The sequence below is a fragment of the Trachypithecus francoisi genome, unplaced genomic scaffold, assembly GCF_009764315.1.
Source record: "Trachypithecus francoisi isolate TF-2019V2 unplaced genomic scaffold, Tfra_2.0 Lachesis_group5, whole genome shotgun sequence".
Classification (NCBI taxonomy): Eukaryota; Metazoa; Chordata; class Mammalia; order Primates; family Cercopithecidae; genus Trachypithecus; species Trachypithecus francoisi.
In genome coordinates this window covers 107365772-107654129 of record NW_022681470.1, presented here as the reverse complement: position 1 = coordinate 107654129, position 288358 = coordinate 107365772, and the positions used below count along the sequence as shown (strand labels likewise).

Sequence of the window (288358 nt, the reverse complement as noted above, 5' to 3'; positions counted from 1 at the left end):
CTGAAGCCAGGGTGCCAAGTGGTCTAGCTCAGCGGATCTCACCCCCACAGAGCCCAGCAAGCTAAGATCCACTGGCTTGAAATTCTCGCTGCTGGCACAACAGTCTGAAGTTGACCTGGGATGCTTGAGCTTGGAGAGGGAGGGGTGTCTGCCATTACTGAGGCTTGAGTAGGCAGTTTTCCCCTCACAGTGAAAACAAAAACACTGGGAAGTTTGAACTGGGCAGAGCCCACCACAGCTCAGCAAAGCCAGTGTAGCCAGACTGCCTCTCTAGATTCCTTCTCTCTGTGTAGGACATCTCTGAAAGAAAAACAGCAGCCCAAGTCAGGGGCTTATAGATAAACCTCCCATCTCCCTGGGAGAAAGCACCTGGGGGAAGGGGTGGCTGTGGGCACAGCTTCAACAAACTTAAACATTTCTGCCTGCCAGCTCTGAAGATAGTAGCGGATCTCCCAGCACAGGGCTTGGGCTCTGCTAAGGGACAGACCACCTCCTCAAGTGGGTCCCTCACCCCAGTGCCTCCTGACTGGGAGACACCTCCCAGCAGGGGTCGACAGACACCTCATACAGGAGAGCTCTGGCTGGCATCTGGTGGGTGCCCCTCTGGGATGAAGCTTCCAGAGGAAGGAACAGGCAGCAATCTTTGCTGTTCTGCAGCCTCTGCTGGTGATACCCAGGCAAGCAGGGTCTGGAGTGGACTTCCAGCAAACTCCAGCAGACCTGCAGAAGAAGGGCCTGTTAGAAGGAAAACTAACAGAAACGAATGGCATTAACATCAACAAAAAGGATATCCACACAACAACCCCACCTGAAGGTTACCAATATCAAAGACCAAAGGTAGATAAATCCACAAAGATGAGGAAAAACCAGTGCAAAAAGGCTGAAAATTCCAAAAACCAGAATGCCTCTTCTCCTCCAAAGGATCACAACTCCTTGTCAGCAAGGGAACAAAACTGGATGGAGAATGAGTTTGACAAATTAACAGAAGTACGCTTCAGAAAGTGGGTAATAACAAACTCCTCCAAGCTAAAGAAGCATGTTCTAACCCAATGCAAAGAAGCTAAGAACCTTGAAAAAATGTTAGAGGAGGTGATAACTAGAATAACCAGTTTAGAGAAAAACATAAATGACCTGATGGAGCTGAAAAATACAGCACAAGAACTTTGTGAAGCATACACAAGTATCAATAGCTGAATCACTCAAGCAGAAGAAAGGATATCAGAGATTGAAGATCAACTCGGTGAAATAAAGTGTGAAGACAAGATTAGAGAAAAAAGAATGAAAATGAATGAACAAAACCTCCAAGAAATATGGGACTTGTGAAAGGACCAAATCTACATTCGATTGGTGTACCTGAAAGTGACTGGGAGAATGGAACCAAATCGGAAAACACTCCGGGATTTATCGAGGAGAACTTCCTCAACCTAGCAAGACAGACCAACATTCAAATGCAGGAGATACAGAGACCACCACAAAGATACTCCTTGAGAAGAGCAACCCCAAGACCCATAATTGGCAGATTCACCAAGGTTGAAATGAAGGAAAAAATATTAAGGGCAGCCAGAGAGAAAGGTTGGGTTACCCACAAAGTGAAGCCCGTCAGATTAACAGCTGATCTCTTGGCAGAAACCCTACAAACCAGAAGAGAGTGGGGGCCAATATTCAGCATTCTTAAAGAAAAAAATTTCAACCCAGAATTTCATATCCAACCAAACTAAGCTTCATAATCGAAGGAGAAATAAAATCATCTACAGACAAGCAAATGCTGAGAGATTTTGTCACCACCAGGCCTGCCTTACAAGAGCTCCTGAAGGAAGCACTAAATATGGAAAGGAAAAACCAGTACCAGCTACTGCAAAAACATACCAAATTATAAAGACCATCAACACTATGGGCAAAGACCTCAACTAATGGGCAAAATAACCAGCTAGCATCATAATGACAGGATTAAATTCACACATAACAATATTAACCTTAAATGTAAATGGGCTAAATGCCCAAACTAAAAGACACAGACTGACAAACTGGATAAAGAGTCAATACCCATCGATGTGCTGTATTCAGGAGATCCATCTCACATACAAAGACACACATAGGCTTAAAATAAAGGGATGGAGGAATATTTACCAAGCAAATGGAAAGCAAAAAAAACAAAAAACAAAAAACAAAGAAAAACAGGGATTGCAATCCTGGTCTCTAATAAAATAGACTTTAAACCAACAAAGATCAAAAAAGACAAAGAAGGGCATTACATAATGGTAAAGGGATCAATCCAACAAGAAGAGCTAACTATTCTAAATATATATGGACCCAATACAGGAGTACCCAGATTCATAAAGCAAGTTCTTACAGATTTACAAAGAGACTTAGACTCCCACACAATAATAATGGGAGACTTGAACACCCCACTGTCAATATTAGACAGATCAATGAGACAGAAAATTAACAAGGATGTTCAGGACTTGAACTCAGCTCTGGGCCAAGCAGACCTAATAGACATCTCCAGAACTCTCCACCCCAAATCAACAGAACATACGTTCTTCTCAGTATCACATTGCACTTATTCTAAGATTGACCACATAATTGGAAGTAAAACACTCCTCAGCAAATGCAAAAGAACAGAAATCATAATAGTCTCTCAGACCACAGTGCAATCAAATTAGAACTCAGGATTAAGAAACTCACTCAGAACCACACAGCTACATGGAAACTGAACAGCCTGCTCCTGAATGACTACTGGGTGAATAACGAAATTAAGGCAGAAATAAAGAAGTTCTTTGAAACCAAGGAGAATAAAGAGACAACGTGCCAGAATCTCTGGGACACAGCTAAAATAGTGTTTAGAGGGAAATTTATAGCACTAAATGCCCACAGGAGAAAGTGGGAAAGATCTAAAATCAACACCCTAACATCACAATTAAAAGAACTAGAGAAGCAAGAGCAAACAAACTCAAAAGCTAGAAGAAGACACAATGAATAACTACGAAAAAAGCAGAACTGAAGGAGATAGAAACACAAAAAACCCTTGAAAAAAATCACTGAATCCAAGAGCTGGTTTTTTAAAAGATTAACAAAATAGATAGACCACTTGCCAGACTAATAAAGAAGAAAAGAAAGAAGAATCAATGGGCACAATACAAAATGATAAAGGGGATATCACCTCTGATCCCAAAGAAATACAAACTACCATCAGAAAATACTATAAATACCTCTATGCAAGAGTATAAATACTCTTCTAGAAAATCTAGAAGAAGTGGATAAATTCTTGGACACATACACTCTCCCAGGACTCAACCAGGAAGAAGTCGAATCCCTGAATAGACCAATAACAAGTTCTGAAATTGAGGCAACAATTAATAGCCTACCAACCAAAAAAAGCCAGAGACCAGATGGAGTCACAGCCAAATTCTACCAGAGGTACTAAGAGGAGATGGTACTATCCCTTCTGAAACAATTTCAAACAATAGAAAAAGAGGGTCTCCTCCCTAACTCACTTTTATGATGCCAGCATCATCCTGATACCAAAACCTGACAGAGACACAACAAAAAAAAGAAAATTTCAGGCCAATATCCCTGATGAACATCAATGCAAAAATCCTCAATAAAATATTGGCAAATCGAATCCAGCAGCACATCAAAAAGCTATCCACCACAATCAAGTCAGTTTCATCCCTGGGATGCAAGGCTGGTTCAACATATGCAAATCAATAAATGTAATCCATCACATAAACAGAACCAATGACAAAAACCATATGATTATCTCTATAGATGTAGACAAGGCCTTCAATAAAATTCCACACCCTTTCATGCTAAAAACTCTCAATAAACTAGGTATTGATGGAATGTATCTCAAAATAATAAGAATTATTTATGACAAACCCACAGCCAATATCATACTGAATGGCCAAAGCTGGAAGCATTCCCTTTGAAAACTGGCACAAGACAAGGATGTCCTCTCTCACCACTCCTATTCAACATAGTATTGGAAATTCTGGCCAGGGCATCTGGCCATGGCAATCAAGCAAGAGAAAGAAAGAGTATTCAAATAGGAAGAGAGGGAGTCGAATTGTCTGTTTGGAGATGACATGATTGCATATTTAGAAAACCCCCTTGTCTCAGCCCAATATCTCCTTAAGCTGATAAGCAACTTCAGCAAAGTCTCAGGATACAAAATCAATGTGCAAAAATCACAAGCATTCCTATACACCAATAATAGACAAACAGAGAGCCAAATTATGAGTGAACTCCCATTCACAATTACTACAAAGAGAATAAAATACCTAGGAATACAACTTACAAGGGATGTGAAGGACCTCTTCAAGGAGAACTACAAACCACTACTCAAGGAAATAAGAGAGGACACAAACAAATGGAAAAACATTCCATGCTCAGGGATAAGAAGAATCAATATTGTGAAAATGGCCATACTGTCCAAAGTAATTTATAGATTCAATGCTATCCCCATCAAGCTACCACTGACTTTCTCCACAGAATTAGAAAAAACTACTTTAAATTTCATGTGGAACCAAAAGTGAGCCTGTATAGCCAAGACAATCCTAAGCAAAAAGAACAAAGCTGGAGGCATCATGCTACCTGACTTCAAACTATACTAGAAGGCTACAGTAACCAAAACAGCATGGTACTGGTACCAAAACAGATATATAGACCAATGGAACAGAACAGAGGCCTTGGAGATAATGCCACACATCTACAACCATCTGATCTTTGACAAACCTGACAAAAATGAACAATGGGGAAATGATTCCCTATTTAATAAATGGTGTTGGGAAAACTGACTAGCCATATGCAGAAAACTGAAACTCGAGCCCTTCCTTACATCTTATACAAAAATTGACTCAAGCTGGAGTAAAGACTAAAGGTAAAGCCTAAAACCATAGAAACCATAGAAGAAAACCAAGGCAATACCATTCAAGACATAGGCATGAGCAAAGACTTCATGACAAACACCAAAAGCAATGGCAACAGAAGCCAAAATTGTCAAATGGGATCTAATTAAACTAAAGAGCTTCTGCACAGCAAAAGAAACTATCATCAGAGTGAACAGGCAACCTACAGAATGGAAGACAATTTTTGCAATCTGTCTATCTGACAAAAGGCTAATACCCAGATTTACAAGATACTTAAACAAATTTGCAGGAAAAAAAAAAATCAAAATGTGGGCAAAGGATATGAACAGACACTTCTCAAAAGAAGACACTTATGTTACCAAGAAACATATGAAAAAAAGCTCATCATCACTGGTTATTAGAGAAATGCAAACCAAAACCACAATGAGATACCATCTCAATGCCAGTTAGAATGGTGATCATTAAAAAGTCATGAAACAACAGATGCTGGAGAGGATGTGGAGAAATAGGAACGCTTTTACACTGTTGGTGGGAGTGTAAATTAGTTCAGCCATTGTGGAAGACAGTGTGGCAATTCCTCAAGGATCTAGAACCAGAAATACCATTTGACCCAGCCATCCCATTACTGGGTATATACCCAAAGGATTATAAGTCATTCTACTATAAAGACACATGCACACATATGTTTATTGCAGCACCATTCACAATAGCAAAGACTTGGAACCAACCCAAATGCCCATCAGTGATAGACTGGATAAAGAAAATGTGGCACGTATATACCATGGAATACCATGCAGCCATTAAAAAATGATGAGTTCAAGTCCTTTGCAGGAACATGGATGAAGCTGGAAACCATCATTCTCAGCAAACTAACACAGGAACAGAAAACCAAGCACCGCATGTTCTCACTCATAAGTGAGACTTGAACAATGACAACACATGGACACAGGGAGGGGAACATCACACACCGGGGCCTGTTGAGGGGTGTGGAGCTAGGGGAGGGATCGCATTAGGAGAAATACCTAATGTAGATGATGGGTTGATGGGTGCAGCAAACTACCATAGCATGTGTATACTTATGTAACATGTTCTGCAAACGTATCTGCACGTTCTGCACATGTATCCCAGAACTTAAAGTATAATTTTAAAATAAGAAAAAAATTAAACTCTATCAGTGGCAACAGCTATAGCCTGAAGTAGCCACCTGAGACCATTTCTTCTTCCCTCCTTCTTTCCTTCCTCCCCAGACTGACTCCACCCCCAGTACCAGCCTCTCTGCAATGACCCTCTGCCCACATAATGAGACCTCCTACACAAGCAGCAGGGCTGTGGCCTATCCTTGGATGAGAAATCTCTCATTTGAGCGACTTAAGGAAATGTCTCTTACTCTTCCAGGGCAGGTCCTTCAAAGTTGCCGCTAAGTTCAGTTGGAGCCAGAGAGGTGGCCAGACGGTGTGATTACAGCATTCACCCCACAAAATATCCTGGGTCCTGTGGCCTCTCACTTTGGGAACATAAAACAAGGTCACGTTTATGTTGATGTCCCAATTCCAATAACCCTGAGCAAGCCCTCCCCTTGCCCAACCAGAACTGAGCCCCTCAAGGGGGCCCTAGTAAATTCTGGGAACTGCCCCAGGAAAGCTTCACAATGGGCACGGGCCAGGCTTCCAGCAGCACCAACCACAGGGGCTGCCTGTGGAAGCCAGAGGAAGTCGCTTCTTCCTCTGGCTTCCACTCAGCCATTAAGCAGCTTGAAAAAGCCTTCAAAGGCCCTCAATCCTGAGTTCTGTACAGAGGGCGGAGAATAGCCTTTCCCTACTCCCAGGTCGCACTTTGTCACCTGGGTCCTAAAGCATCCCAGCTTGTGCCCAGAATCTCACCAAGTATGCCATGAAAATAATTCCATCCAATTGAGATCCTTACCCTGGTAGAGATGAAACCCAGGCCAAGGAGAGACAGTGGAGAAGAGATCCATGAAGCCCCTTCTTTCTTCCTCTCTCAATTACAAAGTGTAAGTGTCGAGCATATAAATAGAGACAGAGGAAGGGGACAAGAACACTTGCAATAACTGGGTTGCAGTTCAGCAAAAATTGCCCCTGAGGCACATAAATGAAAAACAGTCCAGTTAGATAAACCAAAGATGTCTGCCTTCTCCCTGTGGCTCTAAATCAATGACAGGTATATACCAAGAAGAGCACAGAGTCAGCAAAGCTGCAATCTGAATGGCAGGGAGGGGAGAGTGGAGAGGACGAAGCCACAAAGCTTTCTTCTTTATAAGGAAGTATTTGTTTATAACGCAAACATTTTGCCTCTCCTGGAGAGCATCACCTGTTTCTTCTTTTCTTTCGTTTTACCTGCTTGAAAGCACAGTTCATTGATTCAGGCGGGTCAGCCCACTTTCAACGGACTCTAAGGAAGAGTCATTAACTCCTGCTTTGAGACCCTCAGGGCAACTGGGCATAACAGAATCTCTCTGAGACTCCTGCAGCCCTGAGGAAGAGTCTATTCTAGGTATCCGGTTCACATTTTCTCTCAAACTAGTACTAAGTTGAAAAAATAGCATCAGTAGAGTGCCATTACCTGGAGTCAGGGCTTGGCTGTCGATTGAACACAACTACACCTCATCAGATGAAAAGTTAATTTCAATAATAGGATATCTGGGAAGGCTTCAGAAGATAATTTTCCCATCCTTGGATAATCTGGTACTGCTGACTGTTCTGGGGCGTAACGTGCCAGCCAGTGCCTTCACCAAACACAGAGCGCTAGCACCCTGCCCTGGCACCCCAGCCCCAGCCCCTTTCCAACCGAGCTGCAGCACACGACTTGGGGAGCCATCTCTGGCTGCCATTCAAGGGAAGACAGATGGCTGAGAAATGATTTTCTGGAGTTTCCTGACCAGATTTCTCTCCTATGTATCATGAAGCAAACCGTGGCTTTAAGATTTATCCCTGGAGCAGTAGGCAGCCACCGTCTCTGAGTCGAGTCCTGCTTGGTTGGGAATTTATTTCTAAACACTGCAGGATTTGGGTCAGGGCTTGCATTTTAAGCAGCCCATTTTCACTTTCTGGTACATAGGTAAGAAGGGATGACAAGCTTAGATTTTCACAGGTGGTATTGTTGCCATAAAAAGGGGTCCCAATCCGGACCCCAAGAGAGGGTTCTTGGATCTTGTGCAGGAAAGAACTCAGGCCGAGTCACAGGGCTTGTGAGCAGAGTGAAATAAGCAAGACTGTTGGAAACTACTCCATTATGGAGTAGAGAGTCCTTGGAAAGCAGGAGGAGGAACTTGTGTCCTTCCTTTGTTAGTGTCGATACTTTTAAGAAACTATAAGGAGCTAGAATTAAGCTTGAAATGTGCAGATGTACGCATCAAAGGTAGGGGCTATTGGTGCTATCAATGACCACTCATCTTTCAACCTAAGCCTGCTCATTAACATTATCTTTAAGTCAAATGGGGTGCACTCAAAACCCTGGATCTGGAAAACAGAGCATCTGGATGCTCTGTGGGCTTGGTGAAAGATGTTCTGTATGGCCACAAATATTCTGCACTTATTAAGTGGTGGCCAACTTGGAATGTGGCTATTTTCAAACCATAAGTATTAACCTTATAGGTGCTGTGTGAGTGCCTCGTTACTCACTTTAAGATGGAATCACTTTGGTCATGTTTTATTAAACCAAAGGCCTGGTAAGCAGGGGCTCCTCTAACACTATTAAATCAAAGAGAGAGGCAGACAAGAACAGTGAGATCAGGCAAGAGTCTGAAAATAGCACTGGGTGTGGGGCAAAGCTGTCCCATTGCACCACAGGGAGCTGAAGAGAAGGGCCCTGCCATTGACTGCCACCCAGCTGTAGGCCAGACACCCTCGTAGGCATTTTACATATGGTAGCTCACTTATTCTTTGAATCTCTGATCTTAGCCATTTTGCTGATAAAGAAATTTTGTCTCTTTCCTAACTAGGTGCTCTCCCTAGTGGTCACCTTTACTCATGTGGCTTCAGTGACCCTGCATGTGTCAGCAACTCACAATCAAACACTATCATCCTTCTGAGCCCCCAACACATTTGCACAATTGCCCACAGAACGTCTTCAACCTCAAGCTCGGCACTAACACCCCATCTCCCCCACCCCCGTGACAGTCCTGGGTCCTTCTTTCTTCACCTGCCATATCCCACGGTCACCACATTCAGTCATTTCCCTGTGAAATGACACTTGGCTCCATCCACAGCTCACCTCCTCCCCGCCACTGCACTGGCTCAGACCACCTCACCGCCACAACTGCTTCCTCCCATCCACTCTGGATTGCAGCCAGAATTCTCAGCCACCTGATCCTGTTGCTACCCGACTCAAAACTTTACAGCTCCCCGAGTTGTCCCGGATCTGTCGTGAATGTCCCCTCATGATCTATCTAGCTCTGCTCCCTCGTGAATGAGTCACCCTGTCACTTTGGTCCTGGAGTGTGTGATCCATGCACTAAACAACTTTAAGCCCAGAGTGCGCTTTTTATTTCTTTATCCAAATCTTTGATGGCTGTTCACTCTGTCTGGAATCTTCTTACTCACAAATGTTAATCCTCCCTTCACCCCAAGGGTTGATCCAACCCTCACCATGTTTAGCTGACTCCTGCTGACTCTGATTTCAGCTGAGATGCCTCTTTCTTATGTGTCCCTCATCACTCTACCCTTTTCACAGCATCACATTGTCCCCCACTGGACTGTAAACTACTTAAGGACACAAACAATGTCTTTTTTAAATTTTTATTTATTTTTATTTTTTTGAGACAGAGTCTCGCTCTGCCATTAGGCTGGAGTGCAGTGGTGCAATCTCTACTCACTGCAACCTCAGCCTCCCGGGCTGAAGCAATTCTCCTGCCTCAGTCTCCGGAGTAGCTGGGACTACAGGCGCTCACCACCACGACCAGTTAATTTATGTATTTTTAGTAGGGACAGGGTTTCATCATGTTGGTCAGCATGGCCCCGATCTCTTGACCTCGTGATCCGCCCGCCTTGGCCTCCCAAAGTGCTGGGATTACAAGCCTGAGCCACCACGCCTGGCTAGAAACAACATGTTGCTTACCATTGAGTCCTTAGTGCCAGGCACAAGATCTGGCACACAGCAGGTGCTCAAAACATTTTTGTTGAGTGAGTGAATGAGTGAACAAATGAACTAGCAACTTGCCCCAAGTTGCTCAGCTTGTTACGGAGCTGCGATTGAAACCCAGTCCTGTTAGTCTCAAAGCCTGTGGCCTTTCCTTTGCACTCTGATGACACAGTGTCATCATGTGGCTTATTTAAAGCAAGGCTGGATGACCTCTGGAACTAATACAGTATCTTGGGAATAACTGCAGTGAACTCTTGAGGATGTTTTGAATCTGACATTTTGAAATCAACTTTGAGTATCATCCCTCCACTTACTATTCTGGTCTAGAAGACAGACCTTTTCCTGCTCTTTTATCTGGAGATTGCCTTAGGTCTTCAAGTTATCTCTTACTTTCCCCTATTGTGCAGTTTGTTTCCTGGTACAGTCCTGGTAATATGCCCTGAAGAGCCTGAAAGAGACTGAACCATTACTGTACTTTCTCATTAAAGGAAATCACTTGTATTTCTGTTCTAAGGTTGCGCCAACTCATTGTTCATACAATGTGACCAACTGTATGACAAAATTCAATCAGCCTAGAAAATTTCCACAGGAGCCAAAGAAGAGCCTCCCACTCAGCAGCAATCACTGTAAACACAAATCACAATGTTTGCCCTTACATGAGCCATGGATGGATTACATTATCTACCTCTGCTTTATTTAGATGATGAACGACATGCAGCTGGGGAATACAGAGACACAGAAAAAGCCCTGAAAACCCTCAGAAGTGGGATGGATTAATCTTTTCCTGAAGAATCATTGGCTCCAATGAAGCAGGGAATGAACACAATGCACCAGAGCTACCTAGGGGGCCCTGGGCACCTCCGCGAGGCCTTCTCCTGGCCTAAGACCTTGGAGTGGGATCACATGAGATTTCAAGAGATTCTCACCATGGTCCCCTCAAAGGGAGCCTCTCATTTGTCTTCTGAAATGCTCAGCTGTTAAAAAAAAAAAGTATTAAAAATGCCCGCTTTGGATCTGATTCAAAATAATCTAGCCAGATGGGAGAGTTGTAGATGAAACAGATTGGCCATAAGTTGATCATTATTGAATCTGAGTGATGGCTGTATATGGGGAGCCATTGTTATATTCTCTGTTCTTTTGTATATTTTTGAAATTTTCCATAAATAAAAGTTTTAAAATGTTGCATATAAGTATAATCTGGTATAATTTTTCTGGGGAATAATTTAATATTATATATTCAAAAGTCTTTAAAATGTGCAAATCCTGTGACTCAGAACTTCTACTTCCAGCAATTTACTTTTAGGAAATAATCATAAATATGTGAAAAGATTTATCTACAGGGATGTTAATGGCAGTCTTATTTATAATAGGGGAAAAAAAGAAAAGTGTTCAATAATGAGGATTGGTCAAATAAATAATGGCACCTATTATGATAGACCATTATGGAGCCATTAAAATAATCTTGGGTCTGGTGATGGTGAAAAGGAACATCATTTCACACACTATTGATGGAAATAAATTGAATAACTGCTTCACAAAGTAAGTTGGTATTATCGATCCTTGTTTGAAATGTTTACTTTGGCCCAGCAATTACATTATTAAGAATTTTTCCCATCGACAGGCAAAAATGTATATACTGGGATAACTGCAGCATTCTTTATAGTAGGAAAAAATGAAAGCAATATAAATGTTCAACAAATAAAGATAAGTTGAATAAATTATGGTTAACCATACAATGGAATACTCAAAGGCATTGTTTGTATGTCATAATAATTATACCTAACATTCTTGAAAGCTTTCTATGGTCTAGGCATTGTTCTAAGTATTTTATATATGCTAATTTATTTAATATACTGGTATAAAAATGTATCAGTTAGCCATTACTGTATAACACACTACTCTAAAAATCAGTGGCTTACACCAATAAACATTTTTAATTGCTTGATTGACCTTCTTCCTGACTCTGGAAGCAACTGTGGGTTGGGTAGGCAGCTCAGCTGATCTTGGGTAGGTTTTCTTACATGTTTGGTGGTCATCTAGGGTAGGCTAGTTTAGAATGTTTTTGGCTGTGACAATTGACTTCCATATAGACTTTCATATCCTAACAAACTAGCCTAGGCTTATTCACTTGGCAGTGTTAGAATTCCAAAAGAGAGTAGAAGCATGCAAAACTTCTTGATGCTTAGAGTCCAAACTGGCACACCATCACTCCTGCTTCATTCTGTTGGCCAAAGCAAACCTAGATTCAAGGGATAGTGGAATATTCTCCCTCTCTTGTTGAAAAGAACTTCAAAGTGATGTTTCAAGGAGTATGAAAACAGGGAAGGGGATATAAAAAAAAATTTTGTAATGAATCTTCTACATATCTAAAACGAACCACGGTGAGTTTTGTATGCTCCTTTTTGTCCAGTAAAAAGATAAAACACCAGATACATCAACACATACAGATACATACACATATGCACACACACACACATCACATACATGCACATAACTGGAAGATTTCTGTCAGGTACACAAAATTACCATTCACTAAATTTACCCTGGTGAAATTCTACTTCTTGAATAGAACTGGGGTATTGGATCAGAGAAAGACTTTCTTTTTAATGAACATTCTTTTATACCATTTGAATTGTTTTGCCATATGAATAAACTAAACTTACACTTTTAAAAAACAGATATCAAAATTAAAAGATCTCAAATAAGGAAATCAAAATGCATCGAACTGAATGAAAGTGAAATACAATGTATCAAAATTTGTGGGATGCAGCTAAAGCATGACTGAGAGGAAAATTCATAGCACTAAAATGCTTCCATTAGAAAAGAGAAAAGATCACAAATCAAAATTCAAAGAAAAAGTGTAGCAAAATCATATTATGTAACAACATTTAAGACATGCAAATGTGCACAAAATGTTGTTAATGGAAACATGCAGGTTATAAGCAATATAAATGATGACATATAAATTTAAATATAAAAAAGGCTTAGATGCTGCATACCAAAATATTGACATTGGGTCATGGGGTGGTTTTGAATTTTCTTCTTTGTGATTGTCTATATTTTCTATGTTTGCCTACAATTTACATTTATATTTTTTGGCCAGAATATAGAAATGAAGGTCCCGTAAAAATAAGGAGCTAAGGTCCAAGGATCTCAGGAACAGCCTCAGTCCTCACATTCTTGGCTTTCTTTCCATTGGCTTCAGAACACCTAGGCAGAGATTATAATTTCTCCCATAGTTTGACTGGCCATGGGAAATTTGTGTCCAAGTTCAGGCCCAACTTTTAGTCTTCCTCTCCTTTCTTCCTCACAACAGTGATATGAGAATGAAATAATTGGCTCCACTTAACAGATGAGGAAATAGAGCCCCAGACCAGGGCTGAATTCAGTCCACAATTCTCATTCACTCTATGTCACTGCTCCCTCCCTTCAGTGAAGCTGGAGGCAGGACTTAGACCTAACTGCCCTGACTTCCACTCCCTTTTGGAGTTTGGACATCCATTGGAAACTGCCACATTCTGAGGATATAGCATTGAAAAAGACCAACATAGTCCTTGCTCCATGGAGCTACATTCTAGCAAGAAAGACAGATATGAAGCAATATAAAGATTAAATTATTCATTAAAATTGTGTTGAGTGCTTCAAGGGAAAATACAGGCTCCAAGAGAGCATATGACAGTGAGACCTGGCTTGACCTCGGTCAAGGCAGACTTCTCTGGGGGATTGGTGTTTATGCTAAAATCAGGTGATTATCACCACTTGTGCTGGATCCAGAAAATCCTGCATCCTGGGCAATTTCAAATGAACACACCTTCAGATATCACAGTGTAGTTGAGGAAGGAGCACCAGTCTAGGATCAGGAGACCCTGTTTTGGTCTCAGCTTTACTATTCATTAGTTCTGTGATCTTGGATAAGGTATTTGTATCTCTTAGCCCTTGTTTTCTCATCAGTAAAAATGAAGAACTTAGATTAACCAGTGGTTTGGTACTATTTTTAAAGCACATAACCTAAAACTCATTAAAGCTGAGCTGTTATAAAACCTTGTGTGTTTGCTCTTCTCCCCCACCTTTCTCCTTGATGACTGTGGCAATCTCTAATTCCCCTCAAGAAACTTCCATGACCTGCAAACTAGAGTTTGAGAAATTCTGACCTAGGTGATTTCTGAGACCCCTTCCAGATGTGAAGTTGTGTGATATCAACTTGGAGTATAGGGACCTCATACACATTTTCCACCATACATGGATGTCAGGGCAATAGGGTTAAAAGATGATAATGCCATTGAGTCAGGCATTCAACATCCACTTCAACCTGCTTCTAAACAGCCTTCCTGAACTAAAGAGGGTGAAAACCTAAAAATTACATCTCCAGATTCTTTGCAGCTAGTGTTCTATATGTGACACATGTCCACCACACAGACACAAACATGAGGCTTGAAACGCAAAGGTGAGCAATGTTGTCAATGTTCATGTGCAGGGAGGTTGGATCTTTCAGCAAATGCAGTAGCAGAAGCATTTGGCTTTTCTGGAGCAGTGGGGATGATGGTTCTGTTCCTAGCATCATCAGAGCTGGATGGCCAGTCATGGAACCAGTGGGCTTCCTCTAGACCATTCTGGAATTTTGCTTGGGATTTTCCCCTGGATGCATAAATACTGAATTGGTAGCATCCCAGCATGGCTGGAGACTCTTCTGGAAACTCTAAACTAATGATATTCTGTAACAAATCCCTTTCTGTTTAAACTAGTGAGGGTGGATTTTGTTACCTGAATGCAGTGGTCAAGAAACACCAGAGCAGACTCTTAGATGGCCCTTATCAGCATGCCTGCCCCTTGTCCTTCTTGCCTGATTCTCTACCTCCTGCCTCTGTATGTTCCTCCAATCTTTCCAAACTAGACTCAGCAGTTTCTATGCATCTGTCACCTAGTTACACTTTCGCAGGCACAGACTATAGCCTCAGATAGTCCTGAGTTTGAATTGCAACCACCACTTAGGACAATATGAACTGAGGCAGATTTCTTAATCTTCCTGTCCCATCATTTACAAAATGGGGCTACCAACCACAGAAGGTTGTGACAATCAGAGGAAATAATGCAAGAGAAACTCACAGCAAAGCACTGGCACATAGGAAAGGCTCTTGGTTGCTGTTGCTGATGTTCTTATTACCTTTGGCTTTGGTGATGAGCACCCCTCCCATGACTCATTGGTTCAATTATGGTCTGCGGCATCTGCCTATAATTCTACGCATGACACAGACAGAAATAAGAGCTCTCCTGGCTCCAGAGTCCAACCTTAAAGACAAGTCTCATCTCTGCACAAGTCAAGATTATTGGCTGCAAGCATGAGACTAATCTGCAATCGTCAGTAGAAAAGGGCATTTATTGGAAAGATAAAAGCAACTTTCAGAATCCATTGGTATTGGGAGAACCAGACACAGAAAATGCCAAGAGTTTACGCATGTCCAGATAGCCAAGGCAGCCATCCTTTAGCAGTCACTCTCTGCTGCTCCTGAAGTGAACTCTAATTGCCTCTTTATCTTGGTTCACCCTCTCCAGATTCAAAGTCCCAGGCAGGGGCATCTGACTCGCCCAGTGCAGGTCATGTGCCTGTACCCTGCAGCCAGGGTGTGGGAAGAAAGACCACCTGACCCTTGGGTTTCTAGAGGAGAAAATGAGACATTGTCTCCCACCAGGATGATACACACTGAGAAACTCCCAAAACCAGAGAAAGGAATTGGATGCTGGAGAGTATATTAGTCAGGATTCTCCAGAGAAACAGAACCAGTGGGATGCACCTGTACGTACTATACAGAAATATGTGGATTATAAAAAATTGGCTCACATGGTTATGGAGGCTAGCAACTCCTAAGATCTGCAGGGTGAGTCAGCAAACTGGAGACCCAGGAAAACTGATGGTGGTTGTTCCAGTCTAAAGACAAGAGGCTCAAGACCCAGGAAGAGACAGTGCTTCTGTTTTAGCCCAAAGACAGAGGAAAGCCAATGTTTCCATTCAAAGGCAGTCAGACAAGAACCATTCTCTCTTATTTTTTTGGGAAGAGGGTCAGCCTTTTTGTTCTTCTATTCGGGCCTTCAACTGATTGGATGAGGCCCACCCACATTAGAGAGGGCAAACTGCTTTATTTAACTACCCATTTAAATGTTAATCTCATCCAAAAGCAATTTCATAGAAATACCCAGAAGCATCTTTGACCAAATGTCTCGACATGCTGTGGCCCAATCAAGTTGACATATAAAATTAATCATACCAGTGACCCCCAATATCTTTCAGGATTCTTCAAGAGGACTAGAGTTTCTACCTTCTGCCTCTGTATGCTCCTCCAATCTTTCCAAATTGGACTCAGCAGTTTCTATGCACCTGCCACCTAGTTACACTTTTGCAGGCACAGACTACAGACTCAGATAGTCCTGAGTTTGAATCACAGCCACCACTTAGGACAATACGAACTGAGGCAGATTCCTTAATCTTTCTTTTCCATCATTTACAAAACGGGGTTACCAGCTGCAGAAGATTGTGAGCTGGAGCTGCTTGCAGGGATGGGGCTTGTTGTATGGGGTACTGTCTCCTAGGCAACACAGAGGCCGCCTTTATGTCTACAGTAGCCCTCAGGCTGAGGTCATGGGAGAATTCATTGTTCTGAATAGTAGACCTCAGACTGCCAAAGTTTGAGAATCTCGGCTCATGAGAGAAATACACACACTCTTTTCCACAGCAAACTCCTCAGGCCAGCTTCCCCTCACTGGTACCATATGTTAGGATTAGACACATTTTCTGTCCTTATGTGTCTCCCATCCTGGTCAGGATTTGAAATGGCCTTATTTATCATGGAGCACCTGTCCCAGACTATTTATGTTACTCATACCCATTTGTCCCTATTATGATACATTTCTGCTTGGGAGTCCTGTCATCAGAGGACTGGTCTCTTCATACGGCACACTGAGTCTCGTCATTCTCTAGACAGCTGGTGTTGATATCACCTGAAAACACTGATGTGTTAATGTATTTCCTCCTTCTCACCATAAACTCTAAACACAGTGCACCAAAGAGGCCTTCAAAGTGATGAGGTTTTCATCTCAACAGGCTTTTCAAGATGGATCAGTCTCATTTTTGAGCAGTTTTCAGAACATACCATCTGAGCCTCCTCAAATTAACTGATTACTGAAAACAATGCATTTTCTTTCATGACGTTCTCATGTATATCTCCTCGTTTTCAGTTAACAAAAGGAAAAAAATGAAAACTGCTACAGGGAAATTTGCCAAATGATGCAAAACATATTCAATCATATAGTCAAATTAAGTAGAAAATCTTATCCCCTAACAGGGACCTTAACAGCCAGTTTCATGGATTAAACTATCCTTCGCAAAATAAATTTTTCCCCTAGAGAATGAATGAACTCAATTGGGTGGGAGGTTTCTAAGGCTCTGCTTGATGTGTTAAGAAAAGTCATTTTTGGCCGGGCGCGGTGGCTCAAGCCTGTAATCCCAGCACTTTGGGAGGCCGAGACGAGCGGATCACGAGGTCAGGAGATCAAGACCATCCTGGCGAACACGGTGAAACCCCGTCTCTACTAAAAAATACAAAAAACTAGCCGGGCGACATGGCGCGCGCCTGTAGTCCCAGCTACTCGGGAGGCGAGACTCCGTCTCAAAAAAAAAAAAAAAAAAAAAAAGAAAAGTCATTTTTGCTGCATATATACTACGTTAATTCTCTGAAGTGAAACTTACAATATTTGAAATTTTAAGCTACAAATCATGACCTCTTTTTTACATACCGTGGCAGAACTACTTTTGAAGTGCCCCATGTTTTTTTAAACAGAGATTTTGAGTAACATTTCAAAGAGCCAGTCCTGATTTAGTAAGCGGATTACCTAAATTTAGCGTGTATTCAAACTCTTTCTATCATTGAAGCTCAACTTTTCTGGACTCTGGCCATATCTCTCTTTTCCATTATGATGTCGCTTGCTGGCAGATGTCCCCTTCACACCCTGCACACAAGGAGATGGCTAAGAGTAAATGGTGATGAAATAATCTTTTCTCAGAACCCCAGCCTCCAAATCCCAGGGGCTCCCTGCCCCTAGTTTGCACCCTTCTCCATATGACCCACACTACATTCTGCCTGTCTCCCACACTACATTGCCCCCTGCATTCCGGACGATTATTATTATCCTGGTGGAAGCAATCTAATCACCTGGCAGGTACCAATGTCTACATTGAAACTCTGTACACTGGCCACACCTTTGGGTTCACAGTCACCACACTGAGGTGGGAGGAGGTTTCCATCCCTAAACCAGTGACACAAATCCTTTTTTTCTTTTCATAATTAAACCCCATCCTAGGAGATTTCACACTTTAATTTTCTTACAACTCTTTAGTATTTTTAATCTCTTACACGATTTATACTCCCAAAGTAATGATGTTGAAAATACAGATAATCAGCATCACCTTGTAATGAGCCTCTTTTATATACCTTGACACAATGTTAAGCACTTTACATGGATTTTTCTCAATTGAGCCAAACAATGACCTGCTACACTTTTGTTTGCCATGATTGTGGCTAGGAACAGGTGCTTTAGAATCTGCCTGGGTTCCAGTTCCAGCCCTGAGATCTTTAGAGAGGTTTCAAAGTCCCTCGAAGCTTTTCTTCCTTCAACTGCACATGGGGATAATAAGAGCCTCTACCTTGAAGTGCTATTATCAAGATTATATGAAAAGGTGCATGTGACGCATCTAGCAGAGTGACCAGCACATAGTAGGTGCTCAATAAGTGGTAGCTTACTCTGAGTGTCCCCACCTGGGTGACCTGAAGGGTTCGCAGGCTCAGCAGTTTCCTGGTCGGGGACTGCTAAGGCCTCACCCACATCCCCTCCAACCCCTGTCTCCAACCCTTCTCCAATTCCCTGGATTGAGCTGTGACACACTTTGAGTCTCCCCCGTCCCACTTTCAGGTGAATTTCCTTCCGACTATGTAGATAGAAAAGCAGCCTTTGACCCTCCACTCGGCTTTATTCTCAATCTGCTGGCTGACAGAGCCCCTCCCAAGGGTCCTGACAAGGCCGAAGAATAGGACCCTCTTCTTCTGTAGTCTGAAATTACCCAAAGTCCTATGAAACCTTTCCAAATGAAAGTACTTGATTTTGTTTGATACCTTCTTTGTTCTTAAGAGAATAGAATTATTTATTTCCATTCTTAGTTTAAAAAGAGCCCACGCCTCCTGCTGCAGGGCCCTGTTGCCAACCTGGAAGCTGCCAGGGTCATGGTCTATTTTAGTACCAGGCTGCCTAGAGACAGAAACTAGCATGCGTCACTCATAAGTATACTATGCATTTTCAAATGTCTGTGGGGTATTGTGATAAATACAATGCAGGATACTTAAGACGCATGTGAGGGTATTCAACATTTGACATTAAAAAGGGCATCTTCTTACTTTCAAAAGCTGGAAACTCCTCACGTCATGGAAAGAACACTAGAAGGAAGTCAAGTACATTGCCTGGGAATGTGATCCTGCACAAATCACATCCTCTCCCTGGACCTCAGTGCCCTCATCTGTAAAGGATGGCAGTTGGAAGAGCTGACCTCTAAACCCCAGCACTAAAATTTTATGAGTCTAAAATCACTCTTTCCTAGCTACGTGATGATGAATATGTATAATGGCTGACATTTTTAAAGGAAGGAAACTACATAACAGGCTCTATAGCCACATAAAACAAATGGCAGACTAGTGCCTGTTGGATTTTTTCTGTCAAATGTTAGTTTTTGTTACTTGTACCACTTTCCCACCCTTGTCACCTGCTGTCGTGAGAGTCCCCTCCTTTGTCTGCAGCATCCTATATATGTCTTTCAAGATTTATTAATGTTGGTGTTTTCTCAGCGACTATAAGGTGGTCATTATTGCCTCTCTCCATTATTTATCCATTTCACTTGCTTGGTGTTATTTTTATTTTTCATGCCCTCCAAGACCTCTCCTTGAACAGATTGCTTTATATTACCATAGTCTTAATACTCTGTTCTAAGCCAAATTGTCTTCTGTCGCCCCTTTGCCATGGTGAATTCATCTGTGGAAGATGTATTAGCCAACACTCCAACTGTTGTTTAAATATTTGCCCCTTTCGTACGACAACTTCCTTCAGAAGAATGAAATCCTCATGGTCAAGTCATGCGTTTACGTGCTCACCATCGGTGGTGCCTTTGTGCTCTGCCCCCAGCCCAAGTTTTCTGGGCCTTTCCATCACTTTTCTATCTCCACTCTCCTGCCCTCACCCACTCTACCTACCTCTACCTCTGCACCCACCAATCAGAGTTCCTTTTCATGTCTGGAACCAATCAGAAAGCCTCTTCTTCCAAACATGTATTAAGCATCTGTGAATGGGCAAAGCCTCTCTGACAAAAGAAAGCACAGAAGCTTTGAGGTGTCCACTCAGGAAAGACAATCTATAGGATGGGAGAACTGCGCACTGTAAGTCTTACCTTTCCTTTGGTGAAGGCATACAAGGAAGTCTTACCCCCTCCAAAGTGATGAGCACTAGACACCCTTTTCTGTTTGGGAAAGACTTCTTGCTGCCATCACCTGGAGGGACATGGCTACCCCTTTAATACTCCGACTCAATCATGGACCCAAACTGTTTCTGTTGGATTATTTTAGAACAGCTAAGGCAGGGTGGGGTTTTTCCATTAGACTATGTTAAATATTAAAAGATAGTAAAAAGGCAATGAGCAAAGAAAATACCACAAACTTTTTTCAAATCAAGAGTACAAAGTGCAGCATGCTTATCCTATTATTGCTGTTTCAGTGCCTGGCCCTTCCCTATGCTCTCTGGAATGGTTACTCACCCCTAGAGAAGTCCAACTCTGAATGTCCCTCGCATGAATGTCTTGCCTCCCAGCTTCCAGCCTGTCTCTCTTCCTCTCAGCAAGCAGCCATAAGAAGCTGGCAGTCTTAACCACACAACCATCACTAATTCAGCAAACATTTCTGACCCCTGCCTTTCTGTGTTCAGCACAGAAGTGCAAAGTACAGTGTGAAACTTCCACCCCCAACACTCCAGGTTTGTTTTCACTAATGGGGGAGGCAGACAGTAAACTATCAATCCCACTACAGGATTGTAAGTGTTATTATGGGGACATGCAGAGAAAAGTGCTCTCTAAATCAAACTGAGAGTTCAAGGAAGAATTTCTGGAGTCTGTCATGCTTGAGATGAGATGTGAAAGATGAGTATGATTATTGAGATTTTAAAAAGAGAGAAAGGAAAAGGAAGGTCATCGCAGGCAGCAGGGACTGCATATGCAAAAGCCGTGTGTTTATGTGCTCACCAAGTTACACCGAGGTATTGTCATTGGGGAACCTCAGTTGGCATTGACATTGGTCATTGGAGAACCTCAGTTGGCTCTGTTTAGTTTGAGCAAAGGGTGTGAGGAAGAATCGGATGAGAAGAGGCCAAGAAGGGGTCAGAGGGCTGCGTCAGGAGAGGATTTGTGTACCAAGTGAAGACTAGAAACTTTATCCTGACAGGTCTGCCAAGCCATTGAGGAATTTTAAGCAGAGGATTGACATGATCAGGTTTGTGATTCTGAAACTGTAACAGGAATGTTTAAAAAAAGAAAAAAGAAGTGGGGAGAAAAGGACAGGAGTCAGTGTGAAACCTGTTCCAATATTCCCAGTAAGAAATGATGAGAGGTTAACCCCAGGTAGATTCTACAGAATTTCATGAGTAGTTAGACACGAAAATGGAAGAGAGAAAGAAAGAGAAACTGAGAAAACCCAGAACATCTCCCAACTTTGTGGTTAAAACAATTAGCTAAATAGTAACAGCTCACTGTATTAAGTACTTGTTATATACCATGTTAAATGCTTTGCATGCTTTCATGCTTTCATTCAGCCATTTCTTTGAGAGACTACTATGTGCCAGGCACAGTTACAGGTACTGGGGATACAACAGTAGAGAGAAAAAAAAAAGTAAAAACCCTTGCCTATATAGAGTATGCGGGAAAATGATAAGTAATGAGGAAGAAACATAAGGCAAAAAAGACAATAGGAACACCAGGAGTGGAAACAGTTTAAACTATAAAGTGTGTGCCCAGGGAAGGCCTTACTGAGAAAGTGGCAGAGAAGTAAGGTATGTGGCTCTTTTAGGGGACAGGCATTCTGGGCAGAGGCCCTGTGGTGAAGCAAACCCCTGGAACAGCTAGTGTGGCTGGGTGGAGCAATGAGGGGGAAAAGTAGAAAGAGATGAGGTCAGAGGTATGGGGAGGAACATGGGAGCACAGGTCACCCAGGGTCCTGCAAGCCATCATAAAGACTCCAGCTTTTACTCTAAGGGAAACTGGAAGCCATTGCAAGGTTTTGAGCAAAGTAGTAAGGTGATCTGACTTGCATTTTAACAGAATCACTCTGGCTACTCTGTTGGACATAGACTGAAAAGGGGACAACTCAGAAGCCATTCCAACAACACAGGTGACAGATGGTAGAGACTGGGATGATGGCAGTGGTGACTGCAAGAAATGCTAAGTTCTGGATCTATTGTGAAGGTACAGCAAGATGGGATAAAGTTTTAAATGTGGATGTGAGAGGAGGAGAAGACATCAAGAATGTCAGCCATGGAGTTGCCTTTGATTGAGATAGGGAAGACTATAAGAGAAGCAAGAATGAAAAGGGCTCATTTTTGACATGTCAGTTTTGAGATACCTATTAGGTATTGAGTGGAAATTTAAGGAAAGAAATTGAATATACAAGTCTGAAGTTCAAAAGAGAGGTCTAAGCTGAAGCTATAAATTTTCATCTTCAACACAGAGATGGCACTTAAAATCATGTGATTGGATAAGACATCACTGGATGTCTCATCTACATCAGTGATTGGAATGGAAAAGGAACAGAGTCTATGATGAAGGTACATCCTAATGGACATCAGCAGTCCCCTGCAAGTCACTCCATTTGGAAGAGATTATGATGGGTCTTGAAGTCAGGTGAGACTAACTTCCTCAGACAGAAGAGGAAGGTCTGCTTTTATTGACAAAGAAGGCTTGGCAGAATTTGGAAATTGAGGTCCTCTATTTCATCAGAAACTGCCCATATGTCCCCATCCCAATTTTCAGGATCCCTCTTTGTCCCAATCAGTGCTCTGACTTTCACATAAGACCCTTCAAGGTTGTGAATTTTTTAATAACACCTTTTTAAAGATACAAGTTACACACTGTACAATTCATCTATTCAAAATGTACAATTTAATGAGTTTTTTCCATACATTCACAGGTGTAAATTCTTTTTGTCCTGTAATTCAGCAATCTTCAAAATTAGACCATGAGTTTGGATTTCGGGATCTTAGCCCTACACCTGCAGGTGATAAGGATTTCTTTCAGGGAAGTTAGAGAAGCTTTCTAGCTCATCACATGGACCTTGATCTAGGACTATTGAGCACTGAGCTCATTATTTTCTTTACCCAAGCTGTCCAGTATACTTGGAAGCAACCAAGTTCTTCAACATTTTTATTTGCTCTAAAATCTTATATGGCAGCAGCCATTTGGTGCTCAATGCCTTGCTTTGAGCTTGATTGCAATGGCTACAGGTAGTCATTTAAATAAAGATTTGTCATTATATGCTATGGGTTGCTAGTGTCCAATTTACCATCAGTATTGGGGTCTTTTATGCCTTTAAATCTAGTCAGATCAGCGAACCAATTCCAGATTCCCATTATGAGATTCTCTCTTCCAGGGCACACCCAAGATGGCCGAATAGGAACAGCTCCAGCCTCCAGCTCCCAGCGTGAGCGACACAGAAGACGGGTGATTTCTGCATTTTTAACTGAGATACCAGGTTCATCTCACTGGGGTGTGTCAGACAGTTGGCTCTGGTCCGCGGGTGCAGCCCAATCAGCGAGAGCTGAAGCATGGCGAGGCATTGCCTCACCTGGGAAGCCCAAGGGGGAAGGTAATTCCTTTTCCTAGCCAAAGGAAATTGAGACACACAACACCTGGAAAATCAGGTAACTCCCACCTTAATACTGTGCTTTGCCAAGGGTCTTAGCAAACGGCACACCAGGAGATTATATCCCACACCTGGCCCAGAGGGTCCCACACCCATGGAGCCTCCCTATTGGCGTGTCTGAGATCTAACTGCAGTCTGAGATCTAACTGCAAGGCGGTAGCGAGACTGGGGGAGGGGCGTCCACCATTGCTGAGGCTTAAGTAGGTAAACAAAGCCTCCAGGAAGCTCGAATTGGGTGGAGCCCACCACAGCTCAAGGAGGCTGGCCTGCCTCTGTAGACTCCTCCTCTGGGGACAGGGCATAGCTAAACAAAAAGCAGCAGAAACCTCGGCAGAGGTAAATGCCCCTGTCTGACAGCTTTGAAGAGAGCAATGGATCTCCCAGCACAGAAGTTGAGATCTGAGAACGGACAGATTGCCTGCTCAAGTGCGTCCCTGACCTCTGAATAGCCTAACTGGGAGATATCCCCCACTAGGTGCAGACTGACACCTCACACCTCATACCTCACACCTCACACGGCAGGGTACACCCCTGAGACGAAGCTTCCAGAGCAAGAATCAGACAGCAACATTCGCTGTTCAGCAATATTCTATCTTCTGCAGCCTCCGCTGCTGATACCCAGGCAAACAGGGTCTGGAGTGGGCCTCAAGCAAACTCCAACAGACCTATAGCCGAGGGTCCTGACTGTTAGAAGGAAAACTAACAAACAGTAAGGACACCCACACCAAAACCCCATCAGTACATCACCATCATCAAAGACCAAAGGCAGACAAAACCACAAAGATGGGGAAAAAGCAATGTAGAAAAGCTGTAAATTCAAAAAATCAGAGCACATCTCTCCCTCCAAAGGAACGCAGCTCATCACCAGCAATGGAACAAAGCTGGATGGAGAATGACTGACGAGTTGAGAGAAGAAGGCTTCAGTCGATCAAACTTCTCAGAGCTAGAGGGGGAAATATGTAACCAGTGCAAATAAACTAAAAACCTTGAAAAATGAATGGATGAATGGATAACTAGAATAATCAATGCAGAGAAGACCGTAGAAGAACTGATAGAGATGAAAACCATAACACGAGAACTACGTGAAAAAGGCACAAGCTTCAGTAACCGACTAGATCAACTGGAAGAAAGAGTATCAGCGACTGAAGATCAAATGAATGAAATGAAGTGAGAAGAGAAGTATAGAGAAAAAAGAGTAAAAAGAAATGAACAAAGCCTCCAAGAAATATAGGATTATGTGAAAAGACCAAATCTATGTCTGATTGGTGTGCCTGAAAGTGACAGAGAAAATGAAACCAAGTTGGAAAACACTCTGCAGGATATCATCCAGGAGAACTTCCCCGACCTAGTAAGGCAGCTCAACATTCAAATTCAGGAAATACAGAGAATGCCACAAAGATATTCCTCAAGAAGAGCAACTCCAAGACACATAATTGTCAGATTCACCAAAGTTGAAATGAAGGAAAAAATGTTGAGGGCAGCCAGAGAGAAAGGTCAGGTTACACACAAAGGGAAGCCCATCAGACTAACAGCAGATCTCTCGGCAGAAACTCTCCAAGCCAGAAGAGAGCGGGAGCCAATATTCAACATTCTTAAAGGAAAGAATTTTCAACCCAGAATTTCATATCCAGCCAAACTAAGTTTCATCAGTGAAGGAGAAATAAAATCCTTTACAGACAAACAAATGCTTAGAGATTTTGTCACCACCAGGCCTGCCCTACAAGAGATCCTGAAGGAAGCACTAAACATGGAAAGGAACAACAACCAGTACCAGCCATTGCAAAAACATGTCAAAATGTAAAGTCCATTGATGCTAGGAAGAAACTGCATCAACTAGTGAGCAAAATAACCAACTAATATCATAATGACAGGATCAAGTTCACACATAACAATATTAACCTTAAATGTAAATGGACTAAACGGTCCAATTAAAAGACACAGACTGGCAAACTGGATAAAGAGTCAAGACCCATCAGTTTGCTGTATTCAGGAGACCCATCTCATATGCAGAGACACATATAGGCTCAAAATAAAGGGATGGAGGAAGATCTACCAAGCAAATGAAAACAAAAAAAAAGCAGGAGTTGCAATCCTAGTCTCTGATAAAACAGACTTTAAACTCTCAAAGATCAAAAGAGACAAAGAAGGCCATTACATAATGGTAAAGGGATCAATTCATCAGGAAGACCTAACTATCCTAAACATATATACACCCAATACGGGAGCACCCAGATTCATAAAGCAAGTCCTTAGAGACTTACAAAGAGACTTAGACTCCCACACAATAATGATGGGAGACTTTAACACCCCACTATCAACATTAGACAGATCAACGAGACAGAAAGTTAACAAGGATATCCAGGAATATTTTTTTATTATTATTATACTTTAAGTTCTAGGATACATGTGCATAACGTGCAGGTTTGTTACACATGTATACTTGTGACATGTTGGTGTGCTGCACCCATCAACTCGTCCTTTACATCAGGTATAACTCCCAGTGCAATCCCTCCCCACTCCCCCCTCCCCATAATAGGCCCCGGTGTGTGACGTTCCCCTTCCCGAGTCCAAGTGATCTCATTGTTCAGTTCCCACCTATGAGTGAGAACATGCGGTGTTTGGTTTTCTGTTCTTGCGATAGTTTGCTGAGAATGATAGTTTCCAGCTGCATCCATGTCCCTACAAAGGACACCAACTCATCCTTTTTTATGGCTGCATAGTATTCCATGGTGTATCTGTGCCACATTTTCTTAATCCAGTCTGTCACTGATGGACATTTGGGTTGATTCCAAGTCTTTGCTATTGTGAATAGTGCTGCAATGAACATACGTGTGCATGTATCTTTATAGCACCATGGATATCCAGGAATTGAACTCAACTCTGTACCAAGTGGACCTAATAGACATCTACAGAACCCTCCACCCCAAATCAGCAGAATATACATTCTTCTCAGCACCACATCACACTTATTCCAAAATTGACCACATAGTTGGAAATAAAGCACTCCTCAGCAAATGTAAAAGAACAGAAATTATAACAAACAGTCTCTCAGACCACAGAACAATCAAACTAGAACTCAGGACTAAGAAACTCAATCAAAACTGCTCAACTACATGGAAACTGAACAACCTGCTCCTGAATGACTACTGGGTACCTAACGAAATGAAGGCAGAAATAAAGATGTTCTTTGAAACCAATGAGAACAAAGATACAACATACCAGAATCTCTGGGACACATTTAAAGCAGTGTGTAGAGGGAAATTTATAGCACTAAACGCCCACAAGAGAAAGCAGGAAAGATCTAAAATTGACACCCTAACATCACAATTAAAAGAACTAGAGAAGCAAGAGCAAACACATTCAAAAGCTAGCAGAAGGCAAGAAATAATTAAGATCAGAGCAGAACTGAAGGAAATAGAGACACAAAAAACCCTCCAAAATATCAATGAATCCAGGAGCTGGTTTTTTGAAAAGATCAACAAATTTGATAGAATGCTAGCAAGACTAACAAAGAAGAAAAGAGAGAAGAATCAAATAAATGTAATAAAAAATGATAAAGGGGATATCACCACTGACCCCACAGAAATACAAACTACCATCAGAGAATACTATAAACACCTCTACACAAATAAACTAGAAAACCTAGAAGAAATGGATAATTTCCTGGATACTTATACTCTCCCAAGACTAAACAAGGAAGAAGTTGAATCCCTGAATAGACCAATAGCAAGCTCTGAAATTGAGGCAATAATTCATAGCCTACCAACCAAAAAAAGTTTAGGACCAGACGGATTCACAGCCAAATTCTACCAGAGGTACAAGGAGGAGTTGGTACCATTCCTTCTGAAACTATTCCAATCAGTAGAAAAAGAGGGAATCCTCCCTAACTCATTTTACAAGGCCAACATCATCCTGTTACCAAAGCCTGACAGAGATACAACAAAAAAAAGAGAATTTTAGACCAGTATCCCTGATGGACATCGATGCAAAAATCCTCAATAAAATACTGACAAACCGAATCCAGCAGCACATCAAAAAGCTTATCCACTATGATCAAGTGGGCTTCATCCCTGGGATGCAAGGCTGGTTCAACATACACAAATCAATAAATGTAATCCAGCATAGAAACAGAACCAAAGACAAAAACCACATGATTATCTCAATAGATGCAGAAAAGGCTTTTGACAAAATTCAACAGCCCTTTATGCTAAAAACTCTCAATAAATTCTGTATTGATGGAACGTATCTCAAAATAATAAGAGCTCTTTATGACAAACCCACAGCCGATATCATACTGAATGGGCAAAAACTGGAAGCATCCCCTTTGAAAACTGGAACAAGACAGGGATGCCCTCTCTCACCACTCCTATTCAACATAGTGTTGGAAGTTCTGTCTAGGGCAATCAGGCAAGAGAAAGAAATAAAGGGTATTCAGTTAGGAAAAGAAGAAGTCAAACTGTCCCTGTTTGCAGATGACATGATTGTATATTTAGAAAACCCCATCATCTCTGCCCAAAATCTCCTTAAGCTGATAAGCAACTTCAGCAAAGTCTCAGGATACAAAATCAATGTGCAAAAATCACAAGCATTCTTACACACCAGTAACAGACAAACAGAGAGCCAAATCATGAATGAATTCCCATTCACAATAGCTTCAAAGAGAATAAAATACCTAGGAATCCAACTTACAAGGGATGTAAAGGACCTCTTTAAGAAGAACTACAAACCACTGCTCAGTGAAATAAAAGAGGACACAAACAAATGGAAGACATACAATGCTCATGGATAGGAAGTATCAACATTGTGAAAATGGTCATACTGCCCAAGGTAATTTATAGATTCAATTCCATCCCCATTAAGCCACCAATGACTTTCTTCACAGAATTGGAAAACACTGCTTTAACGTTCATATGGAACCAAAAAAGACCCTGCATTGCTAAGACAATCCTAAGCCAAAAGAACAAAGCTGGAGGCATCACGCTACCTGACATCAAACTATACTACAAGGCTACAGTAACCAAAACAGCATGGTACTGGTGCCAAAACAGAGATATAGACCAATGGAACAGAACAGAGCCCTCAGAAATAATACCACACATCTACAGCCTTCTGATCTTTGACAAACCTGACAAAAACAAGAAATGGGGAAAGGATTCCCTATTTAATAAATGGTGCTGGGAAAATTGGCTAGCCATAAGTAGACAGCTGAAACTGGATCCTTTCCTTACTCCTTATATGAAAATTAATTCAAGATGGATTAGAGACTTAAATGTTAGACCTAAAACCATAAAAACCCTAGAAGAAAACCTAGGTAATATCATTCAGGACATAAGTATGGGCAAGGACTTCATGTCTAAAACATCAAAAGCAATGGCAACAAAAGCCAAAATTGACAAATGGGATCTAATTAAACTAAAGAGCTTCTGTACAGCAAAAGAAACTACCATCAGAGTGAACAGGCAACCTACAGAACGGGAGAAAATTTTTGCGATCTACTCATCTGACAAAGGGCTAATATAGAACCTACAAAGAACTCAATCAAATGTACAAGAAAAAAGCAAACAACCCCATCAAAAAGTGGGCAAAGGATATGAATAGGCACTTCTCAAAAGAAGAGATTCATACAGCCAACAGACACATGAAAAAATGCTCATCATCACTCACCATCAGAGAAATGCAAATCAAAACCACAATGAGATACCATCTCACACCAGTTAGAATGGCAATCATTAAAAAAATCAGGAAACAACAGGTGCTGGAGAGGATGTGGAGAAATAGGAACACTTTTACACTGTTGGTGGGACTGTAAACTAGTTCAACCATTGTTGAAAACAGTGTGGCAATTCTTCAAGGATCTAGAACTAGAAATACCATTTGACTTAACCATCCCATTACTGGGGATATACCCAAAGGATTATAAGTCACGCTGCTATAAAGACACATGCACACGTATGTTTATTGCGGCACTATTCACAATAGCAAAGACTTGGGATCAACCCAAATGTCCACCAGTGACAGACTGGATTAAGAAATGTGGCACATATACACCATGGAATACTATGCAGCCATAAAGAAGGATGAGTTCACGTCCTTTGTAGGGACATGAATCCAGCTGGAAACCATCATTCTCAGCAAACTATCGCAAGAACAGAAAACCAAATACTGCATGTTCTCATTCATAGGTGGGAATTGAACACTGAGATCACCTGAACACAGGAAGGTGAACATCACATACCAGGTCCTATTGTGGGGAGGTGGGGGAGGGATAGCGTTAGGAGATATACCTAACATAAATGATGAGTTAATGAGTGCAGCACACCAACATGGCACATGTATACATATGTAACAAACCTGCATGTTGTGCACATGTACCCTAGAACTTAAAGCATAGTTTTAAAAAAATGTTCTATTCCCCTAGAACCACATTTGATATCAATAATTGTATCAGTAAGTCTTTAGTTAGGGAAGCAGAATGGCTATGGGTGTTATGGGATAAGGGATTTATTATAGTAATAAAACCTCACAATTGTGGAAGGAGCTAGAGATGGAAAAGTATAGAAATGGGGTTGGATGATCAGGAAGGGAGTCAGTCAATCTAAGCCAGACATGTCCAACTGAAGCGGGGACTCATGGATAGGTCTATGGGAAACTTTAGGCTTGGTATAGCTAAAGCTTCTGTGGGCCCACAGTCAAGTGTCTGGTGGTAGGCCTGGGCCACTCTTGGCAGTAGGGCTAGCAGTTGAGGAGAAGAACTGGACTTGGAGAAAAGGAGAGCAAGGATATGCTAGGAACTGCTTGGCATCTGTGTGCCTATCCTGACCGACTACATCTGACTACAATGACCTGCAGAGTAATGGCTACTGCTTTATTTCTAACTTCCAAATATCACACAAGTTCCTCTTTGACCAACTCTAGCCTGGAATCATACAGAAAAGAGGACTCTGATAAACTCAGTTCCCAGATTAATTAAACAACACAGTAAAAACCACCTCAGCATCCAAAGACTGACCTGGGGCATCCCAACTTTCAGAGTTCAGAAAGAAGAGGAGGAAAAAGGAAAATGACTGGAAAAAGGGGCTGCCAGAAAAATCAAAGGAAAAGCTAGGAGAGTTTGTTGTCCAGCACCCAGGTGAAGAAAAGCATCTCAAACAAGTGAGAACAATTTAAAATCTAAAATGCTGTTGATGGGTCAAAAACAATGACTGAGAAGCAATCACTGAATATTCCAACATAACAGTCTCTGATGGCCTTCAAGAGATTGGTTTTAGTGGAATGAGAGAGCAAACTTTATTGGAATGGGATTTTTCAAGAGAAAATGGAAGTGCACTGAAGATAGCACATTTAATCAAGAAGTTTTACTAAAAAAGGAAGGTGAGAAAGAAGCTAGTGACTAGAGGGACAAATGGGATTAAGTGAGTTTTGAGAATAAAGGAAGAAGGGAGCATGGGGAAAGGAATGATCCAGTAGAAGGAAAATCTGATTGTCCTGGAGGAATGCTGAAGCAATATGCTCGAGGGGATAGGCGGCAGGGTGGGGTGAACTCTAGTGTTTAAATGTAGGCTGTATTCATCCATTTTCATGCTGGTGATACTTACCCAAGACTGGGTAATTTATAAAGAAAAAGAGGTTTAATGGACTCACAGTTCCACGTGGCTGGGGAGGCCTCACAATCATGGCAGAAGGTGAAAGGCACGTCTTACATGGCAGCAGGCAAGACAGAATGAGAACCAAGCAAAAGGGCTTTCTTCTTATAAAACCATCAGATCTTGTGAGACTTATTCACCACCACGAAAACAAAATGAGGGAAACTGTCCCCATGATTCAATTATCTCTCACCAGGTCCCTCACACACCACATGGGAATTATGGGAACTACAATTCAAGATGAGATTTGGGTGGGGACAGAGCCAAACCACATCACAAGCAACAGACTTAACTGAGAGCATGGGGAGGTCATCCATCCACTATATCTGGAGAGAAGAAAGAAAAAATGTGCAGAGACAAGACGATTGCTTTTCTAGTGAGATTGGAAGCAAGGTCATGAACTGAAAGCAAGGATAGAGTTGGAATTGTTAGAAGTTTGAGGAAAGAAAAGAGATGGAATCTTCCGGCTATGGAAGATTGTATTTTTCAAAGATACTCAAAACATTATAGATCCCATTCCACATGTTCTTAGAACGTGATGTTGAGATCTCTCCATCAAGAGGTGAGTGTCTGTGTTCCCACCTACTTGAAACTGGGAGGTGCTTTGTAACTGTTTCAAACAATAGAATGCAGCAGCAATGACACCACATGACTTCCAAGGCTAGCTCATAAAAGGCAACATAGCTTCTATGTGGGCTTTCTCTCTCTCTCTCAGAATATGTGTCTTTGGAACCCTGAGTCACCATGCGAGAAGTCTGGCCACCCTGAAGCTGCCATGTTGGAGAGACTACACGGAAAGACCACATCTTAGAGACCACAGGTAGAAACATATGAGGAGCCCCAGATGTTGCTGCATCTGGCTTTTTCAGTCTTCCAGCCCAAGTACTCAACATGAGAATGAACGGCTGTCAGGTAATTCCGGTTCCCAGCCTTCAAGCCACCTAGTTGATGCTCAGTGAAACAGAGACAAGCTATTCCCACGGAGCTGTGCCAAATTTACAGATGCATGAGAAAAATAAAAGTTGTTGTTTCAGGCCACTAAGTTTGGATATAAACTTGTTATGCACCAATATAATTGGATCAATAGTTATCTAGGAAGTTATCTAGGATGCCATCAATTAAGCATCCCTTGGTTTTGATTAACTCACGCAGGGAGTATGGTTTGGATCAGAGTGGTCTGGGGGAACATTTGCAAAATGTGTGTGGAAACCACTTTTCTGTTCTGGGGCCTATCATAATTGGGGTGTAGGGGGCTACAGGAAGGAGGAGGTACTCTTCAGTGTTTATATTTTGAAATGGTTCCACAGGGAACACACAGAGAATAACTGACAAAAATAAGAAGCAAGAGGATTAAGGACCAAGTTCCATGGAAACTGGCATTTAAGTATGAAGTGAGCAGAAGGAGTGTTTTTGAAGAGTGCTTCTCAAATTTTTTTTAAAAACAGCTGCATCGGCCGGGCGCGGTGGCTCAAGCCTGTAATCCCAGCACTTTGGGAGGCCGAGACGGGTGGATCACGAGGTCAGGAGATCGAGACCATCCTGGCTAACATGGTGAAACCCCGTCTCTACTAAAAATACAAAAAAACTAGCCGGGCGAGGTGGCAGGCGCCTGTAGTCCCAGCTACTAGGGAGGCTGAGGCAGGAGAATGGCGTAAACCCAGGAGGCGGAGCTTGCAGTGAGCTGAGATCCGGCCACTGCACTCCAGTCCGGGCGACAGAGCGAGACTCCGCCTCAAAAAAAAAAAAAAAAAAACAAAAAAAAAAACAGCTGCATTGAGGTACAATTTATATATTATAAAATTCACCCATTATAACTATATAATTCAATGATGTTTAGTAAATTTATAGAACTCTGCAACCATCACCAAAATTCAGTTTGAAAACATTTCCGTCACCTTAAAATGTTTCCTCCTTGCAGTTAATCCCTGTTCTCACCCCAAGCCCTAGGCAACCACTAATCTAATTTCTGTCTCTATAAATTTGCCTTTTCTGGACATTTCACATAATGAAATTATGCAAAGTGTATTCTTTTGCATCTGGCTACGTTACATTTTCAAGTTTCATTCATGTTGTAGTGTGGATTTGTAGCTTTTCTTAAATTGCTGAATAGTATTCCATTATGTGGATAAATCGCATTTTATCTGTTCACCAGCTGATAAACAACTGAATTGTTTCAAGTTTTTGGCTATTGAGAATAATGCTGCTATGAACAATTATGTACATTTCTTTGTGTGGATATACATTTTTGTCTCTCTTGGGTAGAATCCCAGGAGGGCAATTTCTGGATTATCTTGTAAGTTTAACTTTTCAAGAAACTGACCATGTCTTTTGCAGGGACTTGGATGGAGCTGGAGGCCATTATCCTCAGCAAACTAACACAGGAACAGAAAACCAAATATCATGTGTTATCACTTATAATTGGGAGCTGAATGATGAGAACACATGGACAAACGTGGAGGAACAACACACGGGGCCTGTTGGAGGGTGGGAGTGGAGGAGGGAGAACATCAGGAATATCTAATGGATGCTAGGCTTATTACCTGGGTGACAGGATGATCTGTGCAGCAAACCACCGTGGCACACACTTACCTATGTGACAAACCTACACATCCTGCACATTTACTCTTGAACTTAAAATAAAAGTAGGACATTTTTCAAAAAGAAACAATTATTTTTCAGTTTGACCTCATTCTTCTTCCTGCACCCTGGGAGAAACTTGGATGACACAGCCACCTAATGCGCAGGGGAAGAGGAGAGTCTGGAAACACACATGCATTAATAGGTGATGTCTTGTCACGAAAATTATTGCTCTTGTTTTCTAGATTAAGAAATTGAGGCCTGGAGTGGGTAACCTGCCCATGCTTATGCAGCCAGTTTGAGGAAAATCATCACCAAATACCACCTTGAACTTCTAGAGCACTATCTGGAATGTGTGGTGCTGACACCGTATAATGTATTGTTTCATTTTAGTCTTCCCTGTGTGGTTTTGTTCTCTGGCTGTTTTGTGTTCAATTGGAGTAGATTTCCTTAGCCTTGGGTTCCTAGTATAATTATTCTACCATTGTCTCCTTTAATTACGTGGTTGTTGTCCTTCAACTCTTATTTTCATGTATCTGTATGTTTATTCTGAGCTTCCTCCAATTCAATCCTTTTTTGGAAGAAAATGAAGCATAAAAGTATAAGTAAATAAAATAGCAGTTTCATGTGTATTGCTATTAAATTCCCAAATGAACTGGGGACACCTTGAAGCCAGGATTTGTGTCTTAGAATTCACTTGCTCACAGCCCCCCAACACCTAAAGCGGTACCTGGAAGTGTTTCACAAACCCTTGTTTCAAAATTCACCAAATTGAGTGAGGAGGGTGGGAACTACTATTGTTGACCACTTACTTCCTGTCTGCTACTCTGCAAACAATATTTCAGCTCATCCACACAATGAGGTATTAGTATTCCCACTTGTATAGGGTGACCCACACATCTCTCTTTGTTGGGGACCATCCCAGTTTTAACACTACAAGTCCTGTGTCCCAGAAATACCTTGGATGGTTGATCACCCTACACTTTAGGGATGAGGCCACTGAATCTCAAAGAGATGAGTTACCTTCTCCAACTTGTCTTACAGCTCCAAATCCAAGCCTTCCTGGAGTATGGAACTAGTTTATTAATAGGACAGATTGGAGTATAGGAGAAAAAGAAAGTGGAGTTGTCCAGGGCACCCTGGTCAAAGGCTCCAGTATGCCCCAGCAAGTGTCCCCTGAGCACTGTTGCAGTGCCATGAGGAATAGCTTAAAGTCCTAGAGAAGAGACTGGGGTGGTTTAAAGAACTGTGAGTGGCAGGGCTTGGAGTTGGTATTAAGATTAACGATAGGGGTATAGTACAGAAGGGAAGGCAGCAGGCTCAGCAGGGTTCTTCTCACCCAAACTGGCTACCTTGGACCCTCTGTTGCAGCCCCTGACGGTCTGTCTGCCTGCTGCTTGTATCACAGACTTGAGTCAAGCTGACTGCATCAGCTGACACTATATTTTCCACCAACAGAGTAACGAATGAGTAATTTGGACCGATCATTATTCCCTACTTACTATTCACGTGCCAAATATTTATGGAAACTAATACAGCATTAAGTTTACAGCTGATAATAGGGAAACCATCAGCTCCCCCTAGTCATCCCTCTTCCCTCTGGCAGAGAATCGCTCAACATTGAAGGACACCAGCTGAAGACTTTAAGTTGTATGATAAGGTTCACATTTCTTTTTTGTGACAAAGACATTTAGAGGCTCTCTAGCAATCTTTCTTGTGTTCTACATTTTTGCCTATTTAGTTTCTCTGCCTGTGAATCTACCTCTCTCCAAGTCACAAAAAATGAGGCCCTGTGTTACTGAAGATCCAAGACATGCAAATTCCACATCTGTCCCCAGTCCAGCTTCTGATATTTCCCAGACAATGGAATAATCCAGTCACTTGCTTTCCTTAGGCTCAGGGGCCACCAAAGTTTGCATGTGTTGGCTCCTATAATCCTGCTGAACCCATTATGGTCACCAAGCCCCTCTGTGCCCTGTACTGAGCCCAGAGCTGGATACACAGGCTGAACGGCATGGTCTCTGTCCTCAAACTACTCACAGGATACTAAGGTACTGACAGTCTTAAGGCGTTTATGAGGAAAAAAAAAAATAGGTCATTATGGTTTATGTTGCTGGTGTGATTAAAAAGCAGTTATGTCCTTCAAAAGGCCCAGAATGATAATAAAATGGAGCAACACAAGGACATGTGAACCAGCTATCAATTCAAAACAATATTTTCAGAACAACAGAATAAGAGGGAAAACAAATTTACTGTGGCCTTGTGTGGATAACACCCGTAACTTCAGCTTCCCACTCTTATTTGGAATTTTGCATTTTTTCAAGATTTGTTTATTTTTGATCATTGTATCCAAACACAACAAATTTTAAATTATATGTCTTACACACTCTAGGGGTTATTAGCTAGACAATTCTGTGATTTCCCTTCTCAAGCTATGTCTGTTACTGATCCTTAGAGCTTCTTTGACAGATCTTCATAAATCAGATTTATATATAGTCCTATAATTCAGGCTACATTTATGTTCTTATTATCAGTGAAATTAATATCAAGTGAAAGCTTTCCATTTTTAAAGAACTGGACTCAAGGAAAAATGAACTTTCAACCCAAATTGCTTTGATTTGCAACTCTTTCAGCAATCAGAACTCTAAAAGTCAATTTGTGGGTCTGGATTTGAGAGTTTGCTATTTTTAATTAAGTATATAAATCCCCCTACCTCATTTTCCATTACAGCTATGTGTGGGGCCAACCTTGCTCTGCTGAAGTGCAGAATACATCATGTGTTTCACTAGCAGTAAATCCATCCCTGGAGACTTATCGATGTCCGTGATCTGTCAAAGATGGTCAGAAGATCAGTGTTTAAAATACCTTCTAACGTGGATAAAAGAAACTTAGCTAATAATTTTTCCACGTTAGGTTAGATTTACTTTAGGAAGTGTGGTATTAGAATGGGCTCTCAAAAAGATTTTTAAAAATTTTAAATTCCCCCAAGAGAGAAAAAACATATTCAAAAAAAGACACTAAGAGTGGCACAGAAGATGAAAAGAGGTAGTATAACATTAGTCCTTACCAATAACCCAACTTTGAGTTCCACCAGCTGCTCCAAGCCTATGTCTTTGTTTTACTTCATTAAGGCCAGAAACTGACTTCTTAAAATTTGACTTTTTGAGGACAATGTTGCCAAGAACTTATGGTTCACCAGGACACCAGGATCACCTAGAACTTCAACAAAATAAGCCACTGACCTGCTCCAGGGATTTCTACAAAGCCACCTGGCTGTGCAACTGGACTAACAGCAGAGTGACGGACAATGCACAGAAGAGATGAGCTTCCCTCTGAGAAAATGGATGAGTTCAGTGCTCACAGAAAAGAAAAAAAAATGGACCCTAAGAACTTCAAGCTATTAAGTTGACTTCTCCCTAGTGCCACAATCTGCTCTAGGGACATGGCAGAAGAAGTTTTTTTGTTTTGTTTTGTTTTGTTGAAACAGGGTCTCTGTCCCCCAGGATGGAGTGCAGTGGCATGGTCTCAGCCTACTGCAACCTTTGCCTACCGAGTTCAAGCAATTCTCCTGCCTCAGACACCCAAGTAGCTGGGACTACAGGTGCATGCCACCAGGCCTGGCTAATTTTTGTAGTCTTTGGTAGAGATGGGGTTCATCATGTTGGCCAGGCTGGTCTCAAACTCCTGACCTCAAGTGATTCGCTCACTTTGGCCTCCCAAAGTGCTGGGATTACAGGTGTGAGCCACTACACGCATCCAGAAGAAGTTTTTATACCAAAGAGAATAACCTTTTTTGCTAAATACTTTTTTAGAATTTCCCCACTAATTAGGCTCATGACCAGCAAAGTCAGCCACTTTGCTTATTTGACCCAATGATTTTGTCTTCATAGTTTTCCATGTTAGCCCAGGCTGTAGCTGTCCTGAAATTACCTTTGCATCCTGTGGGAAAGGTTCCAATAGTTAACAAAATGCTTCGGTAAATAATGTCATTTATTCACTCAAAAATAATTGTGCATCTCCTGGGGCCTGGGTACTGTGGTGGGGACTGGGGAAAGGCCCATTTCATCCTGAGGTCTTTACATCAGTCTGTAGATGGGAGCTTGAAAAGCTAGCAATGTATTTATTTCCAGGTGTTCCCACATCTAGGGGTATGCTGGCAGAATCTCAGCCAAAATGGAAGGCTCAGGTCAGATGGCACTTAATTGAGTCAAAAGCTGTGCTTGGTCCAGTGAACAGCTGGGCCCTGCCCGATGGGAATTCTGCCTGTGCCAGGGCCTGCTCAGCTCAGAGGGCGCTGGAGCAGAAAGTACTGAAAAGAGCCCACAGGTCCTTACTACAGCCTTGCAAGCCCGGAAGGGCTAAGGGTTAAATCTGAAGGAAATGGTACTGTTGAACTGTACCATTGCTCCAGTTGCTGGCCCAGCATATAAGGAGCTTAGAAGTCACACTACTACACCCCAGCAACAAGTAAAATGTTGAACAAACTGAAAAATCAGCAACACTTCTTGGATCCATAAGAGAAGTGAAGTCACTGGGCAAACCATTGCCCCTAAAATTAGAGAGACTGGCAGATACAAAGAATCACAACATACCAGAATAGAAACTAAGAAGCACAAACCTGCAGGAACCAACCTGCGCAGCAAAAGCAGAGCTGTAATTGACAAACTGCAGGAAGTTCAGTGTGGAAAAGTCTGAGAGTTATAAACTCCAGGGGGACCTAGGCATGGGAAGGGGCCCTATGCATTTGTGAGTTTGACCCCCAGGAGCTCTGCCAGAGCCACACAGTACATACCGGAGAAAAATGCCCTTGTGTTTCTGACACAGGGAGGAGAAATGGAACCCACTGGGAACACTCTAGAGCATTCTGCTCTTCTTAACAAGGTTTGCCTTCAGGAGAAACTAGTTAGCCAGAGCCTAACCTGTTGGGAGTTTCATCAACGGCTAGCTAACCTGGGGGAAGGGAAATACTCAATTCCAGCCCACTTCAATCTTCCTGTCACACTGAAGGAGGGTGTGGGGACCAAGAAGCACAGGGGCAGTTCACACAGTCAGGGCACAGGCTCACTAGAAGACTGAGACCTACTCACAGCACTAGAGAATGCTTCTCCTCTCCCTAGAACCTTGCCACTACAGTACTAAAGGTCTGTTTACAGTAGTACCCTTTACCCAGCATATCATGTCCAGCTATCAGGAAAAAGTTACAAGGCAAAAAACACAACGTGGAAAGACAGAGCAAACCTCAGAACCAGAACCGGATACGGCAGGGAGGTTGGAATTAGCAGACAAGAAATTTAATAAACCGTAAGTAAGATGCTAAGGGAGCTAATGGATAAAGTAGACAGCATGCGGGAACAGATGGGCAATGAAAGCAGAGAGATGGAAATGCTGAGAAGGAACCAAAAAGAAATGCCAGAGATGACAAACAAAACACTGTAACAGACATGAAGAACGTCCTTGATGGGCTTATTAGTAGACTGGACAAGGCTGAGGAAAGAATCTCTGAGTTTGAGGATATCTCAATAGAAACCTCCAAAACTGAAATGCAAAGAGAGCAAATACTGACAAAAACCAGAACAGAATATCCAAGAACTGTGGACAAATACAAAAGGTATAAATACACATAATGGGAAAGAAAGAGAGAAAGGGACAGACAAGACATTATTATTTTAAAAAATAAAGGCTGAGAATTTTCCCCCAAATTAATGTCAGATACCAAACCACAGATCCAGGAAGCTCAGAGAACATCAAGCAGGATACATGCCAAACCCCCCACAACTTCTAGGTATATTATTTTTACGCTACAGAAAATCAAACATAAAGAAAAACTCCTGAAAGAAACCAGAGAAAAACCCACCTTCCGTACAGAGAAGCAAGGATAAGGATTGCATGTAACTTCTCAGAAGCCATGCAAGCAACAGGAGAGGAGTGAAATATTTAAAGTGTTGAGAGAAAAACACCCACCAACCTAGAATTCTATACTCTGTGAAATTATCCTTCAAAAGTGAAGGAGAAATAAAGGCTTTCTCAGACAAACAAAAATTGAGGGAATTTGTTGCCAGTAGATTTGCCTTGCAATAAATGTTGAAAGAAGTTCCTTGGAGAGAAAGAAAATAATGTAAGTCAGAAACTTGGATCTACATAAAGAAAGAAAGAGCACTGAAGAAGGAATGAATGAAGGTAAAATGAAAACTTTTATTTTTATTCTTTTTTTTTTTTATTTTTTGCAGTGGCACAATCTCAGCTCACTGTAGCCTCTACCTTCTGGGCTCAGGTGGTCCTCCCACCTCAGCTTCCTGAGTAGCTGGGACTACAGACACACACCACCACACCAGGCTAATTTTTGTACTTTTTGTAAAGATGACATTTTGCCATGTTGCCCATGCTGGTCTTGAACTCATGGGCTCAAGCAGTCCACCTGCCTCGGCCTTCCAAAGCGCTGGGATTACAGGTGTGAGCCACTGCAACCTATTTCTCTTATTCTTAATTGACCTAACACATAACAGTTTGTTCAAAATATTAATAGCAACAATGTATTTGATTATGCATGCTCATGCATATATGCTTATGTATGCTTGTATGATGAAATGAAATGAATGACAACAATGATTCAAGGGACTAGGGGAAGCAGTTGGAGTTATTTTGTTATCTAGGCTACAAACCTGCCAGCATGTGACTGTACTGAATACTGTAGGCAATTGTAACATGGTGGTTAAGTTTTTTGTATCTAAACACATCTAAACAAAGCAAAGGTACAGTAAAAATGCAGCATTATAATCTTATGAGACCACTGTCATATATGCAGTCTGTCATTGACCAAAACATCATTATGTGGCACATGACTGCATACTAATACACTAAGAAAGAAGATACAATCATATAAGAAGCTCAATTACAACCCCAAAAGGCAGAAAAAGAGTGGACAACAAAAAGAGGAACAAAGAGCAAGAGCAACAAAAAGAAAACAGGAACGAATATCTTAGATATTAATACAACTATATCAATCATCATGTTAAACATCGATGATCTAAATACACCAATTAAAAGACAGAGATTATCGGAATGGATCAAAAAACCCCATCCAACTAGATGTTTTTTACAAGAAACCCACTTTAAATATAAGAACAATTATAGATTAAAAGTAAATGGATGCAGAATCCCTCCTATATCATGATAACATAAATCAAAAGAAATCAGGAGTAACTATATTAAGGTCAGTTATAGCAGACTTCAAAGCAAGAAAAGTTAGTGATAAAGAAAGGCATTATATAATGATAAAGAGGAAAATCTAGAAGGCATACAAGTGTTAATGTGTATGTGCCTAACAGCAGTATCAAACTACGTGAGGCAAAAACTAACAGAATTGCAAGGAGGAATGGGTGAATCTAATATTGTAATTGTAGATTTCAACACCCCTATATCAGAAATGAACATAACTAGCAGGCAGAAAATCAATAAAGACATAGTTGAATTCAACAATACCATCACCTGTAATCCCAGCACTTTGGGAGGCTAAGGCAGGAGGATCGCTTGAGCCCAGGAGTTCAAGACTGCAGTGAGCTATGATCACAACACTGCACTCCAGCCTGGTGACAGAGTGAGATTCTCTCTCCAGAAACAACAACAACAACAACAACAACAACAACAAAAATACCACCAATCAACTGGATATAATGACCATCTACAGACTACTCAGATGACTACATCCAACAACAGCAGAATATACATTCTTCTCAAACTCACATGGAACATTCACCAAGACAGACCACAATCTGGGTCATAAAACACAACTTAACAAAAGTAAAAGAATAGAAATCATGCAATGCCTGCTTTCAGATCACAGTGGAATTAAGCTAGAAATCAATCACCGAAAGATCTCTGGAAAATCCCCCAAATATATGGAGATTAAGCAGCACACTTTTTGAAAGTTTTGATAAATAACCTTTACTTCATTTAAATGTCTTCATTTAGTAGTCAAATCCCAGAAGAAAATGGTATTTTTAGGAGAATGTGTAACTGAAAAACCTCACATTTCCATTTAAGTTTAGCCAGTTATTCTTGACAAAAGATAAGCAAACTAATGCATGATAAAGCCCCCATTAAGTATCTCATACTTAAAAAAAGATCCCAAATCATAGTTAGTAGCTTTATTGCAGCTTTCATCCAAAATGTGTTTTATATCATCTGTGACCCAAGAAATCCCTGATATCTTCCTGTCAGGGTAAAGAAATGAAAAACAATAGGACAGTGATTATACTTATAAGTATTAGTCTCTTTAGAGCCCTAGATATTCCATATGCAGACCACTATGCTCACGTTTGTTTTAATAAGACTTTGCTCCAAAGCCTCACATTTTTATAGAGGTTACAGTTTTTCAGCACCAGACCAGGTAAAGACATGGCAACCCCATGATCCATAAAATCAAAGGGATGATGATTCAAGGTGACCATCAAGGTGCTGATGATTCAACAAGAAGATGACCGCTTCTTGTTGACATTGAGATGACTGAGCTGGTTTACAACAAATCTATCGATACAGAGGCAACTTGGAAATGTTGGCCGCCTTCACAGCCTCAAAGGGCTCTGCCAAGTATACCTCAGCACTGCTGTACTCTTGTCCCACAGTCAGGTAGGGCATGCTTGGCCAGTAGTGTTTCTCCACATGGTCCACAGCTGCTGGTGCTTCCCTGATCCACTGCCTACCAGCAATGTGATTGCAGCAGAGAAGGGCAGTGAAGGACATGGTGCCTGAATCCACAGGAAGAATCCCTAAACAACACAGTTCTAAATAACCCATGGGTCAAGGAAGAAATCTCAAGAGAAATTTAAAAATATTTTTAGCTAAGTTAAGATGAAAACACATCTTATCAAAATTTGTGAGATGCAGTGAAAGCAGTGTTTAGAGGAAAATTTATAGCATCAAATGCATGCATTAGAAAAGAAGAAAGATCTAAAATAGATCATCTAAGCTTCCACCTTAGGAAACCAGAAAAAGAGGAGCAAATTAAATTCAAAGTAAACAGAAGGAAAGAAATAAATAGGAGAACAGAAATCAGTGAAATAGAAAATCAGTAGAGAAAGTTAATGAAATCAAAAGCTTGTTCTTTGAAAAGATCAAGATCAATAAAATCAATAAGTCTCTGGCCAGACTAAGAAAAAAAGAGAGAGGACACGTACCAGAAATGAAAGAGGGCACATCACTACAGATCCTATGGCTATTAAAAGGATAATAAAGGAATACTATGAACAACTCTGTGCCCATAAATTTGATAACCTGGATGAAATAGACGAATTCCTTGAAAGACACAATCTGCCAAAATTCATACAAGGAAAAACAGACAGTCTGAATAGGCCTATATCCAGTAAAGAAATTGAGTCAATAATTAATAGCCTTCCAAAACAGAAAGCATCCAGTGCAGATGGGTCTACTGGTGAATTCTACCAGATATTTTAAAGGGGAAATGATACCAATTATTCACAATCTCTTTCAGAAGACAGAAGCAGAGGGAACACTTCCTAACTCAATCTATGAGGCCAGCATCACCCTAACACCAAAGCTAGATAAAGACACTGCAAAACCAGAAAACTACATATCAGTATCTCTCATGAACATAAATGCAAAAATCTTCAACAAAATATCAGCAAATCGATCTCAACAATGTATAAAAATAATTGTACACCACAACCAAGTGGGATTTATCTCAGGTATACAGGCTGGTTCAACATTCAAAAATCAATTAATGTAATCCATTATATCAACAGGTTAAAGAAGAAAAATTACATGATCTTATCAGTAGATGTAAAAAAAGCATTTGACAAAATCCAACAGCAATTCATGATAAAACCTCTCAACAAACTAAGAATAAAGGGGAATTGCCTCAACTTGATAAAAAACAAAACAAAACCTAAAAAAGCCCTATAGCTAACATCATACTTAATAGTGACAACCAGAAGCTTTCCAAATAAGATAAAGAACAAGTCAAGGATGTTTCCTTTCACTACTCATTTTCAACATTGTATTTGAAGTCCTAGCTAGTGCAAGGACTTGATTCAAGGTGACCATCAAGGTGTTGATGAACCCAAGGTGGGAGGATCACTGAAAGCCAGAAGTGTGAGGCCACCCTGGGCAACATAGCAAGACCCTGTTTCTACAAATAAACAAATAAATAAATAAATTAGCCAGGCATGTTGGCACTCACTTATAATCCCAGCTACTTGGGAGACTGAGGAGAGGATCACTTGAGCCCTGGAGATTGAGGCTTCAAGGCTTCAGTGAGTTACGATGGTGCCACTGCATTCCCTCTTGGGTGATAGAGCAAGAACCTGTCTCTACCAAAAAAAAAAAGAAAAAAGAAAAAAATGGGTCACAGACTTTAACACCTGCCTCACCAAAGAACACAAACAGATAGCAAATAAGCATATAAGACAATGCTCCCCATTATATGTTATTGGGAAAATGTAAATTAAAATAAAATGGGATACCACTACATACCTATTACAATGGTCAAAATCCAGAGTACTGACAACACTGAGTGCTGGTGAGGATGCGGAGCAATAGGACCTCTCATTCATTGCTGCTGGGAATGCAAAACAGTACAGCCACTTTAGAAGACAGTTTCTTACTAAACTAAACATCATCTTCCTATACAATCCAGCAATCATGCTTCTTTGTATTTACTTGAAGGAGTTCAAAACTTATGTCCACACAAAATCCTGCACACGGATGTATATAGCAGCTTTATTTGCAGTTGTCAAAAGCTGTCCTTTAGTAGGTGAGTGGATAAATAGACTGTGGTACATCCAGAAAATGAAATATTATTCAATGCTAAAAAGAAATGAGCTATCAAGCCAGGAAAAGACATGGGTAAATTTAAATGTATGTTACTAAGTGAAAGAAGTCAATCTGAAAAGACTACACATACTGTACAATTCCAACTAGATGACAGTCTGGAAAAGGCAAAACTATGAAAGTGGTAAAAAAAAAAAAAAAGTCAGTGATTGCTAGGGGTTACAGGGAGGGAGGGATGAATAGGTGGAGCACAGATAATTTTTAGGGCTGCGAAACTATTCTGTATGATATTATAATGGTGGATACATGTCATTATGCATTTGTACAAACCCACAGAATGTACAATACCAAAAGTGAACCCTAATGTAAACTATGAACACTAGGTAATAACGATATGACAGTGTACTCTGCTGTGCTCTGTACAGGGTGTACTCTGGTGGGGGATGTTGATAATGGGGAGGCTGTGCATGTTTCGGGGAAGAAGGTATGGGATGTCTCTGTGCCTTCCTCTCAGTTTTGCTGTGAACCTAAAACTACTCTTTAAAAAGCTAATCTTAAAATTAAAAAACAGGCCAGGCGCAGTGGTTCACGCCTATAATCCCAGCATTTTGGGAGGCCAAGGTGGGTGTTTTAGTCTGTTCTCATGCTGCTGATAAAGACATACCCGAGAATGTGTAATTTATACAGAAAAAGGTTTAATGGACTCATAGATCCACATGGCTGGGGAGGCCTCACAATCATGGCGGAAGGCAAAAGGCACATCTTACATGGCAGCAGTCAAGGGAAAATAAGAGCCAAGCAAAAGGGGAAACCCCTTATAACACCATCAGATTTTGTGAGACTTATTCACTACCATGAGAACAGTATGGGGGGAGCAGGCCCCAAGATTCAATTATCCCCACAACACGTGGGGATTATGGAAGCTACAATTCAAGATGAGATTTGGGTGGGTACACAGCCAAACCATATCTCAGGGGTTCCAAGAATAGCTTGAGCCCAGGAGTTTGAGACCAGCCTGGGCAACATTGCAAAACCCCATCTCTACAAAAAATCAGCCAGGTGTGGTGGCACACACCTGTAGTCCCAGCTACTCGGGAGGCTGAAGTGGGAGGATCACCTAAGCCTGGGGAAGTGAAGGCTGCAGTGAGCTGTGATCCCACCACTGCACTCCAGCCTTGATGACACAGCAAGACACCGTGTCAAAAAACAAAGTGTGCTGAGGTCAAACACACACAAAAAACTGCATTGCCTCTGCCAGAAAGACATCAGCTATAACAATAATCTGATGAAAATGATGACAGTAACAAGTAATAAACAGGTAAATAAGGGCAGCTACAGAGAGCAGAGTGCAAGGTAGAAGTGCTTGGGCCCTAATTTAGGCAGATCTGCCTCCACCGCTGACACTGTGACCTCAGGCAATTTCCTTAACCTCTCTTAGCTGCACAGTCCTTGTCTGCATAGGGTAATAGTAAGGATAACAGGACCCCTCTTGCAAGTTTGTTTTGAGAGTTAGAAATAATATATGTAACATGCAGGACACAATCCCTGACAAATATTAGGTATTCAATCAAGATCGCTCTAAAGCCAAAGTCTTATTCTGAACTACTTCATACTTTTAGAGTTACCTACATTTGGATAGCAAATATTTTGTTGTTGTTGTTGTTTTTAAAGGCAGATGAAAGAGCTGGTTGCTAGCCAGGACGATAAGAGATTTCAAAACCGGGTACTGCTGGGAGGGTTGACAGTCTCTTGGAACTAAGGCCTTGGTACTCAAATGAGTGCTGGAGCTCCCCCTGCAGGCAGAGTTGGGTGTGTGTTAGTAGGATGCGGGGGCAGCGTAAATGAGCCACACAGAGCCAGCTGAAAACTCAGCATGTTTCTCTGTTTGGTTTGTGTTTTTCTATTTAAAAAAATAGTATTACTTATTCAGCCAGATTTGCACAACATTTGCTAAAATTACTATATTTACTATACTTATATCACTATATTTGATTAGATGGCACATGATTTAGAATAAGTTTTTTTAAATGCCAATTTTATGAGCTAAATAGCTAGCTTTCTCATTAACCTTGGGTATTAATCAGGCCGGGCGCGGTGGCTCAAGCCTGTAATCCCAGCACTTTGGGAGGCCGAGACGGGCGGATCACGAGGTCAGGAGATCGAGACCATCCTGGCTAACACGGTGAAACCCCGTCTCTACTAAAATATACAAAAAATTAGCCGGGCGAGATGGCGGGCGCCTGTAGTCCCAGCTACTCGGGAGGCTGAGGCGAGAGAATGGCGTAAACCCGGGAGGCGGAGCTTGCAGTGAGCTGAGATCCGGCCACGGCACTCCAGCCTGGGCGACAGAGCGAGACTCCGTCTCAAAAAAAAAAAAAAAAAAAAAAAAAAAAAAAAAAAAACCTTGGGTATTAATCAGTGCTTTTTTTTTTCCCCCATTTCTTGGCTTATCAGAACCCAGTTTTTCATCTTTCAAAACCACTTACATTATTCCTATGTCACAAGTATGGGGAACAAACATTTATTGAACACTAACTCTGTACAAAAATATACTAAAAGCTCAGGAGAACACAGAATGTGGATGGATTCCTGACCTCTATGACCTTTTATGTAGTTGTGAAGACAAAATATACACATATGAAATGGTGAAGTCATGAGCAAGAAAATGATGACACGTGAGCTTGTCCATGCTAGGGCCAATATTCCACACAATTCTCCACCCCATTCCCAATACCTAGCACAGTTTAAGGCACAGCATAGGGACTTAACAGGCATTTAGTGAATTAAACTAAATAGCATGATGATGACAGAGAACAGGGAACAAATACTGAATGACTATAAGAGAAAACCACCCTTTTCTGCCTCATTTTTCTCCTTAACATTTGCAAGCTTCTAACACACTGTTATTTATTTCATCGTTTGTCTCCCCTCTTTAAATGTGAGTGTTCTGAGGCCAATAGTTTGCCTGTTTTATTCACTGCATATCCACAGAACACAGGTTTGTTTCTGGAACATCATGGTTACCCAATATGTGTGTGTGTGTATATACATAGAGAGAGAGAGAGAGAGAGAGAGAGAGCAAATGAGTGAATGAATGAATGTTTCAGCCATAACTTATTAAGTATTTATACATAAGTGATATTGAGATTCCTGGAATCTTGTGGAATTTCAGCATCAGCATTAACCACAGGATGAAATATCAAAAATGTACCAGGGTGTTTGTTACAGCTTTGTTTATAATCATGACAAATTGGAGATAATTTAAAAGAAAGGAATGGCTATATTTAATATTACACCTCTATAATGGAATCTCTATAATGGAATGGTACATCTCTATAATGGAATATCATAATTCCATTAAATATAGCAACATCAATCTATATTCTTTAGGAAAGGTTGCTTTTGTTTTCAGAACAATTGTGGAGGGGTAGAGGTATATGAACTGAAGAAAGTCTGGAGGGATTTACACAGAATGTTTTCACCAAGTGGCAGAATTAGGAGTGGAATTTTCATTTCCTTCTTTAAGCCTTTTCATATTGTCTGATTTTTAAAAATAAGAATGATATGCATGTATTATTTTAAAATCAGAAGAAAATGAAGGTATTTTTATTTTTGAAAAGACGTTGTCTGGGCTTCTGTCTTGCAACCATGCTGGGGGTGTGGAATGACCTGCCTGGGTTCCAGTGTGGTCCTATACTCATCACCTTCCCACACCTGCTGCCCTGTGCCCTTCCCAGGGGCTCCTCTGTGACATAAATTTTAGTGGACCATAACTGATCCAGCTAGTCTGGGATTATCCATTTCAGATGGTGGTCACATTTAATAGCTAGTGGTTATTACTGAGGTCTACCTTTCCGTCTTTCTTCTTGATGAAGACTGTCCTGGATTGCCAACTGAACTTTCATCAGTGATAGCCTGAGAATCATTGTCTAAAGTCCTGACAGCAAGGTTCTGTGCCCCTATATTCCACCCCTAAGGGATCAAATATCAACACAGAGCCATCACTGTGTTGATAAGAGGAGAGTTAGAGAGAAGCTTCGGCAGGGACGAGTATGTCTTGAAAGTCACAGTAATTAGGGGTTGGAGGGAAACAAACCATATTCCCCTTACCGGGGGCTGTGCTGGCAACACTGAGTGCCTTGCACGCTTATGGTAAATGTTCCAAACAACTCCTTCATGCTGGTTCTGGTGTAATGACCCACATTCGGAACTAGAGGAGAAACTAGGTATTCTCCTTTAGAGGTATAGTGTTTGCTGGTCCAGAGATCTGAGATGGTGCAGCCAGGGGGAAGGAGGAATAGCAAGTTATTGACTTTGAAAAAGGTCTTAAATTCTCTGAACTTAGTTCTTTCATCCATAAAATTGTGTTATTAATATATACTTTGCATCATTTTAAAGAATACAGGAGATTATGTAAGATGATAAAATCCTAACCAGTGCATGGCACACAGTAGGGGTTAAACAAATGTTAATTCTTCTATCAATGTCTATTATGGCTATTAAGAAAAGGGGAGAGGGACAAGATATTGAGATCCCACTAAGTGCCAGGCACTGTCCTGAATCCTATGCTTACATCGTGTTCTCACAACTCAGTATTACTGTGTAAATACCCACTGCACAGATGAGGTCCACAACAGCTTAGTGACTTGCCCAAGATCACGGCAACATGTGACAGAGCTGGTGTTTGAGTCCAAATCTGTCTGCTCCCAAATCCCATTTCTGTAAACTATATTTAAGTTGTTCAACGTAGAATAAATTGTATGAGGTCCTGTTCTTTTCTGGAGGGAGAAGTGTCAACCCTCTAAGTAGGTGTGGTCAAAGTGCAATTTTACATTAGCCATGAAGTTCTCTCCAATTATTCAGCTGGGGACTGAATATAAGTAAATAATGCTTGATAATAACAGTAGCTCACATTTTTTGGCGACTTACTATGTATCAGGCCAAGTGCATTAGACTATAGGATTCTCATTTCATTTTCAAGAAGTCCAAGAAGTGGGAGTTATTATTATCCTCATTTTACAAATGAGAAAACGGACATACACTGAAGCTAAGTAACGTGTCCCAACAGCAGAGCCCGGTTTGAGCGACTCGCCGCTGAACTACCCGCCACCCCTGGAAAGAAGTACCTTGAGGCAAGGAGCTGGCAGCCCGCCATGCAGTTCTCCCTCTGAATTCCTCTAGGAACTAAGCAGCACCCGTTCACAAGGTCCCAGGAGTGCCCATTCTCAGAGGTCTGTTCTCAGTTCTCACTTTCTGAGATCCGGAGGTGGTGGTGAAAGCTCCTAACCTGTCCTAACCCGTGAGGAAGAGGCTCATCCCTAGGCTTGGCCTTAAAAGGACAGCAAAGGGCCGGGTCAGTGGGAGCCTCTGAACTTGGGGTCAAGGCAAGCAGCAGGCTCAGAGGTCAAGGAAGGGAGCCCAGCAGGGGAGGCTGCAGGAAAAAGAATTTGATTGAGGCAAGATTTATTCACATGCTCTAAAGGAACATTTCTTAAACTTTCTGTGACCAGGACTCACCGAGCAACACTGTTACATGTGGAGTAGCTATGCAAATTTTCTTCCGCCGAAAGAAAAACCATTGTCAGATTAAGAAAAGATAGAAACAAAAAGAATACATATGGGTGACAGGAAACATTATAAGTTAAATTTCACAACATGAAGAAAAGATTTTATAAAACTACATTTCAGTATTTTCCATTATTGTACAGTATAAAATGGTTATTTGTTATAAAATACGATTTATTTTTGCAAAGGCTCACAGCACGCAGGACGGCTTTTCAGGGAACATGAGCGTCTGACAGTGTTGTTTAAAACATGCAGCTTGTAAGTGAATAAGCAACAAGCCCTTGATCTTAGGTCTATACAGACCAGCCACCTGGTTCTGATGCAGGACAGGCAAGCCCCAAAACTGGGGCTTAGCCCAAGGTTTTTGGCTTCACCCAGGAAAGAATTCAAAGGTGAGCTGGTGGTGTTAAACAGCAGTTTTTATTGAAGCAGCAGTGTACAGCAGCAGCAGCAAAGCCGGGCTACCCCACTGGCAGTGTGTCCAGAGTAGCAGCTCAGAGACAGTTCTGCCGTCATATTCATACCCACTTTCAATTATATGCAAAGTAAGAGGCAGTTTATGCAGAAAATTTCTAGGATGAGGGTAGTAGTCTCTGTGGAGTTGTCACCATAGAAAGGGGTGATAACTTTCAGGTGTTGCCATGGCAATGGTAAACTGACATGGCACACTGGTTTGCATGTCTTAGGGAGAAGTGCTTCCATGCTGGACCTGTTTTAGATAGTCCTCAATTTGGTCCTGTGTCTGAGCCCCATATCCAGAGTCTAGTCCCACCTCCTACCTCAGTTCTGCCCAAATGACAGTGAATATTATCGTAAAGGTCCGAGACTTGTTAAAGCAGGGCTAGGTCCCTAAAAAGGAGGACTTCAATTTTTTTAAATTCACATAACCCTAGCAGTAAAAATGTTGAAGATACACTCCAATATAGTGTATTTACTTATCTATAAATTATATTGATGCATTTCTATTATTAGCTAATATCTCAAGGCTTAATATACACTTAGGATGAGGTTTATCACAAATGCCAGTGGAGGTGAAGGCACTGTCCCCTTGATAATTTCTAAACTTGTTTTTGTCAACGTCTTGTCCGATCTGATGAGATTGTTACAGTTTCTAACCTCATGATATGTCTGACGATGAGCTTATTTTGCATTAGGGACAGTGCCATTTTCTTGTTGTTTATTTGCATTTGCATTGTAGGTGTTACCGCCACACTCCTTTCTTTGTAGAGCTCTTCTCAAGCCACTCAGTTGTGTGAGGATTCGTTTAGTTAAGACTAAATAATAAAATTTCCCTATCCTCTCAAGTGGCACGAAGAAGCTACGATACTCTGAAAGCCAATGAGAGACTCGTCAAACTGTGTGTAACACTCGGTGTTCCTCAGGATACCCCTTGAGGTCTGTATATGACATGGGAGCAACAGACAGACCAAGCAAGCATGCATGCATCAACCTGCATATTAAATTTAAGTGAAGCTTAATTCCTTTCTCATTTTTAGATAAAACATTAGTAGCAGACATCCCAATATTTGCTTCCCATTTCCCCAGCATATCATTCTGCATTCCCTGGGCTGCCCACTCCCTACTTTGAGATATTAGAGGCAGTATCTTTATAAGACTCTTAGGGTCTATGTGTGCGGGTAGATTTATGGGGTTTTGATCCCCCTGGAAAGACACTTCAAATCTTTCATGATGGCAACAAAGCCTTTTTTGGAGAGACTGTCAAAGGGAAAGGAGTAATACACAAGATTTTCCATCACCCCTCCCTTGAACCAGCCCCAGGACAGACTCTAAACTAACCTGATTTCTGGTCATTGTAAATAAAAATAGTGTCTGTAGACTGACTTCTCTGGAAAAGTCCATTCATCAGGCAAAGGAGGAAATTAACAAAGAGCCTTACATGATTGAGGAGGAAGAAAGTAGGATTTTTTTTTTTTTCCAAGACAGAATCTTGCAGTCACCCAGGCTGGAGTGCAGTACAGTGGCATGATCACAGCTCACTGCAGCCTCGAACTCCTGGACTCAAGCGATCCTCCTGCCTCAGCCTCCTCAGTAGCTAGAACTACAAGCGTGCACCACCAAGCCTGGCTGTTTTTTTCCTTTTTCAATAGACAGAATCTCACCATGTTGTCTAGGCTGGACTCAAACTCATGGGACTAAGCATTCCTCCCACCTTGGACTTTCAAAGGTCTGGGATTACCATCATAAGCCAGCTTATCTGACCCAGAAAGCAAGTTTAAAAAACAAACAAACAAACAAACAAGCAAACAAAGCTGTGAGTTCATTTTTCCTGTGGATCTTGTGATGTAGCTGTACCTCTTCCTGCTCCACCACCCTCCATAACACATATCATTTTGGGCTGATGGGACTGCAATAGTTGATTTTTTGTGTGTTTTTCTCCTTCATTAAATTGTAGGTTCCTTGAAGCAAGACCAATACAGTTTTACAGCATTAATACATAGCATAGTGCCTGACAAATAGTAGGTATTCAATAAATGTTATTGGATGAATACACCCTTGGGGATAACAATAATAATCTGTTGTGGGACCTTGTGATCGTGTAAGTTAACACTTAACAAACTCCCCTTTATATATATATTATTATATAATAGGGTATATATATATAACATATATATACCCTGTTAGTTCTGTCCCTCTAGGGAACCCTGACTAATACAGTCCTGTGGGGCCTGTAGGCTCCCTGTGTATTTGGCTTGGAGTCTGAGTGGGACTGGAAGCCAGTGGAAATAGGGGAGTGGTGTGAACTCACTTATGTTCCCACAGGGATCATGCCGGAAGGGAGGGGAATGATCCTCTGTGGATCATTCTGTGGGGAATGATCCGTGGGGACGGGAGGATGCTTGGACACAGGGAGGCCAGGCCAGGGGCTTCCACAGTAACCCAGGTGAGAGATGATGGGGGTGGACCATGTGGTTATAGTGGAGGTGGCGAGACGCAGCCAGATTCTGGATGTGTTTTTAAGGTAGAAAACGCAGGATTTGTTGACTGATTAAATGTGGGGATGAGAAAAAGAAGCACCCCAAAACGGAGGCCTCATATGAAGACCTTTAGCGTCTTGCAGAGTTCTGAACTATCTGTTCCTCTCTGCATTTGCCCTAAACCAAAGCCAGTTTTCTAAATTTAGCCTTTTCTTTGTAACCATTGTTCAAAGCATGCATTTCTTGAAAAGTAAATGTATTTGAAGTTTCCAAATAGTTTAGCAGTACATAAAATATATGATCTGTGCTGGTTCTCTGCCATGAATATCAATCTCTGAAACTCCTTGTTTCCCACAGAAATTCTATCAGCAAAATTAGAATTGCAATTGTGTTGCTCCTCGGTTGTCTGATTAAGGTTTCATTTAAGCCTTGGGCTTATTTTTGAAAGCCCTATAAACATTTTACACACCTACTCATATATTACCAAAGCCACTCTGAATGCAGCCTACAGTAAAATTAATTACTGTGTCATGAGTCTGTCACATTTCAAGATAAATCATAAATATTTACTTAGACCTGATTCAATATCACTTGGAAATGAACCAATATTGGCAACAAATTTCTTGGTATTACAGTACATTCTTTAGTTGGAAATTGCCATGTAAATATATCCATAAAGTTTTAAAAGGCCATTTTGTACATGCAGAGAAGATAATAAATCAACATTCATAACATTTCAAAAATCCATAGGCCCATAAAATCCATATGCTTTTTCAGCTCCTCCGGGGCCTGTACCATGAGGCTGGTGGCAGCAGAAACAGAAGCCAAGCCTGGGAGTGAAAGAAACACTAAGCGGTTGGGACACTGATGAGACAGAGCTGCCGTGACGGCAGGAAATGAAGTCCTTGCAGGTGAAGGCAGCACGGGCCGGACCGACTCGAGCTGGGAAAGCCAGAATTTTAGTGCAATCTGTACCCTGAAATCAAAGCCAAAACTCACCCATGTGGTGGACCAAGAGACAGGCAATGTGGTGTCATGAAAGCACACTGGATGATGTCGGTTCAAATCCCAGCTCTGTCACTTGGACACCGTATGACCTTTGGCAAGAGAAATCGCTCTGTGCCTCAGTTTCCTCATCTGTTAAAAAGTATCTACTTCATGGGGTTGTGGTGAGGATACAATGTGAAGGGCTTTAAAAAGGGCCTAATACACAGTGGGTATTCAATGTGCGCACACACACACACAAACATTTATGTATATAGATGTATACATAAATATGGTATCTATACTATGTATACATAGCCCATGTATATATTAGTGAATATAGGGACCCACATGTACATAGTATGGTGCGTATAACTAATTTAAGTCAAAAGAACTGACTTTCAGTCCCCAACTCTGTCACTGATTGTCTTGCCTGTCTCCCTCAGTTTCTTGGGGATGTTAATGGCAATCTTGCCTGGAGCCTGTGAGGATTAAATAAGATAATGTGAAAGAGTTCTGCAAAGTATTAAAACGTCTAGATGAGTGTGGCCTATTATTGTGAGGATATTTTCTATCCTACTATTTTTTTCTAATTTTTCATCTCTCCATCCTGGTGGGTCTGATTCTTTCCGGGTGGTTTGGATTACAGAGACCTGGGCCCTTGACCTGCCAACCGGTCAGCAAAGCTGCTTGCCTTGGGCCAGCCAGTGCCCCTCCTGGCTCCTCACGTCTTTGCTCAGAGCTGCCTCTTCAGGACTGTCTTGCAAGGAAGCGCATGGGCCTTGACGGAGCTGGAGCTGCACTGTGTAGGTTGAATCTGCTGACACTGACAATTTGGGTCTTTGTGCTTGGATGACTAAACTAATAGCTAAAAGAGGAGATGAAGAAGCTGCTGGGCCGGGTGAGCTGAAGAGGTTGCATGTGGGGGAGGCAGCTCAGGGGAGCCGAGTATCTTCCTCGCGCCTCGCTTTCTGGTTTCACTGTCTTTAGCAGTAGGAGGATTCTGTGCCATTTCCATCCCTCTAAGGACAGGAAGACAGTGTTGTTAAATTAAAAGGAAAAAGACTTTAACGTTGATGCATGCCTGAAATCTACATCAATAGAGAGCCGCAGAACCCTAGCAAATCTTTTCCATCTACTTCCTGAGTTGAAGGAAGAGTGTTTAAGTCTTTTTTGTAGGGGGGGGTAGGGTCTGGCTTCTTTTTTTTCCATACTTCTAGCAGCTTCATAGATGTATACTTTACAAATCATACAATTCCCCAGTATAAATGCACATTCTGATGACTTTTAGTTAATCTATACAGTAGTGCAACCATCACCACAATCCAGTTTAGAAGAGTTCCATTACTCCAGACAGATAATGCGGTGCCCATGTTAATTTCCACTTCCCCTCTAGACCCAGGTAAACACCCATCCGCCTTCCATCTCCATAGACTTGTGTTTTCCATAAATTTCATATAAATGGAATCATACACCATGTAGTCTTTTATATCTGGCTCCTTTCACTCCGCATGATATTTTTGCATATACCAGTGTCAGTTCCTTTCCATTGCTACATAGTATTCCATTATTATGGAATTTTATTTGGAATTTATCTATGTCTTTTGATTATTATTTGAAGACATTCTTTGTTAATCCATACCAGCAGTATTCTTTCTGTCATAAGAACTGGGAAACACATTCTGCAGGGCCCCTGTGAGAACACAGCCTGTGTTTAATGCAAATGTTAAACTAAGAAAATCATTTACTTTCCCGTACTTGATGCCTTGAAATAAAGGAATTTTCCAACTGCAGTAGATACATAGGGCTGATGACCTCCATTGGGTTAGAACTTGCACAGGTTGTTTGCAGGGTACAGTGTAACCCTGATGACGACAGGAGGGACCAGGACAAGGAAAACCAGATGATGTGGGCCCTTTGCGTCACTCCAGCAGTTAGGAGCAAGCCACATCCCAAAGGAGCAGCAGGATCCAAGGGGAGAGCCAAGAGTGTGGACCCCAGTCTCCCATCCTTCCCCGAGAAGTGCACTCCCAAGGCAGAGACTAGCTCTGTCTTGTCATTCTACTTTGTTCTTAACTCACACTTGAGCCCCTTCTCCCGGCAGGGGGGCTTAGGGGAAGGGGTATTGCCAAGGAAAGCCTTGAGTTGTCTCTAGAGGCTCTAATGTGAAGCCAAAAGGTAGCTCACTACAAACTCATCACTAGGATGTCCTTTTACCATCTCCGGTAAAAGGATACATCGGCTCTACTAATAGAAGCCTCTTCACTCAGTCAGTCAATAAATATGCATGGGCTGCTTCCATGTATGTGTCAGACACCCTGCTGGGCACTGGAGTAGAGGGGAGACAGAGTTGCTGGCCTTGATGAGCTCCCTGTCCAACCACAGAGGGCAACTATTAAACAAGCGAATGCAATTCTTAGAAAAGGTAACCCCAGAGTCCCATCAAAAGCACCCTGAGAACGTGAAGATGAGGACTAGAAGAGTTACAGAAGAACTGGCATTTTACCCGAGCCTTAAAAGTGGAAAGTGTTTCAGATGATAAGCAAGACAGGAGAGAGCAGTGTTTACACAGGCATTTCAAGATGATTTTACATTATCAGAGATAAATCTGTACTTAGCCAAGCCAAAAACTGAATTTCCCTTGCAACCAAACCAATGTGGTGGTTATGAACCCACCAAGAAGCCCTAGGAGGCTGACTGCTGGCTGTTCATAGTGTACCGGCCACATTAACTACTTAACCATATGTTTACTAAGTGAAACCAACTGGCAACAGAATAATGGGGAAAGGGATTTACTTTACAGCCGGCTTGGCCAAATGACTCCTATCCCACTGAGGATGCTTACCTGGTGCATAATGCCTGACTTCTTGAAGCTCTCCAGGGAGACAGCCATAAAGAGCATTGCTAAAAGGTTAGTTCATATAGCATACCTCATGTGTACTGTGAACCAAAGCAGCAGTGGCTAGCCTGGAATACAATGGCTCAAGTTCCACAATCAGGAGGCTTTTTCCCCATCAGTCTCTTCTAAGCCCAGGAGTTAAGAGTGGCTGCTATGGGGAGCTTCTGGCTAAACATGGAGACTAGAACACATGCTTTTATCTGTTTCCTACCAAAAGTCCACTAAGATGATAGTACAGTATTTAAAAAACAAACAGACTACCAAGACAAGAGACCAGGGAGGAAATTCAGCAGATAATAAATGTCTACAAAAATTTGGAAGCTGAGAAGCAGATGAGCAGATATAATTTGGAACAAAGCCAGCAAGAAAAGGAGGAAGTCAAGATGAAGTGAGCCTCTCTATACTTCAGATCTCTAGAAAGATTCAGGAATTGAAGACACCATGTGCGTCAAAATATAGAAGTACGTATTGGGGCTGTAAAAAAGATAGGTGATCAAGAGGCGGAAAGAAGCAATGATACCCACTTATGCCTCCTCTTTCCCTCCTCTTGCCTTGCCCAGGCTGACTTTTTACCCACTCAGTCTTTTTTTTCTTTTTTTTTTGGTCTGGCTCCTTTTTTTTCATACTTAGCAGGACCAGGGATTTACTCTCTGGGGAAGTGAACCAGTCAGGCTCCTTGGGGAACATGGGGAGACTGGGTCCAACTGAGGATGGCTATGAGCCTCCCTACCAAAAACGGGGATTATGTGAATACTTAGAACCCCAGCCCCCCTGCGCCGCTGCCCCCCACCCCCTGCCACGCTCTGCCCCAGAATATCAAAAGCCAACCTTATGTTCCTGAAAGATTCTTCACTAGGGAAACTGGCCAGCTCAAGAGAAATGTCTAAGGTTGCTGCTTTGGGAGATCTTTAACAAAACAGTCTGGTTCCCATCTGATCACCACTGTTTACTGTCACCAAACAATAAGCCCCTAATATGCACACAGAGCTTTGCATCAGCATTTTAGTGCCTTACAACGTTGATAATGCCTTCCTGTCTTAAAATGGACAAAGATTAACAGATGTTTGGAGAGTACCTAGAATGTGAAAGAGATCAAAACAGACCAGTAGATAAAAGAAGCTTAGAGGAAGAAGAGACAGCAATGAAAATAAGAAAACATTTAGAAATCTGTAAATGTTATCCTTAGAATAGGGTTAGATAACTGCATCCTTGAATATGAGAATAAGAGACTCTAAAAAATAAACATTCAGAAAATAATGAAGAGTTTTCAGAAGTTAAAAATAAAATAAAAAAATGTTAAACTCAGTAGGAAGTTTGGAAGATAAAATTGAGGAAATTTCCTAGAAAGTTGAATAAAAAATAAGTAGAAAAAGGAAAGACAAGACAGCTAGAGACTCCAATAAAGAGAATCCAATATTGAGGAAATTTCCTAGAAAGTTGAATAAAAACTAAGTAGAAAAAGGAAAGATAAGGCAACTAGAGAATCCAATAAAGAGAATCAGCATTTAATAATAGACATTCCAGAAAGAGAAAGAAAAGAAAATAGAGGAGAAGAAATTACTGAAGAAACAATACAAGAAAAATTTTACAAAACAGAAAGCTAAGGGCCTCTGAAAAGTGTCGAATGAATGAAGAAAAACCCACACCAAGGCTCATAGTCATAAAATTTCAGTACACTAAGGATAAAGAAAAGATCCTAAAAGTTTCCAGAAGGGAAATTTAAAAAGATCAAATACAAACTTCTGAAGCTGATCAGGAATCAGAATGGCACCAATCATCTCAACAACAACAGTGAAATCCAGAAAATAATAGAACAAAGCCCTCAACATTCTGGAGGAAAATCATTTTCAATAAAGAATTCTATGCCTGTTCGAGCTATCAATGAAGTGTGAGGTAGAAGAAAGATATTTTCAGATATGCAAGGCCTCAAAAATTCACTTGCAGGCAGTCTTTCTCAGGAAGCTACTAGAAAATGTGCACCCACCAAAATAAAAATTTTTTAAAAAAAGAAGAAATCAAGAAAGAAGAAAACACGGGATCCAAGTAGCCAGGGACAAACACACAGAAAGGAGGCAACTGAATTCCCAGGGCATGGCCATGGGGATGTGGGGACTGCAGCTTTGCAGGCCTAGGAAAAGGCCTATCCAGATCAGCAATACACAGGACTCAGGGGGAAGGAAGGAGAAAGAAAAGAACAGGCAGGAGGAATAAACAGAATACTCAAGACAGGTCAGCGTATTGAGAGATTTTTCAGTGCTGTTGGAGTTTGGGGATTAATCAGTAATAGCCACTAAGCAGTAAACTAAGCAAACAAAACATGGGATGATTTTTAATTCCCAAAAGGAGCAAAAATATGAATGAGAAAGAAAACATAACTGAAGTACACCGTGTGGTTCAGCAGTCATAATAATGTGAACTCTGAAATCGGTTTAAAGGGTGATTTAACAATGTTGAGAGGATGGTGCAGAGACAGGACTTACGGCGAGGTGTGTGAGAAAGCTAAATCTGCAAGTGTCATCATAAAAAGTTAATAGTTAACACTTAAAGCAGAAAAAAAAAGAACAATAAAAGCACATTTTTAAAAAATGTGGAAGTAAGGACTAGATTAAACACTTAATAGAATTGAAAGTGGATGTGATGGATAGTTTTATGCAGCAACTTGGCCAGGCCACGGTGCCCAGATATCTGGTCAAACATTATTCTGGATGTTTTTGTGAGGGTGTTTTTAAAATGAGATTGACATTTAAATTGGTGAACTTTGAGTAAAGCAGATTGCCTTCCATAATATGGGTGGGTCTCATCCAATCTCTTGAAAGCCTCAGAGAACAAAGACTGACTTCCCCTAAGCAAGAAGAAATTCTGCCAACAGGCAGCCTCTGGTTTTGAGTTGCAACACTGGCTCTTTCCTGGGTCTCCAGCCTGCCCACCTACCATACAGACTGTGGACTTGCCAACCTCCATAATCGCATTAGCCGATTCCTTAAAATAGATACTTCTCTCTCCCTTGCCTTCTGTGTACACACACACACTGTCTTGGTTCTGTTTCTCTAGAGAACCCAGACTAATACTGTGGAGATCACCCTGAAGGGGAATGGGGCTAAGGCACCAGGTAGAAGATTTCAGGGTTTTGTTATGAACCTGCTTATAGTTTTCAATCTTCTAGACTATGTGTATTTGTTACCTTGCAGGAAAAAGATTGAATTTAAAAGACAACTAAAAAGAAAAAGATGATATGCTTTATAATCAAGTGACCTTGGTTTAAATTCCGTCTCTGCCTTTTCTGGCTGTGACTCTTACATCTCTCTGAGCGTCAGTCTCCCCATGTGTCAGATGGGTCCTGGTGGGTCAGCAGGAGAGCTGAATAAACCGATGAATGTAGAATAAGGCTGGTGCAGAGTAGGTGCTGAATAAAGGGTAGGTGTTTTCACGAGAAGATGCCTTTGCTTTCATCAACTCTCCCTGGCAGGGTCTCGGTGTTACTTTGATTTCGTCAGGATTATTGTTCCAATAAAACACACTGGCAGAAAAACTCTTTCTCCTGGAAAGGAGTATGTGCCCTTTTAATATTTTATCCCTGATGTACTTTATATGACAAATACACTTCAGCATCGTAATTAAAACTCCTTCCAGTGAAGCCACCTTAGTCCACCAAGGGAGGTCAATTCCACCCCACCCTTCTGCATCGATCTGCTGTGCGGGCCGCTTGCGCTGGGCTGCTGCCTCGGGCTCAGTGATTTCCTGCCCATCACTTGCTGTGCACAAATGAAATCATTTCAAATGACCTAATGTGCACTTATGCCACTTACAAAACTGAATGAAGAGGCAAAGAAGCAGCAGCGTGAGAGGTCCTGAGAGAACTGGTGCTCTTCGTAGCTGCATTTCTTGGGTGACTGAGTCGAAGAAAATATGAGGTTAGAAGGGCAATTGCAACTAAGGGATGGTGTCGTGCTGCTGTCAGGAAAACCCGTCTGCATTCCCTGGAGATGATGCTTGGCTTGCTTGTGAAGTTATCGGATTCTACCTTAAGAGTCGTCTTAGTCTGGGGCATGTGCTTCAGAAAGGTCTGCAAACTCTCTGAAATTGATGAGTGTGTGCAGTTATCTGGGAAGCAGTCTGTGTCTTCATTAGATTTTCAGAAGAGCCTCTACCCTTTAAAATATGGAAAGGGCTGGCAGCTTCTCCTCTGGGTTATCCTAAGTATATAAGTATCTGGAGCTGAGATGTCAGTGCTTGGAATGGCCATGAGTCCTGGTCAATTCAATCTCCTAGAAGCCCGCGGCAGAGGTGTCACCCAGTCTCCTTTTGGTTTCCCTGGACTCCAACCACTCCATACTCTGTAGGCTGGCTGTTCAGAACCATTGCTTTATATTTGTAATTTCCCTGCTGCAATACATATCCTCAGGCCTTTAAGCATTGGTATATCCTGTTTCCACTGTCTGGTGTTCCCTCTCATCCATTGTGGACTTGAGAAAAAATCTACTTACCCTTCAACACTCAGTCCAAGCTTCTCCTGTGTTGTGAACCCTCCTTGACCTTCCCTCCAACCTCCATCTCCACCAATAATCCCTGGCTGTTTTAACTTTGTCCTTCTTTCTTTTCAGCTCCCAGGGCACCATGGCACACATCCTTTCATTAAAGCATAGAGCATATGGGTTGTTTTCTCTTCTGTCCTTTTCATTAAAATGAGAACTCTGTAAGGGGAGATCTTTTTGTCTTTTTCATCTCTGAAAACAGTGAGAAATTCTATGTATCTCTCACTCTAGTTATTCAGAACTACTTGTGATTCGCCAGATGCAACAAGCTCTCCATGCCTCCTTGCCCCTTTCTGTGCTGTTGCCCTGAGCTGAACGCTATACCTGATACATACAATGTGCTCAATTAAAGTGTTGGGAATGTTGGTTGTTAAAAGGATGGCTTGTTTCCTGAACTGTACAAAACCCTCCTGATCTCATTTCCTTGTCGTCCTCCTCAAAAGTGTTCTGAATGAGACATGACATTTCAAAAGACAGTACATTAATTCCTGAAGTACTCTCTGTTGTTCATGATGGGAGACAGGAAGAGGTAGAAGAAGGATCATAGAGACAAATCTCTCCGGCCCTCTTGCAGCAGCAGAGAAAGCAAGAATGAAAACAGGAGAATTAGCCTCTCGGGGAAATGTCCTCTAAAAGAAACAGCAAAGCAAATCAGACCAGATAGATTCCTGGATGTTTTGTTTTTTCCTGATGCAATTGGACAAAACAGCAGGTTACCATCCTTGCTGCACTCACTGCACTGGGTCTTTATTTATTGCTGGCTTCCTGGGCATGTTTCTCTCTCCTCAAAAAAAGAGATTTGCTGGAGGCTGGCCCCTTTCCCATTTAGGTCACCAGAGAGCAGCTGAACGCTGGGAAATAGTAACTTCAGCAAAATGTCAGGGATGATTTAGTGAAAATGAACTCCACATTGTGCCCCTCGATAAGGAGCAGAGCTGGCCAAGACCACACATGTGGTGTCAGGTGCTGGATCGCAAAGGCAAGGGCAGGCTGCACCAGTCCTGGAAGACCAAGTCCTCTGGTCAAGAAATAGGCTCCTGGGAGCTCCACCAAGTGAGAAAGCCTGTGGCAGTGAGAGTCCATCTTGTGACCATCCCTATAACCAGCTCCCCAGTAACAGCAGGAGCCCCAGCCATTCTGTTTGCACCCCAGAAATTACCCACAAAACCCAACTGTAATTTATTCAGTGATGGAACAGGAGCAGCAGCAATTTGCAACATGGAGCCTAATCTGAAATAGACTCTGCTCTGCATAAGCAATTCCTCTGAAATATACTTTCCCTTTGTCTGGAAAGCCAGACCTTCCACCTCAGAACCGTCCATTTTCAAAGGGAGTTTTAAATCCTTATGCCAGGAATATCCATGTGTCACAGAGGTTTTAGGCCACAGATAGACTAGACCACCCTCTGGACAGGTCATGCCTAAGGGAAACATCCAGAAAAGGAATTTAAAGGACCAGGAGAAATCTAAGTCTCTGCTAAGGTGCCCAGAAATCAAGCTGGTAACCGAATTTTCCCTCCACATATATGGCTCCACATGATACATCCAAATGCATAGATTCATATTAGATAAATCCAAGCCAATTCCCTCCTTCATATTTTGGAAGAAGTTGTGACACACAACTCACTGCCTCTCGGCCAGCCTATCACACAGCTCCCTGAGTGTTTCCCCAGCAGCAAGTAATTGACCAGGTAATTGATGCCTCTTCTTCCTGTGGGACTGAATGAGACTAGATGTGTGAGCTGGAGCAAGTCCCTCTCCGGACCTCATTTTCTTCCTCCACACAGTGAGTGGCACTTGTGGTTCCCAAAGGCACTTTCAACCCACTGACATTGTGAGTGTTGCTTGTCTGACTAGGAGAAAAGTTAGGTTTCCAACAACTTTCTTCCTTCTAGATTTTAAGAAAATAAAGACTTTATTTGTTTTATTAAAATGATACAGATAAATTCATATAAAATAGGAGAGTACACAAAGCAAGTTTTAAAAAAAAAATCTTAAATACCATTATCTAGAAGTAACCACACTTAATATTAGTTGAACATCATTCTAGATGTCTCCTTATGCATATATTCAGATGCAAAGGTGGATAGATGGATAGAGCTAATTTTTTAATAATTGGATAATACTCTATATGTTACTTTTGGCAAATATATCAAATTTAATATTATTTTGAGCTTAATATGAAAAATAAATTGAAGTAAAACTGAAAATATTCTATCACAAGAAAGAGGTAGTGACAGATGTAGTGGCAAAATTTGTTCACAAATTCATTACCACTCCTTCAACTGAGGGGTGGGCTCTATTTCTCCAGAACCTTGAATCTGGGCTGTGCCTGTCACTGCTTTATCCAGTAGAATATAGTAGAAGTGACATGGTTTCAATTCTGCACCTAGGCTTCAAGAGAACTTGCAGCTTTCACTTCCTTCCTTCCTCATGAAACCCAGCCACCATGCTGCAAGGAAGCCTGATGTGGTTTGGATGTTTGTCCTCTTCAAATCTCATGCTGAAATGTAATCCCCAATGTTGGAGGTGGGACCAGGTGGGAGGTGTTTGGGTTGTGGAGGCAGATCCCTCATAAATGGGTTGGTGCTGTCCTTGAGGTCCTTGAGATAGTGAGTGAGTTCTCACAAGATCTGGTTGTTTCAAAGTATGTTGCACCTCCCCCGTCTCTTGCTCTCACGCTCGCCATGTGAGGCACATGCTCCCCTTTGCCTTCTGCCATGATTGTAAGCTTCCTGAGGCCGTCACCAGAAGCAGATGCTGTCACCGCACTTCTTGTACTTCCTGCAGAACCATGAGCCAATGAAGCCTCTTTTCTTTATAAATTACCCAGCCTCAGGTATTTCTTTATAGTAGTACAAAACAACAACAACAACAACAACAAACCTAATACAGAGCAGCTACACAGAAATGCCAACAATGGGGGAGAATTGAGGCCCCTGGTCAACAGTCACAACTGAATTCCCAAACAACAGCCATCATTAACTTTGCCAGCCATGTGAGTAAGCCATCTTGGGAGTGACCCCTCTGGCCCCAGTTGAGCTACTCTAGTTGACACCAGGTATACTAGAGACAAACTGTCCTTACCCTGAGATCTGCTCAAATTGCCAGATTGTGATCAAATACATGATTATCATTATTTTAAGCCACTGTTAGGATGGTTTGTTGTGCAGCAATATATCATTTAAACAAAATCTCTGTACAATTAAGAAAAAAAGATGAAAAATTTAAGAGGTGAAATTTCTCAATTACAGATTTCACTCTTCAAAAGTCTCAACTGACCCTAGCTGGAAAAAAAAACGCACTTTTATTTTTCCTGTTATTGCTTTTCCTGTATACTGTTGTTACATTGAAAAGTTTACACGTTTTGTAATCTTTATGTTATGTTCTGAAACAAAATCCCAGGGTTATTTAGTCTTCGTTTCATATTTAAATGGTAAAATATTTACCAGGAGATGTTTCACCACGTCTTCTTAATTCCTAATTTCTATTATTTGGTTTCAACACTTGGTTAATGGCTTTTAACCTCAGATATTCTCCCAGCCAAAAAGAGTTTATGAGTGCTATTTTTCCCACATTCACTGATGTTTAAGAACATCTATCTGTTACCTTTTTCCTTGGTTATTAACTTGGGTGAGTGTTTTGGTTTTTTTTTTTTTTTTTAAAGACACGGTTTCACTCTGTTGCCCAGGCTGGAAAGCAGTGACATGAACACAACTCACCACAGACTCAACCTCCTGGGCTCATGCGATTCTCCCACCTCCAGCTCCCACGTAGCTGGGACCACAGATGCACACCACTGCACTTGGCTAATTTTGTTTAATTTCCCACCACGTTGCCCAGGTTGACTGTAATATTCTTGAGTCACAATTTTCTTCTGCATTTGTTGCTTCTTTGTCATTAGTATTCTTATGTTGTTTAAAGAAATCTGAGGCCAGCCTGATTTTCTCTCTCTTGAATTGATTTGCGTTTTCTACCTGGTTGCCTGACATTTGTTTGTTTTCGTTTATCTTTTGAATTCAACAATGCAGTCAGGATAGATCTAAGGTAAATGTTATATTTACATTACCTTCCCTGAAACATAGTAGCCTTTTCAGCTTTATTTATTCCTTTTATTTCAGAGTTTTCCTTCAATTCCAATTCCAATATGATTTTGTTCCATTTCTTGGGTTTTCTACTTTAGAGACGCAAATTTATGCATTTATTGGTTCACTTTATTCTCCAAATCAAATATTGTTTCTCTAATTTTTGATCTCCTTGTCTTTTTTTTTTTTCCATTTACTATTATCTCAAGTCTTCCCTTTCTGTCAAGTGAGAAAGTCACTTCCTTTTCACTCTCTCTCAGTTCTGTTTAAATAAAGGAGAAGGTCTCAATTTGGTGCTAGAATATCTTCAACATCTTTCCAAACTTACCTAATTCTCCTTTTTAATAGACAGTAGACCTTAAGGTTTAGTGCCTTTCACAGGCAATAATGTATAACTAAAATTTAATAGCATTAATTTATTTTCTCTAGAATGAAGGGGAGAAAAAATAATTTATTTTTATTATATTTATTTTTGACAAGTTATATTGGCTTTCCATGAACTGCTGATATAAAGTTTCCTTTTGAAATAAATTTCTTAGACTAAAAAAGCAAGCTGATTTAAAGAAAATGTTCCATATATCATAGAACAAGTAACATTTAAATACGTCAAAAATTAAGTTTGTGATACATGAATCCATGGCCTTTAGGAAAAACTGTTCTTTATTTTGTTAAAGCATCTGGATTCTGGCCTCCTTTTTGGAGATTTTGTTAAAAATCTCTACCACACCCTCAGTCCACCCACTGCTTGGGGGAATCCTAGAGCCTATACTTCCATGTCAACCCCAAATTACTCACTTCCCCACTTCACTCTCCTGTCTTCCCAAACATCTCTTTCCACCCCCTGCCAAGTGAGAAGACAAGAGGGGAAGGAGGTAAGGGTGTCTGAGTGGTCACCCTGTTGTTAATAGTTCACACATCAGGGAGAAGAACTTGGCCTCAGTTTCCCAGTGTCTCTTCTGTCTGGCTTCCTGATCCTCCGGGCACCCTTGTCTTATTTATTTTATCTTTTGCCCTCAGTAATGTTAAGTTCCTGTTCCTTGCTGGGGAGAACTAGCTGTCTGTGGTTATGATTGTCCCGACTTCTCTCTCCATTTTTCTTTCAGGCTGGAAAGATCACATGGCTAAACTTGGCAGTCTCTCTGTCTCCGCTGAGTTCTACTCTTCACTCCCTAAGTTGATTTTTGTCCAGAGGGAATTGTCTAATGAGAAAACTGAGTCAAAAGCGTGTGAAAGATATCTAAAGCCTTTGATTTGGGGTCATTCCAAGGCAGGAGTGACTGATCCTGCTGCAGGTAGTCAGCTTCAGTGAATTCCTATGATTTTATGTTGCCAAGGCATCCATTTTGAATGTAAGTTGGACTTTCTCACACCAGAAACAGGGCTTAGTTATCCTTGACAGTTTCCAGTTCTCCACCTATTCCCAATTCCTCAATGTAGTTGACGATTTATCTGCTTTATACAACCATCTCCTGGTGACCAACCCCTTTTGGCACAGTTAGATGCAACCTGCTTGATGCACCCCACTGACACCCACACCCCACAAGGATTGCACAGATGTGCCACAGTGGCCACTCTCAGTCACAGCATGGTGCAGGGAACTCATGCCTGCTTGCTCTAAACCCATCAATTAGAACTTCTCACGGGAAACCTGCTTGGGTAGTGCTGCAGACTCCAATAAAGTCTTTGGCCTTTGGGTCCTCTGTGTCCTTTCTCTTACTTCCTGCCCACTGGTTGAGTGTGTGTGTCCTGGTCAGCTCCCTTCCTGTTGGCCCTGGGAAGGATGCTCCCCTCTTCTCTCTGGGACCTGTAAGTAATAAACTGCTTGTAATATTTCACATGTTTTGTTGTGTCACCTCTTCTGTTTCTCACCAGATTGACACACCTGAACCTCATTTCTTTCCTGGTCAGGGCTTGCCTACAGAGTGGCTATCTTGGTAAGAGCCAAGTAGACACAAGTCAGACAAGAACCACAAAGGTATCTGCCAGTATAGACAAGTTTCCTGTGAGGGGGACACCTGGTCAAAAATTGGACCATGCACCAGGATAAAGGAGGTCCTGTGAAAGGTCAGTTGTAAGCATCCATGACCAAGTTCTCTGGAGCCCTATCAGGACAGCGGTAGAGTTTACTGGAAATCTGAGGCAGACCTCAAGACCAAATAAGAAAAAAAAAGTCAGCTCTTTGATTATTTTTAAGTTCTCTAAGACAAACACACACATATTCTTACACATATACACACATTCACACAAATGTACACACACATATAAGCTCTCACACACATACACACAAATATACACATACACATTCACACTCACTTTCACATGTGTGCAGACACACACATATCTACACACATTCTTCCAGACATACACACATTTGCACGTGTACACATATATTCACATACATACCAGAGGCACATCCTTACACTTGTACACAGTGGAGGTAAAAATGACTCCATCTTGGATGCCAATCCACCATGTTAACTTCTGATTATCCCAGTCCCATGGATGCCTCCTGATTCCTGCTTTATTTACTGTCCCTAGTGTAAGAACATGTCAATCTTGGTGTTATTACACAAATCATAGGCTATGACGCATGGGGCTTTCTTGCCTGTTCTGGAGGGTTGCCTTTGACTGTCTTGCTGGAGCAGCAGCACCTTTCCCTGTGGTACATAAGTCTTGGGTCTGGGGAGTAACAGTGCAGAGACCTACCTGTCTTATTGCTGCCCAGGACCACACTTCCATCCTATTCTGACAAACTGGATTTGTCTGCCTTGTTCTTTGGTTTCTCGCGTTTGGGGGTTGTTTTTCATATACAGCCCTTTCACGTAACATACATACATGCACCTACACACATGCATACCCTCACTAACTCATACACACTTTCCTGTTAAACTCTTCTCTTTGTTAAAAGAAAAAAGTTATTCCGATTCGTTGGCATCAAGAAATATATCCAAGGTTGGGCGTGGTGGCTCACACCTGTAATCCCAGCACTTTGGGAGGCCAAGGCCAGCAAATCACTTGAGGTCAGGAGTTCAAGACAAGCCTGGCCAACATGGTGAAACTCTGTCTCTACTTAAAAATACAAAAATTAGCCTGGTATGGTGGTGGGTGCCTGTAATCTCAGATACTCAGGAGGCTGAGGCAGGAGAATGGCTTGAACCCGGGAGGCAGAGGTTGCAGTGAGCCAAGATTATGCCACTGCACTCCAGCCTGGGGGACAGAGTGAGACTCTGTCTCAAAAAAAAAGAAAAGAAAAAAGAAAGAAAGAAGAAGAAAGAAGAAAGAAAGAAAAGAAGGAAAGAAGGAAAGAAGGAAAGAAAGAAAGAAAGAAAGAAAGAAAGAAAGAAAGAAAGAAAGAAAGAAAGAAAGAAAGAAGGAAAGAGAGGGAAAGAAGGGAGGGAGGGAAGGAGGGAGGGAGGGAAGGAGGGAGGGAGGGAAAGAAGGAAGGAAGGAAGGAAGGAAGGAAGGAAGGAAGGAAGGAAGGAAGGGAGAAAGGGTATGTCCAGAGCCATAGAAATACTCTGCAATGTCATCTTACTTGTTGTAACAGTGGCCTGCAAAGTAGCCAATCAAATTTAAATGCACGGATAGCCAACTCCAGAGGTCAAAAGAAACCAGTCTGGGTGAGAAGACGAGAGTAACTGATTGCTTTCATCATTTCTTACCAAAATAACTAAAACTACAGTCTACTGAAAATATTTGAATAAGTACAAAGCCAAATCCCAAATTTTTTATTTCAGCTTTGCAAGTCTCAGAAATTATCTTTTTCTCAGCTAGTGGAAGCTGAGTTCACTAAAAATGCTTGTTAACCTAATTAGGTGACTGAGCTAAGTATACATTCTAAGTTGGAGGACTGTGAGTGAGCACACAGGTGAGGGTAGGTGGCTTAGTTTCCCTGAGATCTGCTGCGGTGGTGATTTATTTTAGAAAGCTGCATCTTTAATTAAGCATGAATAGCATATGATTTATTATGTGTGCATAACATGTTGTAACCAAGTATCGCCATGTTCAAAGAGCCCTAAAGTTCTGTGAACTAAAGGAGCAACAAGTCCGTGTCACTTGGCAGACACAATATGTGTTGCCTTCTTACTCCATGTATTAGTCCGTTTTCACACTGCTGATAAAGATACACCTGAGATAGGGTCATTTTTAAAGAAAAAGAGGTTTAATGGACTCACAGTTCCATGTGGTTGGGGAGGCCTCATAATCATGGCAGAAGGCAAAAGGCACGTCTTACATGGCAGGAGGCAAGACAGAATGAAAGCCTGTGCAAGGACACTCCCCTTAATAAAAACATTAGATCTCATGAGACTTACTTCACAAGAACAGCAAGGGAAAGACCCACCCCCATGATTCAATTACCTCCCACTGCATCCCTCACACAACACGTGGGAATTGTGGGAGCTACAATTCAAGATGAGATTTGGGTGAGGACACAGCCAAACCATATCACTCCATAACGTCTTCCACTTCATTTAGTTGCTTTTTAGAGTGATGCCTGTGCGGTGTGACCACATGCTCTTGGAATTTCAGGAGGGATGCTGCTTAAGGTGGTAGATATGTAGCAATCCTGGCTGAGCCCAATCAGGTTGCTGTTGCAGACTTGTGGGCTGATGGCCCTGTGGGTGTCTTTTACAGAAGCCGATATGCATGGTCGGGGGGTTCCTGGGGGCCAGAGGTACTAATAGAGCAGAGAAAAGGAAGGTAAGGGGCAGTTTCTGTCCCTGCCACAATCGCCTCTCCTTGGCTGGCTCTGCCCACTGTGCAGGCTAATTGATTACATTTGACCTCCTATGGATAGGGGGTTGGGAGGAAAGCCAAAGGAGCAGCTTTCATGAAAGTTCGAGGGAGATTCTGGGCACCACTGTGACTGAGGCAAGCAAGCAAAACCAAGTTGGAAGAGAGGGTTCATTGCTCTTATTTTGGTGCCACAACATAGCAGCAGGGTCCGACAGGGTCTGAAAAACCACGAAGAGCAGCTATAGTATGACTGGCATGATTTTCCTGGAACAGTGACACAGGACCTTGTCTCATGAGGGTCACCAGCAGCGGCAGCAGAGGTTAGTGGCCTCCCTCAAGGGCTTGTATGCCATGAGTTTCCACAAGAATATCAAGCAAAAGAACTTGAGGAGGCTCGTTCCTGAGTACCTATGAGTCCCTGGAGACTCACAGAAATACTGCAGGGAGACCTTGAATGGCTGGTGGTTGAAATCCTACATTCTCCATGAGAGGGTTCGATGTCAGTGTCAATGGTACTTCTTTTGTTCCATCAGACTAGTGAAATGGAGACATTCAGATACACATACTCCATAATCAGTAAGTAAATTATCACTATGCTCACACATACACACAACAACAACAACAACAACAACACCTCTATGCTGAGATAGGCTCTCTGGCTCCTGGGAATACTACATGTCATTCAGATTACATGCCCCAGCCTCCCCTGCAGCCAGGTGTGCCTGTGTGACCAAGCCCTGGAAAATGGAATGTAAAAGCAGAAAGAATATATGCCTCTTTCAAGGCCGTTCATAATAATCTCCCACTTGTTACCACCTATCCCTGTTTTCATCCCTCAGCTGAACAGAGAGGACTCCGAGGAACTTAAGGAGGTCAGAGGCAAAAGACTCTGGAAATAGCCTAGCATCTGAATTTTCTATTATCATTATTATTACTAAACCCCTGGGCTCAAGCTATCCTCCCACTTCTGCCGCCCTTAGTGCTGGGAGTACAGGCATGAGCGATCACACCTGGCCTGGCACCTGAATTTTCTACATGGAAAATGACCAGACCAAAAATATCCACACTGGTGTAATGAAAACAAAAAATTTCACTGAGATTCTGGCATTGTTTATTATAAAAGTTAGTGGTGCTAACCTTCCCTATTATACCAGAAAAGCATTATTATCCCCAAACTACAAATATGTAAATTAAAGCTTACAGGGGCTTAGTCAGTGATTCTCAACCAGGATAAATTTTACTCCCCAGGGGACATTCGGCAATGTTTGGAGACATTTTTGATTTTTACAACCAGAGGGGAAGGGTTGCTGCTGGCATCTGGTATGTAGAGGCCAGAAATGCTGCTAAATCCTCCAGTGTACAGGACTAGACCCTACAACAAAGAATTGTCCAATCTAAAACATTAACATTACTGAAGTTGAGAAACACAGTGCGGTTGAGGGTTAAGAGACTTGTCTAAAACCACTGAACTAGAAATGGTAAGTGGCTCATAACGTTAGTCCTTTCTTTGTATCAGGTTCTCTTTATCTGGAAACTTGTGAGTAAGCTGCCATGTGACAGTGCCCATACCCCCATGTCACTTCTGGTGGGGGAAGTCCCCTTTTGGGGCCAAAAGAATCAAGCTGAGAAATAATAAATGCACATATGTACAAATTGTAATAAGCTTCAGAGACGAATGACTGATATGGTTAGGCTTTGTGCCCCCACCCAAATCTCATCTTCAGTTGTAATCCCCGTAATTCCCACAATTCCCACATGTCAAAGGAGAGACCAAATGGAGGTAATTGGATCACGGGGTGGTTTCCCCAATGCTGTTCTTGTGATCGTGAGTGAGTTCTCACAAGATCTAATGGTTTTATAAGCGTCTGACATTTTCCCTACTTGCACTTCTCTCTCCTGTCGCCATGTAAAGAAGGTGCCTTGCTTCCCCTCCACCTTCCACCATGATTGTAAGTTTCCTGAGGCCTCCCCAGCCATGTGGAACTGTGAGTCAGTTAAACCTCTTTTCTTTATAAATTACCCAGTCTCGTGCTAGTTCTTTGTAGCAATATGAAAACCGACACTGATTTTTCCTACCTATTTGACAGAGACAAGAATATTGTTTGAAAATCAGTAAACATGTTTGCAGTCCCAACAAGACGTCAGGCCTTAGAAACCTCACTTAGGGAGAAGGCATTTTCATCTCACTGCTAAGGCCCTTGTAGCCTTTTACAAGAGCAAAACAAAAAGCTAGCTTCTGCTTCCAAAAGTAATATATATGTTATTTTTAAGACATGAATAAAAAATAGAAAATAGGCTGGATGCAGTGACTTACGCTGTAGTCCCAGCACTTTGGGAGGCCAAGACAGGTGGATCACTTGAGGTCAGGAGTTCAAGACCAGCCTAGCCAACAAGGTGAAACCCTGTCTCTACTAAAACTACAAATATTAGATGGGCATGATGGCATGCGGCTGTAGTACCAGCTACTCGGGAGGCTGAGGCACAAGAATCACTTGAGTCCGGGAGGTGGAGGTTGCAGTGAGCCGAGATCACACCATTATACTCCAGCCTGGGTGACAGAACAAGACTTAGTCTTAAAAAAAAAAAAAGAAAGTAAAGTGTTTTCTAAATTCCATCTTCCTGAGAAAGCCATGATAAGTAATTTTGTTTATATTCTTCCACATTTTTTTCTATACATATGCTAACATTTCTATTTCTAATCGACATATATTCACACAAATATGTGTGTAGATATATTAGAGACTGCTAGAGTAAAATTTGTGTTCTCTTCTTCCTGAGAACACATGTAGAATATATTTCCCAGCCTGCCTTGCAGTTTAGTTGTGGTCATGTGACTAAGTATAGCCCATGGAGCACGAGTAGAAGTGATATACATTTCTTCTAGACCTGGCTATGAAAACATCCTATACATGCTGCTCTAAGCTCTTTTCTCTTTCTAGCTCATCGGGATGAAGACGGCCACATGTTGAAGATAACAGAGCTTCCTTCAGCTTGAGCTCTGCAGGATCGCTCCGAGGAAAGTAGCCCCAAGAACCTGTTTACTGGCTCTAGATTGTTATATGAACAGCAAGTGTACTTCTACTGTGTACATTTGTGTACAAACTAGCAATATTGCTCTGCAACTTGTTTCTTTCACTTAAAAATGTATCTGGAACAGGCTGGGTGTGGTGGCTCATGCCTGTAATCCCAGCATTTTGGGAGGCTGAGGCAGGTGGATCATGAGGTCAGGAGTTCGAGACCAGCCTGACCAACATGGTGAAACCCCATCTCTACTAAAAATACAAAAATTAGCCTGGCGTGGTGATGTGCACCTGTAATCCCAGCTACTCAGGAGGCTGAGGCAGGAGAATTGATTGAACCCAGGAGGCAGAGGTTGCAATGAGCTGAGATCATGCCATTGCACTCCAGCCTGGGCAACAAAGCAAGACTCTGTCTCGAAAAATAAATAAATAAATACATATATAGGTATATAAAAATACATATATATGTATGTAAAAAATACATATATATATATGGAACGTTTTTCTGTGTCAGTAGCTATCCTGTATTTCTCATAAGATATACTTTTCCCCAACAATTTAACTTTTCAGAAATTAGGAGATATATTTGAGAAGTATGGTTGCCAAAAAGTTTCCATTAAATGATTGAGGTATGTCAGAATCAAGAAAATACCACATGTATTATTTTTTAGGGCCTTAAAAAATAATATGAATTTGTTGTTGCTGTTAAAAATCAAAATAGTACCACCAGATTTTAAAAGAAAGGGAAAGTTCTGCAGTAGGGCATAAATGTTCAGACAGAATAGCGCTTTACTTGAAATACAAGCTGAAATAATTTTGCTAATAAAGGAGCAGAATACTCACAATTCAAAGTGCTGAAGCTAAAGAAGTCTGTGAGATCCTCAAACTAAGTAGCACTGGCAAATAAGGAAAGCACTGGTACAGACACAGGCCGATTGCATCCAGGTTTCATCTTGTAAACTATTCAGAATATATTCAACAATTATAATAAATATGCAAAAATATTATTATATCAAGAGTACTATCAAAACAAAATTAACTTGAAAAATATGAGAAAGCTGTCCTAAGAAGCAGTTAAGTGGCCAGGCATGAGACGGAGATGAGAAATCAACCAACTGGGTGTACCATCTCCAAAAAGATTGAGAATGCCTATTTTTAAAGCCATATTTTATTCATGTTTAAGAAGAGCTATCATATTCTTACCTTCCTATCTGCTGTCAAACTTTCCACGTTCAATAAACTTTTTAAAATTATGAGCACATTTAGTATCATATGAGAAGTGGAATGTTGGACCTAGATTCGTGAATTAGAAATGACTTATCTCTCTCCTTGAAGGTTTTAGAAATATTGTGCATTTAAGAAAACCTTTTTTTTTTCTTTTGCAGAAAGAGCTCCATAAAACATTAAACATGAAAAAATAGGCAAGATGTGCTGAGGGAAAACTTGACATCTTAAAATTAATTTTCCTTATAAAATGCATTTACTGTTTTCTCTCTAAAGCAATGAGGAGTTTTGTGGCCACTGTACAACTCTGTTTTGCCTCTTTTGATGGTTTCCGAGGTCCCTGGACTCCCTAAATTATTCTCTCTGAAATATGTTCTCTTTGGCAGAGTGGAATTTTTTTCTCACGGAAAGAGTTGGTGGTTTAAAAATACCTTTTTTGGGCACAGAATAAAATATTCATCAAACCCTGCCTCCTGATTTCCCAACATCTATTTATGCAAACCTGCCATTAAACATCTTATGGTGACCAAAAAAAGTTCCCAGGTGACAGCAAAAATAACTGATTTATATTACGATTTTATATTCCCAGTCCAGCCTTTAGACATTCCACAAATCTTTATGTTTGTATAGAAAATGATCTCTGGAGTTTTCTTCCTTCCAACTACTATTTATGCCATAAGCGCACAATATTCAAGAACTGATGAGTCTTGGACTAGAATTCACCGCAGAGAGTAGTTTAGGATATAGCTTGCAAAATTTCATAGAGTAAATCCCAGAAGCTCTCCACCCAATGTCATTCCTGACAAATGAAGAAAATATAGGTTCTTTGGAAGAAAAAGATGTGATTTGTAAAGCTAGCTGAGCCAACATCTTCAAAGTAAGAGAGACAGCCAGCGACTCACTATTCATAGGCATATTTTATACCCTTGAATCGTGTGGTTTCTCTGCTGGTGAGTAATGAAAGCCATTTGGTTTTTCTGTCCAAGTAATAACAAGTCTTGTTCAAGGAAACTAGTTTTATTTAAAGCTTTGAGATTGTTTTTCTTGTTTTCTTGGCTTAAAAAAGTCAGCATTGAAACACTCTTACTTCTTTCTTTACTATAAAAAGGAGAAAACTGCTTATTCTTTCTGAGTCCTCTGTGGAATTCGTATTCACGTAGGAAGAAATTTGCATCCCTACACCAATGTCTAGCTTGTTTTTAAATTTTTTTTATTTAGCAGACATTTATATATAGAGTCTGCACCAAGCACTTTATACTTATGAAGTCCATTAATCCTTAGAATACTCAGATAATATTTTCTTGATAATTTCTTCTTTTCCCCAAAATTCAAGGTAGCAGTGATTTTTTGCTGCAGATAGGGCTGCGATTCATTTTAAGCCTTTTTGTCTTTTAGAATCATCCCAAGAAGACAGAAATGAAGAAAGGTAGAGTAAACCTCTAAAATATGATTTAGGGATCAATGTCAGTAGAGAAATAACAGACCAAAGCATCCAAAAAAGGAAATGTTTAACTTTGATAGAGCTTATAGTTTGAGAAATTTGTATAAAAACAGACTAACTCCCAACCATATAAGCTAAACAGCTGGTATTTATTTTATCAAAACTTCAGAAACTTTTGTCACAAATATACCATGAAAGGCAATACTACAGATTATATACTAAAGTTAATAGAGTGGCGTGAATACTGTTTTCACAATGTTCATTAAAGCATTCAGAGAAAATATCACCATGTTATACAATACTGCCCTACATGATAGAAGACCAAGATCTTAATTTCGTCTTTCACCGCTTATATGTGTCTTTTTAATACATATCTAAAAACTTGTCTTTTAAATACATATGTGTCTTTTAAATACATATCTTTAAGATGTATCATGTAAATACAGAAATGGAGATAATAACACTTCCCTTAATGAAAACTGGGGGCTGGGCAGAAGAATCCCTGAAATCTCTGCAGTATGATCTAACATCTTATCACTCATCTCATGCACCAGTGTAACCTCATCTACCACAGCATTCCCCAAAGTGTGATTCACGGCATGCTAGATTTACATGAAAATAAAGCATTCCAAGATACACATGTTTCAGAAATGCTTCATATTATGTGGTCCTCTTGGAGATGCACAACACAGTTAGGCTCTGAGAAGCCCTGCAATAAATGACCTTGCATTATTTATTTAACCTAGTCTTAGTGTTCCAAGAAGGTGACTGGACCACTGGTTTATCTAATGAACTATGGACAATCAGATTTAAGATATGAGGACAAGACATTGCAGAGAATAAAGTTAGAACCTGCATTTAGGAGCAGGTGGGGGTGGTTTCTGTAGTGAAGTTGTTCTAGTTTGGTTCTTAGGTGCAGAGAGTGGGTTTTTCATCCTTCTCAGTTCATGACCCATTTTCACAATGGTCAAAGCAAGGCTCCTCTCTGCTATTGTTTTTAGTTCAGCCCTGTTTTAAATGTACCTAAATTTGTTTTAATCAGATATAGTAAGACATACAGACACAGAAATAACCATTGTAAGGAGGGAGGTCTTACTCTCACAAATCCAGGACCACATTGGGAGGCACAGGGCTAGTGGGGAGGCAGAGTGGGGGGCAGAATGTGGGCGAAAGGCTTTATTGAGGTTCTTGCAGGAAGAGAAGGCAAGACAAGGTAAGTGGGCTTAAGATTGGCCAGTTTGAGTAATTTCAGTTGACTCCGGGGCTTAGAGGCTATAGATGGCCCTGGGGTGATTAGGGCAGGTGGATAGTGGCCCAAGGAGTACATTCCCTATGAGTGCCCAAGAAAGGAGGTGGTTTGGACTATGGGCTTCAAATGACTTGGCTTACATATGAAAGGTGTACTCTCTGGAAAGTTATTTGCTATGTCTGGGAGTTAGCTAGCCCTGGGAGAGGCAATCTCTCTGGGGTCAGCAAGGCCTCAGATGTCAAAATCTACAAGAATCAAAAGATATGCTTAATACAATCCCTAATTTCCACTCTCATGCTCCTCCCCACAATACAAACCCATTCTAAACTATTTGAGATATATATATATATATGTGTGTGTGTGTGTATATATATATATCCTTGAAAATGTAAATGCATATCCTTGGAAATATAAACATCTTTGCAAAATATGAAGTGAGTTTTATGAATATATGTAATTTTAATTTGCATAAGTAGCATTATGCTATATATCTCATTCTATTTCTTACTTTTTTCATTCAACACTTTTGAAGATACAGCCACGTTGCAGTCTACCTATCTAGTTTTGTCATGTAGCATTTAGCTGCGGTATAATTTTTTTAGGCTGTATTTGCTTTATCTGTCCCTTAATAGAAGACTCTTGGTTGCTTCCAATTCCTTACCAGGAACAATGTTTTAATGTTCTCTTACATGAGAACTTCTCTGGATTGTAACTACTGTGTCAAAGAGCAGATGCACACTTAATACACACACATATGGCAACTTTGCTCTCCAGAATGGCCAAGCCTATTTATACCCAAGCCAGTCATACCTAAGGGTCCTCATTTCCCCATGTGCCCTGACATGGCTGATCTCATGTTATCATGAGATTCTAGCTTTAAAACATTGTACCAGACATAGGCAGCACATCAGCCACCCTGCATGTGTTTCCCCTCTTAGATTATCTCAAGTTGCCCTCCGTGCCACGAGACTGAATCGTGAAAGCACCAAACTTAACTTCATGTGGCTTCACCACAGGCTCAAAAGGCTCAATGTGATCTCAAGTTGGGTCTGCTTTCTTGATGACATAAACTCCAACTATGGCTTGGGATTTCAGAGAACAAAACCATGGTTTCACCCTTAAAAGCATGAGAGAGTTTATTAAGGAAGGACCCAAGAAGAATGGGGAATCATATTGTAAAGATAATAAAGCATCTTCATGGGTTACGTTAAAAAAAAATTGGTGAAATTATTACAAACCCTTCAAATAGAAAGGTAATTTAAGGCCTGTGCATGGAATAGTCTGACTTTAGGAATCATATTCACTCAGGAAATCAAGAAAAAACTGGAGTAGTTTGAAAACTATGACTCATTCTTGCACTTAGGACGTGAGCAGTTGAAGAATATAAAGAAAAGTCAAAATCAATTAATCTGTAGAAGGAGACAGATTTCCTTCAAAGGAAAATTGAAGTCTCAGATGACAAGATGGGCTGATTTAGAAAGACGATGATGGAACGGAGGGGATGTTTTGCGTGTTACCACACTACAAAGAATGAATTGGGCCCAGTGAAATATAACAGAAAAAGCAAGGCAAGATTGGAGAGAGATGGCTGGATAGACTTCCCAGAAATTGCTGCAATCCAGGAAATGCTTGAGAAGTCCCTTGCTAACCCTGCAGATAAAAGGTCTGTACTAAAGACAGTTGGGGGAACCACCCTTGCAGACTGGAACCACTGGACCATGGAGCCAGACAAATCTGGATTGATATAAGAGTGGAAGACTGAGTTTCAGGATGATGCAGTCATTATGGGGTGAGATGAGATAGGGCTTGTGTCCTGAGAGAGTGCATTTATCAATTTATGGAATTGCTATTTATGGGACTCTATGGGAAGATGCTGCAAAGATGAGACCAACAACAAGAGCGCAACAGAGGTCAATAATAGATTGAGACCAGCCCTACATTGGATGCTGGTCTGATGGGAGACATCTTCTAGTTGGGATGATCTGACACAGGAAACTGGGGATGGTGATGATTGGTGTACAATGGGTGCTTTGGGCACACTCAGACCTCGTTAATTTTCTCTAAGAGACAAAATCAAGAGGAATAAGTACTTTTAAATGTCTGTGATAGAAATCAAAGAAAAAGTGAAAAGGAGAAAAACATTTAACTGCAGCCGTAAGTGTAAGCCCTACATGGTTAGAGAAGGAAATAGATGCTTAGGATACAGGTTAAACTGTTAGAAACTCACTGAGCCTTCCTGAGAGGAGTAGGTGAAGAGAAAAGCGAATGAGACACCAACAGCAGATCGCACCTCTATTTAAAAATGTGGAGCAGAAAGAAATGCTATAACACACAAACTCTGGGAAAAGATGGAGCTAAGACGAGGCACTTCCGCGGCCAAGGCAGCCGAGGCCCTGTGTGGCCCAGAGCACTGAGATGTCCAGGTGTGGACTCACTGGGCCAAACTTACATGGGCGGGTCCTCAGTGGGCCCTGGGATACTGACTTGAGAAAATCAACCATAGCTTCAGTTGATTAATCGGCTAAAGGCTGAAATAAATGTGATATGAAGAGAAAATCTTCCCTAGCAGTGTGCCTTGGCACTCAAATGTTTACCAACTCCAACACCCACGAGAGGGCCCAAGAGCACCCAAGAGCACCCCTCAACACCCACAGCCTCATCGTCATGGTGCCCAGCAGGACACAGCCCACCAAGCCCCAACCCTGTCTGCTTCAGCCACCACACAAAGCCCAAATCCCAGGTCACCCTAAGCACCCAGCTCTCATCCCCACGTGGTGCATGAAACACTTTTTCATTCCCTTCCCTCACTCCCCATCTCAGTCTCCCTTCAGCAAACAATCCTAACTCCTTACTCTCTTCCCTGAACAGCCCCTCACCTTCCCACTGTGGTGGGTACCTGGCTTTCCCTTGACCAGGCCTCCCCAGCAGTCTTCCCACTGGGCGTAGGGGAGGGACAGGAGTCCTCCTCATTCCTTGCCAAAATTTCCAGATCATTGTTCCCCAACCCCTCCCTGAAACTCCCAGTTCCTGTGACTCTCCTGCAGGACAAACCATCCGGTGACTCCTCCCACTCAGACCTCCCTGTTGCTCCGTTCTTTGAAGAGCTCGGCACTGGGCTCCTTGTCTTTCTCTCCACCCACTTCTCCCATCATTATTCTTAGAGATTCCCTTCTAAACCCCAGCCTCTCAGCTCCTTGGCCTCCTCTCCTGCACTGACCATCTCCTTTGCAAACTTCAGCCACCCATGCCCATGGCTGAAGTTCTTGTCACCGATGATTGCACCCCTCCATGCTCATGATTGCAAGCATTCTCATCCCTTGCCTTAGGATTTTCCATGAACATAAACATGTCATCTGTGAATAAAAATAATTTATTTCTTCCTTTCCAATCTATATGCCTCCTAGTTATTTTTCTTTCTTTATTGCCCTGATTTGGAACTCCAGTACAATGTTGAAGACTTAATGCTGAACAGTACACTTTATGCTTCCTGTGTTCCCAGATCATCCACTCTAATAATGCAAGCAGAGGGAGAGAGAAGGAGGATGACCATTATCAGGAATGAAAGAGGTGACATCACTATAGATCTGAAAGGCCTTAAAAGATAATAAGAAAATATTATGAATAATTTTTGCCAATAAATTTGATTACTTAGATAAAATGGAAAAATTCTTGAGAGATACAAATTATCAAAATGGCACAAGGAAAAATAGAAAATGTGAAAATATCTATATAAATTTTAAAAATGTAATTCATAATTTAAAATCTTCCTGCAATGAAGGTCCAGTGGGTGAATTATTTCAAATATTTGAGGAAGAAATAATGCCTCTACACATAAGAAAGGGGATAGAAACAGTTCTTACTTTTTGAAGCCAATATTATCTTCATATATCAGAAACAGAAAAGAGAATAAATAAAACTATACTCCAATATCCATCATGAACATAAAGGTAAAAATTATTAATAAAATCCAATCTAATCCAACAGTAAAAAAGGGTAATACACCATGACCAAATGGAGCTTATCCCAGGAATCCAAAATTGATTTAACATTCAAAAATCAAATGATGTAATTTACCACGTTGACAGAGTTAGAGAAAATTTATATGATCATCTTAATAGATGCAGAAAAAGCATTTGGCAAAATTCAATACCGACACGTAATTTTTTTTTTAAATTCTCAGCAAACTAGGAATAGAAGAAAATTTCTACCTGATAAAGGACACCTATGAAAAACTTACACTAACATCATACTCAGTAGTGAAAGACTAAATGCTTTCTGAAATACCTGAAATAAGACAAAGAAGTCCACTCTTGTCCAACATTGTGCTGGAATTCCAAATCAGGACAATAAAGAAAGAAAAATAATTAACAGGCCTATAGATTGGAAAAAAGGAAATAAATTATTTTTATTCACAGATGACATGTTCATGTACATGGAAAATCCTAAGAAATCTACAAAAAAAAAGTTTCCCAGAGCTAATAAGTGAGTTTAGCAATGTCCCAGCATATGAGATAAATATTCAAATATTAACTGTACAGTATTCCTATAAATAGTAATGAACAACTAGAAATCTGAATTTTAAATTTACCATTTGCAATATCATCAAAAGTATAAAATACTAAGTGATAAATTTCACAAAATATGTGTAAGACCTGTATACTGAAAACTACAAAACACAACTGGGAGAAATTTTAAAAGATCTAAATAAATGGAGAGAAATATCATGTCCATGGATGAGAAGACTCAATATTAAGATGTCACATCTCCCCAAATTGAGCTATAGATTCAATGCAATTGGAATTTTTTTGTTTTTGTGTTTTGTTTTTTGAGACGGAGTCTTGCTCTGTCGCCCAGGCTGGAGTGCAGTGGCGCAATCTCGGCTCACTGCAACCTCTGCCTCCTGGGTTCACGCCATTCTCCTGCCTCAGCCTCCCAAGTAGCTGGGACTATAGGCTCTTACCACTACACCGGGCTAATTTTTTGTATTCTTTAGTAGAGACGGGGTTTCACTGTGTTAGCCAGGATGGTCTCGATCTCCTGACCTCATAATCCGCCCGCCTCGGCCTCCTAAAGTGCTGGGATTACAGGCGTGAGCCACTGAGCCCGGCCGCAATCGGAATTTTTTTAAAGGAGGAGTTTTTGATAAAATAAGGACAAGTTGATTCTATAATTTATATGGAAATGCAAAGACCTGTAATAGCCAAAGAAATTTTGAAAAAAAGGAACAAAGTTGGAGGACATGCACTATCTGATTTCAAGACTCACAGTAATCAGGACAATGTGCTATTGGCACAGGATAGAATGATAGAACGTAATAGAATCTAGAAATAGAATTTCAACCAAGTTAGTAAGGTCATTTAATGGGGAAAGGAAAGTGCTTCCAATAAGAGGTGCTAAAACTAATGGATATCCATATGAGCTTTATATAATCTTGTACTCTCAGCACTTAGAGCAGAACAAGGCACAGTGCAGGCTGCTTGTTGAATAAATGAATAAAAGAACAAATAGCTATATGAAGACTAGTTTAGGCTGTGTCTGTGCAACGCAGCCTTCTCTCCAGGCAGAGGGGCAATGGGCTCCCAGTACCATGCAGTGCAGGAAAGTCATGAGATATATACTACTTAACTAACACACAGAAGAGTACATTGGTGAGTGGTATTTCTTTATACCCCTGGCAGCAGAGAGGGCCCCTCTACACTTAAAGCTACTTCTACCTTAGGGGCACTTCCATGGGGCCTAGGAACAGAGGATCACTGGGACCACCAGTGGTGATATGAGCTACAGAAAAAATATTCACTTGCTGCAAATTCCTCCAAGAACTTCAAAATATACCCACTTTTCTCTTGGCCCACAATTATACAGGTACCCCCATATTCCTTGGGGCCTAAATTAGGTGATCTCTCTACCTCACACAGTTGTGTGAAGTTGAACATTTAAAGTGACTTACTCTAAGGCAGGGGTCCCCAACCCTTGATCCATGGACCAGTACCAGTATCAGTCCATGGCCTGTTAGGAACTGGGCTGCACAGCAGGAGGTGAGCTGTGGGCAAGCAAGCAAAGCTTCATCTGTATTTACAGCTGCTCCCCATCACTCACATCACTGCCTGAACTCTGCCGCCTGTCACATCAGTGGCGGCATTAGATTCTCATAGAAGCATGAACAGTATTGTAACTACACATGCCCGGGATCTAAGCTGCATGCTCCTTATGAGAATCTAATGCCTGATGATCTGTCACTGTCACCCCCAGATGGGACTGTCTAGTTGCAGGAAAACAAGTTCAGGGCTCCCACTTATTCTATATTATTGTGAGTTTTTTATGTATTATAATGTAATAATAATAGAAATAAAGTTCACCATAAATCTAATACTCTTGAATCATCCCAAAAGTATCCCCCCTACCCCGGTCCATGGAGAAATTATCTTCCAAGAAACCAGTCCCTGGTGCCAAAAAGGTTGGGGACTGCTGCTCTAAGGTACTACGACTCTGACTCCCAAAGTCACACTCTATGTCATTTGGAAAATTCCTGCAAAAGTTGTTAACCAATGTGGAAATGAGAGGAGAAACAGTCATTTCAGCTGAACAGAACAGGAGTTGGAGACACTCTAATCATCCCAGATAATTTCTATTGTATATTTATAAATTTGTTTTTTCTATAATTAGATTTGCTCAGTAATAACAATGAAGTCCCCTAGTTCTTTAATTAGTTAGTACTTTTAACCCCCATGGATATTAAGATATCAAAAAGCTGAATTTGAAATGCAGATCTGAGCTGTAATGTATTCATCCCAGCATGCTGTGCAATTTTGCATTTATGTCTTTTGTTGTGTGGATGATGTTGTGTGGGTAACAATGAAGATGAAATCTTAGTGCCAACTACCTTGTATATATAAAAATCTTTCCCTCTCTCTTTTAAATTAATCATGGAAGTGCTAAAGCCAACTTTTTCTGCATTTCTCAAAAGAGACTGATGATCCTCAACACAGGCACACAGAAGATACAAACACACACATAAATACATCCACATTTAGAGACAATTTGTAAAAACCAATTGAGGGTCATTTTTTTTTCTTTGGCAAAATGAATGCTTTCTGGAGAATTCCTTAAAATAAACATTAAAAACTGCACTGATTTTGCATTAAAGTAACAAAAGTTCAATTTATATGTAATGTTTTAAGGATACCTCAACATGTAAAGACAGATATGCTAGTAAAGATTTGACAATTACTCCTATATATGGCATCACAATTTTTGCCATAACACCAGTATAATTTCCAGGAAGAGTCCGTTCAGAGGGCCACCTGAGCCCCAGTCTCCTTTCCAATTCTGCAATGAGCCCATACGTTTGCTGATTACCCCGCAGGTCTTGGATCCAACTTAACATTTGGTTGGTGGCAGTTGTAGAGGAAAACGTGGCACAGCAGATTGGAAATTTGCAAACCTCCTGGAAAAGCTATTTGCTAAGCTTGTGTCAAATATGCCTGAGTAGGCTGTGGCAGCTGCAAACTCTAGGCGCCCGGGGTGCAGATGGTGTTCCTGTCACGTGGCCAAGGATTGGCTGGATCCTTCACATCACAGAGCCCCTCAGCCAGCGGGGCTGGGTCCTTCCTGTAGGGCACTTGCATCCCACTCCATCCACTGCCACTGCCACTGCCACTGCCACCCAAGGCTGTGCTGTTGACACAGGCATGGTGAAAGAGAAGGGTACAGAAGGTCAGGTTTCTTGTGCCCCTGCATTTACTGCAACAACAAGCTATGACATGGGCTTGGAAGGAGCATGCTTTCCCAGCAGCACCTAGAATACTTAGAAAACTCTTAGTTACTACCCAAAATAGACACTTCCCTCCAGCAGTGCAAATCCTTCCCCATCCCACTCAAAAGGTATCAACTGTCTAATCTGGCACTTCTGACTCCTGCCAATCTGGATTTTCTGCCTTCCTAATTCCGCACAGAACTTCAGCTTCTAGCAAGCCTTTCTGGCTTCTTCACACACCTCCTAATATTCTTCTACATTGTGGCTTGTCAGTACTCACAGTCTCTTTGATTTATTCAATCAGCCATTGATTCACATATTCATTCCACAAATATTTACTGAGCATCTACTATATGCCAGGTGCTGGGGAGGCAATTGTGAGAAAGCCCTACAACGGTAAATAAGACAAACAAGGTCCTGCATTGAAAACTTTCCATCTGATCAGGAAGATCAGCAAACAGGCACATAAGGGGAAAGATAAAGAAATGAAGACGTTACAGGGGCGCACAGTAAGATTCTTTAGCAGACTTGCAAGTCACAGAGGCTTCATGGAAGAGCTAATGTCTAAACTGAAGCTAAAAGATGAGTGGGCCTTAGGCAGGTCCAGAGTAGCATGGTGAGGGTGAGTTTGAGAACGGAGTGACCCGCAGGGAGACCGGGGCTCCAGAGACCACATCCTAGCAAACTAGAACAAGTGCCAGAGAGGAACTGGGGTTTTACTCATGTGTGTTTCTTTTCATATTGTTTTGTGTGTGCTTTTGAATTTATGTCTGCATTCTATCTCATATATTGTTTTATCCTCCCTATAAGAGCCAATTTTTAACACAGAGCTTAGTAAGTACAGGTGATGCTACATAACATGTTGGTGAATCGATTACAGCTATTTGCTAATTTGTTGAGGCAGGACGATCTTTCTATAGCTTGCCATGTGCTGTCAGTCAGGCTGCCTGGCAGCAAAGGACTTAGCCTGGGCCCTTGGTTACAGAAGGGACTGCCTTGTGCTTAGAGAATGATGTCCAAATGATGGCCACGTCCTTTGTTCTGGAATAACTCCGTCTTGAATAAAAGATATTCCCATCTCCCCTGACTTTTTGGGATGTAACAATAATTCATACTCCAGTGCAATAGAGAAGAAATGGAAAGGAGTTGATTGGCGGGCATTGAATAATTCAGTAACGGACATTTCTCAGATGTTAGCTTTCTGGGTCTCTGGGCAGGATTCAACATTGAAACCACTCCTTCTTCCTCAAAGCACCCTTCCCTCTTGGCTTCTGAAATGCAACACCCTTCTGCACCTCCTCTTGCTGCTCCTTCTCAGTCGTCTTTAAAGGTTCATCTTCTTCCACTCAGCCTTCAAATGACAGGAGGTCTCAAGGCTCATTTGCAGATCACGTTATTGTCTCACTCAATGTTTTCTTCCTTGGAACTTTCTTAAACCCCGTTTTCCCAGTGATCAGCTCATGGGTGATTACTAACAAATGTGTAGCTTCAGCTGAAGAAGGCTCAGGCAGTTGTCATGTTTTGGCTGCTTAGCATCCAAACCTCTTTCCTATTCACGGAGAATTCCTCTTCTTGCAAGTCTTCATAGGGAGCAGAGCTTCACTGCACAATAGGAGCTGGAGGTGTTGTATAATAAGAGCTTCCCCAGCATACAGCACAGCTAGGACATAAGCAAGAAACCCAGGTTCAGCCAATCAAAGGTTCATTTAGAGACTCAGTCTAAATCTGTCCAGGTGACAAAGTGAGGACGACAGCTGGGACAACAACCTCCACAGACCAGCTCTGGGGTGTCTGTGATGTAAGATGCCACATCCTGTGTTCAACAGCAGCTGCAGAGGAAATAGCAGTATCTTCCTGTCACCTGACTGCTCCAAGGTGGGATATTGGCCCAGGTTCTGGACATATAGCTTCCTTTTGATTCTTCCTGCCCACTTCACAAGTGTGGCTCCTTAGGCCTCCTGGTGATTCAGTGGGCTACCCAACATCTGTTCAGCAAATCCCTATTCTGCTTAAATAAGCCAACATCAGTATCCATTCTGGTGATGGTGGCCCAACTCAGAGAAAAGTTCCCAGCTGACTCTGTTCTGTTCCATCTTCACACCCAGTTACCCTCCATCAGCTGTTTTCAAGATGTAGTCCTGTCTTTGTCCATTTTTTACTGCTATAACAGAGTACCACAGACTGGGTATAAAGAAAAAGAAAAAAATCTCTGGGTGTAAAGAGATTTCTTTTATACAGAAGAGAGATTTCCTTGATTCAAGGTTCTGGAGGCTGGCAAGTCCAAGATCAAGGGGCCACATCTGGTGAGGACCTTCATGCTTCATCACAACATGGCAGAAGGCATCCCATGATGAGAAAAGGCAAGGGAGGGCAAAAGTGCATGACACACTCTGTGAGAGAGAGAGAAACGGGAGCAGAGCTCATCCTTTTATTAGGGGCCCACTCCTACAATAACTAACCCGCTCCCACGGTAATGGCATTAATCTATGCGTGAGGGCAGAGCCCTCATGACCCAATCACCTCTTAAAGTCCCCACCTTCTAATATTATTACATTTGCAATTAAATTTCTACACAAGTTTTGCGAGGAACATTTAAATAGCAGGTCCCCAGGCACCTGGGGGTTGCTGAGGCACTTTCAGGAGGTCTGCAAAGTCAAAATGATTTTCATTAAATTCATAAAATCACTAAGACATTATTTGTCTTTTTCACAGTGTTGACATTTCCAGCAAGGATACAAACAGTAGTGTGAGGCTGTGGCATGGAGCTGTAACCATAGCATCGTGTACTTCACCATCGTGCCCTTGCAGAAAAATAAAATAAAATAAAATAAAATAAAATAAAATAAAATTTAAAAAGCCAGTTTTGTTTAGGAATATCCTTTTTGAAATAGTAAGAAATATTAATTTTTATTAAATCTTCACTCTTAAATACACAAAATGTGAGTGCTGCTGCCTCACATTCTGCCCAAGGCCCCCACCATCTGTTCACAGAGCTTACGAGTCCCCATTACTGTGGGCTGTGGGTAGTGCCCTGGCTCAGTGAGGGCCCACACCATAGACAATTCTGTGTTTTCACTCCCTGGTCCTTGCAAGCCAAGACAAGAGCCTTTTCCCTCTTAAAAAGACCCTAAGTCCTTCCACTCCTTCCTCCCCTAACCAAGTTGCCTTTCACCTTTTGCTCACCCTTCCTAACACTGGTCCTAACTAGTTCTTGAGAGCAGAAAACCTCACTCTGCAGGCACTCAACAGACATCCTTATCTGACCTTAAGCTTTGCTGCATCTTTTTTTGTTATTGTTTCTATTTGGGGTGGCCTGGAGGAAGAGAAACCACTACATAAGACCCAAAAGTAGAAGGGTAGGAAAATGCACAGAAAGCAGATTAATATTTCAAATAACACTTAGCTGCACTTGCAATTCAGAACCCTGACTGTTCACATGGTCTGTGGACGCTCCTCTTAGCCCCTGACCCACACCCAGCCTACCCTGGATCCACCTCCTTCTACCTGGAACATTCCCCTCACTTGATGCTTAGCTATCTCCTGCTTTTAACTCAAATCCCACTGAACTTAAAAACCACTTTCTCAAAGAGGTTTTCTTCCATGTTTCAATCTAAATTAGGTCACCTCCTCTGCTACAATAACCTGTCCCTTCCCTTCATAGATAGCATTCATCATAATTTTAATTTTATATTTACCTGTGTTTGTTTGTTTATTATTTGTCTCTCTCAGTAGATCATGGCCACCAGGAGGGCAGGACCATGTCTGTTCTGCTCCACACTATATACCCAACAAGGAAGTGCTCAATATTAATTTATTTTAAAAATCAAGGAGAATAGGGCTATAACTAGTAGTCTTTTTAGACCTTTCGTTTTTCTAATGTATGCATTTACGGCCACAAGTTTCCCTCTAAGCCCTGCTTTAGCTGCATTCTATAAATGTTGATAGGTTGATAAATTGTATTTACATTATCATTTCAGTTTAAATACTTTCTAACTTCACTCTTGATTTCTTTAGTGATACATAGATTATTTAGAAGTATATGGTTTAATTTCAATATTTTGAGTTCCTAAATTTTATATTATTGTTGATTTCTAATATAATTACATGGTAATCAGAGAACATACTCTATACAATTTCAATTATTTGACATGTATTGAGACTTGTTTTATGTTTTATGGCGCAGCATAGGGGCTGTATTGGTGAACACAGCATACATACCTGAAAAGAATATAGATTCTACAGTTGTAAGACAAAATGTTCTATATCAATTAGGTCAAGGTGGTTGATGGTGTTGTTCAGATCGTTTACAACTTTATTGCTTTTCTGTCTAATTGTTCTATCAATTGCTGAGAGAGGGGATTATACTTCATATATTTTGAAGTTCTGTTATTGCGCACATACACATTTACATTTACTGTGTCTTCCTGGTGAACCCATCTGATCATTATGAAATGTCTCTTTTTTATCTCTGGTAACATCTTTTGTCTTAAAGTCTGTTTTGTCTGTATGTTCCTCTCTCTTAAGCTGATGTAAAATAGCACCATTTAAACTCCCACTTTTCTACATTCTCCCTCAATTTTTATCTCTATCTTGTTCTCTAATATCAGTGTGGAGCTGAAACAAATTAGAAAAGTGATATGAACCAAAAAGATTATTTTCTCTAATGCAGAAAGGAGAGGTATAACCAACAGGCTGGTCCAGCTCCCATTTTCATCTCTGATGCAGCCACCACTCACCAAAGAGATAAGCTGCACAGCCTCCCTGTTCCCCAGGCTTTCCTCTGAAAGTTTTTCCCCTGGATCATGAAAAGCAACTCTACCAATTTCTAACATTTTTATGTGTTTGACTTTATTAAACTTGGGGTTTTCAATAATGCATGAAAAGGAAATCATTTCATGGCTAATAAAGCAGTTGGAAGACAAACTTTTCGACTAGAGCATCTAACTGTGAACACAATCGATGCAACTTTAACAAGCAGTTCAGTCTACTACAGATTCAGGGGAGACTTTCATAGCACTCTGAGGAAACCAGGTGCAAGGTTAACTGTGATTTTTCTTCTGTTTGAACTTTTCAGAACATCTATTCCTGTTACGGAAAAGAGCTGGCAATATCGATTTTTAGATGATAACACAGAAGACCCACAGAAGTTCCTCTAAGCATTCTAGTTAATGAAGACTTGGAGGTTTTATTTTTTTCACTAAATTGCTATAGTTCGATTGCTGGAGGAACCTATTGCTAGTCTTAGATTATTTTCAGTCTTCTTGAAAATCACCAATGTCAATACTGTATGCCTAATGTCATTAAAAATAAATCCAAACCAGCTTCCACATGGCATGGACCTTAAATATCATATCTTATTTTCATAGGTACCTTCGTGAAGGTTTATGACAGGCAGCTACCTAGATGATGGGATTTCAGAGGGTCACAAAAGCTCTAACACTATAGCAAACTGTCCCTCATCAGTTACTCTTTTGAGTGAGATATTTTCTTCAGAAGGCTCCTGTTAGAGCTCACCTGCCACCTCTGCACAAGCAACATGAAAATGTACTAACATGTCGAATGTTTATCTGATCAGTTAGTGGTTCACCCTGCATGGGTCCCCATTACACTGCAAAGAGTTTTTGCCTGTAAACCCCCCTCTGTTTAGTGCTTGGCTCTTCTCTCTAGGTAGCTCTGTGGTTTCCATTCTCACCAAAAAACAGAAAATGTGAAAATGCCAAATATACATCTCTAGCCCTGGCCTCTTTTTCCAAATAATGCATTCCCATCTCTGGCTTCCAGATGGTCATTCTCACTAGGCTACAATTAGCTGAAACCTAACTGCAATGGCTAATTTTGTATAAACTTGACTGAGCTAAAAGATGCCCAGATATCTGGTGAAACATTATATCTGGATGTGTTTCTAGGGGTGTTTCTAGAGAATATTTGCATTTGAATTGTCAGACTGAATAAAGAAGGTGGCCCTCACCAATGTGGGTGGACATCACCCAATCCGTGGAAGGCCTTAATAGTACAAAAACAGGAAGGAAGGGTAAATCCTCTCTCTCTCTCTCTTTAGTTAGGACATCCATCTCCTTCTATTGCCAGACATGAGAACTCCTGGTTCTCAGGCCTTCGGATTTTGGGATTTACACTAGTGGTCCCCCTGGGTTCTCAGGTCTTCAGCCTTGGATGAATTATACCTCCAGCTTTCCTGGTTCTGCACCTTTCAGATTACATATCTTGGGACCTCTTGGCTGCTGTAATCACACAAGCCATAATAAATCTATCTATCTATCTATCTATCTATCTATCTATCTATCCATCCATTCATCCACCTATCCCATTGGTTCTGTTTCTTTAGATAACTCTGATGAACACACTAACTTTCCAAAACAAAATTCATTATCACTTCCACACTAATAAGCCCTAATTTATGCAGTGAATTATCATTTTTTCAGTCAAAATAGGACTCCCTTCCTCTTCTCTCATTGAGGAATCCACAAAGCTCCATTTCTTCCTTTCCAGGTCTAGTATCCCCCAACAATAAGAAAGCAGGGGTTCTGAGGGACAATCGGTGAGTGGACAAGAAGTCACTAAGTGTGAGAAATGCCTTCTATGGGCCAGACATCATATCAGGCATGAAGACCCAAAAGGCTTATGGCCTTAGAGAATGACCAGTAAATCCTCAAATACATCTGGGGTGCCACTGTGGGGCCCAGCAACTGGGTTACAGAGAAAGCATCCTGAAGGAAGTGATGCTTCCATTAAGGGCTGAAGGCAGGATAGGAATTAGCCTGCTGAATGGAGGCATAAAGGCACCTTAGGCAAAGAAACAGCATGAGCAAAGGCATGAAGGCAAAATCATGATGGCAGCATAGTTCTGAATCTTTTTGTTTTAGACAGAGTCTCTCTCTGCCACCATGCTGGAGTGCAGTGGTGCAATCTCGGCTCACTGCAACCTCCACCTCCCAGGTTCAAACCATTTTCCTGCCTCAGCCTCCCAAGTAGCTGGGGCTACAGGCACGCGCCACCATGCCCAGCTAATTTTGGAATTTTTAGTAAAGATGGGGTTTCACCATGTTGGCCAGAATGGTCTTGATCTCTTGACCTCATGATCCACCCACCTCAGCCTCCCAAATCGCTGGGATTACAGGCATGAGCCATCTTGCCTGGCCATTTCTGAATCTTAAAGATCAAGTTGCAGAGTGGACAATGTGGTGATGTGGAGGTGGCAGGAATTGAGACTGATGAAGCAGCCAGTGATCAAATTATGAAGGACCTATTGATACACTCTTGTAATTTTTCTTATAAAAACCAAAGTTGTAAGCAATAGGATTACAAATTCATATTGGCATTTTGGATAGATACCTCTGGAAGCGGTGTGAAGCAGTGAGAGGGGAACAAGACTGGAGGCAGGGAAACCATGTGTGATAGATTGAATTATCAGTCCTAATTCTTCACTTCACTATAGTAACATTACACATCCACACCTCTTCCATGGCCTCATGGTGGGTGCCATTCATTTCCCACATGTTGACTTTGGACTCAATTTGGCCAGTAGGATATTAGCAGGCATGGCACAGGTAAAGATTTGAAATGTGCCTGCATGTTTGAGCTAATGCACTTGTACTCCTGCCTTCCACCATGAGAAGAACATGTCGCTGCCTGCCTCTGGTGTCAATAATTCCAGAAGGATGACAGACAAATGGGGCAAACTTAAACCCAACATGCAGCTGGGACTTGAGGCAAGTCCAGCCAAGCCCAATCCAAGGTCATTGAACCACAGCCAACTTGTAGGCACTCAGATGAGGAAGAAATGTTTGTCGTTGTAAATCCCTGGGTTTGAGGGTGGTTTGTTTCAAGAATTATTGTTAAAACAACTAATTTACATACCAGTTAAGAAAATATTGAAAGAGAAACAAAAAGAAAAAAGAAAAAAATGAATAAGAGGATGATAAGGACTTAAAATAGGGTAATGGCAATAAAGATAAGAAAGAAGTAAATTGATGAAATGCCTAAGAGGTAGACTCTAGAAGACATGGTAAGCCAGGCACGGGGCTCATGCCTGTAATCCCAGTACTTTGGGAGGCGGAGGAGGGCAGATCATAAGGTCAGGAGTTCGAGACCAGCCTGACCAGTATGGTGAAACCCCATCTCCACTAAAAATACAAAAATTAGCTAGGCATGGTGGCACACACCTGTCATCCAGCTTCTTGGGAGGCTGAAGCAGGAGAATTGCTTGAACCTGGGAGGCAGAGGTTGCAGTGAGCTGAGATCGCACCACTGCATTCCAGTCTGGGTGACAGAGCGAGACTCTGTCTTGGGAAAAATAAATAAATAAATAATAAAAGACAGGGTAACTGATTGGATATGGAAAGTAAGTCAAGGAAGCCTCATGGGATCCTAGCTGAGACAACTGAATGGATGGGGAGAAATGTCACCCACTGAGTTGAGGGATGTAAGAGGGATGAAGAAGAAGCATATTTGGTTAGAAGATGATAACTCTAGTTTTGATATGGGGAGCTTGAGCAACCTGTCGGGTATCCAAGTGGAGATGACTGGAAGCCTATTAGAAAAGAGGGAGAGGGATGTAACGAACTTGGTTTGGTTTCTGCTCTGCATCTTTTGAACCTGCTTTGTATGTCAGAGACTCTCCCATTGTATGAATTTGGTGGGAGACCACCCCCACTAATTCTCCAAAAGTCCAAAAGACCAGATACTTACTCTCCATGACACCTGAGGTCATGAGTCACATGACCCAAGTATTGCCAATCAGCTAATTCTGCTCAATGCTTTGTTTCATTAGTGAAACAAAAAACAGGGGATAGTTGAAATTTCATTCAAATGACTCCAGTGATAACATCCAGCGTCCTGTGTTGGTCCCAGCAGGGGTATCTGCGTCCTGTGGGAGTGACCATAGTGTACCCCACCCCATCCTACCCTGGCTGGCTCCTGCTCATTTTCTGAACCCGGTTCTCCAGCCCCAGTGCAGGCTCCGTGAGCTATCCAATATCCTCCCTTAATCAATTCCTTTTCAGATTAAGTCATCCAAAGTGGGTTACTGATGTTTGCACTGAAGAACCCCATCTAGTAAAGAAATTTGCAACAGGACAGAGCCGCAAGGAAATGGAGAGTTTGCTTGCAGACTGGTTATAAGTCTAGTCAGAATACTAAAATCCAGTTAATGTTCAGGGAATCTGGCAGTCTGTGGCTCACAGTGGTAAATTGCTCAAATTAAATGCTCATTTATAGTCACCAGGAATGAAGAATTCATTAAGGCAAAACTTTGAAGACCGTATTGCTACTTGCATAGAATGAAATGAAGAGCTTGAGTCATACAGACTGTTGTAAATGTAGCTTTTCCCAAGAGAACAGGAGAGTGAAGAAGAAGAAGAAGAAGAAGAAGAAGAAGAGAAGAAGAGGAAGAAGAGGAAGAAGAGGAAGAAGAAGAAGAAGAAGAAGAAAAGAAGAAGAAGAAGAAGAAGAAGAAGAAGGAGGAGGAGGAGGAGGAGGAGGAGGAACAACAACAAGAAGACGACAAAGACGACAAGCTTACATCTCTAAATGTCCCACGCAAAGACTTTCCAGTAATGTGCTGAAATGATATCTTATTTACAGTCTTTTAACGCTAACATAGCTGAAAGCCAAGCACAGAAGTGCATTGCCAAATTTCAACATCTGCTGAGTTGACATACTGAAGCAGCTCCATTGTCCGGGGTATATACCCTGAGGTTAGTCATCTCGCGCCAGGAAAATTTAGGACAGGGACACATACAAGGAGTTTAGGAGTAGAGGTTAAGAGAAGGGAAGGGAAGGGGAGAGGAGGGGAGGGGAGGGGAGGCAGCTCTCTCTCTAGAGAGAGGTCTCCCAGCAGAAAATGACTGGCTGATGGAGGATGCACTGGGTTTTATAGCCCAGCTTGAGGAGCTGGCGTCTGATTTACGTAGGGCTCACAGATTGGTTGGATCGGGATGACGTTTACAGTCCCGGGGAAGGCTGGCTACCCTGCCCTAATCTTATTATGTAAATAAACTCTCCCGCTGACCGGTGCCATCTTGTCTGCTTTTTACTGTACACATGGCTGATAAAGAGAAGGGAATACGAGGCCACCATTTTGAACATGATTGGCACAACTACCGGCATCTATCAGCTCGATTTTACAGGCTGCTCTTTGTTAGAAGGGAAAATGATTTGGGGCTACTTTTCATTAAAAGGAAAATCTTACCGAGGACTTCCCTACCCTCACTATCTGCCTAAGTAATTTCTTAACTCCTATATCAAAACTCCCTAGGTATGTTATATAAAGGATAAGGCATTGTTGAGAAAAGACTGTGGCCCCTAGATGGGGCACGATGGCTCACGCCTATAATCCTACACTTTGGGAAGTCAAGGCAGGAGGATCACTTGAGCTCAGGAGTTTAAGACTAGCCTGCACAATATACTGAGACCTCCTCTCCAGAAAAAAAAATTAACTGAGCATGGTCGTCCACACCTGTAGTCTCAGCTATTCAGAAAGCTGAAGTGGGAGGATCACTTAGCCTGGGAGGTCGAGGCTGCAGTGAGCCAAGATTGCACCACTGCACTCCACCCTGGACCACAGACAAAACCCTGCCCTTCCCCCACAAAAAAAGACAGCGACCCCCAAAATTGTAATAAGGACATTTGGGAAGATCTGGGAGACTCACAGAACACCAAACATGGAACCCTCTGGGTCTCTCTTGGCAGCTGAAAGGCATGTCCCTCCCTTGTCTGAGGAGGTTGCTCCTGCGCGGTTTGAAGATGCTCTAATTCTGTGCACAGACTTCTTCACAGAAAGAAGCCAGCTCTGCTCATGCCCCTTTCCTCCACACCATCGCACATTGCTCATAAATCTATAAATAGAGTCAGACTCTCCCATGACCTGGAAGCGGGAAGTGGAGCTTTTGATTACTTAAAAAGTTAAATCCCCATCAAAAGACTTTCAGATAAGCAGATTCTAAGGTGGAGATTAGCAAGCAAGACCTTTATCAGGAAGTGAGCTTGAGACCACACCTGTGGAGCAGAAGGGACAGAAGCAGCCTTGGGCAAGGGAGCAGTTGTGCTGCTCCAGAGCTAGATGGTCATTTAGAGCTCTTCTGAGTTGGAACCAAGGAGCCAGGCTTTGTTAACCCCACTTTGACCAGTCATTGGATGTGGCTGCTTCATGATGGGGACATGACCTTGGGCTAGGGACATTTCTTCACTGAAGGCATCCCCAGAGTGAGCTGCTGGCTGAGGGCCCACTCCCAACAGCTGGGAGAGTAAGTCCTTCATTTCTGAGAGGGGATACAGTGGTGTACCACAGTGTCCAACACTGTGCATTATTTTAAACCAGCCTGAAATTAATCAGGAGTATGCTCACCAGAAATCAGGAGACAGTGTGCTATTTCCAGCCATTGCAAGTGGCCTTAATTGCTGTATTAGTTGTTTTGAAATGTGGCTTCAACAGTGGCTCATGTGAAATGAAATTCCATGAAACAATAGAAGAAATAGTCCAAAAATGTCGGGATATAGAAGTGCTAGAGAGGATTTATCACGTGTCTCCTGCCCATTTGTCTGCTAATTCTCTTTCAAGAGGGCCCAGAAGAGGGCCCAGATTGGTGAGGGAGCACCTCCATCTCTGAGAAGCAGTCTTGTGACTGATCTCCATAAACTAAAGATGCAACTGTAAGCGGTTAAAATGGGATCCCTGATTTTAATGGAAAAGGAAAGATACCAGAATAGCAGAAGCTGACTTCAGGCACTTAACTACAAAAGACAAGATAATCATGGTAGTTATAATAGACAAGAGGGCTGGAATGGTAATAAAAATGATCCAAACTGACTTGGTGGGAGCTAATTGATGACGTCTCAGGTAGGAATTGAAGTTCTCCATCAATATCTACTCTCTTGTTCTCTCTAACCCAGCCTCTTTTCAGCTGATATGGTTATATAACTAGCTCTGGTCAATGAGATGAAAGAATAAAGGTGGGCTATCTTCATCCATTATGCCGCTATAACAAAATACCTGAGACGGGGTAACTTGTGAAGAACAGGAATTTATTTATCACAGTTCTGGAAGCTGGGAAGTTCAAGATCAAGGAACCAGCAGGTTTGCTATTGGTGAGGGCTGCTCTCTGCTTCCAAGATGGTGCCTTGTTGCAGGGTTCTCCAGAGGGGACAAATGCTATGTCCTCACATGACAGAAGGGCACAAAAGGGCCAGACTCTCTGTGAAGGCTCTTTTATAAAGGCTTTATTCCTATTCACAAGGGAGAAGCCCTCATGATCTGAGCACCTCCCAAAAGGCCCTACCTTTTAATACCACCACTATGAGGATTAAGTTTCAATATGTACATGTTGGAGGGGACACCATCACTCAGACCATAGCACGGGTCATCTCCAGAACGTGCCCTTAAAGGGGGTGGGAAGGATACCATCTTCACTCACTCCCTTCCTCCATCCTACTGTGTGGAAGGAACACGGGGGAGAGTTGTCTTTGGTTGGAGGGATACCTGAGGGATGGTAGAGCAAAAAGACAGAGTCTGGGTTCCTGGACAATTTTGGAATGCAGAGCTGCCATACCAGCCTTAGACTGTCTACCTTCAGACCATTACATGAAAGCTGGGTCTCTTCTAAGTCATTGTTGTTTGAGGTCTTTGTTACACCCAGCAAAATCTAAGCTATCTAGAAGTTGGTAGCTAAAAGTGTAGCACTGAGTTAGCAGGTGGCAGGAAAGAATCATTGTGGGCTAGGAAATGGTGATGCTGGTTGGTTTCCCATGGCAAAACATTTGGTCACAGTGTCACCTATTGGGAGGTATGAACCAAGCTTGCGGTTGTGCAGGAAATGATTAAGACAAAAATAAGAACATTGGTATATTTTGGGTGCTCTTTGCTCCCTCTAGAATAACCCAATGAGCTGAATGCGGTGGTGTGTGCCTATAATCCCAGCTACTTGGGAGGCTGAGGCAGGAGGATTGCTTGAGCTCAGGAGTTCAAGACCAGCCTGGGAACAGAGTGAGACCCCATTTCAATAAACGATGATAATAATTGTCATCATTGTTCTTTAATAACCCCAGGAAGAGAAGATGTTGGGGAGAGCAGCCAGTCTGCAAGGGTGGGTGAAAGGGGGAACAACTCTGCTGAGACTTTCCCTTCTCTGCCTGCAACCCACAATCTAAGTTGCCTAAAAGTCAAAGATGGGGCTTTGTGGATCAAAAAAGCTAAGCCAACTGCTTCTAGTCACTACACTAAGCATTTGTAAGTTAAGAGTCACCCTTGTAGCAGGAAATAAGTCTGTGGCTGTGGTGCTAAACCTTTCTCAACCTTTCCCAGTAGCCAAGAATGGATCAAGGGTGTTAACTTCCTTCCAAGCCTGTTGTTTCAGCTGGCCTCGAGGTAACCACCGTTAAATTGGGAATGGGGTGAGGAAGGAGTTGAGCACAAAGGTCAGTGAGCAAATGGCCAGAGACTTCAGGCTTAAAAATCTATGTTTAGACAAGACGGTTCGCTGTTGTTACTTGCACTTTGAACCAACCAGAAGTGAAAAAAAAAAAAAAAAAAAAAAAAAACTTTTTAATAAACAGATGGCCAGAGATACGCAGCCTGGCCTGAAAAATCTGGTGACTGGTCAACCTTCAAGTCTGTGGCCATTCAACCTTTTTACTTAAAAGGGGGCTGGGACGGCGCTGATGACAGGGCCAGCCGGTAAGTGTCTTGGGCTTTGTGGGTCCCATGCCTCTGAACCCACTTCCTGTGTTTGCAGAACCTGTCATTGTGTGAATCGTGGTGAGAAGAAGGCCCCTTCCTCCATCAAGACGAATACTTCCTTCCCCTCCCCCTGGCAGCCACAGCATGTACAGGGGACCTACATGTGGCCCAGCTCTTGGGCAAGCGACACCAAGAAGCAGGGAAGTTAGAATTCCCTCAGGCACCTCTGTCGTGTGGCCTGTGCCCAGCGCCAGTGGTGCAGCAGCAGCGTCTGTGCCCTTAGAGGGTACAGCAGGTCTCAGTCAGGTTGCCCTGTGGTGTGACCCTGAAGGGGGTCCTGGCCATGGTTCCCCCACACTCCTGCCCAATTTCTAAGCCTAATCTCTACAGCTTTCTTGTCCACTCATGAGAAGCCTAGTATCTTTCCAATAAATTCTGTTTCCTGCTTAAGTTAATCAGTCTTCTGTCATTCTTCTTGCTGTTTTTTGAAGCCAAGAAGCGTAACTGTTACAGTTACAGGTAACTATTTTGTGGCTACCAGCACAAACCTATAAGATGCTAAACCCATAAGATGGTTTGAAATTGCTCTCAATGAGAGAGACAGAAATACGCTGGAGGTGGAATCTCTGGGAACAGAAACATTTAAGGGAGGGAGAGAAAGTGATCTACAAAAGGGGAGTGACAGAGAACGGAACAAGTACAAAGTGAAGAGAAACATACAGAGACAGAGCTCCAAGTTCAGTATTTGGAGCTGGAATTGTTCTATGTGTAAATAAGATACAAAGTGGTTGGTGACATTCACAGATGCCACCCAGGGCTATAAGCCAGTAAAGGGTCATTGACATGAACATGGAGGTCACCTTTTTCAGAGTGAACTCCTTTAATCCAATTTAAGTAATTCATTAATTTGTTTGACACAAGTGTCTCTCTCTGTGGCCCAGCTGGAGTGCAGTGGTGCGAACTCGGCTCACTGCAACCTCCACCTCCCAGGCTCAAGAGATTCTCCTGCCTGAGCCTCCTGAGTAGCTGGGACTACAGGTGCACGCCACCGTGCCCAGCTAATTTTTGTATTTTTCATAGAGACGGGTTTCTGCCATGTTGCCCAGGCTAGTCTCAAACTCCTGACCTCAAGTGATTCCCCCACCTCGGCCTCCCAAAGTACTGAGAATATAGGCATGAGCCACCGCTCCTGAGCCTATTTATTTGTTATTTTTTTTAGAGACAGGGTCTCACTCTTCACTCAGGCTGGTGTGCAGTGGCACAACATGGCTCACTGCGGCCTCCAACTACTGGGCTCAAGGGATCCTCCAGCCTCAGCTCCCAAAGTGCTGGGATTACAGGCATAAACCACTGAGCCTGGCCCAATTTAATTATTTATTTTTTTTAAAAAAAATTATTTTTATTTTTTAAAATTGTATTTATTTTTTATTTTATTTATGTATTTATTTATTTTGAGACAAAGTCTTACTCTGTCACCCAGGCTGGAGTGCAATGGCACGATCTCAGCTCACTGCAACCTCCACCTCCTGGATTCAAGCAATTCTCCTGCCTCAGCCTCCCCAGTAGCTGGGATTACAGGCATGTGCTACCACGTCCGGCTAATTTTTGTATTTTTAGTAGGGACAGAGTTTCACCATGTTGGCCAGGCAGGTCTCAAACTCCTGACCTCAGGTGATCTGCCTGCCTTGGCCTTCCAAAGTGCTGGGATTACAGGCATGTGCCACCACGCCTGGCCCCAATTTAATTTCTCAATCCATTTTCCATGCAGTTAAACAGTTTCCAATTGTCTCCATTTTTTCATTTTTACAGTATTGAAATTATTCTCACTGGCAATAATTTTTTTCATTTAAATTCTAAGATGCTTCATCAGCAGCTTTCAGCCCATGGATTCTACCAGTTACAGCATCTGCAATTGGGAATTTTCATAACCATTTTTTCTCCAATCAAATGTTGTAAATTTGGTCAAGTAGATTTATTCTGTTTTACTCAGCGACAAATTTTATCCAGTATAGTTTCCACCACTGACAGTTTCATTTAGTGATATTTAGAATTGAATATACCCTGAGAACTTGCATTTATTTGTATTTATTCCTTGGTTAACCCATGAGAAAACTGTGAATGGTTTTATGATATAGAGAGAAGCAGAGACGGGAGAGACATGGGCAAGGAGAGGAAGGGAAGAAAGGAGAAGGGAGGGGAAGTCGAGTGAGACCCAGAGGTAGGGAGGGGAAGGCACCCTCTGTCCTGTCTTTAATCAGCAAGTATTTAACCACAGCACTAGGGGTCTTTGCTTGGGCACTCAGTAGAGTTGCATCTCTGGGCTCCCATGAGGCTGAAAGGGAAGATAATCTTGTTCAGGTAGGCAGTTGTGAGCCAAGCCCGCCTGTCCCCTGGGCCAGAGCCTGCAGTTGCTGATGGGACCCGCCAGAGCTCTCTGGTCTCTGACCCAGCACCCAGCAAAGTCCCACAACTGGCGGCCCCATTAGTCTGGGCCTCCAAGCAAGCACAGCACAGAGCAGAGTGATGCACATGGAATGTTTATGGAAAATAAACCACGACTGGTTTAACATGAGCCACTGGAATATGGGGGCTATTTATTATGGCAGCATAACCTACCTATTTCAATTGACATCGAGAGCTGTGTGGCTTTGCACAGTCTTTAACCTCTCTGATTACCAGTTTTCTCATGTAGAAAATAGAGAAAACAGTACTTAACTTGCTAGTTGTGAGAATTTATTAAATTTAGGCTGGGCACGGTGGCTCACACCTGTAATCCCAGCACTTTGGGAGGCCAAGGCGGGTGGATCACTTGAGGTCAGGAGTTTGAGACCAGACTGGGCAACATGGCGAAGCCCTATCTCTACAAAAAATACAAAAATTTTTTAAAAACTAGCCAGGCATGGTGGCACGTGCTTATAATCCCAGTTACTCAGGAGGCTGAGGCAAGAGAATCGCTTGAACCTGGGAGGTGGTGGCTGCAGTGAGCCAAGATCGTGCCACTGCACTCCAGCCTGGGCAACAGTGTGAGACTCCGACTCAAAAAAAAAACAAAAAAGAGAGAGAGAATTTATGGAATTTAAAGTGCCCAGTGTCTAGTAGACCGTAAATAAGAGCTTTTAAAATTAATAGTAGAGCTTAATATGAATTTTAATCCGGTTTAATGAGAAATCAGCTGTCCTTTTTTCTTTAATGTCTTAGGATTCCGCCCACTCTAAGGCAGGAAGGCACACGTGTATGCTCCTCACCTCCAGCGTGTTTAAAGACCCAGTCCTCCCCTGCCTGGAGTAATGGGGAACCCATTTTTGGATGTCATAGTTTGGGCTCAGGTTTTCTGGGCCATCTAGACCTATTATGAAAGCAATAGGAGACCAGCATTCTTGGTGGGAGGTTCTGGGGAAAGGACAGGGAGAGGGAATGGAGACAGATGTTGAGCTGCTGGATGAGGTCTGTACAGGATGAGCCTGGGCCTCGAAACAAGCACAACACAAAGCAGAGTGATGGACTGAGACGCTTGTGGGGAGTAAACCAGGGCTGGCCCGCTGTGATTCTGACCCCTGGAAAATTGCCTGCTAAGGGCACCGCATTGCCAGAAGAGCCAAGCGAGCAGATCAAGGGAAAGGCCTCTGCCAGAAGCCTTCCCCCGAGAGACCGCTTTTCCTCCCACGGCAGGGTGGGCCTGCATGAAATGCCTGCGCTCCGCTGGCTCCAGCGCCTCCTAAGTCACCTGCCCTGTAGGAGGGGCGCTCACCCAGACCCTCCCTGGGCTCCCCTCCTCCCCTCCATCCGCCTTCCCTCCTGGCCCAGGGCCCCTGGGAGTGACGGCGGGAGGGGGAAAAGCTCTGGGAAGGGAGGGCCGGGCCAGCCCAGGGGAACACAGGGCCGTCTTCACCCCCCACGCCCTTCCTTCCTTCTCCACCCCCTTCTTCCAGATTCGTCTCCAGGCACCGACAGAATAGACCGAAAGAACGACGGGTTTGATTTGTTTAGCAAATGCTTTTGATACCCCTGAAACAAAGAGAAACGTGTGCCTTGGCAATAAGGGATTATTGCACGTTTTAACTTAGCAGGACTGAACCAGGCAGAAAGAAACCTAATCACCGGTCTCCAAAATTGGCCCAAACCTCTGGTGGCCGCGTCACTTGGCTCCACCAGTCCGTGCCGCCTGCAGCGCCTCTAGCGGCCTCACAGCCGTCGCGCCTCAGCGGCGCCGCGGCGTCCCGCTCGGCAGTGTCCATTAGAGGGCGCCAGCGCTCCTCAGAAGAGGGATGGTGACGCTAGGCCTGGCGAGTGCAGCTCGGAATTGCAAGGAGGCTGCGGAAGGCTGTGCCAGCAACGTGCACGACAGCACCTTGCTTCTAGAGCATGGGTTTACCTGAATATGCAGCTCAGGGATTGTTTTCAGACTGAAACCATTGCACATTCCCTGTGGCAGGCAGCCCCTCTCCGAGGATAACAACCATGATGATAATCATGGTCATGATTTGTCTTGGCTCCTTGCCCTGAGGGTCTTCTGACCCAGGACCGTCCTGTCGTGGCTGCTCAGGACAGGTGATTACCTTTTGAGGGCCTGAGCTAGTACTCTCCCTCAGATATTTGCAAAACTTTAATTGCCAATGTCTTGTAATTGTCTAGCTTTTGAAGATTCTCAGAACCATCTCATTCAGATCTCACAGAAATTGAGCTCTCCAACTCCAATCCCCCAGCTTTTTGCCTCCCCAAATTTGCCGTGTGTGTGTGTGTGTGTGTGTGTGTGTGTGTGTGTCAGAGAGAGAGAGCACACACTTCCCAAGTTCTTTGCTTACTGGCTCTCTGAAACCTCGCAGGCCAATATTCACACTTCCTTTCTTTGACACTTTCCTTACTAAACTGTACCAGCCACACAACATGTACACGTGGATGGGCATGGACAGCACCAGATCCCTTCCCCACAGCACTGGGGTCCCAGCAGGTGTAGGAGGAGACTTGATGGCAAGCACTTCAGACCAGTGTCTGGAGATGTATGTTCTGGGCCTGGGCCTGCCACCACCTATGAAAACCTGGGCAAGGCACTAGCCCTGGGTGCCTCCCCTGAGGAGGCGACTGACTGCATCTCTGAGGTTTCGTGCAGCTCTGATGCTTCCGGACTGTGATTGTACAGAAAGCAGAAGGGCCACTGCCAAGAAGAAGGCACCATGTGCTGTGTTGGGTGTGAGCGTTGCCATGGACCGGCAACCCTGACACTGAGCTTCCACCCAAACCAGCTCTGGGTTCATCCCACTCTTCTCCCCATCATGGCCTGCAGACCCCATCTCGGGAGCTGCATTCTCCAAGCCCAAAACTGAGAGGTGTGATCTGATGATTTCTTAAGGGAATGTCATCTTTGAATGACCTGCCTTAGGAACCCCAAAGCAGCATCTGCAGGCAGCCCCTCAGCCTCAGGCCCTGAATACATTCCTGATGCTGCCCTGTTCTGCCAGTTCTAGTAATATTACATTCACCTCCTCTCTCTGCAGGGCCTCATACCGTGGGGGAGCTCCCAGTTCCCTTTGTTTGACTTCTCCCCAGATGCCACACCTGAGGACTTGGAAATATAATAAATGAATCCATTGTAATTATCAGATTAATTACAAAATGGCATTTTTACTAAAGAAATAGAGAAGACCCTATGGAATTTCTGGGACGCTCTACCTAATAACAGACTCTCCACTGAAGGAAAGAGTACATATTTCAAGATCCAATATTATTTGCATTTTACGGGTACGTGTGGATGTGGTTCAAATATTTTAGTCAGTTGGCTTTCAAATTTGCTCAGATTTTTTTCTGACAACTATAACCACTCTAATGTGTTGCATTCACATGGCATCTTTCATCCACCATCTCAAATGTTTTCCCTCTCAGCTTCCTGAGTGCTCTTTGTCAAAATTGCTTTCGTTCTCTTTTTCCTTCAGGGATGGTTCCCCTATGTCTACACCTGAGACGTGTCTCTCCTGAAAACTCAGGATGAAGGTGGACTTGAAGGAGGAGGCTCAGAGCCTGAAGGGCTGAGGACTAGGCAGAGGCAGACACACGGCAACATGGGAGGAAGGGCTGGGCAGACACGAGGCCAGTTGGCCAGTCTTCACCAGGCTCCCAGGCTCCTGAGGGAAAAGTTCGGGTGCCCTCAGGCCATGTCTGACTGCCCTGAGTGGGAGGCCCATCTTGTGGGCTGGGCACCGAGTGTCCCCACCAGACTGAACCAAGACAGGCTGAGCACAGGAATCCTGGCCAAACAGGGATCTGTGTGGCCACCATTGCACAGGTGCTGCCAACTGTAGGAACACTGCCTGCTCTCTGCCCCTGGGCCCAACCATTCTGAGGCTGCCCCATCCTGACTTGCAACAACCTAAGACTTTTGGTGGCACAAGAGAGGTGATAGGTTTCAGTTAAGCTGCTTGGGACGCAAGGAGCATAGAGAGTTACAAACTAACCCAGGACCATAACGTTCCAAGCCCTGGAGCTGGGACAGGAGGAGAGGCTCTTGGGACCAGCCAAGCACTCCACCGTGCTCAGGGGCCGGCCTCAGCCCTGAATGTCTACTCCGTTCCTCAAACTCAGACTCGCTGCAGCTTCTTTTACTCTCCCTTGTTTACCTTTTCTCTGTCCTACAACTTCTGCCTCCAGATAGTTTCTATCTCCTTGTAACTTCAGCCTGCCAAGACCCTCACTCAACTTCTTGGTCTTGCCCCACAGTGGGATCCTTCAGCTGCAGTCCCCATGCTGCGTGATTTTCTTCATATTCACAAATTCCAATGCGCATCTTAGACCAAACAGCCTCAGGCCCCCAGGGACAAATGTGGGGTGACCTGACAAAGCCAGTTTTATTTACTTGTTGCAGTGAAAGAGCCACACACCAGAGGAACCATGAGGCATCTCACCAAATGTAGGGGATTGATTACTATACAATGTTGGGGAAGGTGGTGTTTAGGTGATATTGAAATGATCAGTGTCTTGCTAGATTCACAGCAAGGCAAAGTTGAATGTGAAGGGGCAACGTCAGGTTTGGAATGCAAAGTGAATCCAAGGACCTCTGACCTTGGAATCTAAAGTTAGGATATATGTAAAATGTTGTGTCCAGAAACCCCTTACCTGAGGCTCTGCACATGGACTGTAAATTAAGGCTACTTCCCTGGGTCAATGACTGAGATCCTCCAAGCAACAGAGAGGTGTTTTATTTTTACTGATGTCATTTCAAACAGTGAAATTTCTGATAGTCTATATTTTAGAGAACACAGTTTCTCAGAGACTGAGAAAACAGTAGTCACTCAAAGAAGGGAGTTGTGACATTTTACAGCTGCACTCTGTCCTTGGGGAAAATAATGTTTTCTGTGAACTTTGCAGCTCACTTTATCCAGGTCATTATTCCAGCACGATAGTCGGCCAGCAGATTCTTTCTTATGTTCAAAAAGAGCATCTGTTCGGCCCGGCCTATATTTGCAGGCTGCTTCCCAGCTCAGGTACAGGGTGTCCTTGGGTTCTGCTTTCCCCCAGCCAAAGTCTCATCAGTGACACTAGAAAGAAGGTTCTCCTTCAGGCCACTCTCCTGCAGGGGCTGTGAACATCGCCAGTGTCTTGCTGAGTGAATTCCACATGAAAATGGGAGCTCCAGCTCCAGAGCTGGGGAAAGTCCCTCATTCTGTCTACTTGGTCAGGGTGGAAGCATCCTGCAGTCCCCACCCACCACTCCTTGCTCCACTCTGCCTTTCCACGTGGAAGCCCGTGTCCTCGGTCACAGGATAAACTGCTTAAACAAGAAAGAAGTTTCTCTCCAGGTGACAGTCCAGAGGTAGACAAGTAGTCCAGGGCTGGTGTGTGTCTCTGCCATCCTCAGGCATGGCTTCCATTTGCAGCTGCAAATGGCTAGTACAGTCCTTGCCAATGCCTAGCCAGCAGACCGGGAAAGACGCAGGGGAACACACGCTCAGTCCTTTTAAGTGCAAGAATATAACATCCTGGGAGCTAAGGTGTGTGATTTCAGCTCATTTCTCATTCACAGGACTTGCTCTCAGGTAAGGGAGGCTGGGAAAGAGACTTGACTTGGTGGCCGTGTGCAGGAGCTGTCAACCCTCTCCTAGCCCATCACTTAGAGACAGTGCCCTTCTTGTTGGCTAGCCTCTTCCATCCACAGGCAAATGTTTCCTTTCCTCTTTTGTCCTGTCCTAGTCTCTAAAAGAACCAGAGATGTTAACACCTGAGACTCCGCTGCATGCAGACCAATGGGGACAAGGCTGCAGATCCTGGGCAGGGATCTCCGTGCTGATGGTGAGGAGAGATTGTCCGTGGACCTTGCTCCCCCAGAGTCCTCCCTGCAGCGCCCTTCACTGCCCAGCCCCTTTGCCCACCCCTGCCATTTGGTGTTCAATTTCAGATGCCTGCCCATCCCCTGCCTTGCTCCAAAGAACTTTGGTAGGTAGAGGAGGCACTGCTCCAGGGCCCCAGGAGCACAGGAGTATCCTGAGGCCAGTCGGTGCCTCCAGGGCTCTTCCCAGCCTCCTCCAAACAGCATGTTCTCTTCTCCCTTCCTTGGGGCTAAAAGGGGTCAGGGCAGGTGAGAGTGGAGGGCACTCAGGTTGTGCTGGCCTTTGTGCTCAGCACCCTCCATCCACTGCCACCCACCTATGCCACTCTCTTGGCTTGTTGACTGGCCAGGCTGGGGACACAGTTTTCTTACATGTCCAGAGCAAAGGAGTAGAAGACAGGTCAGCACTGCAAGCTTGAGCCCACGTGTCCTGGCATCTCTGGGCTCCCAGGCGTCCACCCACCCCACACCTCTGCCACTGGCTCCCGGGCCCCGGCAAGTGCCATATCCCTGATGTGGTGGACACTGTCCCAACTCACATCAGTCCAGGCCCAGAGGCAATGGGAACTGATGGACAAGGTGGATCACCGCCTCCCCACCTACACAATTATTGTAGACATCCCACCCAAAAGCTTGTTCTATAGTTGCCATGGAGGAATGCCCCAGAGGAATGAATTCGTACCAAGGTCGTAGTGACTTCATGCACCAAACGGCAGGGAGGCATAGCGGTTAAGTGCATAGACTTGAAGTCAGGTTAACTGCATTTAAATCTGAGGTCTACCACTTCCCAGCAACTGGGACCTTGAGCAAATTATTTAGCTCCTCTAAACCTCAATTTTTTCATTTCTAAAATGAGGCTAATAATGGTAGCACACTTTGTAATCATCAGGGAAGACTAAAACAATTGTTACACTGAAAATGCTTAAAACAGGGCCTAGCACAAAATGAGCATTTCATAAATGTTGGCTATTGATACTTTTCTAGAGGTCTTTGGATTCAATGAATCAAAATGACAATACATGACCTTGTGGAAAGACACTAATGATGGTCTCCCACATATCAAGTCACAGAAGTGGGGGACATAGTTTTAGGGCATTGGGAAAGCTGGTGTTGCCCACGGGGAGCTGTCTGATGTAGAAAAGGGCTTCCCTGGGAGTGTGAAGTCAGAAAAATTGGTCAAAATCAGACTGCTTGCTGTTAACATGTTGGAGGCAGGCAAGCTGCAAAGACAAGGCCTCTGGGGTCTCCTGATCACCACTGTGTAAAATCCAGGTTATTCTCCAGCACCCCTAGGACAATCCCACCCCACAAGCAACAAGGATGGTTGTGTGAACCCTGCTGTTGTAAACCTGGGGCTGGGAAAAGTGAGACCAATTTGTTGGATACAGATGTGAAGACATTTAAGCCCTTGCCATGCATGAAGTTAGGAAAATTGCAATCATTTCTGCTTACAGCAATGCCTTAAAAGTTATCCTAGGTCAGCAGCTGTGACTGGGAAGAGCCCTGTGCTGGGAGTGCAAACGAGACCATGAACTTCTTGAGGTAGGTGTGGATCCAATCGACTGTCTGGCACGCAGATGATGCTCAGTAAATGTTGGCTGGATGCAGTCAGGAAACCTGTGTTCCAGTCCCTGCTCTATAGGGAGCCAGCAGTGTCACCCCGGTCAATATGCTTCTCCTCCAGGGTTGCTATTTCCCCATCTGCCTCTGGACTTGATATCTGAGATTCCATTGAGCAATAAGATTCTGTCCATTCCCAGCCTGGGAGCTTGCTGCCTACCTAAGGAGATCTGTCTTGCTGTAAGACGCTCAGCCCTTGCCCTCTTCGACCTCAGCAGGGAGACTGCCTGCCTGAGTTGGAGGTGGCATGTGTGGTGGAAAGGCAAGGCTCCGTGTTTCTTTCCTTTTAACTGCTCGACAGTGGAGCCTCAGACCCCTTGCAGGAGGAATGAGTCAGTGTGGGAAGGGTAAGTAATTGAGCCGAAACTGGCAGGAGGAGGAGAATAGGTGCAGAGGAAGTCAGGGCAACCAGCTCCCTGGGGAGAGGCTGAGAGGCAGCAAGGTAGAAGCTGAGCCAGAGATGATGGGAGAGGGCCCAGCAGCAGCAGCAAACAGCAGCGTGGCTGGGGAAGAGCAGATGGGGCTGGCAGATGGGAGCTGACAGGCTGCACAGGCTGGCAGGCAGCTCAGCATTTCTCAAGAGGCAGCTCTGCTGAGCAGCCAACAGAAGAGAGGGAAGGCTGGGCTATCAAACCCCTTCTTCTTCCCAATCATGTCTTTCTCTAGGAGACCTACAGGAGAGGATTGGGCGTAAGAAGTCAGGGTTGCCTCCCACAATTAATGATAACATTTCAATTTGAAATCAATAACTTAATGGAATGATGTTTCTTTTCATCGGAATTGGGAAGCATTCATTAAATACCTACTCCGTGGCAGGTCCTCAGTAGGATGCTAGGTGAGAAGGACCTCTCCGCCCTGCAGGGGAAGCTCAGTCGGGGAACAGAGCAGGCAAGACCTCAGGCTCCAGGCAGACAATACCACAGTACAGGTGGGCAGTGGGACTGCTTTAGGGGAGGAGGGAGGGCCACTGGAACTGGGAGGGGACATAAGACAGATAGGCTTGGCGAAGGCAGCAGCATGCAAATTGAACTCTCCGTTTTCACATGGAGGAGGTAAGGCCTTCTGACTATGTGAGTCAGTTTGCAGCAAAGTGCAAAAGCCAGCCTGAAATATAAAGAAATATTAAGGCATGTAAGGCCATCCTTGGTTTCCCTTTAGTCTGGTTTGCTTAAGGGAAGCTTTCTTTATCCAAAACAGAATGTGGTGGGGAGGGGGAAGTAAGAAGCAGATCCTACCATCGTGCTCTGGATCCCATCTCCCACACATCTCCTTGCTGATCCCACCCTGGGACACTTACTCAGTTGATTATCCCAGCTCTCTTCAGTCTCGAACTTCTCCTCTGTTTGTCCCTCATACCATCTTTGAACTTGATCCACTACCTCATTAATAAACAAACTATCCCCTTTCATACCTCCCTCTTCTCTCTTCTCATGGTAGCTAAGTATCTTTCAAACGTGGTCTATATTGTCTTAGAGTTAGTTCTGCTGCTGCCTTAGTCTTGCTGAAGAATGGGAACAGAAGATGGAGATTCTGAATGGCCAGAAAGAAGGGCCTGGCCACAGACAGCTTTGCCTTTCTCTGCACCGACCAGGTAGGGATCACAGGCCTCAGTAGTGCCAATCCCTTCCAGGTTTTATGCCAGAAAAATTCCAAGCCAAGTCACTCAAAGGATCACAAACTTCATCATTGGCAATGGCTTGTTTAATTGAACTTGAGAACTGTTCTTGACCCCACAACCTGATATTGTCACTAAAGGTTTTACCCAATCACCTGGGGATGCTGTCTTCCACCTCTCAGATTTGGAAGAGGCTGAAGAGGAGGTACCACTCTATACTTCAGTGGAACAGAAACATTCAATATCCAAGCAACACTAGGCATCCTCCCACTACCCACACTTCAGGATAGGGACTGGCTAGTACTGCTGTCTCAAACCCAGGAAAGCATCTGTCACAGACAACCCAAGCATTTTCCCTCCTCGCCACCTATGAGATATTGCATGTCTCTGAAATCACTCAGGTTGCCCCAAGCTCAGTCTCCCTTTATAATTCCAGGAAAAGCAGTGATAGCAGTTTGCTCATCACAGTTATAAATTCTCCTGCCAGGTACTACAATTCAGCATTGATGACTCCACAAAATGTATGGTTTAAGACTTTCATTAAATCCTCCTAATGTGGGCCAGCTGAAAAAGAGTTTAGTAGACAGCTGAAGAGACTAGAGATAGCTAGAGTGATAGAGTCCTGATGCCCAGGAGAATGGAAACTGCCAAGATGTGGTGGCTTACATATGTAATCCCAGCACTTTGGGAGGTCAAGGTGGGTAAACACTTAAGCCCAGGAGTTTGAGACTAGCCTGGGCAACATAGTGGCACCTCATCTCTCCAAAATCTAAAAAATTACCCAGGAGTGGTGATGTATGCTTCTGGTCCCAGCTACTAGGGAGGCTGAGGTGGGAGGATGACTTGAGTCCATGAGGTTGAGGCTGCAGTGAGCCATGATCATGCCACTGCACTCCAGCCTGGGCAACAGAGTGAGACCTTGTCTCAATATAAAAAATAAAAATAAATGCAGGTAGCAGTTTGTTGGTGAATTGAAAAGGAATCAGCCTTTCAGTCATGATGGGGGTAGCCTCTGACCTCCACTATGTACATCCCCACCAAAATTGGTTAGGTATCCTGGAGGACTGAGACTCAGCAGTTAGCTGACCTCTTACACAAATTTGCATGCGAATAGTTATGCGCTGACTGAAACATCTGGTCTGTTTTGATTTGAGAGAAAGGAAATGTGGCAAAAAGGTTATGCATATGGAAGTGGAGAAATGAGAAGAGAATGTGATGAGGCACTAAAGGATGAGGTCTGATGAATGGAGAGACTGTTTGTGGAAAGTCCATGAGTCTATGGAACCAGCAAAGAATGAAAGGTTTAAGACACTTCATGAGTTGGGTTTTCTTGCCTTGGAAAAGGGGGAATAGAAAATGATTTGGTAGGCCGGGCGCGGTGGCTCAAGCCTGTAATCCCAGCACTTTGGGAGGCCGAGACGGGCGGATCACGAGGTCAGGAGATCGAGACCATCCTGGCTAACACGGTGAAACCCCGTCTCTACTAAAAATACAAAAACTAGCCGGGCGAGGTGGCGGACGCCTGTAGTCCCAGCTACTCGGGAGGCTGAGGCAGGAGAATGGCGTAAACCCGGGAGGCGGAGCTTGCAGTGAGCTGAGATCCGGCCACTGCACTCCAGTCCGGGCGACAGAGCAAGACTCCGCCTCAAAAAAAAAAAAAAAAAAAAAAAGAAAATGATTTGGTAAGTACTCTCTCTTTTATTTCCTTTGGAAGGGATTGGGCAAAATAGGTATTACTTCCTCCTCATATAAATAGAATTAGTTTTTTTGGTTTTTAGTTTGTTTGCTTGTTCGTTTTTGAGACAGAGTATCACTCTGTCACCCAGGCGGGAGGGCAATGGCGTGATCTGGGCTCACTGCAACCTCTGCTTCCCAGGTTCAAGTGATTCTCCTGTCTCAGCCTCCCGAGTAGCTAGGATGATAGTTGCCTACCACCACGCCTCGCTAATTTTTGCATTTTTAGTAGAGACGGGGTTTCACCATGTTGGCCAGGCTAGTCTCAAACCCCTGACCTCAGGTGATCTGCCCGCCTCGGCCTCCCAAAGTGCTGGGATTACAGGCGTGAGCCACTGTGTCAGGCCTAGAATTAGTTTAAAAAGCCATTTATCCATGGAGTTTTCTTTAATGAAAGGTTAACTATAGATGCAATTTCTCAAAAGTTATAAAAATTTGCATCAGTTTTAATTTTTCTAGAAATTTGTTGATTTCGTCTAAATTCTCCAATTTACTGGCATAAAGTTGTCCATAAAATCTTGCTTTAGGCCAGGTGCAGTGGCTCATGCCTATAATCCCAGCACTTAGGAGGATGAGGCGGGTGGATCACTTGAGGCCAGGAGTTTGAGACCAGCCTGGCCAACATGGTAAAACCCTGTCTCTACTAAAAATACAAATATTAGCTGGGCGTGGTGGCACACGCCTGTACTCCCAACTACTTGGGAGGCTGAGGCAGGAGAATCACTTGAACCTGGGAGGCAGAGGTTGCAGTGAGCCTAGATCGTACCACTGCACTCCAGCCTGGGTGACAGAGTGAGACCCTGTCTCAACAAATTAAAAAAAAAAAAAAATTAGTTTAGGCTGGGCATGTGGCTGACACCTGCAATCCCAGCACTTTGGGAGACTGAAGCGAGCAGATCACCTGGGTCAGGAGTTCGAGACCACCGTGGCCAACATGGCAAAACCCCATCTCTACCAAAAAATATAAAAATTAGCTGGATACGGTGGTGCGTGCCTGTAATCTCAGCTACTGGGGAGGCTGAGGTTTGAGGGTCATTTGAACCTGGGAGGCAGAGGTTGCAATGAGCTGAGATCATGCCACTGCACTCCAGTCTGGGTGACAGAGTGAGACTCTGTCTCAAAATAGAAATAAAAATAAAAATTCATTTTAAACTTTTACTTGTAAAATAAAGTGCAGATACAGAAAAATCATACAAATGTAGTTTTGTGGATTTTGATTAGGTTGACACCCATGTAACTACTAATTGGACCAAGAAATAAAACTCTGCTGGCCACCCCAGAAGTCCCACCTTCTGCCATGTTCCTATCACAGTCCACTCCCTTCCTCCAAAAGTAACCACCATTGTGATTTAATCGCTTCTTGATGTTTCTCTAAGATTGTATAACCTGAATGGATTCTAAAACAGTATTTTTTTTTAAGGTGTGTCTTTTTTTTTTTTTTTTGAGACGGAGTCTCCCTCTGTCATCCAGGCAGGAGTGCAGTGGTGTGATCTCGGCTCACTGCAACCACTGTCTCCCAGGTTCAAGCAATTCTCCTGCCTCAGCCTCCCAAGTAGCTGGGAGTACAGGCACACACCACCAGGCCTGGTTAATTTTTTTATTTTTAGTAGAGACAGGGGTCTCACCATGTTGGCCAGGCTGGTCTCGAACTCCTGACTTCAAGTGATCCGCCCACTTCGGCCTCCCAAAGTGCTGGGATTACAGGCGTGAGCCACCATGCCTGGCCTAACGATATGTCTTTTAAGCCTCTTTTAATGCACAGGTTTCCCTCCTCCATCACTTTCATTGCCATGCAATTTTTCTGCTGATTAGGAAGAATACAGGGCATTTTACCTGTAGAGTTTCACACAACCTGAATTCTGAAATTTGTTGACTGCATAATTATGGTGCATTTCAATATGTTTCTCTGTGTTGTGCAATTTCTACAGATTGGTAGTGGGATGTAAAGGCTTTAGATTCAAAGTAATACTTTGCCAAGACTATAGATAGGTTGGGTTGCATTCTTTAATCAGGAAGTGACCTCTGAACAGCCAGCAAAATTTGGAAGTGGATGAGTTAGTTGAAAGTGCAACCAATCACCCTCTGCCACTTTTGGGCTGTCACTGGGGTCCTGCCCTACTTGGCTAATAGTGCCACCATTTGACATTTTATGCATTTGTATTTGTTTGTATTTGTGGACCATAGGAGTTTGCTTAGATTGGACTCACTGGCCCATGGAGCCATTTGGAAGTGGGGAGAAGGGTTCAGGACCTCACCCAGCCCTCTTCCCTGGGGACTCATTTGGAAGCACACTGTTTGCATATATGAATGCATGACTTTGTGTATGGGCCCTGATTCCCTTGCTATGGAAGATAAGCAAGAATGGTGGGGGTACTCCCTACACTGTGTAATGGCTGGAAGGCTCTGGAATTTCCTTTCAATCATGTTCTTTTTTTCTTCCCCTCCTTTCTTCCTCACACTCTGCTTGTAAGACCTGGCTGCTACACAAAGGCTGACCAGGCTGTCTCTTCTTCTGTTTTCTCTTCTGCCTGCTTTATATGGGTACGTAAGTGTGTGTTTATAGGTACACATATGTATGTTGTTACGTGTTGTGGCCACACGGTACCAAATTGGCTTAAAGGAATACTCATAAATTAATAAGCCCAAATGCTTTCCAAGTTCAGGTGACTTAAGTGAAATCTTTAATGAATAAGATGGCTCTAAAATTAGCAGTAAAATAATATTAGAAATGCCTTTAGAATTGTCAATATATACTTTTGTTTGGATTTACTGATCAAGCGGTTTCATATTTGTCTCTGCCAGATATTACTAGGTGTCAACGTTTGACATAAAGGCTATAAAACTATAAACCCAGGCAAGATCAGAATGATTTTGTTTGTGTAATTTTTTTATAAACAAGACATTTAATATTGTTTAAAGAAAACAACTAAATCTTCTGAGTTATTGACAAAATGTCCATATGTTTAACTTTAAGTTTCTTATTTGGATAAACACCTGATGTTCACAAAGCTTTCAAAATGCTTAGCAGGGAAATAACTTTAAATAATGACCACCTTTGTATGATATCTCAGTTTTCGTAAATAATCTAAATAAACAGTGAAAAATGGAAAGAATGGGTACATATAAATGAGATAAATGCTTGTAAGTAAGCTTTTTCATAAAATTTAAAATCTTAAAATCATTTTGGATGCTTATGGGATGTCTGGGTCATTTGCAATTTTTAAAAAAGGGTTATGGCCGGGCACAGTGGCTATGCCTGTAGTCTCAGCACTTTGAGAGGTCAAGGCAGGTGGATTGCTTGAGCTCAGGAGTTTGAGCCCAGCCTGGAAAACATGGTGAAACCCTGCCTCTATATTATATTGTATTATATTATGTATTTTATATCAAAATTATACTATCAAAATATACTATATTTTTATATTTTATATCAAAAATGTAAAAATTAGCCAGGCACCCAGGAGGCTGAGGTGGGAGGATTGCTGGAGCCCAGGAAGTCAAGGCTGCACTGAGATGTGATCATGCCAATGCACTCCAGCTGGGGTGACAGAGTGAGAGACAGTCTCAAAAAAAAAAAATCAATTAATTTAAAAAGCATTATTAGATGGAAAATATATTCCAAAAAATTGTGGAATGGTTCTCATCTATAAAATGCTAACATCTGATAGGCAGTTGAAAATTTCTTACTTCCTAAGTTCATATAAACTACGCCAAAGAAGATGCGTTCTTATTGAGAAACAGAATAGTTTTGTCTAATTCAAAGGTTATCTAAAAGTTAATTCAAATTATGGACTTGAAAAGGTTATTGCATCCATGTAACTTTCTGTATTGCTTTTAAAGTCCTTGTGATGTTAAATTTACAGGGCTTTGACTCTTCGGTCTAAAAAGGGCACATGATAATGTCATGTCTAGACTTAATTCTCTTGAATACTTAAAATCTTTTGCAAGCTCAAAAATAACTGCTCTAGACTCATTCTGGAAAAGCAATAGCAGTCACTGTGTGCTACAGTTCAGCAGCTAAGGTTTTGCACTTTCACACTGGTGGCCTAGGTTTAGTTCCCGGCTTTGGGAATAAGCCCTTTCTGTGTTGACAGTTGTGGGACTTTTGCCATTTATTGATTCTTTCCCCCTTTATGAATAGCTTCTGATTTTCTGTCTTGAATGGCTTACGTACCAGATCTTTCGCCAAAAATAAGAGTTGCTAAGAGTTAACATTGTAACATGTACTTGAGATTACTGGAGAAAGTTTTACATGCAAGATGTATAAGGAAAGTAGAATGTGCTTTTGGCAAAAGGCTATAAGAAAGCATGAAAAGGTCGGGCGCGGTGGCTCAAGCCTGTAATCCCAGCACTTTGGGAGGACGAGACGGGCGGATCACGAGGTCAGGAGATCGAGACCATCCTGGCTAACACAGTGAAACCCCATCTCTACCAAAAAATACAAAAAACTAGCCGGGCGTGGTGGTGGGCGCCTGTAGTCCCAGCTACTCGGGAGGCTGAGGCAGGAGAATGGCGTGAACCCGGAAGGTGGAGCTTGCAGTGAGCTGAGATCCGGCCACTGCACTCCAGCCTGGGCAACAGAGCAAGACTCCGCCTCAAAAAAAAAAAAAAAAAGCATGAAAATATGGTTTTTGTTGTAGAAATGTCATTTTTTCTAGTTCAGGGGTTTTTAAAGGATTGTCCTAACCTAAAAGGGTAACAGGACAAAACTAAAGGTTTAAACAAGTTGTAAAAGATTTGTGAAAGATTGATCTTATAAAGAAAATTCTGTGGGTATGAGCAAGTTGGCTGAGATTTGAAGGAGATTACTTAGTTTTTCCATAATTTAAACATAAAAGCATACTGATGTAGAGCCAGAACCTGGGCCCATGTGTTTAAATAATAATGTGTATTTCAGAATTGGCCTAATATTTAACAGAATATTGAAAAGGATTATAGAAGGTTATGAAAATCTTACCTTATGGTCAAACTAATTAAGATTAAATAGATTTATTTATAAGGTTTTATTAAGAATTGGGTTTAACACTAACAGGATTCTAATGCAAAGGTGAAATTTGGCTTTCTCTCTCTCTCTCTCTGAGACAGGGTCTCACTAGCCCAGGCTGGAGTGCAGGCTGGTGTGATCTCAGCTCACTGCAACCTCCGCCTCCTGGGTGCAAGCAGTTCTCATGCCTCAGTCACCCAAGTAGTTGGGATTACAGGCATGTGCCACCACACCTGGCCAATTTTTGTATTTTTAGTAAAGATGGGTGTCAAAGGAAAATAAACCTTGGGGCCCCCAAATCACTAAGCTAAAGGGAAAAGTCAAGCTGGGAACTGCTTAGGGCAAACCTGCCTCCCATTTTATTTAGTATTCAAAGTCATCCCTCTGCTCATCGAGATAAATGCCTATCTGATTGTCTCCTTTGGAAAGGCTAATCAGAAACTCAAAATAATGCAACTGTTTGTCTCTTACCTACCTGTGACCTGGAAGCACCTTCACTGCTTGAGTTGTCCCATCTCTCTGGATGGAACCAATGTACATCTTACATATATTGATTGATGTCTCATATCTCCCTAAAATGTATAAAACCAAGCTGTGCCCCGACCACCTTGGGCAAATGTAGTCAGGGCCTCCTGAGGCTGTCATGGGTGTATGTCCTCAACTTTGGCAAAATAAACTTTCTAAATTAACTGAGACCTGTCTCAGATATTCGGTGTTCAGATTTTGGCAACCATAAAGGGATTCTAAGTGGAGGTGCCCTTGACCTTTGACAAGTCTCCTATCAGTATTTGGTAGCAGCTTGAGCTATCTTTTTCTTTGTTTTTTGGTTTTGAGACAGAGTCTCACCCCGTCACCCAAGCTGGAGTGCAATGGCACAATCTCAGCTCACTGCAACCTTCGCCTCCCAGGTTCAAACAATTCTCCTGCCTCAGCCTGCCAAGTAGGTGGAATTACAAGTGCCTGCTACCACACCCAGATAATTTTTGTATTTTAAGTAGATACAGGGTTTCACCACGTTGGCCAGGCTGGTCTCGAACTCCTGACCTCGTGATCTGCCTGCCTCGGCCTCCCAAAGTGCTGGGATTACAGGCATGAGCCACCACACCCAGCCAGCTTGAGCGATCTTTATGGGCAAACCAATAGGACAGTTTGCTGAGGCCCAGAAGCATCCCCTCCAGAGAATCCCTGATGTCCCCAAATCTAAACTTTATTTTGCTGTACAATTCCTTTTTTTTTTTGGCGGGAGGTGGGGGAGGTGGGAGTTTAACTTGATTCCAACAAAAGGAAGGCAAGTTTTTCCTGTTTCCATGACAATGGAAGGCAGGTAACTCCTTTCTGGAGTTTGAACTTCCAACAGGGAAGATTAATTTGAGTTTTTTTCCTGCTTCTCAGAAATTCAAAAGAATGCCTCTTTGGAGGCAGTCTTCAGCCTGAGACCCATCTCTAGGTAAGTAACTGAATTGGAGTTTGTCTTGGCTAAAGTTAAGATTAAGCAGCTGGTCTTAATTTCTCCTTACCATGAGAGCCCTCAGTGATCATATAAGTTGTACCATCATGGGCCAGGCGTGGTGCCTCACAACTGTAATCCCAGCACTTTGGGATGCTGAGGCAGGTGGATCACAAGGTCAGGAGTTTGGGACCAGCCTGGCCAGCATGGTGAAACCCTGTCTCTGCTAAAAATACAAAAATTAACTGGGTGTGGTGGCAGGTGTCTGTAATCCCAGTGACTCAGGAGGCTGAGGCAGGAAAACGGTTTGAACCTGGGAGGTGGAGGTTGCAGTGAGCCAAGATGGCGCCACTGCACTCCAGCCTGGGCAACAGTGTGAGACTCCATCTCAAAAAATATATAAAAAATTTTTAAAAAAATAATAAATTGTGCCATCGTTTGCTTTGCTTAACTGTTTGTTGTTGTTGTTTGCTTATTTGTTTCTGTTTTTGTTGTTGTTTCCGTCTTTTTCCCATTGGGTTTGATCAACTCTATTTGACTTGATCAAATCCAAAGGAAAGTTCCAAATTACAGGGAACAAGGCCCCTGAAATGACTAAATTCCCCCGCTCCTGCACTCCCCCTGCCACACATAAAAAGGTAGTGTGGTGGGGAAGAAAAACAGCCAGCAAAAGAAAAAAAAGAAAGATTTTTGCTTTTGACTACTTAAGGGGCTTTATTTACATAACAAGGCCACGTTTTTGTTAGCCAGACTGAACTGAAAGAGCAATGACTGTTGCACCATGCTGAAGTTCCATAGCTAAGGTTCTGCCTTATTTTTTCCTACCATGACAGCCTAGGTTTGGATCCTAAATGAAGCCCTTTCTAGTTTGATACTTGGTATATCATAAATATTAATAGTGTAGCAGGATGAGCCACAGACAAAACCCCTCCGACACCAAGTTGAGGAAGGAAAGGGCTTTATTGGGCTGGGAATGTTGGCAGACTTATGTCTCAAAAAACTGAGCTCCTTGAGTGAGCAATTCCTGTCCTTTTTAAGGGCTTACAACTCTAAGGCAGTCTGTGTGAGAGGGTCATAATCGATTGAGCAAGCGGGGAGTACATGACTGGGGCTGCATGCACCGGTAATCAGAATGCAACAGAATAGGACAGGGGTTTTCACGATGCTTTTCCATACAATGTCTGTAATCTATAGATAACACAAGCAGTTAAGTCAGGGGCTGCTTTTAACCACCAGGCCCAGGGCACGGCGTCAGGCTGTCTTCCTGTGGATTTCATTTCTGCCTTTTAGTTTTTACTTCTTTTTTCTTTAAAGGCAGAAATGTGGGCGTAAGACAATATGAGGGGTGGTCTCCTTCCTTATTCCTCCCTTTGAGAACTTCACTCATTAGTGGGAGTTCTCACTTTCATCCTCACTACCCATGTTTTCTTGCAAGACAGATTGATAGTGATTCATACAGTATACTTGTGCTGAAGCATTTTGGTTAACTAAGGTAGTGATGAAGCTTTTTATTATTTGAAGGAGTACAGGTAGCAAACAAGGGAGTAGTAAGCAGGTTCCTATTACTATTATAATTCCTACTATAAGAATTTTAAATCCTCCTAGTGCTGGGAACCATTTTCCAAACATGGCCCCAGGATCAAATCCATGTCACACTTGCACGGACACATGTGCCAGTTTTGTCATATCTCTATGTCTTCAACTACTTGCCTTTGATCATCTGTGTGTAGACAGCAATTAGTAAGGTTAAATTTCCCAGAAACCCCTCTTTCAGCTGCTAACAAGTAGTCTAGGGCTAATCTATTCTGATAAATGGCATTTCTTATCAGGGTTTCTTGCCAGGCTAAAACAGTCAAAGCTCTGCCAGTTTCATTAGTGATTATTTCTAAGACAGTTTGTAACTGTATAATCCAGTTGAGCATGTAGATGGGGGTTTGGTATCCCTACAAGCTGTCTTGTGCCCATGTGGCAGACCCATAGTACTGTATGATTCTTTCAGGGGGCCACTTGTCATTTTTCCAATCGCCAATGGCTATGCTCCTCTTTTCGTGGGAAGCACAGACAGGGAAGCCTAGGAGCTCACCTGTTTTTATGAGCAGTAGGAAAAAGGATGGCTTAATGGTGCTAACGACACAACCACCTGCCCGTTGGTCAGGTAGCTTGGTGTGGGCTCTTTGCCTGCATATCCAGTATAGTCCAGCTGGAGATGTCCAGTCCCGGTGAGACTCTGGATGGGCCCAAACAGTTTGCAACTTAGGAAACTTACTAAATGGATTCTTCTTAGTATGGTTTAGACCCCACCAGGTGACTGTTCTTAATCTTATTTCAAAAACTGTGACCATAGGGGGCTCAGATGGGTTACAACACACATCAGGCTGGTCACTTTCTGGGCTACATACCTTGTACTGGGTGACATTATACAAACAAGTCCCTTTTAGAGTTCTAGCACATTTATAATAACTATAGAGCAAAAAGACACTTTTAACTTTTTGCCCTGTCTCAGTGAGCTGATGTATACACTGGGAACAGTCCCCAGTCTGAGGAAGGTCAGTTGAAGTCCTTACTGTACAAGTCCAAAATTTAAGGAAAATAAGTCCCACAGTGAGTTTCCTCATACTTCGGCTGTGTGTGGACCAGTCAGCTTCCAGGTGTGACTGGAGCAGGACCTGTCGTCTTCTTCAGAGTCACTTTGCAAGGATTGTCTGGGCTTGGTCTCGCCTCCCAGGTCTCAGGTGCTGTGGGTTTCACATGACTGTGGTGGATCCAGGCTGTGATTCCTTCTACTTTCACAGCTGTGGGAGTGGTCAAGATGACGGTCTGGGGTCCTTTCCACCATGGTTGCAAGGGGGCTACATTCCAATCCTTGATCCATACCTGATCACCTTTGCTGTCTTCTGTACCAAGTCAGCCACAAACGCCGACCTGTTGTCCAAGCCGATTTGTAAGGGCAGTCCAAACCTAGGGATGAGATCTCCACACTTGGGCATCTTGGTGAAGTCTACCTGGGAGTCTTCAAAGCGGGGACTACTCCATAAGCCTATATGCCGGGTAGCACTTGCCTAGCATTGTGCTGCTGGCAGGTGACACACTGCTGCGCCACTGTTTTGACAGATGTGAAATGTAGAAGTACCAGCCTAACAACTTTTTTTTTTTTTTTTTTTTTTGAGACGGAGTCTCGCTCTGTCACCCAGGCTGGAGTGCAGTGGCCGGATCTCAGCTCACTGCAAGCTCCGCCTCCCGGGTTTACGCCATTCTCCTGCCTCAGCCTCCCGAGTAGCTGGGACTACAGGCGCCCGCCACCGCGCCCAGCTAGTTTTTTGTATTTTTTTTAGTAGAGACGGGGTTTCACCGTGTTCACCAGGATGGTCTCGATCTCCTGACCTCATGATCCGCCCATCTCGGCCTCCCAAAGTGCTGGGATTACAGGCTTGAGCCACCGCGCCCGGCCCGGCCTAACAACTTTTTAAGAGACTCTTGGCCAAGTGGGTGGTCTCATGCACAGCCAGTACGACTGCAGCTCCTAGCAGTTGTGGCATGGCTGTTCTTCCGTCTGATAACAGGATCCATCCTTTTTCTATCACCTGCCCTCCCGCTGATGAAATGCCAGGGTGAAACGGATAGCCAATTGGACTAAAGCACAAGTGCCACTCCAGTTATTCGGCAGAGTGTCCAGTAAAGGTCCATCACAATACCACCACACATCTGCTTGGGGATGAACAACGGCTGACTTATTGGTAAGCTCTTGAAAGTTCTTAAGCTCACTGAATCCCTTCAGGTCTCCAAGGAATGCTGAGTTTCCTCCCTGTTGTGAGAGACGTGAAATGAACTTAGTGTTGGGAGACGGAAGCTGGATGGCCCTCAGGGGCTGATCCGCAGGGTGCTGAACTTCGGGATATAGCAGAGAGAGAGTTTGGCATGACTTATTACTCCAGGCTGTAGAATCCTGGAAAAGAGCTACCATGCAGCCCACGCTTGGTCAACTGGAGGACCACCTTAGTGGAAAGCAGACAATTTGGGCCTCTGGCCTGCCACATGCACAAGCATAACAATCACTTTTGCTTAACGTGTGGACAGAATATTTGATCCATTCCAATAAGGCATTTGCATCTTGGTATCCTGTCTTAATTGCCAAAGTTTGTTTTAAGTCTTTAACTTCTATGATCCTCTAGTACAACGAATGTATGGTTTTAGGAAATTACAAAAACTGGTTGGGGCAGTCCATCCTTGCTCTTTAGTGGTCCACAGAATGTTGGACCAACCATGGCATAAAAGCTCTACATCGGGGGGCAAGACTCCTGGTTGACACTGGGGTCTTTATCAAAATCTCCCCAGATTAAATGGTCCCAATTTACTAATGCCCAGTCTGAGGAGAGTCAGGAGGGACAGAGGTACTTTTCTGAAGCAGAGAGCTGTCTTTGACTTGGCAAGTCCCCACAGGGTATAACAAGGCAAGCATTAAATGTGATAGTTTGAGATGAAATTCACTTGGTTATGTTAATAACTAGATGGTCAGCAATAGAGCGAGGAAAGAAGAAAGAGTAATAGAATAGATGAAAGAGTTAAATTTTTCTTAGCTTTAGTTTGGTTGGGTTTTCTCCTGTGACTATGGCCCACGACTCTGGAGGGCATGGCACTTCCTTGACTAGGATATGATGAGTCCATCCCTTTTTCACTGTACAAACAGCCGTCTCAGTGGTTAGCAGCACAAGGTAGGGTCCTTCCCAGGCTGGCTCGAGGTTTTCTTCTTTCACCCTTTGATGAGAACGTGATCTTCAGGCTGGCACTGGTTTACCGGAAATTCTAGGGGTGGTACGTGTGCTAAAAGACTTTTAGTTGTGAGGGAAAGGAAAGTGGAAGATAAACCAAGTATATAATTTCTAAGAAATTGACCTTTTGTTTTAAACATGGGGACATCGGCAGCAGACTTTATAGTTCTTGGTGCCTTCTTACTGAGAAATTTCCTTTAGCACCTATTTTTACTAGTTTTTAGACCAAAGAAAGCCAAACAACATTTTATATTTGACAATGCTTTCTATATGATTTTCATACCAAGTAAGCTAAATGTCACCTTTATGTTAGTGTGTTATTAATGTTAAACTTAGTTTTAATAAAACTTTGTAGACATATTTATTCAATTTTTAATGTCTGACCATAAGGTAAGATTTTTATAGACTCTTTTTAGCCTTTATAATTTTTGTTAAAGAGCAGGTTAGTGCTTTAAGAAAAACCTGTTGTATATTTGTTTTAATGTCCAGTTCACAGAAAAACTGGATGATGCCCCTTTAACTCTAGCCAATATGTTTACACACAGAATTTCCTTTACAATTAACATTTTAAAACTTGCTTAAACCTTCAAAGCAAAAATTTTTTTAACCTTTTAATGTAGGTAAAAATCCACATTTTTATGCCTCCTTATAACCCTTTTACTACAAGTATATTTTACTTTTCTTATACACTTTGCACATAAACTTTTTCTTCAGTAGTTTTACATTTAGGAGGCCTAATTACTTTTCAATTATATAACATTTCTTGCATAAATTCCTTTTTTATAACACACTTTTTTTCTTCTTTCACAACTTTCACAGACAATTCTTTGACATATCTCAACTTTCTGACTTATTGCAAACATCCCTTTCTTTAAACAATCAATTTATTTTATGACAAGAGTTTACTATATAACATTTTTTTCACATAAATTCTCCCCTGCCTTCCTCTCTCTCTCTCTCTTTTTTTTTAAAACTTAGGATAGTTCTGAACTGGTGAGGTGTGCTGCTCACAGTGAGGTTTCCTTTAAAAGTTATTTTTCTACTTTTTTCTGTTAGCAAAACCATTGCTGCTACAGATTGAATGTATTTGGGCCATCTGTGGGTTACTGGGTTAAGGAATTTTGATAGGAAGGCTACGGGTTGTCAGTGGTTTCAGTCCTTCCAGGCTATGCCCTTGTTTACACTGACAACAAAGTAGTAGTGGAGTGTTATATGGTCATGGAGAACACCTTTAATTATCAATTATAGGTTCTAAATTTACCTTGGCTTTTAAAGGAATAGGATACACTGTTTTTTTCTTAACTACTTGTATGTCTCTCTCTCTCTCTCTCTTTCTTTCTCTCTTTGACTTTCTGTCTCTGTCTCTTCCTCTCTCTCTCTGCCTCTCTCTCTCTTTGACTCCCTCTTTGTCCTTCTGTCTCTGCCTCTCTCTCTCTCCCTTTTCTCTTTGCCTCTTTTCCTCTCTCTTTCCTCTCTCTCTCTCTTTTAGCTCTCTCTCTTTCTCTTTCCCCTCTCTCTCTTTCTCTCCTCTCTCTCTCTCTCTCTTCTCTCTGCTGGTCTTTCCTTGCCTCTGCCAGCCGCTTATGCTGCTATTCTCCTCTCTCCTTCCTCTTCCTCTAGGGGAGGGACCGGCGGGAGTGGAGCTACTCTTTCTTCCTTGGCTGTCTGTCCCTTTGCCACTAGTACTACTGCTGCCTGTCCTCTTAACCACTGTAGGGGGTCTAAAACCAGCTGCAACCAAGTATCTATATATGGAAACTGACCTGGGTGTCCTGATTTACCAGTTACTTTGTGTCATACCTTTGAAACTAGGGACCTGTCTAGGCTTCCTTGTGATGGCCATCCCACCTCTAATGCTGGCCAATCTATCTCACACAAAGCCTTAAGCTTTCCAGGTGTGATAGCAATTCCATAGTCCCCATTGAATCCTTTCTTGAAATTCTTTAACATCATTCCCAATGGGGTAGGCTTACTTTGTGTTTTACTCATTTTCCTCTCTGGAAACAGAACAACACTCTTACCACAAAGAGGGAAGGGAAAAGGGGGCAAAAAGCCACTCACTCCACTCACTCCCCAAGCAATTCACACTAAAACCAAAGCATGGATAAGGAGTTACTCATTCATCAGGCAATTTGAGCCAAGTCAGAATCGAAATCAAAGCCAAAACAGTTCAAAACCAAAAGTCAATACCGAAATCGAAACCAAAAGAGTACAAATCTAGTCAAAATCAAAACCAAAACCAAGTTGCTGATAAAGGCATGCTGTGGGTGATCAGGCCATGCTTCCACTCAGATGGAGTGGGCAAGTTCCAAGACCGGTCTTACCGTGTTCCAGATGTCTGGACCCCAAGCGCCGATTCCTTCTCGGTGTTCAGCCACTGCGTGGATCCTCCACGGGGCCCTATCGTGCACTGCTCTGGTGAGGTGTTCCACCAGGGCAATTGCCTACCCGGGAGTGCTCTCAGGATTCATGTTGCTAAAGCTGTCTGGGGTCCCCCACAGGGATGCTCCACAGGGCAGGCCTAAGCCGCCTAAGGGGCTGCCTCGACCATCCGCTAATCACCTCGCTTCCTGGTCGGGGCACCAAGAAATGTAGCAGGACGAGCCACAGACAAAACCCCCCAGACACCGAGTTGAGGAAGGAAAGGGCTTTATTTGGCCGGAAGCGTTGGCAGACTTACATCTCAAAAAACTGAGTTCTTTGAGTGAGCAATTCCTGTCCCTTTTAAGGGCTTACAACTCTAAGGGAGTCCATGTGAGAGGGTCGTGTTCGATTGAGCAAGCAGGGAGTACACGACTGGGGGCTGCATGCACCTGTAATCAGAACAGAACGGGACAGGATTTTCACGATGCTTTTTCATACAATGTCTGGAATCTATAGGTAACACAAGCAGCTAAGTCAGGGGTTGATGTTTAGCTACCAGGCCCAGGGCACAGCTCTGGGCTGTCTTCCTGCGGATTTCATTTCTGCCTTTTAGCTTTTACTTCTTGTTTCTTTGGAGGCAGAAATTGGGCATAAGACAATATGAGGGGTGGTCTCCTCCCTTAATAGCAGCAATTTGTCCTAGTTGAAATATGGTAATGAGATTTAAAAAGGTTCTTTTAAAGGAGTTCAATGGTAAAAAGTCAGCTTAATTAAAAGCTAACATCCAGGATGTGTGTGTATATGTGTGCATGTGTGTGTGCTTGTATTTAAAAGGTCTTCGTGTTTTTGTTTTTGTTTTTTTCTCCTAGGACTTTGTCTTTTTTTCCTCTTTGAACAAAAGTTTTTCTTAGTTGACTGAATTCTGTTTTCTTCATTTGTTTCTGCTGTCTCTCCTTTCTCTTGCACCCTCTGCTGCATGAGGGACCTACAATAGTTTATAATAGCCTGTGGTTCCTTAAAGAAAATGGAGAAGTCACCAGACTCCCTTTGAAGGAGAAACATATTTTTCACTTTTCCTTATGGAACGCCAAGAGTGTAAACAGGCAAGTTTGTCTCAGCTCTTAAACTGCTTGCTTTTGTATTGTGTCACCTGATTTATTGACTAAAATAGTTATCACAACAGAGACTACTCTTCGACTTTTAAGGAAAAGCGTAGTTTAGACACTTAGAAATGTCTATGTTTAAAAAAACTTTTTAAGTGCACTGTAAAAAACATCACATGGTCTAGCCTCATAATAATTCTCCCTTTTTGGAGACCAAGGATTCAGTGTGTACTCTGCCTAGAGCTCAGTGATCCAGTTAAAAAATAGGTAGTCCCTATCTAAATAAAAGTGTGCTTCTTGTACAATATTATGATAGATTTCAATAATTTTATGTTTGATTTGGCATCCATCTTTAATCTCCCTCTAGCACCACCAGACTTTATCTCTCTGTAATTTGAGATGTAAATTTTGCTATCTGATTTTTCATCTAAGAGTTGTTTCCTTCAATATGCAGATTTACAGCTATTTAGCTGACAACTGTCAGGGTAATGAAACAGGTTATCAAGAGTTCGCAAGTCTAAGATAGGGGAAAAAAATGGCGATCTTAGGAATCTTTAAGATGTACTTCCATCAGTATGCCTAATACAGCTATGTCTTTATGTATTGTGTATACAATGTTTTGCTTCTAAAAATATAGAAAAGAGGTCTAATTAATTGGCTTAAAGAAAAATAAAAGCACTAAAATCAAATAAGTTTTCAGAAAAAAGGAAAGACTAGTCAAATGCTCTTTCAAGTTTATGTAACTTAAGAAAATCTTTAATAAATAAGTTAGCTTTAAAATTATTGGTAAAGTAATATTAGAAATGTCTTAAGAATTGCCAGCAAACATTTTTGCTTGCATTTATTGATCAAGCAATACCATACTTCTCCCTGGCAAATACATAAGGTGTCAAAATTTAGCACAGGGGTTATAAAACTATAAATCCAGCCCAAAACAGAATGATCTTTACTTGTGTAATTTTTTTTTTTTTTTGAGACAGTTTAACTCTTGTTGCCCAGGCTGGAGTGCAATGGCCCAATCTTGGCTCTCAGTAACCTCCACCTCCCAGGTTCAAGTGATTTTCCTGCCTCAGCCTCCCAAGTAGCTGGGATTATAGGCATGTGCCACCATGCATGGCTCATTTTGTATTTTTAGTAGAGACAGCGTTTCTCCATGTTGGTCAGGCTGGTCTCAAATTCCCAACCTCAGGTGATCCGTCCACCTCAGCCTCCCAAAGTTCTGAGATTACAGGCATGAGCCACTGTGTCTGGCTGCTTGTATAATTTTTAATAAGTAAGACATTGATATTGGTTTAATGAAAACAGCTACATCTTGAATTATTTAGTAAAATTACCATGACTTCTAATCTTGTGGTTTTAGGCAATGTAGTCCACAGGCAGTAAGGTGGTTTGTTTGGAAAAGGACTTTTATCATCTTTGTTTCAAAGCTTAACTATAAGCTATGTTTCTCCCAAAGTGAATTTGACTTATGCCCAGGAATGAACAAGGACAGCTTAGAGGTTAGAAGCAAGATGGACTCAGGTCATGTCTTTTTCACTATCTCAGTTAAAATTTTGCAATGGAAAGTTTCATAAGTTTAAATGATGACAATCACAGTTTTCATAAATAATCTAGATAAATAATTAAAATAAAATAATTAGGTAAACGTAATGGGATAAATACTTGTAGACAAAACTTCTCATAATTTAGAATCTAAAGGTATATTAAATTAAATAATAGATATTTCAATAAAAATATATATTGTAGGAAAACCTCATCCTTTCTTTAAAAAAATGAGTGTCCTTTTGGTTGAGCACAGTGGCTCACACCTGTAATCCCAGTACTTTGGGAGACCGAAGCAGGTGGATCATGAGGTCAGGAGATCGAGACCTGGCCAACATAGTGAAACCCCGTCTCTACTAAAAATACAAAAATTAGCCAGGTGTGGTGGCATGTGCCTGTAGTCCCAGCTACTTGAGAGGCTGAGGCAGGAGAATCAATTGAACTTGGGAGGCAGAGGTTGCAGTGAGCAGAGACCATGTCATTGCACTCCAGCCAGGGTGACAGACTGAGACTCCATCTCAAAAAAAAAAAAACAAAAAGTGTCCTTTTTAAAAAGGTGAACAATTCGTGTCTAATTCAAAGCTTATTTAAAGGTTATGTATAACACAAGGTAAAGGGAACAAGGAAATAAAGGAGGCGTAAAGAAAGTTATAGAAAGAGGTATTTTTTTGGTAAGAAAGCTTAAAGAGAAATAATTTTATATGAGAAATAATCTTGTATGGTAAATTCAGTCCTAGAATAAAACGACTGTTTAAGAAAGAGGGATGTTCAGAAAAAACCAGAAAGTCCAAGCATGTTATGGATGGTCTGTGTAAGTCACAATAAGAGGATTTATTTAAAACAACAACAACAACAACAAACACTTATATGATAAAGTTGTCTGTAATTAAAGGGAAATTACAATGGTCTTTCTAGAGATTGAGTTTTAAAAATCACTTATACATTAAAGAGTTGATTACAACAATAAAATTTTCTTAAGAGATTGATTTACTCATAAATTATAAGTGATTTTAATTTTTTTAAACTCAAAGTTCAACTTTTATTGCATCTCACCGTTTTTGGTTTTCTCTCCCCTTTTAAAAGGCATGAAATAGAAATGCTCTCCTTCGACTCATTTTCAGCTCATATAAATTTTTTTTCCCCTCTAGTTATGTTTGTTGTGGCCTGATACTAACAATGTTTTCTTAAAGGTCTAAAGGAAATGTTTTCTTCCAACAGAATATTCTGCACACTGCAGAAGGTCTTTTCTTTTGCTTTTTGGTAACTGGCCTAACAGATTTTACATTTTATCAAATTATTTTCTATGCCATTATTATTAAGTTTTGGTTTGCTTAGAAAAAAAACTGTGATAAACATTTTTAAAATTAAGGTTATTGCATCTGTATATCTTTCTGTATGTACTTTCAAAGTCGTTGTGACATTCAATTACAGGGCTTTTACTCCTGGGTCTAAAAAGGACACCAAGTCCTGCTAAATTTAAAACCCTGACAGTAATTAAAGCCTTATCTTCAGGCCTGGTAGAAGATGTCAATCAAAATAAAAGCATTCCTGAGACATAGGGCCAGAAATTGAAGCTATTCAACTCCTCAGACCCACAGGCTGTTGCAGAAGAGGTGAGTGTGTGAGATTGTGAGGGACAATTTGAGAGATAAAATAAGTTCAGTTTTTCTATAAATTAATGATTAATGTCAAAGGCACACTGATGCAAGACACTGATGCAAGCATATGGGCCCCTGTGTCAGACTGACAAAGTTTTCTTGAAGCATTAACCAACTCCTTAATAAATGTTATAAAGTTTATAAAAGGCTTATGGAAGTTATATCTTATGGTCAATACTAAAATTTTATAGGTTGTTTATAAAATTTTGGAAAGCAAATTTAATTGGCTTCATTTTGTTTTTATTAGGGCTTATTGTTTGGTAAATTAAATCTCCTCTCTCAAAGAATTAAGGTTTTTGTCTTTGTTGAAATCCTTGAGTTATCATTTTGATTAAATGAATGACTTATTTTACAATGATCTGTGATTCTATTTTGTGATATCAAGTGTTTTAAACCTTTGATATTTGACAAACTTTCCAAAATCGAATTATAAATTATGTGTTTTTCTGATCTAATTAATCCTTTAAGATATTAGATTTCCTAAAGCCCAAAAATGATATATTTGGCTTATTTGGTATAAAAATTATACCGAAAGCATTATCAAATATGAAATGTTATTTGGTTTTCTTTGGGCTGTATTTGTATAAATATGTTATTGGTATATGTTCCAAAATTGTGGGGAAACTCCTATAATTCTGATATGACTTAGTGTACATTATCATAATAATTATAATTGTTATGTTAAATTATTGTGTGCCACAGAGGCAACAAATTTCCTTGTCAATTGTGTCTTTGACTATGGCTGCCCTAAAACTTTTTGTCATCCACAGACAATTATTATCTTGTTTAGATCCTCTTTAGAAGGTGGTTTGATAATCAGCTATAAAACTCAAACAGGTGCTCTTGAATGCAGGTTTCTGATAACTTTGAAGATTGTGACATCAGAATAGAGGAAAAACATTCAGGATTCATGGAGAGCTGAAATGTTCATGAATATTAAGCAGAATAGGAATTAACTGCATGGACTGAAGTAAAAAGACTGAAGTAATCTTTTTGACATTTTTGCTTAAAATGTTGCTGATCCTTTTGTTTTTCAGAGTCAAGGAAACTTTTCTTTTGAGCTATTGACAACTTTTTTTTTTTTTTGACACAGTTTTGCACCTTTTGCCCAGGCTGCAGTGCAATGGCACAATCTTGGCTCACCACAACCTCTGCCCCCTAGTTCAAGCAATTCTCCTGCCTCAGTCTCCCAAGTAGCTAGGATTATGGCATGTGCCACCACACCTGGCTAACTTTGTATGTTTAGTTGAGATAGGGTTTCTCCATGTTGGTTAGGCTGGTCTCAAACTCCTAACCTCAGGTGATCCGCATGCCTCATCCTCCCAGAGTGCTGGGATTACAGGTGTGAGCCACCACGCCTAGCCTATTGACAGCTTTTAACAATTAAATATATTACTATGAAAAAAATTTGGAGCATATTTCTCTCTACCACATTTCTCCAGAATTTGGAAACTATTTGTGAGCAATCTTAACTTATGGCAATATTGTTATTTGCTTAAGTGCAGTAAGAATCTGTTTTCATTTGTAAATGAAATAGGACACAATTGGGGAAACTGGTGATTTTACCAAGGCTTTGACTGGAATGGTGTGCTTTCCTGTAAGGAATCAAACTTGACTTATAGAGCCAATAAAAGTGCCTTGGGAAAACTGGCCTCATACCTTGTTTACATAGTCCCTGTAGAGGTTTCCTGACCTGTGGTAAGTAAGGAATGTCACTTTCTGACAGCCCAGGAGCCCCAAGTTATCTCGGGACCTCAGAAGGGGAAAAATTCACCCAACTCATAGGTATTTGATGATACAAATCCATGGCTGGGCTTGGTTTTAAAAAGTCTTATCTGAGATTCCTTCTATGGAACAAAGTTCCATCAAAGCCAATTTTAAAAGCCTATGTAAAAAATAATTATTCTTAGACAGGCATAGTGGCTTACACCTGTAATCTCAGCACTTTGGGAGGCCGAGGTGGGCAGAACCATGAGATTAGGAGTTCGAGACCAGCCTGGCCAACATAGTGAAACCCCATCTCTAATAAAAATATTTAAAAAATTAGCCAGGCATAGTAGCACATGCCTGTAGTCCCAGCTAATTGGGAAGCGGAGGCAGGATAATTGCTTGAACCCAGGACGTGGAGGTTGCAGTGAGCTGAGACCATGCCATTGCACTCCAGCCTGGGTGACAGAGTGAGATTCCATCTCAAAAAAAAAAAAAAAAATTCTTGCTGCATTTTTTTTTTTTTTTTTTGAGACAGAGTCTCATTCTGTCACCCAGGCTGGAGTGCAGTGATGTGATCTCAGCTCACTGCAACATCTGCCTCTCAAGCAATTCAGGTTCAAGCAATTCTCCTACCTCAGTCTCCCGAGTAGCTGGGACTATAGGCATGTGCCACCACGCCCAGCTAATTTTTTGTATTTTTAGTAGAGACAGGGTTTCGCCATGTTAGCCAGGCTGGTCTCAATCTCCTGACCTTGTGATCTGCCCGCCTCGGCCTCCCAAAGTGCTGGGATTACAGGCATGAGCTACTGCACCTGGCCTTTCTTGCTGCATTTTATACAAATAATCTGGCCAAGTATAATAAAGCAAATTGGTCCTACCATGATTTCTCTTTAGTAAAACTGGGAAACTAGAGAGAGAAAAATTACGTTTCAAAAACTATAGTACACCTGTTGTTAGATTCTAGTCTTGCCTGATGTTTTTCATTTTTTATTATTTTCTACAGTATGGTCTGAATTCTAATTTTTCCTGGCTATAAGTCTCAAAAACAATGTTTTCAATTTTTTTCTCCTTCCTTTTCCATCACCCTCCATTTTTCCTAATTTTAAATCTCTGAAAACTAAGCTATGTTTTCTTAAATCCCTGTCAACTGAATCTAGACAACTTAAACTTCAGTAGAAAATAAAAGCAACTTATTTGCACACGTAAGCCACTTTCATAACTGCCTACTGATGTATGGATTTCAGAGTAATGTGGCCTATATTATTTTCCAGGATTGTTCTTTCGTTTGTTGTTGTTTTTCTCCCTTCCTCCCCTTATTTTCTCTTCATACGACATGAGATTTAACCTGCTAAAAATGAGCCTTCCTAATAACTCTAAGAATAAACCATCCTAGCCATGAGAGATCAGAAAAAACCTGAGACCAGAGGCTCATTTTCTTATAAAATGCTTTCTCCAAAAGATTTTTAAAAAGGGGAGAAATGTGAAAGGAAAACAAATTTTAGGGCCCCGAAATCACTAAGCTAAAGGGAAAAGTCAAGCTGGGAACTACTTAGGGCAAACCTGCCTCCCATTTTGTTTCCTATTCAAAGTCATCCCTCTGCTCATTGAGATAAATGCATATCTGATTGTCTCCTTCAGAAAGGCTAATCAGAAACTCAAAATAATGCAACCATTTGTGTCTCACCTACCTATGACCTGGAAGCCTCCTCCCTGCTTGAATTGTCCCACCTTTCTGGATGGAACCAATGTACATCTTACATATATTGATTGATGTCTCATGTATTCCTAAAATGTTCCCTGACCAACATGTTCCCTGACCACCTTGGGCACATGTCATCAGGACCCTCAGGCTGTGTCACGGGTGTGCATCCACAACCCTGGCAAAATAAACTTTCTAAATTAACTGAGACCTGTCTCAGGTATTTGGAGTTCATATGAGGTTTTGCCATGTTGGCCAGGCTGGTCTCGAACTCCTGGCCTCAAGTGATCTGCCCTCCTCTGCTACCCAAAGTGCTGGGATTACAGGTGTGAGCCACTGCACCCGGCCAGCTTTCTCTTTTGAACAGAATTTTCATGTAACATTAAAGGATAACAAAAGCTTTTTTTTGCCTTTTGAACAAGTGACAGAAGAAAAAAAGGGAAGAGAATAGAGACAGATTTAGTTGGCCTCATGCTGTCTTTATTGGGTTTTTTTTTTTTTTTGGAAAGCTGCGTCTACCCTCTATCAATGAGCAAAGATTTTCCCTTTTCCTTATAAAGACCTGGAATTCCATTTTGTAACATCAAGTGTTTAAACATTTAATATTTGACAAACTTTCCAAAGTTAATTTCTAAATTAAGCCTTTTTTTGCTCTGGTTATTCCTTTTAGATATTCAGTACCCTAAAGTCCAAAAGAGACATAGTTGATTTGGCATGTTAAAATCATACAGAAAGCATTGTGAAATATGAAATGGTGTTTAACCTTCTTTAGATTATATTTATATAAATGTGTTATCAGTATGTGTTCCAAACTTGCATGAGATTCTTATGATTCTGATATGTCTTAATATGTTGTCAGTAGTGATTATTATGTAAAATTGTTGTATGCCATAAAAGTAACCAAAATTTTTAGTCAATTATGTCTTTAACCATGGCTGTTCTAAGACTTTTGCCGTCCACAATGGTTGTTTTACTTTGATCCTTTCATAGGGCAGTTTATAATCAGCTATTGAACTCTGAGGAGTACTCTTAAATACAGGTTTCTGTTAACTTTAGAGACTGTGCCATTGGACTAAATAGAGAGAAAAGCTTCCAGGACTCTCACAGAAAACTGATATATTCATGAGGATTGCTGATTCCATATTGAACAGCACAGGAGTTAATTGCATGCACTGAAATAACAAAAGATTGAAGTAATGTTCTATCACTTTTTGTTTAAAACATTTGATTGCTCTTTTTATTTTGTTTTTCAGAGTTGAGAAAACCCTTCTTTCAAGTTATTTGCAGCTTTTAACAGTTGGATAAAGTAAACTCTTGTGAGCAGAAATTGGAATGTATTTCTTTCTCTCTACCTGATTTCCCCAGAATTTGAAAATTATTTGTAAGTATACTTAATTTATGGGAGTACACTTATTTGCATAAGTTCAATAAGAATCTGTTTTCTTTTGTGGCAGGGCACCACTGGAGAAACTGGTTATTTTACCAAGGCTCTGACTGGAATGGCATACTTTCAGATGGAAACAGACTAAGGAATCAAAGTTGACTTATACAGCCAATAAAAACCCCCTTGGGAAAACTGGCTTCACACTTTGTCTACACAGTCTCTGTGCAGGGTTTCCTGATCTGTGGTAAGTAACGAATGTCATTTTTCTGATAGGCCCAGGGGCTCAAAGTTATTTTGGCCCCTCAAGAGGGTAGGAATTCACTCAAATCCATAGAAGTATTTCTGGGCACAGATAAATCTGTGTCTGGGCTTTAGGCTTAAAAAAAATCTAATCTAAACTTTCTTATGGATCAAAGTTCAGCAAAGTAATTTTAAAAACAGCCTATATGGCAAATAATTGTTCTTGCTGCATTTTATGCAAATACTCAGACCAAGTATAACAAGACAAAAACCTAATTTTGCAAATAAATTTGTCCTACTACAACTTATCTTTAGTAAACATGGACACTGGAGAAAAATTGTGTCAGAAAAAGATCATAGTACCCCTCCTGTTAGATTCCAGTCTTGTCCATTGTTTTTGAGTTATTATATTTTTGAAATTTGGACTAAATCCTGAATTCTTTCCAGGCTACAAGTCCCAAGTTAATGCTTTCAATTTTTTCTTCCATTTTTCTAATATGGTCTCAATGAAATTACTACTACATTATTCATTATTCCTTGTAGTACGTGTAAGAAAAACATTTCAGACTGTCACTGAATCCTCTGTAACTTAAAGACGCTTTGAGTCTAACATCTGGATAGACTGTTCCGAACGTTAAGATTTATTTCTCTTCTGTTTCCATAGAAATGCCTCTTATTAAAAATCTGTTTGCCTTCATTACATGCAGAGGCCTAGCCCATCTGCAATGCCACCTCCTGGAGGAGGTGCAGGTATTTACCTAAACTGATCCATTCTCAAGAACTAGACAGGGCTTACGACTACCTTCATGGATATTCATATACTTTCTGTAGCCTGCTAAATATATATTTAGCTAACCTGTCATCATATCCGGTTACAACTGGCAGTGGGGATCCTGCATGATAATTAAGATCAATTGCTATGTATACATCCCAGATAATTTGGGAAATGTCTCAGATAGCCCTGCGAGATATGCATCAACAAATCGAAGCTATGTCTGAACCCACATTGTCCCTAGACCAGTGGTTACTATCCAAATCTGGGTCAGAACCATCCTGGTGGCAAAAGCTGCTTGTAACACTGGCCTTAATTGCAGGGATAGGCATATCCCTCTGTTGTAGTGTTTACTGCTGTTGCACCCTCTCTGTGGGAATGCAAGACACGCTTTCCCAGGGACTCTGGAGACCTTGCACCATATTGCTCCAACAAACATCTGTAAGTCTGAGTACTCATGAATATTTCCAACTCCAAGTAGACCTCTTCCATTCTGATTCCCAATGACTATGACCCATTTTAGCAGGAAGTAGCCAGAATGAATATGGTGTCCAAATCCCATAAAAATGGAATTGAACTTGGCAGTGGAGATTTGTAACTGAGTAGTCCCATTTTTCTAAGATATAGTTTAATTCTTGTTTTATCTGTTCTTATCATTTCCTATCCTTTTTAAATCTAATTCTCCACTTCCTACTTAGCCCTTTAGAAATGCAAATATAGAGCCAGGCACAGTGGCTCACAGCTACAATCACAGCACTTTGGGAGGCCAAGGCAGGAGGAGCAACTTTTTATTTTTTATAGGGAAAGGGTCTCATTATGTTGCCCAGGAGACCATCCTGGGCAACATAATGAGACCCTTTCCCTACAAAAAAATATTAAAAAATTAGCAACACAAGGTTGTGCAAGCCTGTGGTCCCATCTACTCAAGAGGCTGAGGTGGGAGTATTGCTTGAGTCTGGGAAGTCAAGGCTGCAGTGAGCTGTGATCACACCACCATGCTCCAGAATGCGTGATAGAGAGATCCTGTGTCAAAAAAAAAAAAAAAAAAAAAAAAGGCTTGCCATAATGGCTCACACCTATAATCCCAGCACTTTGGGAGGCCAAAGCAGATGGCTCACCTGAGGTCAGGAGTTTGAGACCAGCCTGGTCAGTGTAGTGAAACCCCATCTTTACTAAAAATATAAAAATTAAAATTAGCCAGGCTTGGTGGTGGGTGCCTGTAATCCCAGCTACTTGGGAGGCTGAGGCAGGAGAATCACTTGAACCTGGGTGACAGAGGTTGCAGTGAGCTGAGATCATGCCATTGCACTCCAGCCTGGGCAACAAGAGAGAAACTCCGTCTCCAAAAAATAAAAATATAAAAAGAAATACAAATATAGCCTTTTACCTTTTACCTCCCCATTCACCAGATACTCTACATGGCAAGTTCAACATGTGCGCCAAGACAGAACTCTCAAGAGTTAACAGTCAATTTACAAACCAAAGCATGCCCTCTGTGGAACTCCCACTCACTAGGAGGTTATCTCGAGAGATAACAGTCAAAAGCATACACCCACTACTCTCTCACTACCTAGTTACAACTTATCTCTGCCCACAGATGTCAACTCAACTGCTCAGAAGATAAGACACCAAGCTAGCTAGCAGACACCCACCTTGCTCACTTCCTCCTCTGCCTTCTACAAGTGTCTGCTTTCTGCTCCAAAAGTAAAGCTAGCTTTGGAATAAGTCACTTTCCTTATACTAGACCTTACTCTTGTTAATTGAACTTTGTGCAGCTAGCAACTGACCTGTGTTTCAGTTACAAGACCATATTATAACCTAAGAATTGGTAATAGCTTGCTTGTAGTTTCTAGCCCTCTGTAATGGACCAAATAAGGGGGATAAAATAAATATGTTAATATTAACTTTATTGAGGTATAATTCATAAAAAGTAAAATGTATCCATTTAAAGTGGACAGTTAGGCTGGGTGAGGTAATCCCAGCACTTTGGGAGGCCGAGGTGGGAGGATTGTTTGAGCTCAGGAGTTTAAGACTAGCCTGGACAACAGAGGAAGACCTCATTTCTACAAAAAAAAAAAAATTTTAACTTAGCCAGGTGTGGTGGTGCATGCCTGTAGTTCCAACTACAGCAGTTCAGGACTGCAGTGAGCCATGTTCACAGCACTGCACTCCAGCCGAGGTGACAGTGCGGGACTTCTACAAAGTCAGTTGGGATTTGGATAGGGATTACACTGAATCTGTATATCAGTTTTGAGTATTGATCCATGAACACAAGATATTTTTCCAAATATTTAGATTTTCTTAACTTTTTTCAGTAATGCTCTATAGTGTTCAGAGTATAAATTCTACACCTGTTTTGTTAAACTATTTCTATCCCAATCTTTTTGATGCTATTGTAAATGAAATTATTTTCCTAATTCCATTTTCAATTGGTTTATTGCAAGTTTATTGCAGTTATTCAAGTGTGTAGAAATACAATTGATTTTTGTATATTGATCTTGTATCCTGCAATCTCAAACTCATTTATTCGTTCTAACAGTTTTTAGTGGATTCTTTGGGATTTTCTAGATAGAAGACCATGTTTGCAAAAACATCGTTGACATCTTCCTTTCTTCTTTTTTTGAGACAGAGTCTCGCACTGTCACCCAAGCTGGAGTGCAGTGGTGCAATCTTGGCTTACTGCAACCTCTGCCTCCCAGGTTCAAGCGATTCTCATGCCTCAGCCACCCACCTGCTGGGATTACAGGAACGTGCCACCACAACTGGCTTTTTGTATTTTTAGTAAAGATGGGGTCTCACCATGTTGCCCAGGCTGGTCTTGAGAACTCTTGTCCTCAAGTGATCCACCTGCCTCGACCTCTCAAAGTGCTGGGATTATAGGCATGAGCCACTGCGCCCAGCCTGTTTTATCTTCTTTACTTGTTTTAAGTCAATTCAGATTGTCTATTTCCTCAAGTCACTTTTAGTAGTTTATGTGTTTCTAAGAATTTATACATGTCATCTAGGTTATCTAATACAGTGTCATAAAATTGTTCATTTTATTCTAATACTTTCATTTCTATAATGTCTTATTCATTTCTGATTATAGTAATTTGAGTCTTCTTTTCCTTGGTCAGTCTAGCTGAACGTTTGTCACATTTGTTGATCTTTTCAAAGAACCAGCTTTGGTTTTCTTGGTTTTCTCTATTCTCTATTTCATTAACTTCAACTCTGATTTATATTTCCTTCCTTCTGCTTGCTTTAGGTTTAATTTGCTCTTCTTTTTCCATTATCTTCAGATGGAATGTTAAGTTATTTTAACTCTTTCCTAACATAGGTATTTACGGCTATAAATTTCTCCGTAAGCTGGGCTTTAGCTGAAGATCTGTCACGTTGTGTCTTCATTTTCATTCATCTCAAAGTATTTTCTGATTTTCCTTCATTTCTTCTCTGACCCATTACTTACTTAGGAGTATTTTGTTTAACAATTCCACATATTTCCAAGTTTCCCAAACTTCTTCCTGCTGTTGATTTCTCATTTCATTCCATTGTGCTGGAGAACATACTTTGTATTATTTCTATCTTTTTAAACTTATTGAGGTTTCACAGACTAACATATAAACCTATCCTTGAGAATGTTCCATTAGCACTTGAAAAGAACGTATATCCTGTTTGTTGAGAGTATTCTACGGATGTCTGTTAGGTAGTTGGTTTATTGTGTGGTTCAAGTCTTCTGTTTCCTTACTGATCTTCTGTCTGGTTGTTCTATCCATTATTGAAAGTGGAGTACTGAAGTCTCCAACCATTGTTGTTGAAGTGTCAATTTCTCTCTTTGCTTCTGTCAGTGTTTGTGTCATGTATTTTGGTGCACCATTATTAGGTGCATATGTTTATAATTATTATATCTCTCTGAGGGAGTAACCTTATCATAAAATGTCCCTTCACATAACTTTTTGTTCTAAAGTCCATTTTCTCTTAAAGTATAGCCACTCTAATTTTCTACAGGTGCTATTTGCATATTTTATTCTATCCTTTTACTTTCATCAATCTGTTTCTATTTTGAATCTAAACTGTGTCTCCTGTACATAGTATACAGTTGGATCAGGTTTTCAACATCACTAATGATCAGGGAAATGCAAATCAAAACCACAACGCGATACCACCTTACTCCTGCAAGAATGGCTATAATCAAAAAATCAAAAAATAATAGATGTTGGCATGGATGCAGTGAAAAGGGAATATTTCTACACTGCTGGTGGGAATGTAAACTAATACAACCATTATGGAAAACAGTGTGGAGATTCCTTAAAGAACTAAAAGTAGAACTACCATTTGATCCAGCAATCCCACTACTGGGTATCTACCCAGAGGAAAAGAAGTTATTATATGTAAAGATAGTTGCAAATGCATGTTTATAGCAGCACAATCCTCAACAGCAAAAATACAGAACCAGCCCAAGTGCCCATCAATCAACAAGTGGATAAAGAAATTGTGATATATACATATATATATGCATATATATAATGGAATACTACTCAGCCACAAAAAGGTATGAATTAATGGCATTTGCAGCAACTTGAATGAAACTGGAGACTATTATTCTAAGTGAAGTAATTCAGAAATGGAAAACCAAACATCGTATATTCTCACTTATAAGTGAGAGCTAAGCTATGAGGATGCAAAGGCATAAGAATGATACAATGAACTTTCGGAACTTGGGGGAAAGGGTGGGAGGGCAGTGAGGGATAAAAGACTACAAATTGGGTTCAGTGTATACTGCTTGGTGATGGGTGCACCAAAATCTCACAAATCACCACTGAAGGACTTACTCATGTAACCAAATACCACCTGTTCCCTGATAACCTATGGAAATAAAAAATTAAAAACAAAAAGGTTTTCAGAAAATTCAGTCTCTGTCTTTTGATTGGATTGTTCAACCTATTCATATTTAACATTACTGATTTGTTGGGTTGATGTCCTTTTTTCTTTTCCATGTCTTACCATCTTACCAAGTGTTTTTTGTGTGACTATTTTCTAACGTAGTATTTTCATTTCTTTTTTTTTTTTTTTTTTTGAGACAGAGTCTCACTCTGCCACCCAGGCTGGAGTACAATGGCGCGATCTTGGCTAACTATAACCTCTGCCCCCGGGTTCAAGCGATTCTTCTGCCTCAGCATCCCGAGTAGCTGGGACTACAGGCATGCGCCATCATGTCTGGCTAATTTTTGTAATTTTAGTAGAGATGGGGTGTCACCATATTGGCCAGGCTGGTCTCTAACTCCTGACCTAGTGATCCGCCCACCTTGGCCTCCCAAAGTGCGGGGATTACAGACATAAGCCACCCCAACTGGTCGTATTTTCATTTCTTTAATAGTTTCTCATTAAAAGAGAAACTTTGTTGATTTTTTATTTATTTATTTATTTTTGAGAGAAGGTCTTACTCTCTTGCCCAGGCTAGAGTGCAGTGGCATAATTATAGCTCACTGTAACCTCTAACTCATAGGCTCAGGTGATCCTCCTGCCTCAGCCTCTTGAGTAGCTGGGACTGCAGGCACTCACCATCACATTTGGATAATTTTTAAACTTTTGTAGAGACAAGTTCTCACTATGTTGCCCAGGCTGGTTGTGAACTCCTGGCCTCAAGTGATCCTCTCATCTCAGCCTCCCAAAGTGCTGATGTTACAGGCCTATAATCTCAGCCACTGCACAGTCCTGAATTTTTAAGTCAATCTAGGCTTTACCATATGCATCTTATCAGAACTAGGCTAATTACATGCAAACATTGCTCTTATATATCTCTATTTTCATTTTCTCCCTTTTGTGATATTGTTATACATATTAATATTACAAATTCAACAACCCATTGTTATAATTATTACTTTACCAACTGCAGTTTCCCTAGTCCTGTACACCTTTGCTCCTTCCTGCCCATTTCTTTGTACCATTTTCAGAAAATTTCATACACATTACATTATCATATTTATAGGGCCAATATTATATATAATGTTTACATAATTTCAGTTTCTTCTTAAAATCAAGAGGAGATATTCATTTGTACTGTCCTATATAATTACACAATTACCTTTACTGGTATGTATGCAAATTACTATCTGAGTCACTTGCTTTCAACCTGGAGTCCTCTTTTAGTATTTCTTGAAAGGCAAGTCTTCCAGCAACAAATTCTCTCATTTTTTATCTGAGAAAGTCTGTGTTTCACCTTCATTTTTGAAAGTAGCTTTGCTGGATATATAATTATTGGTTGACTTTTTTCTTTTGAGCATTTTGAAAGCGATCTGCTACTTTGTGGCTTCGTTGTTTCTCCTAAAATGGTCAGCTGTTGATCATATTCCCTTGAGAGTAGCAAGTTGCTTTTCTCTTGCTACTTTCAAGCTTTTCTCCTTTTAGCTTTTTTGTTTTTACTAGGACATGTCTGTTTTTGAAACTCTGTGTTTATGCTACTTGGAATTCACATAGGTTCCTGAATATGTAAGTTATCATTTTACAAAAAATTTGGGGAAATTTTTAGCTGTCGTTTCTTTGAATGTATTTTCAGCTCCCTTCTCTCTTCTCTTCTACTGAAACTCCTATTATGTGTATGTTGGTGTCCTTAAAGGTTATCACACATATTTCTCTGAGGCCATGTTCACTTTTAAAAAATTCTTTTTCCTCTAATCTCTATCAATCTTTCTTCAAGTTCATTTACTATTTCTTCTGCCAATTCTACTATTGAGCCTCTGTAATGAACTTTTTATTGCAGTTACTGTTCAACTCCAGAATTTCTATTTAGTTCAGTATCTCTTTGATATTTGATATAACATTGTCATTGCACCTTCCTTTACTTCTCCAATTATTGTTTCCTTTAATTCTGGGAATGTTTTTAATGGCAACCTTCAAGTTTTTTTCTCATAACTTGACATCTTGTCACTTTTTTTTTTTTTTTTGAGAGTCTCGCTCTATTGCCCAGGTTGGAGTGTAGTTGTGTGATCTTGGCTCATTGCAACCTCTGCCTCCTGGATTCAAGTGATTCTCTGCCTCAGCCTCCCAAGTAGCTGGGACTATAGGTATGCACTACCACGCCCAGCTAATTTTTGTATTTTCAGTAGAGATGGGGTTTCCCCGTGTTGGCCAGGCTGGTCTCGAACTCCTGTCTTCAAGGGATCCACCCACCTTGGCCTCCCGAAGTGCTGGGATTACAGGTATAAGCCACCACACCCAGTCTCATAGGTTTGTGTTGCTTGCTTTATTTCTAGTGTATGAGTTGTACTTTTCTCTCTTTGTATGCTTTTGTATTTGTTACAGACTGGATATCTTAAATAATATGTTGTAGCAACTCTGGATACCGGTCATTCCCTTCTCATATCCCTGGGGTTTGTCACTGCTTAGTGACGGGCTTATTTTAGTGTAGTCCCTCCCATCCACCAGTATTAAGCCTCTGTTGTTGCTCCCCAGGTTGTCATGACTGGGTATACCCTGTCTCCTCGGGATGACAGTGTTTTTTTCTTTTTTTTTTTTTTTTTTTTTTTTTTTTGAGACGGAGTCTCGGTCTGTCGCCCAGGCTGGAGTGCAGTGGCCGGATCTCAGCTCACTGCAAGCTCCGCCTCCCGGGTTTACGCCATTCTCTCGCCTCAGCCTCCCGCGTAGCTGGGACTACAGGCGCCCGCCATCTCGCCCGGCTAGTTTTTTGTATTTTTTTAGTAGAGACGGGGTTTCACCGTGTTAGCCAGGATGGTCTCGATCTCCTGACCTCGTGATCCGCCCGTCTAGGCCTCCCAAAGTGCTGGGATTACAGGCTTGAGCCACCGCGCCCGGCCGACAGTGTTTTTTTCTAGGCCCAGCTTACTCTTTTCATGATCATGTCTAGCTGTTGATCTCCAATAATTGCCAGCTCTACTGTTTTCAACAATGTTCTGAGTTATGAATTGCTCTACAAGCTAATTCTATCATATTGTGACTCCTTTGAAGAAAAGGTTTCCAAGGTCTGTTTCACATTTGTTCTAAACCCAGGAGAGCTCCTGTGAGCTGTCTTATTCCCGGGTTCTCCTGCAAACTAGCTGGTCTACAGTTTATATGGATGTTGAATCTCTTCAGTTGCTTTTTACCACAACCTCCAGTGGTATGCGCTGAGATTTGAAATTATCTATGCTATGTTACAAATGAAGTCCCTTTGTTTTGGAAGAGATTAGGGGTTATTTCATCTGGTTCAGTTCCCAGGCAAAATCTCTAAACCAGGGCATTGGAACTGTAACAATGGCAAGCTTCTGTGTGACATACCACCACCTCTATCTCCATCCTAGAAACTGAGTGCTTAGTGGAGTGGGTGGGGCAGCAGCCTGAGGCCTTCTCAGCTTAACTCTTTTGGCACAGAACTATCACCTCATGAGCCAGGGCAAAGATCATCTGTGTCCCAGTATTCTAAACATGCCACACCCAACGTAAAGCCTCTGGTGGCAAAGTGGGAGCTGAGTGGAAGATGTGAACCCATACTGCTCAACTGCACTCCCCTGGGTTTTAACTTCAGCAAAAGCAGCTGGAGGCAGACCAAGAATTGTTGACATCCTGCTTTTCCCAAGAGGGTTCTCCAACTGGGAGGTGAGGAAAAGGAAGCCCTGTGTTCTTGGCTGCAGCAGTCTGGAATCTCCACATTAATAAGCATAGAGGAGGAAACAAGGAAGCAATCTAGGTTTAAATATCACAAACTCCCATTTCCTACAGAATTTTCACATTTCCTTGAATAGCTGTTTTTCTCATCTGCTGTTTGCTCACAGGATCATTTACGAAGGCTTTACATAAATAGCTTTATTTTACATGGTTATTTATTTTATTTTACATATATTTTGTTTCACATAAACTGGTGAAAATAATTATCACCAGTTTCCCTGAGGAGGGGGTAAGTAAGCACAGCTCTTCACACTATCACACCAGTCACTCAGTTTTCTCTTTTTTTTTTTTTTGACATGGAGTCTTGCTCTGTCGCCCAGGCTGGAGTGCAGTGGCGCGATCTCAGCTCACTGCAACCTCTGCCTCCCGAGTTCAAGCAATTCTCCTGCCTCAACCTCCTGGGTAGCTGGGACTACAGGCACCCACCACCACACCTGGTTAATTTTTGTATTTTAAGTAGACATGGGGATTCACCATGTTGACCAGGCTGATCTTGAACTCCTGACTCAAGTGATCCACCCGCCTCAGCCTCCCAAAGTGCTGGGATTACAGGCATGAGCCACCATGCCCGCGTAGTTTTCTTTTCAACTCATAAAAATCAGTATCATCATTATTTTTACATTTTTGTTTTTTAGAGATGGGATCTCACTATGTTGCCCAGACTGGTCTTGAACTTCTGGCCTCAAGCGATCCTCCCACCTTGACACTACCAAAGTGATGGGATTACAGGCATGAGATGCCACAGCCAGCCTCATTATTACTTAATTTACCCTCATTTACCATATATATATATATATATAATTTTTTTTTTTTTTTTTTTTTTTTTGAGACGGAGTTTTGCTCTTGTTGCCCAGGCTCTGGAGGGCAGTGGCACAATCTCGGCTCACTGCAACTTCTGCCTCCTGGGTTCAAACGATTCTCTGCTTTAGCCTCCCAAGTAGCCGGGATTACAAGCAAGCACCACTACGCCCGGCTAATTTTTGTGCTTTATAGTAGAGATGAGGGTTTGCCATCTTGGCCAGGCTGGTCTCAAACTCCTGACCTCAGTTGATTCACCCGCCTTGGCCTCCAAAAGTGCTGGGATTACAGGTGTGAACCACTGTGCCTGGCCTCATTTACCACTTTCTTTGCTCACCATCACTTCTTAGGTCTTACATTTTCTTTCTGATCTTATTCTGATTCCTGAAATAAACTTTCCTAAGTTCACTTAATGAGGACATGTTGGTAGTAAGCTCTTTTTATCCAGAACGTCATTGGCCCATTTTCCTGAGTTTTGTTTGGTACAGAATTCTAGATTGACACCTCTCAGCACAAAAAATATACCACTCTCATCTGTTTTTCATTGTTATCAAGTAGCTGTCACTCTAACTGCTGTTACTTTGTAGATAATGCTTTCTTTCTCTTGCTCTTTTAGAGACTATTTTTAGTGGTTTATCAAGAGTTTCACTCTGGTTTCCCACGTTGTCTATCATCTACAAATTAGCTCAATGGGTCTAGAGATTGAGATTACTTCCTTGATTCCTCAAATGCAAAGATGACTTTAATCAAATTGGAAAATTTCTCAGCTAAAATATCCTCAAATATCATCCCAAACCATTCTATCATCTCTTTCTGGTAGTCTATTAGATGTTCATTGACCTTTCAAAATGTCCCTGGTGTTGAATTTTCATACATTCTACATAATTTCTTAATCTTGGTCTTCTGGTTCATTTTATCTGTTTTGCTTTTCATGTCTAGATGTTTCACTGTTCCCAATCTTATTTTTCTTGTCATATGCTCTTGCTTATCCTCCACCCCCATCATTTTTTGTTTTGTTCCTTCTCAATTTTTGGATATTCTTTCATTCCTTACACATACTGTATTCCAATAAATCTAAGCCATCAAGTACTGAAAAACACATCATTTTGTGCCAATTTAATGCTGTACTGTCATCCGAATTTTAGAGATGTTAAAAATTTTTTTTTTGTCTTCGAATACTCTAATCCAGTAATTCCAAAATCTGCAGTCTTTGCAAGTCAGATTCTGTTATTTCTCTTAATTTATTCATGACTTTTCAAAGCTTTGTGAATTTGAGTATGAATCCAAAATTATTAGAACACTACCTATTGAAGTTGAGATTGTTTAAAATGCTGCAAGAGTGTACCAACATTTGTTTTTGTTAAGTGCCCAGAATAACTTCAAACCTGACCACTTTAACTTCTTAGTTTTTTTTTTTTTTGAGACAGGGTCTTGCTGTGTTGCCCAGGCTGGAGTGCAGTGGTGTGACCATTGCTCACTGCAGCATTGACTTGCCAGGCTCAAGGAATCCCCCCACCTCAGCATCCTAAGTAGCTGGGGCTACAGGTGTGCACCTAGTATTTTTGTTAAAAATGGCATGCCTGCCTTAATTACAAATTTTTTTTTGTACAGACATGGTCTCACTATGTTGCCCAGGCTCGTATCCAACTCCTAGGCTCAAGCGATCCTCTCGTGTTGGCCTCCTGAAGTTCTTAGCTTAATTTTTCTAACCACATGGGTAGCATGAGTTTTGTCATACTAAACTGATTTGTCAGCTTGTGGATACAAATTATCAGACGAATTTTTTTCTTCTCTCAATCCAGTTTTCTTACTTTCCACTCTGAGGTAGCATATTCTAGTGCATTCTTTCACTGAGTGTATCATCTTTTGAGGTTCCAGATTTTGGAAGTGTCTCACTCTGAGTTCATATTAATGCTGGCCACTAGGCTTTGTTTCTCTTCTAGAGCTTAGCCCATTCCAAAGTCATCAAGAATAAAAAGACTGAGAGAACTGTCAGGGAAAATGTCCCCTTTAATATCGTTATTTCTCTGGATTCATGCTTTTTTGTTCAATTCCACACTAAGCCTTTCATTTTTAAATTTCTCAAGTCTACCAAGATGTTGAAATAACAGCAAAATAGTTATCTATCTTACACAATTCACTAGCTGTTATTCTGCTGCATTTGCACTATCTCACATATGCTTTATACACCCACAAAAGTTTTACCTACTGGAAAACAGCAAAAAGAATGACACTTCATCTCTCATTATTCCAGCATGCATCTCTGAAGAAAAGGGACATTCTTCTATTCAGGCACAAAACCACTGTCACACCTAAGAAAACTATTCCATGTAAGAATTCATAAACAAATTTTCTGTGATGTTCCTAAAATATGTTTAATGGCTGGGTTTAATTGAAAAGTTCATGTAGTACATTTCATTATACTGTATTTCACTGCATACTGATTATACTGCATTATTTTATTTTATTTTATTTTTGAGACGGAGTCTCGCTCTGTCGCCCAGGCTGGAGTGCAGTGGCCGGTTCTCAGCTCACTGCAAGCTCCGCCTCCCGGGTTTACGCCATTCTCCTGCCTCAGCCTCCCGAGTAGCTGGGACTACATTAGCTGGGACTACAGGCGCCCGCCACCTCGCCCGGCTAGTATTTCTTTGTATTTTTTAGTAGAGACGGGGTTTCACCGTGTTAGCCAAGATGGTCTTGATCTCCTGACCTTGTGATCCGCCCGTCTCGGCCTCCCAAAGTGGTGGGATTACAGGCTTGAGCCACCACGTCCGGCCGCTATACTGCATTATTTTATATAGAACAGCCTCCCGACTTGTTTTGTACTTTTTTTTTTTTTAAGAATCCAAACCAGCAATCTTGTAAATGTCCTACATTCCGATTTTGTTTAATTATTCCATGTGATTAGATTCAGGTCAAATGTTCTTGGCAAAAATGCTACACAGGTAGTGAAGTGGGGCTTTAGAGTATCTTCCTTGTTAGCTCTACGATGAGTTTAAAGATTTTCATTTTTTAAAGAAATCTCATCCAGCATTTCAGGTATTTTGTACCTCAGGAGGGTTCTTCAGGGCATGCAGTTTGTCATACTGTCAGAAACGCATGCCCCCATGTAGCTTTGCCTTTCCAGATCACTAATGGTAACATGTTCACAAATGAAAGACTGCTGATACATTTACCACCAACTGAGGTAAGGTAACAAGAAAAGGGGATGCTTAGACGAAATCTTCCATAAGATGTTCTATCCTACTAATTCATGTTTACATTTATTGTTCCCTAAAAGTTCGGAGCCTAATATGGGTGGTTGTTGAGTTTTGCAGTCTAAGAATCAATTAATATAGGATTACATTAATACTTAAGGGCTGAGGATAGACCTGAAAGACTTGAGTTCCAGTATGAAAGCCTTTTCTTATGTCAGTAAAAAGGTAGAAACTACATTCTGAACCTATCCTTTCATGGCAACAGAAGATATGAAAAAAGAAACAATATCTGTTGAGAACTTGTATGTCAACCTTGTGCTATAAATGATCTCAATTCATCTCCATATTAATTTCATGAGCTGGATATGACTATCCTCATTTCACAAATAAGCCAAAGCAAAACTCAGAGAAGTCATATTGGTAACACAAGGGTTCAACCCCAAATCTGGACAATGGCAGAACTTATATTTTTCCCACTATATAAAATGCATCTAGAAGGGTAACAATTATGAATTTCCATTCTGATGTTTTACTTGGTTATTCAAGGTCTTAAACTCTGTATAATCTTTTAAAAAACCATTTCTTGAAAAAATAGTCTATACTCATTCCATGTCTCATTCACCTAACCCACTGTACACTTGTTGCTGCTCAAACTGGAACAGCTTTTATCAAGGTCATCTATAACTTCTATATTGCAAAATTCAATGGCCACTTTATGTTTACTTCAACACTTGACATCAGCAACACCCCCACACCCCATCTTGAAACCTCTTTCTCATCTTCTATTATCACTCTCCTGGCTTTCCTCCTACCTATATGACTAATCCATAGGAATCCTTTGTGTTTTGTTTTCCTAGTTCTTAAATATTGTTTCCTCTGCTGTTGTAACGATCCTGCTCTTCCCATTCTATAAAGTTCCTAGACAATATCATATTCTTATACTGCTTTAGTTACCACTTACACTAGTAACTAAACTTAGATGTTTATAAATGGCCACCATGCGCTAGACATATTCAGTGATGAACAAAAACAATTACGATACCTAACTGATGGATCTCACAGGCTCTATCTCTAGCCAGGGTCTCTCACCAGCACCAGAACCACAGAGACCCGCACCTTAATTTTCCATTAGTACCTCACACTCAATATATCCCAAACGGAACTCACTCCCCTGGTTCACTCATAACCTATTCCCTTCTCCTCCTCTTCCCAATTTTAATAGGTGCTAGCAACTCCATGGCTTCAATTACTGGTCCATTTTACTAAGTCTCTCAAGTTTGACTGCTATTCTCCCATTCTACTGCCAGATAGCTAATTTAGGGCTCACCTGGATTACTTAAGAGCATACAATTGGGTCTCTACCTCTAATATTCTGCAGAACTCATTCTTCACTGCTACAATGATCTTTCAAAAAGGCAAATTTGATTATTTCAACACTCCAGTCCACCTTGCTTAAAATTCTTCAAGAACTCCTTGTTGGCCTCAGCATAATTCCCAAACCTTTAATATAACTTACAAGACTCTCTGCTCGAAGAGGGCTCTGCTCAATTCTTGAGTTTAGTTTTTACCACTCCATCTTACACTGTTTCAGATTAACTTTAAGTTAATTAACTTTTCAGTTCCTGGAATACATACATGTTGTCTCTTACTCAGTCTTCTACATAATGTATTCTCTTTTCACTCTCTCTTAGACTTGTCCACTGTCCTTTTATGAGTGAAAGAAATTGCTTTCCTGGCAACAAAGTTTGGGTTAGATCCTTTCCTATGCATTACAATTATATTGTTAATCCCTATCATAACATCGATTACTCTAACATAGAGTCTAAAGTCTGTGAAGGCAATGACTATATCTTGTTCACTACTGTATTTTGGTGCCTGGCACACAGTGTAAATTTTTTAAATGATTTTAAATTATGATTAAGTTTCAACTCACAAAAGAAAAAAGAAGAAATTCATTTGAAAACTTTTTCAATTTTCTAATTTAATAGAAATAACCAAAACAATGTGGCTTTCAAACAAGGGTTTAAAACTAATCTAATACAACTTCTACAACACATTCCAGAGCATTATAACAAGAATTATTTACAGGCAGCTAATGTATTAAATAACCATGAAAAGAAAAAACTTGCTTTTATTACACACCAGCAAAAATACAGGAACGAAACAATTAGAAACTGCAACCTTGTTTTAAAAAATTAAATATGATTATTTAGAGAATACAATACCACAGAAACAGCACTTTTTAAGAATCATATTGAAGGGCAGTTAACTATGTGCAAAAATAATAGTAGTAGTAGTAGTAATAATAATGAGGGGAGGAGACCAATTTAAATACTGGAAGCAAGGAACTAGTAAGGCTGTGAATTTAACCCTTTCGTGTGTAGGTATGTTTACATAAAAAATTAACAGGCTTTCAAATTGCACAAATCTTTTTTATAGGCTTATGTATATGTTTCACTGTGTTTTAAAACATAGTAGATGCCTACATTTTTCAGAACCAGGAGCAGAACATGCATTCCATCCTTAAGATTGAAATTTAGGCCACACTTGAAAGGGAATATTGCAGTGGCACTTACAAAATCATTTTGGTGCCTTCCCACACATGTAAATTTGGTTAATTTAAAAGAAGAGCATTTTCAATGTTAAAGATCACTTTCTAGAAAAGGGCTAAACTTAACTTTGTACATTTTGTAGTTTGATATGACAAATATATCCAAATTAACTTATTTTTGAAGATAGTTTTGTTTCTCCGATACAATAAAAAATATATAAACGACCACATAGGCAAACACAAGGAACTAAGATGAAAGAAATGCTATACATGCATTTTGACCAAGTAAAAGAAACCATTATATTCAAGAGTACGTGTTGAATCTGAAATGTCTATGTAAACTGTGGCATATAAATTTTTTTCCTTAAAAAAGTACCTTCAATTTTTTTACTCAAACACTTACTTTTAAAAAAATATGCAACTTTCCCCAATTTTTAAAATAAAATGCCACAATATATTGTCATTACTTCCAGCATACATTTAAATTTCTTAATTTTTAAAAGATAGACTGGGTGATATGCATACAAACTTTCCTATAAAATCACCATCCAGGAGAGGATTCTGACATGCTATTAGGCAACAGACTTAAAGCAGTGTTATTGCTTTATCAAGGAGGAGATAAACTGTGAGAAAAAAAAATTAAATATCCAGGTCTGGTACATGATCAAACAGTATTACACCTTAAAAATCTTGAATCACCTTCAGCAGATCATTAACACAGATGGTACAGAAATTAAGAATTCATGGTATGAATTGAATCTGTTTTAACTAATGGAGTTGGGTACGTGGATTTTTTATAAAACTACTCACTGATCCGATGCTGAGTATGCAAATGAGCAGTGCTTTGACAAGAAATGAGATTTTTGTATTTCACATGTTGTACATGAATGGGGGTGGGTGTGGGACGTAAAAGCCAAGGGAGAGGGGGCCACAGCATCTACTCCCATTTTGGATAGTAAGAGACCATTTAATAACATACGGTAGGCCACAATCCAAGGGCATAGTTGGAAGACCTGAATCTATTAGCTTATTAACACTAATCACTAATAATTACATGGCAGGATACCTGCTGAGGTAATTGATAAATCTACAATTTGCACACTTATAAACCTTTTACTTCTACTTAAAAGCATTATTTCTTTCAATTAACTAAAAATTCCAAAACTTGTTATCACAAAAAATGAGACAACTGACTTAGCATTACCTAAAATTCCCTTATGTTAAGATACACAAGTCAGAAAGTACCAACTTGTTGATCCAAAAATAATAATTTCAATAGTGGATCCAATGCCTTATCATTTCTCTGTAGTAATGGTTTGATGTTTCCATATAGAGCATAACCTGCAATCTAATCATACTTTAGAACTTTCACACGCTTTGTCTTATAAAGCAATTCCTTCACTCAAGTGAATCGGCTGAGCCAAGTGCTGAAAACACAAATTTAGGTCAGCAGAACAGACCGTGCAACACTTTGTTCTTAAGTTTTCTGATGGGAGAAGTAAATTGAAGTACAGCAAAAACTTTAAAAGCTTTTAAGAAAAACATTATGTGGACTTTTCTCCAAATCTTCTAAAATACTTCCATTTAAACAACAAATAAAAATGTGAGAGTATAAAAACAAACTGCCTTCAGGGACTGACAGATATTCAATTTTGTCTTTTTAAAACATAAATTAATAGGAAAACATATATCTAAATATCAGTTTAAGTTTTTATACTTCTTAACCATAGGTATAAATGAGCTGAAAAAATCAGCTTAGAGACACAACGATCAGTGTGCAAGAAAAAAGCTTTAATAAAAAATCTAAAGCGAGTACCTTAATGGTGGCATGTTGATAGCTATTAATAGTAATTCCTCAGCAGTATAAATTATCTTAACAGAAATGGAGGCTATTAAATGTTGACAAAAAAGTGGCTTTTAAACTGATTTAACCAATCTTAAACCAAAAAAACCTAAAAACTCTAACATGTAATTTTAAGGGAACACAGTTATTTTTTAAGGCCCCAAATACTGAAAAATATTTACTTAAAATGTGTTTCTCCCCTCAGTTAGCAGAATCTATTTATGACTCATTATCTACAATTTTTTAAAAGGATCCATTTGAAGAGCAATACAAAATATTAAAACTCAAAGGCCTGACAGAATGAAGTTATACTGCTGCTATTCCTCACTTTCCAAAAATGTGCCCTTAGATATATGTCTACTTATAAACTGAAATCATGGATGTTGTGAAAAAAGAGGGAAACAGGCATAGGCATAAGTATTTTTAAATAATTTTCTCCCTCTTATTAAAAAACTTTTCTTAGGAATTTAAAATTTGAGTAAAATGTTTCAACAGTTTGGTGTATTTTCAAAGGCTTAAATTATTTTTTAAAAATTGAAAGTGAAGAGGAAGCCAGGAATAAAGTAAATCAATAGCAATAATAAAATCAATACTCTTTAAATACACAACCAGGAAGCCTAAATCGTATTCCTATTTACCCCCACCCCTTGTTAAGAAAAGAAAAACAACCCAAAGGAATTTGTATAATAATTTCTTTAGAGCACTTTATTTGATTCAATATGCACTAAAAAATATTGACCTCTTAGACAATTATGTGAAATAATTTTCTGAGTAGTCTACTCTCTGAACTGCTTAAACTAAATTTTTAAAAAGGCAAATAAATGATTTGCCACAAAACTGCTAATTTCTGAAAAATATCTAATGGCAACTTCTTCTATTTTGGTCTCTGTATATTCTAATGTGTCCATACAAAAGTAGGACTAAAATCTTTAATCAAACAAAAGAGAAGCCTGCAACACTGTAGAACACACATTTTGAATGTGAGCATCACAAATGAAGAAAAGAAAAATGAACCAGAGCCAAGTTGATTTATCTGCCTCGGGTGCTGTAGTTGGGGTGGTAAAGGTGGGTTTACTCCAGTAACCATTCAAGTGGGGATTGGCTCATTTTCAGGATTTACTTACAGGTCTCTTCTAAGTCCTTTAAGCCCCCAGTCCATGCAAATGTCCCACTTGGTGGACAGATGAGTAATCTAACCCCACCGGGTTTATTTCAATATTTTGATATCTCAATAATAAGCTGCTTCTGAAGATTTTTTTGAGAAGTCTGTTCTCTATTAAAATAAGATAGAACCTCAAAATATGAATGTGAACATTAGAAATAGACAGAATATATTACAAATCCATTCTTGATAGGAACATTAGTAAGAATACACATTAGCTTAAAAAACAGGCTCAGCAAATGTTGCTGATCTGCCAAAAGTTTTAGTTCACTATTTACAAATAAGACAAAGTGAAATACAGAAAATTTTACACATTTGGTAGTTGACAGATACTGTTTGCCAATAGTGGTCTATCAGAAAACTGACATGAAGGAAGACTGGAAAAGAGCCAGTTGTCACCTTCTCAATCAAATTTAAATGTACAGAAAACTAGATTAATTTTGAAACAAACATTCTGCCTTTCATGGGAATAACTGTATGATCACATGATTTGATTGGGAAGTACAATTGTAAGTGTTTTCTGGAAATGACTACTATAACTCTAAATAATCCACTAATGAAAAGTTACTGTTTTTATTTCAGTAGACCATTGAAGTTGATTAAATGATAACTAGTGGTCGTGTTTCCTAAACCCTAAGTATGAGTAGAAAATAAAACCACTGCTGAGTTCTTTATATCAATTTAAAAACTAAGACCCAACAGCATAAAAATGAGAAAAAATATAATGGCATGATTCAATGCAAATCTGCACTGACATTAAAGTAGAATCTGAGCTACTTGGGTTTTCAACTAGAAAACAACCTGATATGTATGTGTGTGAAGGGGGAGGGTTAAAAGTTGTTTTAATAACTGTGTGACCTAGTCCAAAAAGAAAATTTATCAAGTGACACGAGCCTCAAGTATTTACTCGTATACCAAGTATCCTGCACCAATCAATAGCACACAATCATCAATATTTGCCATTTCTAACAATCAGAGAATCATCCTCATTAGAACAGAAATCCTCATATCATTTCACTTTTGCTTTTTGCTTTTAAAGTTGCAAACAGAGTTCTCTCCCCCTTTCTTGACAAGAATGTGTTTCTGTCCATTATTTCAATCTAATACTGTGTAAAAGCTATCAGCTTCTTCAAGGAGGTGCCCACTGTAGGCAGGATATTCCAGCAACACTTAAAAGTTTTCTGGGTTTTTTGTTTTTTGTTGTTTTTTAACAATTGATTCAAATCTATGTCATTTTACTTTATATGTACTGGTCTCTCATCTGACTTTAGGCGTTTTCTGCGGGGCTGTATAAAGTCTTCATCAGAGTCCTCAGTTACCTCACCATCATCCTCTTCCTGCTCAAACTCTGGCAAAGGTGCGAAGGTCCTGTCTGAGTAGATCTCTGTGAGTTTATCTTCAAAGTACAATGCAACTGCTTTCCCTGCCTGAGCTACTTCTGAATCAGCCTGCAAGCAAAAGATAGGAATATTCACCTATTGGTAATGCATATTCCTTCACCAAGTTTGCATGGTCTGAAAAGCTTACCTTCAAATTAATCTCTTGTGTGTCTGCATAAACTTGAACAACTTTCATCATCTAAAAAGGATACCAGAGTCAAAAAAAAAAAGGGAAATTATAATCCTTTCTAAAGTTATGAGACTGCATAGGATTGGCGACGAAAAGTCAGCCATACTAGGGAGAACAAATTGCTATAACCAGATAAAGTGCTTTTCTAAAATTCTACAGAATATGGAACCATTTTCTTTACAAAGCCCTGTTACTAAAGCTACTGTGAAACCTCAGTAATTGTCTTATTTTGAATTATCAAGGTCAATCTGAATAGGAATTGGTCTGAACACATCAATCTATTCAAGAGAAAAATATTTGTGAAGCGAATTATATAAGAAACGTTGCTTTTAAAAACTGACACACTTTCAACAAACCACTTAATAAAAATTATATCTGTATAGCAATATTTTAATCATAAACTATTTAACTATTACTGAGGCAGATAACATGGGTCTTCTTATCAACTATAGTTCATGAAAGCATATCTATTTGAAAATAATTTAACTACACTGGAAAATAAGACAAAATTTGGGACTAGTTTCTAAATTTAACTTCAAATTAATGAGATTTTACTAATATACTCTGTGCCATACTGCTATAAAGGTGACTTAGATTTTCACCTTATGAGGATTTTGTTTTGTTTTTAATTTTAAAATGCCATCTGGATACTTCCAGAGGCAGTTATGGGAATACATTACAGGATTCAATGTGATTTATTTTAGTAATAATCATATGGCACCCAAATTACATCAGCAATAAAAATACTTTAGTATTAATCTCTTAAAAGATTTTGTGGATTCTCATTAAATTCCACTTTCTTCTCCTATCATGAAAATCTTCCATAATAATAACAGAATTGATTTTACCCCTAAGATAATAAAAACAATTTTCCTGAAACAGGTATATATCACATTTCTTCTCAAGGCATGGCTAATTCAACCTTACCCTCAAAAAAAAACCTCCAAAAACCAAAAAACATAACCACAATTAATGAAAGTCACACTGTTGAATAAGAAAACTCAATATCATATACTCTGGGCCACTATTCAAGATAGGTCACCAGAGATTAGTTTAAGGTTCTACATTTATGTTGTCAATAATAAAATGCAAGGACAAGGGTACAGATACTTTCCTAACAGTACCCAAAATGTAAGCTGCTTATAATCATATCCCACAAAACATACTTAACTACGGACAGTACTTTCCATACTTATGCCAATCCTCAACTCATTTAGAAAACGTCATATTCTTAATATATTATATTTAAGTATATACTACAAATTATACACAATAAATTTTCTTCACAGGAGCTGTTAATACAATCAGATGTTTAGCAGGACTGTAGCAGAAAAAACAATTTTAATAAAATTAAAGTCTTTCAGCAGAAAAAATAAAACAAGGAAACAAACAAAAACTAACAAATCAAGACTCTATAGGTTGGAAGTTAACATACTTCATTAAACCTTTCACAGTTCTTGAAGATCAAACGGACATCAGCCACAAAGTCATCTGGGATTTGGTAGTGTTGGGAATGTTTTTTCTGAAGCTTCTTTTTCACGGTGGATAAATCCATTGGTTTCTTTATAATTTTATAGTAGTTTGGTATCTAAAATAAGCAAATAATGGCAAATAAGAATTCTCCAAAAATGCCAAACTGTTGAATTTGAAAATGCATAGCATATTAATTTTAGGGAAAAAAAATTATTATAGAGCCAGCTGCTTGCAAATTTTGATATGGATGTATATACTTTACATCTTCATGAAAACCAAATCTTATGCAGAATATGTACCAATCTTCACGGTTAGCCCAAGCCCCCAAAGTCCTACTTTTAAGATTTGGAAAGAAAGCAATTAGCAAGGGTAACCAACCAGTAGCCTTGAGGCAACATTTGACTTATCAGAATTTTATGACTCCTCAAGAGTTTTTCTTTTTTTTTTTTTAAAGAAAAAAAATTTATAAAATATATTAATGTTACAATTAGAATATGATGTCTTTTGGAAGACATCACAGAGAATATCATTTACATCACGAAATCTTGACTTAGTAACAGAGGAAGCAAGACTATTAGCACGTAAAAAAAATTTACTAACTTTATTAACCATTCAGTGTTCATGCTAGGGAATTCTGGCCCCAACCCTGGCCAAAAATTTCCACCCTTGGGATAAAAGTAAAGTTAGAGAAGCTATTTTATTTATTGATTGATTGATTTCTGAGATGGAGTCTTGCTCTGTTGCCCAGGCTGGAGTGCAGTGGCACTATGCTGGCTCATTGCAACCTCCATCCCCTAGGTTCGGGCAATTATCCTGCCTCAGCCTCCCTAGCAGTTGGGATTACAGGCGTGCGCTACCACACCCGGCTAATTTTTGTAGTTTTAGTAGAGAGGGGGTTTCACCGTATTGGCCAGGCTGGTCTTGAACTCCTGACCTCAAGTGATCCACCTGCCAGGCCTCCCAAAATGATGGGATTACAGGCATGAGCCACCATGCCTGGCCGAGAAGCTATTTTAATGGCCCATAAAAATAAAATGTTTGAAAGTCATTTTCTACTTTAAAATCCCTGCACTTGAAGATGAGACAAATTTTCCAGAAACAGATGATTACTGCTTGTACAAAACATCTTCCGTCTATGCCTTTTGTGATTTAAAATTCATTTCTCAGGCTACTCAGTAAACAAGTCAACTACCATTTAATACTCTCTAACAGGCCTGGTATGTAATAATTACTATTCAACAACTGATGGCTAGTAATAAAATGTGTGTACAATATTCTTATCCCACTTATTAGGCACCAAACACCTCTAATCTTCCATTTATTGTAGCATTTTAGAGCCTTTATCCCTTACAAAAGTCAATGACTACAGACTATGCTAAACACTTTACATAGGTTATCTTATATAATCCTCAGAACAACCCAATGAGGTAAGAAATTGTGTCAGAAAAGAAAACTTGAGTCTTAGAGAGGTTGAGGAGCTTATTCCAGAAAGCTGAGGTGTAATACAAGCTTAGTCTAAGGCCAGAGCCCATACTCATTTTTTTTTTGAGACAGAGTCTCCCTCTGTCGCCCAGGCTGGAGTGCAGTGGTGTGATCTGACTCACTGCAAGCTCTGCCTCCGGAGTTCATGCCATTCTCCTGCCTCAGCCTCCCAAGCAGCTGGGACTACAGGCGCCCGCCACCAAGCCCAGCTAATTTTTTTGTATTTTTAGTAGAGACGGGGGTTTCACCGTGGTCTCAATTTCCTGACCTCGTGATCCACCCGCCTCAGCCTCCCAAAGTGCTGGGATTACAGGCGTGAGCCACCACGCCCAACCGCCAGAGCCCATACCCTTAAGTATTATGAGACTTCCCCCACTGAGCTACTAAGGTAGGCAACTCACCGAAGCAGGAACAGGCTCCTGGAATTCAATACTTAATTCATGGCAATAGAGGTAAAGCAGAAGACGTTCACATTTCTGGCTCAAACAAGGAAAGGAAAGCACATGAAACATTTTTCTCCTAATAAAACATTCTCGAGAATGAGAACTATATCACAACAAAGTTTGATTACAACAAACTGAACACAAGCCCCCTGTTTATTAGATACTCAAGTAAACATAAACACCCAAAGAAAACTCCTGTGCCTCTCATTTTGTTTTCAGACTATCTTTTGTTCTACTTTAAATAAGAATGGAAGATAACTAAGGTAATTTATGGAAGGGAATTCACAAAAGCAACATCTACCACTTTGTGCAAAAATTTATAAATTACTTGGTAATAAATAAGTAAATAAATCATCACTGTTGCTCCTCATGGTAATTCCTTAGACAGGCAAGATAAATGTTACAAGTTATTATCCCCTTTCTTCAAATGACTCCAGTCAGGTTCAAAATAAAAATGGCCTTCTCAATCTAACTCCAAAAATGTGTTTTTACCCAATCATGAGTAAACTGAGATGCATTTTACATTCACAGTCTTCTATTTATCTAAACTTCTTTTAACACAAGTCATACAAGTTTGTATACCCTAAACACATATCTTGTCTTCACAGATAGTGGATGAGGGTTTTTGCAAGTATATACACCAGAGTAGAGCCAAACTTAACTCTAATGACCGCACGACAATGCAAAAGATTCTGTCTTTGGAAATCAGACTACAGGCCAGATTGGTAAAATTCTGAGTAAAGTAAGGAGAGAGTTTCCATTTTTAATATGATAAAAAGCTATTAGAGAATGTCAAGCAAGGAAATGATAGACTTGTTTACTTTTTAAAAAAGAACACTGTTTAATACAGAAAACAGACTATAAAGGTCAAGAGCAGAAGCGAGGAGAGCAGTTAAGAGATAATTACAATAGTCCAGATGAGAAATTAGGATGTCTGTCTAGAGTGGTAATGGTGGGAAAAGGTAAGAAAATGGTATTATAGTTATTATTATTTCATTTTTAATAGGTTTCTAACCTGAGCAACAGAAATGAATGGTGGTATCATTCAATTAAGGGGAATACTGGGGGAGGAATACACTTTTTTTATGTTATTTGCTTGGTTTTGTGTTTGGAAGGAGAGGATTAGAAATTAAGATTTTAGTTGGGACATCTTAAGTTTGAGGAATCTGGATAGAAGGGTCTGTAGTTCAGAGTTAGAGAAAAAAAGACTTCAGAGATCATCAATATACCATCAGATGACAGGATTAAAAATTAAGTGTTACCAGGTTTTGTGTATGCTACACAGGAAAAATAAAAAAAAGATGTATATATAGGCAGACCACTACTGAATCCCAGTGACAAACCAACTTATTTGACACTTACCCTTTGGTCCACGGGGCTTAACCCCTGCGCAGTTTTCCCCTTCTTACTATGTTGCAAATTATCACAATCGTATTCAACTTCTGGCTTTCCAATATCTCTACAAAATGTGCATATCCAGTCCCCACTAGACAGGGAAATAGGTAATTAGTCCACGTAATTATAAAAAAAAGCCTGCTTTTTTTTTTTTTAGACAGGGGCCTGGTTTATTTTCTTAATAATTTTTTGGAAAAAGGAAAGTTTTATAGTTGTGAAATCTCATCAGGTGAAGTCATGTGATTAAAAACTCCTCTAAACTTTCCTAGTCACACATCAATTGATTATTTCTGGAATGCATTATAAAAATGGCATCTCTGCATTAAAAGGGGGTCTCTAAGTAGTGATGAGCAGTACTTGCAGCATAAGGCCTAAGACCAACTCTCCCAGGTCCCAGTATCACCATTATGTAGACTCAGTATTTATGAATAAGAAGAGCACAGGTTACAGAGTTTCTCAGGTATCCTGTACTGTTTTGGCATGTATTAAAATGCCAAAAGTAAATCAGTTGTTTTTTCATGGTCAAAACCTAGAACACACACACACACATACCTACAGGCACAAGCACATGTATATATACCTCCTTTTTTTTCAGAGACAGAATCTCCCCCTTATTCAGGCTGGAATGCAGTGGCACAATCTTGGTTCACTGCAACCTCTGCCTCTCGGGTTAAAGCGATTCTTGTACCTCAGCCTCCCTAGTAGCTGGGATTACAGGCATGCACCATCATGACCGACTAATTTTTGTATTTTTTTTTTTTTGAGACACAGTTTCACACTGTCCTCCAAGCTGGAGTACAGTGGCATGATCCTGGCTCACTCCAACCTCTGCCTCCTGGGTTCAAGCGATTTTCATGACTCAGCCTCCTGAGTAGCTGGGATTATAGATGCCTGCCATCATGCCCAGCTAATTTTTGTGTTATTAGTAGAGATGGGGTTTCACCATGTTGACCAGGCAACTCCTGACCTCAGGTGATCTGCCTACCTCGGCCTCCCAAAGGGCTGAGATTGCAGGCAACCACCACCATGCCTGGCCAATTTTTGTATTTTTAGTAGAGATGGGGTTTCACCATGGTGGGCAGGATGGTCTCAAACTCCTGGCCTCAAGTGATTCACCTGCCCTGGCCTCCCAAAGTGCTGGGATTACAGGCATGAGCCACTATGCCTGGCCACCTCCTATATTTTAACCCTACCAAGTATATACTTTGTTTTTATCAGGATTTCTTATCAAACTATGACTTCTAAAATGATTTATTTATATTCACTCCCTCTCTCTATATAAATAGATATATGGAGATATATAGAGAGGTATATACATAGATCCTAAATCTACGGATATGTACTAACCAATCTATTTGTTTGTTTTTCTTTTTCAGAGACGGAGTCTTGCTCTGTCACCAAGGCTAGAGTGCAGTGGTGCAATCTCGGCTCACGGCAACATCTGCTTCGCAGGTTCAAGCAATCCTCCTGGCTCAGCCCTCCGAGTAACTTGGGACTACAAGGCGTGTGCCACCATGCCTGGTTAAGTTTTTTCTTTTTTGTATTTTTAGCAGAGATGGGGTTTTGCCATGTTGGCCAGGCTGGTCTCAAACTCCTGACCTCAAGTGCTCTGCCTGCCTCAGCCTCACAAAGTGCTGGAATTACAGGTGTGAGCTACCACGCCTGGCTAATTTGCGCCAACATTTTACAATCCTTTCAAAGTATTTGCCATTGAAAGAAAGCATTCAGTGGCAAAATTCTGACATTCCAGTAAATATTACTAGCCAAAGAAAACTCTTAATTTCAAGATCAAAGTGCCAATGCTTTTCTTTTCTAAATAAGAAAAGTGCCAATGCTTTTCTTTTCTAAATAAGAAAAGTGCCAATGCTTTTCTTTTCTAAATAAGAAAAGTGCCAGTGCTTTTCTTTTCTAAATAAGAGTAAAGAAAAAGAAGGCCCTTATCTCTAAGACCCATCTCTAGCAAATAATTGTATCTCCAAAGACTTAGGTAAGAAATTACAATTCTTCAGAAAAATATTCTGGCACTGTTTAAATATCTACTAGTTTTCTAATCCAAAAGGCTGACTCTTTCAAACAGGGTACTATTATTCAATTAAAATTACTGCTTCTCGGGAATTTGAGAAGATATATATATATTTTTTAATTTATAACAAGAAAAAAGCCGGGTTTACCAAGAATACTGATTTACTTCCACTAAAAAGAAATTGGGGGACAAGAGAGAAAGGAGAAGATTGAAAAAAACAAGTATGACTCTACTATTTTATGGTCTCTGAAATCAGAGATGCGAGATTGCATGAACATAAAGTATTAAATGGAAGGGAAGAACTACAGCTCTTCTAAACCAAAACCTACCACTTGTAGATGCAAAAACTGATCCCTGATAATCAGTGAATTGCCCAAGTTTACTACAGAATTATAACCAGACTACAGGCTTTGTAACCTTAGCCCCCTAATTTAGAATTTTATCTATTTTCCTTATACTGAATATAAACTAAAGGCCAGGAGATGAAATCTACTCTTTAACATTAATGTACCACTTAGATCTTAGATAGTTTATTGTTAGTTTCTCTGGAAGCTAATACCAAAAGAATAACAGGCTTCCTGTTTTATAGAAATACTACGCACTGGTTAGAAGGCCATCTGCCCTGAACAATCTTCTGTTATTTATTTTTAGCTTATGAAAATAAACACCAAAAATCAATTATTTCACTGGTACCTTGGAAAGCTAAGTAGTGTTGGAACATGACAAGTTAGATGAAAGACCTTTGGACATTTTTCGCAGCACAAGAGATCTCCTCCATTTTGGCAGACAGCACACCAGTCTTCATTTGGGTCATCATCTTTATTGTTGCCATCTCCTCCAATCCTTGCCGACCTGTGCATGAGGCTTCGAATTGGGGACTTTCCATTAACAAGGCTGCTGAGCCCTGACTGTTTGCAGCTTTCATTCATATCTGCAGGTTCAGTTTTCACATGGTTTTCCAGGCTTGCCAATGCATCCAACTCACTTTCTAGATGCAGGCTGGTTGAGAGAGGTGGTGTCAAGCTACTCTCGGGACTGCTCAACTAAAACAAAACGATGACAAATTCTTGAAGAATCATTTAAACTTTATTGTATGCAGTATGTGCATTTAAAAGCTATGTGAATATGCATATAGATATACTGACATAACTTAAATTTATTTTATAAATCACAATAGTGCCATAAGAAATGACAATAATCCCAAAATTATTCTGGCACACTAACATATACGATTTTAAGGGGTCTGCCCCTCTAATAATGTCTCACTCAGATAATAAGTAAATTAATTAAACTGTTAAGCTACTGATTGGGAAGTCAGCATAGGGTTATACTTTTCCTTGAGAGAGCTAATTATGGCACACTCCTTTTCACACCTAGAATCTTTTGCATAGCATTTTAGAAGCATTCTATAATATTCTTCTGCTCACTTATCATTCCACTATATTGTAGGAAGGTTGCAACAACTTAAAGAAATCGTTCACCACCCTTGGCACCCATTTTTTTAATGGGGGTACTTTCTAAACCAAGTTCTGGATGAAGAGGTAACAGTACTCCAAAAACCCAAGGCTGAATCTCTTGCTCTCTGAATCTATATATACTGTGTTAAATATACTAATACCTTGAGATGAATTCCTATGTGCCAACCATATAAAAAAGGAAAAAGCCTGGTCAGAAAGAGAAAACAAAAATCAAAATATTTAAACCAAGAGGGGCTTAGCCTTCCTTCATTCTATATTAGAAATTATATAAAATGTTCCACTCAAGGAACTCCAGAATGATTAGTAATACATAAGCCAAAAGACAATCTTCCTATCACAAAATTCTGATCAATAAATTTCTTTTGTGTCAGCAATCTTAATGCTGCGCTCACAGGTCCAGGATAATGCCAAAGATCTTTTGTGGCCTGAGAGTCAACGTGACTACTGAAATAACAATTTCAGGACGAGATACAATCTGATTTAGCATCATGGCAAGAATACTGACTAAATACAAATTCAAAGATAATTTCAAATGAGTACTTAGTACAATTATTGTCTTTTCTGATAATTACAGCTGACTCTCAGACAAAAAAGTTGAGTTAGAAAAAGATGTATCTGGCTTGTGCCAGGCATGAAATTTCAAAAATAAATAAATGTTCCTAGAACCACTACTTAGTCTTAATATACTCAGAGCTGAAAGAATCAATGAAGTGATGTCCTTAAGTCCCTGTCAGACCCCAGTGGGAGCTTACCATGCAAGCACTCCTCCTGCCATCCTCTGTTTTTTCTTGTTTTACACCTCCTGAAAAGCTACATATTTCATCTTCAGTCCCAGGTTCTTGCTTGACCTTCACCTGATCAGATTTGAAACTAAGACTTGTCTTCTCAGCAGTTCTTCCTGATGAGCCACAGCTAATAAGAAACAACAAATAAAGATCAGATATGTTTGACATATGGCACAAATAAAAACAATTGTATGAAAAGTAATGTTTACTAAAGTGAAGACAACAGACAATTAACTTTGTAGAAGATAAGGATACCTCATAATGTGGTTAAGGGGAATGTGGTGTAAAGCCTAGCTTCAAACTCTTTAAAATTATGCAGCAACTTTCAGAAGACCCTGAAAACACATTTTATGGTTTGAAGCACTTCTATCTTCACACACACACACACACACACACACACACACACACTCACTCCTATCTCTTAGCTCTGTCCACTGAAAAGGCCTAAGAAACAATGAGCAATTCAGTAGCAATGAGTGCTATTAGCACTAGAATATTACCCTCAAACACTATTTTCCTGCTTTTCTGCTAACATTACCAGAACTTCCTGGGAAAGTAGCTGATTCCAGGTCTGAAGCAAGAAATGTACAAAGTGAACCTGAAACGCTGTTTCACAGGAAACACTGAAGTTTAAAAAAGACTGCTGTGATTATAGCAAAAGGACTAAGGAGCAAGCCTGAGAAAGCTCTGAAGGCCAAAGATGGAATAATGTTAAGTGTTCAATACATATATACACACATACATATGTAGATACATAACATATGTAATGGATTAAAATATATAAAGTATGTTTAAATATCTCAGTCCATAAAGGTAATAACAATAAAACTGTCACTGTTGGAGGGTGTTAGAAATCAATTCGTTACCACAAAAGCAGGGAAATAGAATTTATCCTATCTTTCCTATAACCCAATAGTTGATGACGAAAGTTTCTCTTTACAGAAATACTCTAAATAAATAAAGAATGATACAATAATTAAAATATCATATTTCAACCAGCAGAAAAATAATAGAGCTAAACAATGATTATTAACAGTTGCTATCACAAAAACCCCAACCCGGCATAATTCGCCCCTGCTGGAAGTATACACTACCAAGTCTTCTTGCCTCCCTTCCCCCAAATCAAACCTAAATCTGATCAACCCTCTTGATCTAAATACCAACATAGACAAAAAAACAGGAGGCAGTGTGTACTTAAATGACAAGATGGAGAAATTGGGAAAACATTATAGGAGAAACTACATTTTTACAACAAATAAATTGATAGTGACGTGAACAAACTGATGGAAATGTATAGAGCTTATTTGCATCTGATTCAAAGAAATCATCTGGTACTTTTTAGAAGGCATTTGTTGCAAAAATTGGGAACACTAAACATTAATGGATCTCTACTGATATTAAAGAATGAGTTGTTAAATTTTTTTAGGTGTGATAATGGTTCTGTGGTTATAAATTTTTTAAGTTATTTTCATTAAGTGATATATACTGAAACAGTCACAAGTGAAATGACTGAGATTTGTTTCAAAATAATTCAGACCAGAAAGGAATTGGTAGAAGTATAGAAGAAACAAGATTGGCCATTATTTGATCACTGTTAAAGCTGGGTGTTAAGTATACAGAGGTTCATTGTAACATTCTACTTTTATTATATATATATTTGCTGTTTTTCTTAACAAAAAGGAAAAAAATAATTATTAATAACATAATACTCACCTGCCTCGACTGCCAGTACTAGAAGTACTTGGGGGTCTCACAGGTGTGTGAGAATTGGATAAACCTAAAAAGTAGTAAGTCAAAATGAGTATCAATGCATATAAGAATATTTGGAATTCTACCTACTGGTCACAGAACTCAAGATTATTATAACCCAACTAAAAAATTCTTGGAAATCAGATCTAGTCACAAAGTCGGGAATACATGTGTAACCATTAGCAGACATCAACCAGTTTCTCTCAGCTGTGTCCAGACATCACCTCAGAATCCTCCTCAGGGCACCACTATCCAGTCAATAAAACAGACCAAGAAAACGTTATGTGCCATCCCTCAACAAGTTATTTGATAAAATATTCTACTTAGGTTCCCATTAATTATTTTCAGAAGTCCTGAAATAATTCTTATTAAATCTTAAAAATTATGTGATTTAAAAAATATGTTAATGTTGCATCTCATGGAAAATCCATATTCACAAGTGAACTGTTCTTCCTCTAGAAAGAAGTAGGTGGTCTGTTTCAGTAAGAAAGAAGTAACATTTAATTTACATCAGAAAAATACATTCAATAACACTTCTAGAATGTTAACCTGTTTGGAGTTGCTTCAATCACGTATTCAAGAGTCCCAACTGAATCACTGAGTAATGGGGTTAATAAAACCACTGGGATTTTGGAAGAGAGCTACATACCATGGCTATTTTAATAGTTCTCAGCAAATTTTTTATTTTAAAATTACAGTTTGAAAATTAACCTGCCCTTCTTCAGCTCTTATTTTTTAAATAATTTTTCAATGTTTCATTATTTTACAAAGTGTTGTAAAGTTGACTTGGAACCAAAGAACTCTTCAACTGACCCCCTGTATTATAAAATGTAAGATTAAACCCATAAAAGACTGTGAATATACTAAGGGTTGAGTAATTTGGGGTTCCAAACAGTGTCGACTACAGATATATATCAATATGATTTCAGTTAGCAAAAAGAGTACCAATAGTATTTGAACAAAAATAATTACAAAGAACAATCAAGAAAAAAATATCTGTTATTGTGTCAACTTGGCTAGGATATGACACCCAGCAGTATGGCCAAATATCAGTATAGATGGTACTGTGAAGGCATTTTTTTTTTTAGATGGGATTAATTAACATTTAAATAAGTGGACTTTGAGAAAAGTAGATTATTTTCCATAATGCAAGTGGGTCTCATACAATCAGGTAAAGCCCTTTTAAGAGAGAAGAGAAGATGGAGCCCTGTTCTCTCCCCTACCTCCTCATGCCCCAAATAAGTTATTTTGTCTCAATACTTTAATAATACTCTTACCTGGGTCTCCAGCCTGCCTGATCTGCCCTGCCAACACCCACAATCACATGAGCAAATTCCTCAAAATAAATCTCTCTCAATCTCCCTTTCTCTCTTCAAGTAGACTTCCTACTTATTCTGTTTCTCTGGAGAATTCTGACTAAGACAGATAGTGAGACTTTTTTTTTTTTAGGTGTTAAAAAAATAAGGTAATATCCCTGTTTGCTTTACCTGATGATCCCGGAGAAAGGGCAGAGGGTCCTGGGGAGGGATTCATGGTGCTTGTAGGCTGTGGGGGTAGGTGACTGCCTGAGATGTATCTACTTAGTAGATTATCTAAACTACTTGAGCCAGCATCTTCCAACTGAAGAGAAAGAAGATAAACACAAATTTGCTTTGATTAAAGCAGAGAAGTTATTAATTTTATGTCACTGCTTATACTCAGTTTATTAATAAACTAACAGATTATCCAATATCAAGTTGAGCCTTATTACTGCTTCCTTAGGGTCCTGAGGGCCCACACAGTATAAAGTTTGTGTGGATAAAACTGTATTATTCAACAAACAACTAGGTGCTCAGAGCAAAACAAATCCTGTATGTTCCATTATGAAAATAGCTGACATGCTCTGACACTTCTGCCATTTCTCAAAATTGCTGCAGGACCTATTTATCAGCATTCTTGTCCCCAGTATCCCTCCATTTCAATGTCCATAATCATTCACTTAAATAGAAATGTAATTATGTTAGTACCCAGCTCTAAAGCTCTAGAAAATTCTTATAGCCCACAGAAAGCCCTTAGCTTGAGACATAAGGCCCCTTACTACATAAAAAAGGGCACAGTCAACAGTACATATGAGCCCTTCCCTTACTTAGAGGCAGTAGGATAAAGCCAGAGACCCATAACTATGATTCTGGGCTGGTTCTCAACCTGAACGTCAGTTTCCTGTCTTTAAAACATGCCACCTATATTGCAGAACTCTGATTAAATGAGAAAATGTGTAAGAAAGAGTAAAAAAAAATTATTCAAGTATGAATATTACCTTAAATCTTACACTGTTTCATAAAAGAAATGGTCATATTGTTCTTTTATTTATTTTTGAGACAGGGTCTGGCTCTGCTGTCCAGGCTGAAGCGCAGTGGTGTCATCTCGACTCACTGCAACCTCCACCTTCCAGGCTCAAGCCATGCCCTCCATTTCAGCCTCCTGAATAGCTAGGACTACAGGCATGTGCCACCATGCCTGGCTAATTTCTGTGGTTTTTTGGTAGAGATGGGATTTTGTTACATTGCCCAGGTTGGTCTTCAACTCCTGAGCTCAAGCAATCTGCACACCTTAGCCTCCCAAAGTACTGTAATTACAAAAAAAAACAAAACCCATGCCAGAGACATGAAGGGCTGAAGGTGAGAGTAGGCAGTAGGTTAGCTGGAGGGATAATCAAAGGACAATACAGTTGTGTTACCCTGTGGTCATAGCTGTTGGCCAAGGATGTACCTGTAAAGCTGTAACTACAGGTGAATCCCTAGCTGCAACTCAAGTCAACTGGAAGATTTGTTTTGAGGGGAGAGTACCTAATATGGGCCAGAGATGAAAATGGGGCTGCATGCCACCTAAAAACAAAGAAGGGGGAAGATGATTCAAAACAGACACGAAAATCCCAAGTTACCTATTTCCACTCCTTTTTATACCCCTCACTTGCAATTTATATCTCTTGCTAGAAAGATAACTCTAAGGGTAGAGGATGGACAGGTCAGGAAAAGGCAAACAGGAAATACATTAAAGGGCATCCCTGATGTCATTATAACCTCCAACAGCTAGCTGCTAACTGAAACATTCATCTGTGGGTTTCACCCATGGATAGTCACCATAAATAAAGTTAAAAGTCTAATGGAAAGCCATTAAATTAATTCATTTATTCATTAAAGCAATGTTTTTTGAGCTTCCCTGAATAAGTACATGGAAATATAAGTATTATATAATTTTCATGACTTAAAAGTAAAAACACAGTCCAATAGGAAAATGAGCAAAGACATTTCACAAAAGACAATCTACAGAAGAAATAATCAATGAACATAAGAAAACCAATTTCACCAAAGAAATGAAAATAAAATTAACGTGGCTCAAGCCTGTATTCCCAGCACTTTGGGAGGCCAAGACGGGCGGATCACGAGGTCAGGAGATCGAGACCATCCTGGCTAATGTGGTGAAACCCCGTCTCTACTAAAAAAATACAAAAAACTAGCCAGGCGAGGTGGCAGGCACCTGTAGTCCCAGCTACTCGGGAGGCTGAGGCAGGAGAATGGCATAAACCCAGGAGGCGGAGCTTGCAGTGAGCTGAGATCCGGCCACTGCACTCCAGCCTGGGTGACGGAGCAAGACTCCGTCTCAAAAAAAAAAATAAAAGAAAATTAACAATAATGTCATTTTAATCCATCATTGGAAAAGATGGAAGAATGATTTGGGAAGACAGTGCAAACATGGGCATTTTCAAATATATAAGCTGGCACAATATTTTTTGTAGAGCACTTTGTCAATATCTATGTGAAATTTAAATGTGTAATTACTTTTGGCCCAGTATCTACACTTCTACCAACTTAGCTTACAGAAATATGTGTTTGAAACTATACACTCATTGTGCCTCAATGCAGCTTTTTACAAATGACGTTAAGGTATAAATAACGTACAATAAACTAAACATATTCAAAGTGTAGGATCTGATGTGAAAGTTTAATGTATTTTCACATAGTATACAACTGGGACACCAAAATCAAGAATAGTGAACAAATCTTATCTATTACCCCCAACATTCCTCATGCCCCATGGTAATCAATCTCTCTCTCAAACAACCTGTCCTCAACCAACCACTCATCTGCTTTCTTCAGCTTTAGTTTGTTTTTTTTCCTAGAGTTTTATATAATTTGAATTATATACTGTATGCTTTTTTCATCTATTTTTTTCACTCAGTATAACTGAGATTTATCCTTGCTGTTGGATCAAGTTCATTCCTTTTCACTGTTAGTTAATATTCTATTACACGAACACATAATTTGTTTATCCATTTATCTGCAGGTGGACATTTGGGTTGTTTCCAGTTTTTGTCTTATTACAAATAAAGCTGCTATAAACATGTGAGTACGAATCTCTGTATAGTTATATTTCCTGTTTTCTTTTGGCAAATAAAAGCAGAAGGGCTGACTCATTATGACAGATACATGTTTAACTTTTAAAGAAATTGAACTTTTTTCAAAGTGATTGTACCATTTTACAATCCCAACAGTGTTTGAAGGTTCTAGTCCCTCCACATTCTCACCAATACTTGCTATGGTTAATGTAAAGTCTATTTAATTTTAGCCATCCTAATAAGCGTGTCATGGTACATCTCACCGTGATTTTAACTTGCATTTTCCTAATGACTAATGATGTTAACATCTTTTCACAAATGCAGCTTTGTTTTTAATAGTAACATATGAGAGATAAACCAAAAGTTCACCAAGAGAGGGCTAAACAAACATCCAATGAAATGGAATACCATATGGATTAAAACATAAGAAAGCTCTAAGAACTGACATGAAACAGTCCAAAAGCAGCTGGGCACGGTGGCTCACACCTGTAATCCCAGCACTTTAGGAGGCCGAGGTGAGTGGATCACCTGAGGTTGGGAGTTTGAGACCAGCCTGACCAACATGAAGAAACCCCCAACTCTACTAAAAATACAAAATTAGCTGTGTGTGGTGGCGCACACCTGTAACCCCAGCTACTCGGGAGGCTGAGGTAGGAGAATCATTTGAACCTGGGAGGCAAGAGGTTGAGGTGAGCTGAGATTGTGCCATTGCGCATCAGCCTGGGCAACAAAAGTGAAACTCCATCTCAAAAAAAAAAAAAAAAAAAGAAAAGAAAAAGTCCAAAAGCAAAAATGTAAAAACAAATGTAAAACTTGCAACACAGTATTTATAGCACTAGGTGTGTACATGTGGTATAATCTCATTTTCTGTTACTTAAAAAAAAACTACACGATGGGCCTGTTGGCTCACATCTGTAATCACAACACTTTGGGATGCCAAGGTAAGAGGATCACTTGAGACCAGGAGTTCAAAACCAGCCTGGTCAACTATTAGTAGCAAGACTCCTAGTCTCAAGTGATCCTCTACAAAAGAAAAATTTGTACAAAAGAGTGAGACCCTGTCTCAAAACAAAACAAAATAAACCAAAATATATTAAAACACACACACACACACGTGTTTCTAAACTCATGTTTGTATATTCCTAGGGAAAAATCTGAAAGGATGTACACCAATTGGTTATAGTGCTGGGATTTAGTCAGGTGAAAGAACGGGATGGACAGCTATTTTTATTTTTCTCCTTTTTCTTTTTTAAAAGCTACAGTGGTTTTATATGGCTCATGAAGGCATTTAAAAAGTAGGCAAATCTGATAGGTCATGTACACTACTCCTACCCCACCAAAACCCTTCAAAAATGGTTTCTCATCGAGTTAAGGATAAAATCCAAAATCCTTTATGCAGTTTAACAAAGGCCCTACCTGATCTAGTTTACATTTTCCTCTATAGAACTAGGCCCTTCTCTCTTTCCTGTTCTTCACTGGACTTTTTTCTGTTCTTCAAAAGTGCCCAGTTCCTTCAGCCCTTGTGGGATTTCAAATTCTGCTCTTTTTCCTAATAAAATTTACTGCTGATATCTCCCTACTAACTCTTACCCAGCTTCCAGGTTTCAAAGAGGCTTTAACAACCCTCTAAGTGTTATTGGGTTCTCCTGGTATATACTCACCTTAGGTTGATGCCTTATAATTTCCCCTTTGAGTAATGCTATAAAATTTATTATAGGTAGGGTTTTAAAAAATCTATAAATGTCTGCATTCTCCTGGCCTGTCAACTCTATGACAGCAAGTCTCTCTCATCCCCACTGTTCCTCAAGACAAGTACAAAGTACTCAACACACTTGGATGAATGGTTATAATTTTCCTATTAAGCATAACACGAAAGCATAATAGGGGTCCTTCCTCCCAAAGCTTACTTTTTAATAATGAGGGCTGGTGAAAAAGAAAAGGAAGAGAAAAATAATCATAACAACTAACGTTTATTGAATACTTACATGTCAGGCACCAAACTTAATCTTACCAACATATCCATGAGGTAGATTCTATTTTTTTTTTTTTTTTTTGAGACAGGGTCTCACTCTGTTGCCCAGGCTGGAGTGCAGTGGCATGATCACGGCTCACTGCAACCTTGAACCCCTGGGCTAAAGGGATCCTCCTGTCTCAGCTTCCCAAGCAGCTAGGACTACAGGTCCATGCCAAGATGCCCGGCTCATTTTTAATTTTTTTTGTAGAAACTGGGTCTTGCTATGTTGCCCAGGCTAGTCTCGAACTCCTGGCCTCAAGTGCTCTTCCTGTCTTGGCCTCCTCAAAGTGCTGGGACTACAGTCAGAGCCACTGCACCCAGGTTTAAGACAGCTTAAAATAAAACAGTGACAAAGTCAGCATAAAAAAGAAAAATCACAAAATCTGACCTCAGACTTGAAATTATCATCTACAGTATACCTAACTGCTTTGAATCTCACACTCCTTTCACGCCCTTTGTTGCTTGAGCATACATAATTCTTATCTGGAATATCTGCCTTCTAACTAACCTTGACTAGCTAACACTTGCCTACTTATCTTTCAAGTCCAAATTTAAGATGATCTCATATAAAGTCGATTCTGACTTCCACAGGCAAATGTAGAACCTTCTGCCTCTACTCTTTCACTGTCATCTATACACATCCATTTGTACCAATAAGCTCACTGTTTTGACGGTTTAGAAAACTGTCACCCGGTCAGGTGCAGTGGCTCAGGCCTGTAATCCCAGCACTTTGGGAGGCCAAGGTGGGCGGGTCACCTGTGGTCAGGAGTTCGAGACCGGCCTGAAAAACATGGTGAAACCCCTTCTCTACTAAAAATCCAAAAAACTAGCCGGGCGGAGTGGTGCACGCCCGTAGTCCCAGCTACTCGGAAGGCTGAGGCAGAAGAATAGCTTGAGCCCAGGAGGTGGAGGTTGCAATGAGCCAAGACTGCGCTACTGCACTCCAGCCTGAGCAACAGAGAAAGACTCCAACCAAAAAAAAAAGAACAATAAAAAAGAACAAAAGAAAACCGTCTCCCTATTATACAAGAAACTCCTTGAGGTCAAGGACCATTTCCATTTGATCCTTATATAATCAGTACCTAGGGTCTAATACATGGTAAGTTCTCAGATATTTGTTAAAGAAAATATACAAGTACATTAATAGTGACCCATGTTTCCAGAAATGCTCTAGTGTTATGCTGTATTGAAGACGTGGCCTTGAACCTAATAAAAGGATTCCATATTTAGCTGCTATTCTACTGATCATCAGGAAAATATTACATTTTACCAACAAACAGAAAGGTTCTAAACCAGATTAATGAAATACATGTACTGTTCCATAAGTGAAACACTAAAAATACTACAAAACATTCCCTGTTTTCCATTTACTATCTCCTATTACCTTCTTGCATAAACAAAATGTAAATGCTAAAATTCTTCATTTTAATATATTTCTTCTAGTTACCTAACTATATCACCATTAATACATCTGACTTAGTATATATCAATAACTATACAAATAATTTCTCATCTATTCTATTTTGTGTAACAACTCACTTCTATCTTATTACTCCCAGTTGTGCCTTTTCACTCCCTCAAACCATTGCATGTACCATTTCCCAAGTCTAAAACAACAACTCTATCTTGGCCAACAAACTATATCTCATATCTACACACTAAAGTGCAATTCAGTCCTTGAGGAAGTTTTTCTTATCAGGTAAAAAAAACCTGAGACTTCACCTCTACATTTGAATCTTAAACTTAGCTATCCGGGCTATTTCAGCAGCTTAAACTAATGCTAATGCTAGGTTTTCTCCATGTGAATTCTTAATCTAGCCAAATTAAGCAGAAGAAGAGTTAAAAATAATCCATAAATGTGCTTAAATATGCTTCCTGAAAAAGGTGCAGAACAGTTACACAATTAAACCTCTTTTCTTTATAATCAGCAATGCAACAACAGCTTAGTACACTACGTTCATACTTGTATGAACCTGTACATAAAAGCTCACAGCATTACTCCTGACAGCCAAATAAAAGCAAATGTTCACTGATGAACAAATGATATATGTATACAATGAAATATTATTCAGCCATAAAAAAATGAAATCCCAATACATGCTAAAACATGGACAGACCTGGAAAACATCATGCTAAGTAAAAGAAGCCAGACATCAAAGGCCTAATATAATTCCATTCATACTGTGCAACGTCCATAGAGACAAAGTAGATTAGTGGTTTCCAGAGGCTGGAAGAGAAGGATATGAGTGACTGCCAATGAGTACCATTTCTTTTGAGGTGATGAAAACATTCTTGAATTAGCGGTAATGGTTGTACAATCTTGTGAATGTACTAAAAACCACTGAACTGTACATTTTTAGAGTGGATCTCATGGTATATGAATTATATTTCAATAAAAAAGATGATACTTGCCTCTCCTTTTGTAAGGTTCTTAAGAACTAGAACCAAGTCTTGTTTATCTTCTTATCCTCAATGCTTGAGAACTTTAGCATAAGGTAAGTGCTTAGTAAAAACTGAATGACATTGTTAAACTGTGCATACCTCTGGCTGCCCAAAGCTTTCAATACCACATCTTTCCAGGCCTACAATCCCAAACTACCTCCCTGGTATTGTTACAGGTAGTGTGGAGAAAGAACTGGACTTATAATTAGTAGTCTGGACTTAAAACTCCAACTTTTCTTATTATTTATTTTCTTGAGATAGAGGTTCACTCTTGTTACCCAGGCTGGAGTGCAATGGCATGATCTCAGCTCACTGCACCCTCCATCTCCCAGGTTCAAGCAATTCTCCTGCCTCAGCCACAGGCATGCACCACCACGCTCGGCTAATTTTGTATCTTTAGTAGAGATGGGGTTTCTCCATGTTGGTCAGGCTGGTCTTGAACTCCTGACCTCAGGTGATCTGCCCACCTCAGCCTCCCAAAGTCCTGGGATTACAGGTGTGACAGCCACTGCACCCAGCCTAAAATTCCAACTTTTCTATCTATCATGTGACTCTAGGAAAGTCACTAATGAAACTGCCTGCATTAATTTCACATGGCTATAGAGATACTACCTGAGACTGGGTAATTTATAAACAAAAGAGGTTTAATTGACTCACAGTTCTGCATAGCTAGGGAGGCCCCAGGAAACCTACAATCATGGCAGAAGGCAAAGGGGAAGCAGGCACCTTCACAAGGCGGTAGGAGAGAGTCAGTGCAGAGGAAACTGCCACTTTAAAAACCATCAGATCTTGTAAGAACAGCATGAGGGAAACCACCCCCGTGATCCAATCACTTCCTAACAGGTCATTCCCTCGACAAGTGGGGATTACAATTCGAGGTAAGATTTGGGTGAGGACACAGAGCCAAACTGTATTACTGCCTTTGCAAAAATTCTATCAGTGAAAGAGTCAGGGAGGATCTGATCTAGTCAACCTCCCTCTTCTTTGCCTTTAGCCTTCATGCTGACATTAATTATTCCTGGGTTTGAGACAAGCTGACTTTGGGACACATTTAGTTTATAGTTTATATAATAGCCCTTCCCCAAAACTCAACTGCCTTTGTAAAGTTAAAAAGAGACCACCAGGCTAGCAGGAGGAAAGGAGCCTCAATTCTGCTAAGGTGTTGACATAAAGGACTGCCAGCCATTACTCTGGAGGTCATAAGATAGATAACTTCTTTAATTACTTCTGCAGATAACATCACTATTGCTGAACCTAAGACTGGCCTTTTTAGATACCTTTTGAGGTTTCTTGCATATCTGACACAGACAATGGCTCCACCTGGACCCAACAAGCCCTCCTGTGGCCCCACCCAGAAGCAATTCAGCAAGTAAGGTGGATTTTCCCACACCCCTATGACTGCATCCCCCAACCAATCAGCAACAAGCACCCATTGCCTTACTGCCCCCACCCCTTCCTCCAAACTACCTTTGAAAAACCCCTAAACTGCCAGGCACAGTGGCTCACACCTGTAATCCCAATACCTTGGGAGGCCGAGGTGGGTGGATCACTTGAGGTCAGGAGTTCGAGACCAGCCTGGTCAACATGATGAAACGCTGTCCCTACTAAAATACAAAAATTAGCCGGGCCTGGTGGCGTGTGCTTCCAGCTACTCAGGAGGCTGAGGCAGGAGAATAGCTTGAGCCTCAGAGGTGGAGGTTGCAGTGAGTTGAGATTGCACCACTGCACTCTAGCCTGGGCAACAGAGCTAGACCCCATCTCAAAGAAAAGAAAAGAAAAGACCCCTAAACTACAAGACTTCAAAGAGAGTGATTTGAGTAATAACTCCGTCTCCTGCGTGGCGTGGGTGGCCTCATGTCAATTAAATTCTTTTTTTACTGCAATGCCATGGTCTCCGTGAATTGATTTTGTTTGTGCGGTGGACAGAATTAACCCATCAGGTGGTTTTATGAACCTCTCTTACTCTTATCCATAAAACAGGTGATTTTAAGCATTAAACTTATATATTGCCTGTGAAAGCTCTTCGCAAACTCTAAGCTGTTAACTTAGAAATGTTACTTTTTAATTTATAAAGTTTCCATTCTATATGGTCCAGTCCTCTCATCACCAATAAAACTACCATTCCCTCAGCCAAAAAAGACTTCTCCTAATATTAGGGAAGCAATCAGATTGAGAGAATTCACAATATGTTAGTGATTTCTGAACAATTTTGTTAATAGTGCATTGTATTCAAAATTTTTGCTAAATGAGTAAATTATAGCTGCTCTTACAGGAGCAGGGGGATGGGTAATTACGTGAGATGATGGATATGTTAATTTGTTTCACCATAGTAACCAGTTTACTACATATATATTTAACATCATGTTGTTACCTTAAATATACACACTTACTTTAAATAAAATTTTTAAAAAGTTTGAAGCTTTAGAAATATCTTTTAAAACTCTTATATAAACCCATTAAAACCCACTAAAACAAAACACAAAACTGTAGCCACAGAATGAATCAATGGTGCTACTGTCACAACAGTTTCATTGCTCCTTGTTCCATGGTGATCCCGGACTCCAAGATATGAAAATAACTCATACATTGCATAAAATAAAATTCAGTATAATGCTGGCAGATTATATTTACATTTTAAAAGAAAATGCTTTTAACTGAAACAAAGTGATGAAATTTCAAAAGGATCCAAAGGATACTTTTCTTCAGTTGAAAGGGGCAAAAGGCCTCACTCAAAGGTCCTTCACATTCCATCTATTCCTCTTCTCCATCATTTCCCTCTCTCGGTATAAGCCTCACAGTGTCTACTATCTTGGCCTTCCAACCCCATCCTTTTCTCAGCCCAACTGACTACCCCTTTTGGATTTAACAGAAGAACAACAAAGATCTAACCACATTTTGGTCCTGGGTCTTCTCTCTGGCTCCAAACTCACACCAGGAGTGCATCATCTGAACAACGTTTGCCTGTGGCAGGTGTAGAAAGGGAGTAACTAGCCTTTTAGCAAAGGTGATATTAATCCACCATTATTGTACTTCCGTTTAGACAGTCCCATAATTTGCTATTCATACGACATTCAATTCCCCAGAACTTTAAAATATTGAGGAATGCTAGTTTTAGCTAAATAACTTTTCAAGACTCAAATATTTATACTTAACTCTTTTTTAACTGGCAAATAACAATGTGTCTACTTATGGTGTACAATGTAATGTTCTGATCTATGTTATAGAAAGATTAAATCAAGCTAATGAACATATCTAACCCCACTAACCCACCATTTTTTTGTGGTAAGAACATTAAAAATCCATTTTTGGAATTTTTAAATATATAATACACTATCAATAAACTGTGGTCACCATGCAATGCAAGAGATCACTGAAATTTATATCCAAAAGAACTGAAATTGTTATATCAGAGAAATTATCTGCACTCCCATGCTCACTTCAGCATTATTCACAATAGCCAAGATATGTAAGCAATCTAAGTGTTCATCAACGGATGAATGGATTTTTTAAAATATGGTATACATGGCTGGGTGCAGTGGCTCACGCCTGTAATTCCAGCACTTTGGGAGGCTGAGGTGGGCGAATCATGAGGTCGGGAAATCGAGACCATCCTAGCTAACATGGTGAAACCCCATCTCTATTACAAATACAAAAAATTAGCCAGGCGTGGTGGTGGGTGCCTGCAGTCCCAGCTGCTCCGGAGGATGAGGCAGGAGAATGGCATGAACCTGGGAGGCGGAGCTTGCAGTGAGCCGAAATCGCGCTACTGCACTCCAGCCTGGGCGACAGAGCGAGACTCCATCTCCAAAAAAAAAAAAAAAGTGGTATACATATACAATAGAATATACTATACGGCCTCTAAAAAGAAGGAAATTCTGTCATCTTGCAACAACATGAATGGAACCATTCATTATACATACATTATGCTATGTATCATAAGCCAGGCACCGAAAGACAAATACTGACTAATCTCACGTGAAATCTAAAAATGTCCATCTCATAGAAACAGAGAATAGAAAGGTGGTTAACTGGAGGGTAGAGGAGGGGGTGGGCGCGGAACGGGGAAAGCGAGGATGTTGACGAAAGTTTCACTTAGATTGGATGAGACTTTTAGTGATTTAGACTTTACTCTTTAGAAATTTCAAGGAAATGTTGATCTTGAATTTAAAAAAAAAAAAAAAACTCTGAAATAAATACTCTAACTCTGTATTTAACATTAAGTTTAATGAAGCCTCAATCAACTTAAATACAAACCTGTATGGGTGGAATATCTGGCAGCGATGGAAGGTTTTCTGGATTGGTAACTGAGGGGATTAGCTCTATTGCTGTAACAGATGGGCTGGTGGGACCTCGGTTTGCATTTGCCATAGTTGCTGTAGTAGGGCTCGTTGGGTTGATTGTGGTGTTGTGTACCGATACTACGGGAAAGGGTCCAGCATGCCCTGGGTTTGAGTGCTAATAAGAAAGAAGACATTATCATTACTTGATCTGCCAGAATCGCTGAATATAAACTATACCTTTGTAATTTTTAGTTTAGGAAGGAAACAAGAAACAAAGAAGTTGGCCCTTTCAAACTTATTCAGGAGAAGAACAGTTCAAACTTAGCCTTTTCATTTTTCCATTCATTTTTGTGTAGTATCTAGGGAAAGGCAGACTTGCCAATAATTTCCCAACATGTCAGCTTGGTGATATGATCTTATTTCAGAACAAGAAAGTATGTAATAGAGGATCTGTAAGCCTCCAAATTTTCAAACACCAGGGTAAGAGAACTACCTTTCGGTCATTATTCCTCTTCAACCCTTAGTCATTTTCTACTAAAAACGATTACAAAATACAGCTTGATGTGGTAGAAAGAACAATGAATTTACAGAAAGGAAAAATGGCATCAAGTCCTGACTCTAATACTGTGTGACCTTAGACAAATCACATAATCTCAGTCATTTAGAAATGTGGATAATAATATCTCACTTGTTTCATTGTGAGGGTTGTTATGAGCATCATTTAAGACAACATAGAAGAACATCTTAAGAAAACGAATTATACACATACAAATAAATCATTTGAAATATTTAAAAACTAAAAATGCTTAATAACATCCAGTGATTTCTGTAGAGGTATACCCAAAGTCTAAGAAAAATGTTCTGAGATGATTCACTGTCTGACTGTTTAGCTTCTGTGCTCTGACAAGGTGTACTTGGCCCCCAGAAATACTTGAAGGCTTTCCATGAACTAAGGGGTATATGATTATGTGAAAAGTCTGAAGGAAATAAATGTTCAGATCTTCAACCTTTTGTATGTGCTCTTTAAAAAGAAAAAAAAAATCTGATATGCTTGAGAATGTGCCATGCTCTGCTGGATCTCCTTTTCCACCACTTTTGCAACTGCCCTTCCCCCACCCTTGACAGAAGAACACCACACCTTTGACCATTCCTAAATCTTGTTCTAGGCACACTGCACCAAGAAGGAAAAAAAAAAACCCGTAGAAATAATCAAAGGTACAAGTGGAAATAATGATGTTGGGTGTCTGACTCCAAAACCTGGGTAACAAACCTTCAAATGGGTTCGAATATTTGATGATTAACAAAAAGGAAATTGTCACTGACAAAAAGTTTTTAAATAGTTTTGATAGATCGTTTTCTCAGCTTATAATCTAGAAAAAATTCAAAGAATTGAGGGATATTACCATAATAAAATTATTTTAATTCCCAAATACATAATCTTGTAAACGAGTTTCCTGAGCATTACCTAAAAACAAATCCCAAAAAGCTAGTAATAAAAACCTGTGTTGAATTCTGACTTATTTTAAAAATAAGTAACAGCATACAAACATACATAACCAAAAGCAGGAGGCAAAAAGTCTCCATCTAGCTCAAAGAAATGTATATCCAAAAGAGTTTTGTATCTTCTAATATTCTTAAACCATGTAAATACACCCATTTTGTTTCCACAATTGTGGAGGTATAATATAATGATAATTCGGTCCACAGAATAAGTTTTAAAGCTTAATAATAACCCTACTGTCACTGGAAATTTAACAATTTATTACAATAAACATTTATTCCTGCAGACAATTACAATAGGCTAATCTATATCTATCAAACAAAACTATATTACAGTAAGATAAAACTCTGTTGAAGAAGTAGAAGTGAAATTCAAGTCCAAGGAGAGCTTGCTAAGGTATTTGGAATTCTGGTGGATTCATTTAAAATAATGTAAAGGTTTTTCAACTTTATAGCATCAATTTTTACAATATGCTATAAAGTATAGCTTTTGAAACTATTTAAACTTAAACCTATAATGGAAATTTTAAATGAAAGCCTTCAAATGTGAGCGAGTATGTTTTTTTTTTTTTTTAAATAGAAATGGGGTCTTGCTATGTTGCCCAGGCTGGTCACAAAATCCTGGGCTCAAGCAATCCTACTGCCTCGGCCTCCCAAAATGCTGGGATTACAGGCGTGAGCCACCAGTCCCAGCTAAGAAGTGCGTTATTTTAAAGAGCTCTTTCTGGATGTACATGGACCAAAAAGTTGAAGGACCATTGTTCCAGGACAGTGTTTCTCCAACTTTAGTATGCAGATTGACCTGAGAGACTTAGTACAAACTTAAATATTACTGAGTACTCCCCACCTAGAAATTCTGATTCAGTGGTTATGGCTAGGAATCTATTCTGACAAGGTCGCCCACCCCACCTAAGCTGACTGGTGATTCTGATGGTCTTTAAAACATGTTTTAAGAAACATCATTCTAAGAGCTAAAAAATAAACTCTATTGTAACTAGAAATCCTATGAAAAAGTGGCCTCACTTTATACTCATATCTCCCATATAAACATAACTAGGTAAAGATTATAAAACATGTATCTAAATACACTTATTAAAGCGTATCTACATCCTAAAATGAACAATATTTGAGTACAGAAAAGGTTAAAAAAAAATAGTTAGCTCTGTTACTCTCAAAGCTCTTTTTATATATTAGGATCAAAAAGTCACATTAAAAGAGCAGAGCAGCATTAAGGTTCTTGCTATTTTATCATTGCTTTTTGTGATTGTGGGTAAAATCACCAGCTCATTAGATTTGTTTTTCACTTCTGTAAACTGAATGGGTTAACTATATCAGGGTTTCTTAACTCATAGTATATGATGCACTTACGGCAATTTTTAAAAGCTCTTAAAATTAAATACAAAATCTCATGTGTATGTTTATTTTTCCGGGACAAGAGGATATACAGCATTAATCAAATTCTCAAACATATCAATGACCTGCTCCCAAAAAGTGATTAAGAAAATGGTGTCTTTTAATTTTAAAATTGTAGGATTCTTACAAATGTAACTCTAGGCATACTTGTCTTTGGAGGTGTGGCTGCATCATGGAATACTGAGGGCCGCTGTGCCTGGGTATCCCTGGTATTCTGGCAGCATTCTGAGCGAGTCTCATCTGATGGGCTTGAAAAGCTCCACAGTTCATGTTGCCTCTTTGCATTGTTTGCACACTGATCAATCGAGGAGGCTATAAAAAGTAGAAATTGTAATTTATGTAATAATTTTAAAATAAATTTATATTTTAATTATAAAATGTAATCATAAAAATAATTGAGTCAAGACAAAAGGGTATAAAGTAAAAAGTATAAATAATTCTTATCGCTAGCCCCAATCCCCAGAGGACTGGTAATGACTAGTTTGTGTATCACTCCCTAATCTCCCTTTTCTCTCTCTCTCTTTTCCGTTCCCTCTCTTTTTCTCTGTATGTGTGTTTAAAGTGTATCAACATTAACTTAACCCATTCTGGAGTAATAGTTTTGATTGGGATGGCAGTGGAGACAGCAAAAGACAAATAGGGATAGGAATGATTTGAACAAATGCCTAAGGAACATATCAGATCCTAGGCAGAAACAATCTGGTCCTTTGGTCCACACAATTACACGTGGAAAACAAAAAAGATTTGATGTGAAAGGATGAGAAGAGAACTTACATCCTTCCACAGTATTAGTGAATTAATTTTGTTTCCCAAGAAAATTTATTTACTGCCTTTCTTCATATCTCCCTTATATCACCATCATAACCACAGCAAATATTTAAACTCTGACTTTTGAGCTCCACTCAAAGTCCTGCCAGTAACTCTGAAATGTGTAACTTTCTTATACAGGAAAACGTGTAGTGTTGAGGACTTCATAATTTCTATCAATAATGTAGTAACACCATACTTACCTGCTGTTGTAACATCTGAGGGGCTGCTTGTCTAGGATGCTGTTGTGTTGCTGTTGTTGTAGTTGGTACAGGTGCTGGTGGTTGCTGCATCCTCATCTGTTGCAACTGCTGATGTTTCTGTGCATACACTTGTTGTTGCATGTGCTGAAGTCGAAGCTGTGCTAAGTTAATCTGTCCAGGGGTTTTACTAATGTGGTTTGTCCCTGGAGGAACTTGCCCAACTACAACATTAGGAGTATAACCAGGAGTTGGTTTACTCTCTATTACTAGATTACCTGAAAAATTTAAAAAATAAGAATTTGCACATAATCAACTGAATCATCTACTTTGTTGAGTAATCACCATGTTTTCCTCTTTCCTCTGACAACTACCAGCACCTCAAAGCTCCAACAGTACAGCAGGGAATAGAGTCAGTTTAAAGATAATGATGATGATCAGAAACTTAATACATTCCAAAGCTGAATAAATGACTTTTGGTTATTCAGAAAAATATATTCTCTGCCCTTACTCTTTTTTACATAGACATACAGAAAATTAAGAGACTAAAAGAGATATCTATTAGAAGAGGCCTAACTAATCAATCTAAATCAATTCTCCCATGACAAGACTTACTCAAGAATACTCGAGATTGCTAATACTGATTCCATCTGCCTTTGAATTGCCAAAATATGCAAGGCAGAGCATTACAATGCCACAAAATCATCTTCTGTGGAAATACTGAATGCTTTAAACAATTTATATCCTTCGAAGTGATGGTTTTCCTTGCTTTCTATGGAGCCATTGCTTTCTAGGAGCCATTGCTTTCTAGGGACAGAAGCCAAATTTTAGGAAGATGTGATTTAAGGCACAGGTTGACAGGCTTTCCCTGTAATGGGCCACAGAGTAAATATTTTATGCTTGGCAGGCCACATAAGATCTGTCTCATAGTCCTTGGTTTTTGTTTTTACAACCAGTTGAAAACGTAAAAACCATTCTTAGCTACCATGTCACACAGAAACAGCTGGCTGATGCCAGAACTAAGGCTATAGCTAAATTTGAATATAATTTTTTTCTGTTTGCAAAGATTACTTTTCTTTTTTTTTTTTAAATAACAGAAGGGCAATCAGCCTCTGCTTTTACAATTCCCACTGTTTAAGACTTAACTGTTCTGAAAGTGAGTTTACTCAGTCTGTAGATAGCTCTCTAATTGCTAGGAAGTTTGTGTGCATGTGTTTTAATTGAGCTCTCTCTAACTTTCATCTATGGTCTTTAGGTCCATACTATGCTGTAAACAAAAGCAAAATCCATTTCTCTTCCATGTGAAAGAGCTACTCTTATCTTTCAAACATTCCTCAGGACCTAACTACTGGACACATTAGCATCCTAAAAGTCTGCCGCTAATGCACAATTTGGCTTAATTAAACAACTAAACATCTATGAAATTATTCCAGACAATGAATCATTTGCTAAGATTTCTATACGAAACAGTCAATATAAATTTAAAAGATAGAGGGTCGGGGGTCTAGAAACAGTACACATTTAAAAAATATAGAGAGAGTAGACTCTCAACTTTCTTAAGATGTAATGACTGTCATACAAAACCACAGCTAAAGTGAGTTTCCAATGAATAACAACATATTTTTACATAAAATGTAAAACATAAGGTTATATTCATAAAACTCATTATTTCTCACCTAAATTGACTACATTCTTTGCCCAGAAGGTGGGATCACAATGGAAACGTATTGCTCCATTAGCAGCAGGGACAGGATCACACCGTGCTTTCAAAATATGACGCAACTGGAAAGTAATCTTAAAGGGAAAAAAAATCCACATTTGTCTCAAAATTAAGTATCAACTGGGAAAACATAAGATAAAGATATTAAGACAAAAAAGCACATATTATTTCCACAGTGTCAGCCTCAGATTAGGCAGCATCAACATTTAAATTAGCAATCAAATCAAATGTACATGCTTGAATTTCTGCCATTTTGGGTAATAATTGCATTAAGATACTAGGCATCTTCAAAAGAGTACATACAATATAATTCCACTTATATGAAATTCTAAAAAATGACAGAAATCAGATTAGTGGCTGCCTGGGGGAATGAGGAAACTTTGGGGGGTGATGAAAGTTTTCTGTATCTTGATGTGGTGGTGGTTACATTTGCCAAAATTAAAATGGATACTTTAAACAGGTGCAGTTCACTGAATATATATCTTAATAAAGTCCATTAAAGAAAAATAAAAACAGTATGTGTCTCACCAGTCGCTTGCTGTATAGTAGTGCGGTGCTGCTGCCACTTGCAATTGCCCAATTTGTGAAGTTCATAACATGCTTCACCTGCCGGGAAAGGCCTGTGATGTCATTCTGCTGCTGTAGTAACTTCATCTGTCTTTCCTTTGTAACATTCTGAAACAGAACAAGAGCTTCGCTGAAGAATTCTATATGGAAAAAAAATCAACCCCACATTTCTAATGCAAATGGGCACAATACCTATACTTCCTTTAAAAATGGGCTAAGTGAGTAACCTCCATGATTATTTAGCAAGCCTATCATCAATTAGAGGAAAAGCCACTAACAAAAGTGGGACTAAAACTTAGTGCTCTAAGCTAAAAAGGATATTCCACATATAGAAATTAATGTTAGTTAATGTCTCTTTTCTATCAACATTTGTCTGTTAAAAATAGTGTCTTCCTATTAGGTTAATCTAATATATGGTATTTATAGCATAAGGAGCTAACTTTAGAAATAAATTTATGTAATCTTAACTTAATATACTTTAAAGGCCAAAAAAATTTTGTGTCACCAGTGCCACCTCCTGGTATGGCATGAGAATGAAGTTAAAATCTCTCTTAAATATACAAGACAAAATGAAAAAGGTAACTTCCAGAGTTCTAACAGCAGAATTAGGGAAACTTTTGATATGACAGAAGTTCACAGAGAACAAAGAAGTGAGGACTGACCAAACTGCAAAAACCAATTTCAGAGAAACACTGCAAAGGAAAAATACACTGCTTTATGGGAACTAAAATCCCCCCAGGAGGGATGGGTAATGTCCGACATACTTTTGACATTCAGCCTGCTAAACAACTCATCTACTACTTTCTTAAGAACTTTCTCCCAAAAAATGTCTCAGGTTGGTTTTCTGGACAATATTTTTCCTAAGGAAAGAAGTTGTTCATTTTATAATGTAAATCAATGGATAAAAGTGTTCAACTGACAGAAGTTTGGTTTACTACATTCCTTTTATAAAGCTTAGGAAAACGTTTCTTCTACAAAGTTTAAGAACGTATTACACTAGAAAACATCTATTTTAAATTATCACCATGTTAGTGGTGTGTTTATCATTAGGTATTTGTATACACTTTAGCCTTAAGAGGCTTTTTTTTTTTAAACAGGGTCTCACTCTGTCCCTCAGGCTGGAGCGCAGTGGTGCAATCTTGGTTCACTGCAAACTCTGCTTCCCAGGCTCAAGGGATCTTAAGAGGCATCTTTTAATTCAGAAACTCTTGAAATGGTTTTACAAATACTATTTTAGATGTACAGCTCAAATGTATTTACAGTAAGTTTATCAAAAATAGTTACTAAGTGCTCTCTATTCACATGAGTCCTTTTGGGGAAAAAAACCTATTAGGGTTAAATGCAACAGACTGGTGTACAGTAGGAAAAGGCACCCACGACTTCAACAATCTGTGCAAGAGTACTTTTTTTTTTTTTTAATTTTTAATTTTGAGACGGAGTCTCACTCTGTTGCCCAGGGTGGAGTGGCACAATCTTGACTCACTACAACCTCTACCACCTGGGTTCAAGCAATTCTCCTGCCTCAGCCTCCTGAGTAGCTGGGATTACAGGCATACGCCACCATGCCCAGCTAATTTCTGTATATTTTTAGTAGAGATGGGGTTTCACCATGTTGGCCAGGCTGGTCTCGAACTCCTGACCTTGTGATCCACCCACCTCAGCCTCCCAAAGTGCTAGGATTACAGGCGTGAGCCACCACGCCCGGCCAAGAGTACTTTTAATCTCACAAATTGTGTTTCTATTGACAATTTGAGGTTAGTGGAAGTAGTCAAACACATCATTATTACTATTCAGTGGTGCAAAAAAATAATCCCCATATCATCTGGGCCTAGTTAGCATGAAATTTCAATCGGGAAACATTTCTCTTTCCAAAATTTCAACTTTCCAGAGCATGAAATTTTCAATTAGGAAATATTTATCTTTCTAAAACTTCAATTTCCCAGAAAACTCATATTTGAAATTTGCTAATAAATCAAATGGGCAGTGTAGACTTTGATTAAAAATTTAGATTTCACGAACTGAATAGATTTTCATCTAGAAACTTATACCTGCAAATTAACTTTGAAATATGCAATATAAATACTTAATATCACAAAATGTTCACTAAGTTTAAGGTTTATAAATTTCAAAATGAGCATTTTCTGCAAAACTATGGAAATATTTTTAAAATAAGGTAAAACACACAAATGACTCAAGCAGAAGCCCAACATGCATCTATACGGAAAAGTTAAACTGAGGACCCATCTTAAAGGGGTGGGGAAGAAATGTGGTGGGACTACTTTGCCTTCATGTACATCATACTTTAGTAACATTTCTTTTTTCTTTTTCTTTTTTTTTTTTTTAATTTTTAATTTTGAGACGGAGTCTCACTCTGTTGCCAGGGTGGAGTGGCACAATCTTGACTCACTACAACCTCTACCACCTGGGTTCAAGCAATTCTCCTGCCTCAGCCTCCTGAGTAGCTGGGATTACAGGCATACGCCACCATGCCCAGCTAATTTCTGTATATTTTTAGTAGAGATGGGGTTTCACCATGTTGGCCAGGCTGGTCTCGAACTCCTGACCTTGTGATCCACCCACCTCAGCCTCCCAAAGTGCTAGGATTACAGGCGTGAGCCACCACGCCCGGCCAAGAGTACTTTTAATCTCACAAATTGTGTTTCTATTGACAATTTGAGGTTAGTGGAAGTAGTCAAACACATCATTATTACTATTCAGTGGTGCAAAAAAATAATCCCCATATCATCTGGGCCTAGTTAGCATGAAATTTCAATCGGGAAACATTTCTCTTTCCAAAATTTCAACTTTCCAGAGCATGAAATTTTCAATTAGGAAATATTTATCTTTCTAAAACTTCAATTTCCCAGAAAACTCATATTTGAAATTTGCTAATAAATCAAATGGGCAGTGTAGACTTTGATTAAAAATTTAGATTTCACGAACTGAATAGATTTTCATCTAGAAACTTATACCTGCAAATTAACTTTGAAATATGCAATATAAATACTTAATATCACAAAATGTTCACTAAGTTTAAGGTTTATAAATTTCAAAATGAGCATTTTCTGCAAAACTATGGAAATATTTTTAAAATAAGGTAAAACACACAATGACTCAAGCAGAAGCCCAACATGCATCTATACGGAAAAGTTAAACTGAGGACCCATCTTAAAGGGGTGGGGAAGAAATGTGGTGGGACTACTTTGCCTTCATGTACATCATACTTTAGTAACATTTCTTTTTTCTTTTTCTTTTTTTTGTTTTGGAGACAAAGTCTCACTCTGTTGCCTAGGCTGGAGTGCAGTGACACAATCACAGTCCATTGCAGCCTTGACCTCCCGGGCTCAGTCCATCCTCCCACCTCAGTTTCCTGAGCAGCTGTGACTACTGGCGCATGCCACCACCCTGGCTAATTTTTGTACTTTTTGTAGAGGCAGGTTTCGCCAAGTTGCCTGGGCTGGTCTGGAACCCGGGGCTCAAGCGATCTGTCTGCCTTGGGCTCCCAAAGTGTTGGAATTACAGGTGTGAGTCACCATACCCAGTCTTAGTAACAATTATTTGATTTCTAAGAGGATATCACTATTTCTTAAGGTATACAGCTAAAGTCAGTGTTATTAAATTGGGCCACAAAATAACTAACTAGAAAAGGTCTCTTTTCTAAAAGTAAATTTTAAAAACCTTATTTTAAATTTTACTTTATTTCCATATCCCCCAACCCATCTAAAAGAGTTTTCAATAAACATTAAAAACAGCTGAAGAGCAAGAGAAGCAGTTTTTGTTTTATTTTGGCTTTGAACCATACCTCTAGCTGCTGTAAGAGAGATTTTCCTTTCTTATTAATTTCATTGATAAGGGTGAAAATGGCCACTTTAATTTCCTGTTCTACTCGTTTGTTAGTCTCATTTACTTCTTTTATCCTGAATAAGAGAAATGCATCATTAGGTTATCAACTTATCCTAGGTCTCTGAATCATCAACTGTTACAGAAAATCATCCAACTGGGCACTTAACCGAGTAATTAAAAGGAAAACTTTGTCAAAATGTACAACTCATGTTTCAGAAGACCTGATCAATTTGGTCCAAACAAGTTATATATATAGACAAATAATGAAATTAATATTTAGTTATTTTAAATTAGGCTCATAAAGGACAGTTTATTAAGCTGGATGGCAATCTCCTTAAGTAACTATGATATGAATGTGATGCACAAACACCAAACATGTGTGACTGCTGTTTAGTGTCAAATGTGGCACACTGGTTCTGTTTAACCTGGATGCTTTCCAAGAACAATGTGCAAAAGGACAACGTCATAAGCAATAATTATTTTTTGTAAGGATAATAGTTAAACGTAGAAGCATTTATTTTCATTTATAACTTAGCCACTTCAAACATGGGTTCTGATACACTCCCCTTAAAATTAATCTCAAAATGGTTTCCTTTTGTATACAGTAAAGGGCATAAAACATTTTCAATCCATTTTTAAGAATAGCTATTAGACATTTTATAAGTAGGTGTAAGCACTCAAAGTAGTTATGGAAGTTTTAGGTGCAAATATGAAGTGGCTGATACCTCGGTATTTACAAAACAGGAAGTGGAGAATCCCACCAATATAAATACATAAAATGTCAACCACCAACCGTAAGACATAGCCTTCCATTTTTATACATTCTACTGCTGTAAAAACTATAACCCACGCTTTCAGCTCCTAAACTGCCTTTCATTTGCCAAGTTTGAATTTAGTAACTTCAATACACTCCAAGAAATAATGTAGTTTTTTTTCTGCTCTGTACATCATTTGGCACTTACTTGGAAATTTTGAGTTCGGTCCTTATCTTACTAAGGTGAGTGGAAGATATTTTTAATATATAAAGGTACTAATAACTAGTGATAAGAAATATAGGTTTCAAATATAAAATGACTGAGCCAAAGATAGAAATCACTAAGCATGCTGACAGCACAGTAGTTAGCCTCAGTCAGACTCCTACTGGACTTAATTAAGTCTACCATATGTTCAATTTTGAAGAAAGAAAAAAATGTACATTAAAAAATAATGGCGATAGGTCAGTGAAAAATGCATCTAAAGGGGGAAGTTATCATCAGAGCTTTTAATACTTTTTTTAAAAAACTTTCTACAGATGAAATCAATCTCCTCAACCCTGTGCAATCTTGTAACAGGTAAACCTCTTGCTCTACTTCTGTATACAGATTCTGGAACATGTGTATAAAATATATTTTTAAAATACTTATACAATGTACATATAAAATATCCGTATAAAAATATGGGACTGCCATATGAATCAACTCACTATATTTCCTTTGAAAGAGACACCCATTTATCGATAATTTCTGAGAAAGTCTTCTCCAAATCAACCGTATCACCAGTTTAACCTAAAACAACTGAACATTTCCAAAAACAAAAACCCACCAATGGGTGTGTGTGTGTGTGTGTGTGTGTGTGTGTGTGTACAATCTGCAAGCTCTGAGGAGCCTTTTATTTTCTTTTGGTGTTACTTAAGATTAAAAGTTCTGGCCGGGCACAGTGACTCATGCCTATAATCCCAGCACTTTGGGAGGCTGAGTCAGGTGGATCACGAGGTCAGGAGATCGAGACCATCCTGGCTAACACAGTGAAACCTCGTCTCTACTAAAAACACAAAAAATTAACCGGGTGTGGTGGTGGGCGCCTGTAGTCCCAGCTACTCAGGAGGCTGAGGCAGGAGAATGGCGTGAACCCGGGAGGCAGAGCCTGCAGAGTGAGCTGAGATCACGCCACTGCACTCCAGCCTGGTAGACAGAGCAAGACTCTGTCTCAAAAAAAAAAAAAAAAAAAAAAAAAAAATTCTACCACGTGTAAGCACTATTTTCATTCATTCATTCAATTATTTAATACTTTTGAGTACCTTACTATATGTCATTTTAATCATAAATTAATTAACTTTAATATTCATTAGAAGTCCTTTTGAGTCCATAAAATAAACACATATTAACCTTATTCATACCCCCAAGAATTTTAGTTTTAATTATGCCAGTTCAAAGTGTTTGTCTTTCTGGTGTAAGAGTCATAACTTGGTTAATCTGCTCTCTTATGGAACCTACTCTCACTTATCAATAAATGTACTTAGAAATATACCAAAGTAGAATAATTTTTTAATAATAAATGGTGATGATAATTATAAATATAAGAGCAGCAGCTAAAATCTAAGTGCTTACTATGTGCCAGAAACTGTATCATACATTCATCTTATAATGCTACTCATAAGCACTGTTTTCAATGCTTGTTTTACAAATGGGGAAGTAATTTGTCCACCAGTGATACTCTCTTCTCTATACTGTATCTTCCACACAATCTCCACTTTAAATTTTATAAGTCAACTCTCTCCATATTAATTTCTTTGTTTCCACATTTAAGGTTTAACACAGACTAGAGTCTTATTAATTATAAAATAGACAAGGATGTGTCCTAAAAGGGTATACAAAAGTGTGGTCAATTAAATTTTGCTTAATTAACAAATACTATAATCCCAAATTCATACCATTTCCCCTTCAAAAAAATGTTTTCTTTATATGCTTAATATAGCAGAAAAATAGATTTAAACCAGACCCACTACTCTTAAATAAGAATTATGGTTTTAAGGCAACAAACTTACCTATTCTGCACCTGAGTGGCTGCAAAATGAACATAATTCTTCTTCTCAAGAAGTTTAGCCAGTAGATTCTCAATTGCACCTTTCTGATTTTGAAAAGCTTCTTCCAAAAACTGATACCTTAAAATCAAAACAAAACTACATTTAAAACAAAACATTTAAGATTAAGATTTTGGAAATAAAGAACAGCTACATAAGTCAATCTTGAAACTTTAATTAAGTGATCAACTCTCTATGCTGGCCACTCATACCTTATCTCAACAGCAACTTTTAACTTTTAACTGGCAATCACCTATCTCCCTCCAACTCTGACCCTGAAAGGCCATTATGAAAGAAAAAAATTATTCGGATAATGGTTGAGTGCTCTTATATTAGAGTTTTCATTCAGGATTACACCTTTTTAAAAATTCAAATTTTGGCATAATTTATATACATTTTAAATCATAAAGCATAACCACATTATAGAAAATACTATAAAAGGAAGGGAAATCACCCATAGTTCCAACATCACAAAATCACTGCTACCACTGTAATATATAATTCCCTAATCTTTTAATTATACATGTACTTATGTACTTATTTTTTAATAAAGACAAGGTCTCACTATGTTACCCAGGCCGATCTCAAACCCCTGGCCTCAAGCAATCCTCCTGCCCTGGTCTCTCAAAGTGCTGGGATTACAGGAGTGGGCTACCACATGTGGCCTAACTATGCATTTTTAAATGCAATTGTAATAATAATAAACATGCAAATTTACATCTGACTTTTATTCTTTATAATTACACTTAAAATAATTTTTCAGCTCTGGATGCCATGTACTGTCAAACTTTCCACAAGGGTTAAATCGATATAAAACGTCACATCAACAACAGTTTTACTTTGTCAGCATGAATGCTATAAGTTAAAATTTTCTAATTATAATAGTGAAAATACAAAATCTAATAACATTTCTTTGGATACCAGGAAGCTAGAATAATCATTTTCTTTGCTACTTTTATTTCCTTTTTATAAATTAGGTTTTTAAGTTTTATTATTAAGCCAACAAATATTATTTAGTTTTTTTTCTATGTCCTTTTTACATGGACTAAAGAACTCATTATAGTTCGTATCTTACCAACGAATAGTCACAAATACAAAATGATACCATACTGTGACAAGAGATATAATTCAAGTATATATAATCTACAAGAAACGACTGCCTAAATCGGCCTCAACACCAAGGAAAGCATTGCAGAGGTAAGAATAGCATCTTACGCTAGGTACAGAGGCATGTTTGAGTCATGTAAATACTTCAATATGGCCAAAGAAAAAGATACAAAAGTCAGAATATGAGACAATAACTGATAAAATCCAGAGGCAAACTGTGAAGGGTCAAGCATAGCACGCTGTTTGTGCATTTAATTCTCTAAGTAATAGAAAACCTCTGAAGAATTCTAACCAGAATGTAATAATCACATTTACATTCTAGGAAAATCATACAGAAATATAAAAGACCCAAAGAAGGGAGTAGAAGGGAAAGACCAGCTAAAACTCTAAGACAGTAACTCATACGAGAGATCATGATACAGTACTGGTTAGTACAGCCAAACAAACAAACTGGAACTGACTTTATCAGTGAGATCAGCAGATTTGGGAGGTTATGTGTCAGTTACGGCAAGGTCTATGGTATAACCTGAAAACTAAATCCCTAACTAAGGCACAGTTAAGAAGCAAATCACTGGAAACGAGTTCACAATTACTGTGTAATTGTCTACACGGGCACTGAAATCACAAAAGTAGTACTACGAGCATCTAAATGTCCCATTGTTTCTTCAATGAAAGTCTCAGCTAAGGCAGACAAGAGGAAAGACTATGAAATTGCTAACATAAAGGAAAGTTTGTTAAGATAAAAGGAAGTTTACTTAGTAGTGGGATACAAGAGGTATAAGAAGAATGGAGGACAGTCAGAGAGAAAATGTAGATCAATATGGGAATTTCTGTTACAGAAAACAGCAGGTACACTGATTTTATTGTGGTAAAATATACATAGTAAAATTTACCACTTTGAACTTTTTTTTTTGAGACAGGGTCTCACACTATTGCCCAGGCTGGAGTACACTGGAACCATCACAGCTCACTGCAGCCTCAAACTCATGAGCTCAAGCAATCCTCCTGCATCATTCTCCCGAGTAGCTGGAACTACAGACACGCGCTTTTTTAAACTTTTTTGTAGAGATGAAGTCTTGCCATGTTGCCCAAGCTGGTCTTGAACTCCTGGTCTCAAGTGATTCTCCTGTCTTGGCCAAAATGCTAGGGTTACAGACATGAGCCACCACATCCAACCCAATTTAACCATTTTTAAGGAGAATATTTTTAAAGCTCAACTGTCTACAATGTTGAGCAACATTATAACTTGTATAAGATATTATACATCTTATATATACTAATATATATTAGTGGTGACTCACGCCTGTTTGGGAGGCCAAGGCGGGCAGATAATGAGGCCAGGAGATCGAGACCATCCTGGACAACATGGTGAAACCCCGTCTCTACTAAAATACAAAAAAATCAGCCAGGCGTGGTGGTGCATGCCTGTACTCCCAGCTAGTTGGGATGCTGAGGCAGGGGAATCGCTTGAACTGGGGAGGCGGAGACTGCAGTGAGCCGAGATCACGCCACTGCACTCCAGCCTGGCAACAGAGTAAGACTCTGTCTCAAAACAAAAAAGATACTAATAGCACAAAAAAGCACGTATTTTAAGAGAGTTGTTTTGCTTGTTTGTTTTTGAGAGTCTTGCTCTGTCGCCCAGGCTGAAGTGCAGTGGCACAATCTCAGCTCACTGCAACCTCCACCTCCCAGGTTCAAGCAGTTCTCCTCCTTAGCCTCCAGAGTAGCTGGGACTACAGACATACAACACCACACCCGGCTAATTTTTGTATGTTTAGTAGAGATGGGGTTTTGCCATGTTGGCCGGGCTGATCTTGAACTCCTGACCTCAGGTGATCTGCCCACTTCGACCTTCCAAAGTGCTGGGATTATAGGCATGAGCCACCGCACCTGGCAAGAGGCTTTTAAAGAGGCTTTACTATTAGATAGGGGGCCCCAAGGTTTGTTCCTTCATTAAAGAGCAACATTTGATTTATCCCACATACTATGGTTTCTCTACATCTAATAAAAACTATTACTATGTTAAATCTGAACAAATAAAGCAGAAATATGAGGATTCTATGCTAACCACCCTTTGACTTAGCTTTATTTACATTGTGATAAAAAACAATCTTTTTAAAGGAGAATTTGATGATGTCAATAAACAGGCATTTGGTAGAAAGGTTAACTAGTATCAAAATTCACAAAATTCTAATTCATAAAATTTAACCATGTACGAATTCCTCTTATCCTAAAATAAGTATTTTTTAAAATCCTGTTTCTAAATATATCTTGTTACATTCAAGTGAACAAGAAACAAGCAAACACACACTATTTTCCTAAATATGATATACCTAGGTAAACCGAATTTTCTTTAATCAAAATTACAGCTGAAATGGGGAGAAAGAATAACCAACAAATGAAGTAAACGTAGTTTTGATTAATATGTAAATACTTCAAAGTAATTTCTTAGATTTTAATCTTGCATTTTAAAGTAGTAGTATTTATTTATTTATTTATTTATTTATTTATTTATTTAGAGACAGAGTCTCGCTCTGTCGCCAGGCTGGAGTACAGTGGCACAATTTCAGCTCACTGCAAATTCCACCTCCTGGGTTCAAGCGATTCTCCTGCCTCAGCCTCCCGAGTAGATGGGACTACAGGCGCATACCACCACACCCAGCTAATTTTTGTATTTTTAGTAGAGACAGGGGCATCACCATGCTGGCCAGGATGGTCTCAATCTCTTGACCTCGTGATCCGCCTGCCTTGGCCTCCCAAAGTGCTGGGATTACAGGCGTGAGCCACCACGCCCAGTCGAAAGTTGTAATTCTTATGGGCTTTCTTAGTCAAAATGAACTATTCTCCATATTTCAAAATAAGTAAAATAAAGTAAAAATTATGTATGCCCAGGATTTAGTTAGGACAGACTAAGTAAAACTTTTTGTGCTTCTGGCTAGAATTATAAAAACTTGATAAAATTATCTGGTTTTGATCAGAATTACCAGCATGCTTAGCTTTTTTTAATTATTGAGAAATAAATTATATTTAATACAGTTTTATAAGAAGTTTATGAAAATATGGTGCTCATGAGCACAGTGGCCCACACCTGTAAGTCCCAGGTACTCGGGAGGCCGATATAAGAGGACCACTTGAGCCCAAGTCAAGGCCAGTCTGGGCAACATGTATAAAAATATACATGGATGGGTGTTTTTTAAAGGTTGAGAATCACTTAGCTAATAACTTCAAACTTCTGAATGTACATCATGGTCTTACTGTGCTCTACTAATCTACTTGCCAAGTGTTACCGTACTATTCTTAGTAATTGTCACTGTATATAATAAGTTTTGATTTTGTAACATCTAGGGAAAAACGCATCATAGTGCTTTATATCCAAACTGAATAAGAGAACATTTTTAATAAAACCCAGTTTCATTTTTCTTCAGTTATTCCATTTTTTTAAATTACATTAAATTTCAAACATACATTAGAAGTCTAATTCCACTGAATCGATCACCCATTTTCAAGAAGTATCCATTCATAGCTGACTTTATGTATACACCCACCCACTCTATCCCTTAGATTACCGTGAAGAAAATTCCAATCATATTTTATCTAAACATTTCTCAATCTATAGATAGCAATAGCCTATTCCGATAACTTACTACATTTTCAGGCACTGTGCTAAGTATCTTAATATGGATTCTCTCATTTAACCTTTGGAAAAAATGACTTAGATACTACTACTACTATTTTCCTAGTTAAAAGTTGGATGATTCTGACAACCCTCTGTGTCTTACTTCTTCTCCAGTAAAATATAGAATAATCATCATATATACATACATAGGACTGTCCTAAGAATTAAACTGGTCAAAACACACAAAGCAAAGCACTTAAGGCATACTAAGGATTTAATGCTTGCTATCACTGTTATTCTTAGCAGTAATTTTAAAGGATTTATACTGTTAGAATTTATATTGTTGCAAATTTATATTGTTCCTTATTTAAAGCTCTATATGAAGGGGAGATGATAACAACCATAAGAGTTCAGGAAAGTGACAGACAGTAGGAAATGTGAGCAACTGTGACGAAAATCTGAAAGGGAAGAAATTTCTATAAAGTATGGGAAAGACATTAAAATCCTCACACAAATAGAACAGGGACCAAAAGCTAACTTTAATTAAATCTCAAAGGTCACAGTGACATCATCTGATATTTCAATTACCTAAGACTTCATTAGAATAGGATGTCACTTTCTATTGCTGTCTTCAAAATCATTTATCTTTTCTTCTGTAATATCTAGTCTTCTGGCCAGGTGCGGAGGCTCACGCCCATAATCCCAGCACTTTGGGAGGCTGAGGCAGGTGGATCACCAGGTCATGAGTTTGAGACCAGCCTGACCAACACGGTGAAACCCTGTCTCCACTAAAAATCCAAAAATTAGCTGAGCGTAGTGGCGCACGCCTGTAATCCCAGCTACTCAGGAGGCTGAGGCAGGAGAACTGCCTGAACTCGAGAGGCAGAGACTGCAGTGAGCCGAGATTGCGCCACTGGCACTCCAGCCTGGGCAACAGAGTGAGAATCTGTCTCAAAAAAAAAAAAAAAAAAAAAAAATCGAATCTCCTGTTAATCCTATCCGAAATGAAACCCCCCCACAAAAAAAAAGTGAGCAGTGAAAAGTCATAAGTACATTAACATATGTATAATTGTCATCCACAATGGAGAAAAACAGAGGGAAGAGAAAAAATATTAGAAAAAGTAGTTACGGATAAAAGTTTTTCAAATTTGATGATCTACAGCTCTAAGAAGCTCAATATCCCCCAAGCACAAGAAACATGCAGAAAACTACACTAAGGTATATAATTTCCAAACTGTTTGAAACCAGTGATAAAGAGAAAACATTAAAAGCAACCAGAAGAGAAAAAAGATACATTGTATACAAATGAACAAAGATAAAACAGATTCCTTGATGGAAACAATGAGAGTGGAGCAACATCTTTAAACTACTCAACAAAAACTTTCAGCCTAGAATTATTTATCCAGAAAAGTTAATATGAAGGGGAAACTACTGGGAGTAATAAAGATGTTCACTGTTTTGACTGTGATGATGGATTCACACACAGTCTATCACCACACAGCAAAGATCTAAAACCTATACCACTACAAAGCAGAGATCCAAAAGTGCTATGACCTTATAAGGGTACAGTAAGAGTAACCTGCCCCTCTATCATCTCAAAAAGACTGAATGACGATAACAATGTGGAAGACGAGAGGGGAGACCCTTAGAAGTTATATCCACAAAACACTTCACATGTGAATTTTTAGACCAAGTGCACATTATCTTGGTGGTTCAAAACTTCATTCCGGAAATTTAACTGTCGGAAACTGGTAACGTTTCCAGGCAACAGCAACAGGACATTCAATCCTTTATTGTGGAAAGCGTCTTAATTTTAGCCAAAAAAAAAAAAAAAAAAGCATAATTTTGCAAGGAAAGTTCAAAGTTTTTTTTGTTTTGTTTTGTTTTGTTTGTTTGTTTGTTTGTTTGTTTTGAGACGGAGTCTCGCTCTGTCACCCAGGCTGGAGTGCAGTGGCCGGATCTCAGCTCACTGCAAGCTCCGCCTCCCGGGTTTACGCCATTCTCCTGCCTCAGCCTCCTGAGTAGCTGGGATTACAGGCGCCCGCCACCTCGCCCGGCTAGTTTTTTGTATTTTTTTAGTAGAGAGGGGGTTTCACCGTGTTCGCCAGGATGGTCTCGATCTCCTGACCTCGTGATCCGCCCGTCTCGGCCTCCCAAAGTGCTGGGATTACAGGCTTGAGCCACCGCGCCCGGCCAAGTTCAAAGTTTTAAAAGACTACATATATAAGGGAAAACGGCACCCTAAGCAAGAATCAACAGAAATAACAGAAAGAACAGACCCACTAACAGAGGCAAAATAACTATATGTACTCCATTTAAAGAATAAAACACAGCTAAAATGTTCAGGCAACTATTTAAAATTTTAGATGAAGAACACAAAAGACCTCTTTGAACTTTTTTTGCTATCTAAAAATAAAGTTTTTAAAAGGGAGAGGAGCTGGCTGATTTAAAATATTTAAATCGTAATGGATGGGTTTTAATGGCAGTTTAGACATAGTTAAAGAGAATATTTGTGAACTGAGATTGTTCAGAGAAAAGCGTCTTCCTGTTTTGCACTTTCAATGTGAAAAAAAGGCGGGGGGAATATAAACATTAAGAGAAACAGAGAATGGATTGAGGGGGGTCTAACATACATCTAACTGGAATTCCAGAAGAAGGGCCAACAAATAATGCAATACATGGAATATTTGAAGAGATTACTGATTGAAAGACACAATCATAATGCACATTTTTAAAGACATCTTTGTTATTCTTTACACAGTTTCTTTAGGTATACTTCTGTGTATAAATTATGTATCTTGTGACTCATAAAGACTTTTAAGATTCTTAAAGTACAAAGGCCACGCATGGTGGCTCACCCTGTAATCCGCAACAATTTGGGAGGCTGAAGTGGGAGGATCGTTTGCGGCCAGGAGTGCAAGACCAGCCAGGGTAATATAAGTGAGACCCTGTCTGAACAAAAAATTTTAAAAAATTACTGAGGGTGGTGGCACATGCCTGTGCTTCCAGCTACTTGGAAGGATCACCTTAGTCCAAGAGTATGAGGCTGCAGTGAGCTATGATCACACCACTGCTCTTCAGTCTTAGTGACAGAGTAAGACCTCATCCCTTTAAAAATAAAAAAGTATGTAGTCATTATTGATATGAACTAAATTTGCCTATTTGCCAGGAAATATTCAAAGGGTAGGGATACCACAGTAAACAAGGTAAAGTAAGGTCCTGTTCTTCCTTTCCTTACATTTTAATTAAGGAGAAAACAAAAATTTGAATAGGGTGATGTGACAGAGAGGACGTAAGTGGCTAAACATTCTACATTGGCTACATGGACAGAAGGGAGCTCTTGAAGATGTGATGACACGTACAATTATTTCAAAGACAGGAACTAGGCATGCACAGAGAGATAAGAGATGAACTGTAAATAATCAGAGATAAATCTGCATTTTTGCAAAGGAAAATGACCAACTGGTTTTATTCTTTGCAATAATTTTGCCAATTAATAAAATTTTCACATGGGATACTTCTCAACCAACCTGCCCTCTTTGCCAAATGGGTAACTTTTATCTGTGGAACTAACGACTCTGTGTTTCTTCCTTAAGTCTTCTCTCCTGATATTCTTCCCTTTCAAGTTAACTCTTAGCCATACGGAATTATTCTCCTTCTAGTCACAAGCAATGATTCTGCTGGGTAAATGACTCACTGAACCTATGGGCTCTTCAGATAGTTTGATATCCTAATAGGATCAGAAACTATAATATTAAAATTAATGAGGCTATGTTTTAGCAATACCCAAATGAATTAATTCAAATTTTAAAGATACTCAGATGAACTATTATGGAACCAAATACTCAATCTCAGTCTCATACAGACTATACAACTCCAAGATAACAAGGACAGAGCACATTTCTTCATTACTGTATAGTTATCACCTAGCAAGGTACCTCGCATATGGTGAGCACTCAAACATCTACCAAACAAATGAGATCAATGAATACTCATTTGTTGAGTGAAGTTCAATAAACAAACCATTTTGTCTGACAATAAATGTACCCCATGAAAAAATCATACTTGGATAGGAAATCTTTATTTGTTGCCATAGCTCTGAATCTAGCTCCCTAAGAGGACTGATGGTAGATATGTATTTACGTATCACTTCTACCAAAAATGTATTCAAATTTTTCAATTACTTGGATTTCATCTGAAAGAATTTTTAGGGTCGGACATGGTGACTCACTCCTATAACCCCAGCACTTTGGGAGGCCAAGGTAGGTGGATCACCTGAGGTCAGGAATTCGAGACCAGCCTGGCCAACATGGTGAAACCGTCTTTACTAAAAATACAAAAAGTAGCCAAGCATGGTGGTGGGCGCTTGTGATCCCAGCTACTTGAGAGGCTGAGGCAAGAGAACAGCTTGAACCCAGGAAGCAGAGGTTGCAGTAAGCCAAGATCGTACCACTGCACTCCAGCCTGGGCAACACAGGAAGACTCTGTCTCAAAAAAAAAAAAAAAAAAAAAAAATTTTTTTTTGAAGAATTTACAGAAGAACTAAAAAATGAGTTTCAGCAAAGGTTCTTTTAAAGCTATGAATAATGCAAACCACCTGGGATGATTTGCCAGTATTCTTAAAAGATTGTAAAAACAATTTTTTATATCCAGGCCATAATAGAAGATTCTTATCTAACTAGCCCAGAATAGGAATGAGGCATCAATGTATTTTTTTAAATCTCCCTAAATAGTTTTAATATAAATTTAGAATTGTGAATATCTGCTCTCAAGTTTATCCATACAAAATCTTAATTCAAAAGTCCAATTCTAAGAAAAGCTATTCCTTCCCTTCCTTTTCTTCTTTCCCTTCTCTCTTCCTCCCTCCCTTTCTCTCTTTTTTTTTCCTTTTTCTTTTTTTTAATAATGGAGATGGGGGCCAGGTGCGGTGGCTCATACCTGTAATCCCAGAATTTTGGGAGGCCAAGGCAGGCGGATCACAAGGTCAGGAGTTCGAGACCAGCCTGGCCAACACAGTGAAAGCCCATCTCTACTAAAAATACAAAAAAAATTAGCCGGGTGTGGTGGCACACACCTGTAGTCATAGCTACTCAGGAGGCTGAGGTGGGAGAACTGCTTGAACCCAAGAGGCGGAAGTTGCTGTGAGCCGAGACCATGCCACTACACTTCAGCCTGTGTGACAGACTGAGACTCCATCTCAAAATGAATGAATGAATGAATGAGATGGGGTTTCACCATGTTGCCCAAGCTTTTCTCTAACTCCTGGACTCAAGAGATCTACCAGCCTCAGCCTTCCAAAGTGCTCAGATTACAGGCGTTGGCCACCGCACTCTGATGAAAAGCTATTTAAGAAAATATTTTAGAGAAACCTCACTTATATCATTCAAGTAACTACCATCATAAACTATCTTACTCTCTAATAAAAATATCTGATACTAGATTTTAAGTAGCCACTCTCTCTTAAACAGTATCCTTAAAAACAATCTAAAATTACTCTTCTCTAACTATACACAAAACCGCAATAGAGTATAAAAAATATTAAGGTGGAGCCAGGTGTGGTGGCTTATGCCTGTAATCTAAACACTTTGGGGGGCCAAGGCAGGAGGATCGCTTGAGGCCAGGAGTTCGAGACCAGCCTGGGCAACACAGTGAGATCCTGTTTCTTAAAAAAAAGAAAGAAAAAAAAATTAACGTTATTAAGGTGGAACAAAGGTGACTTTCACTTTCAGCCAGGACACAAGTGACTGGTACCAGACTAGCCTGTGTCACCAAAAACTATAAAAGACAGAAATACATGAGGCAACTATATTCTGTCACTGAACCACATGTAGACAAAAATCTACATTCCTTTAGAGAGCATCATAATCATCCTCTCTGTCCGTAGACAATTTTATGATAACTGGAACAGAGAGCTAGAGACCAAGTAGAACAGAGGCGAAAATCACGATGTAGGAAGATGAGTGGCTGAAATCCATGGGGCAGGGCACTGGAATGGAGGAAACGATGTAGGATGAGAATGGGGAACAGAGGGTAGATAAAGGGAAGAGAAGATATTGAATATGTGTGAATTCCTCACAAGTCCTTGGTCAAAGTCTGGGCTATCTACGACAGGGTGAGATTACACAAAGTTTAGCAGACAGCAGTTGCTAAAAGTTGACACTGGAAGAGAAGAACTAGAGACCACAGAGTTCCAGAAGAATTCAGTTTGAATTCTATCTTCAGAGGAGAAAGACTGTTAATCTCCCTGGGATCTACCTGAGAAACCAGAAAGGTCACCCTTAAAGGACTATACTATCCTGGAGTAAGCTCTACCCTAGGCCTGTCCTGTCCTAACAAAACCTAAATAAAACCAAGCCTTGACAAGATCTAATAAGAAACAAGGTTCAGAAATCAGGTACCACCAACTTAGAAAGGCTTAGGAAATGACTTGGACTTTCTACAGATCTTCCCTAACAAAGCATAAAATCAAGCTTACACAAGCTTACAGTAATTTAAATGCCTACGAGAACAATCAAGTCTTCAGAGGAAGATAAAATTTCTAGAATTTCTACAGTGTATTGTCCACAATGTCCAAATCGCAATAAAAAATTACCAGGCATTCAAAGAAATAGGAGAGCCTAACTCATAGCAAAGAAAAAAGTATTCAATACAAATTGACACCAAGATGATCTAGATGTTCTAACGAGCTAAAAGTTTAAATGGGCTACTGTATATTTACTCAAACCTTTAAATGAACATAGGTTCTTAGTGAACAAACTGACAAGAAATCTCAATAGATGGAAACTACTAAAAGAGAAAAAGGAAATTCTAGAAAAGTACAATAACTGAAATGAAAAACGTTACTGGACGGACTTAGCAGCAAATGGGAGATGTCTGAAGAAAGGGTACGTGAACATGAACACACATCAATAAAAAGTATCCAGTCTGAAGAAGAGAGGGAGAGAATAAATTGAAGAAAAATGAACAATCATCAGGGACCCTTGTGACAAAACCAAATAGTCTAACATACATGTAACTGAAGTTCTGGGAGACTTGGGGTGTTTTTTGTTTTTGGAGATAGGTCTCACTCTGTCGCCCAAGCCGGAATGAGCACTGTGGCACGATCACAGCTCACTGCAGCCTCAACCTTCTGGCCTCAAGCAATCCTCCCACCTCAGCCTCCCAAGTAGCTGCGACTACAAGCATGCACTGCCATGCCTGGCTAATCTTAAAAAATTTTTGGTAGAGATAGGGTCTTACTATGTTGCCCAGGCTGGTCTTGAACCCCTGGGGTAAAGTGATCCTCTCACCTCAGCATCCTAAATTCCTGGGATTGCAAGCATGAGCCACCACAACTGGCTGGGAAATCTGTTTTGAGGAATAATGGCCAATTTCCCAAATTTGATGAAAATCAGCTCAGTGAACACCACAGAGGATTAACAGAAAGACAAACATATCTAAAAACTTCATGGTCAAATGGGAAAGGTCAAAAAAAAAGAGGAAATCTTGAAAGAAGCCAGAGAAAAGCCATAAAACATTCAGGAAGGAACAATATGAATGACATCCAAAACAATGGAAGCTGGACTACAAAGTAGTAATATCAATATCTTTTTAATGTTGAAAGAAAAAACTGTCAACCCAGAATTCTAGAGAAAATTATCCTTCTAAATGGAGGATTTTTTTGTTTTTGTTTTTGAGAGAGTCTCTCTCAGTCACCAAGGCTGGAGTGCAGTGGGGTGGTATCGGCTCACTGCAACCTCCACCTCCTGGGTTCAAGCAATTCTCCTGCCTCAGCCTCCCAAGTAGCTGAGACTACAGGCACAGGCTCCCACGCCCAGCTAATTTTTTGTATTTTAGTAGAGATGGGGTTTCACCGTGTTGCCCGGACCGGTCTTGAACTCCTGAGCTCAGGCAATCCACCCGCCTCAGCCTCCCAAAGTGCTGGGATTACAGGTGTGAGCCACCGCGCCCGCCTTAAATTGAGGATTTTCATATGACAAGAAGGTGAGAGTATTCATTGTCAGCAGATCTGCAAAACAAGAAATGCTGGAGAATATTCTTTAGGCCAAAGGAATATAACAGATAGAAACTCATATATACTAGAAGGAATAAAGTGAAACAGAAACAGTAATAAATTGGTAAATATGAAACACCAGCTTTTATTTTCCCTCTCATAACTTCCTTAAAAGACAGCTTTTTTTTTTTAAGTATTGTATGTTAAGGTATATAATGCATGAATAAATGATGTGGCAATAGATAAATGATGTGGCCACAGTACAAAGGATAGTAATTGAGTAAACTGAATAATCCTTTTGTAAAGTTACTAAAATCATACAATATTTTAAGTAGACATTAAGTTAAACTGCATATCACTATCCCTACAGCAATCGCTAAAAATAATAAAGTACAGCTTAAAAAGCCAACAGTAGATATAAAATGGAACACCAAAAAATATTTATAAACTTAAAATAATGCAGCAAAGAGACAACAAAAGAACAAAACACAAAAAAGAAAAACAGTAAATAGTAGACTTAACCTAACCATATCACAAGTTACATTAAATATAACAAGATTACAGGTTCCAATTAAAAAACAGAGAAAGGAGCCTGGCATGGTGGCTCATGCCTGTCATCCCAACACTTTGGGAGGCAGAGGCGGGAGGCTCACACTTGAGCCCAGGAATTCGAGACCAGCCCAGGCAACATAGCAAGACTCCATCTCTATAAAAATTACAAAAATTAGCTGGCTGTGGTCCCAGCTACTTGGGAGGCTGAGGCAGAAAGATTGTTTAAACCCAGAAGGTTGAAATGTTTGAGAAGTAGCAAGAAAGCCAGTGTAGCTGTAGCAGAGATGGAGGATAGGCAGAGTAGTAGCAGATAAAATGCATATATAGGGTCTTTAAAGTCACTATAAAGATTGAAGAGTCACTGCAGGTTTTGAGCAGGGGAGTGATACAGCCCAATTGAGGATTCACTCTAGCAGTTGTATTAAGAATAAACGGCACTTTGGGAGGCCGAGACGGGCGGATCACGAGGCAGGAGATCGAGACCATCCTGGCTAATACGGTGAAACCCCGTCTCTACTAAAAAAATACAAAAAACTAGCCGGGCGAGGTGGCGGCCGCCTGTAGTCCCAGCTACTCGGGAGGCTGAGGCAGGAGAATGGCGTAAACCGGGAGGCGGAGCTTGCAGTGAGCTGAGATCTGGCCACTGCACTTCCAGCCTGGGTGACAGAGCGAGACTCCGTCTCAAAAAAAAAAAAAAAAGAATAAACGGAAGGGAGGTAGTATTAGAAGCATAGAGACTACTGCAGTAACCTAGGCAAGAAATGATGGTGGTAGAGACTAGGCTAGAGGCAACAGAGGTAGTAAGTGGTAGGATCTGGTGATATATTTTGAAGGTGAAGCCAAAAGGATTTCCTGGTAAGTTTACATTTGGGTATGAGAGAAGAGTAGAGTAGAGGATGGTGCCAAGATTTTTGGCCTATGCAGCTGAAAAAAAAATCCAACTGCCAAACTGAGATGGGAAAAGGCTGCCAGTGAAAAAAGGTTTGGAGAAGATGATCAGTAGCTGAGTTTTGGATGTGTTATGTTTGAAAAAGTAGACATTCAAGTGGGAGATGTTAGAGTCTGCAGGGCAGGCAAATCTGAAAGTTCAGGAATAAACAATGAGCTAGAAATATAAATTTAGAAATCAACAACATATAGATGGTATTTTAAGCCCTAAGACTATACGTATAGATAATGGCGTAAACCCTGGTACATCCAACCTAGAAGAACAAAGAAAATAAGCATTTTCTTTGAGGTTCAGAAAAAGTAAACAGTAATTAGTAGGAAGAAAATGAAAACAATGTGTTCTTCTGGTAGCCAAGTACATAAATGTGTTAAAAGGAACATTAAAAATGTCAAATGTTGCTGATACAATAAAATGTTAAGATGAAAACTGAGAAATCACCTCTAAATTTAGTCATGTAGTGGTTATTCATGACCTTGAAAAGAACAATGTTGGTACAATGCTGACAGTCAAAAGTATGTAAATTTAGACAGAATGGGACAGGATTAGAGACCATGATTGTAAGCAATTCTTTCAAGAAGTTTTTCGGGGACAGTTCTGACGGCATGGAAAGGAAGTTAAAGAGAAGGATTCGTGTTTCGTTTTTAAAAATGGAAGAAAAACAGCAGCATACTGAAATACAGGAATAATTGTTAGAGACTGAAAAACTGACAGTCTAACAGAAAGAAGGGCAAATTTCCAAAACAAAGTCATTGGCTACATGAGAGGGGATGGAACTCAGTGTATAAGTAGAGAAATTAGCTTTCTGAAGGAAGAGAGTCAAGCTAAGATAACAGAAATGTAGAAATATGGGTACAAGTACTTGCTGGAAAAGCAGATGTGGCAGAGGGCGTCTGTAGTTCTCTTTTGATAGCGTCAGTTTTCTCAGTGAAGTTGGAAGCAAATGCCAATATTTCAGAGTAAGGATGAAGTATTTGACATTTAAAAGAGGAAAAGGTATGAATATACAATATGACTTCCAGACAACATTAAGGGTCTACTTGAGGGAAGTGGTCAGGAATTGAGAATGTGACCTACTGGTATCATTATGCTAGAATGTGTTTTTCTCCTGTGATATTCAGCTGGGTAAACAAAATATGATAGGAAGGAAGTCAGGTTTAATCAGGACTGTAGTTATGCTGCCAAGTGAATTCAAAAAGTGGGATATGGAAGTCAAGGCTAAATGCAAGGGAGTGATTAAACTGATTAGCCATGACATTGAACAGGGAAGGAGTTAAATGAGAACACAAAGGGATGAGGTAAAGTGAAAGGGTAGTAGGATCAATGGATTAAAATAAAAGTCACTGTGTGGTTGAACAATTGTAGAAGTTTCATACTAAGCAGAATGAGCTGGAGTAAGAGATGTGGCCACAGACAGGAATGCTTAAAATTGAAAAGGATTATTACAAATTACAAGGTCTAGTATATGACTATGCATGTGAGTGGCTACAGCAGTGTAAACGACAAGAACACTGGAAAGGAGGTCAAAGAACACAAAGACTAGAGTGTTTGAATGATCAAATCCATGTATATTAAAATTGCTAGGACTTAATAGTAGCATTCTACAGTTTACCACTGAGTTAGGAAAAAAAACCTTTGAGAGATGAAGGGGAATGACCCAAGGGTTTTTAGATGACAGAATCAATGAGAGGTTATAGGTGATGACATGAAATTAAGATCTGTATATTTTAGGGAGGAAAGAGAAAGAATGGTCTAAAAAAACGGTAACAAGATCTATCTCATACCTCCAGGCCCAGTCATACATGAGATGTGAAAGAAAAAGTCACCAGTCATGACAGTTGCAAGAGAAGCAATGTCCATTAAGCCAAACAAAGCAAAGAAAATGATCAAAAAAGAGGCTGAGGATATACGGATTCTGATGACACCCAACAATTCCAAAGGACAAAGTGGCAGAATCAGGCACATGTAGTGCCTATGGAATTAAAGTGTGACAGATGAGGGGACACCTGGGAGTGTGGCACTTGTGGCACTCTCTTGGGTAGGTAACAGAAAAATATGGATAAAAAATGTAACAATAGTGGTCTAGTAGATATAAGGCTGATAATGATGCAGAGGCTGCAAATGGTGGTGGTAATGAAGGATGCAGTTTGGGTCTTCCTCTTGTAAAACTGTCAATAGAAAAGAAATTCTAGTGTCAGCGAGTCAACACCATCTTCACATCAAATGAGGACTGAAGCGTAAGACAGTGTGGTCTTAAAGTGACTATTCATTTCAGGAGAAATAAATACCTTTCTCCAAAATATATTCTCTCCAAATTTATTCCATCTAGCGCCATGCTGCAATCGCTAACGTTTCTCATGAACTACCACATGCCAAACTTGTCAGCATTATTTTTCAAATGACCCAATATAACAAATTTAATAGACATGGTTCCATTTTTTTCCTGGAGACCTTCTTCATAGGATCCTCAGTTTACATTCCTCATTCTAAACTGTCTTACCCCATGGCTGTCATTTTAGGCATTCCCTTACCTTTTACTTTCTTGGTTTACTAACTTATTTTGGTGAATCACATTCTCTAATGGCTTTCCAAAAAGAGGTACATAAGAGGCAAAGCTTCTGAATACTTGCATGATGAAACATGTCTACATTTTATTCTCACATTGATTTATACTTTAGCTCCAGAATTCTAGATCGAGGCTGGGCATTGTGGCTCACACCTGTAATCCCAGCTACTTGGGAGGCTGAGGCAGGAGAATCACTTGCACCCGGTGGGCAGGGGTTGCAGTGGGCCAAGACCGCGCCATTGCACTCTAGCCTGGGCAACAAGAGCGAAACTCCATCTCAAAAAAAGAGCATTCTAGATTGAAAATCTTTGCCCTTCATCTCCCAACTTTCTTTTAACGATCCTGTTTTTTTGTTTTGTTTTTGGAGACAGAGTCTCAATCTGTCACCCAGGCTGGAGTGCAGTGGCATGATCTCAGCTTATTGCAACCTCTGCCTCCTAGGTTCAAGTGATTCTCGTGCCTCAGCTTCCCGAGTAGCTGGGACTACAGGCATGTGCCACCACGCCCGGCCTAACATTCCTATTTTGATTCCTATTTCATTGCTGGCTTTGGAAACTAAAAATTTACTAAAATTTTTCTGTATTTTGAGTAGAGATGGGGTTTCACCACGTTGCCCAGGCTGGTCTTGAACTCCTGAGCTCAAGTGATCCACCTACCTCAGCCTTCCAAAGTGCTAGGATTACAGGTGTGAGCCACCATGCCCGGCCTAACGTTCCTATTTTGATTCCTATTTCATTGCTGGCTTTTGAAACTTTATTGATCTTAACCTTAATCCATAGCATACTATCATTTTATGATATTATACACCTTGATACGGGTCTTTTTAAAAATCATTGTTCTGGGCATCAAATGGGACATTTCATCCTGATGACTCTATGTTCTTAGATGAATTTCTTCCAATAGTTATCTAACAATTTCCCAATGTTTGTTTTCTTTTTTCTATAATTTATACTGATTGTCTGCTGGAATTCATAATTTTTTTTCTTTTAAATTTTCTTGCAAGGGTGAAAAGGTCTCTAAATCCTAAAAGAGAGGTAGGAAGGGACAGTGAAATGAAAAAGCATCATTATTGACAATATGGAAGGAAGTCAGGACCTTCGAGACTGAAGGTCCCCAGAGCTTAGCGGGCAGATTTACACTTAATCTCCCTGATTTCAGCGTGGTACTTCCTCCCCATGTGGACCTAATATCCCCAAGTCCAGTGCCTCTCTGATTTTGTTTCTCCAGAGAATAGGCCCAACTTTTGTGACACCTATCATCTCTAGGTACTAGGTATTACAGGTTCCTGAGATATATATCGATTGGCTTCCTTCATATCTCCTCTGCATGGCCTTAGTTCATTCAACCCCATTATGTCAAATATCAGATCCACCAAACCTTCCATTCATTTATCCTGCTTTAAAAACAAAACAAAAAAAAAAGGACTGAAATCCCCATTGATGTCTCTTCTCCCATTCTTAGTCTTTATAAGTCTATAGATTTTTAAATTCCTTTAATGTGAATAGAATTTTTGGAGGGAAATGGAAAAACCCCATGGTTTATCTAGAAACCTAGTAATGTTCTCAGGTACAAAATTTCATGCAGTTCTATAGCTGCTTTTCTTTTTCAAAACAACTTCCAAAGCCATAAAGTAAATCGAAGACTTCAATTAAAAAAAAAAAAATTTAAGAAAGAGAAAAAAATAAAACATGTGGGTTACATGTGGGTTGCAACTGTAATAACAGCCAATAATAGTTAAACTGTTGAGTGCTTACTATGCTAAGCACTTTATAGGTACAATTCTCAGTACTTGTAATCCTCACAACAACCTTATAAAGTTGGTAGTATATTTTCACTTAAAAGATACACACACAAAACATAGCTCATCTTTTTCACTCTGCAGCAATTATTTTAATGTAAACAAAAAATTCAAAAAGCAGGGAGAGGCAAGAAAAAACAAAATACAGTTACAGACTGTATAAGTGGATGATTATGGAATGAAACTAAATTCAGAGGAAAATTCACATCTTTTTGATTAACTGGGGTTTCATGTAAGATTCTAAAAAGAATACAGCAAAAGCAAACTAAGCAAAAAATTAATAAAGATAAAAGAAAACAGTAAGGATCAGAACACCTCTAAAGAATAGAATAAATGAATTTAAAAACTGGGTCACTAAAATGACCACTAAAGACCATAAACTTATGGCCAATCTAATAAAGGACAGGAAATAAACTCAGCTATAAAGCATCATAAACAGGTTGGGCATGTGGCTCACGCCTATAATCCCAGCATTTTGGGAAGCCAAGGGAGGCAGATCACGAGGTTGAGAGATTGAGACCATCCTGGCCAACATGGTGAAACCTTGTGTCTATTAAAAATACAAAAATTAGCTGGGCGTGGTGTTGTGCACCTGTAGTCCAAGCTATTCAAGAGGCTGAGGCAGGAGAACTGCTTGAACCCAGGAGGCGGAGGTTGCAGTGAGCCCAGATCGCGCCACTGCACTCCAGCCTGGCGACAGTGAGATTCTGTCTCAAAAAATAACAATAATAATAAACAATCATAAGATATAACTATAGATCTTCATAAAATCTTGTTGTTTAATTCAACATTTTTTAACCTCTACTAAATAATTTTCTAAGAAAATATAAAGTATCACAATTGCAAAGTTGACTCAAGAAGAGATGGGAGCTGGGTGCAGTGGCTTATAACTGTAATCCCAACAATTTGGGAGGCCAAGGCAGGAGGAATGCTTGAGGCCAGGAGTTCAAGACCAACCTGTGTAATATGGCAAGACCCCATCTCTTTAAAAAAAAAAAAAAAAAACACAAAAAAACAAAAATTAGCCAGGCGTGGTAGTATACACCTGTAGTCGTAACAATTTGGAAGGTTGAGGCAGGAGGATCACTTGAGCCCAGGAGGTTCAAGGTTACAATGAGCTATGATCATGCCACTGTACTCCAGCCTGGGTGACAGAGCAAGACATCCTGTCTCCTAAAAACAAACAAACAACCCAGAAGGGATAGGAAACCTGACTCAATCAATAAGCATATAAGAAATTGAGACTCTTAAAGAACGAGCTCTAAAAGTCCTTAAGTCCAGAGAGAAGAAGGGGGACGTTGGTAGGGAGGGAAAAGAATGGAGCAGAAAGCGTTAGCTAAGACACATAGAAGTGGCTAGGCACAGTGGCTCATGCCTGTAATCGCAGCACTTTGGGAAGCCAAGGTGGGGGATCACTTAAGGCCAGGAGTTTGAGACCAGCCTGACTAACATGGTAAAACTATCTCTACTAAAAATACAAAAATTAGCTGGGCGTGGTGTTGTGCACCTGTAGTCCAAGCTATTCAAGAGGCTGAGGCAGGAGAACTGCTTGAACCCAGGAGGCGGAGGTTGCAGTGAGCCCAGATCGCGCCACTGCACTCCAGCCTGGCGACAGTGAGATTCTGTCTCAAAAAATAACAATAATAATAAACAATCATAAGATATAACTATAGATCTTCATAAAATCTTGTTGTTTAATTCAACATTTTTTAACCTCTACTAAATAATTTTCTAAGAAAATATAAAGTATCACAATTGCAAAGTTGACTCAAGAAGAGATGGGAGCTGGGTGCAGTGGCTTATAACTGTAATCCCAACAATTTGGGAGGCCAAGGCAGGAGGAATGCTTGAGGCCAGGAGTTCAAGACCAACTGTGTAATATGGCAAGACCCCATCTCTTTAAAAAAAAAAAAAAAAACACAAAAAAACAAAAATTAGCCAGGCGTGGTAGTATACACCTGTAGTCGTAACAATTTGGAAGGTTGAGGCAGGAGGATCACTTGAGCCCAGGAGGTTCAAGGTTACAATGAGCTATGATCATGCCACTGTACTCCAGCCTGGGTGACAGAGCAAGACATCCTGTCTCCTAAAAACAAACAAACAACCCAGAAGGGATAGGAAACCTGACTCAATCAATAAGCATATAAGAAATTGAGACTCTTAAAGAACGAGCTCTAAAAGTCCTTAAGTCCAGAGAGAAGAAGGGGGACGTTGGTAGGGAGGGAAAAGAATGGAGCAGAAAGCGTTAGCTAAGACACATAGAAGTGGCTAGGCACAGTGGCTCATGCCTGTAATCGCAGCACTTTGGGAAGCCAAGGTGGGGGATCACTTAAGGCCAGGAGTTTGAGACCAGCCTGACTAACATGGTAAAACTATCTCTACTAAAAATACAAAAATTAGCCACGTGTGGTGATGTCCACCTGTAATCCCAGCTACTCGGGAAGCTGAGGTATGAGAATCACTTGAATCCAGGAGGCAGAGGTTGCAGTGAGCTGAGATCATGCCACTGTACTCCAGCCTGGGCAACAGAGAGGCACTCTGACTCAAAAATCAAAACAAAACAAAACAAAACGATACACAGAGGCAAACTAGTTCTAAGGTTAAATGGCTCTCCTAACAAATACAGGTCTAAGAAACTGCATGTACAAAGTTGGAGGGTTAAGTAGAGGGTTCCTGCTACTAGAGTGTAAGTGGAAGATAAGAGATTGTTTAGTAAAGAAGTTAACTTTGCCCAAAGAGAGGTCTAGCCTTTGCCTTCAGTCCCTGGCAGGTAAACTCTAACCCCCTGAAATGTCCTGCCTGATAAAATTATCTTTGTTTGCCTGGGGACCTTGAGCCAAGTCAGATAGTCTGTGTCAACAATCTGATTTACAGTGGGAGCTCTGGGTCACATAGTCTCAGATCAGCCTCAGGAGGAGCTGTCCTGGAGACTGAGGTCTGCCATGTGGCCGGTGAACCACATTTATGTGACAAAGACTGACCCAGTAAAAATTCTGGACACCGAGGTTTAGGTGACATTCCCTGGTTGGCAATATTCTGTGTACACTGTCACACATCACTGTCAGGAGGTGTTCATGATGTCCATGGCTCCAGTGGGAGAAGACAACTAGAAACTCCACTTTTGGAACTCTCCTGGACTCTGCCCCGTGCATCTTTCCCTTGGATGATTTTAATCTGTATCCTTTTACTGTAATAAACGTAACTGTGAGCATAATAGCTTGCAGTGAGTTCTGTAAATTCTAGCAAATTATCAAACCTGAGTGTAGTTTTGAGGAATCTTGATCTTACAAGTGGTGTCAGAAGTCAAAGGAGTCTCATGGATTACTATCTAATTTTATAGCTAGCATCAGAAGTGGGATCGCTTGAATGACCCTGACTTACTAAAACAGGTGGTTTGCAAAGAGGGAGGATGAGAAGGTGGGAATTGATAAACATTTAATTCTTGGATGGGTATCCAGTCATGCACGGTTATATAACTGCAGCTGCAGTTACTAGAGGTAAAACTTACCAATGGAATTTAGAAATGGTAGACCCAATTCCCGAGGAGGTGAACCACCAGATAAATAAGGAAATGCAAACTAGTAAGAAAAAAAAGTAGGCCAGGCATGGTGGCTCATGCCTATATACCAAGCACTTTGAGAGGTCCTGGCGGAAGGACTGCTTGAGCCCAGGAGTTCAAGATCAGCCTAGGCAACATAGAAGTCTTCATCTCTACAAGAAATAAAAAATTAGCCAGGTGTGGTGGCACAACTACTCAGGTGCCTGAAGTGAGAGAACTGCTTGAGCCCAGGAGTTCAAGCCTTCAGTGAGCCACTGCACTCAAAGCCTGGGCAATAGCGCAAGACTGTCTTAAAAAAAAAAAAGTTAATGAAACAATTCTTTTGTTACTGCTATCTGTACTAGCTAAAATGAAAACATAAGAGAATGTTAGGCCAGATCCTGACACTGGGCCAAACTCAGATTTCAGCCAATCTGGGCTACAGTCACTAATCTCAGGGTCACTCCAAAAGGAAAAATTACGCTGGAACATTAGATACCATGTCTGTGACCTCCAGTTATAAGGAGGTAGTCTAGGTATGAGAAAGACAAAACTAAGAAACTACTGAAACCAGGGATTATAGTACAAATTGTCTCATTTTGATCAACAAATATCTTAGGTGATGTCAGAGAAACACTCTAATAAGGAAGGCAGTGTCCAGAAGAGTTCCCTATAAAATAGAAATAGTTTGTGCAGGATTTACAACCAGGAGAATGCAAAGAGGTACTCATTATACTTATAAGCAGGTAGCTTCTTTTTCCCTAAGGCTGAATTGAAACTACCTGAGGAGCTGCTGATCCTGTGATCAGATGGGTGCTACACTATAAACTGCTTTCTATTAATCAGCAACGAGCAGTTTGGGTTATGGACAATTCCAAGGCAAATGGACAGCATCTTGTTTGGAGGGCTACCACTCTGAATACAGAAAGTAAAAAATCAATTTAGTGGGCACGCGATTTTCCCCTATGTTAGGGTTTTCATGGAACTCTGCAGTTGGTGTCAGAAGTAATGGTGATCTTGTGGACTGTTGTGTAACTTTGAAAAGACGATGAAGAGAAAGACACTGGTAAAATTCAGTAATGTATGTTATACTTGCAACTCTTTTTGCAAAATTATAATAGTGAGAAAACTCTAAAGCAACTGACTCCACCTTGCTTCTAACCTCACAAGCTGTCTTTGCTCATTCCCATATGTGGGTCAACCTAACTATGGGAGGAATTTATTTTATAGTTTAAGTCACTAGCAAGTGGTCACAAGATTTCTAACTTCCCCTATAGATAAGATCACTATTGTGAAACCCAAGATTAGTATTTGAGATATTTTTCAGGCTTTGCATTCTGCTGGACTAACTGATACAACCCAGGCTGGTGACCCATACCAAGAGACTAATTCAACTGGTCCTGTGACCCCTACTCAGGAAGTGACTCAGCATAACTCACTGCACAAAGACAGTTTTGACACCTCTATGATTTCATCCCTGACCCAACCAATCAGCAGCACCCATTCACTAACCCCTGTCCATCAAACTATCCTTTAAAACCCCTCATCTCCAAATTCTCAAGGAGTTGGAATTTAGATGGGAGATATTTGAGAAATATTTCCTCGCTCAGTCACTCTGCAATTTCTTTCTCTGCAGAAACTCCTGCTGTCTCAGTGTATTGACTTTTTCTGGACAGGGGGAAAGGAGAGTCTGGCTGGGTGATAACACACTGAACACTTAAACTTTGACTACTGTTAAGTATTTCTTTTAATAGGGGCTCAACTATACTTTAGCAAAATAAACCTGGCAGCAATACAGACAGGATGAATTTGACAGAGTGAACCTCGAAGTAGGGAAAGTAGGGAGAATAGTTGTCAATCTGTTGTAGTAATGAGGGGCTGGCTTTTAAGTCCAATGACATGGTTTCAACAGTCCATCCAGAGAAAATAAAATGAAAGCATGAACAAAAGAGAAGAAATGTGTGACATTTCAGTATATATTTGTTCTCTGTCCCTATTCCTGGCATACAATTCCTAAAACCCTCAGAATCTCTGAAATAAGTATCTTTTTGCATGTTAACAAAATGACCAATGGCTGGGGGCTCCCAGACCAATCAGGATGGGTGCTGCCAGGGGAACCAATGAGATAATTAAAGAGTTGGAACTTTCAGCCCTACTTCCTAACTTAGGAAGAGGAGAGAAGGGCTGAAGGCTGACATGATCACAAATGGTCAATTTAATTATGCATACCTACATAATGAATCTCCATAAAAACCCAAAACAATAAGGGTTGGAGAGCTTCCAGTTACTGAACACATGGAGGATAATGCATCCACCACAGAGGGTTGTGAAAACTGCACCCCTTCCCACATACCTCACCCTACGTATCTCTTCATCCAGTTGTTCATTTGTATTATTTAAAATATTGTTGAGCTGGGCATGGTAATACACACCTGTATCTCAGCTACTGGGGAGGCTGAGGCAGGAGGATCATTTGAGCCCAAGAGTTTAAATCCAGCCTGGGCAACATAGCAAGATCTAATCTCTTTTTAAAAATTAAATAAAATATTGTCAAGTGGGGCACAGTGGTGCACATCTCTAGTCCCAGGTATGTGGGACACTGAAGTGTGAGAATCACTTGAGCCCAAGAGCCTGAGTTCAACCTGAACAACAGAGTGAGACCCCGTCTCTTCAAAAAACAAGAAAAATTATCTCTCTCTCTCCATATATATATAGTTAAACAAAAAGTACAGGAGGACATTGTTTTGGACTAAGCTCCTGCACGAGGCCCCAACAGATCACACTAAAAATCAAAGTGCAGACAGAACCAGAAGCAACATATAGTTCTCTTCCCCTTTGCAGTCACTGCTGAAGCAAGAGTGGTCAACATAAAGTTTAATCCCTTTGTGACTTCTGACTGAAGCAAGAACCACAAAAGGTGTTTCAATGCACCTTCCCACATTCATAGAACGATTATGTCTTCCCCTCCTTCCTAAGAGCTGAGACAGAAGTACAGCATTCATTCCATGCCCATCCGAAAGGATGATAAATTTCAGATTGTGCAAGGACACTATAAAGGTCAGCAAACTGGCAATTTAGTCAAAGTTTAGAGGAAGAAATATATCATCAACACTGAACAGGTGCAGTGGGAAAAGGCTAATGGCACAACTGTCCGTGTAGGCATTCACCCCAGCATGGTGGTTATCACTAGGTTAAAATTGGACAAAGACCGCAAAAAGATCCTTGAACAGAAAGTCAAATCTCACCAAGTAAGAAAGGAAAAGGCCAAAATACAAGGAATAAACAAGATGAGAAGATGCAGGAATAAAGCAATCTTATATACAAACTTTCACTGAAACTGTTGAAATGGAAAAAAAAAATAATCAAAATGGAGTCCCTCATGCTGAGTTCATCAAACTGAAAATGAGTTATCAGACCATCCAAGAAATCAGGAAAGGGATAACACCCTAATTTCCCAAATAAGCCAGTTTCAATTGGTATGATAATGAGGCGCCCTGTCTTTAACAACCCCCCCTTTTTCTTTTTTTTGGTAAACCTCTCCTACGGTGCTGTCTTTAATCCTTACAACAAAAGGTAACCTGAGGTAATTTGATGTTAACCAATCAGTTATTTCTCTATTGTTCTGCATTGCTCCAACCTTACTAGGAAAGTAACTTTGAAAAGACCAATCCACTTTTTATTCTTTGTTTTTGCTTTCTTCAGTCCCTCTCTGCCTATAAAACTAACCTCCTCTGCTCAGTTCACTGAAACACTTGTTTTATTTTATGGAATGAGGTATTGCTCAAATCTAAAAATCACAAATAAAACCAATTAAGATCTTTGAACTAAATTGTTGTAATTGCTGTGATTTGTAATAAATTGGCAGTAGTAAGTTAAATGCTTCCCTGAGTTCTGTGACCCATTCCAGCAAATGATCAAACTCAAGGAAGGGGTCGTGGGAATCGTCCCGCCCCCAATTTACAGTAAGTCACTCAGAATACCAGAGGCCAGGGGACAAGCTCAGTGGCTCATACCTGTAACCCCAGCACTCTGGGAGGCTGAGGAGGGAGGACAGCTTCAGGCCAGGAGTTTGAGGCTGCAGTGAGCTATGATCATGCCATTGCATTCCAGTCTGTGTGACAGAGCAAGAACCTGTCTTTTAAAAATATATATATATTTTAAAGTACCAGAAGGTGGGACTTACGACTGGTATTTGAAGTGGAACAGTAGTTTGCAGGACTGAGCCCGTAACCTGTGGGACCTGACTCTAACTCCAGGTAGATGGCGACAGAATTGAACTGAATTATTGGACACCAAGCTGGTGAGAATCAGTCAATATGAGGGGAAACTGGTCACACACATGGTCACAGAAGTGCTCCGTGTTGTGTGAGTACAGGAAGAGAAAAAACAGGTTTTTAAAAAATTATACAAGAGATAATAAGGACTTAGATATAAGTGGTAAAGGAAAATGGTAAAAAGGGAAGGATAATGGTTGAACTTTGAGGCAGCAAGGCCGCTGAAGCGATTCTTTAATGAGGAAAAGTATGACATCTTCCTTTTCTTTTTGCCTCTCACCATCAACTTAAAAAGCTACAAGAAATCTAACACTCAAAAAAAGATCTGACTACAGCTGTGAAAAAGGTAATCTAATGTCTTACTGAGACTGTTAACAGACAATCTAAGATTTCAGTCAAGTTATAGGTTAAGACATTTCTGAACAAATTAAGAGTACAAAAATTTAATAAATATACTGTAAAGCTGTGAGAGATGCCTTGAAAAAGAACAAAAAGCACTACCTTTATATAGTCAAATTTGAGACATTCTGCATTCTATATTCTCTATACCCTATGGAAGAAAATGAGCATATGGGTTAAGAAGAGATCTGCAGTCTGACTACCTGTGCTCAAATCCTGGTACTACCAATTACTATGAGACTTTGTACAGATTACTACAGCTTTCTGTAAGTAGGTTCTCTCACATTTAAAACAGTCATAATACCAGTACCTAAATCTCATGGGTAGTTGGTATGAATTAAATACATATTCATCACTCAGAAAAGTACCTGGCACAAAGTAAGGCTGAAATAATTGTTGACGATTAGGATTACTGTATCCCCTCTTTAAGAAGACTCTAATAAACTTCAATGAATTCTAATAAATTAAAAACTCTAAGAAATCATATCATTAAGAAACACATTTAAGTGTGACTAACCCAAGTTCTCTTATACATTTTTGGCAATAGATTAATAAAATCTATTCCCATCCAGTCATAAAAACTGTTGTTTGAAAAACACTTTGGAAAATTCTGGACTATGGGTAAGTGACACCATCTTTTTACTTGTAATAAACAGATGCCAAGGAAGCTAGAGAAATTTACTGAAGGATATTGTCACACAACTGACTAGAAATTTTAGTACAGTTCCCAAAAGTTCATATGAAGCACACTCATAGTAAATGGATACTACTGAATTCTGAGGGTACAAGGTTAAAATACAAAGGTATGTATTAGAGGGTCAGTAACTCTGCTTAGTTTTCATAAATCCTTAGCTTTTCTAATTTTATATGTAACATGAAATCAGTGTATTTATGCTTTGATGTTAAAAGGAATGCTGCTTTTGTAGACTACAGCCAAAAATACTATAGGACACCAAGAAAAAGCTTATTTGAATCACAGGAGTAGCAAACAAATGAATAACATAACTCCCTTCTTGTAAACCCAAACCTACAAAATGATACATTTTAACAAACATTCATAAGACAGTTATATATAAACGTGGAAATCTTTAAATAATTTACCAAAACATATATTGCTCAAGAAATTAAAATATGTAAAATTTAGATTTAAAAGAGACAAACTTATATAATCAATATTGGCTTTAAGAAGAATGATTTTACAAGCACTTTTTATAGTATTTCCTGGTAAGCAATTATGATTTCTGTACCTATGTTCTTTGTGTTCCAATAGCTGACAGTCTCTACATGTCAGTCTATCACATGTTTCACAGAAAAGTTTCAACTGTTCTTGTTTGTGCACAGGGCAGAAAACAGGGCGTTGACCAGATGCTCCGACAGACTCTGTAGCAAAATAAAACAAATATTTTTTAACTAAACATAAAATTTGTGTCTAGTTTTCTAAATTCCTATTGATGTTGCTATCCAAAGTTTATAAAGAATAAGTAGAAAATGCTATAGGGGTAAAAGAGGGAAGTTAATTGTAATCATTACAACTGCATCTATCTTACCTGAGACATCTTCTTTCTTCCTGATCAAGTGATCTTTAGTAAATTTTACTCTTTGATGTGCTTCGATACATGTCTTACATAGCCACTCTCCACATTCTACACAAAAGCCAACTGCACTTGCATTGTCTTCACAACTAGTACATACCTAAAAGAGGAAATAAGTACTAATCTAAATTAAATATAAAATGTAGATCCAAAAAATAAAAAGAAAACACTTGTTCTTAAATGTACTATTTCACTGTACACAGAATAAAATTATTTTGTTATCCATTTATCTTCAACAAAATCCTTTTCCTTACAGATAATTCATGTAGGTAAAAATCTAAGTCTCAGAACACAAAGTCTGTGGAGATTTGACTTTTTTTTTTGAGACAGGCTCTCGCTCTGTCACCCAGGCCAGACGGCAGTAGCGCAATCATGGTTCACTGCAGCCTCAACTTCCTGGGCTCAAGCAATCCTCCAACCTCAGCCTCCCAAGTAGCTGGGACTAAAGGCGCACGCCACCACGCCCGGCTAATATTTTTATTTTTTGTAGAGATGGGGTCTCACTGTGTTGCCCAAGCTGGTCTCGAACTCTGGGGCTCAAGCAATCCTCACACCCCAGCCTCCCAAAGTGCTGTGATAACAGGCATGAGCCACCATGCCCAGCCCAGATTTGATATTTTAAGTAATAACTTTAGTCTCATTTAACTAAGTTTGAGGTATATAAGAAAGCTATCTTTAACTTTCTATTTGAAACAGGAATCCATAGAACCATCCTAAATTACTTAACTATCCAAACATGATTTTCTTACAATTTACAGTTTGATATCAAGATAGGAATATAAAGAAAAATTGAGAAGCATACCTGTTCTGATTTTTCATCAGAACTGCTAGGAGCTTCAGATGTGTCTTTCACAAAATAATTATCCACAAGGTCTATCTGTCTGCATTCTTGGCGGCATACTGGGCACCGTATTACACCAACTACAACATAAAATAACAACATTTTAAAATATTCTTCAGGAATAAATAAATAAATTGTGCATGATGTCCATATGGGAACATTAATTCATCACAGAGAAGACCAAAGAAATGAGCATCAAGAACTCAGTAAAATAACCCAGTGAGTTATTCCATTTGGGTAAAAGTGATATTCTATTTAGGAAAAGAAAAAACAAGCATTATGATGCCTCCCAAAAAGTGCTTCCTCATTACAATATGTAGTTAGCTGAATAACTGCCCCAAAAGAAATTCAGATCCTGATCTTTGGAAACTATGAATATTAATTTACATGGCAAAAGGGACTTTACAGATGTGATTAAGGCTCTGGAGATGGTTTGTCCAGCAGGTCCTAAATGCTATCAAGTGACCTTCTCAGGGGGAGCAAGAGGAAGACAAGACTACAGAAGAGTGGAAGGCAATTACAGTAACAATGTGTGTCCACAGGGAGTAGAGTGATGTGCCTTATAGATGAAGGAAGAAGCCAGAGGCCAAGAAAGAAAGGCAACCACTAGAAGCTGAAAGAGACAAGGAAATGGATTTTCTCCCAGAGCCACCAGAAGGAACCAGTCCTGCCACCACTTTTGACTTTAGTCCAATGAAAGGGATTTCAAACTGCTGGCCTCCATCATGGTAAGACAATAAGACAGGTGCTGTTTTGAGACACCCAGTTTGTGGTAATTTTGTTACAGCAGCAACAGAAAACTAATACACAATCTATCATCTTATAAATTCTGACTTGGTTAGAGATACTTGAATACATGCTAATATGAGAAGAAAGATCATCTGTGCCTTCACCTGCTAGTGTTTTAGGACTTATCAGAAAGGATAAACTGTTGAGGTAACACACAGAGGCTAAAGAAGTAAAAATAGCACCAGAGTCGACACAATAAATTGACTACATGTCAGCCATGAAATTGAGAATACAGTATAAATGACACAATCCATACTTTCAGGAAGGGTTCTAGATTCACACATAATTTTTATAGTTTATAATGTACACAACTACAGAAAGTACCAAAGACTGGGATATAAACTGAGTCCCCACGAGTTGTGTGGTACACAAACTGAAGTACCATATATAGTCATTCTGATGGAAAATGAAAACATAAATAAAACTTATCATTCCAAAAGAAGGGTGAGGTAGCTCATGCCTGTAACCCCAACAGTTTGGGAGTGGGACGATCACTTGAGCCCAGGAGTTTGAGGCCAGCCTGGACAGCATAGTGAGATGCCATCTCTAATTTTAAAATAAAATAATAATTAAAAAATAACTTGTTATAGATTTAAAATACAATACTGTTTTTTTCAATATTTCCTCTTTATTTTACCAAAAATATGGTATAAAAATAAATAACAAGATCTTGGTCAAAGGAACCATACAAAAACAATTTTTCAAACCAAAGGAAGAAATAGTCAAGTGAAAAGAAAGGGGAAAAGGAAAAATATTTTCACATTTGGGAAAGCATGAATTAAAAACCTCTTAAGAAAGTGTATTATATACAACTACAAAGAAGTATAAGTAACTGTAGGGACAAAGATCTGAGAGTAACTAACCCTTCCTAGAGTGAATCAGTTAAGTTTTCACCAAAAAGATAACACTTTAATAGGGTCTTGAAGAATTAACATGAATATACTAGTGTGTAAGAAAGGGTTTACTTGGCAGTACTGGGTTACTCAAATGCTGCACATTCCTTCTTAAGAAAGGCCTGTCTTCAGGACTGGCCCTTTACAGGTTCCTGGGAGATGACCTCTGAGCCGGTGGAAAATTCTGCCTGATAAGAGTATTTTTGTATACCTGAGGCTTTAAGCCATACTGTGTTTGACCTCTGGGTGCACTGGAGTCCCAGTAGCTGATTATCAGTCCTGTGGGGGCTGCATGGCAATGAGACTGATCTCCAAAATCTAGACACCAAGGCTCAGGTGAGATTCTCTGCTTGGCAATACTCCCAATGTATTGTCCCACATTGTTGCTGGGGACATCTGAAAGCATGGGTCTGCTTTCTCTTGGACTTTGCACCGTGTATCTGGGTCCTTCTGGTGGATCACTGTTCCTGAGGCTAATCTTGGGGACCCCCAACCCAACTAAGAAAGAAGGAAACTGATAATAGCAAGTACAAAGTTTACAAATTAAAAGAAAAAAGAATAGGAGGCTACAAAAGACAGCAGAAAATATATCTATCTTTCCTTCTACCTATATGTATATAATTACATCTATGTAAAATACTGAGAAAATTAATGAGAAATTTGCAACATCTAAATGAAGGAATATTTTTGTTGAAGGACACAAAAAATGGAGAGACATTCTATGTTATAAGCAAGAGAGATTCAATATTCTGAAAGGATCCGTTCTGTGTAAATCAATTATTCCATACAGTTCTATATTACACTTTCTGAAACTCAACAAGTTAATTCTCAGATTCTTATAAATTTCCAACTCAATCTAGCAGGCTGACATCACAGCTTATGGAGACAAAAATTCATCTTCTTCTTAGTCTAAATCATCACTAAAATGATATTAAGGAATTTAGAGGATTAACACAAGATCCAAAAAATGAGGGTGAAAGAAGGAGCAAGGCACATATATCAGTACGTAAGCAACTTTAGCAAATTTAGATGAAAAAGAATAACTCAACAGTACAGAAGAAATCCAGTCCATAGTATACAGGAATAACAAGATACACCTGAGTAAGACTTAAACTTGCTGAAAAAAATTTCAGAGAAGCTTGGAATTCAGTCACGAGGCATGAAGAAGTCCCAAAGAGACACAAGGGGATACATGCAAGTCTACAGACATCAGCAAACCCCACTCCTATACTGATTACTTACCTCTGACAGATTACTCAGTAGCCAGGGTATCTTACTCCCAAAACAAAAGAGATGAAGGTTCTTTAGGGATCTTGTTGCTATCTGCTTCCATATTTATCAATAAATTTTAAAATTACATAAATGCCTGCTCTAAAAATGAGAGCTGGCCAAGTACAGTAGCTCACACCTGTAATCCCAACATTTTGAGAGGCCAAGGCGGGCAGATCGCTTGAGCCCAGGATTCAAGACCAGCCTGGGCAACATGGCAAAACGCTGCCTCTACTAAAAATACAAAAATGAGCCAGGCATGGTGGCATGTGCCTGTAGTCCCAGCTACTTGGGAGGCTGAGGTGGGAAGACTGCTTGACTCCAGGAGGTAGAGTCTGCAGTGAGCTGAGACTGCACCACTGTACGCCAGCCTAGGCAACAGAGATCCTATCTCAAAATAAAAAATAAAAATAAAAATGAGAGCCACTTTACATTTGAGTATGTATTCCCCTTATAAGTGGTGTACATCAGATGAGTGTGCCAGACTTAATCACTCAGTCCTACTTGCTATGATGAGTTCTGATCATTATACAAAAAAACTGACACCCAGACTCTAAAACCAAAGCTACTGACCAGTTTCATGCATAAAGTCCCTAGAAGTGATTTCATCAATTCAAAACTCAAGTTCTAAGAGACCCATTCATACTTACTGAATTCGTTTCTTTTAAATGCCAATTTACTAACATTTTTATTTGGGGATGAGGGGTCAGTGGGAGATGAGATTCTTTCTAAAAGGCTAAAATACACAAGTCTACAAAGTAGTTTGTCTTTACAATGTTAAGTGGAATTTAGTTTCAGTAAGTTGACTGGTGGACTTCCATTCAAGATGAGTGATTAAGCAAGTATGGAAAGACCAATTGATTCCCTGAACTCAAACACAGAAATGGCTAAAACATAACAAATTAAAGCGTATTTTGAAAAATACTTAACTAACCCTGGAAGGAAGAAGAAAATATTTTTTGTTTGTTTGTTTGTTTTGTTTTTTTTGTTTTTTTTTGAGACGGAGTCTCGCTCTGTCGCCCAGGCTGGAGTGCAGTGGCCGGATCTCAGCTCACTGCAAGCTCCGCCTCCCGGGTTTACGCCATTCTCCTGCCTCAGCCTCCCGAGTAGCTGGGACTACAGGCGCCCGCCACCTCGCCCGGCTAGTTTTTTGTATTTTTTTAGTAGAGAGGGGGTTTCACCGTGTTCGCCAGGATGGTCTCGATCTCCTGACCTCGTGATCCGCCCGTCTCGGCCTCCCAAAGTGCTGGGATTACAGGCTTGAGCCACCGCGCCCGGCCAAGAAAATATTTTGAAGTGCCAGAAACAAAAAGAAAACTCAAAGCCCAAGTGGTGAGGAACTGATGCATGTGGGTCACAGGAGTTATTACAGTACCACTGCTGGGAACAGGAAAACAAAGTTTAAAAGGTGAAACTCAACTCCCTTCATAAAGCATGGAGCACGCTTTTAGTGTCCTACAGCCTGAAACCCTTGTCAATCCTAGAGAACCCCAAAAAAGCTGTATGCATAGATATAAATATATAACCAAAATGTGTACCATTTGTACAGGATACAGAAATGCCAAGTCAAGAAACTAACAAAAAGTTGTCTGTAACCTTACAGACACAAAATCATCTCATGAGAACACCTCCCAACCCAGAGCACAGTAAGGACTCCCACTGAAGATAGGTTCACACAATAAAACTTCAATGCACATGAGGAACCCAACATCTCAGTGTGAGTCAACAAACACGATAAACCAAGAAGTAACAACCTAGAAACCACAGATTTTAAATGAATAAATAAAGCAGTCTGAAAGATTTCAAATATGTATGAAATTGTGATAAAGGGCCAAACAATCTATGAAACTAGGTAGATCTGAAAAAGAGAGAAATAAAATAGCACAGAATAAGCTCAAAACAGGTTAAATGTAAGCAAGAGACAATTGAAAATTATCAAGATAGAATACAGACATAAAAGAAATCATACAGAATTTGTACAGATAAAAGAAAAAATAGACACTGCAAAAGAGAAGGTAAGAAAACTAAAGGACTAAATGAGAAGCTCTACCGTAAGTCAAATAAAAATTCATGGAAGATAAGCAATAGAGATGCTATTTAAAGACATAATGAATGAGAATTTTCTTTTTTTTTTTTTTTTTTTTTTTTTTTGAGACGGAGTCTTGCTCTGTTGCCCAGGCTGGAGTGCAGTGGCCGGATCTCAGCTCACTGCAAGCTCCGCCTCCCGGGTTCACGCTATTCTCCTGCCTCAGCTTCCGGAGTAGCTGGGACTACAGGCGCCCGCCACCTCGCCCGGCTAGTTTTTTTGTATTTTTTAGTAGAGACGGGGTTTCACCGTGTTAGCCAGGATGGTCTCGATCTCCTGACCTCGTGATCCGCCCGTCTCGGCCTCCCAAAGTGCTGGGATTACAGGCTTGAGCCACCGCGCCCGGCCGAGAATTTTCAAAGAAATGAGCCCTCAAGACTGTAAGCCAAGTCCTGAGTGGGACAAACAGAAACAGCTAGATATACTATAAGAAAACTAAGAAACAAAGAGAAGAAACTCTTAACTACTAGAATGAAAACAAAAATTACAGTTATAGAAGGCAATCATGCTGACAGCAGACCTCACCAGTCAAAGGCAATACCAAAAGATAACAGGAATAGTATCTTCAAAGCATTGAGGGAAAAGAACAGTCAATCTAGAATTCAATAACTTAATAAAACTTTACTCAAGAGTAAAAGCAAATAAAAAATTTTCAGACATGAGTATTGCCCATTTCTATAAGAACTAGTAAAGCATAACGTCAAACTATATAAAATTGCCAATATTAAACCACTTACGACTTGCTAATATGGCAACTTTATACAGTTCAACCTAATATTTAAGAAAATGGAAGCATATTTAGAAGTGAGATGCAAAAAGCAACTAGCGAAGATAACAATAAAAGTTGTTACTAAACGTGTAGGCTTAAAGTAAATATAAAGATATATAACTATTAGTTTGGGAGACTTTAAAACGATGAAATTAAAATATCAAACTACAATAGCTTGTTATATTACAATTAGACTTAAGTTTTAGAGAGTCATTTTACTTATAATATGAAAGAAAAATTAAGGTATAAAATGTCAATTAAAAATACAGTAAGGCCGGGCGCAGTGGCTCACGCCTGTAATCCCAGCACTCTGGGAGGCCAAGGCAGGTGGATCACGAGGTCAGGAGATAGAGACCATCCTGGCTAACACAGTGAAACCCCATCTCTACTAAACATACAAAAAAAATTAGCCTGGCGTGGTGGCGGGTGCCTGTAGTCTCAGCTACTCGGGAGACAGAGGCAGGAGAATGGCTTGAACCTAGGAGGCAGAACCTGCAGTGAGCCGAGATTGTGCCACTGCACTCCAGCCTGGGCAACAGAGTGAGACTCCATCTCAAAAGAAAAAAAAAAAAAAAGTAAAACCTTGCTATGACATAGTAACTGAGGACCTGGAAGTTGAATCACATGAAATACAGTCAAGTTGTTGTAAAGTAAAATAATCTGTGCAACCCTGCTCCCCTAGCCAATAATAAATTTCAGAGACTAAGTTCAGTGCCATGCTGACACTGCAGCTTTGTGGGCTATACTTTCTGAGAACAACTGTTCTGAAATACCAACAAGAATTCTAAGAATCTCTGTTAGTTGATGTCATTTTTTCAGCTTGGCTCATAAAACTACTAGGGATGTGGGAACTCTCTGTCATGCCATGTCCCTTGCCTGATGTTTCCCAAGCCAACTTTGCTCTTCCCTGCACTTCTGCCCTCACTCAAATAAGAACTTTAATCTGTCCATTTGAGAATGAGGGCTGTGCTGAGTCAGGTTCTATTCATAACAAAATTGCATCTAAATTTGCATTAATTACAAGGTTTTACTATAAGATCAGTTAACTCTTTTTTTTTGAGACTGAGTTTTTTTTTTTGAGATGGACTCTTGTTACCCAGGTTGGAGTGCAGTGGCACTATCTCAGCTCACTGCAACCTCTGCCTCCCGGGTTCAAGCTGTTCTCCTGCCTCAGCCCCCGGAGTAGCTGGAATTACAGGCGTGCGCCACCACGCTCGGCTAATTTTGTATTTTTAGTACAGAAAGGGTTTCTCCATGTTAGTCAGGCTGGCATCGAACTCCAGACCTCAGGTGATCTGCTCACATTGGCCTCCCAAAGTGCTGGGATTACTGGCGTGAGCCATCGCACCCGGCCAGATCAGTTAACTCTTTAAGAAGTTTATATGTGTAAGTGTATTTGGTCCTCATAGCAGCCCTGTAAAGTAGGTTCGATTACTATCCCCACATTAAAGGTGAAAAAATTGAGGTTCAGAGAGATCACGAAACATTATGAAGTTCATGTGGTGATGTAAATGCCAAGATCTGAAATTAATATGTCTGTGTCTATGGCTCATGCTCTTAAGAATTATGCTAAACTGTTTCTCTAAATTAAATGCTGGTCTATTAGTAACAAAAGAGACTAAACTAAGGCAGTATTAAAGGAAATGTAGAGGATAAATGAGAGTATCAATTGGACTTAATAAATGACTGTATGATAGAGTACTAAGAGTTACAATGAGGAAATAAACTAGAAATTCTAGATGATTCCCAAGTTCCTGGTGTGGGTAATGCATAGATTTTCAGCCAGAAGTATAATGAGTAAGTTTTCGATAAATGGTGTTTAACTAACATATTTCTGGAGCTGAGGGGCGTGGAGGGAGCCACCAGCATGTAAATAACTCAAATGTGAAGTGCAGTTATGACTGCTGAGGAAGAATATTATCAAGGACAATAACCCTTGCTACACCAATATTTACAAGTCAAGCAGAAGAAAAAGAGCTCTCGAAGTTAGGAGACAGCTTTCAAACATTTTCAACTGCAAACCACAAGAAGTACACTTTACATCAAAGGCCAGGACACAAATACATACCTGTCTGTATAACTAAAACAAACACGAGTCAAACGGGGTCAACTACTTTTCCATTAACCATTTATGATTAACTTGTTACCACTGTACCAATTTACTTTTAAAATTACATAATGTGGCCGGGCGCGGTGGCTCAAGCCTGTAATCCCAGCACTTTGGGAGGCCGAGACGGGCGGATCACGAGGTCAGGAGATCGAGACCATCCTGGCTAACACGGTGAAACCCCGTCTCTACTAAAAATACAAAAAAAACTAGCCGGGCGAGGTGGCGGGCGCCTGTAGTCCCAGCTACTCGGGAGGCTGAGGCAGGAGAATGGCGTAAACCCGGGAGGCGGAGCTTGCAGTGAGCTGAGATCTGGCCACTGCACTCCAGTCCGGGCGACAGAGCGAGACTCCGCCTCAAAAAAAAAAAAAATAAATAAAATAAAATAAAATAAAATAAAATAAAATTACATAATGTGCTTAAAGTCAGCTGACTCTCAGCATGACCTAATAATCTTCTCATTTAGCCTTAGCTTCTCTTTCCAATACTCTCAAGCAGTCACTCCAAAGCTTCAGTCATCAACACCACTCTAGTTTCCCTCAGAAAATAATGAAAAATTACAGATATATTTTCAGGTAGCAATGGGAGTTGAGAGAATTTATACCTACAGCATCTCATTACTTAAGTCAGAGCCCAGTCCAAATGATGAGAGAGTCCTGTGAGATAAGTGGTGAAAGACTGGAATGAATTATCCAAAGAATAGGAAAAAGAAACTGGAGGGAAACAAGTGGTGCCAAAAGCCTCAAACTGGAGAAGTATAACCCTGCCTAAGTCTAGTTCCTCTCTCCACCATGCACCTATCTCTTACTCATCTCCATTCCCACCCTATGTGCACACATTAATAAGGGCCTATAGAGTAGAGTGGTGGGAGAGGTAACAGCAGGAGCAGTGCTGCTGCTGGGGCCTGAGGCCGATCTGTCTGACTTCCTGTCTGTGCCTAGCCCATTAGAGCTGCAGCCATGTCTGGGGATGAGATGATTTTTTATCCTAATATGAGCAAGAAGAAAAATCAGCAGCAGCAGCAGTCCTTTAGTTAGAGGAGGAAGGGGATACCCAAACAGAGGAAACCCAGCCCTTAGAAACAAAACAGGTGGAGCCAGAGCCAACTGGGGACAAAGAATTGGAAGCTGATGAAGAGAACACTAGGGAAAAAGCTGCTTCTGATGATCTAGATGACTTGAACTTCTTTAATCAAAAGAAAAAAAACAAAAAAGATATTTGATATTGATGAAGCTGAAGAAGGTGTAAAGGATCTTAAGATTGAAAAGATGTTCAAGAACCAGCTGAACCAGAGTATGACCTTAATATTACGCTTGGCAATAAAAAGAAGAAAAAGAAGAATGTCAAGTTCCCAGATAAGGATGAAATACTAGAGAAAGACAAAATTCCAGAAGATGAAGATAGCAAAAACGACGACGATATCTCATTCAGTAATCATACAGGCCCTGCTAGGGCAGTCTCAGATACACATAAGGAGCTACTGAAGTGAGTATTCAACACCATAAGGGAAAATAATCCAGATATGGTTGCTGAAAAGGAAATTTGTCTTCAAACCTCCACAGGTCATTTGAGTAGGAACCAAGAAAACTTATTTTGTCAACTTTACAGATACCTGTAAACTATTACATCATCAGCCCAAAACATCTTGCAATTTTGTTGGCTGAATTGGGTACCAGTGGTTCTACAGATGGTAATAACCAACCTGTAATCAAAGAAGATTCCCACAGAAACAGAAGAAGTATTCAGAAGATATATCGAGGAATACTTTACTTTTCATACATGCTGATCACCCGACACAAACCTGCAGGAGACTCAACTCTGCTTCTTACAGTGAGCAACTTATTGCTGATATTCTGTTGCAAGTACAAAACCAGTTTCCAGGTTGTCACGGGCAAGCAAGCACCGCTCTGTGCCAAAGTTAACTAATTTGCTAATCACTGATTTTACAATGTGTGTTGCGGAGATGTGGCGGGACAGGTTTGTCTTCAGAATGGATACACTGTTGTATTAAAAACCAAGATTAAAAAACTGCCAAATTCTTTGATAAGTGGTCGGTTGGTCTGAAATTCTTGCAAGATGCCGCTGTTTAAACTGTCGACATAATCACCGCCTCTTCTCTCTCTGTCAGAGAGATGTGATATGGGGTAAGGAGGTGTTTTTCAAAATTGTTCATTGGCATCTGTAAGATAAATTAGTTCTTATAACAGTGCAAGAAAATTAAATTTAAAAAATAGGGATCTAGAAAGCAATATGTATTTGCTGAAAGGAATGATGGCAAAAAATAATAACTACGTTCTGGGGCAACAGATCACTGATCTTTACTAAAGAAATTTTATAGCAATGGAGGTAGTGGCAGACAGACATTAGCATGAATATGGGGAGCTGAAGATGTGAAATGCTGAATATGTTGCCCATTCTTACAAAAAACTTGGCAATGAACAAAAGAGACAAAATGACCTGTCAATAACGGGAGAATAAAGAATACTGCTTTATACAGGGAAAACTTGGAGATATGATACAGAAAGTAACTAAAATAATTTATAATAAAAATGGCTTAAATCCTATAAAATAGTATCACAGAGTAACACATATTTAGATAATGTCAGTAAGTATTTCCAAAGTTAATTTTATCACTTAAGAATGAAGCTGGCTTAAGGTGAAGTCATAGTCATAGTCATATATGGCTACATATATGCACCTACAATCGTATACGAAGAACACTAATATCTGTTATAATAAACTAATATAATAACTAATATCTATTATCATAAAACTTGTTGGTATTCTTAGGGCTTCTTATATTCTTGAAGATATACAGGAATACCTTGTTTTACTGCATTTAGCTTTATATCGCTTCATAGATACTGAGTTTTCATAAACTGAAGGTTTTGGCAACCCTGCATTAACCAAATTAGTAGACACCATTTTTCCTACTATGTGTGCTCACTGTGCATCTTTCTGTTATATTTTGTTAATTTTTGCAATATTCCTAACTTATAAATTATTATTTATCTATTTTGGTGACCTGTGATTTCCGATCTTACATGTTACTACTGTAATTGTTTTGAGGTCCCACAAACTGCGCCCAACAAAAACAGCAAACTTAATCAATAAATGTATTCTGACTGTTTCACTGATTGGCCATTCCCTGTCTCTCTCCCTCTCTCAGGCTCCCCTACTGTCTGAGACCCAACAATATTGAAATTAGGCCAATTAATAACCCTACAATGGCCTCAAAGTGTCCAACTGAAAGGAAGACTCGATTCAGCAGGACTTGGTCAATAACAACAACAACAACAACAAGTCAAATATCTCCCACATTAAATTTTTAAAAACTAGAAATTATTAACCTTAGTGAGAAGGCATGTCAAAAGCCACAATGAGCAAATGCTAGGACTCTTGTGCCAGTTAGCCTAGTTGTGAATGCAAAGGAAAAGTTTTTGTTTTGTTTTGTTTGAGACACGGTCTTGCTCTATCACCCAGGCTGGAGTGCAATGGCATGAACACTGCTTGCTGAAGCTTCAACTTCCTGGGCTCAAGTGATTCCTACCTCAGCCTCCTGGTCAATAACAACAACAACAACAACAAGTCAAATATCTCCCACATTAAATTTTTAAAACCTAGAAATTATTAACCTTAGTGAGAAGGCATGTCAAAAGCCACAATGAGCAAATGCTAGGACTCTTGTGCCAGTTAGCCTAGTTGTGAATGCAAAGGAAAAGTTTTTGTTTTGTTTTGTTTGAGACACGGTCTTGCTCTATCACCCAGGCTGGAGTGCAATGGCATGAACACTGCTTGCTGAAGCTTCAACTTCCTGGGCTCAAGTGATTCCTACCTCAGCCTCCCATGTAGCAGGGACCACAGGCTCATGCCACCATGCCCAGCTACTTTTTTGACTTTTTTTTGGTAAAGACAGGGTCTCATATTATTGTCCAGGCTGTTCTAGAACTCCTGGGCCCAAGCAATATTCACGCATAGGCCTCTCAAAGTGTTGGGGCTACAGGCATGAGCCACTGTGCCTGACCTGGAAAGTTCTTGAAGGAAATTAAAAGTGATAGTCCAGTGAGCATATGAATGATAAGAAAGAAAAGCAGACTGGGCACAGTGGCTCCCACCTGTAATCTCAGCACTTTGGAAAGCCAAGGTGGACAGATCACGAAGTCAAGAGATCAAGACCATCCCGGCCAATAAGGTGAAACCTCGTCTCTATTAAAAATACAAAAATTAGCTGGGTGTGGTGGCACACGCCTGTAATCCCAGCTAGTTGGGAGGCTGAGGCAGGAGACTGCAGTGAGCCAAGATCATGCCACTGCACTCCAGCCTGGCGACACAGAGTGAGATTCTGTCTTTAGAAAAAAAAAAAAAGTGCCCTGCTAGATTTAAATAAACACAATTTCCACATTAAAAAAATTAGAAGACCTGAAGAATGGCAATCCTAAGAAGCAAATTAGTAGTCTGTTACTAATGAAACTTAGACATAATGTTTCATATGAAACATGAAAAAAAGAAAAGGACTGAAAAAGGATAAACAAATATACAGCAGCAAATGCAAATAACAAAACAAAACGAAAAGGCAAAACAAACAAAAAAACAAGAAGAATATTAGCATTAGATAAACCTAAGTAAAAGTTTAAAAAGCATTAAATAGGACTAATGGGAATACTGTGTAACAATGAAGGACAAAGTCCACAAGTTGTCAAAACAAATTATGCAATTTATGCAGGATAGTAGCCACAAACTAAAAGCAAAACAAAAATGGAAAACATGTTATTTTATAAAAAATTTAATGGTTGTCAAGCTCACATTTTCTTACCTAGTTTTTGAAATACAGAAAATTATGTTATGTTTAGCTACAAAACACATTTAGTGAAAAAACCCTGACCTGAACTGGCATAAAGCTATATATATCTTTAGTTACCCTATTTAGTGTAAATACTGATGCAGAAATATTAAGGCATTTGATTATAGGGTACGACCACAGACCATGCTGGAAGCTTAAGTACCATCTTGCCTTCCTAAAATGTGAACACTTACGCATCCCAAACACTGAATATATGAATAAAATTTTTAAACTTAGAAACATAAAAGTATTTTGTTTTCCTATGTTCACATTAATCACGTAATCTGGCTGCAATTTTCTTAAATTCCAAAAATTAAATATTTTACTGACAACATCTATGAGCATAATCCAAATAATTCTAAGAAATAAAATTTTTAAAATGACCAGTTTCCCAAAGTGAAATGATTGCTAATTAAGGAACAATATTGTGGTTCAAGCAGAACATTTTTCAAGTGGAATTTTTAAGAATTATCAAAATACAAAATATTATATAACAGTGTATCTCATTTCCTAATAAAGTAATTGAAAACAAAATAAAGAGGTGGCCAGGTGCCGTGGCTCATGCCTGTAATCCCAACACTTTGGGAGCCAGAAGTGGGCAGCTTGCTTTAGTCTAGGAGTTTGAGACCAGCCTGGGCAACATGGTGAGACCCTATCTCTACAAAAATAAAAATTAGCCAGGCATGGTGGCGCCTGCCTGTAATCCCAGCTACTCAGGAGGCTAAGGTGGGAGGATCACCTGAGGCTGGGAGGTCAAGCTGCAGTGAGCAGTGATTGGGCCACTGGGGCACACAATGAGAGCCTGTCTTAAAAATGAAAACAAAAACAAAAACAAAACACAGAGGAAAATATTTGGCCTTTGTGGCTCTTATAAAAATTCACAAGCATGAATTTAACTTTAAAGATATACACAGTTACAATTAAACTGTTAAAAGTCAAAGACAAGAAAATTTTGACGAGTAGAGAAAAATAACTCATGGGAACAGTATGATTAACAATGAGTTGAGCAGAAACAAAAAAAAATTCAGAAGGCAGTGTGTTATAAATGAAGTTTTGGTGCCGCAAAAGACATAGCATTCGAATATAAAATTTCTTTTTATTTTTTTGGGAGGCTGAGGTGGGTGAATCACGAGGTCAGGCGATCGAGACCATCCCAGCTAACAGGGTGAAACCCCATCTCTACTAACAATACAAAAAATTAGTCGGGCATGGTGGCAGACGCCTGTAGTCCCAGCTACTCAGGAGGCTGAGGCAGGAGAATGGCATGAACCCGGGAGGCGGAGCCTGCAGTGAGCCGAGATCACGCCACTGCACTCTAGTCTGGGTGACAGAGCGAGATTCCGTCTCAAAAAAAAAAACAAACAAAAAAAATTATTTTTTCCTCAGCTAGGCAATTTACTTTTATAGAAGGGTACACCCTCACAGATGGAGCAATGGTGAGTGCACACCTGGACAAGAGAGAGGAAGGTGTTCTTATTCCTGATGCAGGTGGCCCCTACTGCTGTGTCATTCCCCTACTGGCTAGGGTTAGACTGCAAAGGCTAAACTAATTCTGATTGGCTAATTTAAAGAGAGTGCCGGGGTGAGAGGTTTGGCAGGAAAAATGGTTATGGCAGAGCAGGAAATCGGAATGAGTCAGGATGGAGAATGAGTTAGGGCGAAGCAGGTAATCGGAATGAGTCAGGGTGGAGCAGGTAATCGGAATGAGTCAGGGTGGAGCAGGTGATTGGAATGAGCTAGGGTGGAGCAGGTAATTGGAATGAGTCAGGGTGGAGCAGGTGATTGAAAAAAGTTGTTTTACAAGGAAGTTTAAAAGTAGAAGGCAAAGAATTGAACATACTGACATATTGATTCTTCAAAGCGAAATTTAGAACTCATATTTAACAAGTAGAATGACATAATTCAAAGTAGTTTTTAAAATTCTTCCTATATCAATTTAAGAACTTTGGTAACTTGGCCTAAGTGGAAACCAATTAAAAATGAAAGAAAAAAAATAAAACAAAGAAAACACTGCCAACTAAGAATTCTATATCCATCAAAACTAACCTGCAAAAATGAAAATTAAATAAAGACATATTCAGATAAACACAAACAGGGAGAATTCATTGCTAGTCAATCTGCCTTACAAAAAACCCTAATGAAAGTTCTCCAGATTTAAAAGAAGGGACATCAAAGATCATATCAAATGCCTATAAAGAAGGCTAACCATATAAGTAAATGTCTAACACATACAAACCTACTTTTTCACTTTCCTTATTTAAAAGAAAGTTGCTTCAGACAATAATAGCAGAAAGAACAGGAGAAGGAATGGAGGTATATTAGACAGAACAAGGACATGCCACCAAACCATAACTGGAATCCACAGCAATTAAAGAGTACTAGAAATGGTAAATAAATGCAGACTAACATAAGAAATTCTATAAATATATTTTTCCTTTCTTCTCTTAACTTCTTCAAAAACAATAAAAGTATATAGAACTGTAACTCCAGCACAGTATTGCTGAGTTTATAACACATAGATGTAACATACATAACAATTACACAAGGGCGGGGGGGGAAGGGGGAGGAAGAGAGCCACACTGGAGCAAAGGTTCTGGGTTTTATTGAAGTCAAGTTGAAGTAGAATGTGATAAATTAATATGCATACTGTAATCACTAAGAAATTAACTCAAAAATCATAGAGAAAACATCAATGAAGCAGTTAAAATTATACACCAGAAAACAGGTATATAACGCAAAAGAAGGCAAATAAGTGTTAAAAATAAAGTTTCGGTGCCACAAAATAAATAGCACTCGAATACGAAATTTTCTTTTTTTCTTCTAAGCAAAGTGATTTACTGCTATAGAAGGGTGCGCCCTCACTGACGGAGCAATGGTGAGTGCACACCTGGACAAGGGAGGGGAAGGTGTTCTTATTCCTGATGCACACGGCCCCTGCTGCTGTGTCGTTCCCCTATTGGCTAGGGTTAGACCACAAAAGCTAAACTAATTCCAATTGGCTAATTCAGAGAGAGTGACGGGGTGAGTGATTTGGCAGGAAAAATGGTTATGGCAGAGCAGGAAATCGGAATGAATCATGGTAGAGAATGAGTCAAGGCGGAGCAGGTAATCAGAATGAGTCAGGGTGGAGCAGGTAATTGGAATGAGTCAGGGTGGAGCACATGATCGAAAAAGACTGCTTTACGAGGAAGTTGAAAAGTAGAAGGCAAAGAATTGAACACACTGACATATTGATTCTTTGAAGAGAAATTTAGAACTCATATCTAACATTAAGGAGGAACCAATGAACAACAATAAATACATGAGCTATACAGAAAACAAAGAGCAAAACAATCACCATAGATCTAACCATATCAATAATAGTAAATGAGAATGAATTAAGCACCCCAATGAAAATAAAGAGCAGATAAAATTAACTATATACTGTTTGCCAGACACACACTTTATTTTTTCCAGATATAGTCTCTGTAGCCCAGGCTGGAGTGCAGTGGCACAATCATAGCTCACTGCAGCCTCAACCTCCTGGGCTTATGCATTCCTCCTGCCTCATCCTCCCAAGTAGTTAGGACTACAGGCATACACCATCACACTCGATTAATTTGCTTAAAATTTGTGTAGGGTCTCACTATGTCACCCAGGCGGGTCTCAATCTCCTGGCCTCAAGCAATCCTTCCGCTTCAACCTCCCAAAGTGCTGGGATTACAGGCATACATCACTGCGCCGCAGAAACACACCGTAAATCAAAGACACATACAGGATGAAAGAAAAAAGACAGAAAGTCAAATCATGGAAACAGGAATTACGTAAGAGCTGGAGTCTCGGTGCGATGACTCACACCTCTAATCCCAGCACTCTGGGCTGAGGTGGGAGGATCACTTGAGGCCAGGAGTTCAAAACTAGCCTGGGTGACACAACAAGCCATTTCTACAAAAAAAAAAAAAAAAAAAAAAATTAAGCCAGATGTGGTGGTATTTGCCTGCAGGCCCAGCTACTTAAGAGGCTGAAGCAGGAGGACTGCTTGAGCCCAGGAGTTCAAGGCTGCAGTGAGCTACGATCATGCCACTCTACTGTAGCCTGGGTAACTGAGCAAGACCTTGTCTCTATTTACAAAAAAAAAAGGCCAGAGGCAGTGGCTCATGCCTGTAATCCCAGCACTTTGGGAGGCCAAGGCGGGCAGATCACCTGAGGTAGGGAGTTCAAGACCTGCCTGACCAACATGGAGAAACTGCATCTCTACTAAAAATAAAAAAATTAGCTGGGTATGGTGGCGCATGCCTGTAATCCCAGCTACTCAGGAGGCTGAGGCAGGAGAATTGCTCGAACCCAGGAGGTGGAGGTTGTAGTGAGCCAAGATCCCACCACTGTACTCCAGCCTGGGCAAAAGGAGCAAAAATTCCACCTCAAAAAAAAAAAAAAAAAGCAGGAGTGCCTATTCTAATATCAGATAAAATAATTTAAGAGCTATTTATTATATATTCCTGGAATATATACATTTTTGGGTATGTCTGTGAAATATTTACAAAATTTGATCTTGTATTCAGCTACCAAAAACAAGAAAAAAAAACTTCTCAATTAAAAAGATACTGATTTTTACAGTCCATCCTGTAAACGTTTAAAACTTTACAAAGTGAAAGTGAATAAAAACATCACTACACACAACCCAAAATAAAAATGGATTCCAGCTGGAAATCCAAACTAAAATTACAAGCTATCTAGAAAAAAATGCAGCAGAGACAGTTCATACTCAACTCTATTATTTCTATCTGTAGCCTTAAATGTTTAAAAATAAAACTAATAAAACTTAGTTCTTTCCTTGACAAATTAAAAAAAAAAAAGTATGAGCACAGAATTAAATATAAAAGCTGAAATATATGCATTACTGAAAACAAAACTGATAACCTAAAAATAATTTTTTGAGAAAAAAGTAAAATAAATCTTTAGGAGTATAATGAAGAAGAAAAAAACATACAGAAGTCAGAATGAAAATGGAGAAAGCAAAAAAATTTTAAAAGATTACTAAGCCTATATCAGAAAATATTCCACGTAATTCTAAAGCAAGCAATATTAAAATCTAGCAAAAATGGACAATTTTCTAGTAAAATATGATTCATCAAAAGCAAAACAAGAATTAAACTTGAATAGACATATTAGCATACAAAGATTAGAAGTTGCCATTTAAAAAAAAAATACAAAATCCAGATAGTTATACAGGACAGTAATGCTTAAAGAACAAACCAGCATTCCATTATTATTTGAACCAATCTAGAACAAAAGAGTGAAAATCCGAATTCATTTTATATAGTCCAACATTGATTTACTGTTAAAACCTACCAAAGACAATGCAAAAGAAGAAAACTGCAGACCACTCTAGCATATTGACTCTACATTTCTAAATGAAATATTAGCAAACATTCTGTCAATCTGTCAAAAAAAATTATGATCAATAAGGTTTACCAGGAATTCAAAGATTATTCAACGGAAAGAAATTTAACAAAACAATCATATCAAAACAACTGAAGGAGGTAACTATATGGTTATATAAACAATGTTAAAGTGGCATATGATAAAATTCAGACATTTTTAGTAAGAACACTAAAAAAGAGAAGCAAACAACTTAAATATGAAAAGAATCATTTACCAAAACATTAAACAGCATTTAAAGCTACCAAAACCTTTAAAAAAAAAAAAAAAAAGCTTCTCTAGTCAAGTCAGACATCAGGCATCATTTATCAAAGAGGCAATATACAAAATTATTAATGGCACAGATTCTGGAGCCAGACTACACAGATTTAAATCTCAACCCCTTCAAAGCTGTTAATTCCTTAAGCTTTGTATTAATTCCTTAAGCTTTGACTCTTAGTTTCCCATTTGCAAAACAGGGATAATAGTACCTACCTCAAAGGTTGTTGGGAAGATCACATGTTTATACACATAAAACGTGACACACGTAAGTACTCAGAAAATATAAGCTATTATTACAAGTTACTATTTGTCTCAAAGATTTTAGAGCACCACTGTGTAACAGAATTTTCTGCAATAATGGATAAGTGCTGTATGTGCACTGTTCAATGCAGTACTCAATACAACACTGGCCACTGAGCACTTGGAAAATGGCTGGTGGAACCAACCAACTAAATTTTAAAATTTCATTTTAGATAACTAAAAATTAAATCACCACCAGTGACTAGTTGCTATGGTACAGGACATAGCAATTCTAGAAAACGCAGAATACCTGAGATGTCACTTACTTTTTAAGACTACTGAAATTTAAAAGATAAGTTTACAACAAAATGAAGGTACAAAAGAAAAAATTAATAGCTGCCCCACTTCCAATAATGGCACAATGGAAAGCAAATCCTCTCTTCAAAGACAAAAGTATAAAACTGTACAAAACTGTCAAAAAGAAAAAAAGGCAAACAACTAATTCAGACCACTGGGAATCAAATGAGACATGCAAAATGAGACACACTTATTCTACAAAAACTGCTAAAGTTTCAGGTAAAAGCAATGAAAGGCACTGGCCCTCTTGCTTGAGGGCCCTCTTGCTTGAGGATTCCCATTCTCTCCAGAAGTCTGGTCTAAAAAATCAGTAGTTTTACTAGAATTGGGCCGACCACAAAAACAGCAACTTTGTTGTCATACATGGCAGAATCAACTGGGGAGAGAGGTGAATGCGAAAACATGAGATCTGCCAGCTATAAACTGGTATCTGTTTGGAAAGAACAGGTTTTGCTATACCTGGGTTGGGGTCACAGAGCAAGCAGAGGACTAACCACATTAATACAAGGAAACTTAAAATTAGAGAGTCACAGAAGGGCTAAGATCAACTGTCTATACAGATATGGCTAATTGAGACACTGCGCATACCAAATGGAGACACAAGAAAGCCCTAAAAAAACTAAAGGCCAAGTGAGAATAAAAAACAAAGACTTCAAAGCAGCTATTATAAATATTTTCAAAGAATAAAAAGGAACAACTGTTCAAATAATAAAATACTATGGCAAAGCCTCAACAAATAAGAAGTCTCAAGAGCGAACTATAAAACCAAAAAACAAAATTTGAGAGAATGTCACACAGATTAAAAGTACATGCAAAATAAAAAATTCAGTACATATCTCGGCTTCAATAATACACTTAAGGCCGGGTATGGTGGTTCACTCCTGTAATCCCAGCACTTTGGGAAGCCAAGGTAGGTGGATCGCCTGAGGTCAGGAGTTCGAGACCAGCCTGGCCAACATGTGAAACTCTGCCTCTACTAAAAATACAAACAATTAGTCAGGCGTGGTGGTGGGCACCTGTAATCCCAGCTACTCCAGAGGCTGAGGCAGGAGAATTGCTGGAACCTGGGAGGCAGAGGTTAGAGGTGAGCCAAGGTTGCACCATTGCACTCCAGCCTGGGCAACAAGAGTGAAACTCTATCTCAAAAAAAAAAAAAAAGACAGACTTGAGTGAACTTATAGATGGATGAATTAAAATTTAATTTCAATCCAATCAACAAAATCAGAGAGGAAAAAAGGCTAACAAGAAAAGAACAGATCCTCAGAAATCAGCAGAACAATGTCAACTTCCCAACATAAATGTAATAAAAGTTACAGAAGATAAGAGCACAGAAATAGAAAAAATGTTTGAAGAAATAATGGTGGAAAATGTCAAAACCTGATAATACATTAATCTGCAGATTCAAAAAGGGGAGAGAACCACAAACAAACACAAAATGAATCAAACCAAACACATCACAGTCAAACTGCTGAAAACCAGGAGAAAAACAATTCGTCAAGGGAACCAATACCATCAACATCTGACTTTTCATTAAAAATATGGAGGCCAGGAAGCAATAAAATGACATATTCAAAGTACAGATTATAAACCAAGAATTGTATATGCAACAAAAATATCCTTCAAAAATGAAGGCAAAATAAAGACAGCCACAGGTAAACAAAATTTGAGAGAATGTCACACTTAGCATATTTGTACCACAAAAAATTCTAAAAGAAGTCTGCCAGGATGACAGGAAATAAAACCAGACTATATAAATGTAACAATTATGACAATAACAGTACAAAAGATAGAAATGGAGCTACAGTGGAAGAACAAAGTTGCTATATTTTAACAAAATGAAGGCAGTATTGCCCTGAAGTGAATTGTGGTGTTAAAGATACACCATAATTGCAAGAGTTACAACTAAAACAAAAACTAAAAGAAAATTTTAAGGTACACTAAAAATATTGGTTAACACAGAAGTCTCAGTGAAGGAAAAGAACAAAAATGACATGACACACAGAAAACAATTAGCAAAATGGCATACCTAAATCCAACTATATCACTGAAAACACTCCAATGAAGAGTTTGTCAAACTGAATAAAAAGTAAAATACGACTGTGTATCCTCTGAAAGAAACATTTTTAGATTCAAAGATATAAACAGAGTTAAAGTAAAAGGAAAGAAGATAAATCATGAAAGCAGTTGCCATAAGACAGCTGGAGTAGTCACATTAACATCAGAAAAAAAAAGATTCTTGGTGGATCACCTGAGATCAGGAGTTCGAGACCAGTCTGGCCAACATGGTGAAACCCTGTCTCTACTAAAAATGCAAAAATTAGCCAGGTGTGGTGGCACATGCCTGTAATCCCAGCTACTCGGGAGGCTGAGACAGGAGAACAGTTTGAACTCCAGGAGACGGACACTGCAGTGAGCCAAGATCGTACCACTTCACTCCAGCCTGGGCAACAGAGTGAGGCTCTGTCTCCAAAAAAGAAAGAAAGAAGAAAAAAAGATTCTCAAAGTATATCACGATGTAAAATGAAGCATTTTATATGTTAAAGAATCAACACATCGGCCGGGCGTGGTGGCTCAAGCCTGTAATCCCAGCACTTTGCGAGGCCGAGACGGGCGGATCACGAGGTCAGGAGATCGAGACCATCCTGGCTAACATGGTGAAACCCCGTCTCTACTAAAAATACAAAAAACTAGCCGGGCGAGGTGGCGGGCGCCTGTAGTCCCACCTACTCGGGAGGCTGAGGCAGGAGAATGGCGTGAACCCGGGAGGCGGAGCTTGCAGTGAGCGGAGATTGCGCCACTGCACTCTAGTCTGGGCGACAGAGCGAGACTCCGCCTCAAAAAAAAAAAAAAAGAATCAACACATCACATATATCAACCAAACACAAAATTAAAACTATAGGCCAGGTGTGGTGGCTCACACCTATAATCCTAGCACTTTGGGAGGCTGAGGCGGGTGGATCACAAGGTCAGGGGTTCAAGACCAGCCTGGCCAAGATGATGAAACCCCGTCTCTACTAAAAATACAAAAAACTAGCCGGGCGAGGTGGCGGGCGCCTGTAGTCCCACCTACTCGGGAGGCTGAGGCAGGAGAATGGCGTGAACCCGGGAGGCGGAGCTTGCAGTGAGCGGAGATTGCGCCACTGCACTCTAGTCTGGGCGACAGAGCGAGACTCCGCCTCAAAAAAAAAAAAAAGAATCAACACATCACATATATCAACCAAACACAAAATTAAAACTATAGGCCAGGTGTGGTGGCTCACACCTATAATCCTAGCACTTTGGGAGGCTGAGGCGGGTGGATCACAAGGTCAGGGGTTCAAGACCAGCCTGGCCAAGATGATGAAACCCCGTCTCTACTAAAACTACAAAAAGTAGTTGGGTGTGGTGGCAGGAGCCTGTAATCCCGGCTGCTTGGGAGGCTGAGCCAGAAGAATCGCTTGAACTTGGGTGGCAGAGGTTGCAGTGAGCTGAGATCGCACCACCGCACTCCAGTCTGGGCAACAGAGTAAGACTCTGTATCAAATCAAATCAAATCAATCAAATCAAATCAAATCAAATCCTACATATATATTTTTTGTTTTGTTTTGTTTTTTTCCTCCCCATGGGATACGGCTGAAAGAGTGCTTAAACTTTTTTGTTTTTTGAGATGGAGTCTCACTCTATCACCCAGGCTGGAGTGCAATGGAGTGATCGTACCTCACTGCAACCTCCGCCTTCCCAGTTCAAGTGATTCTCCTGCCTCAGCCTCCTAGTAGCTGAGGTTTCAGATGTGCACCACCATGCCCAGCCAATATTTTTGTATTTTTAGTAGAGATGGGGTTTCACCATGTTGGCCAGGCTGGTCTTGAACTCCTGACCTCAGGTGATCTGCCCACCTCGGCCTTCCAAAGTGCTGGGATTACAGGCATTAGTCCAACAAAACTTTCTGCCATGACAAAATGTTCTATATCTGCACTGTCTAATATGGGAGCCATCAGCCACACATGATTACTGAACACCTGAAATGTGACTACAGTGACTGAGGAAGTAAACCGTCAATTTCATTTACCCTTAATTTTGTCACATGTGGCTATTCGGTACCACATTTAACAGCCTGAGCTCAGAGAGAAATTCATAGCTTTAAAGACATATATTAGAAACGGAAAAAAACATCTAAAAGCAATCATCTCAACATGCCCCTCATTAAGCTTGAAAAAGAAGACCAAATCAAAACATTAAGCAGGATGAAATAAAGATCAGAGTAGCTATGAATAGGGAGGAAAGGGGAATGAAACTCAAAGTGGTTCTTTGAAAACAACTGATAAACAATTACCTAGATGGGAAAGTGCAAGCAGGGAGGGAGATGGGGGGAGACAGAGGAGACAGATTGACATTCATCTAAAAAGAAAAGAGAGCACATTGTGCCAAAACCAAAAATGAAATATAAGACTTAACAAGAGATTCTGCCAAAATGTTACTGATACGGTTTGGATTTGTGTCCCCACCCAAATCTCATGTTGAATTGTAATCTCCAATGTTGGAGGAGGGCCCTGGTGGGAGGTGATTATATCATGGGGGCAGATTTCCCCTTTGCTGTTCTCATTATAGTAACTGAGGTCTCACGAGATCTGGTTGTTTGAAAGTCTGCAGCACTTCCCCCTTCACTCTCTCTTCCTCCTGTCAGGCGTGTGAAGATGTGCTTACTTCCCTTTCACTTTCTACCATTACTGTAAGTTTCTTAAGGCCTCCCAGAAGCAGAAGACTGTACAGCAGGCAGAACCAGAGAAATCTCTTTTGTTTATAAATTACTTAGTCTCAGATATGTCTTTGTAGCAGTGTCAGAATGGACTAATGTAACTATGAACCTCTTATGCCAAGTTAGACCACTTAATAAAATGGGTCAAATTCTTTAAAAATACAAATTACCAGCTAGGCATGGTGGCTCACGCCTATAATCCCAGCACTTTGGGAGGCTGAGATAGGAGGATGACTTGAGCTCAGGTGTTCGAGACCAGCCTGGGTAACACAGTGGGACCCTGTCTCTACAAAAATAATTTTTTAATTAGCTAGGTACAATGGTGCACACTTGTAGTCCCAGCTACTCAGGAAGCTGAGGCAAGAGGACTGCTTGAGCCTATGAGATGAAAGCTGCAGAGAGCTGTGATGGTACCACTGTACTCCAGCCTGGGCTACAAAGCAAGACCCTATCTCACGGGGGAAAAAAAAAAAATTTAACAAAACTGACTCAAGAAGAAATAAAAAACCTGAATCTGAATATTGCATCAGTAATTTAAAATCTTCTACAAAAAAGAAAGTCCAGACCCAGTTGGGTTTTTTTTTTTTTTCTTTTTGAGACAGAGTCTCCGTCTGTCGCCCAGGCTGGAGTGCAGTGGTATGATCTCACTGTGACCTCCACCTCCCGGGTTCAAGTGATTCTCCTGCCTCAGCCTCCCAAGTAGCTGTGACTACAGGTGCCCCCATGTTCAGCCAATTTTTTGTATTTTTAGTAGAGACAGGGTTTCGCCATGTTGCCCAGGCTGGTTTTGAACTCCTGAGCTCAGGCAATCCGCCTGCCTCAGCCTCTCAAAGTGCTGGGATTCCAGGTGTGAGCCACCGTGCCTGGCCCCAGTTGGTTTTAATGGTGAACTCTCTCAAGGAAGAAATAATACAAACCTCAAACAAACTCTTTAGAAATGAGAGAAGAAAAAACCGTATTTTTTTCTTCTCTAATTTTCCTGTTAGCAAAGACATAAGACAAAGACATCACAGATAAAAATTACTAGAAAACTACAGACTGAGGAGTAGGAGTATTAGAAGAGGAGATGAGAATGATGCCCAAATTTCTGGTTTAGGAAACTGAAGCAATGAGATGACTGTTCCAGTTGTAAGTGGAGGTTTGGAAACTACAATTAGTTCAAGTTTAGAGACAGTAAATTTGAGATGCATCTGGGTCATTCAAGAAAAGATGTTAAGGAGGCAGTTGTGCTAAATAAAAATGTACATAACCAAGTTTGCACAAAGATGTCTTATTTTGAAATAATGGTCTACCAGACAAAATTCAAGGAGCCTCTTAAGAGCTTGTTAGTCAGTGTGTTGTTTTAAATTTTATAATAAAGATGAGATAATCAGCATTTCATACTTTGGAAACTTACAGACTTAAATGAGTTATTTTATATTCTTTTATATTGTTTGAAATTCTAACCATGTCCACGTTTTCCTTTTTCTAAATAATTTTTTTTTTAATTGAACTGGTTAAAAAAAAAAACAAAAAAACTTGGCTGTCAAGATTCTGACCTGCAAATTGTTTCATTTGCAAGAATTATATTGGTCATCCTTTTCATCTTTAAAAATGTGTGTTTAGGCTGGGCATGGTGGCTCACACGTGTAATCCCAGCACTTTGGGAGGCTGAGGCAGATGAATCACCTGAGGCCAGGAGTTCAAGACCAGCCTAGTCAACATGGTAAAACCCCATCGCCATTAAAAATACAAAAATTAGGCTGGGCGTGGTGGCTCATGCCTGAAATCCTAGCACTTTGGGAGGCCGAGGCAGACAGATTGTCTGAGCTTAGGAGTTTGAAACCGGCCTGGGCAACACAGTGAAATCCCGTCTCTACTAAAAATTAAAAAAAAAAAAAAAATAGCCAGGCATGGCAGTGTGCACCAGTAGACCCAGCTACTCGGGAGGGTGAGGCAGGAGAACTGCTTGATCCCGAGAGGTGGAGGTTGCAGTGAGCCCAGATTGCACCACTGCACTCCAGCCTAGGCGACAAAGACTCCACCTCCAAAAATATATATATATAAATGTACAAAAATTAGCCAGGTGTGGTGGCACACGCCTATAATCCCGCCTACTCAGGAGGCTGAGGCACAAAAATCATTTGAACCTGGGAGGCGGAGGTTGCAGTGAGCCGAGATCACACCACTCACTGTACTCCCACCTGGGAGACAGAGTGAGACTCTGTCTTTAAAAAAAAAAAAAAAAAAAGTATGTGTTTATTCAAGTCTCCAAAACTCCAAACTCCTGAGAGCAGAAATAATCTAACACTGCCTTGTAGAGAAAAGGAATTAAAAGCATGAATTTAGTGAGTCATGATTCCATAATTTCACACCTATAATCTGTAAAATGTTAGGACCAAAAGAACTCAGTATTTCCACTGCTGGGATCTTAAATAAAGGTAACTTTAATTGAAGCCCCCATTTTTTTTTTAAACTAAAACTACTGAAAAAAAAAAATCTCCTACTCCTCAATATCAATAGGGAATAGCAGAGAGTTAGTTCTACTCCCACCTGGCAATAATAGGGAATAAGGGAGTAACAAGCCAGGCAAATCATCACTTCCTATCCCTTTCCCTGGTATGATAAAATCCAAGTGGAAAGCTGAAATACCCCTATTATGTAGCAATCAGGTGGGATGAGTTAGCCCTACACTTCCTCCCTCCCTGATGTCACCAGGGCTCAGTGGAACTGAACTTAAACCCTAAATCAAAGGTGACAAGGTGGTATGAGTTGGTACCCCACTTCATCAGGAAGGACCAAAGGAGAAATTGAACTTTCATCTCACCTATCTGCAACATGGCAGAGAAAGCCAGCACTCCACTTTTGCCAAGGTGGTGTCAGGAAGGCCCAAGGGGAAGGTGAACATACACACCTACCTGGCCTTTATGTTACACCTCAGTAGAAAGACAGCTGGGAAAAAATGGAGGTTAAATAGAATCTCAAATCTCAGAATGTGATATCCAAAATATTTGCAACATACTCAAAAAATTATTTGTCAAACACCAGGAAAATCATAACTGACAAAAGACAATCAGTATATGCCCAAACCAAGATGATCCGATACCAGATATTAGAAACATGTGACAAAGTCTTTAAAGGAACCATTATAAAAATGCTTCAAAAAGCAATACAGGCCAGGCACAGTGGCTCACACCTGTAATCCCAGCACTTTAGAAAGCTGAGGCAGGCAGATCACTTGAGGTCAGAAGTTCGAGACCAGTCTGGCCAACATGGTGAAACCCCATCTCTACTAAAAATACAAAAACTAGCCAGGCATGGTGGCACACGCCTGTACTCTCAGCTATTTGGTAGGCTGAGGCAGGAGAATTGCTTGAACCCAGGAGGAAGAGGTTGCAGTGAGCTGAGATCACGCCATTGTACTCCAGCCTAGGCGACAGAGTAAGAATTCATCTTAAAAAAAAAAGAAACGGCAATACAAATGTCCTTAAAATAAATGGAAAATAGAAAAGGAATGAAAGTTAGAGAAAAAAAGACAAATGGAAATTACAGGATTAAAAAATATACTTTTGGAAGTGGAGATGGGCAGATAACTTGAGGTCAGGAATTCAAGGCCAGCCTGACCAACACGATGACACCCACTTCTACCAAAAAATATACAAAAATTAGTCGGTGTCGTGGCACCGAGATCACACCACTGCGCTCCAGCCTGGGCAACACAGTGAGACCCTGTCTCAAAAAAACAAAAAACAAAACAAAAAAACCCAATAACCAAAAATGTAAAACTCGATAAATGGGCTCAACAGACAAGATGACAGGCAATAGAGCAAAATCAAGAGACCAAAAAAAAAAAAAAAGTAAAGAAAAGAAAAACAGAACACAGTCTCAAGAACCTGTGGAACAATAAAAAACAAGCTAGCTAACATTGCTGTCACCAGAGTTGCGGAGTTCCAGAAGGAGAGGAGTGAGTACATAAAATTTAAAAATTACTTGAACAAGCCAGTTGCAGTGGCTCACACCTGTAACCCAGCACTTTGGGAGGCCAAGGCAGGTGGATCACTTGAGGTCAGGAGTTCGAGACCAGCCTGGCCAACACAATGAAACCCCATCTTTACTAAAAATACAAAAATTAGCTAGATGTGGTGGCGTACGCTTGTAGTCCCTGTTACTTGGGAGGCTGAAGCAGGAAAATCACTTGAACCCAGGAAATGGGGGCTGAAGTGAGCCAAGATCACACCACTGCATACCAGCCTGGGCAACAGAGCAGGACTCCATCTCAAAAAAAAAAAAAAAAAAAAAAAAAAAAAAATTACTTGAACAAGTAATGACTGAAAATGTCCCAAATTTGATAAAAGACATAAACCTACAAATAAAAAAAAAACTGAGTTAATGCTAAGTAAGAAAAACCCAAATAAATCCACACCAAGATACATCATAAAGTTCTGAAAGATAAAGAAAAAAATATTGAAAGCAGACAATGACCATATTACTTGCAGAGGAACATCTATTCAAATGACAGTGGATTTCTCATGTAAAACCATGCAGGCCAAAAAAAAAAAAAAACTGGCTCAACTTTAGAAAGCTGAGGCAGGCAGATTACTTGAGGTCAGAAGTTCGAGACCAGCCTGGCCAACACAGTGAAACCCCATCTTTACTAAAAATACAAAAATTAGCTGGATGTGGTGGCATATGCTTGTAGTCCCAGTTACTTGGGAGGCTGAAGCAGAAGAATCACTTGAATCCAGGAAATGGTGGCTGAAGTGAGCCAAGATCATACCACTGCACACCAGCCTGGGCAACAGAGCAGGACTCCATCTCAAAAAAAAAAAATTACTTGAACAAATAATGACTGAAAATGTTCAAAGACTGAAAGAAAGTAACTCAGAAATGCAAATTCTATATTCAACAAATATCCTTCAGGAATGAAGGACAACTAAAGATATTCTCAGATGAAAAAAATACATACAAATTTGTCACTAATACACCTAAAATTATGTATGGTTAAAGGAAATTTGTCCTAACAGAAAAAAAAATGTTAACAGAAGAAACCTTGAATCTTTGGAAAAGAACACTGGAATGATAAAAATGAGAGTAAACATAATAGACTTCTTCTTATGATTTCTTAAATCATGTGAGAGCTTATAAAAAAAGATCATATATTATCTGGTCAGCTATAAAGACAGAAAATTAAAGATAATCATTTAAAAATTAAAGATAATCATAAAAACAGGAAGAGTTAAGGGACCTAACTGAAGTAAAACTTCTATACTTCACTCCAAATGGTAAAATGTCAATACAAAGACTTTAAGTTACAAATAAATGTTGCAATATTTACAGCAACCACTTACAAGCTATTCAAAGCACTTCAAAAAAACTATAAACTACACAAAACCACCATAAATAAAGATGGAATCTTAAAAAGAACTTCAGGTAACTCAAAAGGCAAGAGAAACAAAGGAAACAAACAGAAAATAACAACATATTTAAGCCATAACACATCAATAATTACCTTAAATATACCTACATACTTTAAATACTCCTAAATACATGAATTAAATGAAAGACCAGAAGAGTGGATAAACTTAAACCATAATCCAACAGTAATGCTATATATTAATACAAGAAGCTTCACACACAATGGTATAGGTAGATTAAAAGAAGATAGAGGCCAGGCACAGTGGCTCACACCTGTAATCCCAGCACTTTGAGAGGCTGAGGCTGGAGGATCACTTGAGCCCAGAAGTTCAAGACCAGCCTGGGCAACAATACAAGACCCATCTCTACAAAAAATTAAAAAATTAGCCAGGCTTGGTGGCATGCGGCTGCAGTCCCAGCTACTAGGAGGCTGAGGTGAAAGAACTGCTTGAGTCCAGGAGGTCAGGACTGCAGTGAGCTATGATCGCATCACTACTCTCCAACCTGGGCAACAGAGGAAAATCTGTCTCTTTAAAACTCAAGGAATCCAGAAGAGCCAAAACTATCTTGAAAAAGAACAACCCACCCCAGCAACATAGCAAGAACCCACCTCTACAAAAAAATTTAAAAATTGCTGGATGTTGTGTAGCCACACATCTATAGTGGTGTGAGACACACATCTGTAGTCTCAGCTGGGGAAGCCGAGGTGGGAGGATCACCTGAGCCCAGGAGGTGGAGGCTGCAGTGAGCCCTGAGTGCACCACTGCACTACAACCTGGGTGACAGAGTGAGACCCTGTTTTTTGTTGCTGTTGTTGCTTAGGGGAAAAAAAAAAAAAAAAAACAATTTGTTATTGTCATAAGGACATACAGATCAATGGGATGAAATTAAGTCCAGGAAAACACCCTCACATTTACTCAGTCAACTGATTTTAGACAGGTTGCTAAGACAATTAAATGGAGGAAAGAGCAGTCTTTTCACTAAATGATACAGGGACAATGGATATCCTTGTGCTAAAGAATGAAACTAGATCTTTACCTCACACACAAATTTCACCTACAAAAATTAACTCAACTTTATGACAGAATCGGAATCCAAAACCTAAAACTGTAAAGCTCCTAAAAGAAAACATAAGAAAACATCTTCATGACCTTGGATTACGAAATGATTTTTCAGATATGGTGCCAAAAACAAAAGCACAAAATACAAATTGGACCTCATCAAACTTAAAAACTTTTGTGGCCAAGTGCAGTGGCTCACACCTCTAACCCCAGCACTTCGCGGGGCTGAAGCAAGAGGATCGCTTGAACCCAGGAGTTTGAGACCAGCCTGGGCAACACAGCAAAACCCTGTCTCTACAAAAAATAAAAACAAAAAAATTAGCTGGGTGTAGTGGTGCACCTGTAGTCCCAGCTACTTGGAAGGCTGGGATGGGACGACTACCTGAGCCCACAAGGTTGAGGCTGCAGTGAGCTATGACTGCACCACTGCACTCCAGCCTGGGCAACAGAGCAAGACTTTGTCTTGAAAAATAAATAAAAAATAAAAACTTTGTGCTGCCAACACTGTGAATATAACTAAAACCAATGAACACACTTAACAATGGGTAAAATGGTTAAATTTTGTTATATGTATTTTTCCACACACATAAAAACTTTGGTCCTGCAAATAATTCCAGAAAGAAAGTAAAAGACAACGCACAAATAGAAGATATGGCTAAATCAGATATAAGGATGCAGCACCCAGGGCTGGGCATGGTGGCTCACACCTGTAATCCCAGCACTTTGGGAGGCCGAGGCAGGAAGACTGTTAGGGCCCAGAAGTTCAAGACCAGCCTGGGCAACACAGTGAGGCCTTGTCACTTTAAAAAAAAAAAAAAAAAAAAAAAGAAGACAGACAAAGAAAATAAAAGAAAAAAGAAAGAAAGAAAAAAAATTTAAGAAAAAGGGTAGAACATCCAGACTATCACAAAGAACTGACAACTTTAAAATGTCAAATAACCTAATTAAATAATGGACAAAAGTCTGAACAGACATTTCATCAGGGAAGATATACTAATGGTCAATAAGTGCAAAAGAAGATGCTCAACATCATTAGCCACAAGAGAAATGCAAATCAAAACCACAATAAAACACTATGTCACACCCACCAGGATAGCTATGGTAAAAAAGGTAACAATCGTTGGCAACATTATAGAGTAACTGGAACCCTCATACATACTGCTGATGGCAAAGAAAAATGCTAAAGTCACTTCAGATAACAGTTGGCAGATCCTCAAAAGATTAAATATAAGTTACCATACAACCCAGCAATTGCACTCTCAAGTATACACCCAAGAGAAATGAAAACATATGTTCACATAAAAATTTATCCACAGGTGTTCATAGCAGCACTGTTCGTAATAGCCAAAAAGGAGAAACAACTCAAGTGTCCATTTACTAATGAATGGTTAAACAAAATGTGATGTAGCCATAAAAGAGTATATTACTCAGGCCTAAAAACAGTGAAGTACTGGCTGACTTGAAGATAGTGAGTTATCTCAACAGATTGTTCAGTCAGTTATAGATCTAAGTCTTTACTCTCTCCTCGTATCACTACTGCACTTGACTATTTTTTTTTTAAGTATTTAAAAAAAGAATGAAGCACCGATACATGCTACAGCACAGATGAAGGTAAGAGTCAGCCACATAAGACTATACATTGTATATTTCAATTTGTAAGAAATATCCAGAATAGGCAAATCTATAGAGACAGTAAAGTAGATTAATGGATGCCTAAGTCCGGGGGAATGCTTTGTGGAGTAAGTGAGTAATAACTGCTAATTGGTACAGGGTTTCTTTTGGGAGTAATAAAAATGCTCTAAAATTGATTATGGTGATGGTTACACAACTCTGAATATACTAAAAACTTCTCAACCATACACTTCAAATGTGTGAATTACTAATATATCGTTTGTGAATTAAGTTTTAATGAGTGGCTATATTAATGTAAGATCAAACAGACTTCAGAACAAAAATCAAAGGAATCCGTACTTTTCAGAGAAAGATCCTGAGGTTGCCATTTATATAAGAGAAATAATTTTATTTGCATTGACATAGGGTCGATTCTCATCATTTAGAGTAGTTATATTCTATACAGTTGCTGCAAACAATAAATTAACAAATTAACTATTGCTCCTAGAGGAAATGCAGGATTAGGTTCCTGTAAGCCTCTGGTCACAAAATTTTCATCAGTCAATACATAACATTTTTATGTGCATTTATGTTTAAAGTCACTTTAAAACATATTGCTGAGGGCTGGATGCAGTGACTCAAGTAATTCCAGCACTTTGGGAGGCTAAAGTGGATAGACAGCTTGAGTCCAGGAGTTCGAGACGAACCTGGGCAACATGGTGAAACCCTGTCTTTACAAAAATTATAAAAAATTAGCTGGGTGTGGTGGCATGGTCCTGTAGTCTCAGCTACTTAGGAGGCTGAGGTAAAAGGATCACTTGAGACCAGGAGGCAAAGACTGCAGTAAGCCGTAACTGGGCCACTGCATTCCAGTCTGGGTGACAGAGCAAGACCCTGTCTCAAAAAAATAAATAAATAAAATATATTACTGGTTCATTAACACTAAATTCAAAGCCAAAACACTGTAACTCATATATGAATGAAGCTTATCTTACACGTGTTTTTTCCATAAAGCACACACATCCTTCATGCACTCAGGAACACTAAAGGGCACTTCAGCTTTATTACATTTAGGGCCATTTGAAGCAGTGAAGTCAACAAAAAGCATAATGATGAGAACAACATGGCCACAACAAGGACACATATTTACACTATGAGTGCTGAAAGAAGGCAAAGCATCTCCCAGTTTGACCTCAGCTGGGAAAATGTGAGTTGGGCGAGTCAAATTTTTTGCTGCTCTGCCCATGTCAAGGAATGACTGTGAAAGCACTGCAATTACTAACATTGGGGTTACAAATAAATTTTGGTGTGTAGGTGAATTCTAACACACAGAATCCATGAATGAGAATCAATTTTTTAAAAATGCAATAAAATGTACTTTAAAATACATGATTTTAAAATCTCTAGGAGGAAAAACATTTTTAACATATTTTAACATTGTTATTGTGGTATATACATATAACATAAAATTCGCCATTTGAACTATTACGTATGTATATTATGTATACAAGTACACAATTAGGTATGTTATATGGCATTAACTACATTCAACATGTCATGCAACCATCCAACCATCACCATGATTTTCATTATCATCCCAACAGAAACTATATCCATTAAGCAACAACCGCCCATTCCTTCCCCACTCCCATCCTAAACTCTCTATTCCCTCCCTGTTCTCCCTGCAAGCCCTTGGTAACCTCTAGTCTGCTTTCTGTCTCTATGACTGTGCCTATTCTGGACATTTCATAGAAGTGTAATCATATATTTGCCCTCTTGTGTTTGTCTTATTTCACTCATGTTTGCAAGGTTTACTCATATTGCAGCATGTATCAGAAATCCATTCCTTTTCAGGACCAAATAATATCCCATTACATGTATATACATTTTATCAGTTCATCTGTTGAACACTTAACATTATTTCCACCTTTTGGCTACTGTGAATAATGCTGCAATCAATACTGGCAAGTATCTGTTTGAGTCCCAGTGTTCAATTCTTTTGGGTCACAGATATGTAAGAATGGATTTGCTAGGTCACATGCTAATTTTATGTTTAACTGAGGAACCACCAAACTGTTTCCCACAGTGGCAGCACCATTTTACATTCCACCAGCAATACAGAAGGACTCTAATTTCTCCACATCCTTGCCAACACTTGGTTGTTTTTTAACTAGAGCCATCCTAGCAGGTGTGAAGTGGTATTTCCTTGTGGTTTTTTTTACATTTCTCTTAATAACAAATGATCTAGTGTATCTTTTCATTTGCTTATTGGCCATATATACGTATCTTCTTTGGGGAACTGTCTATTCAAATATTTTGCCCATTTTTAATTGAGTTATTTGTCTTTATTATTAGGCTGTAAGAGTTCTTTATATATTCTGGATATGTCACTATTATCCAATATGTGACTTACAAATACTTTCTCCCATTCTGCAGGTTTTCTTTTCACTTTTTGAATAATGGCCTTCGATGTACAAAAGTTTTACATTTTGATCAAGTCCGACTTACTATTTTTTTCTTTAGTTGCTCATGCTTTATTTAGGTTGTTACTTGTCTTTGTTTTGTTTTTGTAGACAGGATCTCACTATGTTGCCCAAGCTGGTCTCAAACTCCTGGCCCCAAGCAATTCTCCCACCTCAGCCCACCAAAGTGCTATGATTACATGGTAAGCCACCATGCCCAGCCTGTTGATACATTTTGAGTTAACTTTTGCATATGGTATGAAGTAGGGGTACGACTTTATTCCTTTGCATGTGAAAATCGGTTGTACCAACATCCTTTTTTTGTTTTGAGACAGGGTCTTGCTCTGTCAGTGCACTGCAGTGCAGTTACACAATCACGGCTCAATGCAGTCTCAACCTCCCCAGGTTCAAACAATTCTGCCTCAACCTCCCACATACTTCCTGGGGACCATAGATGTGAACCACATCTGGCTTTATTTATTTATTTATTTTGAGATGGAGTCTCGCTCTGTCTCCAGGCTGGAGTGCAATGACATGATCTTGGCTCACTGCAACCTCCACCTTCTGGATTCAAGCGATTCTCCTGCCTCAGCCTCCCACGTAGCTGGGATTACAAGCATGCGCCACCATGCCCAGCTCATTTTTGTATTTTTAGTAGAGAGGGGGTTTCACCAGGTTGGCCAGGATGGTCTCGATCACCTGACCTCGTGATTGGCCCAGGATGGTCTCAATCTCCTGACCTCATGATCCGCCCACCTTGGCCTCCCAAAGTGCTGGGATTTTAAGTGTGAGCCACCACACCTGGCCATTTTATTTTTTTTAATTTTATTTAGAGACAGGCCTCACTATGTTGCCCAAGCTAGTCTTGAACTTCAGGGCTCAAGTGATGCTCCTGCCTCGGCCTCCCAAAGTGCTGGGATTACAGGTATGAACCAATATGCCTGGCCCAATGTCATTTTTTGAAGATACCCAATCTTTCTGTCACTGAATGGATTTGGCACCATTGTCCAGTATCACCTGGATATACTGGGAGGACAGATAAAGTATTAACACAGGTTATGTCTTGGGGGAGACAGGAACTGGATGAGGATAAGGAGTGCAAGGGAGGATTCTCATTATCCAGCTTCGTATACTTATTTAACTTTTGAACCAGTGTGAAAGTACTGTGTACTCAAGAGCTAAATTCAACATTTTAAAACACAATTGCTAGGCAAGCCACAAAATCGAATATATATCTGACAAAGCAGTCATGATTGGAATATATAAAGAATCCTACAAAAGCATTTGGAAAAAAGGTAGACAAACCACAGGGGAAAATGTAAGCACAACCCGAACAGGCAACTACAAAAAATGATATTCAAAGGCCAATAGCCATACAAAAAGATGTTGGACTTTACCGGTTCTCACAGATCTGTAAATTATACTATAATGCTAGTTTACTTAAGTACTTAAATAAACTTAAAATTATGAAATCAAACTAATTATAACTTGATTGCATCTACCTTAAAAATGACTAATCGGATTCTACCAAGTCAGGACAAAAACTGGTATTATTTGGCCAAAATACAGTTGTTGTTGTTGTTGCTGTTATTAGGCAGTCTCACTCTCTCGCCCAGGCTGGAGTGCAATGGCACACCATCTCGGCTCACTGCAACTTCCACCTCCCAGGTTCAAGCGATTATCGTGTCTCAGCCTCCCAGGTAACTGGGACTACAGGCACACACCACCACACCCGGCTAATTTTTGTATTTTTAGTAGAGATGGGGTTTCACCATGTTGGCCAGACTGGTCTTGAACTCCTGACCTCAGGGTATCTGCCCACTTCAGCCGCCCAAAGTGCTGGGATTACAGGTGTGAGCCACCATGCCTGCCAAAACAGAATATTTTTTAAATGCAAAAAGACTAGGCAAGTTTCACTACTCTCAATGTCTTACACTAGTTACTTACCTAGTTCCTGAAGGCATCTGAGTCTCTGCTATCAGCTTGACATGGAAAAGCCACATTTAGGTACAATTTTACCACACTACCTCGGTGGCCTCATTTGTTTAAAAAAGAAACAAGGATAATATTATCACCCTGAGATAATTCTTTTTAATTGGGCAAAACTTCATTCCGCAAAATAGAATGAGTCTTCCCTCTAAGAGATTTTTATAAGCAAATAAGATAACATGAAAAAGTTTTATCTTGGAAATTATGTTATTTTACAGACAAGGAAGTCTACACACATTCAAATAAACTTATCCACAGCTAGTTCTTTCCTGCCATTATTAATTCAGATAATCTACTTTGAAAGTATTCAACATATACTGAGGAAGGAAAACAGAGAAGAGAAAATTGGATGGATGTCAAGAGCAGCCTAGATTATAGCCAAAAGCGTAAGGACTAAAATCATATCATACACAAATGAAAAAGAGGGAATCACCTCCAAACCAACATTAAGAGAAGAAATAGTAAGTTTCAGCTATGACTAATCTCCTTTTGAACCATATTTCAATAAACACCTGGTTTACTGAAATCAAATTTATTATCAATTTATAGTAAAATGTATTATACTGTTCTTTAATATAACATCTTACCTCTCCAGCGAGATTCAATGGGTCTAAGGTTCATTACCTATATCCCTTTTATATGCCTCACAACATATGAAGGTAACGTTCAACACAAAGCAGAAAATTTAATATATGAAGGACAGCTGAAATGCAGTGCTCTAACTTATTACTTTCAATACTTCAGATTCATAAGCATAGTAATACAGTGAAATGATTCTCAATACCTTACCTTCATATCCGCCCTATTGCAGACAAAAAAACTGATGGGGATCTTTTGACTGACATCAGCTTTTTGCATATTTACTTTGTGAGGGTTGGTCTTTAAGCCAACCCTCAGTGATGGGAAAAGAAATGAGTTGTGTAATTTGAATTTTAGCATTCTATTAATAAACCACAAATGGATGACAGGTCAGACTGGTACAAAATTCATTTGTGGAATTCATTCTGGCAGTCATTTGTGATGTTACAAGTAGAACCCTGTAAATTCTGATTCTTCCAAATCTATTGTGGACAACAGGTCAGGCTGTACACACCACACTGCTTGAAATCTGATTCATAACCAATGCCTAACATGTCCCATCAAACGAAAATGTGGGATGTGGTATCACGAGGCATAGTAAATATCTTGTTTAGGAAAAAAAGACAGTATCAAGGATATTATGTAGGTATTTACATAATGAAAGAAAAATTTCCACAACTTTTATCTACAAATTCAAAATATAATAATTCAGTAATTTTTTTGTAATACAGGTCTACCAATGAGAAGAATAAAATTATTTTTGTAAGATAATATTTTAATTGGGAAAATTTTAATTAACTCACCACAGATGAAGAGCTACTAACGAATAAGCCACTCAAAAACTTTGTCAGTGAAGAGCCTCATTTTCATTTTTTATTTTTAAGAAATTCTGGCCGGGCGCGGTGGCTCAAGCCTGTAATCCCAGCACTTTGGGAGGCCGAGACGGGCAGATCACGAGGTCAAGAGATCGAGACCATCCTGGCTAACATGGTGAAACCCCATCTCTACTAAAAAATACAAAAAACTAGCCGGGCGAGGTGGCGGGCGCCTGTAGTCCCAGCTTACTCGGGAGGCTGAGGCAGGAGAATGGCGTAAACCCGGGAGGCGGAGCTTGCAGTGAGCTGAGATCCAGCCACTACACTCCAGCCTGGGCGACAGAGCGAGACTCCGTCTCAAAAAAAAAAAAAAAAGAATTCTGCTGTGATCAGATATTCCATTTTATACTTTCTTATTTCTGATTTTTGCTTTCCTATGAGTTGGGAATAATGTAATCAGTGCTTAGTCTGGGGTTGTCAACATAACATTGTACTCTTTTAGCACAGCTATAGTATAAGTACATAATAAACACCATGCTTTGCCATCTAACTCAAAACAAAATGTACTCTGCTGTAAAAGCATAACATTTAAAATCCGTTCACTCTTCTTTGAAATGATAGGTATGCAATCTTTTGGAAAATTTTTTAAATTTTAAATGTTGTGCTACAGCCATACACATCCCTATCAAGTTATAGCTGCATCACTGCAATCTGTAATGCACCAAAAAGCAGTACACAGTCTTTGTCACAACTACTCAGTTTTCCCATTATAGCACGAAAGTAGTCACGGACAATACATAAATGAATGTACATGGCTGTGTTCAAATAAAAATTTCTAAACACAAATTTACACTTAAAATAATTTTTTTTTCTTTTTCTTTGAGATAGAGTTTTCACTCTTATTCCCCAGGCTGGAGTGCAACAGCGCAATCTTGACTCACTGCAACCTCTGCCTCCCAGGTTCAAGAGATTTTCCTGCCTCAGTCTCCCAAGTAGCTGAGATTACAGGCAACTGCCACCATATCCAGCTAATTGTTTTTGTATTTTTAGTAGAGATGAGGTTTCACCACGTTGGTCAGGTTGGTCTCCAACTCCTGACCTCAAGTGACCTGCCCACCTTGGCCTTCCAAAGTGCTGGGATTACAGGCATGAGCCACCACACCCGGCCTCTAATAATTTTCATATGTCACAAAATATTCTTTTTTCCCAACTATTTAAAATATAAAAATCATTCTTGGCTCACGGGTCATACAAAACCATGCAGTTGGTTGTATTTAGTTCATGGGCCAGTTTGCCAATCCCTGATCTAAAGCAATGCCCAATAATTAACAAGCCCCACAAACAAGCACAGAATCTTCAATCAGAACTGTATTGCCTCATTCAAGTGGGGAGACAACCAAGGATCATCTATTGCTTGGGGAAACCTATGAAACACAAAGATCAAAAGAAAAAAAAAACAGAAAGTAAAACAGATAATAAAGGGAACAGAAAATAAACAAGAGCAGGCAGAAGCAAGCAGTAAAATAAGATGTCAGAAACGTTATATAACGATAGCTGGGCATAGTGGTGCACGTCTATAATTCCAGCTACTACAGAGGCTGAGGCAGAAGAATCATTTGAATCCAGGAGACGGAGGTTGCAATGAGCCAAGACCGCACCACTGCACTTCAGTCTGGGCGACAGACCGAGATTCTGTCTCAAAAAAAAAAAAAAGTTACATAATGCAATTATCAAATATAAATATGGAATCAGTGTATCTGAAATGTCTCAAAAGTAAAAAGTCAAATGAAAAATAACGTAAAATAGGTATTTTGCCTAGGGAAGAAAAACATTTGTATCCTCAGAGAAAGAAGATACTAAGTCCACAGAAAAAGAATAGAATGTTATAAAAATACAATCTAAGCAAGGAAGCTCTTAGAAATGTACCACATAGGCCAGGCGTGGTGGCTCATGCCTGTAATCCCAGCACTTTGGAAGGCCAAGGCAGGTGGATCACCTGAGGTCAGGAGTTTGAGAGTGGCCTGGCCAACATGGTGAAACCTCGTCTCTACTAAAAATGCAAAAAAATTAGCCAGGCGCGGTGGCACTAGCCTGTAGTTCCAGCTACTCAGGAGGCTGAGGCACGAGAATCACTTGACCCAGGGAGGCAGAGGTTGCAGTGAGCTGTCCAGTCTCGGTGACAGAATGAGACTCCATCTCAAAAAAAAAGAAAAGAAAGAAATGTACAATGTAATTAATAAATTGGATAAAAGGGTTAGAGATAAGGACAAGGAGATCTTTCAGAATGTCAGCTGAGCAAGAAAACAAAGGAAAGAAAACTATAAAAGATAGGGGAGAATATGAACCTAGGAGAGCCAACATCAAATAGTAATAGTTCAAAAAGAGCGGGAGGTGGGGAAGGACCTTCTGAAAAAAATGTAAAGTTATCTTACTCTAAATGAAGATTATAAGACTAAATGAAAAAACACAATGAATTTTTAGAAACTTTTAGAGAAAAAAAAATCAATAGAAGCACATCATTGTATTTCAAAACAATGATAAATAGATGAAGAGATCCAAGACATAAAAAGATCTCAAGAGGTAAATAAACAAATGAAACCCAACCGGGGTTGTACAAACGAGCAAAATTAGAGTAGCATCAGCAACACTGATTTAAGACACTGGAAGATATGCCTTAAAAGTTCTGAGGAGGGAGGCTGAGGCAGGAGAATGGCGTGAACCCGGGAGGCGGAGCTTGCAGTGAGCTGAGATCTGGCCACTGCACTCCAGTCCGGGCGACAGAGCGAGACACCGCCTCAAAAAAAAAAAAAAAAAAAAAAAGTTCTGAGGAAAAAAGTTTTAACCCAGAATTTCATATCCAGCCAAGTAATCATTTAAGAAGAGAGTAGAATAAAGAAAACTTCAAAGATGCAAAGGCTCAGAAACTATACTCTTAGTGACTCTTCTTTAGAATGTACAAACAAGGGAGTAAACAAAGAATGGGGAAGACATGGGAGCCCAGGGCCTGTGTAATTTATTAATTAGATCAAGACTCATCTTCATAAAACTGACTTGAACGACTACAACCTCAGTTATTAGGGTGCATAAGCAAAGAATAGTGAAATTAAAAAAAAAAAAAATTCTGACCAACAGCATGGAAATGAAGAAATCTGTCACTGCCGGGTTCGGGGTAAGGAAAAAATTTTTCTCCTGAGAATTTCCTTTTTTTCCCCCCACACCCACACTGTGTGTAATTCTAAGAATTTCTAATTACAGCCAGCCTATAAGGTAAACACTAAATCAACATCTGACAATACTAGGATACAGTAAACTAAAAGTCTGCTTCAGTAATTTCTGTGTTGATGGCACCTGACAGAAGCAAATGCAAAATACCCTTTGGAGGCTTGTTCCCTAAAACCAGTCTGGCAGATTTCATAAAGCCCTGGTGAACAGGCTCACTGTCTAAAACTATAAAATACAGGAGGACACCACCCCAACAAACAAGAGCAGGCAGAAGAAAGTAGTAAAATAAGACATCAAGAACATCAGATGATGGAATTATAAAATATAAATATGAAATCAGTATACTTGAGACATTTAAAAAATAGGTCGGGCACAGTGGCTCACACCTGTAATCCCAGCACTTTGGGAGGCCCAGGCAGGCAGGTCACTTGAGCTCAGAAGTTCAAGACCAGCCTGGCCAACATGGTGAAACCCTGTCTCTACTAAAAATACAAAAATGAGCCAGGCGTGGTGGCATGCACCTGTAATCCCAGCTACTTGGGAGGCTGAAGCAGGAGAACTGCTTGAACCTGGGAGTCGGAGATTGCAGTGAGCCAAGATCATGCCATTGCACTCCAGCCTGGGCAACAAAGTGAGACTCCGTCTCAAAATATACACTCAAAAACATTCATGGAAGACTTAAGCAAATGCAGAGGCATACCATGTTTATAAATAGGCAGACACCATAAAGACATCTTCTCCCAAATTGATTTACATATTCAAAGCAATTCCAACAAAAACACTGACAGGTTTTTTTGGTTTGTTTTTCTTTTCTTTTTTAAAGAGATGGTGGCATCTCTCTGTGTTGCCCAGGATGGAGTACAGGTGCTATTCCCAAGTGCAATCATAGCACATTACAGCTTCAAACTCCTAGGCTCAAGTCATCCTTCTGCCTCAGCCTCCTGAGTAGCTGGGACTACAGGCAGGTACCACCACACACTGCTTAAGAGGTTTTTAAAATGAACTTTCACAAGATAATACATTTTAGTATAAGAGTGAGCAAAAGGTGAATGGCCAAGGTTTGTCTTGGAAAAAGAAATTTTTCAATAAAAAAAAAGGAGCTAAGGGTCAAGATCAGTTGAGATAACCTTGAAGATGACCAAGGTATATGTAGAGAGGGCAGTAAAATTATCTTAATGAACAAAACTTACTGCTTATTATAAAGCTACTAAGAACAGTCAAAAAATAAATAAAGGAGAAAAAACTACATTAATATAAAAACATGAAAAGACAGCTCTCTAAAAAGTAAAAGTGTATCCGTTATCTATTGCTATGTAACAAATTACCTCAATAACTAGTAACTTAAAACAACAGTAATTCTCACAGCTTTATTGAAACAAGAATTTGGGAGGGACCTGGCAGGCAGTTCTGGCTTAGTGCCTCTAAGAAGGCTGCAGTCAAGATGTCAGCCAGGACTGCAGTCATCTGAAAGCTTGATTGGGATAGAGAATCTACCTCAAAAGTGGCTTTCACATGGCTCGCAAGTTGGTCCCGGGTTTTTGCAGAAGATCTCAATTTTTCTCCATATGGCCTCTTTAAAGGACTACTAGAGTATCTTTCACAGAATGGCAGCTGTTTTTCACCCAGAATGAGGGATCCAAAGAGCAAGGAAAAAGTTGTATATATGCCTTTAATGACCTGGCCTCAGAAGTCACTATTAATTCTAATATATTCTCTTGGTCACAGAGACCAGCCTTGAGCAACAGGACAGCAACCATAGAATGGTGTGAGTAATAGGAGAAAAGGAACAAGGGGCCATCTTAGAGGTTGGCTACCACACCAAGCCATAAGCTCAGAATACATCTTCAACCTAAATCATCAACAAAGGATCAGTATACAGAATTTGTCAAGAATTCTTGTAAATCAAAACAGAAAATGTAAGCAATCTAAAGAAAAACATAAAACACATGGACAAATAATTCACAAAAGGAACATAAATAGCAAATAATAAGCATTCAAATGTACTCGTTAGTACCATACAGTGCATGCCATTTACTCATCACTGGGGAATAGGCTTTAAATCTTTTTCTAAAAATGGTATATTTATGTTCATCCATCCTTGTTCTTTTTCCCACTTCCCCTTGAGTCCAATGGCAAGGAATAGAAGTGCAATTTGTGGCCAGAGACAAGAGGTTAATTTACCTATCATCCTGAGCGCAATCTCTGAAGTTGGCTTAGACAGCCATAAACATGAAAAAAAATCAGTAAATCTATAGTGAGCTATTTTTAAAAGTTTAACTTCGGTTAATAAGTACTTTCTTCATTTTTACATTTTATTGACGGGAGGCTTTTTCTGAACTGTTACGGGTACTCCAAAATGCAAAACTATAAATGTATAAATCTGCCACCTATTATTTTATGATCTGACATTCTTCCCACTAGCCCAAAGACTGAGACATTATCATGTTCTTAATGTCCGTTAACAGAGCAGGGCTTAAACTTTCTGGTCTCAGGACCTCTCTTACAGTCTTAGTTACTGAGGAACACAAAGAGCTTTTGTTTAGATGGGGTATGACCATCAAATATGTTTTAAATGTATTTTAATTCATTACAAAATGAATTAAAAATGAATCTTAAATTTTAAAATGTTAAAATGACGTTTATTTTATTACTAGTTTTGTTTGTTTTCTGAGACAGTCTCACTCTGTCACCCAGACTGGAGTGCAATGGCATGATCACAGCTCACTGTAGCCTCAACCTCCCAGACTCAAGTGATCCTCCCACCTCAGCGTCCTAAGTAGCTGGAACTACAGGCACACACCACCACACTTGGATAAATTTTTTATTTTTTGTGGAGTCAGTGTCTCACTATATTGCCCAAGCTGGTCTTGAACTCCTGGGCTCAAGTGATCCTCCCACCTCAGCCTTCAAAAGTGCTGGGATTATAGGTATGAGCCACCATGTCCAGCACAACAGGTTTAAACAACATTTTTAAAAATCAGAAATAACTGTATTTCCTAAAACAAAAAAATTAATAAAGAGTGTCATTGTGCTAAATTTTAAAGATCTCTTTAACATGTGGTTTAATAGAATATGGCTGGATATATGCTTCTGCATTTAATGTTTTGATACGTTGTTTCTTTGAAGAATATAAAGAAAATCTGGCCTCAGACAGCTAAGTAAGAAAAGGGAAGAGCAGATTTTAATAGCCTTTTCAGACCACTGTGTGGATATTTTTATCTGATACAACACAAAAACTTAAGAAGTATATTTATTTTTTAAACATCAGTTGCAATGTGGCATCTCAAACCTTAACAATAAACTTTACTACTCTCTTGCATTAAAATCTATTTATTGGCTGGGCACGGTGGCTCATGCCTGTAATACCAACACTTTGGGAGGCTGAGGTGGGCAGATCAACTGAGGTCAGGAGTTCAAGAACAGCCTGGTCAACATGGCGAAACCCCATCTCTACTAAAAATACAAAAATTAGCTGGGCATGGTGGTGTGTGCCTGTAATCCCAGCTACTTGGGAGGCTGAGGTAGGAGAACTGCTTGAACCCAGGAGCCCAGGAGGTGGAGGTCGCAGGGAGCCAAGATTGTGCCACTGCACTCCAGCTTTGGCAACAAAGCAAGACTCCATCTCAAATAATAAAATAAAATACAATCTATTTATTACTGCTCTGTTTTGCACTTAACACCATGCATTGGTCATTTTGAATATATTGCAATAAGCTACGCAGATCTTTGAAATGTTGACATTACACAGTATCAAAAAAATTCACGTTCATTAATATCACCACCAATCTCTTCAGAAAAGTCTTTAAATACTGAGAAACTGACCAGCTCATGGCAGCAAACACCAATTTTCCAAAAATTCTAATTTTTATTTTAAATCTCGATTTTTATCACTGGCAACATATGTCAGTTGTTTTCCTGGAAATGACAGGCTCAATTCATTCACTTTTGAGAAAATGGCTGCCAAATACCCATGCCTAAAAACCATAGTTTGTCAATCATTATTTCAAGTAAAAATAGTTTTCTATGAAAAAAAGAAAATTCAGCTTGGAACTCAAAAAACTACACAAGTACTTTTCTTGCACTTTCGTAAGCAGCAGAAGCATTTTAGGCACATTTCCCATTTCATCACACAGAGCTTTAAAGATCAAAATTTAGTATAGTAATTGTTACTGTTTCATAAAGGATATTAAGTGACAATGGATAGGTTTATTTTTGTTTTTTCTCTTTTTTTTTTTTTTTTTTTTTTGAGGCGGAGTCTTGCTCTGTCGCCCAGGCTGGAGTGCAGTGGCCGGATCTCAGCTCACTGCAAGCTCCGTCTCCCGGGTTCCCGCCATTCTCCTGCCTCAGCCTCCCAAGTAGCTGGGACTACAGGCGCCCGCCACCTCGCCCGGCTAGTTTTTTGTATATTTAGTAGAGACGGGGTTTCACTGTGTTCGCCAGGATGGTCTCGATCTCCTGACCTTGTGATCCGCCCGTCTCGGCCTCCCAAAGTGCTGGGATTACAGGCTTGAGCCACCGCGCCCAGCCTATTTTTGTTTTTTCTCTAAATGTGTGAAAGTAAATATGCAATGACTTGTAGTATGGCTTGGAGCCACTATCTTTTTTTTCTTTTTTTTTTTTTTTAAGACAGGGTCTCATGCCATTGCCCAGGCTGGAGTACAATGGCACAATCATGGCTCGCTGCAGTCTCGACACTCCCTGACTCAGGCGATTCTCCCACTTCAGCCTCCTGAGTAGCTGCGACTACAGGCACACACTACCACGCCTGTTTAATTTTTCTGTATTTTTTGTAGGGACAGGGTTTCCTCATGTTGCCCAGACTAGTCTCCTACTCCTGGACTCAATCAATGCACCTACCTTGGCCTCCCAAATGGAGTCACTCACCACCTTAATTCATGCAGAGGTGACGGCAGTTTTATCCATCATTGCTTTTGCACCGTTAATATAAATGTCAGCACAGTGAATAAGGTAAATATTAAATTAGTGTAATTATGAAAATAGTTTTAAACTTGTGTACCTCTAAAAGGGTCTCAGTGACATGGTCACTACCTTAACCCCCACCCTAGCATTCTGTGGACCACACTTTGAGAATCACTGCTTTAAGGTATTCTCATTTAGGACCCATTGAGAGCAGTATCTATGAGAAAAGTAAAAGTAATTAAAGTCCCCCAACTAGGGCTATTGATGTACAAATACTAGCCATTATAAAGGCTTAGGATTTAGGACAATAGTTTATAAATTTTTACAAGTTCTAGGTAACTAGAAAGATTCGGAACTCAAATGATTTATCATGCATGCTGTACACATCAGTAGACGTCAGAAAAGCCTTTAAAACCACAATTTACCCCCCTGCCTCTTCTTTCTGTTTACTGTGAGATACAGTCACAAGGGCAATGGGGGGACAAATGAAAAAGTACCGAAATCACACTACTGCAATTTATTGGGGGCTTCCCATGTAAGCTCCCAATAAATGCACCTTGCAACACATTAACTCTCTTAATTCTCACAAAAACTCTATGACATAGATATAATTATTACTCCCAGTTTACAGATGTTAAGTAACTTATCCACGGTCATTCCAGTACTAAATGGCACAGCTCAAAAATCAAGTCAGGTAGTTTGACCACAATGCTAGACAGAAGTTGTTAGGAAGTATTTCAGCAATCTCGGATACATCTTCAATGACTAGATGTTGGTGTAATACCACATGATCATTCAAACACTCAAGCTTGTTTCTGTTGAAGAGGACAGTCAGAAAAAGTAGAGCCTAAAAAGTCCCCAAACCAGTTAAGTCACATGAGGCTAGAACTGTCATACAGTGTACACACTCCAGGGATAAGAAATTCCAAGGGCTGAAACAGAAGACTCCTCAGAGTGGCTCAGCATGGTCTGTGATAAACAGAAACACTATGAGGAAGTGCTTTTCACACTACACTCAAGAAGTTTTCCCTCCCACTTACAAGACTGTTGCCATCTCGGACTTTTCATAGTAAGTTTTTTTGTTTTGTTTTGTTTTTGAGACGGAGTCTCACTCTGTCACCCAGGCTGGAGTGCAGTGGCATGATCTCAGCTCACTGCAACCTCCGCCTCCCAGATTCAAAGGATTCTCCTGCCTCAGCCTCCCAAGTAGCTAGGATTACAGGCACCTGCCACCATGCACAGCTAATTTTTGTACCTTCTGTAGAGACAGGGTTTCGCCATGTTGGTCAGGCTGGTCTCGAACTCATAAGCTCAAGCGATCTGCCCACCTCGGCTTCCCAAAGTGCTGGGATCACAGGCATGAGCCACTGTGCCCAACCCATAGTAAGTTGAAGAATTCAGTAACAGAATGATTCCTCCATGGTGATTCCTCTATTACTCCCCACAAACTATAAGGACATTAAACGTACGTACATACAGAATGTTAGCATAAAAGACAATAGAATCATAGAACCTAACAGGATAGGAACTCAGCCTCTTCACAGTGCAAAAGACCTGGAGAGACTTCCTAGGTTCCTTGTCCAAGGGTTACACAGCTACTTAATAGCAGAACCCAGGCCAGGCGGTGCCTCACATCTACAATCCCAGCACTTTGGGAGGCCAAGACGGGCGGATCACTTGAGGTCAGGAGTTCGAGACCAGCCTGGCCTACATGGCGAGATCCTGTCTCTACTAAAAATACAAAAGAATAGGTGGGCATGGTGGCAGGCACCTATAATATCAGCTACTGGGGAGACTGAGGCAGGACAATCACTTGAACCCAGGAGGTGGAGGTTGCAATGAGCCAAAATCACGCCATTGTACTCCAGCCTGGGCGACTAGAGCAAAACTCTGTCTCAAAAAAAAAAAAAAAAGCAGAACCCAATGCAACTTAATACCAATTCATTTCTTCAACTGTATCATTGTGCCATCTCACAGGTAGCCTCATCTCCTTCAAGAGTTCATCTGAGAGTTTGTTCAGATGCATCAATATGATTCCTATTTTAAAAAAATTTTTTTAGAGACAGGATCTTGCTATGTTACACAGGCTGATCTTGAACTCTTGGCCTCAAGTGATCCTCCTGCCTCAGCCTCCTGAGTAGCAAACCTGTATTTTTAGTGATAAAGTATAAAATTATATATATTCACTACTGATAGCTATTCTGCCTCAACCTGAAAAAGCACCCCAAAACAATCACAAAAGTACTCTAAAAAGCGCACTATTGAGATTCAATATTAACTAATTTATCTACTTTGATTCTGCAAATACTCCAATGGTAAAGAGATCATACTTTCTCTTCAAAATATTTAAATCCATCTTCCTCAAAGTGTGGTGGTACCAAAAGCATCAAAATCACAGGGCACCTGTTAAAAATGCAGGCACATGGAGTCATCACCAAATCAACTAAACCAGTCTCTGAAGAAACTCCCAAGTTAGCATTTTAATAAGCTCTCCAGTGATTCTTATTTACTCAAAACTTATTGAACAGTATTAGTGCAAAATGAGATGGGTAAGTAAACAAAAATAAACATTTTGGATTTTAGCTGTGCTACAAAGAAAAAAAGATGATGTAGGAGAGAGCGACCTGGCGGACTGCTTTAAAATGAGAAGTCAAACTCTGAGGAGACATTTGAAGTGAGAAGCCCTTCATTCAAGACAGTGGTTCTCAAACTTAAGCGTGAATCAGAATCACCTGGAGAGCTTGTTAAACGAGACTACTGGTCAGGAAGTCTGGAACGGGGCCCAAGAATCTGTATTCCTAACAAGGTCACAGATGCTGCTGATGCTGCTGGTCCAGGAACCACACTCTGAGAACTGTTGATCTAGAGAGAGCAGCCAGACAGTGTGAATAAATGTATTAAGAGAAATAGGAAAAACACCAGTTAGGAAGGAGGGCATTATACTTATCTTTGTTTCAAAATCACTGGAAAAGACGGTGAATTAAAACCACTAGTTATGATCTCCAGACCAGAGAAGATGATACCTGAGGTTGATCAGTAATATCCTATATTGTTGAATCATTTCTCAGTTACAAAGTGTTTTCGCATTTATTATTTGCCTTATTGAGATATAAGTAAATGACTATTAGCTACATTTTAGAAGTAAACTGAAGGACAAAAACAGTATGAATTTCCTTTAGCGTAAAACAGTTAAGGAGCTGAAATATGTCCCCTAACACCCAATCTAGTGTTCTTTCCAGCACAGCTTGATCTTTTTAAAGAGCAAAGCAGAATGGTATATAGGAGGTTAATACTGACAAATTACTTTCCAAACTATCTAAAAACACAGTGGATGGCTGGGCACGGTGGCTCATGCCTATAATCCCAGGACTTTGGGAGGCTGAGACAGGCAGATCATTTGAAGCCAGGAGTTCAAGACCAGTCTGGCCAATTTGGCAAAACCCCGTCTCTACTAAAAATACAAAAATTAGCCAGGCATGGTGGTGTGCGCCTGTAATCTCAGCTACTAGGGTGGCTGAGGCACAAGAATCGCTTGAACCTGGGAGGCAGAGGCTGCAGTGAGCCGAGATCAAGCCACTGCACTCCAGCCTGAGCAACAGAGCGAGACTGTCTCAAAAAAAAATTTTTTTAAATAAAAAACATGGTGGATTCCAGACTCAATTTGTTTTAGATATTCATTGACAGCAATATCACTTAAGATTGACAGTATTTGGTTAGTCCCTTCCACTTACTCATCCTCCTTCAAAAAGAAAGGATAAAGAAATGAAGAGGGGATTTACATATTATTCTCTCTCCTTCATAAATTTCAGATAGCCAATTTCATAACCTCAGTCCCTCAGCCACATCAGTCAAACACAATCTGCATCTCTGGGTTCCCTCTAAATCTCTTACCTAAACCAGGTTCCCACAAGAACACTGAATCCTATGGGTCTTACTATGCTCATGGGTGCACAGACCATGAGCGGTTATTCTCTAAACACCCATTAACAATTAGTAGCTTCTCCAACAACCAAAGCCTTATTCTTAACATTCTTACCTACATGTCCCAATAATGCTAGAAACCCAAAACAACCCAAACTGAAAACATTTTATCCCCCCTCCGCCCCAGGCCTTACCCTCATCCCAGCCTGCTTCAGCGTCTGAATACGTATTAATAGCATTGCCATTCACCAAATAAAAAATGTGGAATTCTACGTTTGTCTCCCTCACACTAATTTCAATACAATCCCCTCGTCCCTCCACTCCCACAGCCACTTACTAATAGTTACTACCATTAATATACTAGTTACCATTTCATTAGTAACTACCACGTACTAATTACACATTTTATCTTACTTCATTCTCTCAATAATCCTATGAGTTTATGTACTTTTTTCCCGTTTCACAAATGAGAAAACTGAAGCTAAGAAAAGGTCACTGCCCAAGTGTAGAAGATGGCAAAGGAGATTTCCAAACCCTACCGTTCCCCCAAACCAAAATGCTTCATTCTGTAATATCTGATACCATTTCTTTACTACCCATTCCAAATGTTAATTTCTTACCTAGATTACTGCCAAGATTCTCCTAACTGGTCTCCCTGTCTCCAGCCTTGCCTTCCCTCCTCCCTCAAGTGCCCTAAGTGATCCTTTTGGATCAGAAATCTGATCCATTTATCCTCTTGATATAAAAACCCTCCAGGAACATCCTTTAGTCCACAATGTCCAGGATACACTCTACAGGATGAATTCCAAGCCCTTTAGTACAGGTCCACAATCCCTTACCTAGAGTTCCGAAATTCAAAAGCTTTGAAATTTTATTTCTTTTTTCATTAGTTTGCAACAGAATCCACTGTGAGTGTTGGGAGGTTATTTATTGTCTATTTATCCCATTAGTGTGACATTCATGTGTTTCAATGCAGAAACATTAACGTGTTTGATACAGAGTTAATTCAGACCCTGATAAAAGTCTCACATAAGAGACCTTGCCAGAAAAAAGAAAAATCCCAAAATATTCTGAAGTTCAAAACACACCTGGATCCCAAGAGTTTAAGAGACTTTGAAACCTTTATCTATTCAGCCCATCAATCCAATCTAATTTCCACCAATCACCTTACACATTCTTTAGTTCCAGGGATGTAGAAGGGTGCCCTGTGCCCTGAATACCCTCCAACCCAGTGAGGTACTCATTCAAGAAACCTGTTCATGGATTTCCTTTCCTGTGAAGTTTCCCTGACCTTTCCTCTATTGTGCCACAACCATTGTACTGAATACCCTCCTCCACTGTTGCAAGTTATATAGGTTTCCCCTGTTAGACTGTGAATGAAGTCTTCACTGAGTACTTTATTCAATCCTAGCACAGTGCCCCAACACTAGGGGCTCACTAACGTCCAATGAGCTAAAACAAATTCATGCCCAGCTTTCCCTAACTCTCAATTTCCTTCAAAGTTCATTTCTCCTTCATCCCCAAACCTTAGGATTTTCCCTAACCATGCAGTCCTCTTTCCGAGTTTCTCCTTCCCAATGTCATCTTACAATTTTCTGTCAGGCGCCTTCTCTGTACCCCAAGCCCTCCAACATATTTTATCCACCTCCTTTTAATCCATAGTGCTCCTCTCTCCTATCTGCGAACAGGCCAAGTCCCCTCCCTCCAAAGCAATCCATCTTCACTGCCCTTACCTCTTACCTACTCCCTCAACATCTCGCTGGCCCGGGCCCTTCCAGCCAAAATACTTCTCACTACGTGTTTCCCAAATCCCCCTTCTCTCACTGTATGGGTCTGCCAGCTCCAGAACCAGTGCTCGGCCGGGTTCCGCACATCAAAAACCTCGCAGCCAGCGTCCCCTCCCCCAGCCTCTCGCAGCCGGCACCCCTCCCTTCATGCTCCCCTTATCTCTTGCGGTCCAGCTTCTCCGGAAAGTGTCCCAGGGGCGAGTCTTTCACCTTAGAGACCCCTGGGGATCGCGCCTGTCCGAGCAGCCCCAGGCCCCAGCACCTCCGTCCCCAGCTCCTCTAGGGTTGCGCAAATCCTGTGCGGCCCAGATGCCAGACAGGGCCTCCGGCTCACCTTGCTGGATGTCGCCGTTGCTGCCCCCCGGGATGGGTACGCTGAGCTGGCGCTCCGGCTCCGGCAGGCAGCGCAGGCAGAAGGAGTGAAGACAGGGCAGCAGCTTGGGCTCCGCCTCACGCCGGCTCTGCAAGCTCTGCTGACACACGGCGCAGGTGTCCAGGAGCGAGGCTGGCGGTCCAGGAGGCGGCCCCGCCGAGGGACCCGGAGCGGGAGCCGAGGCTGGAGCTGGAGCCGGCGTCGATACTGCGCCCCCGGGAACTGCAGGGCCCACTGAGGCCGCAGGGGATGAAGCAGCCTGGGCAGAGCCCGAGGAGGCCGCGGCCACCCCCCCGTCGTCGGGCCCGGCCGCGCCGCCCTCAGCGCCGGCCCTGCCGCCTTCCTCCTCCTCCTCCTCCACCAGCACCGCGGTGAGAGGCGGCTCCGCCTCCTGCGCCGCGGGCCCGGCGGCCCCAGCAGTTACCGGCGCGCTGCCGCTGCCCCCGCCGCCGCTCTCAGCCTCGCCGCCGCCTTTGTTTTCCGCCATGTTTTCCTCTTTGAACCCGCCGGACCGCCCCGCGCCGCCCGCCGCCCGCGTCGCCGCCGCCGCCCCCAGCCCCAGCCGCAGCCGCAGCAAGAGCGGCAGCCGAGAGCGAGCGAGAGAGCGAACCAACGAGAGCGCGCGCGCACGCGGCGCCCCCGCCCTCGCGTCGCGCGTTTGAAGGAGGGCGGTTGCGGCACGCGCACGTACGCACGGACGTCCTCCCGAGGGAGGCGGGAACTCGGTGCGCGGGCGCGGAGCGGTCCGGTACCCTCGAAGCCAGTTCCTTGCGTCAGTGCCGCGGCTCTTTAACCCGAAAGGAGCTTTTAAAGCCAGAGGCGGTTGACGCTGGGTTGCCTGTGGCTGGGGTTGGTTATGAATTTCGATACAGCTGTGGTGCGTACGGAAGGGTGGAAGCCGGACCGGTTCCGGTCGTTGCGAGCGTGTCCCGGGGGTCTTCGCGGAAGCTTCACCTGCCGTGCCGCTCGATCTCCGGGGCCTCCTAGGTCTCTGCTGTGCGTAGACCAGCCGCGTTCCTTTGGGTGGCTGTGGAGCACTAAAGCGGGGCTTTGTTTTTTTGTTTGTTTTTGGGTTTGTGTTTGTTTTTTGTTTTTGTACTGAGGATCTACCAGAAATAGGCTGAAAAGACCGAGTGAGGAAGAAACTCTTTAACAGCTATTTTTGGCATCTTGAGGTGATTCTCAGGAGTTGCTACGTATCAGAATCAACGGAGGAGTTTTTCAAAGCAGAGATGCCAGGACCAGTCCCCAGACCTGAATCAGGAAGTGAGGGAGAGAGCCGACGGAGGGGGAGAAGTCCCTTCAGCTGATTCTAATGTATGTCAGTTTGGAGAGCCACGGATTGTAACCAATACTGCGTTCTTCTAAGGTCCCACTTTAAGTGTCCTGGTTTGAGCTGGGTGACAAATGCCCTTACAACAATGGTAGTATAAGCTTTCAGGCCGGGCATGGTGGCTCAAGCCTGTAATCCCAGCACTTCGGGAGGCCGAGGAGGGCAGATCACTTGAGGTCAGGAGTTCGTGGCCAGCCTGGCCAATACGGTGAAATCCCGTCTGTACTAAAAATATAAAAATCAGCCGGGTGTGGTGGCGGGCGCCTGTAATCCGAGATACTCAGGAGGCTGAGGCAGGAGAATTGCTTGAACCCGGCTGGAGGCGGAGGCTGCAGTGAGCCGAGATTGCGCCACTGCACTCCAGCCGGGCAACAGAGCGAAACTCCGTCTCAAAAATAAATAAATAAAAGCTTTCAGAAAGTTGCCTTTTTATTTGGGGAAAAAAAGGTATTTGGAGGATTTTATGTAGTGCAACAACTGTTTTAGTGTTAAGATCATGAAATGCTTTAGTGTTAAGATCATGAAATGCTCTCCTGTTAGTGTTCCCAAGAAAGGTGCTGTAAGTCCTTAAACCACGTGAAAACTTTTTTTTTTTTTTTTGAGACCTCGTTTATCGCCCTGGCTGGAGTGCAGTGGCGTGATCACATTTCACTGCAGCCTTGACCTCCCAGGCTCAAGCCGTGCTCCTCCCAATTACCTGGGACGGTAGATGCAGGCCACCACGCCTTAGCTGATCTTTTTTTCCCCCCCCTTGCCTTGAAGAGGTTGGGGTCTCACTATGTTGCCCAGGCTGAAGCTCCTGGGCCTGAGCGATTGGCCCGCCTCAGCCGCTGGAAGTGCTGGAATTACAGGCACGAGCCACTGCGCCCGGCCTCCTGAAAACTTTTAAAAATTTATTCAAAAATATTTCCTGACCTCTTTATTGTCATAGTGTTTTAGATATACACTGGGATTACAAAACAGAGGCGCTCCCTGCATTCAAGGGATTTACAATCTAATAGAGAAAGATTTTGAGAACAGATATATGCCAGGGAGTGGTAAGTGCTGTGAAGAAAAGAGTAAGTGGGGTAGAAAGGATTAGAGGTGACTGAAGAAGGCCCCTGTTGATCGGATGAAGGAACCTGTCTTGCAGAAGAGCAGGTAGCGGAACACATAGCAAGTACAAAGGGCCTGAGGGAAACTGATTCTTGGCTTGTTAGAGGAAGAGTCAGTGTGGCTGGAGTGGCTTGAACAAGGGAGAGAATAGTAGGACATGAGATAAGAGTTATTAAGGGAGCCAGGTCATGTACAGAAATGGTCTTAAATTTTTTTTTAACTTTTGTACCCTTTAAAATAATTCTGTAAAGCTGTTTTATTGCCTCAAAACATTGTAAGTTGGCCGGGCGCGGTGGCTCAAACCTGTAATCCCAGCACTTTGCGAGGCCGAGACGGGCGGATCACGAGGTCAGGAGGTCGAGACCATCCTGGCTAACACGGTGAAACCCCGTCTGTACTAAAAAAAAAATACAAAAACTAGCCGGGCGAGGTGGCAGGCGCCTGTAGTCCCAGCTACTCTGGAGGCTGAGGCAGGAGAATGGCGTAAACCCCGGAGGTGGAGCTTGCAGTGAGCTGAGATCCGGCCACTGCACTCCAGCCTGGGCGACAGAGCGAGACTCCGTCTCAAAAAAAAAAAAAAAAAAAAGAAAGAAAACATTGTAAGTTGACTAAATTTTTTCAGAAGTTTAAATAGTTGCAGAATGTAATTTGTGACATTTTGTAATACTGACATTTTAAAATTATTTTAAATAGGAAAGTAAACACTAAAGTGGCTTAATACTATCCATTTTTTAAAGTATACTAAAATGTATTTTTTTAAACATGAAAAAGTGTTGGAAATGTTTTAATGAGATGGCTGGGAATCTCCCCCCTTCCCCTAATTAGTTTGAGTAGGCATGAATGCATATAACATTGCTAGAATGAGATAAGGTCCTTTATCAACTCCATTTTTCATTGTCACAGACTTAACTCTTGCATTAAAAGCTATATATGTATACATGTATTTACACACTCACATATATGATAGATTAATTCCCTTAAAACTACACTTTTATGTATCCCTTGGAAAATTTTCCTTCACTGAAGTACCCCAGGAGTACTCATACCCTAGCCTTAGTACCACTGAGTCAGATAGGAAGCCTTGGATGGGTTTTGAGCAAAGACTCAAAGCAGAATTGTGGGAAGAGTCACTGTGGCTGCTGCTTAGAGGAATCACCTATAAAGGGTCAGTGGAATAAGGAAGACCAGTTAGGGGGCTAATAGGGTAATAACTCGGTTGGTTGGACCAGGTTGGAATCTGTAAAGGTCGTGAAAAATATGGCGTATAAATCATAAACACTTCTTTTCAAATTCACTTCAAAAAAATAAGTTAATGGATTGAATTTCTCAACCAAAAGCTTTGCTTCCATGAATTTTCTTAACCTTTTGATGCCTGCTACTGTTTGCCTTTATTAAAATCTACAATAAAAATGTTGTTTTTGAAAACTGTATAATTTGTATAGGAAGGAAACAGCCCCGTGAAGTTCACTGTGTGCTCTGAGAAGGCAGTGCCTGGAGTATAGCTCATGAAAGAGGATCATTGAAACAGACCCAGCTACATCCATGATTTTCTGTGGGAGCCCAGAAATCTTGCAGGAGAAACTATGAAATAAGTCCACAGATGAGGCTGAGATATGATAATGCACAAACCTGTCTAATAGACTGCATAGCATGGGGTTCAGTATGCCCTGGGACAAAATGCTTGGTTTGAATCTGGTTCCATCACCTACTAGCTATGTGATTTAGGGAAACTTACTTAGCTTGCCTCAGTTTCCTCAGTCATGAAAGGGTGTTTGCTACTGGTAGGACCTACCTCAGGGTTGTCTCACAATATTTGTAAAACGTTAATAACAGCACCCAGCGCATGGTGAATATGGATGTTAAAGTAGACCCAGAGTTCCCTGAAGGAAACAGAACTGGCAGGAGAAACCCATGCCACTGAGAAAATTTCAAGAAGAGGAATCATGCTGTGACCCGAACTGAGCAGCAGATATAGGTAGAGGCTGTGTCCAGCCATTTTCCTGACCTAGGCTACTATCCCTTCTTCCTCTGATCTGAGCATTATCAGAAAAACACAGTTCTGAGATAATGGAAAGAGCTCTTAGTAGGTTCATAGCAGTTCTGCTATAAAGAAAACTCCTCTAAGTTGCTGGTAAACAATAGAGGAAGGAGTTTTCCAGTTGTCCAGAAAAGAGAAAGGGCGTTGGAGGTGAGTGACCCAGGTAGGTAAGCAATGGTGAGAACATGGTGTGTCCATCAGCTGGGCACAGGAGGTTAGCAAAAGCAAGGCAATAGCCGAAGAGTAGCTTGAAGATTTGCAAAGGCTGGTCTGCACCTTCTGGACAGAGTAGCCATGCTGAACAGCAGGAACAGAAGAGTACATGAGAACCAGCAGAAGGATGCTGAGCTGCAGCTGAAATCTGGGATGTTTCCGTAAATGTACAATACTTGCACTCACCAATGGATGAGGCCAGAGGACCTAAAGGTGACATTTTATCTTTTAAAGTTCACTTCTCAGCTGGGTGTGGTGTCTTACACCTGTAATACCAGCACTTTGGAGGAAAACAGGAGGATCACTGGAGGCCAGTAGTTCAAGACCAGCCTGGGCAACATAGCAAGACCCCCATCTCTACAAAAAAAATTTATTAATACAAATTTTTAAAATAATGTAAAGTTTACTTCTCATCATTCCATGGTGTTCCAAGTACAGTTTGACTTCTAGGTACTCTGTTGTCTGAATGAGTTTGAGACCTATTAGTACCAAGAAAAGCAGGACAGATAGCAGAGTTCTGAGTCTAATTACTATCTTTTGGCTTTTCTATGTCTCTAAGGCCTTTCAGGGGCACATTGTAATTCTAGTAATAAACACCACATCTGAACAGCAGTTTACAATTGAGAAAATGCTTTCACACACATTATCTCTTAATTTTTGCAACCAGTAAAATATAGCTCAACAATAAATAGACTTCCTTATGTGAATGTACCGTAATGTATTATCTGTCTATTCATAGACAATAAGGTTGTTTAAATTTTTTTACTATTATAAACAATACTGTGATAAGCATTGTGATGCATAATTATTTGCATATCTATAATTATTTCTTCTGAATATTCCTAAAAGTAGAATTGCTTATTCAAAGAGTATGCCCACTGTAAAAGTTTTTAATATGTAAATTTAAAGTATTCCATATGGATTATTATTAAATTGTTTTCATGTATTTTGCTACTATAAATTAAAAAGTGAAATTAACATGCAATTTTTTTCCTTTTTTTTTCCTAAAGATCCCTATTTCCATGACCAGGCACTGTGGCTCATGCCTGTAATCCCGGTACTTTGGGAGGCCAAGGCTAGAGGGTTACTTGAGACCAGGAGGTTGCAACCAGCCTGAGCAATATAACAAGACCCCCATCTCTACAAAAAATGTTTTAAAAATTAGAGAGGTGTGGTGTCATATCTGTAGTCCTAGCTACTTGGGAGGTTGAGGTAGGAGGATCCCTTGAGCCCAAGAGTTTGAGCCTGCAGTGAGCTATGATCGTGCCACTATACTCTAACCTGAGTGACAGACTGAAACCCTGTCTCTAAAAGTAATAAAACAAAAGTCTGTTTCCTCACATCCCATTCATCCCTCAGTCTACTCTGGCCTGACTTCCACTGCCATCACTTTACCAAAACAGCTTTTGCTAAGGCCACTAATTACTCCCATAATTGTATATCCAGTGAACATTTTTTTGTTGTTGTTGTTTTAGGGACAAATTTTGCCCTGTCGCCCAGGCTGGAGTGCAATGGTGCCATCTTGGCTAACTGCAACCTCTGTCTCCTGGGTTCAAGTGATTCTCCTGCCTCAGCCTCCTGAGTAGCTGGGATTACAGGTGCACGCCACCATGCCCGGCTAATTTTTGTATGTTTAGTAGAGACGGGGTTTTGCCATTTTGGCCAGGCTGGTCTCGAACTCCTGACCTCAGGTGATCCGCCTGCCTAGGCCTCCCAAAGTGCTGGGATTACAGATGTGAGCCACCGTGCCTGGCCTCCAGTGAACATATTTTATCCCTAACCTTACTTGTGTGCTTGGGAGATTTAACACTGTTGGCCGCTCCCCTTTCTGGAATCACTTCCTTGGTTCTCATGACACCACTGTCTTCTGGTTTTCCTCCTGCCCCTTGGACTGCTATTTCTCTTTTACACACTGTCAATGTCGCCAAGACCACACTTAGGTTCCATGGTTTTCTGGAAGAACTCACAGGACTCAGAAAATCTGCTGTGCTTATGTTTATTAAAAGTATGAGGATACAGGGCTGAGCGCTGTGGCTTATGCCTGTAATCCCAGCATTTTGGGAGGCCAAGGAGGGCAGATCACGAGGTCAGGATATTGAGACCATCCTGGCTAACACGGTGAAACCTCGTCTCTACTAAAAATACAAAAAAAAATTAGCTGGGTGTGGTGGCCGGCACCTGTAGTCCCAACTACTCGGGAGGCTGAGGCAGGAGAATGGCGTAAACCCGGGAGGCGGAGGTTGCAGTGAGCGGAGACCATGCCACTGCACTCCAGTGTGGGTGACAGAGCGAGACTCTGTCTCAAAAAAAAAAAGTATGAATTTACGGATTAAAATCAACAGAGGGAAAAAGCACATGAAGGAAAATCCAGGAGAAAACAAACTCAAATGTCTCTTCCCATTAGAGCTCTATGAGCATTAATTCTCATTAATTAGAAGTGTGACTACACATGTGAAGTGTTGCCAGCCAGGGAAACTTACCTAAGCCATAGTGTCCAGAGTTTTTGTATTGGGGGTCAGTCACATATGCGTGCAACACCCACATGAGTCACCTCAACTACTCAGACTCCATGCCCTCAGAGGTCAAACTGATACAGTGTGGCCCAAGGCCTCAGGCATACAAAAATACTCATTAGACAGAGTATTCCAAGGACTTGGAAGTTACTTCTCAGGAGTTAGTCAAAGGCAGTTCTAAAGACAAGCCTTTCTTTGGAATGTGCAAGGTTTGAGCAATCCAGTTAACCCTTTCCTGAGCACAGACATTACATGTTGGGCTTTCTCAAGTCTCAACTTTAGATTCCCTTCTCTTAATTTTCTTTCACTGGGCAAACTCATCCATGCTACACGTTCATTTCCCATCTATGCAGTGATAACTCCCAAGAGTATATCTTCAGCCCAGGGCTGTTCTTTGAGGTCCAGGCCCATCTTGACAACTGCCTATTTAATGTTTCCATGTGAATGTCTTAAAGGCATCTCAAACTCAGCATGTCCAAGGCTCAGTAATCTTCCCCCAAACCTCCTGATCTTCCATATTCCATATCTCAGTGGCTGGTACTACATTCTCTTAGTAGCACTAGAAATAAAGATATTTAGAAAATATATCAATTGGGCTGGGTGCGGTGGCTCATGCCAGTAATCCTAGCACTTTGGGAGGCCAAGGTGGGTGGATCACCTGAGGTCAGGAGTTTGAGACCAGCCTGGCCAACATGGCAAAACCCCATCTCTACTAAAAATACAAAAATTAGACAGGCATGGTGGCACGTGCCTGTAATCCCAGCTATGCGGGAAGCTGAGCCAGGAGAATCACTTGAACCTAGGAGGCAGAGGTTGCAGTGAGCCAAGATCATGCCACTGCACACCAGCCTGGGCAACAGAGTGAGATTCTGTCTCAGAAAAAAAAAAAAAAAATCAACTGGCTTTTTGGATATAGGATGGCAGATTGGATGTAGGATGGGTCATCTTTGAAACCTACAACTTCTGACCCCTTGTATCTAATCTATTACCCAGTTCTGTCCATTTGACTTCCTAAATATTTGTCCAGATCCCTCCATTTGTCTCCATTTCCACTGTCACCACCATATGTCAGCTTAACATCCTCAAAATATCACCCCCTTATCTCTGAGTGCACTGTGACTCCCCTGCAATCCATTGTGAAACTGCAATGAGAGTAATCTTTTCAAAAAGGAACTGATCCCTCCTCCCCCAACCGCCATCCCCATGTCTTCCCGTTGCTCTTAAGACAAGGAACAAAATCCTTAAGGGTTTATGACTTTATCATCTTACCTGGACTTCCTCTTCAACCACACCATGCCCTACTGTCCATTTGCTTTCTACATTCTAGATACACTGGCCTTCAGTTTCTTCACTGTGCTGTGCTCCCTCTTCCCTCAGGCCTTTTGCACATACTGTCCTCTAGCTGAAATGATCATTTCTCCACCCCTTTCCCCTCCCCCACCACCCACTTTACAGAATTAATGCCTACTCAAACTTTGAGTGTCAGTTCAAGTAGTACTCCTTCAAAAAAGCTCCTGTCTAAATCAGTTTTCTTTGTTAGATGTTTTCATAGATCCCCATTTGTCTCCTTCAGAGCTATTTGTGAGAAGCAGTATAGTTTAGTGGTTAAGAACAGGGACCAGACTATCTGAGTTTAAATTCCAGCTCTGTTACCCACTGGCTTCAAGACCTTGGAAAACTTAACCTCTTTCTGCCTCAGTTTCATCATCTATAAGTGTGTATAATAGTTACCAACTATATTCATGTTATATATAATAAGTTGTTTAATGATTAAATTAATACATGGGAAGTATTGAGAACAAGGCCTTACACATAGAAGCACATATTTTCTTTTATCGTTAATGTCTAGATTTGTAATAATGCATTCAGAAGTGTTATTATCTGATTTATAGTTGTCTCTCTCATTAAACTCCATGAAAGCAGAGATGATATCTATTTTTACTGCAAATAAAATTCATAGTGCTGGGCACGTAGGTGCTTATTAAATATTCAAAAAATAAATGATTCTTATTTTTTAGATGGGGCCTTACTCTATTGCCCAGGCTAGAGTGCAGTGGTGAGATCACAGCTCACTACAGCCTTGACCTCCCCAGGCTCAGGTGATCCTCCCACCTCAGCCTCCCGAGTAGCTGGGACTACAGGTACACTCCGCTATGTCCAACTAGTTTTTTGTATTTTTTGTAGAGACGAGGTCTTCCCATGTTGCCCAGTCTGGTCTCGAGTTCCTGGGCTCAACCGATCTGTGTACCTCAGCCTCACAAAGTGCTGGGATTACAGGCATGAGTCACTGTGCCAAGCCACAATTAAGACTCTTTAAAGTGAATAAAAGAGTTTGCACATATTAAATGTTTTCTGATACTCATTGTGCAAGTCCTCTGAAGAAAGTTTATTTTGTTTAAAAGACAGGAGAGATTTGACCATGTTTCTGCTTAAGAAAAAGAACCAATAATGATACAGAGTTTGAAAATAAAGGAAAGCAGATTCCCTAGGAATCTGGGAGAACATGGGGTATAGAACACAGATGAGTAGATTAGCTTTGGACAAGAGGAAGAATATCACTGCCTCCCAATGAAGGGAAAGAAGACAGAAGAGCACTGTAGTGATGCAGAGAATTCTGTGGCTTGGCAGATGAGGAGGAGAAGACTAGGAAGAGGCTGTACAGCCTCTGTGATAGATGCAAGGCTGTATGCTAGGAGAGGGGACACCAACAGGGTTAGCTTGGCAGTGAGAATTATCTTAGCTGCAAGAAACAAAATTCGTGGGAGGAACAATTATTGAGAAGGCAATCAACATTATCTGCTACGACTGATAAATATTTAAAATAGCACTGAGCTCTTCTTCTTTCCCTTCCCCAGCAATTCAGTCCTGAAGCAATAACGTAGGATCAAAAATGTAGGTATCAGGGCCTGGGGTGGAGGGTCACTGTGATCCAGAGTGGAGAGTCAGAGACTGAGCAGGGCATCTCTGGGGAGAGAGGGGTCAGCCTAGGACAGGGTGCCTAAGTCTACGTGGGGTGAGGAGAAGGGCATGGGGGAGTCCATCACAGGGTTTTGGAGCATAAGCAAGGTGAGGAGGGCATCCATGCAGGGGCTATAACCTAGCAGAGGCAGTCAAAGCCAGAGCAGAGTAAAGGCATGGGGTCAACATGAGGTGGGGGCAGAAGCACTCCAGCATGGGACATCAAAGCACAGGGTGAGGAATGTGGCCCAGACAGGGGGATAGCCTGGCCCTGAGTATCAGCACCCAAGAGGGCATCTTTGTGGGAGAGAGGCCATTGCAGGGTGTTGGAGCCAGAACAGGGTAAGGAAGATGTCCAGTGGAACAGCCTTTCATGGGAGAGGTTAGCCCAGCACAGATAGCCCAAGAAGGTCAAGTAGGGCATTAGTGCAGGGATGTGACCCTTCATTACACATCAGAATCCCAGTATAATGAGAAGGACATCCACAAAGGGACAGATGTGGCAGCAACAAGGAGGGATTGTTTACATACAGGCAGATTGACCAAATAAACAAATGATTTTAAAAATATATTCTCCTGGCCGGGCGTGGTGGCTCACACCTGGAATCCCAGCACTTTGGGAGGCTGAGGCGGGTGGATCACCTGAGGTCAGGAGTTCAAGACCAGCCTGGCCAACATGGTGAAAACCCATCTCTACTAAAAATACAAAAAATTAGCCAGGCATGGTGGCGGGTGCCTGTAATCCTAGCTACTTGGGAGGCTGAGGCAGGAGAATTGCTTGAACCTGGGAGGTAGAGGTTGCAGTGAGCTGAGATCAAGCCATTGTACTCCAGCCTGGGCAATGAGAGCAAGACTCTGTCTCAAAAAAAAAAAAAAAGAAAGAAAGAAAGAAAAAGAAAAGAAAAAATTCTTCTTAAGTACAAATGTAGAAAGAGAAAATTAGAGTGAACCTCAAGATCGGGAGCAGTGGCTCACGCCTGTAATCTCAGCACTTTGGGAGGCCAAAGCGGGCGGATCAACTGAGGTCAGGAGTGCTAGACTAGCCTGGCCAACATGGCAAAACCCTGTCTCTACTAAAAATACAAAAAGTAGCCAGACATGGTGATGGGTGCCTGTAATCCCAGCTACTCAGGAGTCTGAGACAGGAGAATCGCTTGAACCCGAGAGGCGGAGGTTGCAGTTAGCCGAGGTTGTGCCACCGCACTCCAGTCTAGGCAACAGAGTGAGACTCCACCTAAGAAAAAAAAAAAAAAAAGAATGAACCTTGTAGTGCTGGATTGGAATTGTGGTATCTCTGTGTCCTTATGCCTGTCAATATACACATAGTTATAGAAATAATATAGATGTAAATGTATGCATGTGTATGTTTGTATGTACGTAAATACATATATTCCTTAGGCTTATCCACTGAGAGGCTTAGAGGCAACAATATCCCAATAGCAACAAATACACCTAGTACCCAGATCTTGGCTTTTAAATATTATCCTCCTTTAAAAAGAACTCTTTGCTGAAATAACTGATTCCAAGTCTGGAGTAAGGAAAATGCAAGATGAGCCTGGGATATCTTGTTGTTGCAGAAAGTAAGGTAGTCCTTATAGAATGATAACAAGTTAAGAGGTCAGAGAAGTCAGCTTGAATGGACTCCTATTAGCCAAACCTGGAATAATTTGAGTATCAAAATAAATAGTGATTGTAATGGATTATAACCTAGTGAATAAAATAGGAAACAATGAGTCCAAACTGATAAAAATAAATGAATAATTTGAAAGTAATGGGATTCCGGCCATGATACCCCCAAAATACAGCACCTTAGCATTTGAGAAAACAACAAAAGCAGGTCACTCTTGCTTCTTCCTTCTCCCCTGAAGCAGCTCATAAGAACCTCATTTGAGTGGTGCTCTCCCTATTCCTGGAAAAAAGGAACATCCTTATCTCTGAAATCACAGGGACACAGAAAAGAATCTGAGCAAAACAGGCCTCAGTAACTTCTCTCCCGTTTATTATCATTAGATCATACTTTTTCAATCCAATCATACTTCTCCACAACTATCCACTTCACCACACCTAGCAAGAAGGTTCTATAATAATAAAACCTTTTGTAGAATGTGTGTGTTTCTCTCTCTCTTTTTTAGGGTTGGGGTGTCGCTCTGTTGCCCAGGCTGGAATGCAGTGGCATGATCATAGCTCACTGCAGCCTCAAATTCCTGGACTCAAGTGATTCTCCCGCCTTATCCTCCCGGGTAGTAACTGGAACTACAGGCATGCGCCACCATACTTGGCTAATTTTTTTTTTTTTTTTTTTTTAAGAGATGGTGGCTGGGGGCAATCTTGCTTTGTTGTCCAGCCTGGTCTCGAACTTCTGCCCTTAAGCAATCCTCCCACCTCGACTGACCTCCCAAAGTGCTGGGATTATAGGCTTGAACCACCGTAGCCAGCCGAGTGTTTCTTTCTTGATTAGCAAAAACTGCCTCATCCTTTGGTCTAGTTAGTCACTAGAGAGGAGGTGGATCAGTTGGCTTAGGAAGTTCAATTTTATAGGATAAAGGGGACCAAGACCCTAGTTTCTGCTCACCCAGATCTGAAGTTAAGGAGACTTTATCTTATCTCTAAGTCCCAGTGGCAAAGGAGGACTGAAGAGACACCAGTTTTAGTTATCTCTGCATTTAGAAGAGGACTCTGTTGCCCTTTGGGCTGAGTGAGTCCCAGCCCCACCCCCTACAACTAGGATTCTTGGACATTCAGAGGAGAGGCGAGCAAACCACAAGTGGAAAAATGACTTCTGATTAGGGTATGTGGAAGGCTTAAACTATAATAGAGAAAGTTAACAGCTGTAACTGATCACATTTGTTCCTTGAGTTTGTGGATCATACTGGTTACACTAGTATAGAAAGAACTCTTTAAAAAGTCAAGAAGAAAAATTGCATTCAATATAAAATGGACAAAGAGTATGACTAACCAAATACAGAAGAATAAAAATAAATGACCACTAAATATATTTAGAATGTTTAAAATGCACTAGTAATAAAAAACTATACAAATAAAATGAGCTGTCATGTGTCACAGATCAGATGATCAAAGAAGATAACATTATTTATTGTTGTAGAAGATGTGAGAAAACATATAGCTTCATATTCTATAAGAGGGACAACAAATTGGCATTATGCATACAAAATTAATTGTGTATTTGTTTAATTTAAGAAAATAAATGGGCTGGGTGCAGTAGCTCATGCCTGTAATCCCAGCATTTTGGGAGGCAGAGGAGGGCAGATTACTTGAAGTCAGAAGTTCGAGACCGGTCTGGCAAACATGGTGAAACCCTGTCTCTACCAAAAAATACAAAAATAAAGAAATAATTGGGCAAATTCCCAAAGATGAAAACATTTGTTATAGTATTGTTAAGTAATGTATATGATTCATGTATACAGTGGATTAATGATGCCTTCCACATTTATGGGAGTTCTAAGATTGCCTGTTTAATGCCTATATTGTTAGAAGGTCATTCACTGCCCCCAACACCCACTCCCACCCCCAACTATGCCTCAATTGCAGGAAATTTGGTTAGCTATTCTTTTTTTTTTTTTTTTTTTGAGATGGAGTCTCACTCTGTTGCCCAGGCTGGAGTGCAGTGGTGCAATCTCGGCTGACTGCAACCTCTGCCCCCTAGGTTCAAGCAATTCTCCTGCCTCAGCATCTCTAGTAGCTGGGATTACAGGCGTGTGCTACCATGCCCAGCTAATTTTTGTATTTTCAGTAGAGACAGGATTTCACCATGTAGGTCAGGCTGGTCTCAAACTCTTGACCTCAAGTGATCCACCTGCCTCGGCCTCCCAAAGTGCTGGGATTACAGGCATAAGCCACTGTGCCCAGCCTCGGTTAACTATTCTTAACAAGTACAAAAGAAAGTAGTATCAAAGTTGATTGGGAAGAAGGAAAGCAAAGAGAGGAATTGAGATTTCTCAGTCTACAGAAATTTTGACTTTTTTTTTTATGGCTATAAGGATTGCCCAAGCGGAAGAATTCCTCCTGATCTTCTGTAATGCACAAGAGGCATCCTTGTGGGTTCCAGGTGAAATGCAAATATGATTTATTCATTTTGGGAGAATAGACTATTGAACCATTTCAAGTCATAATTTAAAACAAAAAAAAATTTTTTTTAGAGATGAGGGTGTTCTTGAACTCCTGGTCTACGAGTGATTCTCCCCCTTGGCCTCCCAAAGTGCTGGGATTGTAGGTGTGAGCCACTACACCCAGCCTTTCAGATCATAAGTAACAGCTCTACCTAGACCAGTTCATCTGCCCTTGTTCTTTATATGAAGGAAAACCATATAATGTATTATCTAAACCAAAACAGTTGAGAATGAAAGGGGATGCTATTAATAATTACACAGAGATTGTCCTAGGAAAACCAGGGCATGCAGTCATTTATGTATACCATGTTTTTAACATGCTTGAGGGAGAAAAATAGGTCTAATTGACATC

General features: G+C 40.4%; 1 protein-coding gene, 1 long non-coding RNA gene and 1 pseudogene across 6 annotated transcripts; 2 read left to right on the top strand and 1 right to left on the bottom strand.

Annotated features, from left to right (window-relative positions):
* The first annotated feature begins 125704 nt into the window (after nt 1-125704).
* Nucleotides 125705-135702, top strand: LOC117075782. Its single transcript, XR_004434116.1, has 3 exons — nt 125705-125967; nt 134879-134941; nt 135080-135702. It is a non-coding gene; the product is annotated as an uncharacterized LOC117075782 (long non-coding RNA).
* A 14910-nt stretch (nt 135703-150612) lies between these two features.
* Nucleotides 150613-274348, bottom strand: TRIM33 (tripartite motif containing 33). 5 transcript variants are annotated; one of them, XM_033199861.1, is made up of 21 exons: nt 273691-274348; nt 221790-221908; nt 220943-221087; nt 220643-220775; nt 192571-192687; nt 189727-189841; nt 185886-186032; nt 185314-185431; nt 183641-183915; nt 182778-182942; nt 179692-179892; nt 178327-178398; nt 168094-168226; nt 166571-166634; nt 164825-164984; nt 163288-163637; nt 160539-160662; nt 159135-159209; nt 157214-157366; nt 155737-155787; nt 150613-155657 (listed from the first exon to the last, which is right to left on the bottom strand). In XM_033199861.1, exons 1-21 carry the CDS (start codon nt 274214-274216, stop codon nt 155445-155447), a joined length of 3456 nt encoding a protein of 1151 aa, XP_033055752.1. In that variant the 5' UTR covers nt 274217-274348; the 3' UTR covers nt 150613-155444. The 5 variants fall into 5 exon arrangements, with proteins under 5 accessions (XP_033055752.1, XP_033055756.1, XP_033055753.1 ...); XM_033199865.1 differs by lacking the exon at nt 273691-274348 and adding an exon at nt 231543-231561; XM_033199862.1 differs by lacking the exon at nt 155737-155787.
* LOC117076407 lies at nt 230589-231667 on the top strand (annotated as a pseudogene).
* Nucleotides 274349-288358: the final 14010 nt, after the last annotated feature.

Excerpts from the sequence above, each read along its gene's own strand:
- TRIM33 (XM_033199861.1), bottom strand. The coding sequence starts at position 274,216 with ATGGCGGAAAACAAAGGCGGCGGCGAGGCTGAGAGCGGCGGCGGGGGC. Across the intron at positions 166,635-168,093 it reads CCTTTCTCCGGGATCATCAG|GTTTATCCAATTCTCACACA; the intron begins GTAAAGCAAACA and ends ACTACTTTTTAG. Across the intron at positions 155,658-155,736 it reads CACAAGAGATTAATTTGAAG|GCTGATTCAGAAGTAGCTCA; the intron begins GTAAGCTTTTCA and ends TTTTGCTTGCAG.